The sequence below is a fragment of the Hemibagrus wyckioides genome, linkage group LG02 (assembly GCF_019097595.1).
Source record: "Hemibagrus wyckioides isolate EC202008001 linkage group LG02, SWU_Hwy_1.0, whole genome shotgun sequence".
NCBI classification, from domain to species: Eukaryota; Metazoa; Chordata; class Actinopteri; order Siluriformes; family Bagridae; genus Hemibagrus; species Hemibagrus wyckioides.
In genome coordinates, this window is record NC_080711.1 from 13,638,993 (window position 1) to 13,904,077 (window position 265,085).

The 265,085-nt window shown below is 39.1% G+C and overlaps 9 protein-coding genes and 1 long non-coding RNA gene across 19 annotated transcripts; 5 read left to right on the top strand and 5 right to left on the bottom strand.

The window, feature by feature from the left end:
* Positions 1 to 873: 873 nt before the first annotated feature.
* On the top strand, positions 874 to 17,399 carry zgc:158403 (tetratricopeptide repeat protein 39A). The gene is made up of 18 exons (XM_058376973.1): positions 874 to 1,193; positions 3,245 to 3,349; positions 5,381 to 5,512; positions 6,045 to 6,103; positions 6,308 to 6,375; positions 6,765 to 6,829; positions 8,604 to 8,703; positions 8,793 to 8,858; positions 9,365 to 9,473; positions 10,608 to 10,675; positions 10,816 to 10,875; positions 11,283 to 11,444; positions 11,716 to 11,807; positions 12,709 to 12,829; positions 13,070 to 13,181; positions 14,334 to 14,448; positions 15,154 to 15,270; positions 15,408 to 17,399. The coding sequence occupies exons 1-18, from the start codon at positions 1,159 to 1,161 to the stop codon at positions 15,517 to 15,519; spliced, it is 1,698 nt and encodes a 565-aa protein (XP_058232956.1). The 5' UTR covers positions 874 to 1,158; the 3' UTR covers positions 15,520 to 17,399.
* A 1,682-nt stretch (positions 17,400 to 19,081) lies between these two features.
* gadd45gip1 (growth arrest and DNA-damage-inducible, gamma interacting protein 1) lies at positions 19,082 to 21,153 on the bottom strand. Its single transcript, XM_058405398.1, has 2 exons — positions 20,735 to 21,153; positions 19,082 to 19,486 (listed from the first exon to the last, which is right to left on the bottom strand). The coding sequence occupies exons 1-2, from the start codon at positions 21,121 to 21,123 to the stop codon at positions 19,192 to 19,194; spliced, it is 684 nt and encodes a 227-aa protein (XP_058261381.1). The 5' UTR covers positions 21,124 to 21,153; the 3' UTR covers positions 19,082 to 19,191.
* Positions 21,154 to 46,954: 25,801 nt separating this feature from the next.
* Positions 46,955 to 175,477, top strand: nfixb (nuclear factor I/Xb). 7 transcript variants are annotated; one of them, XM_058411026.1, is made up of 13 exons: positions 46,955 to 47,820; positions 58,257 to 58,340; positions 88,506 to 89,037; positions 147,422 to 147,484; positions 149,149 to 149,223; positions 149,511 to 149,622; positions 149,917 to 149,952; positions 152,526 to 152,653; positions 155,606 to 155,680; positions 163,918 to 164,046; positions 165,871 to 166,046; positions 169,303 to 169,394; positions 171,135 to 175,477. In XM_058411026.1, the coding sequence occupies exons 1-12, from the start codon at positions 47,818 to 47,820 to the stop codon at positions 169,372 to 169,374; spliced, it is 1,485 nt and encodes a 494-aa protein (XP_058267009.1). In that variant the 5' UTR covers positions 46,955 to 47,817; the 3' UTR covers positions 169,375 to 169,394; positions 171,135 to 175,477. The 7 variants fall into 7 exon arrangements, with proteins under 7 accessions (XP_058267009.1, XP_058267051.1, XP_058267042.1 ...); XM_058411059.1 differs by lacking the exon at positions 163,918 to 164,046 and having other exon boundaries at positions 46,962 to 47,820; XM_058411034.1 differs by lacking the exon at positions 149,917 to 149,952 and having other exon boundaries at positions 46,963 to 47,820.
* Positions 175,478 to 179,366: 3,889 nt separating this feature from the next.
* On the bottom strand, positions 179,367 to 184,107 carry nme4 (NME/NM23 nucleoside diphosphate kinase 4). Its single transcript, XM_058411092.1, has 5 exons — positions 183,872 to 184,107; positions 181,374 to 181,504; positions 180,395 to 180,496; positions 180,126 to 180,238; positions 179,367 to 179,950 (listed from the first exon to the last, which is right to left on the bottom strand). The coding sequence occupies exons 1-5, from the start codon at positions 183,984 to 183,986 to the stop codon at positions 179,830 to 179,832; spliced, it is 582 nt and encodes a 193-aa protein (XP_058267075.1). The 5' UTR covers positions 183,987 to 184,107; the 3' UTR covers positions 179,367 to 179,829.
* Positions 183,136 to 188,699, top strand: LOC131366550 (uncharacterized). Its single transcript, XR_009206838.1, has 3 exons — positions 183,136 to 183,275; positions 186,309 to 186,590; positions 188,561 to 188,699. It is a non-coding gene; the product is annotated as an uncharacterized LOC131366550 (long non-coding RNA).
* On the bottom strand, positions 185,154 to 207,026 carry xpo6 (exportin 6). The gene is made up of 25 exons (XM_058411015.1): positions 206,555 to 207,026; positions 205,773 to 205,863; positions 204,282 to 204,394; positions 204,000 to 204,197; positions 201,482 to 201,641; positions 201,285 to 201,362; positions 200,619 to 201,087; positions 200,336 to 200,462; positions 200,130 to 200,239; positions 199,323 to 199,431; positions 199,095 to 199,187; positions 198,834 to 198,903; positions 195,242 to 195,401; positions 193,169 to 193,261; positions 192,553 to 192,700; positions 191,450 to 191,596; positions 191,171 to 191,342; positions 190,106 to 190,261; positions 188,712 to 188,826; positions 188,094 to 188,172; positions 187,836 to 187,928; positions 187,568 to 187,729; positions 186,649 to 186,747; positions 186,327 to 186,557; positions 185,154 to 185,901 (listed from the first exon to the last, which is right to left on the bottom strand). Exons 1-25 carry the CDS (start codon positions 206,555 to 206,557, stop codon positions 185,800 to 185,802), a joined length of 3,378 nt encoding a protein of 1,125 aa, XP_058266998.1. The 5' UTR covers positions 206,558 to 207,026; the 3' UTR covers positions 185,154 to 185,799.
* Positions 207,027 to 208,195: 1,169 nt separating this feature from the next.
* On the bottom strand, positions 208,196 to 214,934 carry antkmt (adenine nucleotide translocase lysine methyltransferase). 3 transcript variants are annotated; one of them, XM_058376757.1, is made up of 6 exons: positions 214,806 to 214,934; positions 212,794 to 212,957; positions 212,608 to 212,712; positions 209,446 to 209,586; positions 209,293 to 209,343; positions 208,196 to 209,181 (listed from the first exon to the last, which is right to left on the bottom strand). In XM_058376757.1, the coding sequence occupies exons 2-6, from the start codon at positions 212,953 to 212,955 to the stop codon at positions 208,981 to 208,983; spliced, it is 660 nt and encodes a 219-aa protein (XP_058232740.1). In that variant the 5' UTR covers positions 212,956 to 212,957; positions 214,806 to 214,934; the 3' UTR covers positions 208,196 to 208,980. The 3 variants fall into 3 exon arrangements, with proteins under 3 accessions (XP_058232740.1, XP_058232748.1, XP_058232732.1); XM_058376765.1 differs by lacking the exon at positions 214,806 to 214,934 and adding an exon at positions 213,795 to 214,756; XM_058376749.1 differs by lacking the exon at positions 214,806 to 214,934 and adding an exon at positions 213,142 to 213,716.
* Positions 214,935 to 215,220: 286 nt separating this feature from the next.
* Positions 215,221 to 224,191, top strand: fbxw9 (F-box and WD repeat domain containing 9). Its single transcript, XM_058374959.1, has 9 exons — positions 215,221 to 215,553; positions 215,718 to 215,860; positions 216,236 to 216,371; positions 217,204 to 217,664; positions 219,534 to 219,961; positions 220,685 to 220,833; positions 221,445 to 221,648; positions 221,768 to 221,833; positions 222,674 to 224,191. Exons 2-9 carry the CDS (start codon positions 215,733 to 215,735, stop codon positions 222,746 to 222,748), a joined length of 1,647 nt encoding a protein of 548 aa, XP_058230942.1. The 5' UTR covers positions 215,221 to 215,553; positions 215,718 to 215,732; the 3' UTR covers positions 222,749 to 224,191.
* A 1,024-nt stretch (positions 224,192 to 225,215) lies between these two features.
* On the bottom strand, positions 225,216 to 227,080 carry LOC131342641 (guanine nucleotide-binding protein G(I)/G(S)/G(O) subunit gamma-12-like). Its single transcript, XM_058373748.1, has 2 exons — positions 226,864 to 227,080; positions 225,216 to 225,341 (listed from the first exon to the last, which is right to left on the bottom strand). The coding sequence occupies exons 1-2, from the start codon at positions 226,957 to 226,959 to the stop codon at positions 225,216 to 225,218; spliced, it is 222 nt and encodes a 73-aa protein (XP_058229731.1). The 5' UTR covers positions 226,960 to 227,080.
* A 2,385-nt stretch (positions 227,081 to 229,465) lies between these two features.
* Positions 229,466 to 239,627, top strand: dhps (deoxyhypusine synthase). 2 transcript variants are annotated; one of them, XM_058374635.1, is made up of 10 exons: positions 229,466 to 229,568; positions 231,462 to 231,661; positions 232,292 to 232,444; positions 232,527 to 232,648; positions 232,927 to 233,023; positions 233,834 to 233,920; positions 234,207 to 234,312; positions 234,585 to 234,688; positions 234,782 to 234,907; positions 237,495 to 239,627. In XM_058374635.1, the coding sequence occupies exons 2-10, from the start codon at positions 231,467 to 231,469 to the stop codon at positions 237,588 to 237,590; spliced, it is 1,086 nt and encodes a 361-aa protein (XP_058230618.1). In that variant the 5' UTR covers positions 229,466 to 229,568; positions 231,462 to 231,466; the 3' UTR covers positions 237,591 to 239,627. The 2 variants fall into 2 exon arrangements, with proteins under 2 accessions (XP_058230618.1, XP_058230610.1); XM_058374627.1 differs by having other exon boundaries at positions 229,497 to 229,583.
* The last annotated feature ends 25,458 nt before the right edge of the window (positions 239,628 to 265,085 follow it).

A 265,085-nucleotide genomic window follows, 5' to 3' on the forward strand; every position in this document is an offset into this window, starting at 1 on the left:
TGCGAGGAACTCTATGTTTGCTTTTGGGGATGTAAATTTTTTCAGCTCTCCTATCCATTACAATGTTGGTGTATCACGCTAGACTATACCACAGACTAGTCTTGGCAACTGTTAGAATAAATAATGAATAATGATTTTTAGAAGTGATGGAAATAACAGCCCTCCATTATAAATGTTATTATGCCTATACATAATGTCTACTGGAATAAAATGGTGACTAAAACGTTTGGAAATTCACCGATCAGGCATAACATTATGAGCAGTGAGAGGTGAAGTGAATAACACTGATGATCTCCTCATCATGGCACCTGTTAATGAGTGGGATATATTAGACAGCAAGTGAACATTTTGTCCTCAAAGTTGATGTGTTAGAAGCAGGAAAAATGGGTAAACGTAAGGATTTGAGCGAGTTTGACAAAGGGCCAAATTGTGATGGCTAGATGACTGGATCAGAGCATCTCCAAAACTGCAGCTCTTGTGGGGTGTTCCCGGTCTGCAGTGGTCTATCAAAAGTGGTCCAAGGAAGGAACAGTGGTGAACCGGCAACAAGATTCATGGGCATCCAAAGCTCACTGATGCACGTGGGGAGTGAAGGATGTCCCGTGTGATCAGACGAGCTACTGTTGCTCAAATTGCTGAAGAAGTTAATGCTGCTTCTGATAGAAAGGTGTCAGAATACACAGTGCATGACGGGATAGGGGCTGTTTTGGCAGCAAAAAGGGTGACCAACACAATATTGGTCATAATGTTATGCCTGATCGGTGTGTAGAGTAAATCACAGGCCTAATGCTTCACATTTTGCCTTCTACTTTCACTTACAGAGCTGAGAAGTTTAACTAGACTAGGTGTCGACAGTTATTGTAGAGTGGTGGCATAAAGCCAGACCGGCGTAGACGAGGAGGAGCCAAGAAGCGCTCGTGTTCCCGGAGCGACAGCACGCAGAGGAGAAAAAGCAAGCAGCTTCATTTCACTCGAGTGAACACTCCTGCTCAAGTCCTCAGGATTCCTCAACTCAATGCGACTAACTACTTCTCCGCACCAATTGTCGGCCCTGTTCTCCGAAGTCACTGGCTGTTTGGAAGCGAGCCGAGCCCGGAGCACTTTCTGACAGGTGTTTCGGTTACACCCAGGACTCGGAGGAGACTCGGAATTGAAATCATGTCCAACGGGAAAGATGCACCTGTTAGCGCAAAGTAAGTAGCAACAGCTGCTCTGGCGTTAGCCGCTTACGCGCTGCTGTGTGAAAGCCGCTAATAGATCAGCATGGCCAGCCTCTGGCGGCTTTCTTAATTACCTCTTTTTCTTCAGTGGGGTGACAATTATATTAAAGTAATGGCTTTTATGCGTTCTACCGTTAAATAAATAAATAAATAAATACACGTGATGTGACGCTCAACACAGCCAGCCTAGCAGCCCAGGGTTTTTAACAGCGATGGAGGTTTTAGCGAGTGTTGTTAAAGTGCCTCCACACTGTTAAGAGCTCAGCTCCATTTTGGCTGATTCAGTTGGTTTTGTGGTGAGTTTTGCAGTTTGGTGAGAATTTTCTTTCCTTCTTGGGGTCAGTTTTCACACCCCTCCCTCCTCTCGATTCTTCCTTCCTCGTTGTGTAATTACTTTGTGTAGTTGTGTGTGTGTGTGTGTGTGTGTGTGTGTGAGAGAGAGAGAGAGAGAGCGCGCTAGAGATGGAAAAAGAGTCGACTCTTTCTATTCGACTCTGGAAAACAAAGTGGGCACTGTGTCGCCAGTGTATCGCCATTATTATTATTATTATTATTATTATTATTACTACTACTAGTAGTAGTACTAGATGTTGTTGTATTTCCCCTATATGATTCAAAGATTTGCATCGATTAAGGCTATACAAGTACACAGACCTAATATTTGTATACATAAATGCATATAGAAATGTATTAGGAACATCTGTACACCTGCTCATTCATGTCAGTTTCCTCTCAGCCAATTATGTAGCACCAGCACAATGTATAAATTCATGCAGGGCAAAAGCTTCAGTTAATGTTGACATCAAATATCATGGTGAGGAAAATGTGATCTCACTGACCATGGCATGTGTGCTGATGCCAGATGGGCAGATTTGAGTATCTCACAACTGGCCAGTTGATGATTACAGGGGAAAAAAACATTGCCTGATCTTTCCCAGTCTTAATAAAACTGTCACGTTTTATTAGCCTTCCATTCCTGTTCTGCTGTTGTAGGCCATCCGCCTCAAGGTTCGACATTTTGTGTGTTCCGAGACACATTTCTGCTTTCCGTAAATGGAAAGTGTGTTAATTTTGAGTTACCATAGCTTTCCTGTCACCTCGAACGAACCTGGCTATTCTCCTCTGACCTTTTTCGTCATAAAGGTGTTTCATTTCACAGAACTGCTTTTCTTTCTTTCTTTCTTTCTTTCTTTCTTTTTCATTTCTGTGGACACGTGTGTGTGTGTGTGAAGAACACAAAAAGATCAGCACTTTCTAAAATGCTGAAAGCAGCTGATAGTCAAAATCACTGAGATCACATTTTCTCCATTGCCATATTTGATGTGAATAATGATGAGAAACATTTGACATGTATCTACATGGTGATTAGCATTTTTTATTATTATTGTGTTAATATTATGATTATTATTATATTAATTTCTGTTTGCATGTTTGACCTATAAGAAGCTGAGAAGTAATTATCAGCATGAGAGAGGAGAGACACAGAGAGAGAGAGAGAGAGAGTATGTGTGTGTATGTGTATTCTGCATGGTGTTTTACAAAGCTCTACATGTGACAAAATTCCCAGGACGTCGCAGCCACTCTCTGTTGCAGTTTCACTGTGCTGAACCTTTGCTCATGAGATATCCTATCTATGTCCCTAAGAGCATGTACCTTTAAATGTGTGTTTGGTTGCATTTTATATGATGGTACAGGCTTGATGCCAGGTACAATTCCACTGGATCTTCACTTCTCAAATCTTTCCTCTTTATGAATATTGTTATGTTTTATTGAGCCTCTTTCACTAATCACCACCATTTGCCTTTCTCCTATTACATCAGGGGCTTTTTATAGCCCTAGGTATACTGTGTCATAAGGCATAATTTATAATTAATAAAGGGCATGTTTCAAAGCGGAAGACATTGCTTATTAATTTTTTATCGTCTTCTTACACTCAATGTTTTCATCAGGTGGCTAACCTTCATCCTGTCAAGAATTAAATTCTTTGATCATTTGGTACTGTTTTTGTGTGTATCTTGACTCAGCTCCACAGAGACGTCCCTAAAGGCATGTCTTGAAGAGTGTATGGAGGCCTTGGATCTGTTCCTCAATAACCACTTCAGCGAGAGTCTGGACAAACTGAAGCCACGGTGAGAGCAAGTATTTCTGCCTGTCTTTTGTCTTTACCCTTCTTTATAGTTGTCATTGTCACATGTACTACACCTCAGGTCAAAACATGATAGCCAAGTTGATCTTGATGCAAGAATCTGTTGTGATCATGTCTCTAATGAGAGAAGTGTTTGGACACTACAGTGGTAGTACAGTGCGTCAAAACCTTTAAACACCTGACATGGTTTCGATAGGGATTAGGATTAGCTGTGTCATAGCTTTCTGCTGAAACTTTTCACTGTCTGTTTGATTATGTGTGTGTAATGCCAACTCCCTTGACCAGGATGTGAAGTGTTTACCCAGGTTCACACCCAAAGACACACACTTCTGTATTAAACAGAGACTGCCTTGAGAATGCTTCGATTCCACCCAGAGTTAGTTAGTGTATATGTCTCCTTTATCTGTCACTGATTTGTGCAGGGAAAAGTGTTTTAACAGTAACTACTAGTTTCTCTTGAATAGATCCTGATTCAGATATTACTTGAGATAGCAGTGAGTTTTCCTTGGAAGGATTATTGTTTTAAATGTACTGGATGTGAGTTAAATTAAGCTGCCAAATGATCTGGACCACAGGGTCCTCAAATGAGGAATTCAGTTAACTACAAAGAAAATAGCAATGTTTGTCTAAAAAAGATATCTGTGTGTTTCATATTTTTTTTCTGATTTTAAACAAAACAAATGTTGTTATATAACTTGCCCGGGACTGTTTTACTGTTCCACACTAATCTGTATATTGTGGGCAGATGTGTGCCATCACTTTCTACTGAAGCTGAGCATTTTGTGTTTCAAAACCGTGTTTCATGTTGGAAAGCTTGGAAAGATACACGGTTTATTTTAGCCAAAATAAACAGGTCCTTGTAGAGACCAGAAACAGATTAGGTGTATTGGGACCATGGCAGGATTATGACTGTGGGCCTAAAGTCCTTGGTATATTTTAGCTAAACAATGGTTGTGAGAAGCTTAAACCACCATCACAGGCTTATAAGTTTTTTCTCTCTGCTCTGCTCAGGTTGAACCTTATAGTAAAGGGAAGTTATAGGGGATTATGGGCTCTTGGGGCCCTCAGGATGCTGGGTGCTGGTGGATTCTGGAATACTGGGAGCTTGTGAACCTTGAGATGGTGAGAGCTTTTAGTGACCTCGGGATGGTTGGGGCTTGTGGACTTCAGAGTGGTGGGATCTTGTGGACCTTGGATCGGTCAGAACTTGTGAACTGGTGGTGGTGTGGACTTCAGGATTAAAGAAGCTTGTGGGCCTTAGGGTATTGGGACCTATTATGTCTTGGGATGCTGAGTGCTTTTTTTAGGATGGCAACTTGTGCACCTCCAGATAGTGGGAGCTTTTGGACTTTCGAGCTTTGTTATAGTTTTTTTATCCAAAAAAAATGCCATCCCATCTGTGAAGCATGGCTGTGGCAGCATCATGCTATGGGTGTTTTGCTGAGAAAGGTACTGTTCACTTCAGAGAATAGATGGCAGGTTATCTAGAAAAACTGAAGCAAAATGTCATAGACAACAAAGTGAAAGCCATCACAAATCCTGGACCTGAATCTCACAAAAGAATTTGTGGTCTGAATTGGGGGAAAAAAAACGATCCTTAGCAAGGATGCCCATAATCCTGACAGTTACAACAGTTTTATCAGGATGAATGACCAGACATTCCAGCATAATAAGCTTGTAGAAGGCTACCCTAAGTGTTTGATTCAAGTTAAGCAATTAAAAAGCAATACTGATCAAATAATCAGAAGAGTATATAAACTTTTGACCCTCTAAAAATCTGATATAGTAAATAAAAGCTGAAATATATAGACCTCTTAGCTATTATTTTGAAATGACCTCTTATAGAAATAAAGTAGTTTTGGTAACATAATGTGTGGTAAGATGAAATATATGGAGTTGGTGTAAGTGGAAATGTGTGGTGTTGGTAAACCTGTATATAACAGTAAGCAGGTTGGTTTAAACTGGGTGTGGATATGTGGGCTGGTCTGTAATGTTATGTGATGTCACGTTGCAGATGTAAAGAGAGCATGTATCATGCTCTGATCTACGCTACAGTGTTAGAGATGCAGGCGATGATGACCTTCCAACACGACGACATCGTCAATGCAGGAAATACAATGAAAAGTGCTCAAGATGTTTGCCAAAGGTATACACATGCATGCATGCACACACACACACACACACACACACATACAGTGTATATATATATACGGGTACAATCATGAGCTGAAACAGAACTGTTACTAGGTAGTAGTAGTGATTTGCCTGTGTTTGCATGGGGATAAAGCACACCCCTATGTCAATAGCTTTAAATGGTCACCAGCTGATCATATCTGCTAACTCCCTGGCTGCTATAATGTATGCTGCCCTGTGGTCATGTAGAGGCTCTTGGTTATAGTAGGAGCTGTGTTTTTCCAACAGATGCTGCTTCATGTGAAAATTATATTCGCTCTGATCCGGTTTATTGCAGGGTAAAATGATTTGTATGCCTCTGAAATAGAATGAGGATGAACCAGCATCAGTGTTTGTTTTGTGTCTCTTATCGGGGTGTAATTATGTGGAAGAGTGGCCACTGCTCCTTCACGAAATTAAAAACAAGCATGGGTTTATGCTGTCATATGAACATTATAGCTAGAGATAATGATCAGTGAGAATGTCTGTGTTCGTGCCCCCTACAGGTTTCGTAAGAGGTCTGGTAGTCTGGCAGCCAGAGCAGCAGGTGATGAGCTCTCTGAAGGTAAGTAATATGAGCTGCATTTGTGAAAGTGTTGGAAATATTGTAAAAGGTTTATAATAACACCCTATATAGAGGCACCTCTGATGCCTCTGATGATACTTTATGTGAAAAATCCGGCATAACTTTTCCATCACAAGGAAAATGCTTTTGCATTTTAAAATGCTTAAAGTCAAAGTGTCATTTTTATTGTGTGTGTGGTTATAGAGGAGCTCCATGCTGAGGCGTGTTATGCCGAATGCTTGCTACAAAGAGCCGCTCTTACATTTTTACAGGTTGGTAGAGATTGGAGATTTCGGGCAGTAACATTCCTGTACACACAAATAGCCACACACACATATACAGTTATACTGAAAACTACACCTACACTCACTCGCCCACGCACTCGATCTCAAGCGTCCTAATTGTAATTCTAAAAAGTACACCATCAACATTCTGCTCCTAGTTTTTGGGTTTTATTTATATGTGCTTTGTTTATCTTACGTTAAAGGCCCTTCCACACACCTACCTACTAGTAAATCTTATAGGATTCGCACTAATTATTCCTTTACATGATGAACTGGTGACACTGCCCGTGCCCCATCCAGTCAGACATTTTGATTTGCTTCATCATTCTCTGTTTTTTATTCCCTCTAACTTTTCCGCTCTATTTCTTTGCTGGCAGGATGAGAACATGGTGAGTTTCATTAAAGGAGGAATCAAAGTACGCAATAGCTACCTCATATACAAGTAAGTATGCTTTGCTTTTGACCTAATTATCATTAAAGGAACAATCCCTCTCTGCCATCCACATCTGCAGAACATCTGCCATCCACATTTGCAGTCAATTTTGTCACACTGTATTGTAGATAAGAACTTGACCTAAAACTCAGGTTTGTAGCCTGGGCACCTGGGATGAGGAAATATCAGATCTTGGCTGTTAGTTACTAGGTTCAACTACCAGAAAATGGGGGGAAAAATAAAATCACACTGCTCATTGTCTTGCAAACCAAACATTTTCATTTGGTATGTATGTTTAAAATTAACATGCTACATGGTTTATGCCATAACTGTACTGTGTCTTTCCAAATCCCACTTCCTGGTGCATATCTACATTGCATGTATTGGTGAGATGAACAGTTTTGTTTAATTTTTTGTGAACTGCTGACAATATTTCTCCTAAATTCAAAATATAACTATTGTTATTTGGAGTGTATATTTAAAGGAAATGACAACACATCAAAATAACCCAAGATCATGCAGTATTTGCAGAGCTTTAATAACTCAAATAAAACAAAATGCAAATAATTTGTAAACAAATTGTGTTAATGCTTTGGCTAAATAACATTAAGAAATCAGTATTAGGTGGAATAACCCTGATTTGCATGCGTTTTGGCTCCATGCTCTCCACCAGTTTTTCACATTGCTGTTGGGGAACTTTATTCCACTCTTTTTGCATAAAAGCAAACAGCTCAGCTTTACTTGATGGTTTGTGACCATCCATCTTCCTGTTGAGACATTCCAGAGGTTTTCAATAGGGTTCAAATCTGGAGATTGGGCAGTGGTCTCTTATTTTTTTTCCAGAGCTGTATATTGTTAAATCGTTGAAAAATATAGTAAAAAGTAATTGTGTATCCTCGCTGATGCACTTCCACATTTACTTTGAAGACATCGGGTGAAGACACCTATATTTAATTTGAGTGGTTGAAGACATCAGTAAACCATAAATTCTAAAGAGCAGGAGCTCAATTTTCAGATAGCTGTGATTGAAGAAATATTGACTAAGTGAGTTTTGTAATTTTTGCAATACAGGGAAACTGGGTTGTTTTTTGTTTATGGCATAGCTAAAGGTTTAAAAAGATGGAAGTATTCCATTAAACCATAACATGTTATGTGTTTTCTTTAGGGATTAATTAAAGGAGAAGTTCACTTCAAGAACAAAAATTTACAAATAATTTACTCACCCCTACGTCACGTGGAGTGGACGCGCATCCCAGAGCTAGTGCTAGACGAGCTTTTGTGGTTAAAAAGTATACAATTTTTTTTTTCTAAGAAAATGACCGATCATTTCGCTAGATAAGACCCTTCTTCCTCATGGGAATCGCGGATACCATTGAAGTCCACTATATGGAGAAAAATCCTGAAATGTTCTCCTCAAAAGTGAAGACATCTTGGATGACCAGGAATAAATTATTTGTAGATTTTTGGTCTGGAACTGAACTTCACCTTTAAATATGACAAAGCCAGAAAGAGTAATATCATTTTACAAATCATTATATTGGTGAATGTGATTTTTTTTTTTAAGTAAAAGAAGGCCTAAGAACAGATATTTAAGGAATGATGCATTGCTGAATGCAATTTGGGTGTTTGTTTGTTTTGTGTGATATTACTCATGCTGATGCCTGGAAAACTGCTTAAGGTTTAATTATATCTATATCCTTTTATGAATTTCCATTCAGACGAGCCCAAAGGAAACTGATGTTATAGTAGAATTAGAGGAACTGATTGTGCTGCTATTCCACAGGGCGCTCCACTCCTTTATTGAGTCACATAACTCCTTCAAAGGGCCGAATCACAAGCACCTGGAGGGAGGGGTGGCGTTCGGAATTGGTGCGTTCAACTTGGTACGTTCCACAAGCTAAAAACGACTCCTCAGAAATAATTAAATGACGTAAAACCGATTTTCTCAGTGGTTTGTCACTTATTATTTCAGACACTTTCCTTGTTTCCTGCACGGATTCTCAAGGTTTTGGAGTTTGCGGGATTTTCTGGAGATAAGGTAATACATTTATTTCAATTTATTTATTCATGTTCTTTTCTCTAAATAAATGAATGGTGTACAAATACTTTATCAGGAGCACCTGTACACTTGGATATTCATGCAGTTATCTGTTTAGCCAATTCTGGACAGCAGCACAGTGCATAAAATCATGCAGATACAGAAGAAGGTCTTCAGTTGATGTTCAATCAAACATCAGAATGAAGCAAAAAAAAAGTGACCTCTGTGATTGAGATGTGGATATTGATCAGATAGGCTGGTGTGAATATTTAGGAAACTGCTGATCTATGATTTTCACACACAACTATTAACTAGAGTTGACACAATGTTTGTGCATCAGATTGTTTAGCTGGGTTTTCTTTATCTGGCTTTAGGACTTGGAGCTGATCAAATTTTAGGTTTATGAAAATTGTAAAGGGTTCACAAACTTTTTTTTGTCACATAGTATATATGAGATGATCATTGCTCGTCATGTATTTTATTCCCCTTTGTGTGTGTCTGTGTAGGAATATGGCCTTTCCCAGCTGTATGAAGGAGCCACCTCCCATAACTTACGTTCCATGCTCTGTGCCCTGCTGCTGCTCTGCTACTACACCTTCCTCTCATTCATTTTAGGTAACAGCAGTGCTTCTTTCCTATTATTCATATTAATCAATTAATACACAATATTGTGGGTTGATAATTAATACACAAAACATGGGTTGGGCTTGGCCTCTTAGTTCCAGTGAAAGGAACTCTTAATGGTTCAGCATACCAAGACATTCCGGACAATTTTCTGCTCCGAACTTTGTGGGAACAGTTTGGGAATGGCCACTTCCTGTTCCAACATGACTGCACATCAGTGCACAAAGCAAGGTCCATAAAGATGGATAAGCGAGTTTGGTGTGGAGGAACTTGACTTGTTGGAGGAACACCTTTGGGATGAATTAGAGTGGAGACTGTGAGCCATTCCAAAACTGGGATGTCTGCCTTTACATGCACATGAAGTTAATATGGAGCTGGCCAGCCCTTTGCAGCTACAACAGCTTCAATTCTTCTGGAAAAAAAATTCCCAGAAGTGCATTTGTGAGGTCAGGTGAGAAGTCTCCGCTCTAATTCATCCCAAAGGTGTTCTATCGGGTTGAGGTCAGGACTCTGAAGTTCCTCCGCACCAAACTCACTCATCCATGTCGTTATGGACCTTGCTTTGTGCACTAGTGAGCAGTCATGTTGGAACAGGAAGGGGCCATCCCCAAACTGGATGGCATGAAATTGTCCTAAATGTCTTGGTACCAAGCCCAACCCCTGAAAAACAACACCTGAATTCAGTGAATTGGAGCGGTGTCCCAAAACTTTTGCTAATATAGTATATGAGTATAAAAGTGGGTTAGTGTTTAATTGACTAAAAGTGTAAGAGTCGCAGCAGAAAAAGACGTCTGTGATCAAACATGGATGTCTTTTACTCAAGGTAAAGTAGTGGAGCTAAGGCTATTAACAACACCTTTTTTCTAACATATCAAATGTTATTGTTTCCTTGGCAATGTGTAGTAACAATGCACAGTTTTACAAATTGGAAAGGGTTCCATTTAATCAGTATGTAGACACAGCAGCTGCAAACACATCAGGTGTGCTGTAAATGGTACAATCATGAACCTGAGTGGAAATATTGAACAAAAGGTAGACAAGTAGAAATGTTTGTTCACCAAAGAATGGTTGAAAATGCATCTCCCAAGATGACTGACAAGCAATGGACTTTTTTTCTCTTCGCAGGGACAGGTGAGGGAGAAGTAGCTGAGGCTGAGAAACTGCTGAAGCCATTTAGGATACAATATCCAAATGTAGGTCTCTCTCTCTCTCTGTCTCTCTCTCTCTCTCTCTCTCTCTCTCTCTCTCTCTCTCTCTCTCTCTCTCATTCATAACTGGCTTTATAAATTCTTGAGTGTCATGCTATCATCTTCCCTCTGCCTATCTTCTCCAGGGGGCAATTTTCCTTTTCTTTGCAGGCAGAGTGGAGGAAATAAAAGGCAACATTGATGAGGTGAGTGAATTGAGGGTGGCTGTGTGTAGAGAATGTTATTAAAAGAATGAGTCAGGAAATGATTTCCACTGTAATTTTATGCTAATCAGAGCTCTGATTTATGTGTTGTAGAGCTAGTACATTTCCGTGGTTGCAAAATCAGTGGGCATTTTTGTTATATTTCTATTAAGTATAAATGTGTCTGTGGATCAAGTAAGCCCTAGAGTACTTGTTCTCTGTGATAACATCCTCTGTTTGAAATATGATTAGCCACTATCCAAGGACAGAACACAAACTAATTTTCAGCAGTATAAACAAAGCAGCTAATAACTCTGCTATGTGAAGATCCTCATCTGAATGTCAAGGCTTCTAGTTTTTCCAATTTTATTAGTTTTATTACAAAATAATTATTTTGTGTCCATATCCAGGCAATAATGCTATTTGAAAATGGATGTAAAGCGCAGCAGGCCTGGAAGCAGTTTCACCACATGTGCTACTGGGAACTGATGTGGTGCTTCACCTACAAGAGGCACTGGAAAATGGCCTACTTCTACGCCGACCTGCTCAGCCAGGAAAGTCGCTGGTCCAAGGTCAGCCAGCACTTCTGTCTAATGTTGTAGTTAAGATTCTAGAGATCAGTTGCTAGTTCCAAGACATGCTGATTGAAGAGTAGAGTTAAGTAATATAAGTGATACATGTCCATGAGCGTCCATCTGTCCAACAGCTCTTCAATGTTATTTCGATTACAAAAGTTGAAATGCTATTTGAAGTTGAAGGCAGCTCATTTAAAAAGCTTAATGAGACAGTGAATTGAATTACTGACAGTCTTTCATGCTTTCTCTCTCTCTCTCTCTCTCTCAGGCTATGTACGTGTATATGAAGGCTGCTTATCTCAGTATGCTGCCAGGAGGAGAGGCTCGTCCATTTGGGGAGAACGAGATTGAGCTCTTCAGGTATACACACATGCATTTACAGTCGAAGAGTTACAAAGGCATCTTTGTCTTCCTTTTTCTAACAATGGACCTCATTTATCAAACAGGACACAAACAATTTTTTATAAATCATTTACACAAGAAATCTGTTGTTAATAAAAAAAAAAATAATAAATTCTGTCACTTCAGAAAAACTTTCATATCCTGCTATCCTATTTCCTGTAAATGTATGTACAAGGAGACTGACTAATGTGAAACCTTAATTATTGGCTACAGTGGCTCAGCTGGTGTACAAGTCTGTTTGCCACAGCATCTTTTTTCAACACTTTTAAACTGCCTCTAAATGAAACCGTCAATAAATGACTGATCTGGTATGTCTCTGCAATGAGCCGTGTGCTCCCTAATGTGATGCGTGCCATCAGTGGCCCCTTCCTAAATACATCAGGTCTCCTGTGATGACATGTGCACTTTTCCAGGATGGTGTACCAGTGCATGAGAGACCAAAGAGCAAAACAGCATCAGACATCACACTTCTGGCAGACAATTGCCAAGACACTTAAAACAATTAAATATTTAAAGCAGTTTGCCTGTGTGATGTCTGTTGACAATGATCGATTGGGTAGAAATGTCAAGGCTTTCTCTTTTCACCTCATTTTACATCTAATGATTCTCTAATTTGTCTCCAGATTTCGACCTTTTCAGGTGGTCATATACTAATGCAAATTCACTGTGCTGTGAATGTGTGCTGCATTTTAAGTGTGATTGGCCTTCATCGTTTGTGTATGAAGAAAATCAGCAGTTTTGGTGGCTTACGCAAACATTTATACATTACTAAAAGAATGATAAATGAGAATTAAGTTCTCTCTCTCTCTCACTCTCTCTCTCGCTCTCTCTGCTCTCATACACACACTCTCGCTCTTAGGCAGGTGCCAACCTTCAAACAGAAGATAGCAGGGAAGTCTCCTCCTACAGAGAAGTTTGCTATCCGCAAAGCCCGGCGCTACAGAGCCAGCTCCCCCGTACCACTCCCTGTTCCTGTGCTTGTAAGGCACCTCTGCATCCTGTGTCATTCTATGTGTCATTCTTCTAATATACTTCACTATAATCATATTAATTTTACATAATGCCCACAGTTCTTGGAAGATTCTATGTCAGCAAAAGATAATTGCATACTCACACCCACAGAAGCATGTTCTGCATCTGTGACACACTTCCTCCAAACTAAAGTTAGAAAAGGCATTTACAGTGGTAAATATGGTGACTGATTGTGCTGCCTGTTCCAGGAGATGATGTACATGTGGAATGGTTTCTCCATGATAAGCAAACAGCCCGAGCTCACAGCAGGCATACTGGAAACTCTGTTGGAGGCAGAGCAAACCCTGCAGGCTGCTCCCGGTACTCCACTCCATACTTCACAATGTGTTTGAATTATTGCCAGGTTTTGGTAATGATTTGAAAAGCACATTTACAATAGCTTGTCACATTTACATTACTTGTTATACTGTGTATATATAAAGTGCTTGGTAGTATTTCAAAGTGCAAAGTTGGATCAGTTTTAGAGCACTTTAACACGATTCTACACGTCCATGGATCTAGTATAAATTTCATAGATTTTTTACTAACCACAGATTATTCTTCAAACTTCATACTGTATTGATAAAGACAATACGATAAGAACACATAATTCAATGTGATGTTTGATGCACTTAATCTGATATTAGTAGGGCTGGTAAGTTTTACAGAAAAAGTGGAATTTTAGGGATGTCCACATTGTATGTAGCTTGTACACCGAACAGGCATAACATTATGAGCACTGAGAGGTGAAGTGAATGATGATGAATGAAGACTGATGATCTCCTCATCATGGCACCTGTTAGTGGGTGGGATATATTAGGCAGCAAGTGAACATTTTGTCCTCAAAGTTGATGTGTTAGAAGCAGGAAAAATGGGCAAGTGTAAGGATTTGAGCGAGTTTGACAAGGACCAAATTGTGATGGCTAGACGACTGGATCAGAGCATCTCCAAAACTGCAGCTCTTGTGGGGTGTTCCCGGTCTGCAGTGGTCTATCAAAAGTGGTCCATGGAAGGAACAGTGGTGAACCGGCAACAAGATTCATGGGCAGTCAAGGCTCACTGATGCACGTGGGGAGTGAAGGATGTCCCGTGTGATCAGACGAGCTACTGTTGCTCAAATTGCTGAAGAAGTTAATGCTGGTTCTGATAGAAAGGCGTCAGAATACAGTGCATGACAGGTCAGGGCTGTTTTGGCAGCAAAAAGGGTGACCAACACAATATTAAGCAGGTGGTCATAATGTTATGCCTGATCAGTGTATGTAACCAGAGTTTTGCTTACTCTACAATATGCAGTTCTGGATAAAGAAAAGATTAGTTTAAAATGTATTTCTTAAAAGTTAATAAGGTGACAAAACAGAAGAAAAAAATCAGCCCACAAACTGTTCACAAATCCTGGCATTGCGTATGAAAACGTATCAGACAGGAAAGAATGGAGCAGATGTGTTAAGTGTGATCTGTTTGTGTGTCCTGAAGAGAATGAGTACAGTGCAGATGACCTCTGCCTGATTTTGCTGCTGAAGGGACTGTGCCTGAAGAACCAAAACCGACTGCACCTTGCTGAAGAAAGTTTTAACAAAGTTTACAGCAGGCCAGTGTTACTTTCCACCTACAGACCACATACACACGTCTATCAACAGTGTTCGTACATGTAGTGAAAAATATAGACGCAACGAACTTACCCTGAATTTGCAAAGTGCTGCAGATTACATCGTGAGATGAGATGATAGAAATCTCTTACATTATGGCACCTCACTAACAATTTTTGACCCCTGGCTTATTAGTTAGTATATGTGATTACTGTTAAATGACTGTCACTTTATTGGGAACATCTGTACACCTGTACACTCTTGCAATTATCCCATCAGCCAGTCTGTGATGTTAATGATGTGAAGAAATGAGAGGAAAAAATCTCAGCAGTGCTGATGCCAGACAGACAAGATTAAAGATCATACCAGTAATTAATCACCAAATTTTCAATCAAAACTCTGCAGTTTCACTGAGCCTGTGTCCACTTGGGCCTTTTTTGTGAGTGTACACTTTAAGCATGTTACTGTCTTTCAATACATAATGTGGAAGACGTCAAACCAGTGCTTTATTTATGTGCAATATGTGTAAAAATTGTCCGATCACAAGTCCTTGTGCAATCTGGTTGTCGTTAAAAAAAAAAAAAGCCTGTTATAGTGTATGTGTTTTGCATTTCAGTGTAATATAAATGCAGCTATAATTGTTGAAGTGTGCTGGAATGTGGGATATTTTAAAATGGAGATTAATAAATGTGTCTTATGGGGTACAGTGAGAAGAAGCTGAAGTATGACCACTACCTGATTCCTAACACACTGCTGGAGCTGGGCCTACTCTACGCTGAAACAGGGAGGAGGGATCAAGCCATCAAACTTCTGCAGAAAGCCAAGTGAGTAGAGACTAGGATGAAGTCAAACACTTTTGTTTAATTCATACACACAACAATATTAAGTCATGCACTGGTTACATGTATTTGCCTTAACTAGAAATGTTTCCTGAAAAGCCAATTTCTTCCTTCCCTCTCAGGAATAACTACAAAGAGTACTCAATGGAGTCCCGCACTCAGTTCAGGATCCACGCAGCTCTGTCTAAACTGAAGGCAGACACGAGTGACCAGGACGAGATCACGGTCCTGTAAATATTACCAGCTGAAGTGACATGTTGAGGACTGACTCTTCTAGTGAACTATGATGCCAAAGAGACACTGTCATCCTCCCTCCCTTATTCCGTCCAGTTCAAGGCTGCATGTAAAGGGCCTCACTCAGACAGTCTTGTGGACATCTTAGGGACGCAGCGTTTGTAGTCAATTTACATGATATGTGTATTTTAGGATAAGTAGCTTAGATACATGGGTGAAATTTCCACATGAGAAGAGTATTATATAGTCTACCTTGAGATACAGCAGCACTTTTAGGAAAAGGAAAATTTCTCAGGCTTTTTGATTAGTTGAAGATGATTTGGTATGCCATTTCTGGTATATTATAAAAACATTGCTAGATGGTGTTTTTATCTAGGAAATGAGATGAAGCAGTTATTATTCAGTTACAGAAAACACCACACACAAGTGCCGTCCTCCAAATGAAAGAAATCTAAATTGAAGGCTCTCAACTAAATATAGCATGTGAGTGTTCACAATTACGAGATACGTTTCCCGCTAAAAGGTGATCATTATGTTCCAGGAAGGACTAAATTTGGTGCGAAGGCCAAATTTACACCGCTAATAGTTTTAAATGGATTTCTATGTGAAAGCCGAGCCGTATTGGCTACATATGATGTGTGTTCACGCTGAAAGGATATTTTGTAAACTGACAGTGTTGAACTGAAATTTTGTGGAGTTACTTTTGAAGCAGCAGAAAATTAATTTATAATATAAGTAGAGCTACTTTTTATATCATCAGTTATGAAAATCTACACGTTTAATATAAATTTGATTCAGTTAATACTTCCAGTACTGATATGTGTCAAATGAAAATGGCCATTTATTAATAACGCACATCTGATATTAACTTAATTTTTATGGATCTCTGTTTGAAGCATTATAATAAATCACTATAATGCCTTCAGGGCAGGAACACTTTTTGACTGCCATTTATTTAACATTCCAAAAAAAACACTTGTATGATCTTTTTTGGAGAAATATAATTTGACAAAATTTTAATAACTGATGAAATAAAAAGGCATTTTCGTGGCTGTGGGATTGATTGTATGTATGGTTGTATGTCGGTCTAAAACTGTGCACCTACACCTGCTATGCCATTACAATATTCTGAGTATAGAGTGTGATGATGCTCGAAATACTGGAGGAAGAATGTGTTCATTCACACTTGTCATTTCATAATACAGTACTAATATGGCTTTAATTAAAAATAAATCCTAGCAAAATCAGTAAATCTTATCTGAAGACAGTTCTGTATATTATCACTGGACTTCTATTAGTTGTAATGTTTTTATAGCTACTAGCTATTGTTTTTGTAAATGTTTATAGAAGTAACTGCTGAATCATACACTGATCAGGCATAACATTATGACCACTGAGAGGTGCCGTGAATAACACTGATTATCTCCTCATCATGGCACCTGTTAGTGGGTGGGATATATTAGGCAGCAAGTGAACATTTTGTCCTCAAAGTTGATGTGTTAGAAGCAGGAAAAATGGACAAGCGTAAGGATTTGAGCGAGTTTGACACGGGCCAAATTGTGATGGCTAGACGACTGGATCAGAGCATCTCCAAAACTGCAGCTCTTGTGGGGTGTTCCCGATCTGCAGTGGTCAGTATCTACACTATATTGCCAAAAGTATTCGCTCACCCATCCAAATAATCAGAATCAGGTGTTCCAATCACTTCCATGGCCACAGGTGTATAAAATCAAGCATCTAGGCATGCAGACTGTTTTTACAAACATTTGTGAAAGAATGGGTCGCTCTCAGGAGCTCAGTGAATTCCAGCGTGGAACTGTGATAGGATGCCACCTGTGCAACAAATCCAGTCTTGAAATTTCCTCGCTCCTAAATATTCCACAGTCAACTGTCAGCTGTATTATAAGAACGTGGAAGTGTTTGGGAACGACAGCAACTCAGCCACGAAGTGGTAGGCCACGTAAACTGATGGAGCGGGGTCAGCGGATGCTGAGGCGCATAGTGCGAAGAGGTCGCCAACTTTTTGCAGTGTCAATCGCTACAGACCTCCAAACTTCATGTGGCCTTCAGATTAGCTCAAGAACAGTGCGCAGAGAGCTTCATGGAATGGGTTTCCATGGCCGAGCAGCTGCATCCAAGCCATATATCACCAAGTGCAATGCAAAGCGTCGGATGCAGTGGTGTAAAGCACGCCGCCACTGGACTCTAGAGCAGTGGAGACGCGTTCTCTGGAGTGACGAATCGCGCTTCTCCATCTGATGGACGAGTCTGGGTTTGGCGGTTGCCAGGAGAACGGTACTTGTCTGACTGCATTGTGCCAAGTGTAAAGTTTGGTGGAGGGGGGATTATGGTGTGGGGTTGTTTTTCAGGAGCTGGGCTTGGCCCCTTAGTTCCAGTGAAAGGAACTCTGAATGCTTCAGCATACCAAGACATTTTGGACAATTCCATGGTCCCAACTTTATGGGAACAGTTTGGAGCTGGCCCCTTCCTCTTCCAACATGACTGTGCACCAGTGCACAAAACAAGGTCCATAAAGACATGGATGACAGAGTCTGGTGTGGAGGAACTTGACTGGCCTGCACAGAGTCCTGACCTCAACCCGATAGAACACCTTTGGGATGGATTAGAGTGGAGACTGAGAGCCAGGCCTTCTCGTCCAACATCAGTGTGTGACCTCACAAATGCGCTTCTGGAAGAATGGTCAAAAATTCCCATAAACACACTCCTAAACCTTGTGGACAGCCTTCCCAGAAGAGTTGAAGCTGTTATAGCTGCAAAGGGTGGACCGACGTCATATTGAACCCTATGGATTAGGAATGGGATGTCACTTAATTTCTTATGCGAGTCAAGGCAGGTGAGCGAATACTTTTGGCAATATAGTGTATCAAAAGTGGTCCAAGGAAGGAACAGTGGTGAACCAGTGACAGGGTCATGGGCAGCCAAGGCTCATTGATGCACATGGGGAGCGAAGGTTGGCCCGTGTGATCCGATCCAACAGGCAAGCTACTGTTGCTCAAATTGCTGAAGAAGTTAATGCTGGTTCTGATAGAATGGGGTCAGGGGGACCAACACATTACTAGGCAGGTGGTCTCCTGATCGATGTATATAATGTGGCTTGAATTTCTGTTGAATACGATTTCCTGATGTAAAAATACACAGAAAATATGCAAGGAGCTGAAAGTGAGTGATTGGTTAAAGAAAGGAAAGAATAATTAAGACAAAGACAGATATAATTGGATTAAGGAGAGAGGAAATGAAAGGGGACAGGAAGTGAAATTATGAGACAGTAGAAAAGGGAGTATGAGGCTGAATAAAAATAATAGAAAGGAAAAAGAAAGAGAAAAGGACAGTGGAAGAAATAATGAAATAGAAAAAAATGAGAGAGAACATTTGAGGAAAAGTATTACATAGATGTGAAAAAGAGATGTAAAAGAAAAGAAACGGAAAATGTATTAATGAGTAGTAGCTCCAGACTGCAAAACAATTCATCTTGATCATTCCATCAGTCTATTTCTATTTCAGCAGCCCGGTATACAGTGTCAATGCAACCAAATGCAAATAATCAGGCTTTACATTTTAATGAAGGTTCTTTTAATGACATGAGAGAAGAAGTGAGTTTTCCAAAATGCATTGCGATGGTCAGTATATACAACAGTCTGTGTGTTTGAGTCTCTATGAGGCTTCAGCAGCCGGTGCAGAAGGAGTTATCCCCTGTTCCTCTTCTCTCTTTCGACGTTTCAGGAGCTTCCTCTTCTTCTTCTCCTCCTTTTCAATCTCTGCGAGCATCTCCTGGAACTTGGAACTGCGTGGGTCTATCGCGTAGCCGAACCGCTCCCGAGCCTCAGCCAGAAGTCGCTCCTTTTTGGCCTTGTCCTCCTTCAGCTTCCTCTTCGCTTCCTGCTTCTCCTTCCTCCAGTCTGCTATCATCTTGGGCATTTTAGCCATGTTTTCGGCAATCAACTTCTCTCTGTAGGAAGGATTAAAAGAAAAAAAAACATCCAATCAGCCACAGACTATTGCTGTATCTCAAATCACCTGTTATCTTCCCTGTGCACACTTTATTTCTTCCACAGCAGCCGAAACAACAGCCACAGCCTTGAACCTGTTCTGTGGCACTGCAGTCTGCACTGTGTATTGCTTCTTTTCAAGAGCTGCTAACAAAATCGCTGCTTTGAATGTGAATCAAGCAGCAGGTTAAGCGCCTGTATATCATTTAAATCTGCCATCAGACAGAGTATCTATATACAAACCATATAAACCAGCAAGGGTACTATAATTCATAATTATCAAACTTATTGTTTATTTTTTTTTTAAAAATACCAGAAGTAACCCAATTTGACACCTCAATCTATCATTTACTCAGAACTGAACAATTATCTGAAAAAAATATTATAACCATGTCCTGTAAAGTGAGTTCATCAGTTTTAGTTTGCCTGTTTGAACACACACACACACACACACACATCATGCTGAAAGTATGACGATTAAACACCATATCACATGTATGTACGTTTGCTTCAGCTTATTTATAGGCCGAAAAGAGAGACAGAGAGAGAGAAAGAGAAAGATAGAGAGAGACAGACAGAGGAAGAGAGAAAGACAGAGAGAGAGAGACAGTCAGACCGACGGACAGCAGGAAAGAGAGACAGAGAGAGAGAATGAGAGGGAGAGAGTGAGAGACAGGCAGACAGACACTGGGAGAGAGAGAGAGAAAGAGTTAAGCAGAGACAGTGACAGACAGACAGACAGCGGGAGACAGAACGGAAGAGAGACAGACAGACAGCGGGAGAAAGGCAGTGAGAGAGAGAGAGACCGATAAAGAGGAAAGAAAGTGGGAGATAGAAAAATAAAGAGAGACAGACAGACAACGGGAGAGAGAAAGACAGTAAGAGACAGAGAGACAGAGGAAGAGACAAAGATAGATAGAGAGAGACTGGCAGACAGAGAGAGAGAGAGAGAGAGAGAGAGAGAGAGAGAGAGTGTGTGTAAGTGTAGGTGTATATTCCACCTGTTACACTCCTGCACTGCATGTATGTATTCTTTACATTTATTTAGTCTCAACATGCCGAACTGTTACCACATTATATGTGCCATCTAAATTGACGGTCATAAACAAGAACAACTACATAGAGAACACATGCTGTACCGTAAAACCCCGTATACACGTGCACCTCGCTTCCTACCTCGGCGAGCTAAACCGAGCAGCTTACATTACCTCGCTAGCCGTTTATCCGCTTTTTCTTTCTCCTTGGCCGCGATGTTTTTGAGCATTTCTTCAAGCGGGGGATGCCACTGCTTCTCTTCCTGGATTAATTCATCCAGCTGGGCGGCAGTGGGCCACAGTTTACCCGGATCCACACCAGAGGCAGAACCATAACGTGCAAAAAGCTTGCGCTCATATTTATCCGTCTTCTGCCACTCCGGGGTCTTCTCACTGTTCCTGTCCGGAATATAAGCCTCCTTTAAATTCAGCCTGAGAGGTTTCGGGTTATAACCAGCTACCAACTGTATGACATTATTCCCAGAAACAACAGGGATAAAAGATTTTATACTAGAAATGCCTAACAGCGTAATTCCCCTCCTGCTCAGTAAGGAGGCCGCCATGTTTGATTGCGTCCTTCAGAGTGCGTCTCCACGTCTGTACTAGCGCACTAGTTTACTGTGTGTCAGAATAGTGTGCTGTGTGCGCGTGGTCACTTACTGTTTTTGCCCACACTATTTAGTGTGGAAGTATTGTAGTATGTGGTGAGAGATGTAGAGCGCCCTCTGTCGTTTGGAGTCTGTTAATGCTACACCGGTATACAATGCGCCACTTTTATTATCTAACAGTATACAGTATATGAATAAAAAAGAGAAAAGAACAAATAATAGATATGTGAAATAGTCTCAAAAATTGTGGTACAGTTATAAAGGCACAATGAGGACATGTTATAGCATAATATTTACTCCACTATTATTATTATTATTATTATTATTATTATTATTATTATTATTATTATTATTATCTTAACTAGCCTAAACTATTTGACTATTTCCATAAACCATTTTAATTATAATAATAAAAAACTATCTGATTGAAATTATAATTTATATAATTTAATTTCATTAATAATAAATTTATTAATAATTTATTAAAATTCATATCATTTAAATCATATAATTTATTATTATCATTTTTTATTATATTTATTATATTTTTTTATAGAATAATATACCTTTATTTGTCACATCTACATTACAGCACTTTGAAATTCTTTCTTCACATATCCCAACTTTGGAAGTTGGGGTAAAAAACACAGGGTTAACCATGATACGGCTTCCCTGGAGCAGTGAAGGTTAAGGGCCTTCTTAAAGGGCCCAAAAGTGGCAGCTTGGCAGTGCTGGGGCTTGAACCTGATCCCCTAATGAACAACCCAGAGTCTTAAAATGAATAAGATAAAATAATGGTCTTATAAATATTTTGTCCTAAGGAAATGCAAGTTCTTGTATTGAATTAGATAGATAGATAGATAGATAGATAGATAGATAGATAGATAGATAGATAGATAGATAGATAGATAGATAGATTATCTATATAAAAAACTATATAGAACCTATTTAGTAAATCAAACCAAAAGAGATGAGTAGTTAATAGATATCTGTGTGTGTGTGTGTGTGTGTGTGTGTGCCACTACACTACACTCCTAACACCTACCAGATACAGTGATTTTTGAGGTGGTTCAATTCTATATATTGAGTGCTAATTATTTTATAAAAGATTCCTCCCATATGAAGCACAACTCAGTTTCCCCTGTTTGTTTTTTTATATTACATTCATTACATTACATTTTTCACATTTTTACATTTTTGGATTTGTTTGATGTTTTTTGTTTGTTTTAAGCAGATGGGCAGAACTAGTTCTGTCTGATTTTTCTAATATGTTAACATTACATTTCATAACCCCAATTTTTAATCCATAATAGTATTTAGAGACTTGCTGATCTGCCTGCAATGAGACTTCATCTTAGGAAATATTGAAAACTATTAATATTCATTATAACATTCATATTGTGAATAAATTAATTAAACCCTGTCTGAAATTCCAGTGACGACGTTTCCATAGTCACAGCCAGAATATGGCTCACTTTCTCCATTTCCTTCTTTGAATGTAAACATGTTGCTTTCTGTGGGCAGATGAGCTGCACTATAAGCACCGCAGCAGAAAAGGGAAGGGCCTCTTTAACACCTACTTTGAATTTTCGGAATGCTTTATAGAGGAATTAACACTCAGAGAGAGGGGAAAAAAGGCCTTTTGTTTTAACCCCTGCATCCCTCCCTCTTTAAGCACCCCTCCCCTTCTTCCGCCTCTCTTCTTTTATTTTTGATTTCTTTAGAAGAAGGAGAAGATAGGAACAAATGTGCAGCTTTTGGAGTGCGGCTCTTGGAGAGACAGATGTCAGGGCTTTTGTGGCATGGGGAGAGAGGAGAGATCTCACTCGTCATTAAACATGTAACGTTCCCATGGTGGGGAAAGAGGAGGAGGCGAGGGTGGGCATGACATGGGGCTTAATTTTGGCACAAGAGATCCCATGCCAACTGAGGAGTGCTAAAGAGATGCGCTGTCTGGGTAATGACCTGCTTCTGCTCGAGTTATCTCAAGATACTGAGAAAAAGTTCGGAAATGACACTGACTTATAACAGGGTGTACAGTTAGAGAGTACAGACTCGTTCTAATACCATGTAAGGCTTAGTGATGGGTCATGTCAAGCGATGGTGTGCTTTTGGTTGTCAATCATCTGATAGATAGATAGATAGATAGATAGATAGATAGATAGATAGATAGATAGATAGATAGATAGATAGATAGATAGATAGATAGGTAGGTAGGTAGGTAGGTAGGTAGGTAGGTAGGTAGGTAGATAGATAGATAGATAGATAGATAGATAGATAGATAGATAGATAGATAGATAGATAGGTACGTAGGTAGGTAGGTAGGTAGATAGATAGATAGATAGATAGATAGATAGATAGATAGATAGATAGATAGATAGATAGATAGATAGATAGATAGATAGATAGGTACGTAGGTAGGTAGGTAGGTAGGTAGATAGATAGATAGATAGATAGATAGATAGATAGATAGATAGATAGATAGATAGATAGATAGATAGATAGATAGATAGATAGACAGATTTTATTTCAACTGTAGTATCAATTGAAGAGATGATCCTCAGCATCGTCCTCTGGCATGGCAGTCTGGTAGTCGTTCAGGCCCTCAGTCAGACTTCCTGCGAAGAGGAGAGGTCGGATTATACAAGCTGTGGACTGACTTTCACTGTGTCAGAACTCCTTAGTGTATACCATCTGAGGCCATCCATATGGCTCTGTGATTAAAAATTTACATGCCTCCACATTTTTTTATACACTCATGAGTAATTTATGGAAAAGTTGCGATGTGGACGGTCATATTCCGCCTCACTGGCGCTCTTCCCTAGGGCCACGGTGCACTGTGTGTTTATGAACAAAGAAAATTCTTCTCATTGATCACTAATCTAATATTTGACTTGAGTCAAAAACCAAGGAAGAAGGAAATATGCCACAAATACAGTATGCCCCAGATATAAGTACAGTCAACTTCACACTCTTACAAAAAGATTCCTTAAGGCTTCTTCATGTATTTAAGTCTCTTTGATTCCGATAGCGAAACACTGTGGTATGGGCCCCAATATGAAGAAACTGACGAATCTTTAAGCCAAGTATTTTTTTTCCCTATAGGTTCAGAATTACTGGCACCTCAAAACAAAATGTACACATAATTTGTGATTACATCAACATATACGGTCACTTTATAGTTTCGTGGATTTTTTTTCTCTCAAATTCCTGCAAGACATTTTCAAACTGATTGGCTCTTCCACAATTAATATTTGGAGAAATGAATAGCTTTTCCTGAAATGTCTAACAAGTCTGGAGACAGGTATAGAGGACAAGCCTTTATGCAGGAACCGTCGAGTTGCTTTGTAATTCTTAGGTTTGCGCATGTGGTCTGCTTTCCTGTTGTGTAGTCTAAACCTCCTGGCAGAGTTAACAAGCTTTTAAATTAAAATTCCTTAGCACAGAATTCATGACGCCAGTAGAAATGGCAATCACAAGGACTGGCGATTTGTCTGCATTGATGCTGAAAATATTTTTGCCACACATTTTGGATCATTTCTGACAATTTTGTTCAGAATTTTTGTTAGAACAAATGAAAACAGCTTCTCCAATTGGTTGAAAAACAATCAGAAATAATTTGATAATTAGAATTATTAAATAATAATGTATTTAAACAAAGAATTATTAAATAAAGAATTCATTAATTTGAATTAATTGTGTGTAATTTGACTTTTTTGTGCATTATTGAGGTCTGGGAAAAAGAAGAAAGAAAAAAAACAACAAGTAAAAAATTTTTAAAGGTGTCTTGAAAGACAGTATTGTTCTAAACCCCTCTCACCTTACACTGCCGCAGATTAGATCATGCTCAAGCTGTAAACAGTGCATTAGCAGCTGTTTGGGTATTTTAACAGGAAGCATAAGCATTTTTCAAAGCACTTTCTCCATAGTGTTACAATGAAAAGAGATTGCACATAGCTCTCAAATGTTGTTAATAAACAGAGAAAACACAATGTCTTGACTTGGCATCGTTAGAAGGACTTGGCTACAAAAAGCCTTATTCAGTGGGCAGATATAAGAGTTTAATATATGAATGCTAATAATAGTCACTTCCTGCAACAACGGGCCTTAAAAATGCAACGACTAACCCGTAATACATGCCACATTCACCAGCTTTATGCAGCTTTACTAGGTGTTGAAGCAGCTATTAAAAGTTTAGAATTCATCTGGAAGAATCTAATGCTCAATAACTTGCAAGTGGTATTTCCAACAACAAACACCTCGAACTATTCTGAGCTGTCAGCAAAAAAATAAATAGGTTGTGGGTTCACCGTTTCAGGCTGATGTGTTACAGGTGTTCCATGTGTCTGTCTGCACAGATTAGGTAGTCACTATAGAGATATAGCCCTTGTGGATGGCTATTTTTAACACACACACACACACACAACCACTAAATGTTAAAATTGGAATAAGCCCAATGGTTCTCCACAGACAGAAATGATGTTCTCCAGGACGGTGAATTTCAGCAGGGAGCAGTGAAGTGCTTTAGAGTAATGGATGTAACACATGGTGGTGAAGTTAGTGGTGTGTTTCTGTCACTGCAGGAGACTGAGGAGATACAGAGAAAGATGGAAAAATATAGATCTTAGTATGGACCAGAAGGACCCTGAGGAAAGTTTTATTTTTGCTTGCTTTGCTGCTAAAACACAGTTAAATGCATCTTGAGAGATGGAGTCTTATGTCCGCCATTTCATTTACTGTTCCCTGTGGAAAAAAGTACTATGATTTAACCAAATTAACAAAAACATATACACTTAACTCAGGCAACTGAAAAATACTGATCATACAATATTTAGGCCAATAAATTAGTACTTTATTTATGGAGTGGATGAGCTGGATGTTGTTGGCTAGTCCTTCTGGCAACCATTTTGGTAGTGTGAGCCATTTAAAACATGATTCAAAGAGAAAGCAAGAGTATGCCATTAGCTAGAGCAAGAGATTTGTGTGAAGTTTGGTTCTTTGTATGGGTGCAGACTAACTAAAAGCAGAATGCACAGAAAAAAAAATATATATAAAGTATCTAAATTACTATAAATGTAAGTGAGATTTACCAAGTTAATGTTTAAAATAATACATATTGACCATACAGTAATGCTGGTCAGTCACTGTTATTAAAGAAGTTATGTATGGGTTTTTTTTTTTTTGTAGGAATAATGACTGGCGATGACAGATTGAAAAATCTAATTCAACCACGAATATCTGTAATAATCATTCAGCAAATCACATCTGTAATTTTATCAAAAGATGACAATTGTCAGTAAACTGCTTATAATGGTTTGCTAAAATGTTTACAGGGTGACTGACAATATTTTGCTCATTCAAATTAATATATTAATATTGTTCCTCATCAATATAGTTCATCACCTTTTATAGTTCATCTCGCTTGCTAAAGTTAAAGTAAACATATCCATGTAACAAAGATTTTTGGCCCTTGTTTGGGAATCTGGATCCATGGGAAGGAAAAGGATAGGGATGAAAAGGCATTATTTTTCATCCTTCAGGCATCAGTGCAAAAAAAATACATATGTTGAGACATCAAATCTCTGGTGGTTTCTAGGCTTAAAGCTGAACAAAGAAATGAATGGGCTTGCGCTGGAAATTCTGTCCAGAGTTCATGGCTTTGTCATTTAAGCCACTGTGCTCACACTATCTTCAAATTAATTACTTACAGTTATTACACATCTCAAAGGAAGACCCGTCACTGCTAATAGCCAGAAATATTCTTGTGACTGCACGCTACGCCAACAAAACATAATCAATCCTGCTGTGCATTGGTTTCACTATTTGCTTCATCGTCAGTGTGTTCCCCGAAGCCATAGAATTTAAAAGCACTTACTCACACTGTCTTCTCAAGAATGGCTCAAAAGTTCCCCTTGGGCATGGAGAACCACAGCCAGTCTTGCCCTAACTCTTTAATGAGATGATGAATGGAAACCGAGAGAGTGAAGGAGGCCCTAGGCTTCAAGGGTGGCTAATTTAAGCAGAGATTTATCAAAATGCTGGGCCTAGTGAGGACTGATCTGAAAGAGGGTGCCCACCAGTCTCCATTAAGATGGATGGGGTAATTACTGCCAATGTGCCTCTCTCTCGAATGACCATATTCTGCTACGTGTGAATTCTTTATGCCTTAGACTACATTCATGAAGGCATAATGAGCCATTTGGTAAGAAGTTTACTTACATTTATATTCACCGCTTTAGAAGTTCATTTGGTGTGAGCAGAGAAACTGAAATGTCCACTTTAATATCCAATCATCTGTGCAGTCTTAATATCATGATCTTCTTTTGCTTCCTCCTCCTTGGAGAGCAAATTTTGTACCATGTCCCGTCTGTGTGTGTCCACATTAATGAGTAGTTTGACATTTCGCTAACTTGCCTCCTGCGTTCTGTCTGCTTCGCCCTTCATCGCTTGTGCGTTCAACCGCTGGGAATTTGGCAGGCATTGTCAGCCAATCGGATGCAGCTCTCTTCACTGAAAACAACTGCATTGCCAAAGGCATTTAATACTGTTAATGGTCAATAAGTGAATTCAAATGTCACCATTGTCTGGGTCTGTGCCCTCTAGAGGTCTAGAAATCAGTCTATGACCCTTTCATCTTTCCCTTTATGACTATCACTTTAACTCATAAGCTCAATAAAAGTTCTAATAAAATACATAATTAGATTTCAAATGTGTATTAGCATGTCAGTCTCTGTTATGCAACAGAGAATATACCAGCCATCAGTTCGTTTCGAAGAGAGTCCAAACGTAGGAGATGATTAGTATAGAACCTAGAGATATCTTAGAGCTGAGTCATCACCCATACGCGCACACCCACCATGCCCACTATAGCCCACTCTGTCAGCTCCATTGTGGAGGGTATTATGGAGATGGGGACTGGCAGAGGGGTGCAGGTGGCACCAGGCTGGCGCAGACGCCATCCCGCCGCTCCCCGTGCCTGTGCCACAGCCATCTGTCATCAGGCCGAACATCTGCAAACCCAAGGTGCCCTTGTCGCCCACTGTTACTGTGAGCCGCTTGGCGTTTCTATTGGAAGGCCGCTCGGGCAAAGGCTCCACCAGTAAAGTGTTGGGTCTTTCACATCTCCAAAGAGCAAATTCACCTCGTGGCTGAACACTAATCCATATACTCTAGTGGCACAAGGGGTCTTCGGTGTCAGTGTGTTGGCAAAAGCTTCCTTTTGTGCTGATCTGAAGCTAAGTTTCCCTTATTTTGTTTGTGGTCTTCAGGAGGCAACCAGCATCTTTCAGTCATAGGCGATAAGAAGCAGGTCCTACACCTGCAGTAATGTTCACAATTCCTCAGACAAAGTGGCATTCACAAGCTTTAGGTCTTCTCTGGCGTTGCTATGGTTCCTGTGCCGTTTCCAGTTTTTTTTTCACTCCTCTCCTACATCTCACTACAGACAGATGGCCACCCCCCACCCTTCCCTTCATCAGTTCGCTTTGAGTCATTTCGAATGAAGCGAATTACTGAATATTGAGTGTGCAGTATGTTCAGGTAACGTCCATGAGATTCAAGGCGACGTATCCCAGTGAGGCCTTGATGATTCTCCCTGCGTCCTCTACACGCTGTGCACAGCACAATTACATAAAAAGCGTACCTTTACATGTCCAAGAATTAGTGTTTAAGACAAATGGTGATGTTTAAATATTTAAATATTGATTCGGAAAACAAAAAAATCTTTTTGTCATTTCATAAAGCAATTATAATTTTAGCACTATTAAAGCTACAGTTGTTTTTAAATTAAATAACAACACTGTAAACATTTTACACTCAGTTACTGACAGGTTACTGTAAAAATGACAAGCTACAACTTAAGGACTGACAATGGCTAAATAAAAATAAAATGAAAATAAAGCAAGTATTAAAGCAGAATAGATTAATAGTTCAATTCAATTTATTTGTATAACGCCTTTTACAATGGACATTGTCTCAAAGCAGCTTTACAATAGTAGAGAAACAGAGAAGGGGGAAAAATATTATTAAATTAAATTATTAAACTATTTTATCCCTATTTTATCCCTAATGAGCATGCGATGGTGGCAAAGAAAAACTCCCTATGATGATATGAGGAAGAAACCTTGAGAGGAACCTAGCTCAGAATGGAACCCATCCTCATTTGGGTGACACTGGACAGTAAATAATGTAAATGTATCTAAATAATGTCCTATCTACAACAGCAATCAAGGGCCCGTGTGGAACTATTAGGTCAATATAATACAAATAATATATCAATATAATTATCAGTATAATCAGTAATATATCAGTATAATAATAAAAATATATATCAATGTAGTGAACAACATAACATAATAAAGATAATATTCTGAATTACATTGCCATTTCCATGAACACAATTCCATGCAACATACTAAAAATAAGCTTCCTAAACAAATTGCCATTAAACTCTACATGGGCTTTCAGTAAACATGCACAATGAGCATCAGAAAATAGTTATTCAGCCCTATATAATCTATATAATCTTTCTCTAGTACATACCATCACTTCAGGCAAAAAAATCAGACAAAAACAGAAAACCAATCCCACAATTCTTCATGAAATTTGACTGGAAAACGACAAAAACCTTCTTAGAATGCATCTAAATATTACTGTCATTTATTATACATTTCTGATACATTATGTTATTCTAATATTTTGTTGTAGAAGCCACAATGTTATAATCAAAAGTGGCCCATAGCATGCCATGGAACAAGTAGCATGAAACAGAAATAATATAATATGTTAAAACAAAAACTAATAAAAAGGAAATAAAAAGACTATAAGATGACTGCATGATATTTTAGGATCTATTTTTGCTTATTTAATAAAAGATACCTTTAACATCCGGATCTAAAATAAAAAGTAGAGTTTGTCCTTTGATTCGTTTACATTTACATTAAATAAATAATCCTTTTAAATTGTGCAATTTCATTTGACTGCAATGAATACAAAAAATATGATAGATTTGTATAGACACTGAGGTTTTGTCCTGTGTATAAACTGCATTGATAAATGTTGCTGTTGGGAAACTTCTTGAATAATACACAAAGTTTATGTAAATAGACTGATTGCAGCAGGCCTGGCACTTTATATCAAGTATGATTTGTGCACAAATGTAATCACTGCAATCAGTTTATATATACTGATTGCATTAGAGCAAGGAGCATGCTTAATTTAACATGTACAGGTTTCCTGCAGAATGTGTGCATAGCCATTTGAAGACAAAGCCCTCTTTTGTTTTCTGCTGTACTGCACGATTGTTTAGCAGCAGTGAAATGAGATCAGGTTTAGTGTCGAGTAAACCCTCTAGGAAGTTTGATCATATGAAATCAATAGCCATTCAATGAAGCAGCACTGGACAGGACACAGGAATGGATTTAACTCAACTAGTGCAATGCTTCCATTGCTGATTTATCCCATACAGTACCGATTCGAGTCCAGTTGGACAGCTGGAATTTTGCTCTGAAGGAAAATGGGAACACACACTTGGTTTATAGGTTACCAGGAGTACACTATGCTCAAATCTGCATGATACCCCAGTAAATAGCCTGTCAATAACAGATTGTACGTACTAATTATACATGTATAGAAAATAGAAAACAATTTAGTACTATGTCTTGACAGAAAACTGCCCAAGCAAAGGAAAAGGAAATAACCTGAATATTCTGGTTAAATCAACAGCCTTAAGAAGAGCCAAAATGCCTTTAATTATTTGTCATAAGCAAATGTTTGTATGACATTTTGATAACTGAATTATAAGGTTCTCACTTTTTATCACTGTAAATACTGTAGGTTATTTATGAGCATATATTCTGCACATATATTACACACTTATAAATATAAAATGAATGCAAATACTGAGGGGGAAAAAAATTTTATTGTTTAAAATTTTTTAAGCACAATTGTTCCAGAGAATCTTCCAAGCTCGATTTTTTTTTTTGCAGATACCACACACTATACTATTTGTGCAAAATACCAGTTTTGTTTATTGGCTTTTTTTTAAAGCACCAAATGGTTGTCATGATCCTAGACATTAATGAACCATTTTTATAGGAAAGGTTGTAATGTTCACAGCCTGAAAAGATGGCTGTTGCAAATCGAAAGGTAAAATAATGCCACCTAGAGCTAAATAAGCTGTGCCAATATGGCCTGGCGAAGAATTTGTCTTTAAAAGAAGCACCTGCGAATCCATACTCTTTTCCTTGGCACTCTTCTGAAAACCCTGCTGGTCATTTGTGATTTAGATACTGAGCCGATGGTCTATGCCAGGGGGCCCTGCTTCTGTCCAGGAGTCCAGAGCCGTTCTCGAGAAAGTCCAGAGCTGCGTCCTAAATCAAGTACAACATACAGAGTGCTTATTTGCAATAAGTGAACATATTTTTCTGTTGGCTTAACGTAAGTGTGGAATTTTTCCAGACATGCTAAAATGTCACAGCTAGTCACCCTCACAGCCCTTAGATTTTTTTGTACAACGGATTTATTTATTTTAAGAGCCTCAGGGGCAGTTTTCAATGATTCTGCTGTTGAAAATATGTCTTTACATGGGGAATGTCTGAACCTATATTCACAGAAGTATGGACACACCTTAAATTTGACTAATCAAGGGCCTGAATAGTGTTTGTTGGTCATACACAAATTTGGGTATGTCATATGTTGCCTTTTCATTTAATACATAGTCAAAATTATGTTTTCACATTCTACAGTACTACCTAGTATGAAGAGTAAAACAAATGTAATTTGGGACACATTAAATGTACACTTTTGTAAATGCCTGCTACAAATCTGCTATAAATATACCTTCATCTCGTAAATACATTCTTACCATGGTTCTTAAAGTGTAGCACAGCCAGGGGTCTGTATTTTGTTTTGTTTTTTTAAAGAATATGACGTGACATAAAGTAGTTGTCACACACTGATCATTATAAAAATCTCTAGAGTTATTACTTACTAATTGCAGGCTTTATTATAAGCCTAATTGGCTGGTCATTCGAATTAAATAGGTAAAATCCAACCCTTATTAATGTAAAAATGTAAATTATTGATTTAATAAAAATAGGAAAAGTGCATGTTTATTTATTTATTGGTTTGTTTCATTTTAACATAGAACCAATTTAGGTTTGATGAGTGAGAAATTCAGAAATACAAAATCTCTAATGGCTCAAATAAATAAAACAAATATACTGGAATATATCTGTCTAATGTTAATAATAGCTTGAGAATGTTCAGAAATAATATGCAGAAATCGTTGTTGTTTATTAATTTTTTTTTTTTAATTATTTTTTTTTTTTAACAATGGATGGAGTCTAATCCTGGCTAACTATTCAGACCCATATAGTGAGTTAATTTAAAAGAAGAGCCTAGCAAAAAGGAAAGACTTTTAGTGACTGTCCTGCACTTGATGCACCTCACAACACCGCAGCTGGTCGTATGAGCTGAGAGAGCAGGTTCGGTGGACTCACCATCAGTGCATAAAGCCTGACTGAATTACTCTTGCGCAAACCACTGTGCCCAATGACCAATCACTGATCGCCTTTGACCCTAAAAGCTAATCGCTGATCACTATTGTTCTAAAAAAATAATAATAATAATAATAAAAACACTAATCACCAACGTTCCCAACAACCGATCACTAATCACCATTGTTCTTAATAACCAATTACTGATCACCAGTGTTCTCAACAACTGATGGCCTTTGTTTGACCAATCTGCACACTTCTTGATTCGCTTTTAAATTCTTTTCATGGCTCTATTTACAAGTAATCATTTCTATTCAACTCCATTTCCACCACTGCTCCTTTTTTTTGTCTGTATTTCTTGATAGAAATCATCGCATTTAGTAAACATGTAAAGGGTTGGTTTGACTGGATCATGCCTGTATATGTAATATGCATTGTTATGACCAAACACAGTACGTTATATGATTTTCTACTCTAATTATTCAATTCGAACTGTCCTATGGAAAACCTTCCTTTATCATGAGATGCAAACGATCACAACAATCGATTAATATGCAAAGTAGCTTATGACGCAATCCGGGGACTTTTCTCGCGCACAGTGCACCGGGTTTAGAGGGTGTTTGTCCAGGGCAATGTTAACCCCTGACCTATTGAGCCAGGCATAGAAAATAAACACAGAGCCCGAGCTTATCACTCCAGCGATAGGATTTTCCCATACCCCCCCCCCCCCCCCCAACAGTTTTTGTCACCTTCCAGTTCTCTTTTTCCTTTCCCCGCATCGTGAGCTCACCTTTGGTGTGAATGAGCTCATTAACGAACAGCATGGTTCTGCTAAACGAGAGCCTCGGGCCGCCATAATGAGGGCTAATAAAGGCAGGCGCCGTGCGAGAAATGAGCCCTGTCACCTCGCGTTAACCAAGTTTGCATATAACACCGGCTCGTCTGAGCGAAAACACACTCGAAAGCTTGCCCGGAAAACGGTTATTTTGATGAAAAATATTTTGGACCTCAGGCTCGGCGTTGAACTCACACTTTTGGAATTCTTAGCTCAGGCTGAAATTCCCAAAGAGGAACTAGTAGAGCATGGTGGAGGGGGGTTTTTATTTTCGGGGGGTCGTACTGTGTATAAACGTGATTGGTGTTCACTTCACCCAGTGCAAAGTTGTGGGCCAAGCAGAAAGCACTAGGTATGGAACATAAAGCTGGAATCTTCTCTTGTTTTTCCTGTGTTTGGCCTGCACTCCCGCGGCTCCGTGCAGAGCTCTGGCTGCAGCACGGCCCATATAACTTCCATAGGTGATTTATGGAGCCTGCTTTCCCCTCAGATGGGAGGCAGCTCCTCGGTTCATTCTAGGACAGCAACAGCAGACTCACTCAGCAGATTCACGCTAACTTATTAAAGCTGTCTCTTTTAAAGAAAAAAGAAAATAACTCGGGATCGTTTATTTTATTCCTAGATACTAAGACCTAGTACCTATTTCCCCTTAAGTAACGTATTCAGCATTTGCAGTCCATAAGCACCGCATTGCACTTTAGCTCCCTTTCACTATTGTATTTCGTCTCAACTTCAGCCAGGTGCCTAAACGTGAGAGCTCGCGCTGCTTTCTGATTGGCGAAGAGCGGACAGGAGAGGAGTTGTGATTGGCTGCGGAGGCGGTGACGGTGTTTACAGGCCTACAAGCGCACGAGGAGGGGGTGAAACTCAAAGCAGATGGTTGTGCTGGCACCTGTCTTGCTCTGAAATCTGTTTGGAGCTGTGTTCCACATGTATAAAAACGGGCGAGACCTTCTTGTGCCAAGACAAAAAAAAAAAAAAAACAATCTCAGGTTTAACCCGCTAAAATCTCTCTATTCCTCAGTCGACGCTCATTATAATTGGGCTTTACATGATGTGGGATTATTCAAAACATGCTGCTCTGTGTTTCTGTGTGTATGCACAACCTTACGAGCAGATTGCCTTTAGAGTTATTGACAGATTTAATGCACAGTGATATAGACCCATACACACACACGGAATCACAAACCAGCTTTCACGAACTATTCGTGATGTCTGGCCTACTTTTTTTTTGTCCTTCCCTTTGATTCAGCCCTCTTTTTTATGCGCTTCCCAACACTCGGTTAGGGCGCATGATGTAAACGTGTCTCGTGTATTATTATTCACAATCCCAAAACTAAGCATAACATTTTACAGGCCAGACACAAATCCCCAAAGCCACACTGGGGTTTCCCTTATTTTAAGCAGAATGTGATACCTCTCTCGCGTGAAATAACCCATAATTTACAGAGAACGTGGCGTCCACTGATAAAAGACGGGTTTTTTTTTTACTGCCCATAGACCGCCAGCAGAGGGCGTGAGAGTATTCACTTCCTATAAGAGGAAGTCTTGAAAGTGCGCGGTATGTTGACCACACCGAACGGATCATGTGGCAAATAAACCCGCATTAATTTCTTTACAGAAACTGAAACTTTATATCTAACAGTCAGATTGAGCAAACAGAACATTTTATAAATAGCCTTCTTATTTACATCAAAATGTACACTTTCTATAACATCAGGTGGAAAGGGGCGTGGTCTCAGAATAAACCCTATAATAACAGGATACGTTATATGCATGGAGCCATTATTTTCCTAGATAACCTAGATAATACAAATTATATATTGATTAAGGCTATTTTAGACAAGCGTATTACTTCAAGCATTAAGGAAATATTTATATCAGTGTGATGGCTTGCTGAAAACGTCAGTCGCAAAACTTTCCTATGTATTTAAACGACTGCAAAACACAATATATAAATCTATAAATATAATATAATAAATATATAATATATAAACTTTCTTGATTCAATCAGCAGCTTTAAATTCCGAAATTTGATTTCGGAAAGTGTATTAGTATCCTGTAAAGTAATATCGATTTGTTTTTCGTTTATTTCAGAACCGCAAGACGTAAAGAAATAAAACAGAATTATATTATTAAAAAAAAAATACATCTTCCATAAATCAACCAACTTGCCCTTGGAGCCTTTAAGCCTTTTTTGATTGAAGTGCTTTTTGCACACATGCTCTTTCAGCACTGTAATGTTGGCACCCGAGGACGCCATTTGAAATCTCTTATATTTGTAATGTTTTTCTGTTTTTCATTCAGTGAGTTTACACATAATGTGCTTTTTAATCATTCAAAGAAATATGTAAGCATCATTAAACAATGTAGTGTATAATATGTAATATATTGCAATTAAAATGTATTTTTCTGTAGAAGTTTAAACATAACAGGTTGCATATATATATATATATATATATATATATATATATATATATATATATATATATATATATATATATATATATATATATACCCTTTAATAATATCCTATGATCAATGTGAAGAAGAAGAAGAAGAAGAAGCAGATTGTTGTTGATGATGATGGTGATGTTTCTCATTGTTTTTTTCTAGCACAATTAGTTTACTTCATTTCCTATATGCAGCACATTATGCTTATTTTACAACCAGAAATGAACGATTTTGTGAAAAATAAATAAATAATAAAAAAAATACTACAGCAGAATTTAGTTAAGGTATATCTCAGACTTATTTGTGTTAATTGCAAGGCAATGTTGTTAATAGCAAGGCAATCACATCATCTGAGTTTAATGACAGGCCACTGCAGCATTGCAGGTGAGAGGGCAGACAATGACATTTTTGCAGAAGACAGAGAGACAACAGGCTGACAGGCCAGTAGCCAAGCAGATGAAAAATTTGCTTGGGAAAGAAAGAATGAGAAGAGTGAGATTATGTGTATGAAAACCAGACTGGCATCACCAGGTGCCCTTTAGTATTTAGAGATGCTGGCATGGCATTTGGGCGTTTAGTGTGGCACTCACACACACCAACCCCCAACAATGATTTGCTTTATGAGGTGCCCACTGATGCCATGGTAACCTTCTTGTCCTGGACAAAAAACAAGCAATTGTGTGCCAAAAAAATGCCTGGCAACTTTTTTTTTTTTTATTAACCCATTCACATTGCCCAGAAACCTTTGAAACTTAATAAGCAGTGGCCACACAGAATAGGCCAGAAAAGAGTTTCTGAGGCTGACCGAGAGAGAAAACAAAGTGAACAATTGCAGTGTATCACATTTCAAATGCACAAATTTAGTTTAGTTTTGAATGAGCAGAGACTTGGTGGATTCTGCAGCAGTGATGGAACAATTCAAAGAGCAATTTGTAGCAGTTAGTTTGTTTCCAGTCTATCAATGTTTATTAATGATTCATCATCTTGGTGCTGTTTGTCATCCTGCTAATGAATCTATACCTTGAATTCAAGGGTCTTGAATATTCAGGCCGTATTATAAGTACAACTTTAGCATACAGGTGAGTGGTTAACATAACACAATGTAATTAATATCACAGGAATGTTTTCTTACACACATTAATTTTGTCGTTCACACTTCAACTTCCCCATCTACTGATTTCCATTTTACTAAGGGCCATTGAGACATTTTCCACTGTTAAGGGCCTATTTCGACTGAGACCTGTGTTAGATGTGCAGTTCACAAAGGATCACGTTTTATTTCCCGGAAATTAAGTGCCACTGCCAGCAAGAGGAACTGCAGCGGAACTAGGCTTATAATTACCCCTCATGTGACATTCAAGGTTCTTTAATGACCCTTAATGACACTCCAATATACTCTGCTAAATATCATAACGGAAAATAGTTAATTAATTCATTTGGCACCCTGCTGAAAAAATGTATGCTTTATGGTTTAATTGAGGGCTATGTGTTATAATCCTACTGCATCGCTTGTTTGTATTTAAAAGTATTCAAACATTGCCTTTAGAAGTTTTAATAGAATAAAATTTTACATGTAAAATCAAGCATAAGATAATAATCTGTTACTGGTTTAACTATGGCTCTGCTAAAGGCACAAATCAAAATTGGCCTTGAAATGTTTATCATCAAACACTGTTTTTGTTAATTCTTTTGATTAGTCCTGTGTCCAAAATGCAATCACAGAAACAGTCGTGTGTTCTTTGGCAAAGTAGTCAGTTATGGTGCTGGTCTGCAAATGTTATTAGAAACGGCAGTACATGTTAAATGTCTAATGGAATAGACTTTTGTGTAAATGTAAGTACCTCTCATGAAAAGATTTTGGTTCCACCGTTTTTTCTAGGGGCCAATCTATCTAGTGACATTTGTAGAGGTGGGAGGAAAAATAAGGAAGAGACACAATACACAAACACACAAAAAATCTCACTGGAATAATAACTGGAGCTCAAGGTCAACCCCCTAGATGATGCAGCCATACCACCTCTCTCAATTCCAGCAGTTTTAATATAGAAAGGATTTTGACTTATAATATATATATAAAAAAAAAAAAAGTACTTTTTTAACTGGGAAATTTTCAGCCACTCCTACACCATTATAAAGAATTTTTGCTTGACATGTATTGCATAAAGCATTTCTATGGGGTTAAGATGCAGTCTTTGTCTTGGCTAAAACTATATTCTAATAGTGTATTATAGCATCCAACAAGAGAAGACGAAAAACAGAAACATTACAGATCCCTCTCATCCATCTGGTCAGAAAGATTTACACCCATTTATTTTGGCTGTCTCCTTCGTTGTTTCTATCAGGATTATCTTCAGGGTCTCTTTAGTCGAGGAAATTGAATTACAAATTAATGTGAAATGTTATTTCAAAAAACAGCCATTTAATGTCTAATCATATCATTCAGAAACTATAGTGAAACTAACAAGAACGGTATGTACGAGAGTGAGGGAGGTTTAAGAGATAAATTACCTTCACAATGACTGTATTAGAAATGGTGATTTCTTTTTTTCAAAGGGTGCACTTACTTTTCCACACCTCTCTAAAATGTCTAAATACACTGATGCTTTAGGAAGCAGATGGCTAGAATAAATCTTACTCAGAGAAACAGAAACAAGTAAATGAATAAAATCCAAAATGAATTGCTTGTTTGTTTGTTTTATAAAGTGTACATCAATCAGGCGTTATTATTTTTATTCTACCTTAACACCTGCAAGCCCAGAAGATCCTGTGTTTGAAAACCTCAGGGGCAGTAGCTGTCTCATTCGAGTCTGAATTGTTGTGTGAAGAAGGAGTAGAAAAACGTCTTCCTCTGTACAGTTCAGGGCAATTCAGCTTTGCTCATATACACATTTATGTATCAGCACATCAGCAGTGTTTCGTTCTCAACTGCAAATGTAGCCCTCAAAGTAAATATTTTGATGTCGGCAGAAGAACTCCCATCACACCCACAGCTCTGTGTTGGTTGGCTGTGCGCTGCTGGTATGTCTGTAAGCCTCAACATGGCAGACTTCTTGGAGTGGCTCTGTATGGCTGCAGCTGCTTGGACTGCACATCTTGGCATTTTTCTGTGTCAATGTCCTCTTTCCCTCTGCCTCATACACACACACATCCTACACGTCTAACACACCACGCGTGCAAACACGGCCATGCATGCTGCCTGCATCCTGTTAGTGTACTCCTTCTGATTGGTGTTTGCCTTGTGATTTTCCTTTATTTATTAATTTTCAGCCATCCAAGAAAGAGGATTTTATTTTTTTCCCTCTCTATTTTTGGCGGGAAAGCGAGTGAATGACGGCAAACAGACAGGCTGACCCAGGGCTCAGGTGGCAGCTGTGCTACGACTTCTCTGCCAGGTCATGGCTGATGGTATGTCCACTTTTTCTCTTTTCCATTTCCTTTTCTTTCTCTTTCGCCGTTACTCACTTTTCAACTCATTGCAAACCCACAGTAGTCTGGATGACAGCGTCTGAGCTGTAATGTTGCATAAAGATTAAATTCCCATGTTCAGTTAAGGTTTAGAGTTGCTGCCTCTTTTTTTCTGGTTCTAGGTACAATTATTATTAGATAAAATTGGATGCGAGACACAGTTCTATATGTGTTCCTATTTGTATTAACATCATCTGATATTTTGTACAGCTGTGATCCACAAAATAGGATCACATATAGGGACCAACGGATTATTTTTTCCCCACACTCTTTTAGTCTGTTTGATTGGTCAGTTGTCAATCCAACCCAGAATCACAAACAAGTAGGCCTATGAATAATACCTTGTATTTTTCACTTCAATAAATAGCTTAAAACTAAAACTTGAATAACTAGATTAGAAAAATTATTACATTTATAACATATAATTGTACTTAGTAGTCTGTGGACTTCGTAAAAAGGGTCACCATCATCACAGGTATCATCACAGTATTCAGTCATGTACAGAATTATTGCAATACTCACTATTTCTTCTGCTAGGACAACTGAAACATAGAAACTTTTTTCTTTTTAAATTAGACTATAAATTTGATGCAATTGCAGGTGATTGTGGTCATGGTCATTTCCATTATTTGCATTTTTATACATATAGTTTATCAATATCTAATTATACAACTCTCAATACAATTTCAGTTCAGATTTAAATGCAATAAACATACCACACTCTTACCTGCCAGAGTAGTGCAATGTAAACTTTTGGTCATAAATGAACTTGTGTATTACCTGCACTCTTCTCTTAAGTCTAGTTAATTAGGGAGTTAGAATTAGACAGGACTAAACTCTTTGAGCCCCCAGAACAAGCTCAGTATGCAGTTGTGTCAGGGGAACGGACATGCTTTGAACTCCCTGGAATACCTACTATATAGGGCAGCCTAGATACAGGCCCTGTGTGTGTGTGTGTTGCTACCTAAAACTACCCTTCTTGCAAACTAACCTCTTACAGTATGTTTATAATGGAGAAATGACAGGCCATTGTTTACCTAGGGGATCTGAATATTATTGCTTACTGCTGGAGAACCCTGTTAATATAAACCCCAGCATTTTAAATGAGGTTGAAACACAAATTTTTTGTGATCACAAAATCTTGAACAAAACTTGAGACGTTACTCTTACTCACCGTTTCTCTTTACAACTTTAAAGCTCTCTAACTTTGAACTTTCTTTAAACTCTCTAATCCTCTGACCTCAGAGTTAGTCATGACACCTTAACACCTTCCTCACTGTTCGGAGGCTCTTCTTACCCTTCACCTGCCCTGCTCCCGTTCTCTCCATCCACCTCTCCTGATTCAATCATCTATCCATCCAGCCGTCAGTCCACACCACTGCCTCTCTCTCTCTCTCTGTTGCACTCTCTCTCTCTTTCGCTCTTTCTGTGCACAGATGCCTGGCTTAGCCTGCAACAGCTGTCCCGCCATGTGCTGCTACCAAGTGTTGCCGTGGCATTAACGAAGGGGAGGGGGCTGGCTCATGAATATTCATGTTGACTTGGACCCATTCTACCAAACAGAGCCTAGAAGTGCCAAGGAAGCCCCTCCCCTTATCAGGGTGTGTTGGGAAAGAGAGAGAGAGAGTAAGAGAGAGAGAGACAGAGAGAGAGAGAGCAGACCAGATCCTATGGCTTAATTCCACCAAACAAGAGTCTCATCTTTGAGGTGTGAAAGAGCGTAGGAAACTGGGGAAGAATGAACGGATTGCAAAAGCCAAGAGAATATGAGTATGATGGTTCCATAAAGTGTCGTGATTACTCTAGAGCATGAGGTATTTGGAAGGGCCTCAAAGAATCCAAACTAAAATCTTTATTCACCATGACAGCATTTTCAACGATTCAATTTATGGTTCTCACATACACTGACATAATAGGGTCTGTAAATGAGCAGAGCTCGAGGCATAATATAGATACTAGGAAGATGGGTATTTGTAAAAAAAAATTTGACTGAGCCAAATGATATGAAAAGTGTTCACCTTCCTGTGAACTTCAGAATTGGAAAAATAAAGGTGTGGCAGAGAGGTTTTTTTTTTTCATTGTCTTTACCCCTTATCCGATCTATACTCGGGTCACGGGGAGCCTGTGCCTATCGGCAGAGAGGTTTTGCAAAGAAATTGCACGAGTTTTTGGAGAACAGAATCTTTTTCCAAAATGAAAAAGAAGAAAAGGACTGGAAGAAAGGAAGGGTTAGAAACAAAGACAGGACAGATGGACAAGATGTGGAAAGTGGAGCTGTAAAGGGAGCTACTGATTAGCATGAGATGGGCATACTTTGACCTGCATGTGAGGGTGGAGAAATACAGAGAGAGGTAGAGAGAGATACCAGATGAGGATAGCTGGAGATGGGGGAATGGTGGATCTGACTGACAGGGTCAGTCTCTGGTGTGTCCAATTCTGTCTTTCATGGGGATCCAGGAAAGCAGATTACAGCAAGCCTAACCTGGCTGTCTCTCCAGGGGAGGACAACCCCACTCCCCCAGCCTTTTAAGCCCCACATCCTCTCCAGATCTGGCTGGATCATGCCCAGATCCCCCCACCCACCCACACACACACACACACAAGACATACTGTAGCCTAGCATTTCTGACATTTTAATAATGTCTTAACTTATCACCTTATCAGAAGTCAAATTTGAAAGATATGTTTTTGTTTTTTTTTACAAACATTACATTTTGTAGAAACACTTAACATGAAGTCAAGTCAATCTTGATTAAAAAAGTATGCATGTGTCTGTCTTTTTTATTAGGTTTAACTGAAAACTTAAAGCAATTAAATATACAGGTACATAGTTCATTCTCACGCCATACAACGAATATAAACAGATGTGTAACGCATCTATGCTCTCTCTCTCTCTCTCTCTCTCTCTCTCACACACACACACACACACAATCCGATGTGTAAGCGCTCCTTGCCGGTGAAAGATAAGCCCAGCGCTCGCAGGCGTTCCCTCGCGGCACGCGCTCTCCTGGAGCGGTGCTGTGCGCGAGCCTGATAAGACGGGCGCGCTGCTCTCTGCTCCAATCCAGATATAGCGGCGTCGCAACTGACCAATCAGAGCTCAAGGTGTGTTGTTTAACTCATCGCTGCGCGGGAAAGGTGTACTTGACGCGCAGCTAAATGTCTTTGTTATGGCATTGTGGTCATAATCTCTTTCTCATTCTGCATTAGCTATGCACTGACAGATTGAGCTTTGAGTTCCGCTGACTACCATGTTAAATAGACACCTGTGTCAGCTCACTTAAAGAAGACCTCTACCACTTACTAAGCTCTATAAAGCTTGAAATGTAACCATTAAAAAGATGTTTTAATAATAAAATGCAGAAAAGCTTAACAAAATTAAATCATGATCATCCACCAGACGACAACTGCTATCAGTTCTTCTAGAAGGCCATGTCTGATTAGCCTTCGTTTTTAAAAGCCCACTTTCCTGTTATCCACTCTCACACGGATATTAAACTGTACCTTTTTGCTGTACCTTTTAGTATTCGCATAGAAATGTAGATATCTTGAACATTTTAGGTACATAACTGGGCTGGGTAATTACCTTTTAGAGTAAGTAGTGGTAAATACCTGTGCACCTTTCTAACTCAAATATGTTCTTTACATTTAGCAGACCCCCTTATCCCGAGTGACTTACATTTTATCTCGTTTTATATCATTGAACAATTGAGGGTTAAGGGTCTTGCTCAGAGGTAGCTTGGTGGATTTGGGATTCAAACTCACAACCTTCCGATCAGTAGTCCAACGCCTTAACCACTTAGATAATACAAAAGGGATATGCGACAATGTACGGGAAAATTTAATGCCATTTCTCCATCAGTGTATGCCATGAAGGCAAAATTTGGGCGAGAGCCTTTGAAGAAGTCAAAGTTCGCATTTTTTCTGATGCACCGAGGCTATTTTTCATAAGAAAATGAAGTTGCACTGTGGATGCTTGTCGTCGCCTTGCTCCTCATCCCCGTTACAGTGACAGTTTAAGGTAAGTTACGGAGAGGCGAAATAATTTGCACAGCACATTTTCGTCGAGAGTTTAGAAAAAGAAAAGGCACCGGTTTCTCTGGCCAAGCTCGGCATTCCTGGACGTGTGGTTGCTTAGCTGAATCCCCTTTTCCCGGTTTCTTTTTTTCAGCACGGCCTGTTTGGAGGAAAGGCGGCCAGAGCAGAGGCGAAACGCCAGCCAAGAAACTCAGGAGGTCCGTAGCTAATTTACCATGAACTGCACAAACAAGACCCTCTCTGCCCAGGCTATAGGCCCTAACCGAAACAGCCTCTGTCCTCTAAAAAGTCTACCAACAGGTTACTCAAATTTCCATATTAAATTTCGGATGTGGAATATTCAAAAATATCCAAAAAGTTTTGTCGGAGGTTGTGTTAAGTAAATCATAGCGGGTTGTCCTTGAGTGAAAGGTCACTGGTGTCTTCCCTTTACAGAGCAAATAATATCTACTGCCCTGACCCTGCCCTGAGTTTTTATGATTGTTTTTAAATAAAATATTTCATACAGTCCCTAGATTTCTCTTTAGAAATGAATAGAGATTCGCAATACTACTTGATGTCAAGAATATGGCAGTATAATGAGCAGTCATTTTAATAGTAGCGATACAGCAATAATTTGGACTGGCCTGAAACCCGACACAGCTCTTTTACGTAGATCCTGTAATTTATTACACACTATTTAGGTGAAATCTAATATGATCCATGTGTTGATTCCCTCAGGTGTCATTATGCTAGGTATATATTCTGTTTTAAAAATGGTCTTATTTTGGCCTATGCAATAATTAAAAAACACACACACACACACACACACGCACACACACAAACAAGATACACTTCACACATCCATAATTACTGGAAATATAAGGAAATATTGCTATAAGCCTGCCCTGGAATATTATAACAGAAATTTTGTGTCAATAAATATATATGTGAATTTAAAAAAACACCAGCAAAAAGCGAAGGGTAAAACAAACTCATTCTTATATTAAAAAAATGGATAAATAAAGTTTATTAAATGATATTGAATGTCTATTGCGGGACAAGATCAATTCTTTTGATTAATTACAAAAATGTTCATGTTTATTACACTCTTTTTTATTAATAGTTTCATCAGAGATTGATCCTTTTCGTCATCTACATCTCATTTTCTTTCCCTCAAATGAAGGTTGCAGCTTCACAAAATTAACACAATTAATTCAAGACGAGATATCTATTTTGTGTTTAATGGGAAAAAAAGTAAAACTATTATTTGGGATACAGCAAGATTTTCTTGATGGCTTTACAATGTATTTTCTAATTCCTTTGGCGAGTTAATTTATTCTTGTTTAATTGTGCAGGATTTTTCTAATTGGCTCTGCAAATGGACAAACTCGCATTTTTCCCTCTTGTAATATTGCACTGCGAGAAAAACAACACAAAGAGGATTTGGTTATACAACAACAGAGGCTTTTAAACAGAAATTCGTTTATTTAGAAAGACAGGTAATTTGACATGCAATGCACAAAAAAGGCTCAGTAATTGAACTTTAAGAAACCTAGTGTATTATTACTTTAAAATGATTAGATTATTCACATGTATATTTAAAAAGTAAATTCAAAACGAAGTCTTTCATAGGTACATCATATCGTAAAGTAAGCCCCACCCTTTTAATTTCTATTGTAAATATAATTATTATGAGATGATAAAATGGAACATGATAAAATGAACATGTTTAGTCTTAAAGATGATTCAACTAAATGCAATGTCATCAAAAATTAGAAACTGGAAAATGAAAATATAAATGCTCTTTATTATTTAATTGTTCAAGAAATATAAACAACATAACATATTTTTTTTGCTACAGATATATATTTAGTTGAGGTCTCATCTGTTCTGTAGGAAATATTTAGTTACACTTTTAACTATTTGTCATTGCCTGTTGTAACAATTGTGCTCCAGTTTACTTTGCAGTACAAATAAAGTCTGAAAGGATGAAAGGATGAAAACCCCAGTTTAGGCACACATCTCTTCATGTTCATCTGCAGCCTGTTATTTTTATTTTTATTTCTATTAAAATATTCGTTTATAGATGATTAATCAACATATCAGTTACCAGCAACTCCTATTTCTGTATGTATATATGTATATGTATGCTGTATCTCTTTAATTTCGCCTTGGGACCAATAAAGTGTTATAAAAAACATGATACATGGCTTTGACATTACAAGCTTATTGAAAATATTATTTGTTGCGAAATTTACCTATTCCGTTTTCTCTAATGAAGAGAATTTTGTTAGGTCCATGTTAGTTGCAGTTCAATTCACACCTGTATAACGCGACTTTAATGCTTTTCGCATTATAATGGAATTTTTTTTATCCAGACCAAGTGACCTGTAGCCAAAATGCGGCCTAATGGAGCTAGATAATTATTAAGAATAAAGTCTAAGTGAAAGGTTTATAAATTAGCTTCGTGTATATTAGTTTGTTAAGAGTTTCACACATTTATTATCTTGATTAATAGACTATAAAACTGTGCCGAATTTAAGCAGGTTTGTTTGGGGTTTATACAATGCTGAACCTTTTAAATGGTCTTTATTATTTTCTTTTTCCAAGTATTGCTTCCACAGTCACTGAACAACTATTTAGTCTGAGTTTTAATTTAAATTATATTGATTAATTAATTAATAAACATGTCTCCGGTAATGGAAGGTAGCTCATTGCTGTATCCTATTTATTAATTCATTCAGTATTGTTTTCATTAATTCATTCAGTATTCAGTATTTTATTTGAAATACTGGCTGCACTTTTTCTTTTTTCTTTTTTTCCCCCTTCTTCTTGGTATAGTTTTTAAAATATTTATTTTAGTAGGTTTTCTGCGTTAAGCATATTTCCAGCATGCACTGCATACTTTACTGGACACTGATCTTAAAGCAAATGCTGCGTCCATTAATCATATTTCACTACTTTTCTACACCTTTTTTAAATGTTGACGAAATCTAAAAATATAAATAAATAAAATAATATTTATTTGGTATAATATATATCTCTATATATACTTAATACTCTGCAGAAAAATGTATTTAAAAAGGCAGCTTCCTCTGACCCGTGCAAACTCTGGGTATACTTTTCGTTATGCACAAGAACGCTACTCCTCTTTAAGTCCACTTTTAGGGCTTTGGACTCATGATCATGACCACCGTTTGGTCCACTGATGGCATTTTTAAATCATTCGTGAGGCAAAAGGTGATCAAGGTGATATGCGCCGATATGTCGAGGTTATGACATGTATATGCATTAACCTATCCATACTTCCTGGAGTTTAATATCTTTGTCATAAACTAAACTCCGTACATCGCATTAGCTACACACACATCTCTTTGCCCCCCTCTCTCTTTTTCCTCTCTCTCTCTCTCTTCACCCCCCCTCTCGCTCTCGTTGTGCTTGCCATTGCCGGTGAATGGTAATCCCCTGCCCTCCATGCTTCACTCCGAGCCCGTATTTAATTCCCCTAAACCCCCCAGCTGTCGATCGGCTCACGCGCGGAACGCGACAGACTGCGAAGCCGCTCTCGGTTATTAATAATTCACCAGCTCCTGTGCGTCTCCGTCCGCCATCACCGTTGCACCGGGTATCACGTTATTTTGTTGTTGTTGTTGGGCTCTTTTTTTTGGCAACCGCACTCATTCTTATTGCGATATATTTCACTGAATTTGTTTGCGAGCGGATCAGCGTCAGAGCGTCAGCGCCGTAACGCGCCGTTAAAAAAGTGCGACTGTGTTGCGCGTCGCGCGCGCCGTGATTTCTGCTCAGCCGCCGCGCCCGAAATTCACCGCTTCTCTCTCTCTCTTTCTCTCTCTCTCTCTGTGACTTTTCATCATCCGTGCGGCGAATTCAAAAGGAAGAGGAGGGAACTGAGAGAAGTGTCCGGCGAAAAAAGGGATGGAGATCGAGCGCTGATAACGGATGAAGTCTGGCAGAGAGCGACAGATTTTTTTTTTTGTAATCGACTCAAAGCAGAAAGTTGTGGCTCGGTGTTCGCCCCACGGAACGGACACGGACTTACCTCGCCGCTTTGAGACAAAGTAACATAAACGTCAGGGAACAGGAACGAGACCAAAAAAAAAAAAAAAACACTGGCTCGGATAAATTCCCATAAATCCCCATTCTTCAACCGGAGATCGCATGATCAAGTGATACTTTAGTTTTAAAATGTTCGGTGCCCCCCAGGCCGTCCCGCAATAACGCTGCTTTCGCTTCCGGTATCATCCGAAGAAACCGAGCCGCTCGCGCTCCCTCTCCCACACTTTTTTTGGAAACTTTTTTTTGTCTGAAGGAGGAAAATGGGTCTTTGAGACTGTTGGCACTATTCCCCGCTCCACAATGGTACGTGCTGTGTAAATTAACACTTTGTTCTCTTTATTCATCTTTTCAAAGTTTTGACTCCGTAATGCAGAATCAGGCGAAGTGACCGCGCAATTCTCAAATAATATTCCTCTTGCATTACAAACTGAATGAATATAGTTTGTTTTTAAATGCAAATTGGGCTGTGTTTGATGTTGACTTGGTTAATGCCGCGCGATCGTGTTTATTTACACAACGATTAGTCTATTTTTGTTTAGAAGAAAATACTTTCTCACTCCGGGTTTAAAGTGGTCAGATGTGCGACTAGAGCGCGCGTGAGTCATCTGAATGTGTGCAGGAGAGCTGGCAGTTCAAAAGAGCGCGCTGTCAGTGGCTTGGCATGCCTGGGCTTTGGTAATAATAAGTTTATCTACAAAGTAAACTGCACAGCACCCCAAGTTGTCATTGAAGACTTGTCTAACCACCAGGGAAAACAGCTTACACTGTGGTATTTTACTTGATCCATTTGTGGTCTTGTTTGTTTAGTTCGAGCTGTTAACCAAGATCAGATGGTTTAAAAACAGAGGCTCTAAAAGACTAGGAGCATCATAAAATCACAGACTTGTTCCAGCCTGGTCATTTCATCACACTATGGCTACATGAATTGTGAAACATTTCTTGTTTTAGGCTATTTGACCTCTATCATATGGACTCATCTGCCACATGCACTTGTGTCCTGTCATTATTTGAAACGCTCCCGCAGTGCCGCGTATGTCACTTGCAGGCTGCCGTAGTTGAAAGGCCCGCGCTGTATTTCGACTGCTTGCGCGTTTTTTCTTTTAATTATTATTACTGAAACACCGTTCGACTATTCGGATCGAGCATATCTGCGTGTCACGTGCCTGCAGTGTCATTGTCAATATTCTGCAGCTGTTAAAAAAAAATGCTATTTCTTGTTCTATTAATCACCCCCAAGCTGTTTGTTGTGGGGGAAATGGTTATCATGAAAAATCATAGACTGGTTCATTGGAACTAGTGTAAAGATGCCAACAAGACCATTAAACGTAGGATGTTGGCTGCACTGTAAGTTCATTTCTGCTGATGGAATTATTGCAAATATTTGTGCAAAAAAAAAAGAAAAGAAAAGAAAAGAGCACCTCGGTGAATTGATTATTTATACGCTTCCTCAGACTCCTTCAGCAAAATGACTTCCTCCCTAGTGGAATATCTGAAGAGGTCTCCAGCTTTTGAAGGTCACTGAGCAGACCCAGGACCTATTAAAAAAAAAAAAAATGTTGTTTTTTGGAACTGTGCTCATTATTAACAATTCAATCTGTTCGAACCGTATGAATTATTCCCACTATTTATTATCACTGAAAACAAAAGCTGAAGTGTACATGCCAGTACTTCAGTGTCTTTAAATCCTAATGATTTTGAACTGACTATGTGTCATTTGGCTCCAGATCTGTCTGGAAATGTGAGGAGTGATTGCATCGCCCACATTCGACTGTGTTTACTTTTGAAATATAACCTTGAAGCTGCAGAGGACCTCCAGATGGGCCAATATATCGGCACATTAATATGGATAATTAATTGTTTACTTGCTTTTATAAATGGCACCTGGCCAAATAGGACGATCTTAAAGGAAGTGAGGGAGTATATTCAGTATTTGGCTCCACTTGGGATTAACATTTAAAAAACAAAAAACAGGGACAGAGCTGCCTTTAATTACTTGTTTTCAAACAACAATCAAAGCTGAAAACTTTTGATAGTTCAAAGCAGACAGCTTAAGACTATTGTAGTACTGGATACATGTCAGAATGAACCTAGAGTTGGCATCACAATATATATTTTCATCAAACAGTCTTGCACTTAATTTGCATCTCGTCTACGGATGTGTGATCTTAAAACAGTTTGCTTATTTTTTGCCTTTAATATGTGGTTGCTACAGAAATATAAAGATGGCTATTTGCATTTAAAATGATGAATCTGAGATGCTTTGCTGTACAGTGTAACTTAATCCATTTTGAAGTATTGGGTTTGGGGAGTGTTGTCATTTCCTCTGATAATAAAATAAAATAAAATAAAAAAAAGTTTTCCAATATTTCTGTCTTTACCAGAAGCATGTTCCCTTGTGATAACATATCAGGGTTGGGCAAAAGTTGTTAACTTTCAGTCATGAGAGAGAATTTCAGTTGAAATGGTTAGACTTCACAGCAAGTTCAAGTGAAATTTGAAAATATGAAGTGGGATATTTCTTTCCATAGAACTTCAAAATAATTAAATGCAGACCCACAAAGAAATCACGTTTGAATCCATTACATTTTATGACAACATTTAGAAATGACATTTATTTGAAACGATACAGATGGGCCATCATAGAAATGATACAGGATGCAGGTATAGCAAGTCACTTCAGGCAAGTTAAGACTTGTCTTCCACTAGACAAATGGTCAGTATCCTCTGCTTAACGTGGATGAATTAAGTATAATAGGATCTTGTTACATTTTTACCTCCGGTGAGGGGTTGATCCCAATTTTGGTTCTAATTTTTGAAGTAGGAAAAGTTTGGTATGTTTGGTGAAACACTGCTGTGATTATAACCGACTTGACTCATGGAGAAAGGAAGAGAGCAAGAGACTGTTTTTTTAGTGAAGAGATACTTGATGGTGTGCTGCTCTTTACCAAAACACCAGTTCAAGACGAAGAGTTCCACATCCTCCAATTTTGCAAAATGATCCGCAACTGATTTTTGCAGAAAGAACATCTTCACATTTCTGACTGGATGGGATGGTTCAGGAGCAAAACTCATAAAAGTTTAAGGCTATTAGTTCTTTGCCTGACATCAATTAGTAAGATTTACAAATGGGTCCTTTCGCATGGTTTTAGGTTCACTGGATGAAAGCTGGACAGGGCAATGAAGCTTAGCAAAGGCAATGAACTGGCGTTGACCATAGACTAACAGATCAAAGATTAAATACATCACTGGAATACTCCCTATGGGACATTGCCGTCATGGGACATTTCCGTCATTGTGTTTTCACATAGGATTAATTAGAGTGACTGAAGGGAACGGTTTCTCCTGGTGTCATTGTAAAGGAATGCTTAGCCCAATGTGAGGAAATGTGCAGGTGGATTGAAGTTCCTGTATAGAGCTCTGAAGTTTCCTGAGATTCACAAACTTTATGAAACAAGAACTGTTTTGATTCAACTGTTTATGCAAGGGAAGGAATGATGCAGTTTAAATTAGTAACCCTGCAGTTTTCTCAATAATTCTTGTGCTAGGTTTGTTTGCTATAATGTCATTACAGGTCTACAACATTGATAAACAGTGAATTAGTCCTAATCTCATTTTAAAGCAAACTTGTGTCTATATGCCAGCCAGTGCAGTGGCAACTTAATAAATAAAAATGATTTTAAACCCAGGGTTTAAAAAGGGTGAAGACTGCTTAAAAATATGTGGATCCTTCTGGCCATTAGAAGACATGGCAGTTAGTTTGTTGTTATTTAATAAAGAAGAATATGACTTTAAATGCAAATTAGGGGTCAAAAGCTTAGAATATATATATCATTTGCCACAGTCTAGATCTTCTTCAAATGACCATAGCATTCTGATAATGTTGCTTGAGAGCATTCAGACTGACACGGGTGATGGGAATGGAAACTCTTTATGACTTTCTGATGTGTCTGCTACTTGTACACATCAAATATTGTGTAATGCAATATGGTGTGAATGCTTTGCTGTCTGATTTTGAAGGCAATTATATATTACTGTCTATCATTTTTATTGTTAAATTCTTTGAATGCAGCCTCTTTCACATTTTGTCCACTCTTTAAGTAGTCCTTCATGTCCAAGTCTCATTAGAGATTACCAAATTATGCCTCCTCTCTGTCAGTTATTGTATCAATAGTGACCAATGACTGAGAATTACTAAAATAGCAAATATAATATAATTACTGCAGAAGTGTATAGGTTTAGAGCTAGTATCAATAGCTGACACAAGGACAGTGAAACTTACATTTGAGACAGAGGAAGTGAACAAGCCGGTAAATGATTTTGGATAAAGACTTTGACAAACACTGGAGAATGAATAGAAGTGTTGAGGAAAGGGAGGAAACAGATTTTTACTGACACAGGGTCTGAGAGAAGGAGCAGGGCATGTGAACGATGTTGGTTGAGCACATGCTTTTAAGTTATACAGCACAAAGAGGAGACCTGTGAGCAAGACAGGGACATGAAGCAGAGCTGACATGTTGGATATATTTTGGCTAAGACAATGCATGGTATGAAGTCCTGGGTCTGAAAGTAAAATATGAGTCCCTGACAATAAAATATGACCCAGGGGTCATCACCTGGTGGACTGGGTTCTGAATGCGGAACCATACAAGTATTTCCCAAATACTGTTACAGAGCTGAGAAATGTATGAAAATTAGCTGTAGTTCAGTGACTCTATTTTTTTAAACATGAATATTCACAGCCATAAGACTGTTTGTTGCAGTGTATCACATGCATTTGTGTCAATTATTTAAATGAAGGCAGCTAGATAAAGGAGTAGAGACAATAGCTCAAAAAGGGGTAAGGTTAAAAATGTTTAAAAAATGAAGACAGATTTTTCAACAAAAGTTTGTGGACACCAGAGGATGGCATCATTTGAGGGCTTCGCCAAACTGTTGCCCCAAAATCGGAAGCAAACAATTGTCTTGAATGTCTATATCTGGTAGCATTTCCCTAAAAATATCCCTTAACTGGAACAAAGGGGCCAAAACATAACAGCATGATAATGCCGGTTTATGAAAACATGTTTTGTCTGTGTATACGTAGAAAAACTCAAGTGGTCTGAACAGATCCCTCACCTTAACTCCACTGAACAACTTTGAAATGTACTGGAACGTGTATTCTGTCCCAGGCCTCGTCTCTCCACGGTGCTTTTCTTAACTATTCACACTTGTGGCTGAATAGGCACGCTCCAAAATCTAGTGGAAAGCCTTCCCAGAAAAGTGGAGTTTATTTTAACAGCAAAATGGGAACTACATCTGTAACAGGATGTTCAAAAAACCCAAAAAACCCAAGTGTCCATAAATTTTTGGCCATACTGCGTAAATATGTTTATTCTTTCCACATCTAATGCAAAACAGGTGTCACATTAGTTCAGAGTTTTTGCCACCAGTCAAAAAGGATCATATTTGTTAGATGCTATGGGATTGAACTTTCTTCAGGATGCTCAAAAATGTGATGTACTGAAGAGATAAGTTGGCAAACTTCCAGGAGTTCCATTATACTTGTAATATCCCTTGATTTGCCAACGCTGCACTGGATCAACTGTGTTTGGCGTAGTTTTCTGTTACGTGGAAGGCTCTGGTTAGTGATGTGGCTCCTTTCGCAAAATTGTATTCAGACATTTCCTAGATCATTGTCAGAGATCATAGCCTGGATCGAGGATACTATACAAAGTATCCAAAGACCTAGATACTGGGAAATATGACTCAGAGTTGCTATAGAAATATAGAAGACTATGTGAGGCGCGATGGGGGTAACAAAGAGTTTGATTAAGTTTTTTTCAAGAAGTTTCAAACACTTGAGTTTTTATAGCACTCGCATCTTCTTTCTGCTCTCTCTCTCTCTCTCTCTCTCTCTCTCTCTCTCTCTCTTCTTGGGCCAATTGATGTGTCACTCTTTTGAGAAAGAAATGTCTTCCACCAGTGGCTAATCTTCTTCATTTTGGAATTGCTTCAATTTTCATCCATTTCTCATCTTCTTCTCTTTTGACTTGAGAACTATACTGTTTTGGGTAACATACCGATTTCTGTCCGCACATGAGTTCATGATAACCTCCCAACAACTGTACTAAGTCTATATCCCAGTCAATTGCCTTGTCAGTCTTCCAGTAACTCCGGCTTCCATAGTGTTCCGTGAAAGCTTTTGGATATCCAGTGCAATTTTTATTGTGCATAATACTTCATGATCGGAAATTACTGCCAATATAGACCACAATGCTTATACAGAAGGCAATTGTAACAGCATTCCCAGCTTCAACAGCCTTGCCAACAAACAATAAGCAGTCTCCCACCGACACCTCCCCCTTTCTTTTGCTATTATATCCCGCACTCCCTTTCATTTTCCTTTTGCCCTCTCCTCCAGAGATGTAGGTATGAAATATCACATTTTTCCAGCATTTTTCCCTGAAGTGGCCCTGGCAAATGTTCACACAGCATGCGTTTCTCCTTTCATATATCCCCCCCAACTCCACCGTTTTTAATAAACAAGTTCGCCCCCCTCCCTTCGCCTTTGATGTATTTGCCATATTACCTGTTAAGTCTGGAGAGAGTTAATGGGTGCATAAGGTTTCCTGTGGATTCCCAGTCAACCTCTCCAAATATGCAAAAAAGCGAAAGAGGACCACAGTGGTGCTGATTGTTTTCGACTCAATGGCGACGTTGAAGTTGAAGATGTTCACAAGAAAAGGGAGCATTTTGTTGTATTTCATTCTCAAGGGCTGTCGTGTGTGTAGCAAGACCGATGTAGTAAAGAAATTATGAACAGATTTGTGATTTATTCAGTGCCATGACTAAGTGCCAAGTAGGCCTCTCTATAAACCACATCCATATAGTTTAACACGAATCGATGTGTGTGAAAATATTCTGAAGTAAGAGAATGATCACTAATTCGTAACAGTTCAGTGGATTTTTAGTTCACATTTACTGTAAGATCCCAGTTTGAATCACTAGGACGTTGACGTAGTTGTCGATATGAATACTTGTTTAGCAGTTTGAATGCATCATTTTAGTCATAACATGCTAAATTTATATAGGCTGTTTTGCTCAGGCTGTAATGATTGGCCAGTATATATCTATAACAAAATAGACTGCGATATATAATTGATACAATCCTCCATAAAAACGTACAGAAGGGGAAAAGCAGGACAGTACTACAGGGAACAACATCAAACAATCAGCAGAGGCTCAAACAAATGATGCCCTTTATAATGTGTGAAGGCTGGAAAAACAGACACAGAAACTGTTCTCTGGCCACTACATTAGGAACACCTGAGTAAAAAAAAAAAAGTCTGACCATGCTATTGTTGTTGGTGCCATTTGGGTTGGGTGGGGTTACAGCTTATCTTCTGGGATTTTCAAACACAACAGTCTCTAAAGTTAACACTGAATGGTGTAAAAAACTAAAAACATCCTCAAAGCTGTGGTTCTCTGGACCGAAACTTCTTGTTGATGAGAGAGGAGAATTGGCAGATTTCAGCTGACATAAAAAGCTATGTAACTGAACTAAAAGCTGTAATTACAGTAAATAACTTTTATTTATAACTGTGGTAAGCATCTCAGAATACACAACATGATGAACCCAGAGGCAGATGCGCTACAACGGAAGTTAACATCAGGTTGCATTACATATCACCTGGTCTTTTTCCAGGTTTCAGCTGTCCAGTTTTGATGATCCTGTGTCCACTGTAGCCACAGATTCTTGCTCTTGGCTGACAGGAGTGAAACCCAATGTGGTCTGCTGCTGCCGTTGCATATCCAGGATAAAGTAGTTATCCTGTATATTCCCAGTCAATATCTTGAAGGGTATTCAAAAGAGAAGTTAGAGGCTTATAACAGTTCTCATGAGCTGACTTAAGATGATTTAGGTGACTGTATTTACATGAACATAAGGAGAGAGATAATAATAAGAATAAGAATAGTCATCATCATCATCAGTATGGGTAGATCTTGGGTATGGTTACATCAGGTATGGTTTATTTTTCACGATTCATGATGCTTATAGATAGAAATGCGTATGTAGGAATATGCCTAGTACATCCTAGTACACTATAACCGTGTAAAATGCTTATCTTTAGTTTGAAAACACTGACAGAAAACACATTCAGTTCCATGCTCATGTAAGAAATATTTGCAGTTAAAAACAAAAGTTAAGATAACAGATGCTTCATAACGTGCAGCCCGTAAAAACAACGATAATAACTTCTGAGGTAAGCAACAATCAACCCATAATTAGAACTAGAGTATTCTTTTCCTTACTAAAATACACAAAGCACCAGACAATAGACCAAGCCATCGACTTTATAAACACTTTGGTCACCTTCTTAAATAAATCCCTCCCTAGTGTTAAATATTTATGTAATGCTTATGCAATGTGTGAAATCGCAGTGTTGGTACACAAGAAGACCACAGTGAATTAGTGATTGTTGATGTTATATGGATATAAATAAGAAGGAGATCAGATTGTTGTCAGTGATGAAGGTGCTGCAGCAGCTTTCATGACTTGAGCATAGTAAGTGGTAGCGTAATAATTTGGCACATAGGTGTGGACTAATGTTATGTTCAAATAAGTATTTGTGTAATAACTGTGTTGTGCATCAAAAGACTTTAAACATGTAGTGGACAATGACATTGGCATGGCAGCTGGTAGGTATTTTTAATTATGACATTGTGTGGTCTAAACAATTTAGTTGTCTTCATTAATATTTTAGAAGGTTCTTTGGGTTCAGATGGGTTCTCAGTATTGATTAATCATGTTAAAATTTACTACTTATCAGCATCGTCTGAAGTTAAAAGTACTCATCTGTATGGAGTACCAGCACTTTTATATTTTACTTTTTTTGAGTACTGTAAGTTTTGCTTTGTTTTGTTCACCTTAGAGCTACTCATAATCTCTTAATACACTGATCTACCTGTGCCTAGCTGTGCTTAGCTGTAGCTAGCCATGCAATCAAACATCTAGCTAATAATAACAACAGTATTCCTGGCTAATCAAACTCATTTTATTGTCCCCTGCTTATATCCAACTGCATGTGGACAGTCATGGGGTACGTCATATTTTTTGGATATTTACATTTAGCTAGTAATCTTGTCTTTATCTAGCCCTTATTTCTTTTATCTAATAAAATACTTTCCAGCATTCTTCATTAAATTGTTTACAAATTGTGGATATTTAATATATTAAAAACTTTTTTAATTAAAAAATTGTTTACTTAACTGTCTTTTCATTATTAATTTTATATCCATTGTGTCTCAACCATTGGTGGTTTAGTGTCTTATTCACTGTAGAGCATCAAAATGAACTCATAACACTCATAACTGATATCAATCACCATCACTGCACAGAGGGGAGTACCTGATGATAGGGTAATGATAGGATGAGGTTGTTTTCTTGTTTGTGCTTATAGAATTATTTCATAGAAATAGATCTACTCCTTGTCCTCTGCATTTCTCAGTCTATTAGACATAACCGAGTTAGAAAGAAAGAAAATGACAGTGTTGTATGGATACATCCTAATTTCTGAATAATGCTCTATTGTGTAGATGAGAAGTACTTGAGCGTTATAATGTACGAGTGCAGTTTAATCAGTTTGCCTTTGAATGCATATTTAGACATTCATAGCTCCGTAGAGGCCTGAGAGAGTGAAAGGGAAAGTGCCTGTAACCGCTCATTGCTGTGGATATGAATAGCTTGTGTTGCAGCCACAGCTTGGTTAGCCAGTGTCTGGGACTTATTATAGTGCTGTGTGTGTGCGCGTGTGTGTGTATGTGTGTGCGCGCATGTCTGTTATTTTAATGCTACGTCTATTTATGCCTGAGCACTAAACATTTCTATATGTGTACCTTCAACTTTGATGCACATTTGATTGGTTAAGTTCAGTGATTTTATGGCCTCAGATTAAAGCTGAGTTTCGTCAGAGATTTGTATAATGAAATAAGTATGGGTGTGCTCTTACACTCAATTCTGTGTACTTATGTGGGACAACTTTCCTGCTATCCACACTGATCATATAACAGTATAATTCACTGGGCAAATCCTGAGACTCGGTGCGCCTCACTGACACAACATATATCCTGGTCGTGGCTTTATTCCATGCTTTTCTGTGTGATTTAACATGATTCCACTAATGGCTGAAATGGGAATGGGGAGCGTATTCAGCCCTTGGTCCCAGCAAGGATCTTCCCCAGCATACAAATGAACTGGCATGAATGGGATCAACACTCAGGGAAAACAAACCACCTTGACGGTCGATTAGGAAGAAAGGGCCCGCTGTGTGAGTGCTGGGGTGCCCAATAAGTCACAGACATACTGGAAAGTCAGCAGGTGTGGACCGGGACCAGTCGGGATCTCTGCTCTGGCTGAGTGTGGTGGTATTGAGGGGCTGTTGCGAAACAAACTGAGACAGACATGCAAAGAAACGCACAAAGCACCTGGGCTGTAGAGCACAAAGCCCGCTTGCAGTGTGATGTCTTGTTAAATGGGTGGTTCTATTCATGGTGGCTGTTTAAATGCGCAGAATTAATGCAGGAAGTGTCTTCGTTGGTGACTGTAAAATAACTGTAGAATAAAATGCTGTTAAATTTTGCTTAACTTCAACTTTTTTTCCGTCAAATTTCTTTGGAATTAAAACAATATTCAAGATAATATGCTATAATGACAGCGTTGTAATGATGATATTTGGCTTCTTTTTTTTTTTTCATTTCAGGCTACCGAAACATTTCTGGTGAATGAAGACCCGTCCAGAGGTCCTGGGATGCCGGAATGCTTTGTTGTGTCTGATTCCTACCGGGTATGCCTCATTATTACTATTTTCCCTGTTACTGCAATTCTTATTATCCCTATTGTTGTTATTATTGATTTGTTATTTGTGTCAGCCGTAATTACAGTGACGGACAGTGCACTTTTATACTCTTGTTAATTGCGCCACAATCATAATGTCATTCACAGCTCTCCTCAGCTGCAAGCCATTACCGTCATTATTTCCACACTCACTTTTGGGGGGGAAAAAAGAAACCTTACAACTCTGCCGAAGCCCTGCTCTCTCGTGGGAATGAAAATTATAACGATAATGTGCAGCGCACTTGTATAAAATGAGAAGCCCACAGTGAGAGAGGGGAGGGAATGAGAGGCGAGGGGGTTCTTAAAACTACTACATACAGCTGAAAAAAACAGCGCGTAGCTTTTAAAAATTCCGCCCTGCAAGCTCATTTGGATTTACAGCAATGAGAGTAAAATAAAATGGCCATAAAAATAGAAGGATGGTATAAAGAGATGGAGGGAAGAAGGGACGGTGCTAGGAGTCTGTGGATGACTGAAAATGAGATTGTTAATGAGCTGGGAGCTGGTTTTCTACTCTTTGTTTCTTTTTGTTTCCAGCAGGCAGCTTTTGCCAAGTTTCTCAAAGAAAATCTGGCTTGCTCCATCGTATCGAATGTCTCGGGGTGCAGAGACTAGCTGAAAACGGAGGGAAAATAGGAAATCATGATTGGTGGGAACAATGGGAAGAGGCGGGGCATTTAAAAGCCATATTGGATATCAAGAGTTATCCATGGGTTTGCTGACAGTCTAAGAAAACCTGTGAAAATAAGTTTGAATACTGCAATTATAGAGCAAATTTTATCGTCCGTCTTCCGAGCTGTGCACTATATCACACTTCTATCACATTTTTTTTCAGCAAGCTCATGTAATGAAAAGCCTCTATAATGATTGACTCATTATTCACAGATCACCAGCAGCTTTTTAAGTATAGCGTGCAAGATTTATCCTAAGATTTAACATGCAGGGTTTAACTGTAATTCAGTAAATGTAACACCTTGCAGATGCTGGCTGCAACATGCACATAACTGCTGAGCAATCACAGTTTAATGCACAACAACGTGTGCATTTTTGCCTCGTAAGAAAGATGGCTGACTGCTCCTAATCGAGGCCCAGCATATGGTTTTGCCATGTGTTAGTAAACGAGTGTTTCATTTTCTCTGACCGCTAAACATCGGGCTCATTTAGGGAGTGATGCTACATGAGCGCTCTTAAGTGTTGGGTGAAATGTAGGAAAATCTCCTTACTTAATCTCCCTTCGCCAGGTTTTGTCTTTTACCACAAAAAATGCTTCGTTGTTTAGAAGTGGCAAAAGAAATAATATTCTCCCACGGTCTCTAGTGTGTTCAGAACATCTCAATGCTTTGAGATGGTTATCCGCAATAGAACATATGCCCTATTTAGGGCCACTTATATGCGCAATCTCAAGGGTCAAGCATGGTCACTGGTGTTGCCAGTGACCACACACCAATACCGACTTTCAATCAAGAACACTATCTACAGCTGATGTGGTTTGACCTAACCCATGCCACACACAAAACACACTCACACACCCTCTCACTCTTTCTTCTGCTGTTGACCGACTGCTCCCTCCATCGTTCCCTCTCTCCTTTGGCTGTGTGCGGTAAATGGCCACACAGCGCTGGCTTTGCTGGTTGTTTCCCCTGCAGTGGCTTGTGGTGGTGCTGTGCAGGCAGCAGGCCTCATAAATCCCGAGGCCTCGGCTGTCAGTTCCAAACTTCAGCTCTGCTTCCCCACAATGACTTCACCCCCACCAAGCCTCCCCACCCAAGCGCAGCCTCCACAGCTTCGCTTTCTTTCCCCTTTACTGCCTGTTTTAATGTGTATTGCATGGCACAACAAGCAGTTTAGGATTTTAGAAACACTCACAATACTGTTATTAGGCGAGTTTGCCTGTGTACACCTGATGTGTTTTGGGTTTTTCATTGTCTCATGACTTTTTTTAACTATAATTTTCAATTGTATATACCTGCTGACTTCTTAAATCTCATTTGCAAAGTGGGATTCTTTCCGTTCTGCTTGGCCTTTTGTCAACACGTTTTTACTAGGTATTATACACAGATATGAATTATATACTGAATTTTTATATAACAGATATTTAAATTAATTCATATGGTATTACTTTCTAATACAGTAAGGCCAAAAACTCTACTGTTATTAAGAATTACGCTTACACTCTCAAACATATAGCACGGACCTCCTTTCCCATACTTGCATGAAACTAACCATGCAAAAAAAATTAATTGAAATCCATGTGAAATTAAATTGCAGTCTACAATATGACTGGCGCGTGATTTAACACTTAACATACTGACCAGTTTTGCACTTTTTTCTTCCAGATTTTATGACAAACAAGAGGGCCTGATATTAATTGACACATAATTTTGGACAACACTGTCTTCTTGAAAGTGATAAATGATGAGATGTCATGGTTCTCTATATAGCTGCAAACACAGACACACACGTGCATATATATATATATATATATATATATATATATATATATATATATATATATATATATATATATATATATATATATTAGATCATATAGATAGATAGATAGATAGATAGATAGATAGATAGATAGATAGATAGATAGATTTTGCGTAATTATAATCCTGTGGTCACTTGAATTGAATGGGCTTAATCCAAACATTACAAACAAGTGGAAACTTAAGGAATAACACCCTCTGTACCTCCAACAAATACTCACTACGCATATTTAAGTAATACGTCAACTATCTGAATATTAATAATAGATTATGTCCGTACTGGGGATTTGTGTTAAAGAGGCTGCAGAATAGACGAGCTGCTGATATGAAAGCAGACTCGGTTGTCACTTTCAACTTGTCGATTTTAACTCGATCATGTCTCGTGATTTATACCAAACCTTCACCAAGGTATCTTTATAAAGTCTCATAAATTCCAACGCGACCTTGAATTTAACCGTGTGCTGAAGGAAATCATGGGGTAGAGAGAGCGAGAGAGAGAGAGAGAGAGAGAGAGAGAGAAAAGGAGAGAGGAAGTCAGCGGAGGCAGGGAAGGAGGGAGGGAGAGGAAAAAGTTCCGTCTCTTCCAAACTTTAGTGTGTGCGCGTGGTGTGTGTGTGTGTGTGTATGTGTATGTGCGTGGTGTGTGTGTGTGTAGCTTTCACTTTGAGTCGCCTAGGCGGGGTTTGTAGCAGTGCGGCGTGGAGGGAGCGAGGCAGCGCGGCGAACTTGCAATGCAGCGACCGCCGACTGCCTTCCGTCTGCAATAAGCTCCGCGATTTCACTCTCTAACGCAATAACCATGTACTCCCCGTACTGCTTAACACAGGTAAACACCATGCTCACTTTTATTTTAATTGTCTTGCTTTCTGTTGATTCCTTTTTTTATTATTATTATTATTTTTATTATTTCCTCCAGTCCAGTGTCTGCCCTTCGTACCTTTTGCGATTTTCTTATTTTTTCTTATTATGATCGCGCGCGAGCTCGTGTGTCGTTTGTGCACTGACTCGGTTCAGCCGATTCGTTTCACACTTCTTAATAACACTTTAATAACTTTTTTTTTTTTGTAGGCGTTTCGCTGCAGCATGGTTGCGAGAGAAAATGGCGCGTCGCTCGATTCTATTTCATATTTAAAAAAGGAGGGAAGAAGAAGAGGAGGATGAGGAAGAGCGAGAGTAGTGCTAGGCTTTAAAGTTACAGCAAAAAAATGTTTTTAGGGTTTAACTTCAGGGAGAAAAAAAGGCTTTAATAAGGGAAAACGCCACGCGCTTGGGCAGATCGCAGATCAGTTTTGATGTAAATGTGTTGGATCTTCAGTCCCTTACTTAGATAACTCAATGCTTTTTTTTTTTTTTTTTTTTGGGACAAGCCAAAGGTCACTGACACTGTCTCTCCGTAAACGGGACAGTCTTACAGGTTTATTTATTTATTTATTTTTTAATTTGCACACGATATATATATTATATGATATTGCATTTGAAAAGTTTTGTTGTTATAACATGTACTGACCAGCTATTGTTTGAATCCAAACTATTGCATGCTTCAGTGCTTTCAGATGACATCTCAGATAATATTAGACAGGGTATGAAAGAGATTTAAATGCGCCTGAACACAAAGTGTTATATGGTTTGAGTTGGAAAAATGTGGGAGCACATCTCTATTACATATATATATATATATATATATATATATATATATATATATATATATATATATATATATATATATATTTATACACACTAACAACTGTGCTCTTTATTCTGCTTAACCTTATATAAGTGCCAAGTTCATTCTAAATGCTTATATTATTTATGGCTTTTGATGCCTTGAGCTTGAGTTTCCTTCTTGAGCTTACCTCGAGACACAATCAGTTTTATTTTTCACTTTTTTTTTGGTCAATTAATGAATTTGATAGCTGAAAAGTATTGAATCTCTCACAGACATTATATAAGATATACTAGAATGATTGTTGAGCTTAAGCACTTGTTTATTGACTTGATTATTTTTAAAATAGCACGTAAGGCCTATATAGATATTATTGTTACTATTTTGAACAACATTTAATTCTTCCCAGAGGTCTAGTCAAATGAATGGGCTTCATTGACCCTGTAATTTAGAACCATGTTTCACTTATTATTTAACTTATTATCATTTATTACCTACTCTAATAATTCATTACCGTTTATTTCTTGCACTTAAGGAGCATTACACAAAATTATCTGCAACCTAGAAGATATTTATTATTGCAGTAGATTAACGGCAGATTAATGAGTGATGCTCTGTGTTCTCTACAAATGCTGCCAAAATGTAATTTCCTTTTCTTTCAGCCCTTTTTTTTTAATGCCGATTCCAAATTGTGTTTTAGTCTGCGTGTAGCATACAGAATGATCTGGTTTAGAGTTGTGATTGTGAATTTTCGAGGCAAGTGTGTGGGGGGAAGACAGCTGAGGTTTACACGTGGACAGACCACAAACTGTCTGTTTTACTGAGAAATGCCACAGTTATCCAAATACCTCCTTGTAACGTCTTCTTTTCTGTCAAGCAGAACGCGAGCTCTCTCCTTCATCAACTTTTCTAAACACTTTTGTACACTTTGTCTGGGTTTTGACCTGAAATAACAGAGTCACCCTGCTTGGGTTTTTCCTGTCTAACTCAAGTGGTTGAACTTGTATTTAACAGCCTTGCTTGCATTTATTGAAGCTGCAGCATTTTTTTTCTTTACTGCACAGCATGAGGGACAAATAGCTGCCTTTCGGCACATGCGCAACTGTTTTATGAAGATTTACTGCACAAATTTAGGTCATTTTTACTCATGCTTGTTTATTCATGGCACGGCGGACAGTTGCGTCCATATGACATGTAATTTTTTCCTTATTTTACAGTGGTTTTATTAAAACAGTTTTGCTCACATGCCGCTGTAGCCGGTTCATTTGGTTAGCAGGCTGTGGTCTGTTTTCCATTTCCAATACTTATAACAATAGTTAGCATACCAATTGAGTGAAACAGTGTAATTCAGCAGTAAATAATTTCTTTTTTTATGGCCACGATCAGCTGAAATGGGTAATCGGCACACTTGCAGTAAGAGGTGACTGCAGAGTCTTAGTGTTTAATCAAACGTGCATGTCTATAGGTAGATAAGAGAAAACGTAAGGTCATATACGTTTATTACATCATGCATTTATTCAGGCAAACCTTCTAAAGGCTGGGCATTTAGCACACGTTTCATTTTGGGAGTTTTTCTAGCTTGGGTTTTGTTTCTGTAAGCGGATCAGGGCAGATTTATCTCCTGTGCCTGAAATCCACATATTTACCAGCTTATGTTTCATTGAACCCTTAAGTTCCTCCGCTCCAGGTGAAACAGCATTAGTGAGTGAAATGTAACTGGAAAAATAAATATACAATATTATAACATTACCAAATGGCCTCCGGCTTCTTCTGGCTTGGACCAAGATTTTTTTTTTCTTTTCTAAAGGATGTAGGGAAAACTGCTGTGCATGCAAGATTTTTTTTAAAAAATATTTCTTTCTCCCCTCGTTTCTTTAACATTTTCTAGCCTTAAGGTTTTTTTTTTGTGTGCAGTGTAAAACACCTTTATGTAAAGTCTCTTGAATGAATAAACGTCCCTCATTAACACTACGCATCATCATTATAATGTAACGCGGCTATGTTGCAGTCTGAAGGCATTATAGAGCGCGCGCTCTTTCCATTAATTATGTACAGTAATTGATAACAGAAGCGGCGGCCAAGCGCGCACGTGCTGCACACACGCACTTCTAAAGACATCACTAAGCGAGAAAGAATTTTGTCACTAAACTTTTCTTCAGTGTGTGTGTGTGTGTGTGTGTGTGTGTGTGTGTGTGCACGCTGTTCCTCTCCGCAGAAGCGCTCTCGACTGTACGGCTCTGCTTGTGGACTTTCAGAGGCTTCGCATTTTGCGTGTCTGCTTAATAATAATAATAATAATAATAATAATAATAATAAAAGATCGCCTGTGTAATAAAGTCAGAGATGACCGGGTTTTAACAATGCTATGAATAATGGACCGGGATAAAAGCTTTTCTGGACTACGGTGCTGTCGGGATTGCGGGGGATCGGCGCATGATGGAGATTAGGAAATGCCAAAATTCAGATCCGTCTACATCAGTGTTGAGAGGCCAGATCAACTTCCGTATGCGGTGCTGGATGATATCTGAATAAAAAAATGCAGGCAGGGTAAACAAAAGATGCATTAATCTCCATCAATTTTATAGTCCTAACTGCCCTTAATATAATAAATAAAAAAGCACAGTATATGCATGAATTAAACGCATGTAGGCTGTTTCATCTTTTAAACATAAACAGATAGATAGATAGATAGATAGATAGATAGATAGATAGATAGATAGATAGATAGATAGATAGATAGATAGATAGATAAACATTCTGTGCATTCACACCTTTCCAATGTATAATAGCTTGGCATTTGCTTTGGCTCTCAAATAAGGTTGCTCTAATAAGCGGCAAAGGAAATGAGTCATATTTTGATTTCTCACTTCATTAATACCATAAATATTATATTATAATTAATAATATTAACAGTTTCGATTGTTGGATGTAGTTATTACATTTCTTATTTTTGGCTTCAGTTCTGTTTTAAGGCCTTGCTAATAATTTGGATCATTTCTAGTAGTACATGTAAGAATTTGGTGAGTGAACAAAGTCAAAGAAAAAAATAAGCCAAATATTGACCTAAGCAGAAGCTCAACCTGTGTAGGTCACATGTATTTTACATGCAATTAATACCTAGAGTATGAGCATTATTTACAACTTTTGTTGGCTATTTTTGCTGTTCAGTTTTCTTGCACACTATTTTCACTCTTATTTTAAAGAAATCTTTGAAACAGTTTCTGAGCTGGAGATTTTTGGCCATTGAATTTTGGGGAAGTGCTTTATATAATATGTGTAATATTTACTTTCATAAAATGAATCTAGGTTAGAATGTGTTTTTTTTTGCTACTGTACAGTGTTTAAGCACTGAGAAGATGGCCATGTCAGATGAGGTTTACACCACCGAAATAAAATCAGGCTTCAGGAGTCTTCAGGAACATCTCTCATAAAGGCCTAATTACGTGTATAAACTTTTACAGCTGTCCCGGCTTGAAATTATTACACTACAATTGTCCAACCCTGATGCTGTTTAAATTATTTTCAAAGGGTGCAGACTGCTAATGTTCCTGTTCTAAAGAAAGTTCTGAAATTAGCATCACTAAAGCTGTTACACATTGTAAATATTTCCACTAAGGACGCACTTAAATTACAGGTTTGGTCTAATTAAAATAATAATTCACTTTTTCTGAGTCATTTTACGTCTACATATTATACCTATTTGTTGTTTTTTTAGTTATTGATTTTTTTTGTGTGCCTGCGATTCAGTATTGAGCTCTGCCGAACGGTTTATAGAGTCGTTTATTCAGTACCTGGAACAGACGTTGGCCGACGCACGATACACTGTGCTTAAATGGATATTTTTGACTGCGGTAATCCAACTCCTATAGACTTCCTCTGAAAACTACATCTAGTCAAATTGCCAAGGTGAATGTTAAATCCATCTACAGCTTCCCTGCTCGCCCTCTCTCACTTCCCAGGCCTGGAAAATGATTTGAAACAGCTGTTCAGGGGATTAAAATCTGATGAAACCACGGTCTGAACAAACAGAATTGTGGGACATTTTCGAACTAAAGTTGCAAACACATACACACGCATTCAACACTGTTCGCTTGTAAATTCACTAATACGGCTCTGTAAATATCTCGCTTATTCACTCATTCTCTGTTTTTTGGTTCTGCAATGCAGCAGACCAGTGCTTTAATGCAGATTAGGTCCATGTGGCGTTATCACTGGATTAGACAGCATTGCAGTTCCCTAGGTTTTTTTTTTTTGATTGGAACAGCTATTTACATTTGAGCCTTCTTTTTTTTCCAGCAATTCAGTAGAATCTGTTGACTCTTGAAGGAAAACCACAGATATTATTACATAAATAAAGGATATTTAAGATATCTTAAAAACAACAGTAATAGTAATAGAGTTCATAATAATAATAATAGTTTTATAACCATTACTTTCTCTAATACAATGCAAACTGCTGTAATGTAAGGAAATCTACTAGCATTGTCCTGTTTGCCAAAAGCACACAGCATTACACTTTTACGTGAATTGCAGACAGATATAGTAATTGGACTTGAGCACAAATTTGGCAGTACTAAGTTAGGCTCGTTGCTGTAAAGGGACTAATGGATGGCTATAATGTCAGTGGTGCAACGGGACACTGTGTTCCTTTTACTTATTCATTCCTCTCGAGCCCCTGTTGTCTTCTACACCCAATGGCTTCTCCTCCTGCTCGCTTTACGCAGCTTATTAACAACATCTGAGGTGTTCTGGTGCGCTTGGTCTTGGGTTTTACCAGATATTTAAAAAGATGGCTGTTAGTTTGAGTCATTTCATTTAAATAAATCATTTAAATATATATTTGCTGATAGTAAACTGCATACAGACATTTTTTTTAAATGAACATATCTTCATTCTTCATAACATTTACAGAGTTATAAAATATGTCATTTCTACTGGGGAATAAATCCTAAAGACCTTTTGTTGTTTTGCTATCAGGAACTGTGTGGCCTGAATTTGTTAAATGGTGTTGGCTGAAGGGAATTAAAGATCAGGATTAAAGACTATTTAGTGTTTTTCTCTCAAGCTGTATGCAGAGAGGCCGAATCGATCGCTTCTTATTCGCTATCTGCACAGCTGTCCCAGTATCCGTGGAGAATGGATTCCTGCTGCTATTGCCATGGGAGTCTCCAGCCAAGAAGAATAGGAGGATATCCAGTGTGTGTGTGTGTGTGTGTGGTGTGTATATGTGAGTGAGTGTGTGTATCCTCCTCCCTTCCCCTTCGCTCATGTCACTCCTGGCACGGATTAGGCCTTGGCAGAGCCCTGGCAGTGCCCGTAGCTCCACTGTGGCTCTGCGGTTGCTGATATGTTGTGCTGTTGCCATGGTTATGGAACACACACTCGAACACAAGCGCAAATTACATAATTGAGGCTGCATATACATAAGCCACAGAACGTATTTTTTCCCTCTTTTTTGGATGGAAAGCAAGTAAACGATCAGAGCTGATCAGAACCAAGATCTGTGGGAAAACAGTGAAGGCCTCTTGTAACGGCGCAGACCAAATGGCGTCTCGTTGCATCTGTTCGATAAAATGGTAAGGGCCTTCGGTAAAAGTCAGACGAGGCCTCGTACCGTGTTTTTCAATCTGATTAACCTTCGGTATAAATGCTACAGTCTTTTGGGCCTGTTTTTTTTACTGTTTGGTCTGGTTTGTTAGTTTTTTACATTGAGTGAGGAGGCTCTCTCAGGCGGAGGGTGTGGACATTTACACCGGGTGGCTATGCCAGACTTGGCGTTGCTTTGGCGGAGCATCGCTGTGTTGCTAGGCAGTTTTTCCTGCTCTGGCTTCCTGCTCCATTGGTTCGGTCTTTGTCTGCGTAGATCGGTTCGTACACTTTACTAGCAAAATCTGTATACTCAACGTGGTCTGCGAATGCATTCATGGCTTGTTTGGAACATGAACAAATACTCTTTCCAAGGAAAAGTACAGTTTGTACCTTTTATTATAAGACTGTGTATGAATTTGTTGGCAGTAGTAGATGTAGTCACTGTAAATACTTGATGTATATCTGAAACGGACCGATCCTAATATAGCATTATCGCTGTCAGTGACCCAGTGTAAGTGTGAAATCTGTAAAATCTCTCACTCTTTCCCTCCTCATCGTAATAAACTGACTTATTTAGAGCTGTCTGCCCTCATGCATAATGCATTTGCGCACACACACATATACACACATACACACTTGTGCACACTCTCACCACTCACACCTGCATACACTTAAGCACATGGGGCGCAGGTGTGCATTCTTGACTCATCTGTGTCAATCTGGTGGCGATTGGAGACATCACACCTCCCCACACAGCACTGTGTGGGGAGGTGTGTACGAGAGAATTTCACTGAAAGACAGCGGTACTATTGCCAGCGTGTCACGTGTGTGCTTTGGCCTCAGCTGACTTTTAACCCATACGACGAATCACTCTGACCCTTGCAACCTGTCTTCATGTCCAAATGCATTGAATTAGCACGTTTTTCCCAATGCACATGCCTGCATCCGTAATTAGGGATCTGAACCAGCATAGTAACATCAAAGCACTTCACAGCAGCAGTGATTGGTTGTTACCAGAGTTGACACGAGATCTGATTGGTTAGTCCAACATTAAAGCTGGTACACTTATTATACATGTATCCCTGTTTTCACATGTTTGGTAAATAGCGATGAACGTGTGAGTGTTTTGTGTGTGTCCATGAGGTGATAGAACTTTAGAGTTAGCTAAGAAACTCTAATAAGTGCTGTGGACTCCCTGAAGCAAATCTCAGTACGCATTATTAAGCCAGAAAGCCTCTGTGACCATGACAGGAAGTTGTATAATTTTACTTTTCACTCTAAAGTGTTTATCCAGATATCCAGTGAGAGCCATGGAGAGTGATAGAAGAAGAAAGAGGGAGTGTGTGGAGTGTCAGACAGTTTAGGAGCTAAACACATGACAGGAGTTTTTTTTTTCTGTCCTGAAGCCTACGTTCTGTCAGTATAACTGTTATTACAGTGCTTTTTGAAACAGAACCACAACACAAGTCAATAATAAAAGAGTTTTCTATGTGATTTCTGGTTGGTATGGCCTGGCCTCATGGTGCTTGGCCTACATTATAGACGAGAAGACATGGCCTCTTCTCTCATCCTTAGCCTTTCTCTTCTTCTCGTGCAAGCAGGAAGTTGGTCCAGAGCCAGCGGTGGAAATCTATACTCTGTTGCATAATATAGCATATCTTTACCTAACATGAACCTAGCGGAGACTCGGCAGCTGTGAGCAAACAGAGAGAGAGAGAGAGAGAGAGAGAGAGAACAAGGGAGGGTGTGTGTGTGTGTGTGTGTGTGTGTGAGAGAGATTCCTGTGAGTGTTTGCTGGCTATGGTTTCAGGCCACAGGCTGTAGGCCTTTTTCAGACAGGCCCAGTGTAGTGTGACACATTGCAGGGCAGAGATCGCTTTCTGTCTCTTACTGTTCAATAGTTCAGCAGCTGGGACAAACATTCTCATTCTTCAATATTTTCAGCAATTGTATGCAAGAAAAATACACAGGGGTGCACATACTTTCCTTGCATTAATACTTGTGTATTCCAGTATAAATAAAACTTGACATATTTATATTTAGGGGACTGACAGTTTATTAGACGACCACTAGATAGTCCAGTTTGCTGTCCAGTCCTTTCAGCGGGTAAGATTTTGTAATATTATTAAAAGTACAGGCGAGCTAGTTAATTGCATTAGTACAGAGGGTCAGGAAACGAGCAAGAACATGAGTTACTGAATGAGTTACATGAGTTACTATTTTCTCAATATGTTTCAATTGCAAGGTGGTATATTCTACTAGGAGAGTTAGATGTCTGCGTAGTGCTTGCACAAACCTGTGTATTTCTGCCTCTGAGCACTCATTATGTCATCCCTGCACACTAATTAACCCACCTACTAAAAATCCTGTACTGTCAGCTAGACTGTGCCTCGTGTAGTGCAGCGATCTGGTCTAGATTACTTCAGTCAAAGATTTGTGGCAAATAAATAAACATTTCTTCCTGATTGAGTTTTTAATAAGGTTCATCTAGCACAGTGAAGACGTTTCAGAGACGGAGCTGGCTTCCAGCAAATGGAGGCAAACGTAAATCATATGGGTGTCACATTGTTGATGGAATGGATGGAAACAAAACTGCAGATGTATTTTTAGTAAAGCTATTTCTATTTTTTTAAGTATGCTTTCAAACTGCTATGTCAATGTCATGACATATTTAATTTACCATTTCTGTCAGTTGTATATGTGACATACATCAAGATGGTATATTGAGGTTGAGTATATCTCTTTGTGGAGTTTTGCATGTTCTTCCTGTGTTTTCTTCTATCTCCTAAAGGACTGGGAACTCTAAAATGCCCCTGGCGTAAATGTGTGGGATAAGCTGTGGTCCAACAACAAGGATAATGTGCTTTCAGATGACTGTCTAAAAAATAAACGAATGACCCTTTCACCCATTTTGTTTTAAAATGTCAGTGAACGAAAGTTAAGGTGTAATTTCTTTTAGTATTCTCTGCAGACATTTTATAAAATAGCGTTGTAGAGCTTACACACACAGCGCAGTAATGCAGAGTGACATTAATCATATGCAAAAAAGTCCAAATAACAAACATGAACAAGCCATAAGGTGTCTGTTCTTATATTTTCTCATATTTGTTTTTGAAAGACATTTTTTCAGAATTTCCTGTAAGTAGGAAGCACACCAGCAGAGGTCACTGAGTCAGACTGGTGTCTCGAAGTAATTGTGCTTTTATTCTTCAGTCAAAGGTTTAAACCCCCGGCTAACATAGAGATATGTCCTCATAAAATGATCATATAAAAAGTACACGATTTATTCCGATTGGATTTAAAGTTACATCCGCTGTATTGCCTTGTGTTCAGTAAAATGGAGGGAACGTGGCTTCAGGAAGCAGCTGGGTGTGTGTTTGTCCTTAGGTTTACATGCCAGGACAGTAATGCTAATTTAAGACTCCTCCAGGCTCTCCCTTTTTGGTACTGACAGCAAATTTTGAGACAGAGTGGATTTCTTACAGCTCATTGAGCAGATGAGACTGCAGCCTTCGGTGATTAAATAGGGCCACAGAATCGTTTATGCAGATTTGTTATTAGTCGCATCGTAAAACTTCTGCCTCTCTCGCACCTTACTTTGGGTTTGGCGCCTTTTGCAGCCTCTCGCTCTTTCCATCTCTGCTTCTGTCTCTCACCCCTCAGTCCAGCTGCAGAGGGCCTGACGTGCCAGAAGAATATGTCTCGAATAGGAGCCATATGTGAGCTGAGAAAACGCACCCAGCACAGGAACAAGCGGGCTTTCATAGAGCCTCTTTTAAACCTCAACCAGGAGAGCAAGTGTAGCAGTGACTGCTAGCTTCAATATCTAGCTTTCTTCAGTCCTGCTTAAAGAAACATAAAAAAACAAAACTTTAATCAGTTTATCTGTGCAAAGTATGTATAGAAAAAACCATCATCTGTGCTGTTGGGTTGTTCATTTTTGGTCCCATTTTGCAACAGTTGCCTTTTTAAAATCTTTTTACATTCATTTATCATGTGTTCCACCTTTAACATCTGCGAATGTATACATATATTAAGGGGATCTATTTGCAGAAGGATTTTTTTCTTCCGCAAAGCTATTTGCATTCTCCTCTTTCTTTGCCCTGGAAGTGCAACATGATTAAAGCAGCCGATACAGGCGTATTGTATTTCCCTCAAGACTGGGAGGAATGTGAATGTATCATAACCATATTACACCAGTTAGAAGACGCTCATCGTGCCAAGATCAGGGCAATGTAGATATGTACGCATAAACGAGACTCTCAGTCTGTCCTCTCTTCTTTTCTCTCCCAAAGCCGAATCAAGAAGTGGTGCCTATGTCCAGAAAAAAGAGATGCCTCCTGCCTTAAAATACATTTGTTGTGAGTGAGGCATGTCGCTAGTGGGACTTTGGCTGGTACAATCCCTCCACTGTTAAAACAATGATGTGGTTGTGCTCCATAACCCAATTACGTCTCTCCAGAGCAAGAGAGAGACTCTTCTAGCAAATCCCATAGTTACCAATCCTGATCTGAGAGCTTAAAGTAAAAGACCTTATTCATTTCCTTTCTGCGATGCCCACCAAACCTGTGCTTCATGCCACAGAGCTACATAATTGCAGGATGAAAATACAAGTGCACAGAGATTCAAAAGAAAATATATTGCCTGGTATTTTTCCAATTTTTAACCATCCTGTTTCTAGTAGCTTGTTCACTCTATAGCCTCAGGTCCCTGTTCATTCCTGACAGCTGCAGAACCCAATGTGGTCTTCTCCTGTCGTATCCTGTCTACTCATCCTCCTTTGACGTGTTCTGCGTTTTGATGCTTTTCAGCTCACCGTAGTTGTAAAGAGTGTCTCTTTGAGTGACCCTTGTGAGCTTAAACCGGTCAGACCATTCTCCTCCTACTGTTCTGTGTAAATTCTAGAGACTGTTGTGTAAAAATCCCAGCAGTTTCTTTTCTCAAACCAGCCCATCTGGCACCAAGAACCATAACATGGTGAAAGTCACTGAGGTTAAATTAATTAGCTCATTCTGATGTTTGATGTGACCAGTGACTGAAGATGTGTCTGTTGTTGTCATATGATTGGATAATTGCACGAATGAGCAGGGGTACAGGTGTTCCTATTAAAGTGGCTAATGAGTTTCTGTAGATACAGAGAGAAAGAGAGAGAGAGAGAGAGAAACACCTGTTTGGAATGGCAGGCTGAAGTACAGCGTGTTTGTGGCATTTGGAGCGTTAATTCTGTGTGCTTTTCCATTTATTAAATTTTTGTGTAAAATGAACACCCCCTGCTAATGCTTTTGGGGGCCTCCAACTGCCAAATTGGGCCCTGTTGAGAAAGGGGGCGTGTCTCTATGCTTCCTTCCAGCCAATGAAGTCTTTCAGTTTGAAGCCATCTCATTCGCATGCTGTGTCCCCACTGGCTACGGGTGTCTAAGTATCGCCATGGGGACAGTTCAGACCCCGGATTGGCTGTTGCCGTGTTTTTGTTTACCCCTCCTGCTGCTGTCTGTCGTCAGCTCTCTGGTTTCCTGCTGCTGGGAGGTCGCAGCATCTTTATTAATTCAACATGAGGAAGTTTGCTCAGGAAGAGGGGAAAGGGATGTGGGCAGTCATATTTACCGATAGGAAAAGGGTGTACTAGAGGACTGCGTACGTCAAACACCTTTAAATATTCTAGTGCTGAGCAGGAAATATTTCTTCTTAGGTCTCCTGGGTAACTTTATTATACGCTTGTTTGTGTCAAGTTAAAACTTCTTCTCTAATAAAATGCATTTCTGTTCACAACCCAAAATGACTGGAATAGCGGCTAAGTTATTAGTACATTGTTGGTGTTAAGACATTGTCAGTTAAAAGAAACAGTCTATCTATCTATCTATCTATCTATCTATCTATCTATCTATCTATCTATCTATCTATCTATCTATCTATCTATCTATCTATCTATCTATCAGCAGCTTTTTACATTAACCATTAGACTTGGCTTCCTCTCTGCTTATGATATCAAGTGAAAATATTTTGAATAAAGAAAAAGTCATCTAATGTTTCCTCATTGAGATCGTTATATAAATAATGCAAGACCATTTAAGCCTATCTCTAGGCTTATATTCTGGGCCATATTTCCTGGTTGCATGCTTATTCTGTTGGCAGATCATTTAGCTCCTAGATAAATGCTTAAAAAAGCACAATTATCTGCCAAAAGAATAATAATATTATTATTAAGAAAAAAAGGAAGATCTTAGAAGAACTTCTAAGCTTAAAAAGTAGATCTAATATTTGTTTAAAATATTAGTTGAATTTGCACATATTAAGAGTTTTAATGGCTTTTTTTTAGTGTAGAAGAGAGATGCAGCAGCACTTTAGTCATTTAGTCTCTCTAGCTCTCTCGGCTGCTTATCTCTACACTCTGACTCAAGCAGGTAAAGTTCCAACACCTTAGCTTTCGTATTAATGCTGCCATCAGCACTGATGTGGATCTGCGGAGTTCTGGCTAGCTGAAGTGCTTCTGGAGTTTTCAGCGTTCTCCACAACTTTGTTTTTCACATTAACGTGGCATTGTAGGTCGGTTGAGTGAAAGTAAAAAAGTTTTTAGGATCTAACAGTGAAACTTAATTAATTACACTTCTGTTTAATACCGCTGAAAGTTTTCTCTCATTCAGTGTGACTGCACTAGCAATGTTACCATGTGACATCAACCCAGTAGTCCACTACATTCATAACAAAAACACTGATGAACTGCTAAGCACTAAATATTTTAATATATATATATATATATATATATATATATATATATATATATATATATATGTAATGTGATTAAGCCTGGAGTTTTTCTTAAGGTTTTCAATCTTTCTTTCACGCTTTCTTTGTCTAGAACTTGTTAATTGAGACACAGAAATGTTTGTCAGTAAATCTTTCCTCTAAAGAATTGCGGGTCACCCCAGAGAGGACGCTGACCCCTATAGGTCTGGGCTATGGAGCAATGCTTTTTAAGTCGCCCAGACATGCCATACACACACACACACACTCTCTTTTTACTCTGTTGCCAAGACCAAGTCTGGACACACCTGTAGGCTCTTTACTTTTGTGTGTCTTTACTTGCTCCTCAGTGACACCCTACCAAAGAGAAGACATTCTCAGACCTGACAGCCTGATATCTAAGGGTTTTTTTTTTTAGCTGGGCATGACAATGTAGGGAATGAAAAGAGAGAATGAAAGACAAGAAGAAGAGTCACTAAGAAAAAGCAAGAGAGTGAGTGCGAGGATAAAGAGGATCAGTAATGGTGGTGAGTGCTTGGGGATGGTGATGAAGAGTGACAATGAAAGGGTGCAAGAAGAACAAGAGAAAGAAAGCGCGTGAGAGAGGAGGAGACAGGCAGGGTTGTGAGTTTGAGGCTGGCGCTGAAGCATTTGCATAAAGGGCAGGGCAGAGTGCCCAGCGGTGGAAAGGGTTGGCACCGCGCCTCACAGACTGGCAGAGGGGGCCGACCGAAGAGAGAAAAATAGTAGAGCAGGAGAATGACAGAGAAGCAGTGAGGAGGAGGAGGGGGATTTAGTCAATAGTACTTCCCTTGTTCTGCGAGAGGAGGGCCCGGCTGCGTTGGCACTGGCGATGGGGAAATCTCTTGTTTGTGTGCTAGATTGCCCCTTTATTTCTTTGATTGCGGAGCATTCAGCGTTCGGCAAATGCCCTGTTTGTGTGAACCTGCGTGGTCCCACAGTTTAGGAGTTTAGCAGTACGACACTGTTGTCATGCAATCAGCATGGTCTCACACTTTTGTGACATTTGTTACAATTTGCGTGGCTCAATTTATTAAAAAAAAAAAATTATGATGAGTATGATGGTTTGATTTCGGGTGGGGTTAAAACTTCTGTACCCTCAACATTTGACTTTCATGAAACTCTAAAATGTAATTCCATTACTTGAGTATCTCAATTAATGTTTGTTAGATGGCCCTATGGAGGGAAACAGATTGAGCTGGTAGAAATATAAACTCTAGGAACTCTAGGGCTTTGCTGAAAAACCGTTGTGACCTGACGCATTTCCATTATTCGATGTAGAAAAAAATACTGAGAAATAATTAATATTGTTAAAACGTTCGATATCCTTCAAAGAAACAGCTTCTTTTATGCTTGCGCTTCCTAACAAGGACCACATATTCCCGTTACAAAGTCCGCTCTGCTCTTTCTCTTGTTCTGCAAGAGGCCTCTTCCGAGTCATGACGTGATGTCAAAGAGTGCATCTTAAAAACAGCATTAAAAAAAAAGGAATATGTTTTTTTACTCCTTTTCATCTTCACATCTGCTGCCCAGATTCTCCCAGCTATAAGGAAAAGGCTTGAATCCTCTACGTAAACTTTCTCTTCTTCTCCTTTCCACCTTTCTTCAGGTATTCGGCGGTCAGACCGATCCCGTATCCTCAGACTGGAGCTCACGTGTGCGGCTAATCAGTTTGGCAGAAGTTTTTTTACTTGCGAAAAGCATTTACTCCTTCAGTTACAGGCTGGACGTGCTACTGCATTACCCATCATGTGAAGCACTCATTATTCTACACCAAAGAGGAGAACTCGGTGGTGGTGGTGGTGGTGTTGGGGGGGGGGGGGGTAATCCAGGGTATGATTGGTTAAGGTTAGAAGGTCTAAGAGCAGTTTATACATGATGTGGATTGCCCTTTGTCCATTCAGAGCCAGAGTGCTGCAAGCCTGGAGTAGTCAGATGATGTCAGAGCTCGGCTGACTGAGAGGAACACTGGCGGTCAGTGTCATAGGAGCCTAGTCTATTTGTTTGATGTGATACTTTGTTTGTTCCCTTCAACCAGTGTGGCTTCTTCTTTCTTTCTTTCTTTCTTTCTTTCTTTCTTTCTTTCTTTCTTTCTTTCTTTCTTTTTTGTTTTTAACATTATATGAATTCAGAATTTATAACAAAGACCCCTTTGTATACAATCAAAGTGTTGCGTTTTTTGGATTTTTTTTTTTTCAGGCATGTCAAAGTAGCATGTTCATGCGTGAATAAAAACCCACGATTTGTGCCGACATGCTGAGCTAATTGCGTTTTCAAAGGTTTTCTCTCCTCACCAGCATTCTCTATAGGCCTGACAATGCTAAGCCTCGGCTTGAATCTCAATGAACACGAAAATCAGAGTGGTGCCAGCCGCGCGCATCGGCCCATGCAGATAACTTTGTGGTATGTTGAAATCAGACCCAAGTTAAGTAGGCTCGAGATTTCAGATAATGCTACAATAACAATGCTATCGGCACATCAAAGCAACTCAACCAGAAGAGGAATAATAAACAGCCAGTAAATTTGACCATGGGAGATTTCGATCATTTCTTTGCCCATTAAACTGTGATCTGTTACTCATCACGCTTCAAAAATGTTTTACTAACTGCAGTTATTGATGTATCTGTGTATTAGGTTCAGAAAAACAGACGAATCCATTTACATAATTATCCCAGTTCATATATTTTTAAACTTGTAATTTCCTGATTTTATCTGTAATTAACAATATATCTCCTTCTCATTTCTCATCTAAAGAAAAAAAAGACTATTTAGTCCAGACAGACTATTAAAAGAATTAAAAGACAGTGAGAAATTAGTCCATCAATATTCCATTGTTGCAGTAATAAGTACTAAAGCACATTGTCTTATTTTCATATGTATTTCCTGAACCTAAAGGTTTTACACTGCAATCCCAAATGTTCCCAATGCAACATTTTCTCACCTTCTGTTATGTGAGAATGAAGAGAAAACACTAATGCTGTATATTTCAGCAGAAATGTTATGTTAATGATGTTTGTAGAGAGTAAGAACTGAATGGATCTCTATGAAAAAAAAACCATGGAAGAATAATTAGAATAGTTTGTTAAAAAATAAAATTTTCTTTCGTCTGTAGCATGCTTAGCTGTGCCAAAATTTTCAGCATGTTTCTGTGTACTTAGAAATAAACAGAAGGTTCTTGGTGGTTGTTGTTTTTTGTTATTCGTACAGGGAATGTGTTGAAATGATTGTTGGTTGTAATTACTCACACACTACAGATGCAATCAATAGACACTACCTTTAAACTCTCTAATGTTCCTTTAAAGTGTTTTTGGATGATGTCGGGGAATCTTATAAACGCCGTCCCTGATAATGCGGTGGTGGCAGTGGGATTGGAATGTGCTGTACATGCCCGTTGGGATGCAGCGCGATGCCACGCTGCGCCTTCGCTCCCTCCACGGCCACAAATTGCTTGCAGATATTTCACACGTAGTAACGCGCCGATTTGTAAACTGGGATAATTACAAACCACGCCAAGCACCGCTTCAAAGATCTTTTCGCATCACTGCCTGGCCCGTGATCAGTGCGTGTGTGTGAAATTTTTTTGTTTTTGTTGTTTTTTTGTTTTTTTTTCTGTGGCGAAGTTCTCGTTTGTTCTTTATTATTCCTTGTGTGGTCTTAAATAATGAGCTAGTGCAAGGGTAATGAGTAGATTGATTACCGAAAGGACTTTTACAAGGTTTCTCTAGTATTTTAGTACAGAAGCAAGAACACAGTCAGGGAAAAGGGGTACAAAGGCTTGAAATGAAGTGTGGGGACTCTCAAGGGGTGCATCTTTTGTATTCTTAGTTAAAGGAATAGAATTGTAGAGCATAATTAATTAATGCATATAAATAGACTCATGGGACATGGAATAGAGTTTTTGCTTTGTGTGTTAGGATCAAAGTCCCTGCAGTGACACTGACCCTAAACAGAACGAGATGTACACAAGAACCTTCATTGGACACAGATAGTGAGACAGATATGAGATATAGTTTGTTTTCATTTGATACCCAGATTTCCCTGCGCTGCCTGCCACTCAGGTATTTGGAGTTGAACTGATACTTGGACGGTTTGTTTGCTTTACAAAGGAAGAGACTGTGCCGTGATAGACACACTGATAAGATGGAAAGTGAGACTATCACGTTAGTGCAGGTGTTGGAGAATGGATGCACTGGATGGCACTAAAGCAGATAAAAGATTGAGCGTTTGGACGCTTGAGATGTGTGTGAAACACGGCTGCTGCATGGCTTCGTCCTCCTCGACACTATCTTTTATCGAGTGTTATGAGTCATCTTGGTGTGTCTATGGAGAAAGCAAAACAGACCAGCAGCAGAATGTTAGAAAAGGACGTGCAGACATGTCTATTACCTGTGCCAGCGCGTGCAAACACACATACACACACACACACACTTTGACACACCTGCTCCTTGGCTAACACCTTTGCATAAGTGTAATCACACAGTTTCTTTTTCTGAGTGTGAAAGCCAGTGTGTGTGTGATTGTGTGTGTGTGTGTGTGGACAGAAGCGTGTTCCAGTGTGTCAAACTCTCTGACACGGAGAAGATGACCGTGCGTGGCTTTGCTCTGCTGTCTTTTTTGTAGTGGTGTGCTCTCCGTGCTGGCACGCTGACATGTCTGGGCTGGCATCCCCATGCCACCATGAGCTAGCACATGACTCTTGCACACACACCCTTCTCTCAGTCTGCTGTCTCACTATTTCTGGCTTTTCCTTGCAAAACAATCATCCGCGTGGCTACAGATATTTCGGAGAGCGTATTTTATTCTCTGAGTTTTGGCCACAATCTGTACCTTCACGTGCAACCAAATGATCAGGTAGTAACGGGATTGAGAACTCAGTCAGGGTGAAAAGCCATCATGTAAACCCAGCTGGATCTGAGAGACATTTCGAACAGAATAAAAGGGGGGGAGGTGTAGATCTGAAATAATCCGGTAAACAGGAAAAAAAATTGCCATGTAAACGCTCAAATCTGACTGTTTTTAATCAGGTTCAAAAATACTTAGCAGTGTGGCAGCGCATATGATTATTCACGTCTTTGTGTTTAATATTTTAAATATGGTGTCCATTAGAAAGAACTATTTATTGCAGGAGACAAAATATGATATTTATCGCACATCTAAATGAATATATGAATATGTTTAGGACGGATGTAAACATACGTAATGGATCACTGAACAAGAAGCATTTGTAAAAACACCTTTAAAAGTAGAGAAACTTTAAAACTATCGATTTTTAAAAAGACCCAGTTTGTGTTTGTGTATGTTTGTGTGTGTTGTGGCTGACGTTCGGTTGCAGAACTAATGGCTGAAGCTCAGATTACAGACGTTGTGGTCTGTAACTTATCTGAAAACAGTTGCATTTTAATATAACTTTGGTTTATTATTACACCCTAGTGTTATCGCCACCTACTGGGTTGGCATACTTTATTTATTTATTGAGATACAAACCTTGTCTTTTTAAATATCCCTATACATGCGGTTTCTGGCACAGACTCTCGCTGTGTGATTGTGAGGTCAGAGAGCAAAGTTAGAATCCGCAGGAGGTCAGGGTCACAGTCAGGGACACACAGCAGGCCGCCCCGAACCCGAATCGTCCCATGCAGCGATGCAGGAAAACCAGAAGCAGGTCAGAGCATCTTCAGCTAGAACATGTACATGATGATGAAGCATTATTCCAAATTTTATCTGAAAATCTAAATCTAAAATGCGTCTTAGTTTACTTGCTAGCCCATAGGTGTAAACATCAAATTTTCCACAACAAAGTCTAAGACAGGACTTGCACAAAGACACAAAGTTCTTATGCCATTCTCAACAGCCATCTTTTGTTCCTGTTGCTGGAAACAGTGCGACTCCATCAGTCCACACTAATAAATTCACATGCAGCACGGCTTCTGTGTTGTCATTTTTAATGATGTGCTTCATAAATACGGGTGCGTACATTCTTTCTCTCAAGCCAGTGAGTTTTAGTTCTGCCAATATTTTTTGCAGTAATCTCCGTAGGCCTTCCAGCAGGACAAATTTCAGTTTTGCTCCAGCAGCTTTTCCATTAACAAACCTCACCAGTCTCTTGGGTTTGGGTGGAGCGCCGATCTGTATCAAATTAGCCTCCGATATATGTAAGGATGCAAGTTTTTAAAACCAAAATTTATTGCTGCGTGCTTTGTCATTAGCTCACCCTTTTGACAAAATAGACATTATTCAGCGTTCATTTGAAATGCAGTAAATTAACGCACTGCAGTTTTATAGTTCTTACTTGGGGAGCAAGGTCTTTGTGTAAAAAAAAAAAAAAAAAAACATTGTGGAAATGTGGAAAACATTTAAATTAGTTTTTTTTTTCTTTCATGGAGTGTTTGTCTGCTTGCTGATGAGAACCAGCCTGCGTTTAGGTTTTCAACCGCACGGTGCTTTAGTTTTGTTGTTCTTCAGTAAACGTTGCCAGAGAAAAATATAAGTTAGCAATGGAGCTTTTTCGTCTTTTTTGATAAATGGCTTTCATGATATTAATGCGGTGTGTGTCCGCATGGAGCGCGGGAAGAGTGAAGCGCTCTTGAAATCTTTAATCCCTCAAGGGAATCCGACGCAGAGCGGCCTTTCCAAACGCAGAGGTTTTTCCGAAAGAGACTGATCCAGACCGGAGCGAGCGACTATAACACATACGACGTTTAGTAAATTAAAACCATGTAATTGATTCAGATAAATTGATGCTCAAATGCAAGACCTTTGACCTGGACACACAACATTACGCCATTAAATTATGCTTGTTTCAGGGAATGGAAAGGAAAAAAAAAAAGCAATCACACGAGGATGCATAGTTGAACTGACCTAGATATGCATTTTGATAAATCCTGTTTGAATTTTAATATAGGTCATATGAAGATCCTAGCACAACTTATGCCAAATAAACACTGTACTGCATTAATGAGCTATGTAGCCTAAAGTCAAGGAATACTGTGATAAGTGTATAGATTTATGCCTAATTATGTTTCTCCATACTCAAACTCAGGTAATGTGCCAATAAGCCTTTTGACCACTCAGAATATGATTACTGGGACACAGCAAAGTCCAACGATACAAACACAGGGCTTGATATTTCTCTGAGTTGAGCCTAGACTACATGAAAAATGGACTTTTATTCAACTCGTGTAAGGCTTTCCCCTAAAAAAAGATAAAAAGATCTACAAACAAATAAAAAGAAGAAGAAATGAAATAGTTTATTGTTATGAGCGACACCTTATTGTGTAATTTATGCTTTACAGGTTCATCCTGTCCAATGTTCCGAAATTTAAAAAGCGCTTTAGGATTTCACGCTACAGGAAACAGCATAACCTTTTACGTATTCCTGGACCTTCTTAGTGTATTTTAGTTAAATTCTCTCAGCCAGAAAGACCTCTCTGTTTTTGCATAAAGAGTTAATTTGGTTCTTGGCTCTCAGTCGTCTAACTGTGTTTAGGCCTCCGCACCAAGAACCGGGACAAAGCAAGAGAACAAAGCTGTTTCAGCTTCCTCTAAAATAGAGCAGCTCCTCATTAGTAGCATGCATGTGCCTCGTTTATTTATTCATTAATTAATATTTATTTATTATTTCGTTTATTAAAAATTCTTTATAATATGGACATTTTATGACTAAGGAATTTTTTTTTTTTGAGTACTTTTTTCTAGTATTTATTTTCACAGTGTTTATTTTTCAGAGTCAGTTTTTGCGATCAGCTTTGTAGCATGCTTTTGATAATCCAGGTAAAGTTATGTGGCTGTTCATGCAAATGTAAAGTTTTGCATGAGTAAAACAGGTGAGAGAGATAACAAATGGCCTATTATTATTTGCCCTTATTATGTCGTTTGATTTAACAGTGGTTAAAAAAACGTTTTAGATATGCTGATTTTTTTGTGTGTGTATCTTAGACACTTTTTTAAAAACTTAAATATATATGTTGTGTTTTGTGTCTTAATCCAAATACACCGACAAACCGTTGCAATTTCTCAACTGAGACTTATTTATTATACATTCACATTTATATTCAGCAGTAATATTTTTGATAAATCTCTTGCATTTTTTTTTAATATATCGAATGATAGATATAGAGTACAGGGACTTTATCAGTAGTATGGGTTAAAGAGAGATTATTTGCAAGCGTTATCTCTTTCCATTTTTCTCTGTGCATATGGATTTTAAACATTTTATGCCAGGAAAATATATTAGCTAATGAGTTTGGCCACACGAGAGATTTTTTTTTTTTTTTTTTTATTCGCAGGCTGTGAAATTACACACTTCCATTATTCAGAATTCATGCTCGGGAGCTAAACACGTTTTTTTTTCCCGGGCCAAGTTGTAATTTAGCTGCATTTATTTGTAGGTGTTTGGGTGTATTTCTGTTCTTATTAATTGGAACCGGATTTTTACCAACGGCGACAAAATAACACAAATGCTCGGTCAGCGTCGGATGCCAAGCCGCGTTTCCAGCTCGTTCATTTCCATGCGGAAGCTGGCAGACACTTGCGAGATGGTGTCTTGTCTCTTTTTTAAGCATTAATATTGTAAGTGCAGGGTAAGGAGGAAAAACACACACGCATGCACACGCTCGGCCTGTTTAATTGAGTTGGCAGAGGACCCGAGGTCTTCATCCTCGGCGGCCAAGCTGACGGACCAGACACGACACTTGACGCGTAGATAACAGATAAGATCGCTTGATGCTATGTGATGACAATTCAGTAACATTCTGGGAATGTATTTCATTTTCTGTAGTGATCAATGGGCCTGGATATGAGATATGACTAGAGTTTAGAGCTGGGTAGTTGACATGTTATCCAGGCCTTTATAACAAAACAAAACAAAAACATATAATGCTAGTTTCTACCTGAAATCTAGCTATCATCATTTTGTATCTACTTACCTACATATCACAGTAAATGCTCAGCTGTCTTTTCTTCAGGAATGACATCTATATTATTTTCTGCACTAACCTTTCATTTAAAATTCTTCCCCTGGTCCAACCTACCTGAAGAGTTACCTTTTAATATGTAACTATTATTAACAGCTAACAAATAGCTTATGGCTGTTAAGCGAATCTGAGATGCTTCTGATTGTTTATAATGGTACTTCATGTTAACGCTTCAGACTTTGGACAGTTGAGACACGTCTGTTTTCATATCGAAGCAGAGAATAAACACAAACTTTCTTTCCAGCCGACTTTAAACAAGCCGTCAAGTCAGTTCTCGGACCGGAGAGGGTAAATAAAATTAAAATTCTTGGAAGTCTGTGAAATCTTTCCATTTTTAACTTGATAAGGTTAGATAAACCACAACAGTGGATCTGCTGTAGAAGCTGGCTTAATTCATGTTTAGAAAACATGTTTATCGGTTCTTCTACAGTACTGGGTTCATTCCACTGATATACTTTACTGATCCTGTGAATGGTGCAGAAATGGACTTTTATATTTACTCCATTAGAATTGTGAGTGTCAATTTCCTCGCCTGCTTTTGACAGACTCCTTGACGCGAGCCGCAAGCTCCAGCAGCATCCCTGCAGCCGTAAATAGTGTGAGTGAGGCTTGTAAGTGGTAGTAAGTCAAAATATTACAGTTATTTAGTGTAGACTAACTTACCTATGGATGTAGTGCAAGTTGTTCATAAATGTACAAAGACTTGTAACTGCATAATAAATAGCAAAATATTTTTGATTAGCCATGGAAGTGTTTTGCCTCAGTACATCAAAATCAAGAATATGTTTGTCCACGACTGATACACACTCCAAGAAAAACAAGATTCTCCATCTGAAGCTAGGTTTTAAATTGGCGTCCACTGTTTACGTCCAATTATAGATGGTGTGAGCTCAAGCTCTACCGGAGGAAGTCATTAAAGACTGTATTTCACACACAAAGCGGATTGTTTGTTTTACATATGGGCTTTTTCCTGCATCTGAACCAACTGACATTCATAAACAAATGCACCTCACTTCAGGTTGGGCTTCAATTAGCATCTTACAAAAGAGCTCAAGCAGGTGCTGTTTTTGACACATTGAATCCTGTTTGAAAGAGATCATAGTCATGAAGAGGTTTAAGGTAAATAAGAGGCATGTTTGCGTTGTGACAGGTGGATTTGTATAGCCACTATTATCACCACACTCTTCAGCTGGTGCCGTGTATGGCCTGTTTGATTTAATGCCTATTTGCATGTGTATGATAGTCTGGCACCGCATGTCCAAGTTGTGGTTACGTTCAAATCCGTAGGCAGAAAATGTCTACTGGCAGCAACCGTAACCAGCGTAATATCGGAGCGGAGCCCAGTCTATATAGGCTATATATTTTAGTCTCAGTTGCACATTTCTTCAATTTCAGATCACATTAATTCTCGTCTCTGCCCGTGCATGTTTCCAGGCTTATATAGAAAAGCCATTCGTTTGTGGGTCTTTGTTTGTTCTTGCTCCCAAGTCATTCAGTTGCAACACAGTCTGTAAATTCAGGACAGAAAAGCTTATGGCTCACATCGTCTGTTAGACATTTGACTGAGCTCATCTGCCATATGTGATTTGGACCACTATGAGCAGCGGTTATGAAGAAAAAAACTATGTCTTTATATCAAAGTGAGATATTTAATGCCTGTTTGGAATATAATAAGGGAGTAAAGGAGAAAAAAAATGTCTCGAATCGGAAAATCGTTCCGACAGGATCCAATGCGGCCGCATCGGTTTACAAGCGAGAAGGGAAATGATCAGAATTGAATTGCCATCAAAAAAGTGATGCAGATCACAGTTGATGAACAGGTGAGAGAGAGAGAGAGAGAGAGAGAGAGAGAGAGAGAGCATCATAGCACCAAGTTAAAAGTTTGCAAGTAAATCACTTTCAACAAAAAGCTTAGCAAGGAATCTTAACAAAACTCAAACGTAACTGAACTGAATCATATCGAACCAGAAATGAATCAAATCAAACAGACGCTGAATCGAATCGGATCGGATCACTAGTGAATCGAACCGTAACGATTTGTCACTTATTTAAAAGTATACTTTTTGTGTCACAAAAAAAGCAGGCAATAGACTCCATTAGATTATAATGTTATTAAATAATCATAATATACATTATTATATAATGTTTTAATGATTAGATATTTTAATTATAATTCACAGTGTAATTCTAGTCTGTAGTATTGTTGCTGAATGGGAACGCACCGTTACACACAGCATCCGAAAATCCCCAGCTGATGGATATGTTGAGTGGGTCAGATAGTTAGTGTGCCCTCCTGTCCCCGAATCCGTCTAATAAAGCTCCCGGGGTTCGGCGCTAAGACGCGTGAGAGCGGCATGTGTTTGTTTCTTAATCGGACATGCACACATCAGTATTTGGTGAAATGGGGAGGCGTGTTGCTCTCTCATGGCTTTGTTTCGAGGTGCTAAATCCAGGAGCAGCTGCCGGCTGCTGGGTCCGTTGGGATTTTGGTGGGCGCTCTGTGCTCTCTCTCCCGTCACCCTGTGCCAAGGAGGCATTACGCAAGTGGCGAAAAGAAAAAAGGGGGTTTGGGGGGGTTGTGGTGGGGGGGTTGAAGCTCAGCGCAGACGTGACGATGACTGCTACGACTCAGTGAAAGTGGCCAGATCGCTGTCTGTAGAGTGTATGTTCAACTCTGTGGCATATAGGAAGTGTTCAGATTGGCAGATTGTGTGCCATCGGACTGGACTACACTCTGTCGTGTGCTCCTTTTCTCCCTCCCTTCGTCTCTTTCTCCCTCACTCACTCTCTCTCTCTCTCTCTCTCTCTCTCTCTTGCTGCCCTCTTCTCTTTTTCCCTCCCTTTCAACTCCTGAAGCGAACGCATTGGCTGGGCTACAGACATCTCGTTGCCAAATAGGTGGGCCCTACTCATTTTGGCAAAGACTCAGGCAATGGTTAGGGAAAGAACACGTATAGGACGAGAGAGAGAGAGAGAGAGAGAGAGAGAGAGAGAGAGAGAGAGAGCGTGATCGAGTGTTGGAGAGAAAGAGAGGGAAAAAAAGAAGCAGCACTTGGGTTTGCCAGCGGTCGTATGAGCTCGTCCAACATTGAATCGCCTCTCTTTTTTTTTCCTCCCCATATTCTGCGCTTTGCTCTTGCCAGCTCCCCCCTTCTTCTTTGCAGGAGTGTGTACGTATGTGTGAGGGATTGAGCGTATGTGTGTGTGTGTATATGTGTGTATGTGTGTGTATGTGTGATTCTTTTTTTTCATGTGTTCTGCTGGACTCAAAGATCTAAGCAAACACCATCACCAATTACGCCGTGCCAAGGATTTTTTTTTTTTTTTGTCTGGCTTAATTTTTTTGTAATTTTCAAACTTGTGAACGGAGTGTTTATTTTGAGCGTGACTTTTCCAGTTGTTCGATTCCTTTTTTTGTGCAATGCCACCTGCGCTTTTTTAATTCCGTCATAATATTTTTTTAATACGATTTTGAATTCTTCCTTCATGATTTGACTAGGAAATATTTCAGCAGCAATGAGCTCGTCTTTTATCCTTCGGACATCTTGAAATTGTTTTAAAAAATTGTTTTCTATTTTTAATCAGCGAAACAATTTTTCTCCTCCTCCATTCAGTAGCAAGTGGAGTGTCTTCCGTCTTCTCCAAGTTCTTTAACTTCCGCCAAATTTTTTGGACACTGCCAAACCAGTGGTAGCTTCGGCGGCGAGCGAGCAGTGAAGAAACCGGTGCAGGCTGATTCTTTTTTGGGTTTTTTTCCCCTCCCCACTCTGAGCAGCGTGCCAAACCTATAATGAGAGTGCAACATGGTAACTACCCGGCTTTCTCTTTGTACCTCTTGCTGCATTGTGAGTTTGCTGGTCATGTGAACATGTGTGGATTTCTGCTGCATGCTTGCGGCTCAGAGAGGTTGTGATGGCAGGTGTTGAAGCGGCGCAGTTGAACCGTGGGCTCATGGTGGCGAGGGTTGGCGCTGAGGGGTTGGGGCACGGTGGCCCTGGTATGCTGGCACCGTGGCGCGGTTTGAGCTTTGTCACTGAGCGCTGTATGCTGAAGGTATTATTGGGGATGTGAATGGGGCTTCTGTTGTTGCTGGAATCAGCACTTGTGTTGGCCTGATCTGACTAATGATGGCTACCTACACTAAATTACTGATTTTGGGGAATTTGATTAACAAGATTTGTGCTCCTAAACTATTTTTAAGCAGCCTTAAATTACATTATAAGTGATATATAAGTGATAGAAATATTGCAATTTGTATGACTCTTATTTTTGTTTACTTTTAGAATTTAATTTAAATTTATAAGCATTCTATTTGATATGTTGACTTTCAAGATTGTATACATTTTCAGTGACTTGCTATACTGTTGTTAATAGTTATTAATATTTTCTTATTTTGTTATTGTTTATATATATATATACATAAATAATTAATATATATATATTTTTATATATATATATTTTTATATATATATATATAACTATATAAATAACTATAAATATATATATATATATATATATATATATATATTTAACTTTTTCTTTAGTATATTTTGTAATACAGTTGTAATAAAGATTTAAAATGATGTAAATCTGCTTTGCAGTTCGGATTTATTGTATTTCTGTCTTGTCTTCTTCAGGATGAGTTCCATCCGTTTATCGAGGCGCTGCTGCCGCATGTGCGTGCCTTCTCCTACACCTGGTTCAACCTGCAGGCGCGCAAGCGCAAGTACTTCAAGAAGCACGAGAAGCGCATGTCGAAGGATGAGGAGAGGGCAGTGAAAGATGAGCTGCTGGGCGAGAAACCTGAAATCAAGCAGAAGTGGGCGTCACGTCTGCTGGCCAAGCTGCGCAAGGACATCCGGCCCGAGTTCCGTGAGGACTTTGTGCTCACTGTAACGGGCAAGAAGCCTCCATGCTGCGTGCTCTCCAACCCCGACCAGAAGGGCAAAATCCGCCGCATCGACTGCCTCCGTCAAGCCGATAAGGTGTGGAGGCTGGACCTGGTGATGGTCATCCTGTTTAAGGGCAGCCCGCTGGAGAGCACGGACGGCGAGAGGCTCGTCAAATCACCCCAGTGCACCAACCATGGCCTGTGTGTCCAACCACATCACATCGGAGTCTCTGTTAAAGAGCTCGACCTCTACCTGGCCTACTTCGTCCACACACCAGGTCAGTGGTGTCTTTACACACAGCCTGAACACGCTCTTTCAGTGCCATATAGTAAAATACACATTTGAATAAAATTTTACATACCATTTAAATGTGTACTGCTCACACAGACAAATGAGTTACTGCATTCATACTTTATCCAGAGATCATTTAGATGAATTGGATGGGATTGTTTTTCACTTGTGTGTTGGGGTGTTTTTGGAGTATTTTTGTTAATGTAAAATCATTACAAATGGAAACATATTAGTGGTTTTCAGTGTGGTACATTCTACAATTTATAAGATAGGTGAGTTTTTTAGGTTGCTTTGAGTGTGTAACTGTATATGCCTGTAAGTGTGTGTGTGTGTGTGTTAAATTGAGGATGTATTGAGGCAGAGATTTAGTGCCATAGACTGAGCTCACACACACACACACACTCGCGCACACACACACACACGCACACACACACACACCACCTCACACATTCTATGGGTGGCTGAACATTTTATAATCAGCCGTTAAATTGTAGGCAGTTTTGCATCTTTTTAAATTAAAATATTTTTGTCTATTCAAATGATAATTGAAATGTATAAAGGTAAATGCCAGTAAAATAAGCTGAACCATTTTGAGACATCGAGTGTCCAAATTATACATAGAAGATGCACATTCTGTAAAATTGTTCTCCTAGAAAATTTGCAGCGATTAACATATACCATTAAAAATCATTTGCAGACAAATTTTCTTTGCCGCAGCACTGACATTATAAATGTTTAATGCAAAGAGACAATATTGGAAGCTGCAATTTTATATGTGAGAGAAATTTGTTTTAGGATTTAATATTAATAAAAATGTGTGAATTATTGTAATTTGTTTAATCATATTTAAATTCTCTTAAATAATAATAATAATAATAACAATAATAATAATAATAACTGTCGCGTTTTTGTTACACGCCGTTGTGTTGCGTGTCTCCGGCAGTGTGCTCCTGCAGCTGAAATGAACAATAGTTCCCCGCACTGTGTGGATATTTGGGCATAATGCAGCTCTTTGGCACGGGCCGGAAAAGAGATTTCACGCCCCATGCAGAGCTCCTTTCAGCGCTCCGTCTTGCCGTGCCTTTGCGCTCTCACAATATGCCTCCTCTCAGCTTATCTCTCTTAATCGCAGGCCTTTTAACCTGTCTGACCGCTCATCGCTCCACTAGCTTTCACTCTGCGATGGCTCTATTTGCTTCTGAAGGGCAAAAAAAAAAAAAAAAGGATGCGTGAACTTAGTGACCGTTATGAATGACTGAAGGTTGTTTTTTTTTTTTGTTTTTTTTGGTGATCCATTGAATTAAATCCTTTTTTGCGGTGTGAAACTGACTTGGAGACTCCAAAGCTTTTCCAAGACTAGGATTTAAAATGATATTAGAAGCTAATCAAACAGACAGTAAATCATTAGTATGATTTGATAATTATATTATAATTTATTCTGTTTATCCTCTTTATCTCCGTTATATAAATTCTGTTTATGTAAGACAGTCACAACGTGGAATGGACAGATATGACACCTATGAGATCATCCTGACTTTAGCGTTATATGGTGGATGATGGGGAAAGTTTTTATGCTTGTTTCTGTGTGCGTGTGTGTGTATGTGTGTGTGTGTGTGTGAGACAGAGTGATGGATGGTGTCCTCGGTGTTAGTCATATTTGGACCTAGCTTTCTTGTAGCACTCTTACTCTCACAGTCCTGCTAGAAACATGTGTCTCCTCGAATCCCTAATCAAGCAGGGCTGACTACAGAGCCTGGACAGGGTGAACATGTGAAACACATGTGTGGAGGAGGAGAAAAAGAAAGAGAGAGAGAGAGAGAGTTAGCACCATAAAAGGAGTACAACTAGTTGTCTTCTGTTTTCTTTCCTGCAAACATCGATACTTGCATCTCATGCATGAAATGATTTCCCTGGTTCACAGTGAGAAGAGCTGTGGAGGTGTCTGAGATATCTGCGAGGTGTCGCAGTTCTACAAGGAGACAAGTATGAGATTGTAAAAAAAAAAAAAAGAAAGAAAAAATGTGTAAACATCCTTGTATGGTGTGAATTTGAGAAACGATTTGCTTGTGTTTGGTTACGCCTGCATTTCCTCCGCTCCTCCAGCATGTGTAGCACAAGGCTGAAACTCAGGGAGCCAGTGCTGCTCACTCGCCTGTGCGTCGACGCTCAGACTCCACGCCAAGTGCGTTTTGTCCCTCAGACATAACACGAAACAAAGACAGAGATAAGGTCGGGGAGAGCAGTCAGAGCTTTTTGAGCGAGCAGAAAATCCTTGTGTTCCTTCTTGGCGGATAAACAAGGCAAAGTGACATTTTTTGGAAAGTGAGCAGCACCCTGCTGATCGAGCGCTCCGGCCCGGGCCCTGAACCAGGCTACGGTAGCTAGGACGCTCAATCTAGGATTAAATAAATAAAACGCCATCCCCTATTGCTCATATTTTAGACCTTTTTTTTTTTCAGACAGCCCCTGTGATTCGATTTTCCAGAAACATTAATGACTGGGTGTAACAGTGACGGTGTATTTAGATGACATGCTTGCACCGTATTAAACAGGGAATTTACCATCCGGAGCACAAACGCTGAGCTTGGACCAGATTCAGATTCCGGCTCCTCTTTGTGTCTCTGTGTGTCAAACAGGAAGAAATGGAAGGATGAAAGAAAGACGTGTGTAAGAGTAGTTAATAGAAGCTAGATAATAGAAGAGCAGTGTGGAAATGTGTGCAGTTATTGATGATCTGCTACCAATAATCACTTTCTCATCAAATGCTTTGAACACCTGATATTTTAGCTTTAAAAAAAATAAAAAATTATCAAACCCTAACCGTGGATTTATTTATTGATGATTATTGACCAAAATGAGTTTTTTTTTTTTTTATCAATAGAATTAACAACTTTATCCGGCACTTGCAGAACCCATTTTTGGATTTTTGGATTAAGCAGTTCATTAATTCCTCAACCATTTAGTATTATTTATATATGCCCAGGTGACAAATTAAAAGAAAAACCAGCATAAAGCGTACTGGTAAGGTGCTGGGCCGTGACAAGCCACTAGAACCGCTTCAGTTCATCGTAGTACAGATTGTAGAGCTGTACTGGAGCGATGAACAGCATGCTTCATGTCATAGTCCCTCGTTTTAATAACCATGGTGGAAATTCTGTCGAAAAGACCGGTCTCTTTTTTTCTACATCTTTTAGATCTGTAATTGAAATGCAATTGAAATGATTCATTGATTATCGTTATTTATTATTCTTTTTAAACTTACCTTATAACCTTATTATGCTCCCAATTTTCTTTCTTGGGAAAAAAAAGGCAGAAAAAAATTAGATTTTTTTTCCCTTTTTTCTATTTCCATTTTCTACATTATTTATATTTCTTCATCATTAATTATTAATGATTTCTAGATATGAACTAGAGTAACACCCAGACGTTAGTCATGAGACGATAAATAAAAATAGAATTTCTCGGCTAATTTGATATTCGTGTATAGAAATAGAAACAATGAACCCAAAATATCTTTCTTTAAAAACCGACAAAATTAGAATCATTAAAACAAAAGCATTAATGAAACTTAATAATTCGGTTTATTTGTTTACATTTCCTATAATAATCCCCCACACCTTTTTTCAAACCTTCAGTGTGCCGTAGCTTGGTTCTGTGCAGAAATGAAAAGCAAAGAGAATAAAACCGCGTGAGAGGAGATATGAAAGACAGAATGGAGAGGGTTGTCTGTCTCTCTGTCATACTCTGTCTCTGTTCTCTCTCTGTTTGAGTCTCTCTCTCTCTCTCTCTCTCTCTCTAGTAAATCTCTATAATGTAAATGGTTTCCTGTAGCTGGACTAGACAAACACAGACATAGAGCTAACTCCAGATTGGGAATTTCTGAGCAAACGCAGAAACAAAACAAAAATCTGAATGTATTTACATCATTGTCTTCTCTTCGAATCATCTGTAAATCTGGAACTGATCTTTAGGGATGATTTAATAACAGCTACGATAATGATGCGCCTAATAATGATTTTATTTAAAACAAGCCAGTATGAAGTAGCAGAATAAGCAGAGAATAAAGACAGTGTGAAATGCCAAGATGGAGACAAAAGGCAGTCTGCAGAGGGAACTCAGGCTGGTGTGTTCGCCTGCCTGGCAGCCCTGTATGGAAGATGCCAGCTTTTCAAACCTCCCCAGCTCCCTCTGCCAACATCCCTCCTTCTCAGCCTTTTTCTTTATGTCGCTCTGGTTTTTTAAACCTGCTTCTCCTCCTGTTCGTCCTCCGCTTTTTTCCCCCTCTCTCCCAGAAAGCTTCGCTCTCCTTTTCGCGGCTCTCCTTCTCACTTTGCGCAAATAAAAAAAAGTCTTAGCGCTGTTTTGACACCTCTTGCGCAGCACAGACGAGGAAAAAACAAGCCTCCACGCAAATACGCGGCTTTCCGATTTTCTCACTTTTCCATCTGACAGAAAGGTTCATCTATGTAAAGTCTTTCTTTCTTTTTTTTTTTTTTTACAGAGAAATTTTAAATGATCGTATTTGATGTTGTCTATGTTCCAAATCAAAATGGAGGCTCTAGCAGCAGTCAAGCACCGGGAGCTGAATGAAGCACAGCTAGACATGTATCATATATTATCTGAATGCTTCTATAATATTGCAAAAATTATTTATTTATTTTATTTTATCCTGAATCTCTATCGTTAACAGAATGAAGGCGTTTTTTATACTGATTGTCTGAATCTGGTCCAAAATTAGAAAGGCCTTTTCTCCATTTTTTTTAGTGTGTAGCACGGTACACACACAAACACACACTCGCACACATACATGCATATTACTATGACATTTTAATTTACAGTATTTACTGTAAGTACAGTATTTATTTGTAGTAAACTATCATTAAATCATCAATAAAATAAAAAATAAATGAATGAATGAATGAATAAATAAATAGATAAATAAATAAAAAAATAAATAAATAAATAAATAAATAAATAAATAAATAAATAAATAAATATTTTTTTCCTCGGATCTTAAATAAATAAATAATGAAGTAAATAAAATTCAGACATCATATTTCACTCCTCAAAGTTTATTCCAGTCAAGATGTGCTTCTTTTAAAGGTTTCTAAACATTCATCATTTTTTCTTCACAGATCCAGAATATTTTCAAGGCGAATAAATAAAATTGTCCTGTATCCTAAACAAATATTTGTCACTTCTGTCAACTCGACCTGTTCTCTTTTTTCCTTGTCGACATCCTGACTTGAACAATAATTACAGATGTTAACATCACACGCGTCTGTTAGGTCAACATTTTATGCACTGCCTCAGAAAACCTTCAAAGTTGTTTTTCCAGTGATGAGGTACCCGTTAAAGCCGAAAGACCCTTGCCGTTGTGACATCATACTACTTTTACGAACCGTTGCGGGCCCCTAGAAAACTCCTAGAAACCAATAGAAAACTGTAATGGTTTCCATGAGACCTTTTCAGCAGGAGGGAACAGCTGTCAGTTGTGTGCGTATGAATGAACTTGTTTATATTTGCTCTGATTGAATCTGTGTATATAGGTATGAATTTGGTGTGTGTGTGTGTGTGTGTGTGTGCGCGCATGTGTGTGTAAAAGAGAGGGAAAGAGGCAGCCAGCAGGGCTGACGTGGTGGACAGGCTAATAGCAGCAGGGCGACTGAGAGGAATAATGATTGGAAAATGAGGAGCATTATTGCGCTAGGGTAAACAGCACTCTGCTCTCGTGAAAAGGGCCCATTGAGTCGGGCTCAGGAGCACCCTGCCTTTCTTCTCTTCAGGGGGCTTCCTGCAGCTCCCAGAGGCGCCCTTTTGTTCTCACAGAGAGAGAGAGAGAGACAGAGAGAGAGAGAGAGGGAGAGAGAGAGAGAGAGAGAGAGAGTGAGCATGTGTACAAGCATGTGTGTGTGAGAGGACAGCATGTGTGTGTGTGTGTAGAGGCAGTATTTTATTGAGGTGAGGGGTCATGCTTGGGTTAATGTCTTACAAGAGCCATGATTGGTCTTTATGTTGCTATTAGATCACAGCGGCGGTGACGCTAAACCCTCTACACTCAGGTCACTTCTGCAGGAACGCAATAGCTCAAATTCCTGCCATTTCCCTCTGGATTTCACCACTGAAAAGATTTCACTGATTAAATTAGAACGAGACCTAGCACCAGCTTATCATTTATAGCTAGCATTAGAAAACTTTATGCTACTCTCCATGTCATCACAGTGTGTGTAATGTGTGTGTCTCTTCTTTGAGTGTGAGTGTGAGTAACAGTTCCTGTGTGGGTGTGTGTGTGTGTGTGTGTGTGTAGGGGTGGAGGTGGTGGGGTTTATGAAAGCACACGCCTCTTGTCGCTGTAGCTCAGGGACTCGGGGTGTAAACTAGGTGCTAATGCATCCTTTTGCCTGTTTTGTCAGCGTAAACATTCTAATTAATGGGAATAGAATAAATAAATGAAGCCGCCGCATCTCTGTGCAGCTGAGCAGCTTGAGCAGAGTGCATCTGTGGAAAAAAGAGAGGCCTAGCCAGAGAAGGGCAAGAGATTATCCCAGCATTATGACATTATTATTACAGCAGCAGAATTTTCTATACATAAGCCTTACTTTGTAATTTTTTAAAAAAATTATGATATATTAAAGTAATTAAATGGAATATAATCAAGCTCTTATTCAGCTCTAAAAAAGCAAAAAGTTACGTTAGAATTCATAATCTGTTGTTTCTTGTGAAATTTGTGAGTTTTTGCTGTATGCTGTGCGTCTGATCACAAAAAGAGTCTGCAATTTATTATCTTTTTCTGAGCATATTATAGTTCAAATAGAATCAGATACTAAATGTCATTGATCCTGATCATTCTATATATGCAAAAACATTTCCATATAAACTCCTTCATAGCTAAAAAATTAGATGAATAACAGAATACTTGTTGAGAAAGATTTTAAATTGTATATTTATAGTTTCTGAACATTTTCAGGATGATTCATGGATAAAAATTAACAACAACAATAATAAAAATAATAATAATAATAATCTTCTAATTGGGCGCTCAATCCACTGTCTCAACATAAAATGTACTTAGATAATATTTCATTTAAAAGGGTAATGAATAAATAACGATTTTGATATTAAAACGGTCACTTGAGACTTTGAGAACACTGAATAAAGCAGTTATAAGCTTTTAATATTGCTGTATAACTGTAAATATAGCTGTATTGCTATATTAATTGCTTCTGTGCACATTTGTTAGTTATGAATTAATGTCTAGTATGTGTTAGGAAAATAAATAAATAAATAAATAATAATTTAAATTTAAATAAATTTAAATAAATATAATAAATTATTATAACATGATCAGCACTGCATCTTTCCACCTGAAGCCCAGAGCAAAGCTAATCTGACATGACACGAAGTCTAGCAGAACTGACCATTTTTTGCATTTACATATTACCTCTTTCCGTCCCATACGCGCACACGTCTGAGGGGGTGCAGGGTGGCAGGTCTCCAGTGAGGGAACATCTGTGTGGCTGCTCGCTGCTGAGTGCTGGGGCTCTGACGCTGCTCTCCGCCAGCAGGCCTGAGCCTCCACTTTGTCCCTCTCCACCCAGCACCACCCGCTGGCCATGCTGTGCTGTCTCACACCTACACACACACACACACACACAACACACACACACACACACACAAATACTACTCTCTGTTAATCTGGCTTGGCCTCCCACACATACACACAAACTCTCTCTCACACACACACACAAGCCAGGGCAAGGTTGTTTGGGCGGCCAGGGCAGGTGCAGTGATTAGAGGAGATTTATTGCGGACGCTTGCTCTCTTTTTGTCTAATTTTATGCAGTGGCTTTAATTACAGTGTGTTTCTCTTCATCAAGCTTACTTAGACTCAAAACACACACACACACACACATAGGGTCTCTCTAGCTTCCAAGCCCTATCTGTCTGTCTGTCTGTCTGTCTGTCTGTCTATCTATCTATCTATCTATCTATCTATCTATCTATCTATCTATCTATCTATCTATCTATCTATCTATCTATCTATCTATCTATCTATCATTCTCATATTTGATTAATGGCTTATAGCATCTGTATTTAGTTCTCTTGACCAATTATTACTTGATAACAACAACAGTAAATGTTTTTTAACATGTTAGAATACCGTACTTTGTTTCGCGCTTGACTTCTTGTCTGTTTTTAGCTGCAGGCCTCGTCCCTCGAGATCTTAGAACAGCTAAACATGCTTGCGCTCTCATAAATACACTGCTTTTTTTTTTTCTCTCTCTTTTTTTTCATTTCTCAGTCTGTTTTTCTCTTCAAAAATCCAACATCCCCAGTGACTGCAATAACTCTAGCTGTGAGAAAGTGTGCTGCGGCTTGTATCTGTGCGTGCACGCGTGTGTACGTGTTTGTGCACATGTGCCACAGTGCAAGACTAAGCCACAACAAACGGCGTCTGTGAACATACGAAGCATATGTGAGCCAAACCACCGCAGGACCCCATCGTCTCCCACAATACACACAACACACTTCAGTACACCTGAACCCCATTTCACACCTGATGCTGCGAGGGAGGGGTCTCTGCATACACACGCGCACACATGCACATGCACACACACACACAGATGGGACTAGGAATCACAATCTAGAGCCTATAGCTTGTGATTGAATAGAGAGAGCTCTGCATTGAGTTAGTAAGTGCCACGCTATTCAGTTTCTCTCAGCAATAGTTCCAGAAATTCACTGTTCATCTGCTGCTAATTTAGATGAGGGAATTTCAGGTACTGAAAATGTTTAATAGTTAAAGCATGCCATGCTTTTGTTTTTGTTAGTCATGGTAATGGCATGGAAAATGAAAGAAATGAATACTGTGGAAAATTATGAAATTTTTCTACTTCTCATAACTAGTACTTTTCGGAAGGATGGAAGCAAGCAAGACTTTTATTATTAAAATGAACAATACAGTAATAAAAAACACACAATAATTAAATAAAAAAATGCACCATACAATACAACTGCTAACCTAGATATAAAACAAAAAGACACTTAAGTAGTATAACCCATATGCAACAGAAAATAAAATTTAAAAAAATGTTTTCTTAAAATCATGCACTCAGTCTGAGAGCCTCCTGGAAAAAGGAAAAGTTTTGGCACATACACCCAAAAAAAAAAAAAAAAAGAGTACTCCTTCTTGGATTTCGTCCTGGGGCCAGCTGTGATCCCCTGGTTAAAGGACCTTTGCATTAGCAGGCGGACAAAAGATCTGAAATATACCCCGAGCCTGATCACGCAATGCCATATCAACAGGGATGAAGAGAAAAAATATCAGTGTACACACTTGCACCTTTCATGTCTAACACAAAAATGCTCCGAAATATGTTTATACATTTTGACAGAGAGAAATGATTTCCCCGAGACTCTTATCAGGGTTTGCATAGGGTCGAGCTGCACTGTGTAACGTACTCCTGAAACCTTAATACACAGTGTATACAGGAGCGTGTTTTCCTGCTCTCCTCCTGAGGTCTGCTCAGTGTTACACCAGTCAGCTGAGTTAACCTGAGGAGAGAGAGAAAGAGGACGAGTTTCCGCTGCTGCTCCTCACAGCCTGAAGATTTATGCCCTAACGTTGTCTAATCCCTTCACTAACAACGCACAGAGGGTGACACAACATACAGTACATGGCTACAGTATGAAGGGAAAAGCATCTTTTTTCCTTTTCCCTCACTCTCTTTCTCTTGCCTTAAGCCCGTCTGTATTGTGGTTAGATTTTTATCTGTGGTTTTGGCTCAAAAAAGAACCTAAGAATCAGCTGCCATCACCGATACCGTTATTATTTGTCGAATCAGGATTTGTTATTCCTCAGGTCTCCTATTTGGCTGTCATTAGTGTGGGTGTTGATTTGCAGCGCACATGCGACAATGTGCTGTTTTCGAACATGTTTTTGAACAAGGTTCCACATTCATATTAAGCTGTGCCTATTAAGCAAAAATAAAAATTTCCAACCCAGCGCCTGCGTGATATTTGAATGAGCTCCCAACCGTATGCAGAGTTTAATGAGATCATGCAAAACCCTGGCACTGAAATATCAAGGTACTGATTGGTGTGCTGTTTTCTTTAAGCTGAAGTCTTTCCCAATTATAAGTATCGGTCTTAAATCTAGAACCCTCGAGGGTTCTTTGATTGTCCCTCTGTGGGAACTGTTAATGTAATGTTCTCTGTAAAAAAAAAAAAAAAAAAAATCCTACGACTGAGTTTTTCTCTATCAGAAACGGTTCCAAGTCGAAGGCTAAGAATCTTTAACTATCCAGAGAACTCTTAAGGAGGACTTTTTTTAAGGCGGTCATTTCAGGACAGGAAACAACTATGTGCACTAAAGTGCACACTAAACACTTTAGTACCTTCTTAAACATTTAAACTGTATTGAAGATAATACGCTTACCAAGTATCTTTATAAAACCATTAAAAATGCCTCTTTTTATCCCAATAAACTTATCCTACTTTTAGTTTTGAGAGAATTTAACACCATTGAGGTATAATATGTGAGGTATAATATGGCGTGGTGGTAGCGGCTCAAGTGGTTAAGGCTCTGGGTCGTTGACCGGAAGATCGGGGTTTCCACCGCCAAGTTGCCACTGTTGGGCCCTTGAGCAAGGCCCTTAACCCTCTTTGCTCCAGGGGGGCTGTATCATGGCTGACCCTGCGCTCTGACCCCGACCTCCAAGGATGGGATATGCGAAGAAAGAATTTTTATTGTGCTGTAATGTATATGTGACAAATAAAGCCAATTTAATTTAATTAATATGTTTTGGAGACTTTTGCCAAGTAATCCCAAAAATACCTTTAATTCAATTTTTTTCTTTAAGGCATATGATAATAGGAAGTGTCTTTTTTTTTTAATAAATGAAGAGCAAAGTCTATCTTAATATAATGTCTTAACATCTCGACCCACAGTTGAGTTTTTTACAATGAACCAAGGCAATTACATTTAAAAAATAAACATTTTCAATGCAATAACCTGTTAGGATGGACACAGCCAGATCATTTGATATATTTTACCCTCAAGAGAGTTGTCAGTGAGTCAGGGTGAGTCACAGCGAGCTGGAGAAGTAGATTTTATAAAAAAGTGACATCATTGTTTTGCTTTTACTTCAATTATGTGGTAGGACAGGTTTCATTGTTTATAGCAGTAACCTGTTAGCATTAGTGCTTCCCCAGAATTTGCATCAAGGCAAACTGACCCTGAACGTAACTGGAACTAGTGCTTCATTTTCTCATCTGTTTTTAATAGTATCTGACATCCTGACGCAATGCAAACTGTTGCACACATTTCTCTCCCTGTGCTGAACCAACATAGATGTTTCCCAACTGTAGGACCCCCCCCACATCTCTCTCTCTCTCTTTCTCTCTCTCTCTCTCTCTCTCCCCCTTTCGCTCTCTCTGTGCTGTCCCTCTGGAGGTGTCCTGACTAGACCTTTCAATGAATTGCTCTTTAACACAGTGAGTCTTTGTGGTGGTGTTCTTTCACAAGGTGTTTGTGAAAAAGAGCAGCATTGCTGTCGTCTCCGCTTTCGGCTCTCACCCCACACTGCAGACTGCACAGATCTCTCTCTGGCCTGCTTAGTAAACACTCATGTCCTACACATGCCTTACTCGGAAAACACACACACACACACATACACACACTCAGACTCACACACTCATTCAGTGTGAAGAATAGATTTAGACTGCTTCGTAATGATAACTTTTTTACCTGTATAATATAAAATATAAATATAAAAATTCCTGTTTTAATATAAACTATAACTTACATATTTGTTTTTGTGTGTGTGTGTGTGTTGTCTAAAATTCAATCACAAAAATATAGAATCTATAAAGGAGAAACAAAACACAAACAAACAAACAAATAATAAGTAAAATAGATAGATAGATAGATAGATAGATAGATAGATAGATAGATAGATAGATAGATAGATAGATAGATAGATAGATAGAGGGGAAATCAAGCTAAAAAAATGAATAAATAAATGAATTAATTAATATATCATGTGAATCTGAAATATCTTAAATATTGGAAATTAACCAGTTACATTTTCTCAGCTATTTTATTATTATGAAACTCAACCTACTTTCAGTTTTTGCTAACTTGCTATGTTCCACTCTGTTAGGCAAAACATTTAAACTAAAGAGCTTGTTATCTTTCATTGGAACTGCTTGTGAGAGCCAATGAAACGAACTTGGGAAAGCCCCGAGCGTTTGCAGGCTTTCTGAACAGTAGGAGGATCTTAGCTGTCCATCAAAAGCAACAAAGGGGACAGGCAGTAAAGATACGAGAAGGCACACGTTTTATTTTGTCTTTTCAAACGATATGGTGGCACGCCGATGTTTACAGGTCACAACACGTACATTTTACGACATATGGATATTACATAGGGTTAATATTATCTTAAAGGCAGTTCACTTTTCTTTTTTTTTCTTTTTTTAAATTTGTGGAGGTCTAAAAGGCATTAAAGTATCATATGTATCCTGTGTAAAGCCTTTCACAATCACACACATCAACACTCCATACACACACACACACACACACTCTCACACACATACATCTGCCATGTTACTCTCTACTTACACATGCCCATGTAGTAACACTGCCACACACTCGTATTAAATCTGACTCACTCCTGTGTACACGTGCAGTACAGCTTCGTTTCTGAATCAGCGGGGTTCATGCTGCGGCACGTACCTCCTTCACCTGCACATAAATTGGAGAAGTACTGCTATACTGTTGTAAACCTAGTACTCAGCAACCTGTAATTGTCAGCGCCTGTTTCTGGCTGTGTGTCTCCCTGCACACTACCATCTCTTGATTGAGGAAAAAATGACTGGGGTTTAGAAGAGGCTGGGATTAGTTGTGTCACAGGTATGTGACGGGCTTTTCCGAAGTGTGTTTTACAGTCGATATTTTACATAGGTATATTAAAAATCTAGGTGTTTTAATATAAAACAGTATTTTAGAATGTATCATTTATTGCTAACTTGGAGCTCCTTTAATGCTGGAATATGTTTCTCGTTAATCCTCTTGCTCTTCTCCATATTTAGCTAGATCACCAAGCTACTCTCAGGTTTGTTTAAGTTCACTGGCAGTGTGATGTAGCAGCTTTACAGAAATATATAAGAAAAAATGTATTCCTAATGTGCAAGCCAAGGGTGATGGTAGCAAGGAAGAACCAGACGCAAAAGAGAACCCAGACAGATGGATGGATGGATGGATGGATGGATGGATGGATGGATGGATGGATGGATGGATAGATAGATAGATAGATAGATACTTTATTCATCTCAATTTGAAATTTACAAAATATAGTGTAAAAGATTATTAATAATTTCCCTTCTATAAATGTGTATTATGGTCAAAATGGTAACTTTTTTTAGGTTAAAGTCTCTTTTGTTGAAGTTATCAGCTGATGGAGACTCGAGCACAAAACTCTTCATATAAATTGCAGTTCAGAGGCATCCTCATGGCTTCTAAGTGATGTATGTCAAACATAATTGGCTGTTGTGTACGGCAGAGATGACCTCACTGTGACTTCCTGTTTTCAAAGAAAACACGACTCTGCTACGTCTCTGAGCCTGTGTATTTATTTATTTTTTTTAATTAATACTGAAATAGGAATGTATTTTATTGTACATTAAATCAAATATATTTCTGTTAAAACGACACTACATGTAACAGGCTTTATATGATATTTAATTACAGTGGCATAAGCAGCATGTCTTTATGCTCAGCTCTTTCCCTAACCGGAAATTCTGGAGAGAGTTTTGTTAAGTGGCTGCATGTAGAAACAAAAGACAAATCATATGGAAAAAAGCACAAATTCAGGAAAATTCCTTCAAACAGTCCCAAAACTCACAAAAACACACACACACACACACACACACACACCACACACACACACACACATCATTTGTGTTTGTGTGTTCTGAACAGAGAGGTGTATATCATCCTATCCGTAGTTTTTAGTACACACACACACACACACACAAATGTCATTTGAATACTAGGTCCTGTATATAGAGGTGTGTATCATCCTATTCGTACATTTTAGCAACCCTAAATGTACTTTGTGTGTCCTGAATATAGAGGTGTGTATCATGCCAGCTGTGCTTTTTAACAAACATAAATGTGCTCGTGCACACACACACACACACACACACTCACACACACACACACACACACACTGTAATATGTATGTCATTACTACAGCCTTCTATTACTCCAGCCTTAATGTGGTCAGTGGGTGGCACTGAGGCTTCTCATTATTGCTGTTTTAAAGCCACTTTTACTCTTTCTTGGCTCTTTACACTCTCCTCCAAATCTGTCTCTCACAGCATTCGTTTCCTCCTCTCTTTTTTTCCACGCTGTCTCTCTGTTTTTGTTTATAAAAATTTGGAAAGTGGCATTCCGTGACATGTACACGAGCAGTGTTGTGCTATTATGGTGAAATGGCAGACGGTTCAGTCTTGTATTAAGAAATACGAGTGGCGGCGCATTGTTGTACCCCGTCTGTCGCTGCCTGCCAGCGCTTATTGTGTTTGTGTTCCTGAAGTGATGGGCCCACATGACCCGCTGCCCTACTGACTCCTACATTCAGTGTTAAGTTTCAGTCACGCCATACATGAATAAAGACACTACTGGAGTCGGGAGGTGAAGATTTACAAGTGTTCATTAAACAGCGAAATTTCATTAGTGTCACTGACCCGCTTTGTGTAAACAGCGCTGATCGAGTTGTGAGTTTTAAGAGAAAGATGTAAAAGAGAATGGAGCAGGATGAAGGACCACAACGGTTTCGTTTGCTAAAAATGTAAGCCGATGGCCAAGTTCTTAGAAGGCGAGACAGTGAGAGACAGAGATATGGTGTCACCTGATCGAGAGCGGGTTCAGTTGAGGACACGGGGCAGGTAAATCCAGTTTAGAGCACTGAATGTTCCCTGACTGTGAGATCTGTAGCTTTTTTTTTTCCGTCTTTCCCCCACCTCCTTCATCCTCCTTCCTTCTCAGATCAGGTGGATCAAGGTAAAGATCCCCCTGTGCCTGTGCGCTCTGTGTGTGTGTGTGTGTTTGTGCACGTGTATGTGTGTGTGTGTGCATGAATTTGAAGTATGGGGTGTGTCCTCTCATACGTGAGCTCAGGGTCGAAAAGATGATCCATGGGCAGGGCTGATTTGATTGATTGCGGCTTTTGGAAGATTTCATGACTAACAGTATAAAGAATGTCTTCTTTCTCTCTCTCTCTCTCTCTCTCTCTCTCTCTCTCTCTCTAAAACATCTGTTATACATTTCAGAGCCTGCTTTGGTTATGACATTTATTCCATTTCTTTTATTGTCTTTTAGCATTAGCTCTGCCTCTCTAAACAGAACGCACCACATCTTTTGCAATTGTCTTAAAAAGTCTGAAAGTCATTCAGCCGCAATATAAAAGTTATTCTTTTTTACTGTATATCCCGTTTTTTTATATAACTTTTTTTAATCATAAGAGATTATTTGTTTATCATTATGAGAATGTGCTTTTCTTATTGATCAGTATTTATTGTATTTAGTGTGGTTTAAGTGATGAAGATAAATTCATACTGCCATTTATGTATTCTGTGGTTAGCATAAAATATAACAGTTTGCGTTTTTGCTGAAACCCCAATAAATTCCCGAGTTTAGAGAGTGAAAACATCCAGAAGTCAATAGTTTGTCTTCCAACTTGCATATGTAGTTTGCTTAATACTTTCTGACTCTATAAATTCCCAAAGATTGGTTTGAAAAACGTACCTAAACCTAATTTTATCCACCTTATTTTCCCTAATTTGGTCACCTGCATATTCCCTACTCACCAACTAGCTCTCACGTATCATACAACAGCTAACATATGCTTCATCCAAGACACCTAAAACCAACCAACTGCATCTTTTTCATCTGCTGCTCGTGCTGAGACTGTGTAGCAAAGCACACTCTGCCCTCTTCCACATACAAGAGCTCACAGACACATGTGATTGGCTAATGCCACTGGGAATGATACCGAAAGAGTAATACCGTCCCTCTCACTACTACCGCTATACTGCAAATTTTGCTCGCTTTGAGTCTAGGTTACGTATTTCTTTAGCATTGTTAATGTAGCGAAGGCTTGTCTGTCATGCCGCTCGCTCTTGACAGTTATAATAATAGAGGGAGCGTCATACTAAATACTCTCTCTTTACCAGTAAAGACAATCAGAAATGCATTATGCTGTTGGGAATCTCGTCCTAGATTTCCTTCATTTTATTCAACAAACAACTGTGTAAATGAATCCATGATTTCTACAGACCGAAACGTGTCTTTTTATAAGGTTATTCTGGGGGAAAATTATTTGTAACTAATTAGATTATGTTGCTATTTTAGCAAAGGCTGATCAGTTCACAAACCTGATTGGTCAGTTAATGTAGTTTATATACTATGTTATATATTTTTTTTAGAATTAGTAGTTATACTTCTGCAAGATATAGAATGTACCATAAGTTTGTATATTTATTTTTATTTATATATATATATATATATATATATATATATATATATATATATATATATATTTATTTATTTATTTATTTATTCATTTTTTGGTCATCACATTCAGCAAATAGAATCTGTACATACTAATGGAAAATTATATTTTTAGTCGTCCCCCCCCCCATTTTTATTATCAGCAGCTTTCTTTTTTGTTCCCTTTTTTAATAGTTTTAGTTGACCATAACACTCAGCCCAGTTTCCTGGAAAATAAGGGATCAGTAGGGGATTCAGAGCGATTTCTCCAGCCCAGCGACAGGCGACGACTGCGGGCTGATTCGTGCCGCCGGACTCGGTGGGTCTCCTGAGGTCAGGGCTGTAGAACTCACAAAGACATGTGGAATGCTGCTTGGTGGCCAACACAAACACACAGGCTCAGTCCAGCAGCCTCGCAGGACCCACACTGCAGTGTGGAGCCTCAGGGCCTGCAGGAACCCATCCATAAGCCACACACACACACACACACTGCACAGGAAACAGCAGATTCATCCATGAGATTCAGTGTGGAGAGAAAGGAACTGTTCCATAACTCTCTGAAATGTAGCTGCGTCTGTATCATAAAGGAGGTTTTAGATGACCGTTTAGAATGACAAGCAGCCGTGGAGTACTAATCCCAGGACAACATGATTTAATCTATAACTGGAGTAATTGAGGGTTTAATTTAATTTGATATATTTATATTGGCGCAGAAATAAAGGTTATCCTTTCACCTAAAATGTCCTCTCCGGAAGATGATGTAGGAGTCTATATAGAACTGAAGGAATTCGGTATGTAATTTGGCAGTAAAGAAAGCCACGACGCCGGCGCATAATATGGAAAGTGGTTTATGATTTATGTTCACAAGCAGCTGAGCATAACCAGGTTTGGAACATGTCCCCTATACTGTGCGTCTGTCAGTGCATGTGTGTGTGTGTGTGCCTGTGTGTGTCTGTGTGTGTGTGTGTGTGTGTGGATGAATACATTATGCCTTTGTGTTTTTTTATTAAAAAAAGAACGTCAGTGACTCACACTATATACCAAAGCAGACTCTTAGACTGCCGAAAAAACCTTTTTTTTTCTCCCCTCTGAATTCTCCAAAAACACATGGGCCTTAAATGTAAAAGAAAACACCTTCAGAAACATAAAAACAGAGTACAGTGCAGCCAAGAAAATGTTCCACGTATTACTGAAACTAATGCCAGAGAGAATGAGACGGGGAGAGAGATCTGTCCTCACATTTGCTATCGATTTAAAACCCTGACAGTAAGCAGCAGGTTTCTCCAGAACGATACTGGAGATGAGGAATGTTTTTATATCAAAGGGAAAAAGATGGATGGATGTGGGGACGAGAGAGAGAGAGAGAGAAAGAGAGAGAGAGAGAAGCATGAGGCAGGCAAGGGGGAGAGAGGGAGAAGAACCAACGTGTAAAAATAGAACTTTGGCTCCAGATGTGTAAGGCTAAGACTAAGAAAGGGCGCTTGACCTCATGCTGACCTGTGTCTTTAAAGGCACACCCCACCTGAACCCAACACATACACACACACACACACACACACACAGAGTTATAAGATCATGTAGCTCTGGCAGGTTAGAAAAACATAGCCACTTTCATGTCCACTTTTAGGCCAGCAGTTTTAAGCCAGCAACCACACACACACACACACACACACACACACACAACTACACACAGAGTGACATGACTGTAGCCACACCATCTCCACTTTTCATTCCAAGTGTGTGTTAGTAGGAGGATTCATCAGCTTTCCTGTGGCTTTGGCTCTCAGTGTTCTTGAAAAGCCAGAGAATATTTTTTTTACTTTAATTTGACATATTTCCTTCCACTGTCCCAGCCGAGACCCTCCAGTGTGTGTGTGTGGGTGTGTGGATGGGTGTGTGTGTGTGTAGGTGTGTGCCTGCGTGCATGTCTGTGGTGAATAGTAATGATTATGAGTAACTAAACAATGGTTTTGAAGCTATCTAATTGAATAATAATATTATACTTTGGGTAGTGGAGAGCTGTAAAGAAAGAGAAGATTCAACAAGGAAATGGGATAAATAAATACAAATCAGTTTTAAACACTAGCGATAATAATAAAGTAATAGATTGCAGCTTATTGATTAAATTCTGGTTATTAATCAGTTATTCAGTTCACAGCTTGCTTATTCATGAAACATGGTATTTTAGTGATTAAGTCATTGGAGGTTGTGAGTTCAAATCCCAGGTCCACCAAGCTGCCACTACTGGGCCCCTGAGCAAGGCCCTTAACCCTCAATTGCCCAGTTGTATAATGAAAAATGTTGCTCTGGATAAGGGCAGAATTGTAAACAATATTCATTCAATAAATACAGTAAGATGGATGCAGGAAGATGGAAGCATAAAATACTACACTCATTAGTCAACACTTATTAATCTTCTTAATTATCTAAAGATCACAATAATTAAGTTAAACATCAGACTTTTTAAAAATGTATTCCTTATATATCCTTTAATCGATTACTTGTTTATTATTGTGCCTTTGAGTTTTCGATAAATGTATTTGAAATGCTCATGGTCACATTGGCTCATATTTAAAATGGTCACATGACATCATCTTTTTGAGTATTGACTATGCTCCAAGTTTTTCATCTGAAACACCGTAGGCCACAATGTCATATTCAGCACATGTTAATTTAATACACATGTTCTGCACCTACACACACACACACAGAGCAGTCCAGTAACGCCGAACCTTGCAATTGGAATTACAGCTACATTTGTGAGCCTCACCCCCAGCGATGTGAAGGAGAAGGCTAAAGGAGAAAGAGCCAGAACGAGGGATGATGGTATGATGGTGAAGAAGGGAAGTGAAGAAAAGATGGAGGCAGGCAAGAGGAGAGAGAGACCAGATGTTTCTTTTGTTTAGATTTGGACAAGGCAGAAAGGATCAGTGTAGGAGTCAGCGGACCCTTTGCAGTTGACTGGATTTGTGTGTGTGTGTGTGTGTGAAAAAGACAGTAAATCACATGCTGTAATGTCACTACATGTCTTAACACAATATATTTGAGTGTACACACAAGCAGGTGTGTGTGTGTATGTGTGTGTGTGTGTGCACTTCATTGCTGTGGTTCTCTTCATGTGTGTGTGACAGGTTGCTATCTCTATGAAGTCACACAATCTTGGTGCTTTTGGCCAAAAACCTCTCTCTCACACACACACACACACACACACACACTCAGATCAGGCAGGTCTGACGGAAGGGTCATTAGGAGAACATTGCTGAGGGGAGACTCTGTTTTCCTATCGCCACTCCAGCTGTGTTTACAGTGCTGTGTGTGTGTGTGTGAATCATTTAGCTGTGGTATGTGTGAATGAGAGAGATGATGGAGCTATGCCCATGCTCTTGTGCCACATGCACTGAAGATAGGAATCTTTCAGCAGCTCACCATTCGAGTTCTGGACATTTTTCCTGAATCTCATTTATCAATATGATTTTTTGTGACCTGCTTTTTGTACTTCCATCCATTGTGAAGGGTCAAGATCCTTAGAAATTTTTTTGATTTATTTGAGGAGTCTAAGCTTCACATTAGTTTGTTTCTGATCTTCTGCTTTTAGCCACCTAGCATAAGATTACTGAAAGTTCCCTAAACATTTTGGCTAAAGAAGTCGATGGTACGGTTCTGCATCATGTTTCTTCCTCACGTCGTCTCACTGAGGTTTCTTTTTCCTCTGGCTTGCTCATTAAGGATCTAAATCTACATCCAGATTTCCGTACAGCTGCTTTATGACAGTGTCTGTTATTTAAAGCACTACATAGATACATAAACAAATTGAACTCATTAAACTGAACCTAAACCCCTGTTGCTTGTTGTCATTTTTTTTTTTAATTGAAAAAGTATGTCCTTAAAGAAACATTACATATTGCTAGAACGTTTCCAAATGACATTATTTTTCCATGGCTGAATCAACAGTGATGTTTTATTGCTTATATAGGGCACTGTGTAGGTTCCTAAACACCATTATGTTATACTGTATAATTTTGTTTTAGTGCATAGTGACCTATATAGGATTCGTCCTAAATGTGTGATTTTTTTTTTTTTGTAACAAAGATGATTTTAGGGGATTTTTTTTTTGTGTGTGTGTAAGAAACTCAATATCAGTGGCAAGAAAATCATTGCTAGAATTAACAAATTTAAAATTAAGAATTAACACTATAGTTTTGGCTAAATTGTAGAATCTCCTTAACATTAAATTAAATTAAATTAAATAAATAAAATACAAAAACAAATAAAATACAATAAAATAAAACATAACATAAAATTAAATAAAACAAAACAAAATAAAAGACAATAAAAAATGAAGAAAAAAAAGTAAAAAATAAATGCTATTCTGTCCTACTACACTTATTTACAGTATTAGTGCATATAGTAAAAAGGTTCATTTTGTTTCATTTTGAAGAAAATCTATATATTTATATTTATATGAATTCAAATCTAAAATGCTTTAAGTAAAAATAAAATCCAGTGTCATTTTTAATTGCTCTATTTTTCATTTAAAATGTTTTCAAAGGTAATGTTAATTTAAAAAAATATATAAATGAAAACATTTATTTAGATTCACGGCTAGTCAAATGTAAAAGTCTGAGTCACACTTTGCAACTTGATAGAAAATGTTTCAAGAGAGAAATGAAATGCTGTGAAAAAATAACAATGGATTTTTTCCACCACTAACACGCACACACTTTTTTCAAAGCTCTGGTGTATTCCAGTAGTTTTGGTAAATGTATTCTGCATTAGCTCAGGGCTCTGATTGCTTGATAACAGCACTTTTGCACATTTGACTGGCGTCTTAAGGAATGTTCATGGAACATTTTCTAATGATCCGTCGACTCCCAGCCTCAGAACCATTCACACTTCCACACATTTCCACCCACACTCTTTCCATCATCCATGGCCGGCATTTCTCCATTGAGCTCATGCCGTGGATGCTTTGCTGTGTGTCTGATATGTTCAGTTGATTTCTACACATTTTATGTATTTTGTGTGTGTGTGTGTGTGTGTGTGTGCGCTGGTTTGTGCTGTGGGCCTACTTCTTATCATGCCTTTTTTTTTTATCCCTTGCCCCAAACCAGAGACAGGTTTAATTGAGACTGGCTTAATGCTACTTTAACATATCTACAACAAACCTAGTTTCTCTCTCTCTCTCTCTCTCTCTCTCTCTCTCTCTCTCTCTCTTTCTCTCTCTCTCTCTCTTTCTCTCTCTCTCACACACACACACACATTCTCTCCATCTCTCTCTCTCTCTCTCTCTCTCTCTCTCTCTCTCTCAAACACACACACACACACTCTCTCTCTCTCTCTCTCTCTCTCTCTCTCGCACTCTGTGTTTACAGTAGTCTCTCAGCACACTAAGCATTCCTCATCAGCAGATAAGATCAATTATGTGTGAGTTGTAAACAGCCTTTGGCCTTTTCTAGCTTGCTGCAGCCTGATAGAGGAAAGGAAATATGACCACAGAGCACTACTTTCACTTAGAGCCGAGTGAGGAAAGAGGAAACATTTAACCATCAGCTACCTGTCTGAACCATGGGTCCTAGATGTAAAAGGGAAAAATGAAACTTGCACATATATTCTACTATCTATCATTTATTAAGAAGAAGATATTTTGACTAACTGACCCTTGAGGTTGGGTTGATGTAGGAACTGATATGTATATTTTCATTTTCAGATATTGAACAATTATTCATCAGCTTCCTTATTAACCTTTTAACCTCTCAGAACCTGTTTGTTTTTATTGATCCATTTGTACTAATTACTGAATAATATGCTTTAAGATGGTGAAAGTGTTAACATTCCAGTTAACTAATTTATTTGAATCGCTACATCATAAATATTCTTCAATGGCCATGTAGTGAGCATGTAAAATTAACAAGAAGCCATTTTGGCATTTGGCTGAACAGTGTTTTGATATATACTCTGATCAGGCATAACATTATGAGCAGTAAGAGGTGAAGTGAATAACACTGATTATCTCCTCATTATGGCACCTGTTAGTGGGTGGGATATATTAGGCAGCAAGTGAACATTTTGCCCTCAAAGTCGATGTGTTAGAAGCAGGAAGAATGGGCAAGTGTAAAGATTTGAGCGAGTTTGACAAGGGCCAAATTGTGATGGCTAGACGACTAGATCAGAGCATCTCCAAAACTGCAGCTCTTGTGGGGTGTTCCCGGTCTGCAGTGGTCAGTATCTATCAAAAGTGGTACAAGGAAGGAACAGTGGTGAACCAGTGACAGGGTCATGGGTGGCCAAGGCTCATTGATGCACGTGAGGAGCAAAGGCTGGCCCGTGTGATCCGATCCAACAGACGAGCTACTGTTGCTCAAATTGCTGAAGAGGTTAATGCTGGTTCTGACAGAAAGGTGTCAGAATACACAGTGCATGACGGGTCAGGACTGTTTTGACAGCAAAAGGGGGACCAACACAATATTAGGCAGGTGGTCATAATGTTATGCCTGATCAGTGTATACATAAATATATACAGCGGATTAGACACTGTTTTTAATCTTTGCTTAAGAAAACGTCCAACAGTTTTGCAATCTTTCATGGTTTACATGTTGTACACTCACACTTAACAGATACAACGTCTTTATTGGTAGTTAAATTTTTATCTGCAGTATTTCAAGTTTAGACATTTAGTGTTTGCTATGTTCTTTATCCTGTAGTATTAAGTTAACTACATCTCTCTGGTGGAATATATACACCACTCACACCTCCGCCCCCGAAGGGTTTTAGTGTTATTTAAAGATTTACTGCAAGTGGCATGTGTACAAAACCATCATAATTCAGTGTGACATTGTTTAGTCTGTACACATTTGTTTTTGGTTTGACTGCATGCAAGTGAGATTGTTTAAATGCATGTGTGTATGAGCGAATGTGTACATGTATGTCTAAACAGTGTGCAACTTTGTGTGTGTTTGTGTCTGTGTGCTTGGGTGCATGAGAGAGAGAGAGAGAGAGAGAGAGAGAGAGTGTGTGTGTGTGTGGATTGTGGGTTGTGTCTGGCCTTCTTTATTGCAGAGAATTGTGAGAGTATGGAACTTCTCTCTGAACAATCAGATCAAATTTGCACAGCTCTGTCTCTTTTTCTCTTTATATTTACACAGATGATGCAGAACTCTAGCTCAAAGAATGGACCGAATGAAAACACACACACACAGACACACACACACAGCAAAACTGCTGCAAGGCTGACAGGGACAGTTGTAGAGTGTAATAAAGTAAGATATTGAGCTGTATCTCTGTAATTAAGAAATTTTTCACCGCTGCAATGAAGTAAATACAAAAACGAGATAAAGAGTGTAAATAAATACCGATAATACACACTTACCAACCGTGATCCCCAGAGTTATGATTCAATTCACTAGACAGAATCTGTAAACCAACAAGAAATAAAAGTTTGCATATTCAGCTTAATGCGTGATAAATCAGGTCAGTCAGATGAGAATAAACTCAAGTTCTTTATTTATTGGCTTTGTAAATCTAGCAGCTTAAGAGCTTGAGAGAGGAGGAAAGGGGCAGTGTGTCAGTCGAGGCGTCACCCCTCCTTCTCTGGTTAGTGGGGTGGGTTTGAAGTGGCTTGTGTGAAGTGTGCCAGGGTCAGAGGTTAAAACAACCGTGCTCGCCTCTCCCCCTCGCACTTTCTCCTCTCCTCTACTCCTCCTTCCTTCTCTTGCTCACTGGAGTTCTGCTCTGTGTCAGTGCTCTACATCACTCCTATTCCATAAGCCCGTAGATCTTTCAGTCAAACCCGGTGGGAAAAAAGTCTGTGTCTGTGAATGACTGGCACAGCTGGACAGTTGATAGACTCCTTATATTATATTAAATAATTTTTTTTTATTGGATTGCCATGGTGGATGTGCAGGGGTGCAGGAAAAGGGTATGCTTAGGGTGCTACAGCTCCACCAAGTGGAACATCTTGCTAATATTTTGCTAATAAATGAAATATTCTCTAATATATTTTGGGTATTGAAAGGATATCTTGAGTGCAGCTGAAGAAAAATGTAAGTGCATTAACTGCTTCAGAATGAATGAGCATCAGGGAGCTATACAGCTAACACAAAAATCTATCCGATATTTTCACATTCAAAGTTGGATAGAAACTAAATCAGCTTAAATATGCATTCATTAATTGATATATGTTTTATTTAGGCATTAAGATGGGGGGTGGTAGCTTAGTGGTTACGGTGTTGGACTACTGAAATGAAAGGTTGTGAGTTCAAATCCCAAGCTGCCACCACTGGGCCTCTGGGCAGTGCTCTTAACCCTCAGTTGCTCAGTTTTATAAAAATGACATTATAGAAATAAGGGCATCTGCCAAATGTAAACTGAATTAAAACCTGTGACACCCAACTCCAAGTCCTGGTGATTTTTAAACGTCTTTAATTTACACAAAATGAGCGCAGTATGTTTCTGGGCACGTTCAAAGCTTTATAAACGTTTTTTTATTCTTTTACCTTGATTAGTGTCTTAACAGCTACAGTTATGGACATCTACAGGGAGTTCTGTGGGGTTGTTGGCTTTTGATAGTCAGACTTATCACTAATACACACCTTTCTAAATTGTGTCCAATCAATTAAATTTACTACATCTGAACTGTAGTCAGGTTTGTTTTGTTTATTCACTTGAGCATAGAATACAACACACTCCCGCAAACACAACACTTTACGATACGCTTTAACGTCTCAAGCTCTGAAAAGCATGTTGTGTAGCAACCTGCTTTAACCAAGCTAACCTCTAACCACCATGTTATTTAAATAAAAGCCATATATAATCAGAAGCATAATAAATCATTTTACATATTACTTCCTGCATAAAATCCGAGCTATTGATGACATATAACAGGCTCATGAAACCTCTTGGAATTTATGAGGTATATAATTAACATTATACTATATTACTATGTGATTCTCAGCCTGATTGTGTTTTCAGAGATCAGGCTTATTTCATGAGACTCTTACGTGATATGTCAAAACAGGTAGAAATGATTTATTACACATCAATATAACATAGTGGTAGAGGTTACTTTGGTTTGAATATATTGATGCAGATTGTGGCATTCAGAGCATTCAAGTGAACGTTTGAGATGTTTCTATACGCCGTGCTCCAGAGCATCGATACTCAGTGCTGCAGATAATTGGCTTGTAAAAGGTTTTTTTTCTGTTGTAGTTGTTTTGTGAGACTGGGCTGGTAAATGAATCACCAGAAATTATTACTTTAATCCATTGTAAATTGAATCCATAACAATTGTGTGTAAAGTGACTTGAATAAGTTCTGAAAACCACAACAGTTATACAGGTTTTTCTAAACAACATCCTAAACTCATAAGCTTATGGTCTAACTGTTTCGCTATACTACTACCTAAACCTTAGCTAAAGCCTCGTTTTATGGTCCGATGGATCGTGCATGCATTCTATGGCTTAAAAAATCTCTCAGAAATCCTGTCACACTAACTTGCATCAGCTAGCTAAGTTAATCAAGACAGCAGTGGAGTGACTGAACCGTGCTGAAACAGTATTTCAGTCTTACATTTCAATCTTTCAGCCTCAGCAGAAATGAAGAAGTCATTCACACAAAGATGTTGCGTCTCTAAACTCTACAACGACGTTTTTTTGCTTTCACAGACATGCATATTGTTTTTTCTGTATTGTTAGTAGTTTAACTAATATAACAACATAAATGGTACAAAATTATGGCAGATTTTGTGGGAGAATTTTTTATTCAGCACTTTATAGACTATGGGTTACTTTAATTTTTTCAGTAAAATATCATTCACCACAGTTCCATGAACCATAGCTAAGTGATTTTTCTATTATTTATTTTTTATTTAAAACACCACTATCAAAAGTATTATCCATCCATCCATGCATCCATCCATCCATCCATTCATTCTTTATATCGCTTATTCTACTGGGCCAAGGGGAAGCTGGACCTCAGGGCCACATGGCAGTGTACACCATGAACAGGATGCCAGTCTATTGCAGGGCACAATCACACACACTCACACACCCATTCACATGCTACAGACAATTTAGAGATGCTAATCAGCCTATCAGCCTATTACACATGTCTGTGGACTGGGGGAGGAAACCAGAGAACCTGGAGGCATGGGAAAGAGTATTAAGTCTGTAAATAATGCAGCTGTCCAATGACGCTTTTGGATGGAAAGTTCAGACATGAAAAAGCTAACCGGCTCTAATAAATAGGCAAGATGTTATTGTACATGCACAAATTTTTTAATAGGTTGATTTTAAAATAAATCTGTATTTATGGGCATCATGTCTTTTTTAATGAGTTTAAGGAGTCCCTGAATATAAAAGGCGTGTGACCCTCTACTTTATACAATACTCTGGCATTCTTCTGACAGCAGGCCAAACAGTTAGGCAAGAAACTCCACTCTATTTAGAAAACCCACAAACAAGCTTTTTAATAAAGTTAACCATGATGCTAACAGCATGTCTGTATGAGGGGTTGCGGTTGCGCTTGTGTTGTTTGTTGTTGTTCCCTAGCTAATTGTATATAAATGTCAAAGATAGCTTTGGTTACAGAGAAGCAGAGGGTTGGTGAAGGCTGTATTGTTTTTTTTTTTGTTTTTTTTTAGTTTGAGAATCTGTTCTCATGCCTTGCTTCTAGTTTATTGTGATTTTGATTCCATGAATGCCCAGGAACATCTTTGATATACAGCTGTGGAGTATCAGTGTGAAACTGTTAGACTGTATAAGCCTCTCATTTCTCTCTCACTGTGTTAGACTGAAACAAACTGCTCGTAACCAAAACGTAGGCAATTTATGTTTCGCAACACCTTGTATTTTCTCCGGCGCTGATAAGCCACAGATGGAGCTAAAAAACAAAAGGCCCAATTAAGATTTGTAGCTCACACACAGACTCTCGCCGCCGCAGAAACACTATCACACTTACACACGTACGGGAGCATTTCTCTCACCCGACGCCTCCGAGCACCGGCAGCCAGCCCTTTCATTTTCTATAGCAGCACCACTTAAAGCCACACGCTAGCCTGAAGCATAACACGCTGCTCACTAGGAAAAAAGTTGCTATGTTGCAGTCACGATTCTCACCACCATGTCTCTTTTATCTCTTTTATCTCTTCCATGTGCTGTGGACCTAACAACTCAACCACAGGTAAGGAAAAACTGTGTCCACCTGTCTGTCTGTCCGTCTGTCTTTCTGTCTATCTGTCTGTTTTCACGTTTGTGTTTATTAGCATTAGCAGACAGTGACGTGAAAAGTGATGTGTTGATGGCTGTCTGTCTAAAGTAAATGCATGTTATGAATGAAATACTGTATGATCCAAACAACCAGAGGAATCAAACTCTTCAGGATGTGCTGTTATAGGAAAACAATCCACACCAGGATCCCCTAAAGATCCCCTAATAACAGAGCATCTGACTTACACTTAAGTCAGTTTTTAATTAATTCCAAGTTATTAAGCTTCATTTAGAAAAGACAAAAATTTAGCACAGACTTATTTAGTAAAAACTGATGTGGAACAACCATGAGCTACCATGAGCTAATATCTGTCATCAATTATGTTATAGCTGTAGTGACAGTAATTTCCTTTATTTCTCCCTGCTGTATTTAATAAGACATAGCCATAGGAGAAGACTCTCCCACGGTGGAAAACATTCTGACCATTATCAACGTATCAGCCACACATTTTATTATGTTTTTCATCCATTTCTAACTAGACTTAGATCATGCATGTTGTAGTATACATGAAGTCCCTATGAATAATGAGCTGTTACTACAGAAACGATAAAGCATTACATTGAGCGCAAGTAGAGAATTTTACACCCTTATACCAATCAGTACTGAGAACTCAACAGCACCGTGCTATAATAAAGAAGAACAGAAGCAGGTAGGTAATGAGTGAAGCACGTTTTTTGCCCTTAGCTTACAGCATTCACCATAAACACTACACACCTCCACCTTCTGATTTCTGTGGTACCGTGTCAGCTGCAGTCTAAAACCCAGCTTGAATGAATGTGTGGATAAACGTGTGACACTCCTGAACGAGACGAGAGATAGACGACAGAGTGCAGCTGCATAACGAAATAGCAACCTAATCACGACTTCCATGGTGCCCATGTGTTCTACGCAAATCTGAAGGCCACTCGGGAACTAGATTTTATCCAGTCAACTGTGCACCAGTTATTAGTATGTGAATTAAGAAGACAATTACTGGGGCCTGGATTCCCGTAAAATACCATTACTGTAGCGGACAGGGTGAGCGACAACTTGGACTAGTAGGTCAGGTTTTCCGGTGGAGAAATAGAATAAATAGGTGACAGAATTCTCTTCTGTCTGTTGCTATATTACGAGGTTTTTAGGTTTTGTTAGAAGACTTTTATGTGTGAATCTGACAAGATTCATGTGTTGTAAATTTGGGGAAACCTTTTAACTCAGAATTATTTTGTTGTTTGTATCACAGAACTGTTGAATTTTCTCAAATCTGATTGGCCATTCTTTCATTTTCAGGAACTTCTTATATGTAGTTGGTATTCACATACAGTATGATTCACGTAGTATTTTATTTTTAATCTGCGCTTATTCAAAATGCTCCCCCATGTGTATGTATATATATAGGCAGACCACATATAAGCAGCATCTCTTAACCTTCTCTATCAGTACATCTGCTGCTCTTTGTCCTGCTCTCTTCATCTCCCTTGAAAGCTTAACTAAGGTTGTTTTTTCTAAACTTTATTCCAGATGGTTTCTGTTAGAACTCAATGCTTGGCAGCTACATTTTTTCTTTAGGTATAATTTTATACAGAAATGATTGCAGTGACTTCAAGGAATTAAATAGGACAAGGGGTAGGGAGAGGAGGAAATTACAATAGTGATGGAGTAGAAAGGGGGTGAAAAATGTATATATTAAAAGCAATTACTCCGTCACTGTTGAGCAGTGTTAAACGCTTTCAGGCCCCTTTTGGGTTGGTTTCTTGCTTCTTTTTTTAATAAATAAGGACATATAATGTAATATTGATTTAAATCCCATCTGCGAGGGTGACTTCATCCACCCCCACTCCCTCTGGTCTTTCGCTTTCTTGGAAAGGAACCATGGGCTCCGGCTGCCAGAAATAATTGCTTGTTTGCTGGTATTTGGTTAAAATCTGTCAGAGAGAGAGAGCGAGAAAGAGAAAGAAGGAATAAAAGAGAGAGAGAGAGTTAAAGAGGGAGAGAGAGGGCATATGCACAGCCTAATTGCAGAGACCTTACATATTGAGATCATCAGCCCTTATCTCTCTAGCAGGTAACCTTAAATCGTGGTCTGTGTTTTGGTGCCGCATTTAATGTCAGTAAAGATGTGAATTTAAACACTCTGACGTGTCTTATTAATCTTGCGTCCAGGTTTGAAAATCTGAAAGATTCATTTTAAGATTCAGTTTGTGGTTTGATTTTGCACTTATGTTGGCTCGTGTTTTTAAAATGATGTCAGGACTATGTGTGTGTGTGTGTGTGTGTTTTTGCACATGCGCATGTGTGCTGTTTCTAGGCTAGGGTATTCTCTGTCTGCAGGGTAGAGGTTGGCCTGAGGCCTGCTCTCTGTGCCAGGCTAGTGCTCACAGTGTCTCCCTCCTCCCATTGCCCGAGAGTCATAAACAATAAAACCTCTGTTACTTTTTAACCCACTGCCGCCCTCCCTCTGCTCCCTGCACGGCTCGTCTGTCTTTTTCATAAGCTCTCATCCCTCTCCTCCTTTTTTTTCCCCTTTTATTTGATCCATTTTGGTTCCACACAGTTGTCCTAGTTGTAAACGCATGTGCACGAGTTTACGGTCGCCAGCCAGCACGTAGCACACAGAATGCGGTATTGTTCATTACACTGTTCAAATCTTCAAACCTTTCTCTATTTTCATGCGGTGTATCAGAGTAGCTGTGATTTTATAAAACACCAGAGCAGAAATATTCAGACGGGACCCAGCGTTGACCTCTGAGAATGCCCCGAGAACGCCAGGTTGTCGTGCTGTATTTAATTCTCTGGTGGACGTTTATTCTACTAAAACACAACTACTCACACACGCACATACGGCCTCGTAGACGATAGGCCTGAACTGTAAACAGATGTTCGCCTCAATCATTCCCTAATGAGATTGGACACTCATTCCCCCATCTGTACAGCAGTGTTACGCGAAGAGCAGACAGAAATGGTGATCAGCTAATGAGGATGAAGATTTTAGTTCTCAGAGATCCTCCTGAGTGAATGCCAAACGGATGGTTTCCTATCTGTGAAATAAAGTGATATTTCTTAAGAGAAAGTTGGGGAAAGTTCTTTCATGCACTCCCCAAGCAGGGGGTGCTTATCTCTCTTCCTTGGCACATAGGGACCCCTGGTGTTCTGGCAGAGAAATTCATACTCATTCTCTTTTTTAGAGACGCCAGAGCAGAATTTGCCAGCCACCAAATACTTTAAAGTCATGCTGGCGATTTGGGCAAAGTTCTTCGCTATTTGCATTTTACTAGGTAGTGTGTTTGAGGGCATGCTCTCACTCCTCCACATACAAAGAAACAGACTAACGCTCATCAGTTTGGCAAGCTTCTTTCAGGGGGGAATTTGACTTCATGCTGTGCGCTCCGCTGCTGAGCTGTATTTACGCAGAATGGTAGCATATGTGTAGCTGCTCCACCTTATTGAATCAAGACCACAGTGGAGAGTTTCCACAGAATCACTCATACACAGCTGAAGGCCAAGGGAAGCCCAGTGCAGACAGAGAGAATGAGGAGGGCAGGATTGTTTAGTGTGTTCTCCAAAGCGTGACTTTGGTTAAGTCATTAAGACCCGTGGCCTGAATGAAAAGCAGATATGTGGATGATTAGCACGGCTAGCGAAAGACAGAGGAAGCATGCGCTTGTAAGTGTAAGAGAATGTCGGGGTGGAGATAATGTGCAGGTTCCAAAACAACTCCAGGCAAAGAGCTCCCAGATTGTGGAGAAAAAAGGTAGTGAGTAACTTCTTCATCCACGTTCCTGTGTCTCGCTTCCCAAACACAAACACACAAAGCTCAATTATCCTTTCAAGGTAAGTCAAGTGTGAAACACCCCTCCTAAGACCAAAAACAGATTGTACTCTGTGGCTGGAGGCATTACACAACATCCAGAATTAAACCTTTATAACGTCTAGGATCTCTTATTCCAACAATGCGTACTTGGAAAACTCAACGTTTGTGATCTTCAGACCGCCTGTGGATACACGCTGACCTCGATAACCATAAACAGGATACTGTCATCTGAATTTTTTTTCTAGTTGATAACCCTGAAATCCCGCACATGTCTTTCGTGATTCTGTCATAAATTTAATAAGCATTAGCGTTTTGATTCTCTATTTCCTTGATTTAGCATGTTAGGAGGTAAGGGGGAGGAATGTTCCTGTGTATGCGTCAGGTTTAAAGCTTCTCACTCAAACAGGAATGAATAAACAGCATTTGGCATAGGCTTTGATAATGCAGACGTGGGAGTGGAACAGGGTGAGCTGCCATAGGGAAGACCGAATAGAATAAGGGAGTATTTTTGTACATGTGAACACAAGATATGACATTAACTATCTTGTGAAGACAAGTCACGATGTTACACTGCCATGACCTCTATGTTATTTTTTTCTTGCGTGTATATATAATCACTTCCATGTAATGAACGTTGATATGAAAAGCATTTCCAGCAGTCCATGGGACTCTCTTGGTGGGAGGGATGGCAATACCCAATCCCCTGACAATCAGGGCAACATTAGGCGAACATCATGAGGTCTCTGAACTCATGTATTCAGAAGAGGGGGATACGCTGGTCTGTGGAATAGCATGAGCAGCAGACTGAAAAGATAAGGTGGTCTCTGAAGAAGCACGTGCTAGCCTTTTTCTGTTGGTAGCTATCATGTGACCAGCTAGTTAACTGGTACTGACTGGTAAATGACCATCTCGGGAGTGTAAAAATCCCTTTTTGAGACAGTCAGACCATTTATTTTGGAGTGTTGAATCTTTAGACCTCTTTCATTTCCTTTTATTATTTTTTTGCGTATCTCATGTACTGAAATACTTTAGCTTTCTATTTAGAAGGCTTTTGCCTATAGATTAAGTATGATTCCAGTGTTTTGAGAGTAGCACTGAGAGAAGCAGTAAGACAGATCCCAGATCTTAAACAGATGGTGTTTGAGAACTATCTTGCAGCCCTCTGTCTTTGTAGTCGGGAACAGAGGGAGGTACAGTGGGGTCCTTTTGAAGTGCTTAAGATCTAAAAGAGCCTCATAAGATGGACTCTGTAGTTATTTCACAATGAATCCTAATGGACACAATTATAAACTGGTTGGCAGCGAATTAAAAGTACAGAACAACTAGTGGGCGCTTGATTGAAATTCCATAAGCTTTTCAACGGGAATTTGACTTTTTTTTTTTTGCTGTAATTGTCTGCTCTAGCTCTTATTACTACTGAACAAGATTACTGAGTTTTCATTTACTTTTTTGTCCGAGTGTGGTCTTTCTTTCTCATTTTTTCCTTCTCTGCTTTACTTTTCTGTCCTCCGTTGTGCACTTGTGTGGCCTTACATTGGGATGTGGAGGAGAGCAGGAAATGTATGAACCATGAAGGCATGTGTTTATGCTGGCTGTAGCTGATCTTCGCCAGCCAGTGGGAAAACAGACACCACAGGACTGTTCCCCCTTCCTGTTCTCTCTGTTTCTTTCTCTGTGTCTTTCTCGCTATCTTGCACTCACTAAGTTTTGCTGTTATATTACAGTTTTTTAATAGATTGTCTACATGATTCGAATTTGGAATCTTTACTATCTATCTGAGGTGGCTTCTTATTGTTTGCTTACAACGTCTTTCTAATCACTTTGTTATAAAATGGGTTATAAAGTTGCAATAGCATGTTAATAGCAAACCAGGAGTCTTAATGGCAATACTGCAAATCCTTCTACTATCATCGAGTCACATATGTCACGGAATAAAACACTACATCATGCTGGACTGTACAAGTGCTCCACATTTCACCCATTTGTTTGTTGTTGTCAGCCAGATAAATTGTTCCCACACACACACACTCCACTGCATAAGGCAGCATGGCTATTGGACATGGTGGGCTTAGAGAAACTGGACTGGGTCAGGAAGTGTGAGAAAGGCGCGTGTGTGAGGTCGCTGGGTGTTTGTTCATGGATGGATATGTGTGTGTGTGTGTGTGTGTGTGGTTGGAGTGTGTGACTGCAAGCACAGAAGCCAGCTGGATGAGTAGAGTCAGCAATGTGCGGTTTTGGCCTATGAACATTTCACAGCGAGGAGATCCATCTTCTTCCTGTAGCCCAAGGGAAAGCAGGGGAAGGAGCAAGGATGGGAAAAGACAAGGAATGAAGGTTAATTTATCTTCAGTGTGAGTGCAAAATTTGCCAAACTAACTGAGCATAGTAGCTTATACTCCTCTCTGCAGTAAAGACAGTTGTGGCAAAGTGGGGTGCAAAAAGCTTCATGAGGAGTTTTTATTGCAATTAGACAAACAAAAACACCAGTGCAAATGAATATTAGATGTGTGCTGTCTTCACATTAGCCTACAATAAGCTAGTTGCACATGTGCACACCCCTCAACTTTTGCTGTAATATAGCATTCAGTCTACCATCATAGCACATCTTGATTTAGCAATTTTAATTCCAATCTACCTTGCAAAAATGCACCACATCGTCCAAATTGCACAGGGGTCTCCGGTGCACAGGTTTTAAAAAACATCGATCTTCTTCTGAAGCCATTCCATTGTTTACTTGGATTTGTGCTTTGGGTTTTTATCATGCTGGAAGGTTTCATCATCTTCATCTGTCTAACAGAAGCCTGCAGGTTTTGTGCCAGAATAGATTGGTATTTGGAGCTATCCATGATTGAAACCCCAGTCCCAGCTAAAGAGAAGCAGCCTCTTAGCATGATGCTGCCATCACCGTTCTTTGCCGTAGGTATTGTGTTCTTTAGGTGGCAAATTGTCTTGTTTTTTGCAACAAGCATAGCTTTTAGAACTGTGTCCAAAAATGTCTGCCTTAGTCTTTATACACAATAACAAGTTTTACCACATGGTTTGGGGTGACCTTGGCAGTCTTTGTTGTTTATTGTTGTTGTTTTTGGGTTGTTGTTTTTTCATGAGAAAGGGCGTCAATCTAGTCATCCTTCCTCAAATCCAAGACATGCAAAGAATTTAAAAGATTATTCTTGTCCTGTTCTTTTCCCATTTCTCCACATGTTGATGATGGCCTTCACAGTATTTCATGGAACATCTAATGGAAATTGGAAATTCTTTTGGATCTCTCTGCTGATACGGTTTAACAGTGAAATCACACACATGCTTTGGAAGCTCCCTGACTTCAGGAGGTGGATGAAACCAAGAAGATTTCTAGAAAATCACACAGCTGATCTTTCTTTGGTGTGAATCAGAATGACAGCCGTGTGATAAGTAATTATAAAAGCTAATAACAAATAACAAAAGCTTGAATGTCATTGGTTAATTATGAGCACAGTCACATGCCCTGTACATTTCTTTTTCTTTTTCTTTATCCCCCTTCACATGTTTCTATTTATTTTTGAATTTTGTTGGTTACCTTACATGTGACGTGGCATTTCCTTAAACATTTAAACACAGTTTGCTTTTAAATTTAATGTAAAAAACAAAATAGAAACCCTAACAAAGCATGCAGCTAAAAATCTACTATGCCATCTAAGCAGAGTGGCATGAGTGAGACTGGTATTAAAGTATTATGTGAAGCAGAACTTATGTATCAGAGAAAATAAGCTGTAAAATTATAGGTATTATAAGTGCCCTAGTGATCTTCCTCCAGGATTATGTTGTGGAAATTGTTCATTTGAAAGACCTCAGTGAATCAATGAAATAAGAAAGCTGTGTTTTTAAAGAATCCTCACCCAGGCTATGGTTTGGAAACTACACTGCTACACTAAGAGCATGTGATCTAGCCCTCAGCCTTTTTTCCCCTTGACTTCTATTTCAGCCTGAGTTGGACTTGGCCTTGACTGTTATTGGCATTACCACCTCTCTAGTTGGCGTTCATACACATTCTTTAATTGCGCCTTTAAAGTGCCCCTAACTGTGTTTGTGGTGAGAATCTGAAACCTGTAAACTTTGAGCAGGATAATTATTGTTTAATTTTCCATATTTCAGTCCAGTGATGGCACTCAGCCTAAATTTCAAGCAAGGACCTTCAGGCAAGTTGTATGCAAAGGACAATTATACACATTACCATTAACCTTTTGGCTCGATCCTCGGGCCAGTTAACCTTTAGCTTTTATGCGGTTTGTGATTCGCACTCTTTCACAGAGCCAGCAAGAGGAGATTTTCAGAAAGATTTCCGTATCTAATAGCAAGTGTGAGGAAAAGTGTGGAAACAACCTCTTTCCGTATACAGTTTCATATAAGTCCAATTAATGACTAAAGTGCAAAGAACATTTTCATACTTTTTCTTCTCCCCTCTCTGTTTTTTCAACACTTCTCTTTCTTACTTCTTTTCCTACCTCGGTTCTGCTCTTGTACTGTCTTTTCTCTCTTGCATTTCACTCACTCACCCGCCCTCGTTCCCTCTACGCACTTTTTTCTTTCATTCATCTTACGATTCCAGTGGGGTGACTATTGGTGAGGTATTTCCTGCTGTAAGTCTTTCCTGCTCTGCCCTGGGAGCTGTGAAGCAGGCGCCCTGCCTGACAGAAATGGGCCAGCAGAGAGGGAAACTCAACCTCCATCCTGAACCTGTACTTACCAAACCTCTTAAAGTATTCATGCTGATACTGACGGTTTCTTTTAATGTGAAGTTTCAAACCACTACCATGCCTCTGCTTGGGTAATAAAATAAATGAAGACGGATATAGATGGGGGAATTTCCTTTCCATGCTATTGCTTTCTCCTGACTGTATGTTTTGGGTTTTTTTTACCTAAAGGAGGTGCGTTCGGCAGAGAAGCTGATAGCTAATTACCATGTCATCCTTTAAAGCCAAAGTGGGAATGATGCCAATGGAGATGTTGCTATTTAAGTAGGATGGGCATTCATATGGAGCATGAGCTTTTTATTATGTCTTGTCAATGTGCACCATAAAGCAATTTATCAATGTTTTACAATATTACAATAATGTACTAGCAGCATAGTCACCAGTAAAAAGGGTATAAAAATATCATTACTGTATTATACAGAATACTGCTGTAAATAAACAGGAGTTTACTGAAAACTGCTGCAGAAAACTGCAATCAATTTTTTACGATGTATTTTACTTCTCTGGAATTAACAAACATGATTTTATAAATAGAAGTGACTATTTCATCATAAGCATTATTGAGAATTTTGAACCTGAAAATGGAACTCGGAGCCTTATTCATTAAATCATTTGTATAATCAGATTTGCTCTTTTACATCCATGTAGTTATTTTTGTGTTAAAAGTGATAATACAAATCAAGATACAAAATCTGAAAATGACATGACAGCGTTTTAATGCATACACAAATCAATTGTGAGTAGGTTTTTCACTACTATTGGTGATTGATAGCTAGCTAGAGAGAGAGTGAGACAGACAGAGAGATAGATAGATAGATAGATAGATAGATAGATAGATAGATAGATAGATAGATAGATAGATAGATAGATAGATAGATAGATAGATAGATAGATAGAAGCATGGCTCCTCTTTGCAACATCGAGGCTGCTATTACACGTGGGTGTCAAACCTAGTTTGTCCTTATGGACCTATCTTACACATATTCTTGCATGAAATCTTTATCTCCTCCATTAATCTTTATCTCTCTGAAGAGCGTTGTTGACCTGTGCTCTTCTCCTGATTAATGCTCCAGGTGTCGCAGTATCTCTTAAATTTTTTCCACCCAGTTGCTTTCCACATCTGCTGGTGTTATTCTAACAGAACAGAGGTGGTGGGTGACACAGTTGAGATAGTTGCAGTCACACTTGGCAAAAGAGGAACTCAGCCAGTTGGTCTTCAGTTGTAACATCAGCACATTTAGTGTCCCTTAAGATGTTTGCTTTCATCTCTGCCCACTTTACCCCCATTTAATTGTAATTAGGAGAAACGTTAAAGGTTTCCAACAAACTAGCTTCTCTGGCATTTCAGCAATACCACTCTCAGTAGAATAAGACTAAAAAGCCTAGAAGGCATCTGGCTGACTAGAGGTGTGTATCAGGACCAGGATCCCACAGGACGCAACAAAAAAGTTAAACGAGTGGGAGGTCTTTACTTTCATATGAGTGCAAGTGAATGCTCATGGGACAAAGACCATATTCATGAACATGAATGTGTGGGGCCACATGATGCATTCACAGCGGCTGTTCATTCAGCCTTAGTAATTGCCTGGTCAGGGTTACGGTGCTTTAAATTAGGCAACTAAATATTGTGAGCGAGATTGTAAAAAAACAGCAGCTGATGTTGAGAATGTGTTAGAACAGAATTCATAGTGATAGGGTTTATATTAAAGAAAAGAAAAGACAAATGTTTAGGCCACATGTACTTTGGGTTATAGAATATAGATACAGATATTTGGAGCACTAGACAGACAAAGATGAAAATAATGGCATTGCATTGCAACCCAACTATGAATCAACTGATCAATTGTTGTATTGTATTTGTTCGCTTTTTTCTTTCTTTCATTATTTCTCAATTTCTTCTTTCCTTCCTTCCTTCCTTTCTTCAGTCCTTCTTACTGTTTTTCTGGTCACTAATCTCGCTATGGCTGGAACTCATCCTGTGTTTACACGAGATTGGAAGCAGCTCGATGCAGTTTTTTCCTCGCTTTCCCCCCCCCCTTCTGCTTCAGGCCGACAGTTTGAAGAGTTGCTGTGGCCAGCTGCCCACATCTGCAGTTTGGAGTGCTGGAATTTGAAACGGAGGTAAAATATACAGGAGGGTTTGTTTTCACCCTGAGTTCCCCCACAAAGCAGAACAAGAGTAATAGAAAGCTGGAGAGGAAAAAAAAAGAAGGAATGAGTGCTCAGGCAGTCCTCTGCTGGATCTTCTTTCCATTTTGATGTGAACTGTAATCTGCTGTAACTGAAATCACATGGTGAATTATCCCATAGAGAAAGGCAGAGAGACCGGTAAAGGGGGCTGTAATGATGATGATGAAGGTCTCTGGTTCCACTAATGAATCCGCTGATTGGATTTGCTCTTCATCCCAACACAATCAGCCACTATGGTGGATTTCTTGCTTTCATGCACAACTGTCTCTCCTTGTCTCATGGATAGTAAGAGCAATAAAATTACTCCGTTCCAGCACTGTCACATAGCCTCAACAAGTAGAAAGCTTAGAAAGTAGAATGGATGATTTATAAGATGCATACTAGTTTATGAGATGTCTGACCTGAACAGCCAGAAGTCTAAACACAGTGAGATAAAATTCACAATGAAATATCTTGATGCCTCTGTTTTTTGTAGAAAGTCTCAGCTAGTTCACTTATTACCTGTTAAAGGCTTCATGTAGCTTTGGTGTGAGAGCTTGATGTGCAGCCAATGAGGAGGCAGGACATAATGTGCCTCATGGTGCGAGTGTTAATAGTGTTAAAGGCCTGATTTAATTAGAGGGCAGAGCACCATGCTGGACTTTTTGGCTTTTCACATAACATCATTTTTGACATGATTGCCAGTATTGTTCTTCTGCCCTACCAAAGTATAATCAAAGACTATATTGGAGGTTGTTGGATTATTTGCCTCAACGTCTTTGAAATGAGCTCAGTCCAGCTTCATCTTGAAGGGCAGGTTAACAGTGTTCAGTGGCAACACCAAAGCAAAGAACATCTTAATTTATTATCTTATAGTTTGTTACTCCCAAAATACCCGTGATGTTTGATGCATTACCTTTCCTTTGCTCCTGCCCTCATCTCTGTGCACTTCACTCTTTCACATTCCAGGAAAGGACACATACCTCTGTCTATTTTTCCTCAAAACTCTCCTTTTTTCTGGATTTTTTTTCTCTCTTGAAACGGCAAGTGACCTATTTTGGCGGCACAAACAAACAGGCCATTAGCAGAGCAGGAAATTCTCCACAGGATCTATTGTATTAGTGGCTCACTTTTTTCTTCCTTTCACGTCTCTCCCCTTATCATTCAGTCCGCTTTAGCTCTCTGTCCTCCCCTTTCTCGCATGTCAAGAATCACCTCCCTCTCCCATCTCTTTCTGGAATTTTTCCCCTATTTGCAATTACAGTAATATGTAACATCAGGCACAGTGAGTTAGGGCTTTACCTTACATAACCCAGAAGAGTTAAGCGGTAGTGAGACGCAGAGCTTATACTGGCTGGTATTGAGAAATAAACCATAACCTAAATAAAACTATACTAACATAAAATAACAAAACATTCTATAACATAACCTCAGGCCAGTGTTACCACATCCATCACAACTCACAAACTGAAGATGAGTGAATTTGGGACTGAATAGATGAATGGATGGGTGGATGGGTGGGTGGATGGGTGGGTGGGTGGATGGATGGATGGATGGATGAATGAATGCCCAAACAAACAAATGGTTAGCAGAGGTTTTGGGAGATATTATACAACAGTGTGCATTGCAGTGGGTAAAACCACATCTTGTTTTCCAATTATCACAGGTATTTTATAAAGATGTGTGTATATACTGTGTGTGTGTGATTTTTTCTCATGTCTTTTCTAAAATTATAGCTGAATTCATGATGCTGTCAAAAACAATTTTCACATCATAAAACACATGTCCACATGTATAAGGAGTGCATCTGCAAGTCTCAGTCAAAATGGTTATTTGAATATTATAGGACTTTGTCAATGTTTTGGGTAAATTTTAGTTTTAGGAGTTGGCTATAGGTTGCCCTGTGCTATGCAATAATATATTTGAAAACTAAGACAGTATGTGTTGTGATGATGTCAGTGTTGGCATCTAGCTCTTGGCCACCAGGTGGCTTTTTTTATTCATTAGATTTAGTTTCTGGAGATTTAATGCGAGTCAGCTTGGATGAAACCAGCCATGTTCTCTAGTCAATCCCAAAACGGGCCAACATGGTCAGCTTGTAAATTTCATCTAATGAATGCTGCCATTGGCCAAGATTAAGAGAGTTGGGAAGGAGGCACACATGCAGATTGATTGAAGTGTTGCTGTGCAGAGTCAATCAATGCATGGAATAAGCAACTACAACTACAGCTAGAACTACAACCAGTTTTGGCACTTGACATGCTACACTTATCATCTTTACAATCTTTTATCCTTATTGTTCATTTCTTGGGCTTCAAAAGTCCTGAGACAAAGAAGTAAGGGAATTAACCCTAGCCCTTGGGTTTATTTAAAGAAGATGGTATGATGTCTGCTATGATTGTGATGAGAAAAAAAACCTTCTGATTAATAATTGGAAATGAGTTCATTTCTGTTTAGCTCTACCATTTTTGAGTCTAAGAGCAAGACCTTAATCCTCAACCACTCAGCTGTGTCCTGTCTCAATTATAAGTGAAGGAAAGCATTAGCCAAATGAGTCAATGCACATGCTCTTTGTACTGACTGGGTTAGAGGGGTCTGAAGGTGTTCAGCACAAGAGTTTGGAGAGATTTGACCTTAAAACATCCAGCTCTAGGCACAAAATAAGCTGTATGGCTGAATGTCTTGGAATAGACAGATCAGTGATGTAGTTACTTTATGTCCGGACAGTTGCAGCAAATGTAAGTTTCCAAAAAACATCAGACTTTAAATACCTTTCTATCAGTCATATTGCACACTACATAGATAGTCTATGCAGTCTATAGTCTATACACTATGAAGTGAGCTTACAGTGAATAGGAGACCATTTTAAGTAATAACAGCTTTAAATGTCCACTGTGGTTCTCACTTGATGTGAATATGTAGCAAAGAAGAGTTTCATTTATATCAGTTTTTTTATCCAATTATTCTCATTTGTCTCCTAAATATAAGTCAGAGTAGTGTGAGGAAATAGGATGAAAATAAATATTAAATCTTGCAGGTTGAGGTAACCAGCCAAAATAATGAAATTAGAACCGCAAAGAATGACTTGGAGCTACGACGATGTGAATAACAACTGCTGGACTGTAGCAAAAACTGATGTTATTCTTTAGAGCTTGTTAATGACAGAAGTATCACCTCAGGAAAATTCACTACGCAAGTGAATGCTGACTTACTTTTGTCTTTGCTCAGTTTGCATGCAGCATGCTGTGCTACCTCTTTCTGAACTTTTGATTGACGATATAAGCTTTGACTGAGCTCAGACAGGCAGATTTGGCATGCTGGATTTTATTTCAACTTATTTTCTATTGCGGTATGGCTCAGAGTAGCTCAGAAACACACACACACACACACACACACAATCATGCGTTGTGTTCACATGCTGTTATTATTCTGTTCTGTTCGTCTGTCTTTTAGTTTCCTTTATTTCTCTACCGCATTTTGGCCCTGTTTTTGGCCCCAGCCTCTTTGCCTTTCTTTGGGTGGTTTATGTATTGTTTTCATTTTTCTGTTCTCGTGTTTTAATGGGCTTTCGTTAGCCTGCGGCTGGGCACTAGAGAGACAGAAAAAAAGTGCGTAAGGAAAAGCAGAGGGAAAGTAGTGGGATTTGAATCCATAAGTGCCATATTTCCATTATTTTTATTTCCCAGCCTATGCATGTATACTTTCCATTTTTAACTTTCCTGCTCACTTTTTCCTCTTCGTTTTCGCTCTCTATCACCATCATCTTGCAGGTCTGTAATGTTTAGCCGCTTGTTTCTGTTCATTGCCCAATGCTTATCTCTCCTGCCCACTCCCTCATTTTAGCTATTAGCTCATGTAAACTTTGCTTTTTGTCAAGGTATTTTCAGCATAGTCCTCCTGTTTGAGATTAAACTATAAAAAAACAAACAAAAAAAAACGCTCCCTAAAACCTTTCTCTTGTTCACCCTCACTCTCTCCCTTCCTTCCCCTAACAGTCTGAGAACGGTTTGTTTTGTCCACGTGCGTTTGAGCAAACTTCTCTCTGCCAGTGTTTGTTGAGTTTTTAGGCAGACACATCTTGAAGCCATGAGGTCTCGCTCTGTGTTGTGGGTTGCCATTTCACCCTACACACACAAACACACACACCGCCGAGGCCTGTTACAGCTCAAGCTGAGAGAACTCAGGGACAGAGGGCTGAATTACTGTGTTTAATGTGCACATTCTTTACCATGAGATAATCCGATGATGGAGCCAACTCTTTCCTATATATATACTTTCACTGCTGCACTCGGTCAAATCTTAAACCTTTCTTAGTCTTATAACTTCTAGCACACGATCTCCTGCCACATGATTATTGTCCTAATTATTGTCATAATTGGATTTTTGGGAGAAATTCTCTACTTGTACTTTTGTAATTGTTTGTACAATGTGACTTTACCAGCAGCTCTTCTTCATTACACAACTGAACACAGGTATATGTGTGGTGAGCTGGTGTTACTTGTTGGCTCCATTCCACAATTTGCCTAAGCCCACAAAACTTCATGACTTTCTCTACGTCACCTTGCACTCCCTGACCTGTCTCCTTGCCTTTGGTTTTTCTTTGTCTTTCAAGGCATCTTCTTTCACATTCTTTCTTCTCTATCGCTCTATACCTTGGTGTCACCACATTGAATACACTTTCCAGTTCTTCATCTCATCTCTATACTCCTATCTTCCAGTCTCTATCTTGCTTTCTATTCTCTTTCTCTTTGTGTGTGTGTATCTAAAGCTTAAAATATAGCCTGGATGGTGTTTCGCAGTGACACGGTGTGAAACACTAGGAGTGACTGCCAAACAATGCAGACTCATTAGGTTCCATGGTAGCTGTTAGCATTTTTTGGTGGACTATTCATATAAAACTCCAGAAGTGGATGACTAGCTCTGAGTTTAGTCACTGAAGGTATATTATATAAATTGTGTAGAGTTACGTACCGTATTATGTACATCAATTCAGCTGCTGGTACATGTAAAACACTTGCTGTAGTGGACAATACTGTTCTTTGACCCACTGTTTAGATTCACCTTCTGGAGCCACAGGTAAAATTGGGCTTTTTGATTTGGAGTTGATGTGAATTTTTTAGTAATGTTAATAGTAGTTTGTTAATATTTTCACAATAAATGGTCTATGTACTACTTTTATTTCATTTTATGTATTTTTATAGACCAGCCTAAAAAAACAGTTTTTCTTTTACCATCTACTAACTGACCACTCCTCACTGTTTCATACATGTGGTATCTGTACATGTAAAATGTGAAACAGTAATCCATTGATAAACCCAAGGAAAAAGAAGAGAAGCAATGGTCTTTGCTATGACATGGAACACCCTTTTAACAAGGCTTAGATCTTAATCACAAGCATTCCAACCTTTGGGATAAGAGAAATGAATGTCCAGAAAAATTTCACTAGAAGAGGGAAAACAGACAACTCATCACTGATCATTCTTACATGACAGTGTTTGGCTACAGTGATATAAAAAAAAAGGGTTGCATGTCTGTTCAGTGGACTGCAGTCCGGTTTAGAAAATGTTAAAAATATTCAAATCTATTCGAACAAAGTTACTAACATGAATCTCTTTAAAAGTCTTGTTCTAAAAAAATCTAGCACGTATTCCCCTATCACATGGCAGGTACCAACCAGTTCGGAAGAAAGCTAGCCCATTCCTTTATGAAGCTCATACAAATAAACATGCAGATGAACATGCTTGCAACTATAGCTATACTTTATATAGCATATATGCTATGTCCATATCTATACATGTTATGAGTCCTTTTTCTATCGTTGTCTCATTTCGAAAACTGCTCATAATATAACCAAGGACGTTGTTAGTCTGCTTGCTACTTTAGGCATGAACTATAACTAACCATAATGGTCTGAATACATAGAAAACTAAGATTCCAATCCATAATGTGTACTTATTTGGGGCTCAAGTGTAATTTTGGCCCAAAAAAAAAAAAAAAAAAAAAAAAAAAAAAAAAAAAAAAACCAACCCCCCCCCCCATGCTTTGGCGCCAAAGTCTAAAACCTCCTCTTCTCTGTCCCGTTAACTCCCCCTTCTTCTCTGTTTTTTTCTCCATCAGCCTAACCTTAGCACCTCTCATTCCTGAGAAAAGTAGGAGAGAGTGATGTGTGAAGTTTGCGATAAGGCTGAGTTTGATACATAACCCGTTCACGAAGTATCTCATTTACTATGCTCTTATCGCTGAGGTGTGCTGCTGACAAATGGGCTGCGCAACATTATGGTCTCAGCCACTCGGATAGTTCCAGAGACGGATTGAATCATGGCTTAACTCAGCGCTGAGAGGTTAATACATGATGGAGATTAAATGTCTATTATGTCAGTTAATAAATGGATTGATACATGATCTACAGCTCTGCTTATTTGCCATAATGTGAAATGAGCCAAGATTGTTAATAAGCCAGAATCTTAAGCCAATTCGGTGTGTGATTTTAACATATGGAATTACACACACATACACATGCACACACACACAGACAGACACACACTCACACACACACATGCATATTTCACTGGCCTCACCTGACCCTAAAGCAACATGTGGATATGATGAATCCTGTTTCTGAAAGCGAAGGCCAAGTCTTTCCTTCTGCCACGTAGACTCAGCACTAACATACCGCCTCACTTATTATAGCAGTGTGAGAGACAGAGAGGGAAAGGTTCAGGATGAACCTACATGGAAAAAAAATTGCATTAGTCAAGAGTCTAAGTTGCTTCTTTATGCCATAATGTAACTATTCTTATATTCAATTCATAGACCCACAGGGAAAATTTTGATTTTTTTACCTAGATGTAACAAAGAACGTTGTTTGTATTGTGTCTGTGTGCTTGGCCTACACCACTTTAGTTACAATCTCGTTAATTTACCTGATTCATCTTATAATCTCAAGACATAATACCAACACACATAAATAAACACACATCAAAAAAAGGAAAAAAACAAAGCAAACCCAAGCAAAGAGGCAGCGCATTCCCCTACACACACACTGTCTCTGTCTCTGTCTTTGTCCTGCTCTTTGTTTGGGTTTCTTCCCCTTTGTTGATTCTTTCCTTTACATTTCTATGATACGCATTGTATTATGCTGACCCACAACTGAACTATTGTATTCTGCGGCTGAGTTTTAGCCATCTTTTGCTCTTCCTCTTTCTTTCTCATTCTTCACAGTGACACTTTAACTGTACTCATGCAGCACTATTCTCTTCCCCAGCACTCTTGAACCATTCATTAAGTAAAATGAGCATTCTCTGTGGCGCTCGTGACTGTTTTAACAGGCGCAATTTATGTGTCTATATGTGGTTTTACTCACTTGTAAAACACATCTCCCCAGTTCAAAATGATTATCCACATATTTATTTGCCCAGTTTACAGGCTGAAAAGAAAGCCTTGCCAAGTGGCCATCTTACTGCTCATTTGTGACTGGCTGTGTAAAGGGGAGAACCCAAGAGATAAAGTCCCAAAAAAGGAGAACCCTTCCATTTGAGATATCAGGTGGCCTTCCTGCAGGCCTTCTGAGACTATAATGTGACTGAGTGCTGCATTTTGTTTGTCGCTGGTCATATTCATGGCTCTTTTGAATGGCATTATTGTCATATTCTTCTTAGCTGTTGGACTTTTGTAGACTTGGTACCTGTAAGACATAGGCCACTTACCTTCTTGGAGTTGTTTTATGAGGAAGATGTGGGTTACGTTCAGACTTTTTGTGTGTGTGTGTGTGTGTGTGTGCTTAAGTTATTTACATCCCTCAAGAAGAGTCATTCCTGAAAACTAATAAACTTTATTACTTCTCAGCCCCCAGGAACTCTGCTGTTGCCGTTAACCATGCCCTGGGGTATAAATATGAGGTAAAGGCCCTTTGCCTTTCATTACAGAACCCCCAGACAAATGAGACACAGTAAAACACAAGAGTTTAGATTAGCATTAAATATACTGATATAATAAATTAGCAGTACTATGATGCACAATTAGACTGACACACAGCCATATTCCACAAAACATGGGAATCTGTAAAATATGGAGGTGAATCATTGATGCTTCTGGGGCTGTTTTGTGGCTGATGTTTTTGGGGCTCTAGTGAAGATTGATAACATCATGAATTCTGCAACATAGCAGGATATTTCTGCCCAAAACCTGGTTGCTTCTACCAGGACGTTGAAACTTGGCCATAGAGAAGTGGTTAGAAAAACAGAAAATCAATGACTATTTGAACTGTGAAATCTTGTGGTCTGAATTGCAGAAGCTTAGAGAACGTAAAGGATCTTAAAATGCTCTGAGGACTTGACCACATTTCTATGCATGTGTCTCCAGCCTTGTTGAAAATTGTTATTTTCTTCAGGCCAGATGCTCCTTTAAAATTGTATTTGAAAAAAAGACCTTTATATAAAACTATATAATGTTGCTGTACGTTTGTGCTCCGAAATTCACTTATTCTTTTTTATACGCATATTTATTTTGCTAAATGCGTCCCGATAATTCTGAAGGTCAGTGTATATGTATAAAATAAATTCTTTCGTAATGGTGTATGGTCGTGATTTTGCCTTGATGTATTGTATGTTTACACAGTGTCTAAGGCAGGAATGCTCCATGTTTGAATAGTGGGTGATGGATGGCTGTCTTAATGAAGTGTCAAGTCTTTTATGTACTGCATGGAGCAATTATATTTAGAGCAGTGTGTGTGCGAGGCGGCAGGTGGACATAGACCCCTCAAGGCACTGGGTTCTCCAAAACAAAAGTGATAAATAGCTGTGGGTAACAACTAAAGTGTTAATAAAAGCTTGCTAGTTTACTGGACTCCCTTCGCTCTTTTCTGTCTTTTGTTTATCTCTTTTTACCAGAGGCCAAAAAACTGGAATTTGTGCCTGTTTTGGGGAGCTCATGTTCAATATTCAATTTCTTTGACATGTCACACTCCACAATGTTGGTTAATGGATCATTTGGAAGTAAATACTTAGCTTTTCATGAGTAGTTTTTCATGAGTATTTCATGTATTTTTCCTACTTTACTAGGGCCAATATAAAAAAACAAATGTAGTTAATTTTTAACCCAAATATTTAAATCTTCAAAGTTAATGATGATATAAAACCCATTTCTTCTCTCATTTCTTCTAACTAAAATTCTGTGTACGGTTTTCCTAACAGAGGTAAAAGCATCTCACACTGAAAGCCAACAGTGCCCCGACTAATTGTATATCAGACTTGCAACGATAAAATAATTCATTTGTTTTTTACTAATTGAGAACGTCTGATAAGTCATTTCCTGATTTCCATTCCACCGGCAGTCTTTAGTACCAGTGTACTCGTATAAAGGGTTTAACAATGCTGCCATAGTGAATAAAAACCTGGTCGATGTATTTCACTGTTTAGTCATTTATTCCAATACATTAGCAGCTGTGGTTTTATTTTGCCACTTATCTGTAAGAGCAAAGCATTCAAAAAAGAAAGTGAAGCGAAAGCAGTTGATTGGCAGTTTCTTTGAACGGTATCTTTAAAAAACCAAGCGTTCGGGAGATCAGCGTATATAATGCTTTTAGACTGATTTTAACCTCAGTCTACTCTTTTGCTCTTATCATGCATCTTATATTCTCAGCCGTAAGTGCTCTTCTCTTTTTCCTCACCACACCTGCCTGTCTCATCCCCATCCATTCACTCCCACTTTAACTGTCTCTCTCTTTCTCTCCTTTAACATTTATCACTTTCTCTCTCTCATCATTATCTGGCCTCCTTCACTCTTTGCCAACAAGTCTCTCTTTCTTTTTTTATTTTCCCTGCGCTTGTCTTTCTTGGCAAGACCTGCCGTTCCCACAGCTTCCCCAACCCCCTCACCCCCTCACCACCACCCCCCCTCTCTGTCTCTTTCTCACCAACTTACTTTCAAGCTCTCTTTTTGGCACATGGTGCCATCACATGATCCACACTCCCGACTCACACACACAATGCATATAGAGTGCTCCCCCGGGGGGCGCATTGCATATCTTCTCCCACATAGCCTCCCCACACTTTTTTTTTTCAGAATGTGCCATTATATAGTCTCGTGCTGCATTATATGGTCATTGAGTGGGGGCACAGAATGAGTTTATTGTTGCAAATTTGGGGTCACTTTATCCACTCTCCGCCCTCTTTCCCATCAGTTCACTTCCCCTATGAGCTCTTTAGAAGATAACAGTCCTTATGATGCACTACTGTGTCATCCAATCTGAATCTCTGCCCACTGCTACTAATTCTGATCAGCAGACATAACACTATATAGAAGACTTATGTAAGCTTGGTTGTGTAGTAGTTGGACCCAGTGCTGGTGTCTGGTGACACACTTGTTTTTCAGAGAGTTGGATAATAACACTGAATAACGGAGAAGGAATCTAAGAGAGGGAGGAAAGGGGGAATAGATAGACTGGGGTAGGGGTATGTCAGAACATTCACACATTCCTTCAAATTTAAGGGGAGATTTTAAACATGCCACCTTCTGGCCTAATTTTGGAGGTGGGATGAAACCCATAGACAACCCACACGGCCACAGGGAGACCCTCCACACAGACCCAAACTCAGGATCAAACTGGGAACTAGTCACTGCTTAGCATTTTTAATCAATTTTTAATCAGCTTTCAAGAGAAAGTTCGACAGAAATTTGCATGAACATGTTCAGGGAAAAAAACACCCATCAAACTGGTCTGCCATGAGGGAAAACACAAATCAAAGCTGACAGCTGCAACCTGTTGTTGCCTATTACAGCTCCCCTAATGGCAAGCTTGTGATAAGAAATTTCAGGTGACGCAGAAGAGAAGAGGTACATAACGGTCATTTTTGTCTGTGTTTATGCACTTGAAGAGATTTTCTTTAGTCCTTATATTAGCATATCGTAAATGGTTTGGTTTAACACTCGGGATGTAAAATGTATCACAAACAGCATTCAGTTTTATGTTTCTTTGTATTGTTAATTTATAAATGTGTTCATTTTACATTTTACATTTTTAATAAACCGAGAGTTAATGACATTCCACCATTTTACTTTGTTACACTCGAGCTTTTAAAGTGAGAGAAATTGTGTCTTTAAATAAAATTCATTACTTTTAAAATACTATTGATACAATTAAAGCACTTTAAAAATAACCGTTCAAAGCATTTATTTGCTGTGAGCAAATTTCCATTAATAGGACAAAATCCATCACAGTCTCGTTTTCTGTTTTAGAAAGCTTTTGGCACAAAGCTTATAAAGATACATACACACAGCCTTCATGAGTTGAGTTCTCAGATCTGTTTGGTCAGAAGACCTTGATTAATTTTTCTATAACAGCAACACAGTAGTAACAGCCGTAATTCATATTGCAGCTTTATATTTACCTTCTTCTTTATAGTATATTCACAGAGACTTTTATGACTCCACATAATCTAAGTCTAATGATAGTCGGTGTAGAGAAAGGGGATGTATTCATGTCTAATTAATTTCAAGAGAGAGAAAAAACAGGCTGGTGAGGAAACAACTTTCTTGAGACTGATTAATTAACTAGTCAGTTATAATATGCGTAGATGAATAGTCCTAGTCTAGTACAAGAAAGTGGCGTTGCCTGAGCCAGTTAATACTGAAAAAAAGGAAAGTGGTGAAAGATCACCGTCCTTTAAGATGCTCAAATGCAAAAATCTCCCAACTCCAGCTCACCAAAACACACCATCAATCCTGCATGCAAGGTTATTGTCTCTTCTCAAGTTTACTTCTCAAAGATTTGTAGTGTTCAGTGTGACTCATTAGTCTACACTGTTAACACAACACACACCTTTCCCTCCATAGTGTTCACAGCCACAGCATTTGAATTATTGCCACATTGACCTCAGACTGCTTAACTGTGACTTTGTTCATGGATTACTCCTTTAGCTTCAGCAGCTTGTATTATACCGATGATGACTTTGGAACATTGTATTGGACTTGCATCTTGGACACAAGTGTGATCTAATAGAGAAAAAAATAATACGTATGTCCATGTTGGGAGCAAAAGAAATTTGTGAGAACAGACAGCTTTAGGTGCAATTTATAGACATGTACAGAACTAAGCACACCAGTGAAGCAACTGAAAAGCCAACTCAAACAACATCAAGTTAGTTGTTCTTCAATCAACCAATAATATAACTTTATAAACTAAATAAGAGCTAGAAATATTTCTCAAACAACTCACAAGCTTTAAAAATGAAAATGTTTCTCAAACTAAGAGCTCCTCTACTGGTGTTTAGGCTCACTGAATCATGTAGACCTCGATTTTATTTATTTAACAGATTTCTTTTAATGAAAAATAAATACATTGTTTTTATGTTTTTTTTAATAACTTCCTGCGCCCCCTGGTGGCAGATGCTTCCTCCAGCTGCCCCTTTATTGTTCATGCACATCTGGAATGAATCAAATCAGCATTACTACACTTTGTACTTGTATCTTGTGAGTAGATCTGGATTATACCACATCGATGGCACCATGGTTAGCATTCTGTTTTGTATTAGCGCAAGTTTAAGTGGCAGCTTTTAATTGCTAAATCGGCGGCTCGTTGCAACAGTACTTTAATCTTTCGAGTGTGCAGAAATCACATCACCGATTCAGACCCTCACTGCATAAGTAGTGTGGTATGTTTGATAGATCGCTCACAGGCCCAGTCACTTCTGTGTGGATTACAAGTTGTGTGTGTGTGTGTTGTGGTGTGTATTTGCATGCACATTGAATGTATGGATTAGAGGTGCACTATTATCTTGGGAAAGAGCAGCTGTGTGTCTGTGTGCTGTGTGTCTGTGCCAGACGGCTCTATACATCTGCGTGTACATCTCTCTAACCAGAAGACGTGAGGATAGAACATGAAAAAAATGGGCATCCTGCCAGTCTCGCCTCCCTTCCCCCTTCCCACCATTCTTTATTCTCTCTCTCTCTTTCACTCTATTTTTCTCTCTCTCTCCTCATCCATGATTTTTTTTTCCACAGTCCAGTTATCTTACTATACCCTGTCATTTAGTCCTTTTTCCTCTGGTATTCTATTATTTTTTCATTTTCCTTTAAAGTTACGGCTCCATGCTGAGCAACAGCCCTGCTATTATATGGATTTGTGAATCATTTGCGAAATGATTCCGATGTGACAGAATCTTTACACGTGCATAAAATGCAGAATATTGTGGCCTTTTGAGTTGATCATATTGTACTAAAGCAACAATCATTATCCTATACTGCATCATCTTCAACAGGTTTACCCCCATTTCCCATTTTCTGTCTTCATCTCTCTTCCTTCCTGTTATAGCCTTAAGCTAGGCCTTAGAGCTCCCCCTCTGTCTCTATCTGTCTCTCTGTCTCTGTCTCTCTCTGCGCTGGGCGTGTAGTTGGCAGGCAGTGGGCACAGACGGGCACACAGATGGGCAGCATGCAAGGCAGGGCAGATCTCAGCACACCTGCTCCTCTCTGGCACGACCCGGGCCAAGCACACACACACACACACACACACACAGGAACAGACTCACACGCACACACTCCTGCTCGCATTTATATTTACACAGACGCACAGTCACACTTGCGTTTATATACACACACATGGGCAGAGGTAGAATGTCTGCTTAGCCAAAGGCTTTCATTCACACTCCCAGACACAATATTATGTACAAATCTCACACCGTAGTGGCTTTCACACACAAATTTTAAAACACGCGCTCTAATAATGCGTATATAGCTGCTCTAATGTGTAACTTGCAGTTTCTATTATACATATTTTTATATGCAATATATATAATAGTTAAAAATGTACCTGTTTACAGTTGTACATAAATTTAATATTTTACTCAAGCAGGCATCATAAACCAAACAGAAAATCCCAAGTAGCAATATAATAATAGTATTATAATCTGAATTATGCTGTTTTATATATATGTTTTCATTCAGATCATTCATATTGACCTCCTACAGCTAAAAAACACTTTTCTTTCTGAAATTTGTAACATGAAGTCTGGATACTTTGCCTATAAGCTGCAGTTTTTATTTCCCTTTCCTTTATTGTTATTGCTTACAGTGCAGTTACAAATTCATTTTGTTTCTACTTTTTTAACTGAAATGTTGTCTTAGGTATTGATATATTATGTATTAGAGCATCAGTAGTAAAGAGCTACTGATTTCCCAACATTTTTCCAAAAGTAATAATGTTGCAGATTTTGTATGTTGTCAAAGAATATTACATATTAATTACTAGAACATGAAGTAAATAAAAGAATGATTATGGCAGTGAAGGCTTAATATGCTTGGAACAATCGTTTTAATACATACTGTGCATACAGCTAAACACCTGTTATTGTTCATTTATTACTTAAAGAAAAAGAGGAAATGTGTCTGTACAATTTATATGCCTGTTAAAATGGATCTTTGGCCATTTCATTGTCCGGACCTGATTTGATAGCGATAGAACTGATATGTGAAGGAGAATTGACAAAAAAATTGACCTAGCTCCTAGTTCCATATTTGCATGCATGCACCTCAGCCACACACACCTGTGTTTTTTTTTTTTTTTGCATAAGGAAGGCACACTTGCATGTAATTAGGAACAAGTCATTTTTATAATTCGAGTTATTGTCCTCATGCATTAATCCATAAACACACACATGCTATAAAACATACAAGGAGGTGAGCACATGGTGTTTGTGTGTGTGTGGTGCTGGAAAGGTGGGTGGTTATGGCTCAGGAGCAGGTAGGCCCCCTTCAGCTTTCTACCTGCTGATCTGCCTGCGCCTGATGAAGCATTTCAGTGAAAGGCCCTCCCGTGCAGCGGTGTCCATAAAGACTGCCTGCCTGCCGCAGAGCCTCAGGTGAGGGGGCGCAGGCACAGAATCAAGTGTGCTTTTATAAGATAGGAAATGAATAATGTGCATAGCGGTGGGAAGGAGGGGGGGATACTTAAATAAAATACTCCAATAGAAGAGCTCTGAGAACATCTGTGTGGGATTGCCTTGGGGATTAGAAGGGTTTGGAACATTTTAAGCGCATTAGGGATTAAAAAAAGGTCAGAATGTTTAGCAACATACCAATAAACCTCTTATGCAAAACCCATTTGATGGGGTTGGGGGGAGTGGGTGTTCGTTGTCGTGCCTCGTTGTCCTTTGTCGCGTGGTAAGGCGTGTGAGCGTGTATTTCTGTCTGTAGTGTGGAGGTGTCAGATCGCTTTTATTAAACATAGTTAACACTGTATGACCTGTAATAACACACCATGCTTTTTCCATCATTACTCTCGAAGACATTTGCAGCACTGGGTTGTTATTTATGTGTGTGTTCAGGTGGTTCTTCCGTAACACACACTTGTCAGATTTATTATGAAGAACAGCAACATCCTGTAAGAGCAACAAAGCAAATCGGATTGTTGAGATAGACACACAGATAGAGGGCCAACAGATAGAGGGCAGTACACACACAGATAGAGGGCAATGTGTTGATAAATGGCAGATGAAAGGTCAGATGGAGTTCAAGATCAGATTAACAGTTAGTGCTGAGCTGCTGGGGCTGAGAGAAGTCATCTTTTTCAAAGTTTTACTTCACAGTCAGAAAATGACAGCTGGCAGGAAGATAAAGTATTCTATAAGGTATTATAGAGAGACAGCATACAAACTAACTAGAGTATGGTTGTCATGACAAAGTATCACTTAGATACTATTCAGATATATTAATAATAATTGAAGGGTAAAATTGTATAGACTTTCAGATCACATATTTTAAATTTGCCTTAATGCAAGTCTGTTAAAATACTTATTTTTCAGTTATTGAACTGAAAAAATATTCTTGATGAAAGGTGTTTTATTAAAAGTACATGTCATTTATGGTATATTTTATTTTTGGATTTTTTATTTTAATAATTATTAAAATGTAATTACAATTATTTTTAATGTATTTATTTTTAGTATACCTTATAAATATAAAATCAAATCAAATCACATTAAAGATTTAACAGTATCCAACTCAGATCCATTTTTTTCTTGTGGCTAAATCTCAAATAGTGTCTACTGACCATACACTATGTAGGTTGGACAACACCAGTATGTGGTTGTTTTATATAATTTCTAAAAAATCCTTTTGGGATTCGGCCCAACAGTGACTGACTCATGTCTCATATTCCCGTGTGAAGATGATGTAAATATATTGAAATTTTGTGTGGATTCCAGATCGCACAAGAAATGTCAAGTTGAACTAAATATCATTTAGCTAAAATAAGAAGAATCTATTTCCGTGGATAAATAGATACAATGAATCTGAGCCATGAAAGTGTCTGATAAAAATGTGACATTGGCTCACTACATTTTTCTTGACATTTTTCTCCTTAGTCTCTACTCTGTGAGTTTACTTGACCCAGCTTCTGTGTGTACTGTTGATTTTATATTGTTGGTGTTTGAGATGTCCTGCAGCAGGCCTGTGTTAGATTAATCCTCTCCATTTGCCAGTGTGAGTCTGCGATAAACTGGCAATCTGAGCTCATTGGCAAATGCATAAGCTACAAAATAAATAATTAAATGAAAAACAAACCTTTGTTTGTGCACAGTCATTTGCAGGCTCGGTTGTGTATGAATATGCGCTTTTGGAAATGAGTCAATTAGATTCAATGCTTTTGGTTTGTTAGCGTTCTTGAAAGTTACTGAAGTGCCCTTTCTATGAATATTAGCTTAACTTTGCAGGTCTTTATTTAAACCCATGTTTGATAGAGACTTCTTTTTTGAAATTTTGTTTTATTTTTTTATATATATATATATATATATATATATATATATATATATATATATATATTTTTTTTTTTTTTTTTTTTTGCATTTGTATATGTGTGCGATGCGTTCGTTTTGGCCCGTGCTGTGTTCAGGGGTCCTCTGGGTGAGTGTGCTGGATTGATAAGGATGGTGCTGGGCATTTTTTTTAATTTTTTTTGGATACATTAGTGAGCTGTGTGTGTTTATGTGTTTGTTGTGTGTGTATGGAGGGTGTATTGTGATTTGCTGATAACAGCAGTGGCTGGACACCACAGGGCTTCAGCTCTAATAATGGACAGAGCCTCCATTGTGAGCATGAGGGTGAGTTGCCCCCTGCTCGCCTCGTTTTTGTCTCCGTCCAATAGCATGAGCTTTTCCATTCACTCTGGTCCAGCTCTGCACAGTAAGGCTCCATTAATGTGTCTTGTAATTGGATTAGAGCTCGTTGAAGACCCAGAATCCTCATCCATGTTCAGTTCTGCACACCACTAGGGGGAGAAATCTGGGAGAAGAGGTGAAAAATACTTCTGTAATATTACTACTTTAGTTAGGAGAAAATGATGTAACACATAGATTTGTTTGGCCTGGATACCATTCCAGTCACATTCCTGTCCAGTTAACTTGATTTATTATATAAACAAAAAACATCCAATGAAATTCATGCTAATGTGTATAAATACTATTACAAATCATGTCATCTGTGCAAAGATATCTGATATTGGATCTTGTTCAATTTCATCTGAGTAATGTTGTATGTAATGGTAGGAAAGCTCTACAGCATTCATAACAATAAATTCTCAAACATTATCTTGACTTCTAATTAAGTTATTTACTTTTTTGTTTAATTCATTCGGTATATTTGTTTAATTTGATCTATTTCCACGTTTTAAATTTAACTGATGCTTTCACTTTTCTGTAAGATTCAGCTCTTTTGTTAGAGCTAAATACAGATTTTGGTGGTGGCGTATGACTACATGCAGAAAATCACTCGAAAACCTTACATTTGCTAAGCATTTTATAGCTCATGTCCCTGTCTCACTTAAAAATCTGCCTTAGAAATTGTGCTCTGGGGTTAAAAGATAGCTATAGCTCTTTTTCTGTACATAAATGTCTGCATATGATTGTTAAAAAAAAAAACTTGGCCATAAATGAAAATTCATATATTCGTGTATGTGACTCTGGATTAGCATTTAGCTGTCAGATGGATTAGCATTTAGCTGTCTGAATGTAGTTGTATAGCTTTAGACATATTTTTATGTATCTAGACACTACATTAAAGGAGGTATTTTTGTCTTTTTTCCGAGCTGTGTGTCCGTGTATTAGTGAGGGTGTTTGCAAATGTTAAGCTAGCAGGAATTCTCTGACACCACTAGTGCTAAGATGGCTGCCAAATGCTAAGATGGCTGCCAGGATTCCGCAGAGCGACCGAAGCGCATGCAACGAGAAAGGGAGCAAGCGAGGGGAAAAAAGGTTTCTTGGTTTTCTTCCACGTTCTGATTTTGCCAGTCCCTCTTTTTGTATCAGCTTTCCATTATTTACGTCTGTTACTGTTGTTGTGGCTCATTTTGTAGCACTTGCAATGGCAGCAATATCTTTTGCTGCTTCTGATATACAGAGCTTACATTTGCACTACGCTGTTGGTCAAAGAATGAAGGATGCTTGTTGGTTAGTTAGTATTCAGTGCTTATTTTAAAGAATATTCCAGTATATTTTACGGTTATTGAAACACTAGATAGCAGGAAGAATGTCACTGAATCTGAGCCAAGTACAACATCCAAGAAGGTTCTGGATTCTCTGATATCAGTTTAATTAGAGACCCTCTGTAAACGTCTGTATGGCTGCACACAAAGTTCAGTCCACATCTTCTATAACCCGATAATAAGGGTAGATGTTCAATAAATGCTTTTTTATTTGCAGTACACTATGCAGCAAGAACAGTTTTGGAAGACAGTGTTGTCTCTACACTTCACCTTGCATCATACACTATATTGCCAAAAGTTTGTGGACAGACCACCATCACAACCGTATGTGCTTTGTTGAACATCTCTTTCCAGATTTACTTTTGCTGTCATAATAACCTCCACTCTTTCCACATGCTTTCCATAAAATTTTGGAGTATGGTTGGAGAGATTTGTGCTCATTCAGCCACAAGAGCGTTAGTGAGGTCAGGCACTGATGCTGGGTGAGAAGGTCTGTGGTGCTGTCAATGTTCCAGTTCATCATCAAATCAGTGGGATTGAGGTCAGGGCTCTGTGCAGGACACTCAATTTCTTCCACTCCAACCTTGGCAAATCTTGGTTTTCATAGGTCTTTGCTCTGTCTTGCTGGAACAGCTTTCTTTTTTTCTTTTTACTTAGTTCTGGTGAAGGGAAATTGTAAAGCAGCAGCATACAAAGACATCTTACGTAGCAACAGTCTGAGAAAGGCTTAAAAATGCGAGTGATGGTCAGATATCCACAAACCTTTGGCCATATAGTGTGTCTTTGATAGTTTTATTACTCACCTGCCTTCATTTAAATTCTTACTGTAGAGTTGTGGGTAATTTGAGCAGATTTATTGAGTATAAGGAACTATAGATTAACAATGGCACCATTGTCAGTGTCGTTAATTGTTTTGCACCATATGATGCATAGAGTGCAGCATATGATCCTTTTTTGCAAACCAGTGTCTAAAATGGACTTGCCTCTGGCTTTATAGCAGTGTACTCATTACACCTATCATCAGAAATTTAAGGGTATCCCGTATTTGAGGTTTTATGAGGAATTTTTATGAGGAGTTTGAGGGTGTCAACACTTTCAGGGTGTGAGGTAAGTGCATGCACTGTGACAGGCTGTCAGAAACATCTGCCAAAACAGGCACTGATGAATACACTAATACAAAACAGGATTAGACATTAGTCTTTAGGCTTTAAAGGACAGCTAAACTGAAACTAGTATTTTTGAAATCTGGTGTATGGCTTGTACAATTAGTTTGCTGTTGCGTCATCATGCATTAAATTGTGGAAAGAACCTAAGTCTTCATAGTCTTGGCTTAGTCCCTGAGTTTTGGTCATAGAGTCAGTCCCTAATTCTCTCCTTGTCATTTCTTTGCAGAATCTGGACAATCAGAGAACTCCAACCAGCAAGGAGAAGCAGACGTCAAGCCGCCACCCAATGGTAAGCTTAGAACAGAGCCATACTGTATATGCCTATGTATTTAACCATGTAAGCACTATTACGTTTCTTTAAAAAAAATATATGCTTGTAGATTCAGATTCTCAGATGAGATCATGTTTTTACTGTCAGAAATCAAGCATATTTAAGAGTCAAGCATGTTTAAACTGCAGCCCCCTTCTAGCTGCTCATGTTATACGGTGCAACCTATAGAATATATGACATATTGGAAATTTCATTTAAGCTAGTGTTATCTGATTGAATGCTTCAAGCAATGTTATTTTCCTGGGTCAGAAACATTTTCTTACACACACACATACCTACGCACACACACACACACACACACACACACCACACACGCACACACACTGTACCTATTGTGCATATTTGCACACACGCACATCCAAGTGATTCCAGTTCATAGTAGTTAGGCACTGCTAGGCTGCTTGAATGCTCATAAATCACTCTGGCATGATTGGCTGATGGGAACCACATGGTTCGCAAATAGAGCAGCACTGAGCTCATGCTCCAACATTGCTGGTGCACGCATGCATGCACACACTGACCCCAGACGATCATGTGGAGAGATTAGAAACAATAACCCAGTTACTTATAGTGTCTGCTAAACACATACACAGTGCATGGTATGACTTGTATGTATTATTATGTCTGTATTATTACATTATTAAGTCACCCACTAGGAAGTTGCACATAAATGACCCCTTAGGTCATAATTACGGTTGGGAAACTCTCAGGTCAGAGTTTCTGACATGGGAAGAGTCCTTAACTTTCAGCATGCCAAAGCAGAGTATAATTTTTGTACTCAGTGACAGGTTTTGTTCATTATTCTGTGAATAATGTCAAATGCAGTGAATTGTTAGTGTGTGCCGTTTTGGTCATATTCATTAATGTATATCAGCAACCAGTTTCCGCATGTTGTACAATAGCTTGTGAAAATAGCTTGTATTTGACCAAAATTCCATTATCAGCAAGCTAGCCAACTAATTAAGATACAAGTCATATGTATGAACCTGGCGTCATCCATGTTTTGTGTTCTTTCTAACATCAATGCATTTGAGCATGACTTACTCGTAATTATCACTTGGGAAGTAGGATAACTCCGATACTCTCATCACATGGAAATGATCAAACACTAAATTGGTGAAATTGCCATAAATATGATTTAAAAACTATACTTGCTTTATAGAGTTGATAACAAATCCATTCAACCCTGTCTCCACTAGACAGTTTCAGCCAAGGATTTTGAGTCAGTTCCTCAGTTCCAGAGGAAGGCCTTAGTGTTGCCTCACAGGATGCTGAGGGCTCTAAAAAATTACAAATTGCTCCTTTATAAGTGATTCATTCACAGTCTAAGTATTGTTTATGTCAATTCTCTGTAAATCATTACAAGCCCGCTGAATAACTGGAGTTGAACACACAGTTCCTCGGCCACGTTTAGCATCCTCATTAAGCTTCAGTTTTTCTCCGAACACCTCGGTCAAGCGAGCCTCTCATAACAGGACTAACCAAAAACGTCCATCCTGTTATTGTCCCGCTGTGACAGCGCACATTATAAATAGACGGATGAATTTAACAATGCGGTCTGTGTGGTTAGGCCGTTTTTTTGAGTATGTGTGTGTGTGTCATTCTCTGTTACTCCCTTGCAGGACACTTGAGTTTCCAGGACTGCTTTGTGACTTCAGGAGTGTGGAACGTGGCCGAGCTGGTCCGCGTGTCACAGAGTAAGTCATTTCCTCTCTTCTTTTTTACATTTCTGTATCATCCTCAGATAGAGTGATGGAATAATCTCACAACTGGCACTAAATGCTGCTCTTTAAATGGTTAAAAGAGACATAAAAAATGTGTAAATGTAATGAAAAAGGTCATTTTTCCGGAAAAAAAATTAGCTCCACCCCCAAGACAGTACCGAACTTCTTACAATACATATGCATTTAAAATAAATTTTTAAAAAATTGAAATAAGTGACTCAGTCTGGGATGGTAGTAATGGTGTTCTTTCTTGCTTTTAGCTCCAGTTGCCACGGCTACCGGTCCCAACTTCTCCCTGGCCGACCTGGACAGTCCTGGATATTACAACATCAACCTGGGTCGCCGGTCCATCACATCCACCCCATCGACCAGGTACACACACACACACAATGAAGTTCTCTTACTGCATGTGAGTAAATGTGCTTGGCCAGTGCTTTCCCTCTTTTCTCTAATTTGTGACACAGCTTTCTCTTTTTTCTGTTCTTGTCTCTATGATCTCTGCATTTATGCTGCTGTCTCTCTTTTTCTCTGTCTGTCTCTATTTCTTCCCTTTTCACTGTTTGCTTTTCCCTCTCTCTCTCTCTCTATCTCTCTCACACACGCACACACACACTCTCTCTCTCTCTCTGTCTACATTCTTTTCCCTCATTTTCTGGGCCGCCGCAGGACTGAAATGGAGCTGTATGGCAGTCTCCCTCGGAGGTACACCCCACAGTCTGCTCTTCTCTGCACACCACTTCTTTTTGTCTCTGAGTCGTGTAGTAACTCTCTCTGTGTCTGAGTCTTAGTCTGAACATCTGAGCACTGTCCATTTCTTCACACCAGTGCACACCAGGCTTGTTTGACATATATTTTTTCCTTTCATGACAATTTAGTTTTTTTTTTTTTAAAGAATTTGATTCAATTAACCTGAAATAAGCTAAAATTCTAAGTTGGCATAAGTCAGATGCCAGGTACAAAAAGTTTAAGGTGTGCGCAATTTTCAGAGGATTTTAATCAGCAATGGAGTCAAAACTGGAATCAGTTAATTACATACATATGTATATATATCTACAAGCTTTAAACCTTTAGTTTGCTTATTAGGAACGCAGGTCTTCAATAAGCTATAAAAATCAAATAGTATAATATAATATAAGCTTACATAGCATTTGGCTGAACTTAACTGTTTCTGGCCAAAAAAGTAAGCCTCAGGACTGCGCTCTCATCATCAAATAAAGCGTAAACAGTTCAACTCAAAGGCAATCAACTTGATTTGTTTGCTAGGAGCAAGTCTAAGATTCAGAAGATATCAAATAATACCAAATAGTCATTTACATGCAATACCGTCTGGATGCAGAAACACGCTCAGGTTTGTGTGGTGTATGTGTCTCAAACCAATTGTTTGGATGCTGCACCATGTTGATATTACAGAAATTACAAGAAAATGATTTGGATGGTCTACTCTGAGCTATTCATTTCCTGAGAAGAAGAATTTTCTGTATCTTGTTCTATATCTGTAATTTGTCGTTGGTTGATAAGTGTATACGCAATTACAGCTGCCTTTAACTAGTCTCATCAGATTTGTAAGAGTTGTTCAGAATGTGAGTCAGAGATAGTCTTAAAACGTGCGTATTGTATTTGTGGTTTATAGGTTTATAGGCTTCTGGGTCTTTTTGTGAATTTGTTCTGTGAATTTGAAATAAATGGCTTGCAGTTTTTTTAGCAGTGCTGGTACTTGGGCATGGGTTTTACCATGATAGGGAAACTCTTCCCATGTGTTTTCCACCAGATAAGTGGATTTTCTTCCTTGCTGATTACAATCCATTCTTCCCACAATTAGTCTGACACAGTGAAGGAGATCAAGGTTGCAGTATTCTATATCATTTTAAATTAATTGAAAAAAGAAAGGAAAAATAAAGCTTTAAAAAGAGTACATAATCAGAGCCAACATGATTCCGGGGCAATGTAAGATCATCTGGGGATAATTAACTTAGTATCAAATAATATATCAAACAAGCCTAACATATTCTGTATGGAAGCCTGCAGTCCTCGTGAACCACAACACGGTCGCTTTTACATTCCAGATTAAACACCACAAGGCCTTCACCATAAAAATGAGATGTATCAAAGAGAGCTAAAAATGTGCACTCAACAATTAAGCCGTCCGCTTAACAATGAGGATCTCCAGGACTGCAGCTTGACAGCCATGATATATGGGATGGCAGATGGATTAGGACTTTAAGTTATGGTATTATTTTCATCAGGAAAGCATGTTTATGTTCTTTTTTTTTAATCACATGCTAAATGCATTATATATTATGGCATTAATACAACATAATATTTATTTTTTTAAATCCATGCAATTATACTTTATTTTTATTCCATCTCTCTTGAATTTCATTTCAAAGTGTACTTTATTGGATTCATGTCGCATCATTAGCCAAAGTGGTTAACATTAACACATATTATGAACCAAAAATACTTTTGAATATGTTGGATGGTCTTGGTTGTCACTGATTATCACTAGATTATTACTTAATTATATTTAATTTACTATGTACTATGTACTAGCAAAATATAATAGTTCCAAATCAGGTAATGAGATTTTAAGAGTTATGATCTTTGCTGGCTGATGGATTAGACTTCTATCCCCAAAATGTACAAATAAAGTTCTTTATTTATTACTTATTTTAAGAACTTATCAGAAATGATGCTGAGGACACGTTACTCAACATAATTGATTAAAGGAATGAAATTTACAGAATGTTCCTCTCACCCCAAACGTCATCAGTTAGCTAAGAAATATGGTTCTCCAGTTCTTCATAGTCTGTGACCCAGTGAACTGTTTAAGTAGCGATTTATTCATTGATAGAGACTTCAAAATCTTTAAGTCGCTCTGGATAAGGACATCTGCCAAATGCCGTAAATGTAGTTCATTCATTCATTCCAGGCGTTAATGAACAAATTCAAGTGGATATGAAGAGAGGCATTTAGAGAAACTCCACATAGACAGCAGCACAAGCTCAGGATGAAACCAAAGATCCTAAAACTGTGAGACAGCAACAAAAATGAAGGAAAATCAACATCAAATCATCTCTTGACTAATTGATTACATGTATAGAAACTCGATTTAAGTGACCGCTTTCCAGGTCACAGATTTTACGGCAAAGCAGTGCCCACCTTCCACCAAATCTGTGCAATATCTATAGTTTTCATTCTCTCTCTCTCTCTCTCTCTCTCTCTCTGTCTCTCTCTCTCTCTCTGTCTCTCTCTCTCTCTCTCTCTCTCTCTCTCAGCTCAAACAAGCGCAAGTCCATTGATGACAGTGAAATGGAGAGCCCAGTGGATGATGTGTTCTACTCGGGCCGTTCCCCTGCACCCGGAGGCTCACAGCCCAGTGGTTGGCCTAACGATGTGGATGCAGGTACACACACATGCACACACACACGTGTATATCATCTTAATTTTTAGTCTCTTCACACAGCCAACATCAAAACATTAATGTTAATGCATCTCCTATGAAACAATATTTCCAAACTGTGAGATTTTGACTGCACTTTTTGGTTAAGAGTTGATGCTGAATAAAAAGTAAGCTATAGCATTCAGATCAGGAATCACAGCAAATACTTTAAGCTGAGCTAGCAGACTGGCTGTGTGACTCGACCACTCTTTGTTTATACTTTCTCTTCTCCACCTACCCATTTCAGCCAATCAGTGCCTCTCTTCTCTCTCTCTCTCTCTCTCTCACTGTCTCTCTCACTGTCTCTCTGTTATGGTGTCTGAATTCTTTCCTTTTTTCACACCATATAGTGTACTGTATTTTTTACTTTATTTACCATAAAGTGTACAACCGATGCACAATATTGCCCACAATTTCTTTTAGCTCAAACTTTTCAACAACCTAATGGCAACATGTCCATTAATACAGCAAATCCCTTTACAGCGCCTCTATATATGGTGTCTAAGTTTACTAGAAAATTAGTTCTCTTAGGAGCATGGTGTGATGATGTGTCCAGATGTACACCTCATCCCATATAGTGAATGAATGAGGACGTGATTTCAGACACACTGTATGTCTCTTTTTACTGTTTTATTTAATCATTTCCTTCTCCCCACCTACTCGTTACCCACCAAAGTAGACAGGAACTAATGATTACAACTCAAAATTCTTGCCAATGTACCATCACAACTCACCACAGAAATGCTGTTTATTTACTTTTCCCTAGATGGACGGGGTAGAGAGGGGTGGATAGATTGTGTAGACATGTGGGTTACAGTTTAATCTAAAAAAAAAAACAAAAAAAAAACATAATAATAATAATGGGTGAAATTTGCTATAATGAATAACAGCAATGTAAACCTTTGTATCTGATTACGTTCACAATTAGGATTTATGCGTTCATGTTGTTCGTGTTTTTGAATCAGGACTTGCAATGATCTGGTTGATCATCTGGTTGAAAATATAAATAAAAAGTAAAAAAAAAAATTGTTTATATTACATAATTTAACACATTTTAATGGTTTACAAGTAATTGTGGTGGCAGTGGGATGCAAATGCGGGATACAAAAATGTACTATTTTTTCAATTCTGATTAAACTAATACATTTTCTCTCAGTTTAACAAGAGGTGCGATTAAATATTTAGGTATAATGTAATAAGTAAAGTTTGATTTATAATAAAAAATTATAGTAAAACTCACACTAAACATTAAAACATAACTGCGGATAAATGAGACACAGCAAACGTTTTGGGAAAAGTCTTCACTATGTACCTTGAAATCGCTATGAATATTACTCATGCCTTCTCGCCCCACGCCAGTTCCTGACCTCACTAATACTCTTGTGGCTGATTGGGCAAATCCACACAGCCACACTCCAAAATCTAGTGCAAATCCTTCCCAGAGGAGTGGCGGTTATTATCATAGCAAAGAGGGGACTCATTTTGGATTGGATTGTGTGAAAGGCTCAAACATTTGGCCATATAATATGTTTTAACCCTTTAGTATTACGGAAAATGTCCATGATAGAAGTAACACCTTCCAAACCCTCTAATCAGTTATGTTATAACAGCTATATACAGCTGTTAATAAGATTAAAAAGCCATCTGTGTTTAACCTCGGATTGTCCGAAAAAGCATCAGTAGTGAAGACTCCTTCTGAAATAGATAAAAACCAACCTTTCCATCACATCAACCATTACAATTTTTTCTACTACGTCTGTTAACATGAAGTGTCCATTATACAATTTGTTACTATATAAACGATACTGTAAAATATTAGACAGAGCACAATAAGCCTGTGTTTTTCTTAGCAGAGCTACAGGCAATTATTTAACACTAAGGACATGCTAGTGTTTAATATTAATAATACAAATTAGCTACTTCTTCATATTTTATTTTGGGCTAACAGAGGGAAGAGAGCTAAAACTGCATGCATGAAGTGTGAGTGTGTGTGTTTATGTGTGAGTGTTCAGTGGTCAGGCCTGCTGTGTGTGTGTGTGGGTGAAGATGTGTAGGAATGTTACTGCACTACTTTTTGTGACATTTATTAATATATAATCTCAGTTTTATTGCAAGATGGGGTGTACATATTGGATATTCTAAAAAGTAGCCATAAATCATCTAGAAAGTCCTTTCTTTTTTGCATTTTCTCTTGAATTTAAGGTTGGGGGAGAACTGTTTAAAGGTCATAAATATCATTTCAGTCTTATAAAGTCAGTCCAGTAGATGATCATGGTGTCTGGGATGTGGTATCGACTGCATTGCCACAACATAACCACATTTTTCGCATCTGTTTCCCTTTCGCTAATCCCCCACATGCACCAGCACTGCTTCTGGAGACACTCTGCTGTTTCTTTCATAAGCAAGTTACATAATGGACTTCACACCCTGTAGAATGGAAGTTTCCAGAAAGATGAAGAGTACAGTTGTTTCTTTGTGTCCATATGATCGCTCAGTCATTCCATTCATGCAACATTTATATGTACAATGTTTCCTGTATTAATGCTGAATAAGACACAAGATTTGAAAAAGTACATGATTAATTCCTTTTTTTTTTATTGCCAAAATTTTCCATACTGTACCTGCCCCTCCCCTTCTCTCTCTCTCTCTCTCTCTCTCTCCCCCTCACTCTCTTTGTCTGAGAATTGTTTCCATATGTACAATCTTGGATATTTAGTGTGATTGGCTTTTGTTCGAGTGCATACAAGCTAGAATGTAAATAGTAATATAGTACAAGACAAACTGTAGAGCTTATCACCATGTGTCTGATGTAAAATGAAATAACACTGCCCCGTGATTTCCTCTATCCCAAAAGTCTCTTTCTTTCTCTCTGTCATATTGTTAACTCTGCCCTTCTTCCCTGTTTGGGTTTTTCAGTGCAGCACCATTTGGCCAGTATGCAGGAGAGGAAGATTAAACATGAGAGCGATGGCGTGCAGTTTCCTTACCATGGTTAGACCACATTACCCTCATCTTTACTGCTCTACACCACTCACAACCTGAATCCAAAGTGACTGTTCTTCTGCCTCAATGTTTCTATTCCTTTTTGTGTCTCTTTCTTTCTGGTTCCATCTCTCTCTCTCTCTGTCTCTCTCTCTCTCTCTACATTTCTGTCACTATACCCTATCCCTCCTTATCCTTTTCTATTGCTTATTATCAATAATGTTGTTTTTTCCCCCAGTTCCAATCATGTCATCAAATTCATGGCAAGCTTGTTCAGGAAGTTCATAGATAAATTGAATAATTGTGTTTTGTTTAGAACATGGTTCAGATATTCACTGTGCTCCAGTAAGTATCCAGTATTTCAGGCTCTCTGTTTTCTCCATCCATTACTACTTCTCTAGGGTCATTGACTTTTTAAATCAGAACACTGTTATATATTAGATGGGGCACTTCTCCTCAGACCCTGGCAGCTTCAATAAAATAACTGCTTCGGAGGGAAACTCAGGTTTCTCTGGCACCCCAGGTTCTATAAACGAGACAAAATCAAAAATGACAAGGAGTGTCTCTAATTTCCTGCTAATCAAGTTGCCTGCCAGAAACCTCCTCCTCTGGCGTTACCATTTAGGAGTAGCCTAGTCATGTGTTTTGGGGCATGGCGTTGCAAGGAAAACTAACAGCAGGGGCTGTATTTGGTTTGCATTTGAGTTTCGAAGCATCTAGCACCATACATGGCTATACATTATATGCGTAGAAGGCTAAACTAAAAGTGACCTCCTGCATTCTATATATCTTATCACATATTTGTATTTTTAAAGATACTGGTATTCGTAACATAGAGGTGCATTACACAATCACCAAGCAAACTGGGGTCTGATGACTCAAAAACTTGGAATTTCTAGTGTAGTAATATGAAAACCCTCCAGCATACTACTGTACACACTTAAATAATAAACGTAACACGTAAATAGCTGGATTAGGTTCATAATAAATCTGTACTGAAGAGGTCCATGGAATATATATTTATAGTCACAGCAATCCCTGGCTACAAAATGTTTGTTAGTCTGAGTAGAACAATAGAGGGATTATGATGCTGCTGCAGTTCCGGTAGTTGTTTCTGTTTGTAAATTAGAACATTTTAGAAATTCAGGCTAACTGAAGAGTAACAGCGAAATGTGGAAGTCTATCTATTCATCATTCAATTCTAATAATTGTTTATATAACTGTCAGCGACTGTGTAACAGTAGATACCAGCTGTCAGCTCTGAAAAATGATGTTGAAGTGTTTTACAAATGTTGTGTTCAACCCCTACACAGAGGAACTTACCTTGAGTAATTACCGTGAAAGGCCTTTTGAGGAAGTAGGGCGTAGTCGTGATCACTTCAGAATGGACCACAGAAGGTTATTTTATAGCACTTATAGTGACTTATAGTCAAATTTTTATACATGAATACTACAAATTACCATGGGTTAGATGGATAGAAGTGTCCTGTACACTTACAGCTTCCTTGCACATCATATACTTCCATGACAGTTTGTAAAGAAATAATAAATAGTAAATGAAAGAGAAAATAAGTAAATAAAGCTGCAAATTTTAATTGAATCCTGAAAATGTAAAAGGTCCTTTGATAGAATGGCAGATTTCATTTTTTTTTTGTCTACAATTGTTTTTCAGTTATCAAACCCTCCATACTACCAAATTTGTGCAGAATTAAAGATCATCCCAACCAATGACCCTGAGTAGCAAAATTTTACATGAAATAAATACTATTCTATCAAAACTATTGTTGGCAGAAGTATGTGGACACCTGACACATATTCCAAATTTAGTCCCCATTTCTGTTATAATAACCTTCACTCTTTTTCCACTAGATTTTGGTGCATGGCTGTGGGGATTCAGCCACAAGAGCATTAGTGAGATCAGGCACTGATGTTGGTTTAGTAGTTTTGGCATGCAGTTAGTGTTCCAGTTCATCCCAAAGGTGTTCAGTGGGTTTGAGGTCAGGGCTTTGTGCAGGACCCCTGAGATGTTTTACACGAATCTTGGCGAATCTTGTCATTATGGGCCACGCTTTTTAAACAGGGGAATTTTCATGCTGGAACATGTTTGAGCTCTTTGTTCTTAGGGAAATTATCAATGCTACGCCAGACATCCTATACAATTTTGTGGCTCCAACTTTGTGGCAGCAGTTTTGGGAAGGCCTAGGTACGGTTGTGATGGTCAGATGCCCACATACTTTTGGCTATACAGTGTAGTTCAGCTCAGCTCTTATTGGATAATGGGCTTTTCATGCATAACTTCAAGAGTCTAATCATTTTTAGATTAAAGTATCTATATGATGTTACATTGTAAATATTGAACATCGTGAATGTAGTTATTATATACGAATATAGTTATAAATATTATAAATTTAAATTGGGATGCCACAGTTCGAGTGGGGAAAAGGGGAGGGGTTGAGATTGGTAATACTGGTTATCTTTGGTGATTGTGGGAGGAGACAATCAGCATTGACACTGGCCCAAAGATCCTCTGAGAAACAGGTTGTCAATGCTGGTATCTCTTATCCTACACAATTTAGGAGGTATTCCAGGACAAGGGTTGGGAATACTGCTGTAGTACATGGATAGTATGTAAAATATTAAACTATATAAGTATATAAAGTAGAGCCTGTTGTCCAAAACCACATCGAGACCACAACGAAAATCTGAAAATTATTTTTGGTTTTAAAATTTTGAAACGTTTTAAACTTTCAATATTCAGGTTTCTGTACTATTTTTAGGTTTCTATTGAAAGTCAAGCAAATATGTGATGTTATCAGTGTTATTTAATTTATATTAAAGGTCAGATTTTATACAAAACGTCAGAAGGACGTGATCAAATGACATAGACCGTGGATTTTATCTAATATTGATAATTTAATATAGATTTTTACCAAACCTTTGGAGCCTAAGCCAGCTTGAATGTACTCTTTGCGTAACACAAAATACAGAGAAATTCTAAAATTCATCTAAATATTAAAGACTCTGCTTTTCACTTAAGTTGTACCTGATAATATACAGTAATGAAATGAAAAGATTTGGATTAAGAAACAAATGCAAAACAGAAGGATTTTTTATTAGTGGTCTCAGACTACATACAGACTTTACTGTATGCAGTAAATAATTTTCATCAGAGCCTCAGTGTAATATTCAGTGTTTAAATTTTTGGAATTGTGATAAATTCCCTGATTGGTTGCTGTAACTCATAATCTATCTACTGTATTGATCTGAATACATACAGAGTTGTGTTATCCCAGAGGTAAGCAAGAAGCAGGAATATAGCACTGGATTTCCCATTGAATCGAAGGAAAATAAGGTGTTTTATTAGAAATCTCCAGGCTCCCAAACATTACTGAAAATGCTGAAGTGTGAGTTTGTCTCAATTACAAACAAGAATACCATTAGCTTTTCTGAAAGGTTCTAAAGGGTTCTTACAGCTGGTAATATTTACTTCTCCCTCTGTTTGCCCAATAATTATTAATAGGGATTAATTACCATAATACACAAGTGCACTGGCAGCCACTTATGCCTGTGTGTGTTTTGTGTGTTTAAGTAAATGATACTTTAGCTGGTGGGTTACTGAAGCCCTGCCTTGAGACCTAGCGCCTGTAAACACACGTACACACACACACACACACAACAACCCAAACAAACAAACAAGCACAAATACACTCAGGTGTTCTCTCTGTAAGGCTATAGGCTTTATGTCTTCAAAATATGCCACACACACACAGACACACACACACACACAATCTGGAGATAAGCAGCACTCTGGTCCAGATGGTGCCTCCATGTGTCAACAGCTATGGGAGCTACTGTGTTACAGAAGACATCTGTTAGCGCAATGATGATGGTAGTGGTGCTGATTGGGAGGTTGGGGGCGGGGGGTGTTTTGTGCGTTTGTGATTGTGAGTGACGCTCCGCTATGCTCCAAAGGTGATTCAGTACCTGAATGAGGCGATGTCGTTCATCATTAGGGCTGGCTCTTTGTACAGCATTGTAAGGACTCCCTTAACATCCAGTTCATTTTACTCATCCCTCTCCTGTTCATTTAGCCTCCTTCAGCTTGTTCCACGTGTACCGTCCGTCCCACAGCTAGCGACTGAGCCGCGGTAGAAGAGCACACTCTGTGTTTATGCATCTGCATGTGCGCTCGTGTCAGCCAGGAGACAAGGCCATGTGCAGTTGCTGCAATATGTGGCTGCTTTCATGCGTGCTCAGACGAATTAGTTTCTTCTTTGTGTGTGTGTGTGTGAGCACAGGGACAAAACTTGTGTTGTATAAGTGTTCTAGTTTCACATGTGCCGTTGTGTGACAGCTCAAGGTTTGTCTGCTGGCCAGCTTGTTAGTGTGGCGAGACTAGAGGGTCATGGGAGCATTTGATTGGCTGCCAGTCTGCTGATGCATAATGCCAGGAACTGGACAGAGAAAGAGAAATAACAAATGAAACACACATGCACGCGCACACACACACACACGCACACGCAGTCACATATGTGTAGACAGGAAAGAGGAGATCATAGAAACTTCTGTCAGCTTTAACTCCAAAGCCTTTTATTTGGCGTCTGTTTCCGGCCACTGACAGAGACGCATATGTTACCAGATTAATTAATTCACCATCATGGAATCAAATTTTGAATTCTATGAATTTATTTATTTATTTGTTTGTTTGTTTGTTTATTTGCCATATATGAAATACACTTAGGTAGATTTTAAATTCTTAAACAAGACTGCAGAATTGTAATTAAAGACATTAAAAAAAACACTTTGATAATATAATTTAATCATTTGAATAATATTAAATAATCGTAATTTTAATACAATTTTCTATAATACTATTTTTAGTTAATTTAGTTAGTAAAACTGAGTTAATCAAATACCCTTATTTGATTATGCATGAGCCATTGCAATTTTTATTTCATACATTTAACTGTCTGAAGTAACCTTACTAAATTACATCCTTAAAGCCATGTTTCAGCATATTTATCATATATTTTAATATCATAGTTTGTCATATTTATCATCTAAATTGATTTATACACAATTATTGTGACTGAGGGATTTGTTATAGCGAGATTTGTTATTTAAAGGAAAGTAGAATTATAATTTGAAATGTTTTCTGTTGGGTTTAGCGGATATAAAGATAAAGCGCAGGAATGATTCATTGTGCTAAAGTTTGTAAATTTCAGTATTGGGGAAAATAAGCATGAACGTTTTAGCCATGTCATGCAGGTCAGACATTACTGTTTTATGAATTATAATGTGTAATGTCTGTTGTCTATATGTTTATTGTAGTAGATGTGTACAGTATATTTGGATATGAATTAAAGAACTTTAAGGAAACGTTGAACACTCAAGCAATGCTTTGAGCGGCGAAAGTGGAAATGCAAAAGCTCTGTGTGCGAGCAAACTAGATTAAAATGAAATCGAGAAGAATGAAATGCGAGTCAGATCATGGCTTTATGGCTTTTAAAATCTCTCTTAAAATTTGTATGCAAGTTTGTGTTCATGAATTTCCCTATCTATCTATCTATCTATCTATCTATCTATCTATCTATCTATCTATCTATCTATCTATCTATCTATCTATCTATCTATCAATCACTATTTCTAGCTCTACTGTCTTTAAATTACACACTCCTCATTCTAATAAAACATGAGATGGTGATTTTTTTTGTCACTTTTCACAACCAGATCTTGTACAGTACTCCTGGGATGTGCAAGCTTAATATTACTGCATGTAAACAGTTTACCTGTTTACTCTTTATTACTCTTTTGGGATGATCTTTAGGCTCCCTAATCTTTGAATCTCAGGTACTGAAGACCTTATAGATTTAGTGAGAGAATGAGAAAAAGAGAGAAATAAGAGAGCAAAGTCCATCGTTAGATTTCACAGTAATGCAATGTGGCTAATTCTTACAGGTCTAGGAAATTTTAACCATCATTCTGCCACGGCCTGAAACCCCAGAATCTTAAATTGTGTGTTTGGATTACCGTATATCAAACTAATTTCCCTCAAAACTAGCCACAAGTCTTGATCATAAAACAGACTCATTTTTTATTTCCTCAGCCCTGACACATTTGGCTGTGTTTCTGGGTCACTTGGTAAGCCCAGCATATACTTAGCTCACTTGTTTGCGCCAAACGTTGGAAACGCTCGGCGGCCTGAGCTCGGGCCCTGTGGCTTTCAGGCCGACGTTTATAGAATCGGGAGGACACTTTAATGTACCGTTATATACTAAGGGCACATGTCATCGCCTCCTCTCTCCCTCCATTTCTCACACTTCCTCCCTCATTATTCGCACATCCCTCGCTCCCCTCCTGTCTTCCTCTTCGTCTGGCGCCAAGTTGCAGACTCGGGCTGCCGGCTCGGGCCGCACTCAGAGTACAGCATGTTCTGAAAGAACAGTGTGTCAACTCTGCAAAGACTTAGAAGTGTGAAGGAGAGTTTCTTTATGTACTTTATATCAGTACACATTATTTTGTTCACCTTTATGTTGATATGAACTGTCATATATATTGTTTGCATATTTGGACAGATTCCGTCAGTGGTTTATGACACTGGTCACCTAAATGTCTAATAGAGTTGTGTAGCTGCATCCTTTTCTAGATTCTAGATGCTATCATTTAAAAAAAAAAATTTTTCAGTCAGTCTTTCTCCAGATGATGGAAACAGAACAAAGTGAGGTCAGTAGATCTGATCTGATCAGAGAAGAAGAGCTGAGGAAAGACTTGACTAGAGATGTACAATTAGCAAGAAAGATGGAAAGAAAAAAGAGAAGGAACAAAAGGAATAAAAATGTGACTAAGAAGTGGGAGATTTGACGTTAAAGGAAGAGTTTCTGGAGTAAGAATTTATGTATAATGTGAGGAAAAGATATGATGAGGAATTTTTTTAATATACTGTGCTGCTAATAATGAACTATGGAAAGTATCTATCAGTGCAAGACGGCTTAACTTAAATTAAACAAATAAATGCTTGAGCCGCATAAGTACTGTGTACACAGAAAGCATACTGGGATGAAAAATGTGTATGGGATATGGGATGGAAGTATATATTTTTTTATAGAAAGAAAAAGAAGGTAGCTATTTTAATTAAATAGAAATCCATGTGGAAAGGAGATCAGACCAGATCAAAAGGCAGTGATTATTACAGGTATGAGTATAAATCCAGCTTCTGTTCTTGTTCTTCTGTACAGGGCCTAGTGTACTAGTTTATCTCCTAACAAGCTTAGACTAGTAGAAATAAAATATCAACTGCAGTTAGGCTACAATATTGTGGATGTTGTAAAATTGACATATATGTAGGATTGCATTAGGACAAAGAGAATGCAGAGTAAATGGCAGTTTTAGAAACTATTAGAAATCCTCAAAACATGTCAAAATAAAAAGTCAGAATATCTGCTTATTATAGTCCAGTTGCAGAGCATTAGAGAGAGGAGGTGGGATGAGTGATATAAGGATGGAGAGAGCATGAACACAACACAAAGAAAAGTCCAACCAAGCACCAGAGGAGAGGTAGTGTATGTTATAGATAAGGCTACAAGAAGGAGCTTGCTAGAGCTTATTATCTCGAGAGAAGCAACTTGAACCATGAACAGGTTTTAAAATCTTTTTGGGCCAATTTTTATTGTTTCTAGATAGTCAGCGTTTGCCACATTGACAGAAACTATCTTTGTTGTGTTTTTGTTTTGGGGAACGGTATATATGGTGTTAAGCCTCTCAGATTTTTAGCCTAATATTGCATACAGTATTTGCTGATGGAACGAGATGTACAGTCATGAATCATGTACACACAAAAGTTACCGAGCTATTTTGCATTCAGCTACAGAGGTATATGTTATTTCCTTATTTCCATCCATTCTCATTGGGAGCTGAGCAACACTAAGGGTTAAACTCTAGAATCGCCCCTGGCATGTGTGTGGGGGTGTCATTACGGAATAGTGAGACAGGCAGACATACAGACAGACAGATCAAACTAAATGGTGTCTAATAGGACCTGCCATCATGGCCTCTACCCAGCTATTTTTCTTGTTGCCAGTCCTCCCTCTCCCATCCTTTTTTCTTCCCCCACTGCTGCTACAAATGAGGTGATTTTTTTTTTCTCCTCCTAAAGCATACAGATCAAGTCAAGGTCCGAACACAGAGCCTGTTTCATTAAAACCTCCTATCTCTCTTCTGCCATTCTGTTGATCCCGTTTTTTTGCCAGGACTCTCGTCGCCTGGTTCTCTTAAGAAGCCGGGGAAATTCGATTTCAGCGCTCTGTCCGGCCAGACGAGGTCTGCCCGCATGCCGTTCACCCACCACCCACTGCCCATGCTGGCAGGAGTGAGACCAGGTGAGAACTCAGAGCCCCTAAACACCCACCCACCCCCCAACACCACCCACCTCCACCCTTCCGCTTCCCCCAGTCTCCCCTCACAAAGGCCTCACATACAGTGCTGGGCACCTTTGGTTTGGCCAAAGAGGTGAGGCTTGTTTTGCCCTGTTGGGTTGCGGTTGGGTTTGGAGATTTGTGTGTGGGATCTCTCCTACCTCACCCACTTTTGGGTTCCTCAATCACCTTCTTCTTGAGCATTTTTTTTTTTTTAAATGGCTGGTCTGTCTGTCTGTCAGTCTGTTTGTGGTGGGACACTTTTCACTCTCAGTGGTGGACTTTGTTTCTGTCTGGTCTGGGGGTGCAGCGCTTCACTTTCCTCATTCAGATCCATGCTCTGAGCTTCTCAAACAATTGGTTCACAATTTTAATATGTTATCATATAGAAACCTATCAGCTTTAAGTATCATATGATGTGATGGGGTCTTTTGTTCTAATCAGAAATCAGTGTTATGTTTGCTGAATTTACAGTGGGTCAGGTGGTGTTTTCTTTTTTTACAGAATTTCAAGCCAATCAAAAACTCAAAACTGTTCTTTAAAAAACACCTGCTAATTATACAATTAACCATTTCTTTCAATACTACTCAAATACACACAGTCAAACTACAATAAGTCCTGAGTTACTTGAAAGGACTGATCACTGCTTATTTCTTTACATTTTCTATACTGGAGTCTGTCCTCAGAAAGGGGAATTTTTTGTGTAATTTATTTTTGAACTTTAAAGGACATTTGACCATTTTCTCCCTCGCCCTCTCTCTCTCTCTCTCTCTCTCTCTCAGTCCCAGCAAATTTTTCAGAATAACAGAAGCATGCACTTTTTCTACATTGCTCTCAGTCTTAATCTTAGCAAGTGGTTTTGCCGACACAGCAATTTTGCACTGAAAACCTGTAATCTTCTGTGTCAGTGTGGCAGCCTTTCTGAACCATCTCGCTGCCTGTGTTTGTCTTGTTTCATTTTGTTTCTCACATGTTATGTGGCTAGATCTGGTACAGGCCTTATGCTTCATTCCCTCCTTGTATGGTAGCCATGCGTTGTTTTTGTGTACCCCGACTGTGTTTGGGGCTGCCGTTGCCCTGTGGCCCAGGCTCTGGAGTATGTGGCACTCTCACCAGTGTGCTTGGCCTCTGCCCAGTCCCTAATGGGATTAAAGGAGGGAGAAAGAAAGACGGCGAGACAAGGGGAGAGGAGCAGGCGATTGTGGGGGATGAGAGAAGCAGGGCATTGGCTGCTCTCGTCTGGGGGAGCCGGGCGCTTGGCAGGCTTACTCGGGCAGCTGGAGGGACTGTTGGGATGGGCACAGGGAGGCTGGCACACCATGAGATGAGGGCGAGAGTTCATCCCAGTCATACCAATCAAGATGAAGGAAGACCCACCATTAGAGTAAAGAAAGGAATAGCATGAATTCATTTCTACTCCCCTGAAAGACTCCTTTCCAATCTCTGTTCCTCCTTAACTTGAGAAAAAAAGATTACAAATTATAAATCATCTTTTATGGTGCAGAAAATTTCCAAACCACAGACCTTTTAGGTGTTAGATGAAGTGTCAGGACCTATGAATCTGAAATTGCAGATTTCGGTTTATGCAAATGTAATTGTGTGCATGTATGTAGTACCACCACCTCTCACTGACTCATACTACATTAGGTCATCTATGTATCAGTTTGTATCACATGTCACTCATGCATTTGTGGAATCAGAGGGCTTTCCACATGTATTTCAAATATCAATCAGGTTGCTGTGTAGCTAACACTAAATCTCTGTCTCTCTGTCTGTGTCTCTCTGCAGGGAGCCCCCGTGCCTCAGCCTCATCTCTGCACTTTCCCTCTCCCTCCATCATCCAGCAGTCGAGCCCTTACTTCACTCACCCCACCATCCGCTACCACCACCACCCGGGGCAGGACCCACTCAAAGAGTTTGTGCAGTTTGTGTGTGCTGATGGACCGGGCCAAGCTGGAGGTCAGGTAAGATGCCCACAAAGTCGCCGTACGCAAAGGGGCTTGTGAAACATTGAAATAATAAAAGATTGTGGTTTTTATGATTACAGATTAATTTGCATTACATCTTCAAGTAATTGAAAATGGAACGCCATACAGATTAATAGCTGTGGAAAGTTCTGTGGGCCAGTTTCCTGTTCAGTGAAAATAAAATAATGATGTAATGTTTAATTTTACTGGACAGGAGGTGCTGTTAGTTGGAACCGAAAGGTTAAAGGTATATATTAAAAGCCAGTTTAAGGTATTAACACTCAGTGAAATTTAATAACTCATTGAAAATACTAACTAGAGGCTCCATTCAAAGAACTATTTTCCTACAGCCTGATGTAAATGGTTTAATAAATGTGGTCTTGATATATAATCCTATTTGTTTCTACTATTGATGATCACCACTGGTATGTTTTCTTCCTATTAAAGACATCAGTTTGTCATAGAAATTGAAACAGAAATCCGTTTGTATTGCACTTCTTTACATTTCCTCACACCCCCTTACCTTTTTAAAGCATAATTTAATAATCTTCCTACATAACTGTTAATGCTTTATGTATGTACATTTAATTGGTGAGCAAAAGACAAGGCCAGTAATTTAATAACACTGCGAGAGTTTCCTGTCGTGTCTTCTTATGGTTTTTTGTTGTCCGGTGTGCAAATTAAGATTAAAAGGCAAGCCTCTAAGCCTCACTATCTTCTTGTTATGTGCCATGTGCTCTTACCAATGCTTTGTACATTTCTTTCTTAGTTTCTTCAATAAATCCTCATCTGCACCTCAATCAGCAGCAGACTCCATATATTTCATTCCAACATTTATTCCTCCTTCTGTTCTGCTTTTTCCATGTGCTTTGATGTGTAGTTTAGTATTTTTTTTCTCTTGCCTATTTGAGTTGATTTCATTATTATGGATCTCATCATCCGTGTGCCCCTGTGTTTTCTGTTGAAAAGCCCTCCATCTCGGTCGCTCCTTCACTGCTCCAGTGTCCGTGCCTGTGGTGAATCTATGATTTAGACACACACACAGACATACACAAACATAAAAGCCTCCATACCCAAAGTCGACGCACATTCGCCATCCTTTTGGTTGTTCCCCCTTTTCAACACCTCACCTCCTTCAGCCACGCCTATCCCACATCTTTGTTTGGAAAGAACCAGCGTTGCCTTGCCGTTTGGTCTTTGGTCTTGTCGTCTTATGGGGTGTCGGACGGCATCCACACTCCTCACCCTGTGTGTGTTGTCTGCAGCCGAACGGGAGCGGCCAGAGCAAAATGCCCGGCTCCTTCTTGCTGCCTCCGCCACCCCCTGTGGCGCGTCCAGTGCCCCTCCCCATGCCCGACTCTAAACCCAGCAGCATGCCCCTTGATGGTGGACTCACCTCGCCCGCATCTCCGTGTAAGTGATCCCCTCCCCGCCATTCTCAATAAACCCAAGGACCAAATTTGGACCGTCCAGTCTGACCACAAAATAACCCATTAAAAAAGCCCAAAGGTCGCCCAACACACCATCTCTTTTATTTCGTTTATTTCAACTCTTACTGTGGCCCACTGCATCTAAAATTAGCGTTTCATACTCTAACCTTCACGTTAGAATTGGATGACTAAAACTAGAAGCTCATCCCACTCTCTGATGTCTTGTTAACATAATCGTTGTACACAATATGGCTTCACATTGGTTCTCAGTGCTAGAATTAGTGCATCCCAAGAAAGGTTAAAACACACAATTCTGCTCTTTGGATACCTTGTTCTTCTAAGTTTCATTATTCAAGAGTAACTCCATCATGGCTGCTCTTTGGTGGTCCGGTTTTTAATCTGGCCCAGGAAGCTAATTACAACAGTGTTATCCTGTTTACTGTTTGTGATGAACAGATCCAAATACGATCAATGAAGGGTACAAATTTAGGGCAGTTAATGTGGACTCAAATCACCTCCTTCATTTGCCTTTACACTCCCATATCAATCACACAGATTGGTGGAATAAATGAATCCATCTCTTGCACTTTTGACTTTTACGTTGGCTTGCTTTAAGTTCCGTTTGGTTGAGTTTTAGCCAAAGATTAGTTTGCTGTTTTGGATTGTGGAGATGTGATCGGCCAACTCCAGTGCTGATCCAAGGTCAGTGGTGAAATACTACCTAGCTGTGATATTTTGAACTAGTCTAAGAAGAGCAGTTGATCTTTGATCAGTACAGCGCGGCTGTTCTGAAGGAGGCGTATGGGGCATGATGGTATTGGCATCTTCGAGTTGATAACCCACCACAGAGGGGGCACTGGACGGAGCACTTTTTGTCTTTTTTATGTTTTGTTTTTGTGTTTCTTTCGTTCATAACTTTTATTGTTGTCAGTGTCCTGAAGTCTGTCATCTGTTTACATCTAACTAACCCTTAACAATGCTTTCAGTTACGTATTCACAAACCTGTAGCTACATACCTGAGGTCCTGGTAATATCCTTAAAGGTACATCTCACTGGATCTCCTGCTTTTTGGTGTGTGTGTGTGTAAAACATTGTCCACCTCACAAGGTGCACCTGATGTTATCGTTGACTTTATTTTATTTAGAAGTTTTTACTTAAATATGGTAAAATGGACAGACTCCCTAAACTGGCGTCTTTTGTCACTATTTGGACACTTTGTTTGAGGAAGTACAGTGGGATATACCTTTAAATAATAACCCAGAACAAATAGGAGTTCCTTGAGGCATGTATTCATTTCTCATCTTGATTGAATATGGCCTTCGATATATTCTACCAACTGCGCTACAGTTTAGCATTAGCGTGGTTGCACAAAGACACACATTGTGCAATGGAAAGAAAACCAAAAAAAAAAAAAAAAAAATCTATCTAACATATTTATGGCTGTTAGATAAGGTTAGAACTTAGCTAGCAAACTGATGAATATTTGCCTCGTTCAGACATCTGGTGGTTTCTCTGGTGTTAATGAACCATTTTGTGCTATGGAGTCCATCAATTTCAAACTGCCCTAAATTTGATACTGACCTTCACTTGCCTACTGAGATTTTCTTGGAATCTACATATACAAACATATTATCTATGTAACATCATCTACTGTGAGAGAATAGATGCAACAGCGGGTTTGTGTTGTCCTGATTCATGCAGAAATGAGTGATTCAGGAAAAGAAACAAATCCAAATCTTAAGAAATTCCGCCAGAAAATTTGCATGTGATTGTCTTTCAAAGGAAAAATCAATAAATGCTGATTTGTTTCTTTCTTCCTCTAGCATACTCCACGCCAGGCTCCACAACTCCCAACAGGTTTGTCAGCATCGGATCACGGGACAACAACTTTCTAAATATCCCCCAGCAGACACAAGTTAGTACCGAAATATTTCCCTATTTTAAAAATGTTTATGGAAAACAAATGCAAAATCATTTTGTTTACAAATCTGTACAGCAGGGTCTCAGTGTACTAGAATTAATTAGTAAGATTCCAGAGACAAACACACTGACAGAGTCTGATCTCTGTACTCTGTGTGTGTGTCAGTGTGGTCTCTCCGTTGCTTCTCTTGCTCTTTGTTTCTCTCACTTTCTCTCCCACATACAATAAGCAGTGCGGTATGTTTATCTGGCCCATCTGGAGCAGTTCTCAGTGGGAGAGGAGCAGTGGAGGTTGATTTGAGCGTTACGAGTGGGCAGCCTCCTCCATAAGCCGCTGCACTTTACTCATTACTGTGTAAACCACACCCGCCTCGGGCCGGCTCCACAACACATGGCAACCATCTGAAGCTCTACAGCTCCATCTCTCCAACACTCTCTCACACACTCCGTTTCTCCCACTGTTAGTCTTCCTTTCACTTTTCACTCCACCCCATTAACCCCTTTTTTGGCGGATCCAGTCTTCTGGGTACATCTTTCATGCACTGCTTGTTTTTTCAGCTGACTCTAACTGGGGGTTTGACCAGCCTCCATTTTGTTTTCTTTGGTTTCTGATATAAAAACGAAAAAAAAAGGAAACCAGAAAATAACGCAATAAATAAGCACACTTGCTACTTGACACAGTAGAATAGTAGAAAAAAAAAGTCAGTGAAATTCCTGCACAAAGACCCAGTGTAAAAAGACTTCCTGGAGTAACTTAACTCCAAGTACAAGAGCTGAAAATTGGGTTCGAGGAGCTCCCTTGTGGCCAAACAAGAGGCCTGCATTCACCCTGTCCCAAGAAAGAATGTGAAAAAGGAGAGAGGGTGAGAGTTTCAGCATGACCCTGCAAACTGAGAAGCCACGTCCTGACTGTCTGGTTACCCGCAGCAACCAGACATGATGTCATAGCCAGTTGAACTTGAACTTGAGAGGTGGCAAGTGGAGGGGGTCAAAGTCAAAAGAGGGGGCTAAGAAAAAGGGTGCTAACTCCTGCCAAGGATTACACAGAGCGCGATAGAGCCGAGAGAGGGAGGAGCAGTGCTCACAGGGGAAGAGTCGAAGGCGATACTCAGAGCTGGGGGAGGAGGAAGGAGTGTTTGTGATGGGATGGCCTTTGTGTGTTTGGCTGTTTGGGGAGACTCAAGCAAAACACAAGCCGCTCCCCTGGAGGCAAAGTGCTTCCAAGACTTGACTTCCAGAATGTTCTCTAGCCACTTCATCTTGCTTTTATACTCCGGCATGGAGAAACACTGCTGCTCATAGCCAGTCAGCTCTCATGTGCAATACAAACAGCCTAAAAGTTTTGCTGTGGTGTAGAATTTGTATTCTGGGGGGTTGGGTGTTCCTACAAAAGTCCAACATGATAGCAAAAGAAAAAAAAATGTATATTGATTCCTAATAGTCAGATTATATGTAGATCCAGCATGTAGTTAAACGGTTATGGTATAGAGATAAACCACAGTGATAAAGCTGTTGAGGTGGAGAAGTTCCCAGCTCTTCACACTCCTCCTAAAGGAGGACAGGGACAGGGTGGGGAGAGACAGTCCAACTTGTTTAGCAAGACAAGCAGGACATCTAGTGGACAAACTCAAAATTTCAGCACTGAATATTAGCGAGGTTCTGATGTGAGCAAGGTTGTGTGTTTTTTTTTTTATACATGTCTTTTAAAACCTGTTTTCTCTTTTTGTTCCCACAGTCTTGGTTCCTCTGACAAAATCTGCCTGCCAATAAGAAATTAAAATCCCATCTCTACAATCTGGAATCTTGAATCAGGACACCAAAAAATTGCACCTAAAATTGCCCTCGTGCCCTATTGGCCCAATAGAACAACAAAGGAAACCAGCAAATCTTCTTATCATTTGGAATCTTCTGATCCTGTCGACTCACGGCAATGACCCCTCTCCCTTTTTTTAAACAAGAGGATCATGTGACATTTTGAAGGAGGACATGGAGTCTCACAAAAACCACAGAAAGACAACAACAAAAAAGCAGAAACACAAAAGAACAACCCGAAGAGGAAAAAAAAAAAAAAAAAATCTGTTACTTATATTGTGCAATGGCTGGGGACATCAACAATGGTGAGGTTTTAATAATAGTAATAATAATAATAATAATTATAATAATTATAATAATAATAATAAAGCAAGCAAACTTAAAATAGTTAAAGAAACTATTGGGACATCAAATAACCGAGATCCTGACATCTAGTATGGAGTTGAAGCTAAAACCAGCTAATCGTCCCTTCTGACACCATTTGTAGTTCAGCGTAGAAATTGGTCTCGATGTGTCCATTCCTTTGACAGCCATCTTAACAAGAAATTACTAATCAAAAACACAATCACACAAAACAAAAACCTAAAGTATTGCACTAGAAAAAAGGAAAGTATGGAAAAACGAAACACTACTCTCGTGTCCGCTATTGAAAATAGGATAGACAGAGAAAAAAAAAATGTTTGCACACAATCTTTTGAGGTAAACGTGAACGTGGACGTGGACATAGACACACTAAAGTTAATGTTGGATGTAAGTCAACAGTCATAGTGGACAGAAACTCATTTTAGGCTGAAATAGGAATACATGCTATGATCTAGACAAAAACTACCTATGGAGTCTGTCCAATCAAAACTAATCTAATTCAGGCCTTATACTCGCCCTTAGTGCCAATTGAACGCCGACTGTAATCCCTTTGGGTAATGCCAGCCCTAACACACATATACAGAAACACACACACACACACTTAAATTCACTGCCATGTCTCTGAGCTGCTGCCAAGAAATAGTCACATTTTCTGAAAAGGAGCTAATTATTATATTTCGTTCCTGCTTTACATTCCAAATCAGAAACCATTACAATGCCTTACAAGCTCTAGAAACATTCTAGGACATCAGTTTGTATCCAAGTTTGTTATGTTGTCGTTAGTTGTATTGAAGTTCACACAGTGTCCCACTAAAGAAAAGTCTTTTGTCTTATCATCAGGAGTTCAAATCCCAACAATGCCACAGTCATCCAGAGCCCAAGAGAGTAAACTTTGCCGTGCTCTCTGGATGGAAGAAATGGTGTTAAACTCTCCACTAGCTATTTAGGTCACGTTTTAGAACCTGGTAGCTTTGCTTCTGCGAGCTCGTGTATGCGGAAGTAAGCAGTTAGCACTTCTGTGTGTTTGTAGCTGCCCTGTGACCTAAGCATGAGCAGCATTTCATGATAGATGTGGAGGCTTCATGTGCCTTGGGGAAGCATGTGATATGAGGCCTTCATCTTCTCTGATTGGGAGCTGTTAATCGACAGGGTTAAACTAGCTAGTAGATGGGAATTGGCGAAATGAGAAAACTGAGGGAAAAATGATCCCCCACCTGCACAGTGAACAAGTGCTGAACAATAGAGATCATTTGTGACTGGAACCAGGGGTCACAACATCCATATTCTTTCTTTAGATTGTCTAGTTCAACAGACTCACAACAACTCACCCCAGAACATTTTCAACACTACTGGTGTAATTGTTTTTATAACAAAACCTAGACACCCTGTCAGTGGGTGGAGCTTGTGTCAAACCTCTGGTTCCTGTCACTACCATTGTGAACAATTATTATATGGCGATTACAAATTTCTCAAGAATGATGAGTTGTTTTTTTTGTTTTGTTTTTTATATCAAACCCACCGGAAAGACTCAGTGGACGTCTGCTTTAATGGCTAGTCGAGACACCCCATCCTGTCTGTACTGTTTACTCTCCCAGACGGCTGTGTTCCAAGAACGCAAGGCCACACTGTGGAGCAAAAGAGTGTTATAGTTGTGTGCAGAAGGAGAGGGGTATGTCACAGCCATTTCGATCAGACATTGCTTCATCGGCTATGTTCACGTCCTGTTTAGTCATTCACAACGTTTATTAAAGGCAGAAAGCTCAGAGCATGGCCTCAGACTGTCTCTCACACACACACACACACACACAAACACCTTCCACTGACTGATTTAAAGGGAAGCCTTGGTTTTAACGCAGGGCAATCCTAATCTGCCTTCACATAGTCATGCTGAAATTGTCATAAATCAGCTTGTTTTAAACATCAGTTTAATTTTTAGCCGCACTATTCAAATCACCGAGCTCACAAAATAACTGGACTGCCTGATTCTGTGTCTCACTGCAGGGAAGCGTGGTTGCCGTAAGGCGGCCATGTCATCAGCGTAGTAGAGGACTAGCATTGCTAAAATGAGAATTAATGATGGCGATGGACTTTTCTTTTCTAATCAATGGAAGTGCCTCTGTATTCCCATTATGCAATTTGTTAAACATGAATTCAGGTTATTTTCTCACATATAAGCTATAGAGGAAGAAATTTTTATGTCTGGAGCAAAACAAGTGGCAAGTGACAGCTCACTAATTACAGACATCTTTATATATACAGGAGATATCCATATATATTTATATAAACATTTTTTTTGTTCACATAATAAGCTCAGTGGCAGTCTAGTTATTTTCTGAAGTATGGCAGCATTTCGATTAATAAATGACTTATTTTTCAGTAGTACCAGTCTTGATACCCAGTTATACACTCAACATAGGAAAAGCCCAACAAGCAAAGTCCCTGGAAAATTAAAAAACAAAAAATTAAAAAAAAAAAAAAAATAGAAAATGTATTTCTATAGTAAACAGTATCAGTAGTGTTGAGGAGAAAGATGTGGCTTTTGAGTTCTTTTGTGTTTGGATGGGAAGTATTTGTAATTGAAAAATAATGTATGTTGATTGAGCCATGTGCAATGCCTTGGGTAGAGAAATGTGTTCGTCTGTTAGATTGTTAGAGGGTGTGATAGAAGAGGGGGAAAAATACCCTTCTGTTATTGTTTCAAGTCCAAATGGTCCGGGACTCTAAACTACAGGGCGGAGAGAAAAAAAAAGTCTTTGTAAGTTTTGGGAGTTTTTTAATCTTTCTTTCTTTTTTTTTTTTTTTAAATAGCCTTTTTTCCTTTTTTTTATGTTTATTTGTAATGATTTGTGCTCAAAACTTGGGAGGGCTGAAGAAACAGTTTTGCAACACATCAAAAATATATATATCACTAAATGAAACTGGTGCTTTTTATGGAATACAGTACATTCAAACTCTATTATACATAAATAAAAAAAAAAAACAAGTAAGTGTTATCATAACGCAAAAATTTTAGGAAAAACATGCATACTCTATTTCTTGTTTAGAATTTAGTAAAGGGGGAGGGGTTCATTTTAATTTAATTAAACAAAAAAAAGGCATTTTTCTCCCAAAGGAGGGTCTAGTCACAGAGGATGGATAAAATCCAAATTCACGCAAAGTCCTGAGAAGGAAAATCTAAAAACAAACAAACAAAAAAAAAAAAGGATTTATTGTTTACAATGTAAAGTTGAGACGGACGAAATTGCACTATGTATTCGGCAGCCATAATTCCACACCTTACTAACCATTATGATACATTACAGTCGATTCTGTTCGAGACGTTATCCAGCGAGAAGCTTAGTGCATTGTTGGCTTTTGTACATAGAGGTTTCAAACAGATCCAAGCTGAATGACAAGATCTTCCCTTTTCTTGGGAGATGCTTTTAATCGACTTGATCGCCCTTGAAAACAGCAGAAATTAGACCTTTTCATCAGTAGCTGTTGTTTTTTTATCATTATTATTAGCCTCCCTTCTTATGATCAGTACTTGTATGAGCCGAACGTTATTTTAATAAACAGAGCTGAAAATGTTACAAAGTGAACCCCACCCCCTCTCCTAAACCAACACCCCCTCCCGGTCCCAATGTAAATTACTCTAAACTCTAAATATTTGTTTTGTGATGTAGTGTTAGACTCAGAGCATCTTCAAGGTTGTCCCTAAAAAAAGTGCCTTTGTTCACAGACTCCATCTTGTAATCCTCAGTGCCCGTTTCAGAAAACCCCCCTTTCAACCCGCTTCTATATTCTCTCCTTCTTCAAGCTCTTCAAAGCAGTATATATAGTACTAAAGGAAATCGGTGTGACTTAGTTTCTCTTTTTATTGTTGATGCTAAAATTGAGAAAAAAAAGAAAAAAAAACAAAAAGACAAAAAAGTCCTTCCTGTCTTGCTTTTCCTTCCTCTGTACTCCTTTCCTTGTCTTCTGCCTCTCTTGGACACTGGAATAGTCTGTAGTTTGCATAACCATCTTCTTTCCCGCCCTTCCCCATTTTTCATTGAATGGAGGGGTTTTTAAAAGAAAAAAAGAAAAAAAAAAGCAAAAACTTTTTGTCTGAGCAGAATGCAGTTAGCTTACATGTTATTCTTGTCTGTATGCTTCACATTGTATACCATACCGATCTCTTCAGCTTCTCCATTGAACAGTTAATGTAAGTGAACAAGTTACACCAGTGGGCTCTGGCGGGATGTCAGTCAAAGGGTGTATGAAGGGGAAAAGGTTCCAACATGGAGCAGTTCAATCATATTTTAGTGAAGAAACTGGTTGGCGTAGGAAGTCCTCTTAACGGGTGGTGGAAGGAATCTAGGCTGCTGGGTTCAGATAGGTTTGTGACTTGTTTTGACTGTATTTATTTGTATTATTTTTTTAACCAAATTTTTTTTGTCAGTGTTGCGTATTTAGGTGGCATCAATGCCACGCTGAGAATTTTTTTAGATGATGCACCTTTGCAGTGGTTATATGAGACCAGCTATTTAAACACATGGAAGAATAATGACCTGAAATTACTAAGCACCTTATTACGGAATGGGTTCAGCGATGGATGAGAGAAGGATACAGAAATTCACAAAAAAGAAAAGATTAAACCGAAATTCCAGTTTAATCTACAATTTGGAGCCAAGCCCCTCAGACCAAACTGACAAGCTGCATGCCATCCAACCTGAACTGTAGTGAATTAAGATGCCTTGGAAAATCATTAAACACACCAGCAAAAGGAATAATCTCAGGCCTAACAAATCACAGCCTGATTATTGTCCCACGTAAATATGCAAACTTTTCCTAAGTACATGAAGCCAGCAACAGTATCAGCCATGACTACAAGAGATTAGAAGAGAGAGAGAGAAAAAAAAAAAAAGCCATAACGTTGTGGACAGAACTTACCCAGGGCCTTGTCCCTTCCTGGCGCTGACCATCCGTCTTTTAAACTTTTTTTTTTCTGATTTCTTTTTGGGGTTGTGTTTTTTTGGTAGATTGTGTAGGGTTTTTGGGATAAGTGATAAGCTTAGAGTAGATCGAATTTCCCAGCAGCCTTTGCCCTGGCTGCTAGCTTCTTCACTAACCCTAAAAAGCTATTGCCCCCTTTATAGACATGCCCTCCAGAGCTCATGGTGAAATGCATGTGTTAATTACAATTTCTTTTCCATAATAAGAAAAACAGTTTGAAAAGAACAGCACCTTTAACTGATTGAAATAAAAGGATGTTCTTGACTGTAACACTGACTGTATGTATGATTCTTTTGACTTTTTCCTTTTAGCTAAAAATGCATTTGGAATGGTTGGTTAAATATATCTTCAGACATATCAGACTTTATTTGCCCAATATTTCTGGCTTTAGTTAAACAGAAACTACAGTTTTAGCTGACTTTAAATTCATTTCATTTCATGCACTGATTCATTTTCACTAACCGATTAATTGTAGATCCAGAACCTGTACTGGGTGAAATGAGCATCAGGCAGGCACACAGACACAAACACACTACACACACACATAATATTCACATTTAGGGGTCCAAAATCAAAAAGTCATCCATGTCTTTATGGACCTTGCTTTGTGCACTGGTGCACAGTCATGTTGGAAGAGGAAGGGGCCAGCTCCAAACTGTTCCCACAAAGTTGGGAGCATGGAATTGTCCAAAATGTCTTGGTATGCTGAAGCATTCAGAGTTCCTTTCACTGGAACTAAGGGGCCAAGCCCAGCTCCTGAAAAACAACCCCACACCATAATCCCCCCTCCACCAAACTTTACACTTGGCACAATGCAGTCAGACAAGTACCGTTCTCCTGGCAACCGCCAAACCCAGACTCGTCCATCAGATTGCCAGATGGAGAAGCGTGATTCGTCACTCCAGAGAACACGTCTCCACTGCTCTAGAGTCCAGTGGCGGCGTGCTTTACACCACTGCATCCGACGCTTTGCATTGCACTTGGTGATGTATGGCTTGGATGCAGCTGCTCGGCCATGGAAACCCATTCCATGAAGCTCTCTGTTCTTGAGCTAATCTGAAGGCCACATGAAGTTTGGAGGTCTGTAGCAATTGACTCTGCAGAAAGTTGGTGACCTCTTCGCACTATGCGCCTCAGCATCTGCTGACCCCGCTCCGTCAGTTTACGTGGCCTACCACTTCGTGGCTGAGTTGCTGTCGTTCCCAAACACTTCCACGTTCTTATAATACAGCTGACAGTTGACTGTGGAATATTTAGGAGCGAGGAAATTTCACGACTGGATTTGTTGCACAGGTGGCATCCTATCACAGTTCCACGCTGGAATTCACTGAGCTCCTGAGAGCGACCCATTCTTTCACAAATGTTTGTAAAAACAGTCTGCATGCCTAGGTGCTTGATTTTATACACCTGTGGCCATGGAAGTGATTGGAACACCTGATTCTGATTATTTGGATGGGTGAGCGAATACTTTTGGCAATATAGTGTATATATATATACAGTATATATACTACTATATAACAAAAGAACTTAAATGTAGAATATACATTTATATATTAGTAGTTAAATAGTAGTACAAATTTAAAAGAGTGAAAGTGTTATCACCTATCAAACACAGATGTGCTATTGTACAAAGTTATTGTGAATGGTAACAATGACCTCCTGTAATGTTCTACAATGAATCTGAATCAGTTTGTTCAGTGACCTCCTGTTCCTCAATAACTCAAAAGTCTCCAGTTTGTGTCCAATGTGAATAAAGTGATGACTCTATCAGCATACAACTGCCCAGTGATGCAGTGATTTCTGTGTGAGGTGTACTGGCTGTCAGTTTTTAGTGATAATAAAGTCATAGCTCTAATGCCAAGCTAAAGGCGCACTGCTTTTTCATCTTTGCACTCATCATATAAACTAAAGATAATGTTGTTGTAGAACTTATGGATGCTCCCTACATGTGTGAGGGGTCTCCACAGCGGACCAACTGGTCTGCACAACAACTTGGCACAGGTTTTACGCCGGATGCCCTTCCTAACACAACCATTCCATTTTATCCAGGCTTGGGATCGGCACTGCACCCAGTGGCTGGGAATCAAACCCGGGCCTTCAGCATGGTAGACGAGAAACCTACCAGTGAGCCACCAAAGCCCTAAATTAACAATAATAATTGTATAAAATAAATCTCATTCATCTTCAGTTAATGCTTTATCCTGGTCTTGGCCACGGTAAATCTGGAGTCTGTTACAGCAGCACTGGGTGCATTATGGGAGAATTCAACCTCAGGTGAGTCTCTAGTGCATTACAGGGCACACTACACACACACAGTCATTCATACCTGGGGCAGTTTAGCATAGGCAATCTGAAGAAAACTGAGAACCCAGAAGAAACCAACCCGAGCATAGTGAGAACATGGTGAGAACGTGAAACTCCAGACGGAGTATAACCCAAGTTCAGGACTGAACCCCGCAGCCTGGAGCCATGAGTCAGTTGTGCAAGACAAAGCATCTTAATGCAACCCACAAAACTAACAGTACAAGAAAATTTTTGTTCTAAATAAAAGTCACTCTCATTGGAGGTACTTTTTAAATAAAGTTAGTAAAGTATTGCTAAAAGTATTGACACCCTTAACAAATGTTTCCTGGTAGTTCTTGCCTAGCTTATATTATTTTACATCTTCTCATAATCCCCAGGGTTTGCGGTGCCTTTGTATGTTCAAACTCCAAATATCACCAGATTACATTATTATGAAGGGTATCCATAATTCTAAAGGGCACTGCATATGCTATAGCAAAGCCACAAAGTCATTTGAGCATTCACAACTGGGTGACGACTGTTGTCTGACAAACTTTACAATTTTGTTTGTTTTATTTCAGATGGCAGTTTTTATGTAATGGACAATTGTAGCAAATGTGCAGAAATACTACAGAATATTAAATAATTATTATGAGGTATCATCATTTATGGCTGGTATTACTGTTATGTACACTTGTTTCTTAGGAACTTGTACATCGTTGTTGCTGGGCACAATTCACAGATACTTTCAGAAACACCAATTGTGGCTTTAAACTTTTTAAACATTTGTTATAATTCTGTTACTTTATAATAGAAATTTAATTCAAATTGAGCTCATTTAAAATTTGATAAACTATTCAGAAAATATATATATATATATATATATATAAACTTTGAATATGATTAAAATATACAATTCAGCAGTAGTGGTAATATAATTAAAAAAATTATTTTCTTAACAATTTTTAAGAGATATAACTAACACACACACACAGTCATGGATGGTAGATGTTGCCATGGTCACAACACACCCAGTCAATCAACTCGGAGCGCTGAAACCAAAGCGAGATCTCTTTTTGGGCCACTTCAGCTGAGTCTGAGGCATGCACAACATTCCTGAAAACATAGCAAACAGAAGGAAGCCCTCGTCACGGAAGGTTTTTAATAGTTATCTGTCCTAAATAAAATGCTCTAAGATGATCATTTGATGAGACAAAAACAAATCTTAAATATTTAGTTACTATCAGCTAGCAGTGAGACCTGGTGCTGTTGACGGAGTGTATATGTCTACCTGCTGACATGAATGCTGAAATCTCCTCTCAGAGTTCCCGGTTCAGCTTCAGCGGGGTTTGTGTGTCCCACTAGCATACGTGTGGACTTTATTACATTGTGGCCCTCCCACACCTATGAAAGAAGATCATGAAGTCCATCAAATGTTTACCTTATTAACAACAAACTTCTTGGTTTCTTTATGTAATGTGTAAAGAAAGGAAAATGCTAGAATAAAGCACTCCATGTCACTGATAATGGTAGAAGAAGTGTTTAGTTCCAGATCCTCACCATCGCCACCACAGGCCCTGAGGTCATATATTGCAGTACGCTGGGGTAGAACGGTTTCTTACGTAGAGCTACATAATGCTGAGCTAGCAACTCTTCAGATACCTAAAACGCACATACAATAATAAATTATTACTCAGCGTATTTCTATCTCACTCATATTTTTATAGAAAGAAAGTGTTTTTGTATAAAACCTGAAGACACACATTCATTACCATTAGCCAGACTAGTTAAAAACCTCAAGACATTTATCTCACATTCAGGTTTAATGTTTCAACCACTCAAGCATACTTCATTAGTATAAATACAATTTACAAATAAATCAGAGCCAAATAAAGGAATAAGTGTGAAAAGGAATCCACAGATACATCTTGAAGAGTTTTTTTTTTTTTTAACTGTGTTAGCATTCCCCAGCTACAAAAATGACACAGTCACGAAACAGCTTCTGAAATCTGACCTACGCTAACAGCCATTTTATTAGAAACACATATTACTTGCACATTTCCGCAGTTATCCATATGGCAGCAGTGCAGTGCATTTGCATATAAATCTAAATGCATCTAAGTTGTAGAGGCAGGTCAAGAGCTTCAGTTATTGGTCACATCAAACATCAGAATCAAGAAAAAGTGTGACGTCTGTGACTCTAACCATTGATTTCTGCACTGGTGCAAGAGTGGACAGTGATAAGTCTAGTCAAGACCAATGATGCGGCTTCACCACGACTGACTGTTACCTCAGGTGAGAAGACCAAAGAGAATGATGTGGATGATGCTTTTAGACTTGTTTGATAGTGTCATTAATGTTGTTTTTCAATAAAAGTACATTTTTGCATTCACAAATATGCTACAGTTAGGGTTAAAAGAATCCCCTTTTGCAAGAAAATGCATCTTTACACAAACAGTTTATTCCAACTACCAACACTTAACGTAATTCAGAATCACCATGTGTGTACACAACAAGTACAGCAAGAGCAAACACTCACCTGCACCATCTTCAGACCCACCAGTCGGAACCCTCGCTGCTCGAAGCGTTTTATGATCTGACCAATCAGACGCCTCTGAACCCCATCCGGCTTGATGGCAACCAAAGTGCGCTCTTTTACACCAGGAATGTCTGCGTTCAGGTTCATATGTTTAATTGTGTATCGCATGTATAGGCATGGCATATAGTACATTGCATAACATCGATAATTATTCAACATAACATACATGTATTGCATAATATCAGGTTTTAATGATTATCAGCAGCTTTCCACCTGGTCACTGAAATGAACAGATGTAGAAGGAATGATTCATCCAAATGATAATATCAATTATAATACTAATGAAGCTTAATATATTAAACTCAATCCAAGCTTGAACATTTCTCATTTTCTGGCTGTATTTTGCAGTGTGAATCATTCCTCAACACATTGTAATCTTTTACCTATTAGTGTAAAGACCTACTCACTACCTTAGTCATTATTTATCAAAAGAAACATTAATTCCGCCTCGTCTTTCATTATTACACCTAACTTACATTGTCTTTAAACATCACATGATCACAAACATATTTAATATCTTTCTCTCTCTCTCTCTCTCTGTCAAGCTATACATCCCTCTCCCAAGCTCCCAGTGTTCTGAGTTTCCAGTGTGACCACTGTCTCTACCCCTGGTTGGAGTCTCGTCGCTTAGTGGTGCTCACTGATGCTGTAGATGGATCTGTGGGGACAGCCTGTGACCCAGGAGACAGCCATGGACAGAGCCACTTGGGGACCGTCACAGATCTACATCTGTCAGCTTGTGACAGCAAGGAATTAGTGTCTATAATGAACTCAGAAACTACACTGACCTAATAGTTCCTCATAAGCTCTTGGTTGCTGTTGTAGAAAGGACATCAATTATTTACAATTACATTATGTACTGTCTAGTGTCACCCAAATGAGGATGAGGTTCCCTTCTGAGCCTGGTTCCTCTCAAGGTTTCTTCCTCATATCATCACAGGGAGTTTTTCCTTGCCACCGTCACTGCCGGCTTGCTCATTAGGGATAAAATAGGGCTAACAGAGTTTAATAATTTAATTTGATAATTTTCCCCCCTCCTTTCTCTTCTTTTGTAAAGCTGCTTTGAGACAATGTGCATTGTAAAAGGCGCTATGCAAATAAATTGAATTGAACTGAATTATTACTATTTTTTTAAAGATATTATTTCATTTGTTTTATCTCCTTTTTATTAAAACTACTATGCATTCTCTCTCTCTCTCTCTCACACACACATACACACACACACTTTATTAAAGACCACTTCCTTGCAAATGTGAGATGCATGTGATCTGTAAAGACAAATCATAATGTGATGATCACATTAGAACACACGCACACCCGCACACCACACGCGCGCACACGGATTGGAAGAGCATATTTGAGGGCGCTGATAACAGAGAATAATTGAGGACGAATAAATATTTGGTTGTAGTTGAACCTTCAGGCATCAAAGTCCACAAGGTCCACATTTAAAGGCATTTCTCACACACGGTATGAAAAAAAAAGAAAGAGAGAAAACTCCTATGAAAGTAGAGCACGTGAAAACACGTGAAAACGCACGCGCATCATTAACCATCGACTATCACTTTATCTAGAAACCACGCGGGGGCATTGCCAGGGAACAGGGCATGTGTTTGAGTCAGAGAATACTGAAAAGACTGAATGCAGTTCACCGTAAAACAAACAAACAAACAAACAAACAAAAAAATGAGCTGCGATCTGAGTGAGCTGAAATGTTGGGTGCACGCGCATCTTCGAGTCACTACCTCAGAAGGCGAGGGTCAGCACGCTAACAACATTTTCAGGGCTTTTAAATCGTGTCTGAAATCGAATGAAAGAAAATCGACGTTTCCGACGTGGCAGGTATGATTTCATAACACTACCACGGAATAACACGTTAGGCTTTTTAAATCATATTACTGACAATTACACACATTTCTAGAGCAGGACATTTAACAGTGTTGTCTGACTGCAATCCTGGATGGCAGACAAAATGCTGATCTTAGTAAATAAAACGTTTTGGTTGTTATTTCCACATGCATTTTGACACGTTTGATATCTTTTACGTATTTAATGAGTGTTCACATGAAATACGCTGAATATGCAAAACTCATGACAGTAAGTAAAACTTTGTGTTTTCGGTTTATATATCGACATTTTTTTTTTTAAGTCTAGTGCATTATATAGTATCTTTTTACTCTTCTCCCAGTTTCTTACTGACCTGTGCTCAGGTAAATAAAAACAAAAACAAAAAAATTTCTTCTATGCATTCTAAAAACTGAGGAAATTCGATCTAATGTCCGTGAACAAACCCATAACGACTATAGATTTCACTTTGCAACTTTAACCTGACTCGTGAATTAACTCAATTTCATGAACACATTTGAGAAAGCAGCACTGAAAAATCTCAATAAAATAATGTTTGGGACGCACGCGCACACACACACGCACACACACACCTGAGGCACTGCTGTTGGTCCGCACGTGCGTCTGTTGATGAGCTCGCGGGATGATCCGGGTCCCGCTGTTCATGAGACAACGCTTCAACACACACTGTGTTACAGCCGCCATCATCACACACAAATGTCTCACAAAGAATTCTAGAGGTCAAAACTCTATATAGCAGCGTGCCAGTGTACTTCTCTGAGAGATCTGAGAGCTTTCTTCCGTCAGAACAGTGAATAAAACACACACGCGCACACACACACACACACACACACACACACACACGGTCATTCACCTGACGGGTCACACTCACGTGTGTACTCAGAATAACATTATGACTGAACTGGTTTAATGGCATTACACATACATAATTAAACTAAATGCAAGGAAAGGCTACAGGGTGGGGCTTGCATAATTAATTAATTAAGATACACAGACGCAAACCACATTATTTACAGTAAGTAAATGGTGGTAGGTCTGTAGGATTAGGAACTGCAAGCCTGGTTATCATTCTGTAGGAAATGCATATGAAAGCCTTTGTGTACATATTTGTGTTGGGCTTGGTCATTCTTTATAACTACTGGTTTAAATGTAGTCTATGCATAATCTTTAAGATCAGATAACTAAATATTCAAGGACTGATACCCCAAAAACCAGTTACAATGAAATGGGAAAAGAGAGAGAGAGAAAGAGAGAGAGAACAAGAACAACTTGAACTGATCTTGATCCATCACAGAGTCAAGAGATTCTGCAGTTCTCACTGTGCACTAAAGATAATGACTTAATTAATGCTTTTCCTGTTTGGATTTTGAAGCATTTAGAACATGAAAATGAGGTCTCCGGTCTCCAAGCAAATACTGCAATATACAAGCTTAAAATCAAAGTTTATGCGAGGACAAGGCCACAAAACAAACATTACCCTTGCTCATGGAACAAGTGGGATGAGTGTGTGGGACAGTGAACACGTCTGAACAGGGAACAGGACATGTACTTCATATACAAATAAATACCATGTGCCATAGGCTACTGACCCATGCAGTGCTGCTTGTGTCTTGGTGATTTGGATTCAGAGAGAAGCCTCAGGTCTTAAAGAATTGCGTAATACAGGAGTGAAAATTCAAAAATACTTACAAACAAAAAAAATGCTTTAAATCCTTCAACACATCAAACCCACTGACATTTTGTGTGTTGAATTGAGAGGAAAAAGCTCACTCGCATTTGAACCGTACATGTGATCATGAAAATGGGTTTTGTTTTGCATTAGCCAAAGATAAAAGACCAGCAAGTACACAAGTGTTTCCTTATAAAACTTTATTGAAGGTCTATCTCCTGAATCAGGATGGAATGATATGAAAGGAGTGAGAGTTCGTCTCCATGAGGATGAAGGCGTTAAAATCAGGGGGAAAAAAACCAACAACGTAATTTGGCGCTCTGAATCATAGCAGTCCCATTTTAAAACCATACTCACATTGTTTTAGTCACCAATGACCCAATCGAGCGTCCATGACAAACCGTGTTCAACTTTTTCTTAAATCAGAACCGCTCATCTGAACTGCAGCCAAGTGCTTTCTCATGGCACTTTCAAAAGAACAAGGATTCAAACCTTAAGCCACAGTGCTTACAAACCCCTCCACTAGTGCTTAAATGTGCACTTAACTTAAACTGTTTTCAGCTCTTCAGCTCTACTCACCATTGCAGCAGTGGAACGTACACTTTGGCCTCATGATCATTGGCAATGTGAACTTTTGCTGAAATAAACATAAAAAAAAAAAAAAAAAGCTAACAAACCCTGCAACGGGTGTGGTTCTGATAACACGCCACTACTGAGAGATCATAGGCTGGGTCCTGGCAGAGGGCGTGGCTTGATCACTTGAGTGGAAGTGATCTGCTTTCCTCGTGAAGACGAGACGTTGTTTGGCTTTGCACTTAGCCGGGAACATCGCTATAATTTCAGCGTTCCTGGAGGCAGGCTACCATTGCACAGTCTGTAGAAACGCAGGTCATTCACCAGGCGATACACTCCCTGAGAAAATGATGGCAGGTCCTAGGGGGAAAGAGGGGATTACACAAATATTTAGCCATGGAATATTATTTCTGAAGTTTGATGCAGAACAATGCAGAATTTACATACAACCTAGTGTAAATCTCATGGTTTCAGGGTCTCATACAATTTACTATTTCAGCTGGGGTTTAAATTAAAATACAGAACGATCAACTGATAATCAAACAGATAACTGTTTAGTTCTGGATAGTAATGCGTCACAGTCAATGTGTAGGATGAGTATGCTGAGAGCAGAAGCAAAAAATTGTTTAAACCGGTAGCAGATTATACAGCCAAACTGATAAGGGTTTTACATGCAATCTGCGCTCCCTGCACAGAGAAATAGGGATTGATGTGATACGACTTGGAAAAAAGTCAGAACATTGACTCTATTATGCATCTTCGAATAGACGAGCTAAAGTGCTCACCCTCTCTGGTGTGAAGTTGCGGGCGAGCGTTGTGCGTTGGTGAGGGTCAAGGCCTTGGCAGCCGTTGAGGAACTCTGGCAGAAAGGAGGAATAAAAAGCTGGGAAATCTACAGCAGCCATGTTGTAGAGCGCCAGAGTGATGTCATCTTGCAAGAGGTCATGGCTCTTATGCAGAAGTACTTGTAGCAGCACATTGATGAAATGGAAGAGCATGGAGTTCCTGAACAGCTTCTGAACAAGCACACACACACACCCTTGCATCAGGTAAGCTAAATAAACATACACATGAACGAAATAGTCTGACGAGTAGTGCATCTCTCACCCTGTGGTACAGTTTGTGTTTTGTGTTAAGAATCTCCAGATAGCTCAAGTTCTGTTTGAAGATGTGGATATCAGGCTGCAGGAAGGACTGTCCGAATGCCTATCGCAAGACAAGACACACAGTTTAGAAAACAGAATAATGTACAGTATCTAGCATTTCCTTTGTCATATTTTACAGTCTAGCAAATTGTGGGATTTTTGTAACAGTTTGAAGTCAGTAACAGTAACTTTGTAAACTCTAGGTCGGAGGTTCATTCTGCAACCAGGTACAGTAAATACATTTCAAGGAGCCGTTCAGCATAGATGTAGTATTATTTTAATGGAGACTAGAAAAACATTAGCGTATTATTTTAAATGTGTACAGTTATGGTGGCTATTTATTGAAGCCAGAGCTTTCACTGATAGTGAATAGTGAAGTGATTAGTCAAACAGGCTAGTATATAAGACTGAAGTAATAAATAAATATAATAGATTTAAAAATTGTGTGTTGTGATTTCCAGCACTCTAAAAGGATAAAAGCAAACAACAAAAAAAATCAATACTATCAATACTAATACTAAAATACAACACAAACCCAACTGCTCAAAATTAACTATCCATATGGCTAATAAGCAAGGCATCACAAAATCTTTAAGCCACAAGACATGCAATCCATGGCCAAAACATGCCGAGTTGTCAGTTTGATTGGTAATTTGATTTCACTCCTGCAGCCCAACTATCACTGATAAGGTGCCATGACAAAACCAGATATTTGGACTGTAGAGTTTTAGAAACAACAAATCATCTTGATCTCGGCAGAATTTATGTTAATGGTCAGCTAGATAATTTTGGCTGCATGACTTTTCCTGGCATTTTATTCCAGCCTGCAGATTTTAGGGCCAGTTTGCTTTAAAGCTCAGCTCAAAGTTTGTGCTCCGTACCTGCATAGCAGCAGTGAACTGGGCCTCGTTCTCCATGTGTTCTTCTGCTCCTGTTCTCTGAACACTGTTTAGGACTGAGGTCTTGAAGAAGAACCTCCAGTTCTGATGGAGGATTTGGAAGAGCAGCTCGAACATTTCAGCTTTCACGTCTGGACAGGAGCGCTGCAAAGCAAACACACAACGTATTCAGGCTTCAAACTTAATTGACTAGTCACTCTATGATGATTTTTTTTAAGAGTATTAAGGGTGGTGTTTTTATGGTTCTTACATCTGCCACTATAGGGTACACCTGCTCCATACAAAGGCTGAGGATGCTGGGTAACATTGGTTTAAAGGTCTGACCAGGCTCCTGAACCACAACCTGCACAAATACACACACAAGATGCATCAGTTACAATTATAGACTAAATAAGACCAACGATAAAATATATGGAAACTTCTGAACCATCACTTATCTCTCTTCCTCTCTCTCACACACACACACATACAATACTTCAGTTGTGTATACCGTAAAGTTTTTGTATACCTGTAGAATCTTGAGGAATTTTTCAACAACTTTTGACCCAGCACTGCCCTCCTGGAGGATGCTGACTGCCAGCTGCTCCCTAAAACATATTACATCACCAAATATAAGCTTCAAGGCTGCACAATGACCATTACTACTTTCCACATGTGGACCAGATCATTCATGACGCATATGGATCAGATCTTTCAGATCTTTTCAAAACTACACAGGCTAAAATAATCCCTGTGAGAAAAGAAACAGAGACATTCAATCATCAGCCTATTATTAGACACAAAGGCCTCTCACTGTTACATCAGCATAGTGTTTATTAGAACAAGCAAATTTATTACAGACCTGTGATTTGTTGCCAGATTGACAATCAGATCTGCGGTTAGAATTTCTAGTTCTAATTAGAATTAGAAAATGAACCTAGCATCATTTGAACAACTGGAATCCTGAATGCATTAATAATATTCATTTTTTTCTAGGATCATTAGCGCCCCTGCCTCATCAACTGGAGACTGGATAATGAATTTGGACAAAACAATGACTTGTAGAGTGCTTGTGCTATTAGTAGGTTTAGAAGGCTGCACCTTCATAGTTTTGGGGCTGTTTAAAAGGTGGAGTCATGTAGCTTACCTGGTGAACATGCTGAGAAAAGTCTGAATGATTTGCTCAGTGAATGTGACTCCCATCTGCACCCGGAGTGCCTGGAATAGTGTGAGGAAGAAACTCAGCATCTCATCTGTTACATCTGAGGAAGAAAGAAAGAGAGAGAGAGAGACAGAGAGCAAAACAATCAGACGTGCCACAAAAATGAAAGAATACGGTCACATATTTATTTATTACATAAACATATTTGTTTATTACATAAAGTGTTTATTACATATTACATCCTGTGCATATTTTATTTTGCAATGCAACCTGCATGGAAAAAGTATGAGTCATGTACAGCAATCAATGGATGTAAATATATAAATATTCTCTCTATTCACTAGTTCATAAACTTGCTTGTGATGATATAGCTGTAAAATAATTTGAATAAGAACAGCTTGTATTTTTCTGAGCAATGTGCTTGTAAAAATACAGGCTTTGGTGGTGCTTCCAGTTGTACTTGGTTGGTTTTTCAGTAGTGGTAAATAAGGGTGTAAAAGTCAAGTTTTATCTGTTTGACTGTGGACAATGGCATCATGCCAGAGTCTAGTACACTGAAGAGACATCCCGGCTTTTTACCTGTGAAATTTTTAACCCTGGATCATTGTAAACCCTGGGTAAACAGAATCCTGGGTTATCTTGCACATTTCACACTGCTCACACTTTAACCCTGGGTATACATAATCGGACGTTTCACAATGTACAATTGTAAAAACTTGGGGTTAATATTCCTATCTGCATATTTGCAATGTCAACAACCATGATACGATAAGTACAGCGGGTCACCGGTGGAAATAATAAGCTTGTCTCACACTTTCATCAATGGGAGACATTTTTCCATACCAGTGCTAGCCCTGCTTCAGAGCAAGGATTCATAACTCTGGGTAAAAAGCAGTGCTGAACCCACGTCTAAATTACAAGTTTGAAAAGTTCTTCTACCTGGGGTTAATACATATTTATAGTTTACTGTAGGTTTACTATTTTGTTATTTACATATTTCAACATTAAACGCAGAAGATTTCCATATTCAAAGGCAAACAAGTGCATATTTGAATGCTAAAGAAGCTTTAGCATACGTCTAATGCACCACTTTCTGGTTATAAAGTGTCACTTTATCCACAAACATAACAGGTCTGTGTAAATGCTTGTAATGTTTACAGTATATTCACATTTAAGTTGATGTATAAAGCAGAGCATTTAAAATATATTACATTATATAAAACATACTACACTAGGAGTCCTAATCCTAGATGGCATCATACATGCATAATAATCTCTCATCCTTCTAGAAAATAACTCTCCCTATTTCACAAGTTTTCCAAGTACGAGTTAGCACAGCCATTTTTCTGTATTGAGTGAATGAGGACAGCGGCTCTTACCAGGCTGCTGAATGTACAATGGGAACAGAGCCAAAGTGACCTGGACAGACTCCTGCAGGCTCTGGTAACATATCTGCCGAGATTTTGTGGCTTCACCCGATATGCTGTCCACCAGATCCTTCAGTACACACAGGGTCTGCTGCAGCACCACTTTACCTAAAAAAAATAGAAAACCAAACACAGTAAAGCAACTGTCAAATGGGTTCGTTAATTATCCTGCAAGCTTTTGGCCAACTACAAATTAAACAGCACTTTGGATGTATTAACCTTCCACAAGCCCATGCTTAAAAAAGGCACAAGACGGATCCGTTTACAAACTGGCAATAAGCTTTCCTGCATAAGCTGAGTCTGCAACTCCAGGCTCTCCTTTAGCAATTCCTCAGCATGGGGTCATGACATGAAATTCCCATCCTTCCACAAGCCTTAATTTATTTATTCAAATTTAGAGAGGAAAAAAAACACCCCTGAACCAACAGAAAAAAAAAAATAAAAGTTGGAAAAATAACAGCTTGTGGGATTACTGTGGTTTCAAATATTCATCATAAGTGTGCACACACACACAAACCACTCTTTATCAGTTTTATACTTGGCTCATCAGTTTTCCTTCTTTGCTAATAAGGCTACTCCTGGGTGAAGAAGTTTTTCCTCTGCATGTTAAACAAGAACTGGCCCAAATTCTAGTTCTATCTGGAATCTAGTTCATTTTCCAAGGATGAGCTGCCTTGAGCCATCAAAAGTGGGCTGGGAAGAAAAAATGACCACATTAGCAATGGTGTAATGGTGAGCCAAATTGATAATCAAGTTAGACAAGAAAGAAGAACTTAGGATTAGAATAGTTTGGTCAGTTTGCTAAATGTCTTGGCTGGAATGTGGAAACATCCACAGCTTCATGACGAGTATTTTGCTTTTAACCCCTACTGTGAAAGTACACAATATATATATAAAGTGATGTTATCGTTACACTAAAAATCGGCACAATAAATGGAACAATTAATAAACACTGTACTACGGAGAAAAAAAGGCCTTTGTGATCTATTTGAATGACATGAGTGTGATGGCACTCACTGTTGTGATGGTGGTCCGGTGGGCGGGGCAGTAGGCGGTACTGATGTGTTATGGTGCTGATTAAACGTGCATGACTGGCTGATCGACTTGGCCATTGCTGTTCTGCCTCTGGTAGACTTGGCCACGGTAAAAGAAGCATGTTCGACAAAGCCCTGCACACCAGCACATGAGCCTAGAAAACACACGTTACAAAATAAACAAGTGCACACACAAAACCTGTATCAAGGGGGAAAAAAAAAGTACTAACAGGATACAGAGTATGTACACACACACACACACCTCCTGAGGCAGCCTGTGATTGTGGTTTTCTGTGATGAGATTGAAGACGTTCTGTACCGCAGATAATGACACCATGAACACGGGACGCACTGTTGTCGCCATGGATACCAGAAGATGGCAAGCAGATAACAGTAATTTCTCAGGAACCTGCAGCAGTTGTAAGGTGTACAAAAAAAAAAAAATCAACATGGGAGAGAGATCTGAAGACATGCCAGCATTGTTAACAAGAAAATCCTAGCAGGAAGAGAAAAACTAAAACAGAATTTTTACCGAACGATTCACCAGAATTTCAATAATACCACATGGTACATCCTACAAGCAGTTTTTTGGTCAATTATAGAACGAGCATCTGTCAATACAAAATTAGAAAAATTCACATTTTTCATAAAAAATGGGATTTTAATGTCTCCCACTTACATCCAGCCAGATTTTTGGAGAGCATGCAGACTGATTATCTGCTGCCAATGACGAGCATGGCTCAAAACCCGGTATTATTCTCAAGAAACTGTAGGGCTAATGTTAGCCAGTTTTTCTCCCCCAGTTGTTCAAAAATAATTAAAAAAAGCAAGGTGAAAATCTGTTGTGATCATTGCTAATTAACAACTCCTCCTTTTTTTTTTTTATGGGATATCGGTCCTACCCACTGGTTTTCTTTTGGCTGCCATGGCCGAGGCTCATTAGCTCACAGGTGAAGTCAGCACAAAGCTAAAGTAGGCTCCATAACGAATGCCACCCTTATCTCCTGTGTTCCTTCCCCTTCAGTAATTTAGCTTTCCCATTAGACAAATTTTATTGACATTTGGCCTGATGGTTTCTTTAGCTGAAAAAGCAAACAGTCTCTTGTTTCACTGTAGCAAGGGGTCCAAAATTGAAAATGCTATGATCTGTAGAAGTTGGCACCCTTTTATCTAGACAGGTGATTAAGTGTAGAGGGGTAAACAACTGGCTTAACAGGTTAATGTCAGTAGAGAAGTTTCTGATCCTGCAATGCAAGTGTTAGCTGACTAGGCTGTAGAGTGTAGAAACAGTTATGTGGTCTGATCGCTTGGTCTGGGCATTCAAGCCTGTAAAAGGCTTACCGTTACTCGTCTTATTAATCTTACCTTGGCGTTAATGAGGGGTGTAGTGGCAGCCATGCATGATGTGATGAGGTCAACGAATTGTGTTTGATTCTGCTGCCGCTGTACTTCACTGCAGAATTGTGCCAGCCAATGAGAGTACGCCTGTAGTGCAGCCAATGACTGAGCATGGCTGCAGAAAAATCCACAATGTAAGAAAAATAGGAAAATGTATGTCTAAAATCTAGCATGTATATCACAAGGTGTATTTATATATTATTACAGCCTTTTTTCAAGAAGACACATATGGTTGAGTGGAGCAGTAGTAGAGACAGCCTGTTTTGAAATATGTGCAAGACTACAGCAAAATGTTTATTATAGATATTTACTCTCTACTGGATTTCTTTGTGATTCTTGTGACCAAAATTATTTTTGGGGTGGAAAACTACTTGAACTGGCGAAAACAGGATTCTTCATTTAATCAGATTACCAGTGAAAAGGTACATATAACCACTTTCTGTGATAGTTGTAATTATGTTCAATGCAAACAAATCTGAAAAATGAAAAATTTGCAAATGCCTCCGAATATTGCTGAGTTTTTGCATTAATTTTCGAAATCCTGAAGGGACTAATGTTGTGATTTTTATGTGGGTGCACTTACACATCTATAAGGTCAGGTTTAAGAACTGAAGGGACGGCCATTTCCACATCATACAGACTGATCTGAGAGCCATAGCAAGTGACCTCCACAAGCCTGGCAGAGAGAGAAAGAAGATAATCAGCAGGAAACCAACCACAAATATCTCTGTTTATTCCACAATCTTCACTTTCTGACATTTATATTCATCATCCGTCTTGGAGTTGAGAGGCTGGTGTTGCTAGGGTATGTTGACACTTGACATTTCCACAAAAGCCATGGTCCAAGTTACCCTATGTGCTCAATGCAAGCTGCGAGACCTACTGCACACCCTCAGTTGGCTACTTCCCCCTGCACGGACTCTAATTAAACCAATGACTGCATGGACAACTGAGCACTCTCTGACTTCCAGCCAGACAGACAGCTGGGTCAGTAACTCTGTACTAACAGGACTATATATTTCTTTAAGCAAAGAGCACTGTTCTTAGAAAATCTTTTTTTTTTACGGTTACCAGATAATTTTCCAAATATATTAGACAGGGGAAATAACATGGCAATGCAGGTTAAGACAATAGCTACACCAACATCACTATGGACTTGACTGTTCCGGACGTTTTTCCTTTCACCTAGGGCTCACGCCAATCCTTGCTATTATAGCTAAAACGAATCAATACTGAGCATCTGTATTTGGGTCCATAAGAGCTGGACTTTTATGAAATCAGATTTTTATACATACCACTAATATTTTGTGCCATAAATGTACCATTATGTTGATTATGTCTCTCTGTGTAACAGAAGTATTATTGTATTAGTACTGGCACTGATAGTGATAGCACGTGTTTTTTTTCCTCTCACACACAGTTTGCTGACGAGAATAATTTTCTTACTGAGGAAGTGTATGCAAATAGAAGTTGTAACAGCAGCAGTCTGGAAGGTTTTTCCTCTAATGATGCATTTTCTGCTTGCATGTTATTGACAAAGCTTAGGAAGTGGTCATTTGTAAGGTCAGGTTCAAATTTAAATTGCTGTAAGTACATCAAGCTGAAATTTGGTGTTCTGCAAAAATGATCTCTTTTGCCTTTTAACAGCAACTGAATCAATAAATTAAAAAAATCAGTCATGTTCAGTAGGTATTTTCAAAATGTGGACATTATGTGTAGATTTCCTTAGTGTTTTGTAAACTTGGCTGGTGTAATTTGTAAAGGCTGCCTGCCTCCACTGATCGCAGCTTGTGGCTCTTGCATTTCTCGCATCTGTTGGTTCTCTCTTCCTCTAGTTTGTGCTTCCCATCAATGCATCACAGTCACCACATGTCATGATCAGCAGGTTCTGTTCTTGTGCAACTTTCTTAATCTTCAAATCTCTTTTTTATTGCATTGTAAAGCCATGACAGTGCTTAACCATCTGAGCTAGAGCCCCTGTAGGAATCTTTAATCAGAATTTTGCAACCAGAAGCTTCAGAAGAGAATATACACACACTATATTGACAAAAGTTTTGGGACAACCCTCAAAATCATTGCAAGCAAGGTCCATAAAGACATGGATGAATGAGTTTGGTGTGGAGGAACATGACTGGCCTGCACAGAGTCCTGACCTCAACCTAATAGAACACCTTTGGGAGACTGTGAGCCAGGCCTTCTTGTCCAACATCAGTGCCCAACCTCACAAATGCACTTCTAGAGGAATGGTCAAAAATTCCCATAAACACACTCCTAAACCTTGTGGCGGGCCAAATCCATGTAACATTCATGTGCATGTAAAGGCAGACATCCCAAAACTTTTGGCAACATAGTGTGTGTGCTGATAGATAGATAGATATCTATCTATCGCTCATTATATATATATATATATATATATATATATATATATATATATCTATATATCTATATCTATATATCTATATATCTATATATCTATATATATATATATATATATATATATATATATATATATATGGAAATAAACTGTGGCAAACACTAGTGACACAAACATTGCTATTGCCCATCTATGTCCATCAAAATTATTACTGCTGACCAAAATAACCTTATTATTGTAACAGATGTGAAAAACCTGAGCTTGCAGAAAAGAGTAACAGACCTTTGGACTATAGCCAAGGCATCGTTGAAGCGAGCGGTAAAGACGTCTCCGGTGAAAAACTCGGCCAGACGCCCTACGGCCTGCAGCAGGGAGCTCAAATCTCTCAGTGCGCAGTGCAGCTTCCTACAATCAGCTTCTGCCGTGATGTTCAACCTGCGATCTGAACACAAACACGGCACAGAGAACAGTGAAGTGAAGCACACACACACACTCAGTGAAGGAGAACATACATAGCTATAATCCAGCCCCCTGCAAGCACTGAGACCCTGATAGCAGAGAGCATTCTGTGGTCAAGGTAATTCTAAGGACTTTATGTACTTTTACTGTTTTCAATATTGTGGGCAAGTTTGCATACCCTCAAAACTACATGAAATTCATTGCAGAAATGATATGTAGTGTGTCCATTCATCAGCAGAAAAAACGCTGAAAAATAGCAATACTGAGAAAAGAATATCAGTACCTGAATATAAAGACTTACATAACAGCTTGAGTTATAATATTTGCCTCCAGTCTCACACATTCTTCCTCATGCATCTGTTCCAGCTCTAGCCAGGTCAATCGTTGCACACGCTATGATACATAATCCAGTACTTCTTTCTGATCTTGTATACTTTCTCCTTAAAGTCAGGTCTTTGACTAATGCTGTCTGTAATTTTTCTCTATAGAGCCAGTGGTTCAATCTTAAAACTGTTTCAATCTTTTTTTTTTCTCTTAATAATGATATGGGGGGCTTGGCAGCTTGTAAAGAGCATCAGTTAAATGAAAGTAAGACAGGAAGAGACAATTCTTTGACCATATGACCCTTCCGTAAACCACATAAAACAGGGTACTATGCAGTTTAGTGGCTAGTTAGTCATCAAGGCCTGCGAACAGCTAGAGACTTGCAAAACATCAGTAGAAGTTTAAAAAAAAAAAATATGTGAAAGTAGCTGACAGGCTAACCACACTGCCAAACATTCAGGGTTACTGATAGTACTTTCTGTTTTACTTGCTTTCCTCTGCTTACTCAGCTGTATTGCAATAAGTGTAGAACACACTGACCTACTAAATCTATTTCACCAAAAAAAAAAAAAAAAAATTTAAAGCTCTTTGACAGAAAGTGAGGTTTGCAGTTCATAAGCCATTTGTGAAAGTAAACTGGTCTTGACAAACGTGTTCTATATACACACTATGTCACTTCTTTGGAGTGCATCTGCAGGTGCAGTCATGTCTCATTCACCCCATTCATGCCCACATTTCATATTATTATTATTTAGTACGTAATATTACATAATTTATAGGACAAAAATTCATTCATTATTATTACAAGCAAACGTTTTAGTTATTTTAAAAATTCACCGTTTTCTCATGACGTGCTTCTGTTTTGCGCATAGGGCCACATGGCACAATTTCTATATAGTCACTGGTCAGTTGGAACAGTTTATGATGTGGATGCCTGAATGGAACTGCTGCAAAATCTATACTGTTTTTAAATAAAACTGCACTGAGAAATAAATTGAGATCACAAATTTTATAAGCTGTTGCTCAGCCCTAGCCAGCAGCTGATTTTTCTGTGTTACTTGAAACAAACAGTCTTGTGCAATGCAATGTTTGGACGCTTGCAATGGCATTGCGCAGCTTAACAGTCATGATGACATAACAAAACTCACCCATTGGTTTCAACATCTTTGACTCAAGGCCAGTTAAGTGAGAGCTAAACTGTTTATAAAGCAGGCCTCAAGCGAGAAACGTATGGATGTAAAATTTGTATCATACTCTCTTGACTGTGAGTAAATCTATGCACAAGACGACATATGGAGGTAAACCTCAGTAATATAATTTGAATAGATTTACTGCAGTTTTATATTTATTGAGTATACTGTTTAAATCGCTCATTTTTGTTTATGGGATTCAGCAAATGCCTTTATCCAAAAGCGCTATCCTCATGCTTGTTCACGGGGACAAGGACAATGAGTACCATCAAGAAAAATAAATAAATAAATAAATAAATGAACTCATTCAACACTAAAGCATAAATTAAGGCAAAACTAATCACCCACTTATGAAATACTGCCATATAATAAGAAGCTAGGCTGATGTATCTTCAAAAAGCCATAAGCAAAAAACGTAAGCCTCAGCTGCCAGAAGATTTAGGACATGCTTATTATTATTATAATGAGAAAATGACATCTCTTAATGCCTTTCATTACTCTTAAAATACTAGGCTTTTTACCAAAACTGTTCCAGACAATCCATGTAGAACATCTATGAACTGCGAGCAGTTGTTTTTACTTATAGCTTTAATTAGTGCATTGTTAGTTTCTGTTTTCAATTTAGAGAAACTTTTATTTTGTTTATACATTTCAGTTTCAGAATCAATAACTGTAAATCTGACAAGAAATCAGAAGCTGTAGAGCCAGTTTTGAGAACTGGGAACTCGCTGCTCCTTTCAGCCTAGTTTTGTCACATGGGGAAGATCATGTTGTAGATATGGCTACATTTAGTTTTATAGTATTTTGTTTTTCATTGTAGTCTATATTTAAGTATTTAAGCAGTCTTTATTTGTCACATATACATTACTGCACAGTGAAATTCTTTCTTCGCATATCCCATCCCATAGGGTTGGGGTCAGAACACAGGTCATGGGGTCAGCCATGAAGCAGCGCCCCTGGAGCAGGGTGGGTTGAAGGCCTTGCTCAAAGCCCAACAGTGGCAGCTTGGCGGTGCTAGGGCTCGAACCCCGACTTTCCAGTCAATGACCCAGAGCCTTAACCACTGCCCCGATTATATTTTTGTATTATATTAGTTTTTGTATGATTTGAATAACATTTACTGTCGAGTTATTCCACCACAGCCTTTGCTTTTTTGATGCAATACAATAATAATAACCAACACAGGCAGTATTGTACAGTGTTATGTTCACACAAGATCTGAATATTACTGAGCTACTTTGGGGCGTTTCCCTCGACATAATGACCTGGCCACTGTTCTACAAGAGGAATAGCTCAAAATCCTTCTGGCCACTCTGCTGGACACTTGGATATCAGGCATTCCCAAAAGGAATCAATGCTGTATTACTAACACACTTACATACTAACAAATTACTGTGGTCTAAAACCAGGTGTTTCCATTTCAGTGTCCAAGCCCGGTACAACCTTTCATTACTTTAGCTGACTAAAAACACCTGTGAAGAAAAGATGTGATTTCACCCAAACATAATTACAGACTTAACACTAGATGGCAGCATACAATTGCAACAGAATGAAAATATGACTAGATGTAGTCAGTATTCAGTATAATTCAGTACAGTGCTCTGGAAGGAGCAGTTATAGTTGGAAGTACAAGAAACTTTCTACATATATTATAAGGCCATATTACTGCTTACTTGAATGAAGCTGCAGAAAAAACTGTCGTTCTGATGTTATAGGCCAATTGTGATATTGAACAATAACCTATGTTTTGTTTTTAATTTATTTTGTTTTAAAGAAAGACATATGATGGTGGTGATGACATATAGTGGTGTTTGACGTAAACCACACTTGACTTTATAGGCTTGTTGATGCCTGAGCAGAGGATGCATGAAACATTTTGTGAAGAAATGAACAAGGCTCACTAGTTCTTGTGGTAACGATGAACTGCTGCAGTCCAAGGTAAATGTCTAAGTCCTCTTGAAGCACTGGGAACTAAAACACACAAAGATATTCTTTTCCATGATGCAAATGATGAATATGTTGACTGCAGTGATAAGGACACTATGTCTATGCTTTCATTACCTGAATTATAAATCAGACATAATTAGACTTGCTAAAATGCTTTGTGAAAAAACAAAAAACAAAAAAAAAAACGAATGTAGTATGTAGCTACACACACTTACCAGAATGGAGAAGGTCTGAGAAGGGAGCAGCTCCATCACCTTGGCAACCACCTCCAAACTCTGACGCAAATATCGCTGCCACTCAGTTTGTTGCTATAGCAACCAAAGAGAGAATGTTCAGTCCAAAAATACAACCAACCAACTTTACTCCTCAAAGTAAAGAGGAAAAACTCGGAAGCACTGCAGAGATGCATGCTATAAAGGAACGTCTTTGTGTACGTGTCTTACATCGTCATCAAGGGTCTCGTCGTCCAGCTCCTCCAGCTGACTCTGGTTCAACCGGAACTGAATGCGGTTCAGGACCTCTCTGAGTAGCAACACTAAAGCGTCCTTATACCTGCAAACAACCAACATGAAGATCAACATACTTGTTGATTTAAATACCCAGAACCAGAATGTCTCCAGTGTTTCTTAAAAATAACCAGATTCATTAAAATTACTCTAGTCACTACAGATACAAGTAACCCAGAGCCATTTACATTCATAAGAAGAGGTAATACGATGCAAACAAGACAATGCAAACGACTCAACCATGTCCCCTTATCATTAGCCTTAAACAAAACTAAAGCTAAACACTTTTTTTCCCCCCCAGAGTAACACTGGTCAGAAGCTTTTTTCCTTCTGGGAAATTGTTCATATGGAAATGTGTAGGGAAATGATGAGAACTAATTATATTGCCACCATAAGTAAAAACCAAATGGTTGTCCATGTTTAGAGAAATGTTATAGTTAAATCTGACATCTCACGGCTGAAATTTAGCACATCTCATTTTGGGTAAACATCTATCTAATAAACTACTGATGAGATATATGATATGTCATGTCACTAAGCAATGTCATTATCTGATAAGAAAGAAAGTGTGAATATGGAAGCTTAAGTCGAGAGCCAAAGTTGTCCGAGATGGAAATACATGCTTAGTTAAGTGATTTCTGTGTGGCACGCTGAGTGTTGCATGACATCATTTCCTGGGCAGTAATTTGTATGCGAAGGTTTGCATTTCCTTTCAAACCAATCATGTGTTACAGAAACACGCACCTGTTTAACACACTATCCCTGTCGTCCAGTCGGCTCCTGATTTTGGTGGTTAGGTAATCCAGGAATATGCTCCATATATCCAAGCAAGCCAAGTAACCCTCATGGGTCGGCTATAAAGATCAAAAGAATGACACTTAGGACACTAATGGGGGGAAAAAGGATGGTGTTGAAGGGAAGATAATCGGTTTGGATATGGATGCGTTTACCTGGTTGAAGGTGTACTTAAACAGCAAAGCCAGAAACTCCACTAGAGGAAACTGAGCGTTGGATTCGATCCTCCTTAGATGAACACTTACAAAGAGTCGCAGAAAATCTGTGAACTTCTCCAAATAACTGAACCAGGGCAGTATTTAAAGTGGAAGAGAAAGAAAAAGTAAGAAAAGGGAGGAAGTCACCACCAGACCGTGTGTGTCGTCAGCTCTTTGCTCTGCAGCTTATTAGTTTGTATATGCAAGTGTGCATTTTCATTTTTTTTGCCTGTGCCCTTACCTTTCATCCAATTCCTGCAGTCTGTTTTTGACTGTGTGTATGTTGGTGTGCGAGTTTGTGAGTCTCTGTAGGAGGTAAAAAGTCTGTTGAAACATGCGGAGCAGAAACTCCTCAAAGTCCAGTGGCACGCAGTTTTTACACATCAGCTCGTTAATGCAGTTCATAGCCATGATGCCTAACTGGGCTCGCTTAGCATGGTCCACCATGTGTCCTGTCCTTCCCTGGCTCCCATTGGCTAACAGACTGCCGGGGGCAGAGTCTCCATTGGAAGTGGGTGGAGGCTTGGCTTTGACTGGCAGCTGGCAGCCGAAACGAGCGAAGTGAAAGATGGAGGCCAGGAGGGCTGGTGTGATGGAGGAGGAAAGAGGGATCCAGCTGAAGAGATGAGCCAAGCACTCCAGAGCCAGCAGACACAATGTGCTACTCTCTGACTCCAGTCCCAGCGGAGTAGCGTCACCTGTCAGTACACCTAATGAAGAGAGCATCATAAATAACCATTAAAAAAGCTCTCAAATGCCCCAGATATCACTAGAGCATGCAGGCTGGTTAAGGTCATAATTTCCTATGAATGGCGAAAACATTATGGCCAAACATTAGCAAATGCCACTGGCAATCAAATATAGAAAAACTCAAAGGCAGATGAATAAAAATCAACACATGACTCACCAGTCTCTCTTGATGTAGGTGATGGAGGAGGCGTCGTTACAGACACACTATGCTTATCCCAGACAGTCTCTAAAATACCTGAAAACCAAAAACACTACATCAACAATTTAGCATCAAACACTTTCAAACAAAAAAAACACAAGCTGTCACTTCAAAAACACTTCAGTAGAACAGAGGAGTGTCCTGGTGAGTCTCACCGGTCAGTAGGTTTAATACAGTGGGTATCTGTTCCAGTAGGAGTTTTTTCAGCTCCTCTTTCCTGGCAACACTCAAATCTTCCCTCGGGCACACCAGCTCTTCTGAGGTCATCTTCAACAGAACCAACCCCAGGGGTGCAAGAGTAGCTGACTGCACCAACTAGTGAATGTGCACGCACACACACACACACACACACACACACACACACACACACACACACACTTCAGTTAAGCTGTGCAAAAACTACACTTGTGTCATGTCAATCAGCATCACACATTAAAATACCTCTGTAGATGATACTGTAATACAACACAAACCCCATCCATTGCATTCGGACAATATCAGTCCTTGACACTGACATTCCCTCTCCTCCACACATACTACACAAGTTGAATAACAGCACAGGAAATATGCATGTATAAAAATTATGCCACTTTGTTGGAAACCGTTTAAGAGAAATGACTCACAAAACCATCTAGAAAAGTCTTAACAGCCAGTTCTTGAGTTGAGTCATTTGGGTTTACCAACCGTAAGAGTAAAGCCTGATTTGAACTTTTCCATTATGATACCATTTCTTTCCCAGATATCTACTGGAAGGTTTGTTTTCTTGTGACTGTAAACATATTGCATACCGCTTTTTTCATGTTCTGATGAGAAATTGGTGTGGCACATATGTATTTTAATAACTTTTTTTTTTGTATTTTAAAACAGATATGGGTTTAAAAGAAACCCACACTATTATGTTTCTTCCCTTTTTGTGCATAATAAACAGCGTTACATTTGACCTAAACCAGGAAGGAACTGAAGGTGTGTGAGCAGATATCTATCAGCTTGCACAAAAGTAAATAGTCTGAGGAGAAAATAATAATAATAATAAAAGATATTTCACCTCAACACTTTTTATCTATGTCATATATGATTTAAATTCAATTCATATGATTTAAATTCAATTCAATTCCAGTTCATGTATAATATATAATGTATAACACAATGTGCATTGTTACACAGCTTTACAGAAAAACCAAACCTAGATCCCTAATCAGCAAAACAGAGGCAACAGTAACAATGGAAACCACTATGAGAAGGCATGAAGAGGGCTTGAGAGGAAACAGAATAAAATAAGAACTTTTTCCCCTGAGTGACACCTGATCGTGAGATTTAGATCTATACAATCACTTGCTGCTGCTCACAAAATTTCCCTTTAGATTACAAACACATTTAATGAAACATGTCTCTTCCTAGTGTCAATGCAGGGCAGGGGTGAACACATGGCAAATGGGAGGTAAGCGGGAGCTCCAGTGCTGTGCTGCACTCCTGGTCTCCTGGTCGAGTTGTGCAGAAACCTAAACCTAAGATAACTTAAAACTGATGCAATGTAATAAGGTCAGCTAGTGAAGCTCATGATTTTACACTGCCACAATATAGTATTATATTACTACACCAGGCAACCTTTACACATTTTGTGTAAAAGCACAGCAATTTATATTATTAGCTAGACAGTGTATTCTTCTGCTATGGAAACAAAATCTTCTTCCATCTTTTGATGACTAGCTGCGAGATGTCATACATTCATTTGGAAAAAATGAGGTACACAATAAAGGGCAATACTGGCAGATTTTCCAAAACTTGGAAAGTTTGGTTGGTCAGTGTAATCATTAGGATGTCCTTATGATTGTGGCTTGATCTTGATATAAAGTGTATTGAATACAAGTATGTGCACTGCACGTACATAATTTATAATAATGTTTTGCTTGCCAACAAACAATTGTGATTACTATATATACACAAACCTAAGATAATTTGATTAAAGTGATTAAACATGGTGGGTTTTTACACCATTCAGCACCATTCAGACAATAATACCTTGAGCAACAGATCAACAGTGAAAAATGTTTTGTTTTTTGTTTCCATCATTCAACTGAATTTTCAATAATGCCTCTGACAGTATTATAATACTATCCCCTACTCCCAATAAAAGGTTGAAATACACTATATGGCCAAGGATGGTTCTTCCCCAAACTGTTGCCCCAAAGCTGGAAGTGCACATCGTAGAGGATGTCTTAGTATCCTTTAACATTACATTTTCCCTTGACTGGAACTAAGATGCCCAAATGTGTTCCAGCATGACAATGCCTGTGTGCACAAAACAAAGTCCACAAAGACCTTGAATGTCCTGCACAGAGCCCTGACCTCAATCACTGATCACCTTCGGGATGAACTGAAACGCTGACTTCACCTGAGACTTCCTCACTAATGCTCTTGTGACTGAATGAGCAAATCCCCACTGAAAAATCTAGTAAAATGAGTGGAGGCTATTATTACACCATAGCAGGGACTAAATTTGGAATGGAATGTTAAACAAGCACATACAAGTAGGATGAGCAGGTGTCCGCAAACTTTTGGCCATCAGTTTACAGGTCTACTTGTTTTTTCCATCATTTTTCTATTCTAGATTGAATCGTTTCTTTTAACTACTTAAAAAGAAGATCTCCAAATAAACATGCATGTTTCAGGTACCTGTAAAGTATTGCTAAAGAAGTCATGGTAGAACATTGGCCAGTCCTGGCGTCCAATGTCCACGATGACTTTGCAGAGCTTATTTCTGATGAAGAAGGGCAACACAGCATGCTGGGACAGCAACAACTTTGGCAAGCAGCTACGAAGCTCTGCTTTATCCTCACTGGCTACACCGACCCACATTTTGTTGACCAGGTTCTAAAAATGAATTTTCAGGGTTAGTATGTAGCATGGATAATGAGTTCATCAAACCAGTGGGTAGCTATACATGTGTATACTCACCTCAAATACTGTAAGACTATACATCATGACGTATTCATTTCTGCTATTGGAGAGAAAGTAGAGGCAGTGTCTCCAGGAGCCCGGCTGGCTAGCAAAACTATTCAGCAGTTCTTCTACAAAGCACAGCGCACAGGTTTACACCATTAAAAGGTTCATTCGGGAAAAAAACACATTTCACCAATACAGTGTGAAAATTCACAAATGCAAAGCTAGATATGTGAATTAACAAGATTTAAGGCAAGTCTATTACTTCCTTCATATAGCTAGAGACAGGCTAACTGGAGGCCATAAGCTTTTATTATGTCTTTGTTGCAATTTTTAATAACAATAGCAAGTTCAATATTAAACCTATAATCTTGCATGCAATCTAAGCCCAAGCTGCATTTCAAGTTAAGTGAACATTTGTACATTTTCACTTCCTTGAAATGCAGCCTCTGACTTCTGAGTGTGCAAAAAAACAAAAAAAAACAGATATATCAATGTTCTGACAGCAAGGTTCCTCACAGGCTGTTATTGACTTCTTGGTCAGTCATTTTTGCATGAAGTGCTGTTAACAGCAGCATGTGGTTTTGTCAAATGCACAACATTCACACATAGAAGAGAACCTTGTTTGAGTGGTAGAAGTAAACGTCAACCACGAATACTGAAATCTAATGCATATAGTGCACATCGAGCAGTATAAATAGTGTGATGATTAAATGGCTCTCTTCTACACTCAAACTGTCTTATGGAACAGGCATCACTTTCAGGTTTGGTGCTAGACACCTCGACCTTTCGTGTAAGTTCCACGCAAGAAATCTAATGATCATATATGGTATGATGCAGATCAGTAAAAGAAGACATTCACGACTGTCTCACAATAGTGGATGAGAGCCGGCCCACATATATTAATAGTGGCTCAACTGAGGATGTAGTCTCTGGCTAATTAGCCACGCTAATGTTTCACGTGACATATGGAATAGACTGATGTCTTTGATATATATTGCCCGAAGAGGCTGGTTTTGCATTAGTCATTAGGTATAAGGAAGACATTCATCTCTTCTTATCCTAGCGGTCAGGAAGCTAATGGATATGATAAAAGACCCGGCTCCTCTGAGTGCTTTCAGCTGCCGTATGAAGTTAGTAGATAAAGAGTGTGAATTAGCAACTAAATGGACTGAAATAAATATAAAGAGATAAACAAAGGGTGCAGCATGGCGGTGCAGCCTCTCAATTCCAAGGTGCTTGACCATGAGTTTGGGTTACTGTCTGTGTGGTGTATCTGTGCACACTGTTCATGCTTCCTAGCGGGTTTTCCTATGGGTACTCTGGTTTCCTCCTGCCACACTAAAACATGCCAGTAGGTGTACACGGTGTCCTGTGATAGCCTGGGGTCTCATCCAGGGTGCATCACGTCTCACACCTATAGGTGCTCCTGGGACACTAGACTGATAAGGAAGAAGTGATTGCAAATGAGTGACAAATGAAAGCACCAGAAAAATGAAGACTCACCGATCTCTCTTTTGCGATCATTAGTAGTGCAGCTGTGGAAAAACTCAGTCATAAGACTTTCTAGTGCTCGCAAGGAGGCCTCTTCTGACGCCTGTGGACAGAGCAAAGATACAGTCATGGTGTCATAGGTGTAGGCAACTGATTTGTACCTACAGATTAAATACAACACTAGGCTTTCTGCCTTCCCATTTTCCTCCAAAACAGTTTATCGTTCACACGGCATTTGCCTGGGCCTGTTCGGTAAAAGTAAGAATAAGGAAGAGAATTTGAGGAAGAGGTCGCGTAGCCATACTGAAGCTGAATTCCTTGTATGAGTCACGACACGTCGCGCGCTGCATCGTGTTCATACCGCACACCGAGGCGGAGGCTCGCGACGTTCCAATTCTGACCCGATATTGCCGTTACATCGCTTTTCAACTGATGACCGAAGACCGTTATTCAGGTGGACTAACCACAGACAATTTCCACTTCTATATCTATATATCTCTTGCACGAGTTATACATCGATTCCGAAAAACAATCCATACCCATTACCCAGGGGGGCAGGTAACTAGTCCGCCCCTCAGACACTGTCATTTAATACACGGAAGCTCAAAATCACGACACGATCGTGGCGGAAAAAAACAAGGAAGCACCATAATAAAGCAACAGATACAGACGAAGCTAAGCTAAATTCTGTCTGTTGTGTTGGTCGCCATAGACGGGGCGTTCAGATAAGCGACTGTAACATAGCTGAGGAGAGAAAATCCCAAGCGGTCGCGTGTGAAAGAATGTCGACTCACCATGTCCGGTCTCCGCTTCACTCCGGCTGCTGCGTTTCTGAGGCTAGGGTTTGAGATGGGGATTTATCTGTTGGCTCATACTGCCCGAGTTTCACCGGGCCAAATTACTCACCACACCGACACAAACCATCCCGGTGATGTTTTAGCACAGACCCGGGGCCTGGTTCAGTCTCTGACGCTCAGCACTTGTTATTGTTGATCCTGCAGCAATACGGGGGCTTTGAGAAGTGACAACTACCGCGCCTCCCGGATGCAGGTGAACACGCGCGTGTAAAAATGTCCAACAACGACCTTATCGCACCGCTCGAAAGTAAATCTCCGTCGCCACGTTAAATGAGCACTCGGCTGTTTTTCAGCGCGATAGACGGTAACTGGGCCACTCCTGCCTGTAGTTTGTAGATTAGCTCTCTTTTTTTTTTCTCGTGCAGGCCTCGTAGCTTCCTCTCTCTCCGAACCAATGCCCCTCCCCACCGGAAGTGAAATCTTAATCTTGGGCCGGATGAAACCGGCCGCATCAGGACGTGTGGCAAAATCAAACGCCATGTAACTGTACCTCACGAGAACACACTTAGCTACAACTACTGGAATGAGGAGTTAAAACCATAAAAGCCCAAAATTGCATTATTTTTTTTAAATAGAGGATAGAATCCGTGGGACTATGACGAACTTTTCAAGAGTTTAAACATCTCACCTTTACTAATAAAAAGTCTTCCCAGAGAACAAAATGGCAGACAAAATTGACCCCCCCCCCATAAAAAGAGTTGACATTACCTCAGTACTTTGCTTTTTAAGAATAGTCTTCTTTTACGTCTGTACTTGGAAGTCATCGTATATGTTTTCCTGGCTTTCTGTGATGGTTCAGTTCTTTAAAGAAATAAAAATGAAATTTAGTCTAACAGAGCACAGACAGAGCTGGTTAAATTGGTATCCATACACACACTTACTATGGACAATTTAGAGAGGCCAATCAGCCACAACACACGTCTTTGAGCTTGGGGAGGAAACCAGAGAACCCAGAAGAAACCCCCCAAAAGGACGGGGAGAACATACAAGCTCTGTACACACAGGGCAGAAGCAGAAATTGAACCCCCAACCGTGCAGGAGCGAGGCGTTTACTGATCAATATAAACAAGTGATTGATAGATAGATAGATAGATAGATAGATAGATAGATAGAGAGATAGAGAGATAGATAGATAGATAGATAGATAGATAGATAAGAAGGTTGGCAAATAACATGCAAGCCAGAAGATGGTTTTCAAGCTTGACCACCTCAGACTACGTTTTGATCGCTGGTAGCTAGTCATACCAAGCTCAATATTTCAGCATTAAGGTAACTGACACATTGCTGTATTAAATCCTCACATTTTCCGTTCTGAAATGATTACTAGACCTGCTGTATAAAAGCCCCTAGTACAGATATATTGATCTAGTAGGATTAGTGCACTGATGAGGCATCTTTACATCACAGGTAGTGGCACCCATATTTCATCAGCCTCATGCATGAACATGTCACAATGTAGGCAATCTCTTTTTACATAACTTCCTCTGACATCACCATTTATCCAAACATTCACAAAATTCACACAAATACATCTGAATTTTCAAAACCTTTATAAAAAAAAAGAACTACAAAGAGGAGTCAAATACATTCATTTATTTTTTGTTGAGTATGTGTGAATTGAATTAGGTCACACAGAGACACAGGAAGTAACCTGGGAGCTTCAAAAAGACCTCACACACACACACACTCAGACAGAAAGAGTAATTTTGAAAAATGCAGATTTCTACACATCACAGGAAGGAAGGAACACTTCTGGGAACAAGGTTTATCAGTAAAACTGCCTGAAAGAACCAAAGTACTGTTTCCCTATCGGTATGATGACCCACATGGATTATACAATCACAATGAACTAAATACTGAAAATTACACTTGTATTTTATACATTTAGTAGCTATCTTATTGCATTCATTTAGCTTATACATACATTCACTGGTCATTTTTATCAGGCACTCTAAACAATTTGTGTACACCAACCAATAGTGGCAATTGACCACCATAATTCTAATGTCAGACAGATGTTATTTGCACATTTGTAGACAGGAAGTGACATTTGAATGTGTGATGTTGCTCAAAGGAGGAGTACATAATAAACCAGTCAGATTACCATCAACCAGTGACAGTCACATGACCAGAAGATTGAAAAGGGTGTACGGCATCCTGCATCATCCTAAAGTCTCTGAATACATTAGTGGTACAAACAGGTGTGAACAGTATCCAGCAGTGAATGGAAAAGTTACATCAGTATACAGTGCAGTAATAAAACGATCTAGTAAAACCATCATAAATACCACTAAAAGTGTAGGGCTGGAAAGTCCCTTTATGGTCTTTAAAATGTTTTTAAAATAAGTCACATGACTCCTTAATCAGCTGGTTTGCTCAGCTGACTTGCTGTCCTTTGATGACCGGTGGTGTTTTCTGAGAGCTTGTATGTGGTAGGCCCAGGCTCTGTCTACACCGTCCCCTTCTATCCTGCATGCCGTCCAATCAGGGAAGGGAAAGCGTCCGGCAACTATCATGGCATCCTCAGGGAGCTCAGCTAGTAGCTTCTTTTGCAAAGGCGCAAGCTAAAGGAAGGTTATGCATTCAGTAAAATACTTTATGCAAATATTTTTGTTTAATAACACTGTGTGTCCGTGTGTGTGTATCAGTGTCCATGAAAATCACTAAACACTTACCACACTTGGAGCTAAGAACACTGTGATGTTCTCATAGCCTGAAAGATTAACCTGAAAGCATAACATACAAATAAAATATGATTTCTACAAATGGTCTCTGTAGCAGAAACAGAAATGAGGTTCTTTTGTGGCCTGGGCAGTCAAATACCCCACCTTCCACAGGTCCTCCCTCCGGTAGGAGACTTTCCCATAATGGCCAGTTCTCCAAGCGTGAAATCTTGCGAGGCGAAGAAGCCATGGGTTCAACTCGTAGCCCACAGCGGGAGAGAAACCCTTTTGACTTGCTTCTAGGACCTAGAGACACACGCATAATGCTAATGCAGCAGTTCATGTGAAATTACCTAATTTATGTGCACAGTATATTTGGAAACACGAATATAAACTGAATATGTTTAGTATTTCAGTAGTAGTATGTGAAAGGTTAAAGTTCTGACCTACTAAGTATGAATTCTAGCACCACCAAGCTGCAACTGTTGGGCCTTCTCTGCTCCAGAAATGTTAACATGCTGGGATATTTGAAGAAAAGGACTTTACAATACTGCAAATATGTCTAAAATATGTCTATAAGTACTATCTATCTTTTCCTTTGCTATAACAACACACAGACACTATGAGATGAAATAAGATGAGAATTCCGTAGGGGGCATTAAGAGGAGTAAGAGATCTTAGAAAGCCTATACATCAAAAATAGGGTCAAATAAATACTGTGTAAGATATATCGAAAAAAATAGGAATAATAAAATAAAATAAAATAAAATCAGTGTGTATGTACAAACACAAAAATGTACACACACAATTTCTGTGGAATGTCAATTAACTGGTGTGTGTGTGTGAGAGAGAGAGAGAGAGAGAGAGAGAGAGAGAGAGAGAGAATGAGTCATGGTGTTTTTTGCATGGTGTCTTCCAAATTATTATGAAAAGAGAAATCCTACTTCCACAATAAATACAAGCTACCAACTGCTGTAGCAGTGCAAAGTAATGAAGCAAACAGATGTAAAGACAAAAAGTGAAAGTAGCAAAATTCCATTTTTATTGTGGTTGGGGGGGAATATGAACAGTGTATTAAAGTTCTCTGCTTTTAGGGCTTGATGCCAAATAATGTTATTGGTTGAACTTCCGCTACATTACTTCCTGTTTCAAGTGTCAAGTAATTTTGTGGTTTGTAGCTGAGACAGAAAGTCTTCTCAATACACACAGTGAAGAAGGCATTCAAACAAGTCATTTTTGTTTAGCAAGCAGAATACTGACAGGCCTTTCTTGTACCACTGAGCAAAAGGAATAAACTAATATGAGAAGGAAAGAAAAAATATGACTTGAATTGAACGAACACTAATTCAGATAATAGTGATTAAGAAGAATAAAACATATTATTTCCTTTCTTGGTGCAAAACTGTTCTGTAGAATTGTGCAGGTGTTTGGTGGTACATAAGGAATTCGCCTGTATGAAAGCAAACCTGCAATGACTTATAATATTGCTGTGCAATGAATTTGGTAACTTCCTTCCAGGCCTCTGTTTACTTTTTTCCAGCCTACAAATGAGCCCATTCCCATGAACACCTGTCCCTGCTTCCCTTCAACTTTGCAACTTGGAGGTGTGTTCTCAACTACCAGAGAACACACTGATCAGGCATAGCATTATGACCACCTGCCTAACATTGCGTTGGTCTCCCATTTGCTGCCAAAACAGCCCTGACCCGTCATGCACTGTGTATTCTGACACCTTTCTATCAGAACCAGCATTAACCTCTTCAGCAATTTGAGCAACAGTAGCTTATCTGTTGGATCAGAACACACGGGCCAGCCTTCACTGACCACGTGCATCAGTCAGCCTTGGCTGCCCATGACCCTGTCACTGGTTCACCACTGTTCCATCCTTGGACCACTTTTGATAGATACTGACCACTGCAGACCGGGAACACCCCACAAGAGCTGCAGTTTTGGAGATGCTCTGATCCAGTCGTCTAGCCATCACAATTTGGCCCTTCATCAAACTCGCTCAAATTCTTACACTTGCCCATTTTTCCTGCTTCTAACACATCAACTCTGAGGAAAAAATGTTCACTTGATGTGTAATATATCCCACCCACTAACAGGGACCCTGATGAGGAGATAAGTGTTATTCACTTCACCTGTCAGTGCTCATAATGTTATGCCTGATCGGTGTATACATGTAAAGTAGTTGTGTGTGTGTAAGAATGTGCAGTGAAACACAGATTTGCTGTGCAACATTCAGTGTAGGAGTCAGGTATGCAAAATCAATAGACATGTCTATCGTCTCCAGTGTCCATATATCTCCCTAAACTCGGGTAACAGCAGACAGGAATGTTGTATCTTGTACCTTAATCTATTACAGCTAAGATCAGTTAGATATACAGACACAGTAAGTAGTACTTGGTTGTAGTACTTGGTTAAATCTATAACATTCCTCATACTAGTAATCAACATTAGTTATCGCAAACATTAGCTGGATAACTTGCTGCTCAGCTTTATTGTATGCTGTTATCAGCCGTCCTGCAGCTTCCGTCCAAAATATGGCCTGAATGTTTAAAGTTCACTATAACAACAGCCAATCAGACCTGTAACTGTGAAAGTGCTGGTTAAAGTATCTATTTTTATGAGATAAACATGCTCTGACAAAGCACACTTTCCTCAAGTCGAACGTTCCGAGGTGGGAAATTCTCCTATTACAGCCTACAAATTACGGCAGCACGGTTAGTCAGAGGAAAAACAGAGGGCATTTCATTGCACATGCAGTTCACCTCACAAGCAGCAGAAAGCTCTAAATATTATAAACTGCTCCTTTAACACTAAACTGCTAAACACTTAACTGCTCATTGTATTATTACATAACAATGTATAATACAAGTATTATTACATAACAATGCCAGAAATGCCAGCATAGAAAAGTATATATATATATATATATATATATATATATATATATATATATATATATATATATATATATATATATATATATATATATATATATATATATATATATATATATAGCCATGAGAATGTCCATGTATGGAATTCCAGGAACATCTGCACTCAAGCATTAGAAGTCGTCTTTATTTGTCATACACATTACAGCACAGTAAAATTCTATTCTTCGCATATAACAGCTTGTTAGGAAGTTGAGGTTAGAGCACAGAGGCAGACAGGATACAGAGCAGAGAGGGTTAAGAGCCTTGCTCAAGGGTCCTGCAGTGGCAGCTTGGCAGTGCTGGGGGTTTGACCCCCTGACCTTCTGATCAGAGCATTAACCATTGAGCCACTCCATGATTAAAAATTTCAAAAATATTGACTTACGATCCTCCCGTCTCCTGAGCCCAAGTCAGCAAGACTTCCAGTGCGGCCCTTCAGCAGCGTCATAACGTTACACACTTGCCGTTTACTGGCTGGTATGTAAGGCACCTAAATAAACACAAAAAGCGACAGTGACTTACTGCTCTGACCCTTTCAGTTTTGTTTACGCTGCTGCTCTCCTAAACTAACCTGTAGTTTTAGAGGCACTCTGCGAAACCCAGGCATCAGAATCCCTGCCCACACGGCATAGGCCGCCAGTCCTGTCCCCGCCGTCAGCTGTAACAGACCCCATCCTCCCAGCCGCTTCTCTTTAAACTGGGCCAGAATCTCTTCCTGGGTTTCATCCTCCATGCCTATTTAGAAACAAGAAAGAATAAACAGAAGAAAATATCAGTCCGTAATTTTAATAAAACTATATTACGCTCACGTTATTTTGGTTAAATGAATAATTGATCTGTCTAAAACTGGTTTTTATTTATTTAAATGCCCTTAAGAGCAGACATGGCCTACATTAAGACTTCACCCAGATAGCATTACCCTGTCGCAGGAGGCATCCTTAAAATCTTTTTTCTTCAAAGTTTTCAAATTCTGGCCTCCTAAAGTCAGCTGTTTACTGATATACAACTGTATGAAGTAAGACAAACTGTACTGAGGTTATGACACCAGCAAGAGACATCCTGGTGTTTCACATTTCCTGAAGCTCATGAAGTAATTGTCAATCCCCCAGTAAACTTAAAAACTTGAAACGGGCTGAGAAACCAGGATTTTAATAAAACACCTAAATAAAATAAGGCCACTCACAATACAGTACTGTGCATCCATCCATGTGTTTGCTGTACTATTTCTCCTACACAGGGTCACAGGGAGCCTGGAGTCTGATTCTTTATGACATCCAAGTTTTTTTGCGACAAGATTATTAGACTTTAATTTGTTTAACTTGTCAGTTTAAGCTTCTATCATCAACAAGTCTATTTTCACTTTAGTAAATGGTTTCCTGCATTGGACTATCCATTAACACTGGTGTCAGTGGGATTCAGCCCTTGCTTCATCTGTACCTAAAGGAAGCAATGCAGCAGTCCTGTAGTCTCTCTGGCTCTCTCACCTTATAATCTAAACAGTTAAGGTTTTAAAGCTATAAGTTTCACGATAATACCACCATCAACTGTATAGTGTCTGTCAACTTTTCATACCAATTCTCTGTTGTAACTCCAATCGCACAATTCACATATCTGTGAATAACACTGATGATCTCCTCATCATGGCACCTGTTAGTGGGTGGGATATATTAGACAGCAAGTGAACATTTTGTCCTCAAAGTCGATGTGTGAGAAGCAGGAAAAATGGGTAAACGTAAGGATTTGAGCGAGATTGATGAAGGGCCAAATTGTGATGGCTAGACGACTGGATCAGAGCATCTCCAAAACTGCATCTCTTGTGGGGTGTTCCCGGGCTGCAGTGGTCAGTATCTATCAAAAGTGGTCCAAGGAAGGAACAGTGGTGAACCAGAGACAGGGTCATGGGCGGCCAAGGCTCATTGATGTACATGGGGAGCGAAGGCTGGCCCGTGTGATCCGATCCAACAGACGAGCTACTGTTGCTCAAATTGCTGAAGTTGTTAATGCTGGTTCTGACAGAAAGGTGTCAGAATACACAGTGCATGACGGGTCAGGGCTGTTTTGGCAGCAAAAAGGGTGACCAACACAATATTAGGCAGGTGGTCATAATGTTTTGCCTAATCCGTGTTTTTTTTTTGTGTGTTTCAGGGTGGACGTTTCCTTCACCATCCCTAAATATTCTGTGTGTGTTTGTTTGTGTGTGTGTGTGTGTTTAAGGGCTGGTCTGTTAAACACGATACTGTTTCCAGTTTTGTATAGCTTTCTTCAATTTACAACAACTCCAAGCTGCATTCAGTCATCGAGTACACACACACACACACACACACACACACACACACTATACATGTATACAACATAATAAACTAGTCTCTAGTTGAACTAGTTTAAGTCGAGTGCTTTGTCCTGTGGGTCAAAACTGAGGACAAAATATTAAACTCAAGCTATAAGACCCACTTTGCTGTCCTATTCTGTGCAGATTGGACTATAGTACACACATAACACACAACCAAAGAGATCACTGTGTGCAGATTTAATTCTCAGAAACTTATTTAAAACGGATTACATGAGCCGGAACACACAACTAACCTGGGGGTCGCGAGACGAAACCAGCCAATGTGGCATTTTTTTAAAATGGACACTCAGGCCGCTTTCTAAACGACTTGGCATTTCACATAGTGTACGCTAAATAGGGCGTAGAAGCCATTCGTTTACACCCTACATAGTGCGCGAATATTAGAACTGGCATGGCATTTGAAATGCAGCCTTGAAATTTTCAAAATAAAAGCACTGTGTTTAGAGGAAGGATTATCCCTTTGGAAAAAGGTCTGAGGGTACGAAAGTCATTCAGATCATTTTCAATAGGTTTATTGCCTTTATATTTTACATACATATTTTTTTTTTACACCATCGCAAATTTGACATTTGACAAGATAAAATATTTAAAACTCGACTCATTGTAAGAGACTTTTATCTTAGCGAGACACCGTGTTTTGTTTTGCACACAACAAGGTCGTAAATGCTGTGCGCCGGAACTAGAACAGAATTCAAACTTTTCATAAGAAGTCAAAGGGCTGTGATCTGTAATCTGTGTTGTTAAGTAGGTCTTCATTTGCGATTCTCCCGAAAAGCTAAAATACTTCAGGTTTTATGTCCGTGGCGTTATAACTGAAACCAACGGCGAAGTAGTAACTGACAGTTGTTTCATAGTGATGTCAGGGGTGACGTCAGCGGTCAGTTGCGAGCCAGAGAGGCTTGGTTATCGATTATATCTGACATCATGAGGGTTTTATGAGAAAGGGAGATCATGAGGTAATTTTGGACTGGGAACTGTTTGGTAAGTAATAGCTAATCTAGCTTTATTCAAAACCATACCCGAAAGGTAGCTTTACAGGAAATGGAGTTACTACAGTAACACTGACTGCTGTGATAAGAAAACACAGGAGGTCCTCAGCTGTTCAGGATATAAATGTCTTTGTTTGATTTCCACCACGTTTTCAGCTGGTAGTGGAGTGCATGTCGATGCCGCAGGTGACCGGGAGTAAGAATGAGGAGGAGGAGGAGGAGAGAAGAAGAGGTGAAGTGTGTTTGGAAGAAGAGCAGAGTCTCAACAGCAGTGACACTCCTCCCTCCACACAGCTAGGGTGAGTATCAGTAACTTTACTGCATCTCTTTACTTACAAAAATCTGCCCTCTACTGCTCTGTCCCCTGGTACATGACCTTCGGCGTCTCAATGTTTACAGCTTGTTTCATATCTTTTACCAGTCATCATGATCCATTGTGTTTATCAGAGGTGTGCAACACATATCAGCTACAGAGTTTATTAAAAAAGCCAGTTAATTAAGGAACAAAAAATGACACTTTGGTTATGTTCTCATTAATCAGAATCAGGAACAGTACAGTGGTATGGTATCAGTGACATTTAATGATGCTTTATTTGTAAATTTTACCTGATTTGAAATTCACTTGATGTTAAATAATTTGCTGGAGTCTCCTGTTTGCTGAATCATGTTCACAGGTTAAACTTGAGACAATGCGGTGGTACCCCAGAGACGAGTCCTTCTCCTTCAGGCTTACTGTCTCTTCCATGGGAGATGGTCACACGCATTGCATCTCACCTGCCCGCTCAGTGTGTCATCAACATCCTGCCTCAGGTGAGCCAAATAGGTTTAGTAGTAGGAATGTTATAAAAACTTTTCAGCCTGGACTCAGTAACAAGGGTACTGTTACTTATTATCTGTAAATCATGTAGATTTTTGATGACATGCCAATGCAGTGATGGACAACACAGCTTTACTTCTCTTAAACCTCTTCCTAATATATATTATCCTGTAACTTCTGTAAATATGTTTACAAAAAAAATTTAAAACAGTGGGAGAGATATTTAGGTATAAGGAATGCTTAGAAGTAGGAAAAAGCCACTGCTGAAAAAAACATACTGAATTTAATTATTATTATTAATAATAATAATAATAATAATAATAATAATAATAGACTCTTTACTACTTTCATGGGCGTTGGTGGGCTCAAATGCGTACCACAGTCGACCGCTAGAGGGCGGCAGAAACACTTTGGCTTCGTTTCATACCAGTTCATGTTGTCCTCCATGCTGTACATATACATATCTAAAGCACACTTTCCATCCATCCACCTATTTTCTGTAGTGCTTATCCTGATGCAGAGAACCTTAAGCATACACTTTATTACCAAAAGTTTTGGGACACCCCTCCAAATCTCTAGTTTAGTGTACTATTGCTATTCAATTTATACATTGTTGATCTCTTTTGAAATTGTTCTAATCCTGCTTTCAGCTCATAATTCAGACATTGTTTTAAATGCTTTTACAATGGCATATGGTTTTTTTTTCCACATTTTTCTCCCCAATTTGGTCGTTTTCAAATTCCGCTGTCACATATCAGCTGGCGAAACTGACGTGTACTTCTTCAGAGACATGAAAAGCCGATATTTTATTGCTTTTCCTTTTAGGTGTGCAGGGCGTTGGGGCAGGTGGGTGAGGACACGTCGGCCTGGCAGCGTCGGGCTCAGAGACTTACAGGCCCCCAAAGCTCCTTCCCAGTTGGGCCCAGAATTCATTTTGATTGGCCCACAGCCTGCCTTGAGATGGAACAGTTGATTGAATGGTGGACCAGGCAAGAAGAAACAGCAGAGCTGCCAGAGCCTGGGATTGAGATACAGGTGGAAGTGGATCAGGATGAAGTTGTACAAGAAGGAGAAGCAGCGGCGAATGGAGTAGAGCGTGAAGCGGATGCAGAGAGACAGCCTGCCCCTGCTGAGAAGGAAATCAGGCCAGAAGATGAAGATCCTGAAATACAAGGAGTAGGAGAAGAACAAGGAAATAACATAATAATCATCAGAGAAGAGGAAAGAGAGAATGCTGATATGGAGGACGAACTAGAAGAACGACAACAGGAGCAAGAAGACAGTGGGTATGTGTCATAACATTGTGTGTTTGTTTGTGTTTTTTTGTCACAGCTAGTGAGTATGTTATCCCAAAGGTATTCTATCAGGTTGAGGTCAGGGCTCAGATCAGTCAAGCCAGCCATGTCTTTATGGACCTTGCTTTGTGCACTGGTGTACAGTCATGTTGGAACAGGAAGGGACCATCCCCAAACTGTTCCCACAAAGTTGGGAGCATGAAATTGTCCAAAATGTCTTGGTGTGCTGAAGCATTAAGAGTTCCTTTCACTGGAACTAAGGGGCCGAGTCCAACCGCTGAAAAAAAAATCAACACCTGAATTTAATGGTTTGAAGGGGTGTCCCAAAACCTTTGGCAATATAGTGTACATGGGATTGAGGAAACATCTGCATTACCATGGACATAGTTTGTTCTGCTAACAGGGCAAAGCAGTAAAGCTAAAACACACAGTGGTATGCAGTAACCTTGTGACTTACCTGTTCTCATTCTGAAAAAGCCTGACAATAGATGCCACAGTGCTCTGACTCAGAATGGGCTGGACCCTTTGTCCAGCCTCTCTAAAGGACAAGCCATGATGAATGACATGGTCAATAATTGTTGCCTAAATTTCATTGGAAACTTGAGCTCTATTTTGTTCTCTTGCTGCAGCTCCTACACCTCACATGCAAACACATCTTCCTCTGACCACTCTTTCATGACCTCTTACGCTCCTTCCATGCCTTTCACCTTTTGGATCCATGCTGGCAAATAAGCAACACAGAGGTGGCATCTTCTATAGATGGAAGAGGACTGATTTCTGATAGACGTGTCGTGTAAATGAGTTTCACACAGGTGCATTAGATATTCATAATCGTGCAAGTTCTTTCTATTAGCTGTGAATAGATGTTTTCCGTTTGTTCAACACAGTTTGGGGTCTTTCTAAGAGATCTGTGGTGAATCACATGAAAAAGTGTTAAGACATTTGCAAGATAAGACTTGTGCTGTTCTAAGAAGGTGATGATGAAGATCAAGTGGATCCCAGATTCATTAAGCGTGTTTTAGCAAATGAGAAAAACTATAAAGAGCTTTAAAATGCAACAAGGTTTTTTGTTTTTAAAGAGGACGTTGGCCAACATGTGTGGTAGCCCTTTGGCCGCCATCGCTCCAAAAATTTGGAATTCACTTCACAGAACCTTAGAAGGTATCTCAAGACTCTTCTCTGTTCTGCACTGAGGTGGTAGAATGAAGTCAACATGGGGGAATGTGGTAGCTTAGTGCTTAAGGCATTATACTACTGGTCAGTAGGTTTGAACTACTGGGAGTTCAAATCCCAGGTTCACCAAGCTGCCACTGCTGGGCCCTTTGAGGAAGGCCCTTGGTTGCTCTGGATAAGGGTGTCTGCCAAATGCCAGAAATGTAACTGGAAGTCAGATGTCCAAACAGCTGAGTCGCTGTAAAAAAAATCTCTTCTCATCTCTAACACTAACGCCTGTGTGCTCTTCTTACTGTTACCTCCAAACTGATGATATTCTTAATTTGTCATTCATGTCATATTTAATTCTTCTGAGCTGAAAGCCTCTATATAAATATAAATAATATAAAAATATATTATTATTATTATTATTATTATTATTATTATTATTGTTATTGTTAAAGGGCTAGTTTGCACTCAAGTCTTTTAGCATGATTCAGCTGCACAGATCTGTCCATGACAGGAAGTCCTTAAACTGTACATCATACCTGATTACATCATTGATTTATTCCTGTCTAAATGATTGCTGAATAAATGATGTTGGCAGAACTGAGATTTAAAGTTACAAGCTTCTGTTAAATTTGCTGATATAAAAGAATCTCTCCCTCTTTTTATCTCTCTCTCTCTCTGTCTGTCTGTCTCTTTCAGGATTGATGTAAAGATGAACCCCACACCTGCCCTAGAGCACATCGTGCTCTCCTCAGGCCACATCGCTGACGTTAACACAGTCCTGCTGGTTGGAGGTGAGGGCTCAGTGTGCATCTCCGGGTCCAGAGATCGTAATGTGAACCTGTGGGACGTGAGAAGGAGCTCGAGCGGGGAGCTGCTGGGCACACTGGGAGCTCGTGGCCGCTATAACACTACACACCAAGGCTGGGTGTGGTGTCTTGCAGCCAGCGGTGATCTCCTGGCCTCTGGATCCTTCGACAGCACTGTGAAGCTCTGGGACCTGAACGCTGGAGGGGCAGAAAGAGGAAATATCAAGAGCCGTGCGGCCGTGCTCTCTCTCTCCTGTCAGGATCACATGCTGTTTGCTGGGTCACATGACCATAAAGTCAGCATTTATGACACCAGAGGTGAGTGGTCTATAGCCTTGTGAGTAGGATTGGTTTATTTTCTAAGAAAAATGGTCATAAAATATAAAGTAAAGTAAACCCCAGTCCATTTGTGTTCATCTTACATCATAGCAAACTCACCATATTTTTTTCTTTTATATTGCCACTATCATATGCAGTAAAGCTCTCACCTCTTCTGTGCCCCTCAGCCTTCCCCTGACACTCATGGTACACATGTGTTGTGAAAACTAATGATGTCATCATCAGCTAAAACGCATGCACAGGTCACTTTACTTCCTTAACAAGTGCAGACCCGAGTGCGCACACATTTGTTCACATTGACGGGAATTGCGGCAGATTTCCAGTGCAACAGAAATCGCACCACCTCTTACAGGTAGCTGCGGGTTCAGCACTGTGGCACGCTTCCTGGTCCACATGACAGCTTTCACATTACCAGAGTTTCAAGTAAAATGTGTTTCGTTTCAGACTAAACAGCTCATTTTGCAGCCAAGGGTACAAATGGCTATGATGTTGATGTGGCTTCATTTTGCAGAATCTCAGCAGAAGCAGCAGGTCATCCAGGGATTTCTCACCTGCCGTTTTATGACTACTGAGAATTCGACATGTTACTCCTTCGGCATACTGCTTTTGACCTACTGTATAGTAGAGCTGTAGGAATATTCAGTCGCATCTTTACTTTTACATCTGGTGATGTCATGTAATGATTATACTTCTCTGTCACAGCTGCAGAACCACTGGTCAAAAGCCTTCGTCTCCATAGTGACATTGTGCTGTGCCTGGCGTCCGATGAGCAGTACATTCTGTCTGGCAGCAAAGACAACACTGTGGCTGTGTTTGACCGCAGAGCTGGGAAAGCGCTGAAGAAAATTCATGTACATACACACATCAACCTAGTCGACTGGTAGAAAAAACAAAACAAAACAGTGCTTTAAATAATGAGAACCTAAAAATGTTATATCATAGTTAATACTTACTAGCATCATACACTATACACTGACCAGACATAACATTATGACCACCTGCCTAATATTGTGTTGGTCCCCTTCTGCTACCAAAACAGCCCTGAACGGTCATGCACTGTGTATTCTGACACCTTTCTATCAGAACCAGCATTAACTTCTTCAGCAATCTGAACAAAGATGAGGTGCCATGATGAGGAGATCAGTCAGTGTTATTCACACGTCGGTGCTCATAATGTTATGGCTGATCGGTGTAGTGCACCATGCCATATATAAATATCTATCTTTATCATTTAGCTTAACATGCTGTTTTTTGGCATACTGTTTAAAGTAAGATTTTATCTAGCATGATTTAGGACTGAAATCACTATGGTATATGAGGAACAAAATACTTCAGGATAGGCCGTTGGTATATGCCTTCTGTGTATAAAACAATGTAAGGAATAATATACATGTTTTGATATAGTCATGATATATACTCCAAGAGACTAATACTGTCTTTCTGTCTGTCTGTCTGTCTGTAGCTGAAGTCTTACTTCTTGTCCATGTCATACAGCGGGAGAGAGGTGTGGGCCGGAGACTACCACGGGCTCCTTCACACCTTCTCCATGAACGAAGGCTCCTTGAAATCAATAGCCCAGTTTAATGTAGGCCACACTTCACTAGTGACGGGTGTGCATCACTCGCCTGGGACTCTTTACACCTGCTCTTCTGATCGCACCATTAAGGTAGAATCTTTAATCCATTTCAATAACAACACGGATATTTGCATTTACTGTACATGTAGAAGTGCACTGATTTTCGGATATGTGGCTCATGGTTCATGTGGCTTTCTGGATTGGTGCAGGTTCACCTTCCATGTGCTCCTCCAAAGACTCTGTACACGCTTCATAATCAAGCAGCAGTGAATGGGGTGAGTGAGTGTAGCCGCATCCTTTCATTCATTCACATTTACAGGATAGAGTTACTCATCTTCCCTGTCAGTACAGGTCACAAACATTCTATGTATTTTATGTTTATACCTGCATATTTATATTCAGCATTCAGGGTTTTTTCATGTGAGACAGAATCCAGTTGAATGTACGTGTAAAAGATGTTGACAGTGCTACAAGATTAACATTTTCAAAAGGCAAATAAGCATGAATATAAGTAATACTACTGATACTACTACAACAGAGAACAAACAAAAGAGCAAATACAATTCACTTTCACCATTTTATTTCAGTCATTTTTTAAAAAAATTATTATTATTTCATGTTGACATCAAAACCCAACTGTATATCTTTACCAATACCAAAAAGACAAAAGAAAAAATCCTGGTCAAAATAATAAAAAATAATGTTTTATTTTTATAAATAAATCAACACATTTTTAATTATAAAATTAAAAAGAATTAATTATTTTAAATTAATTTTTAATTAATAACATTTTTATTTTAACATAGAATTTTAATTTTATAAATTTATTGTAATATTTTGTTTGGCTTGACCAGTCACCACATTATCAAAATTTCTGTTTCTTATATTTAATGCTTATAATTATAAATGAGTCTGTTATACATTCAATACCAGCTCTGTTCTACTACATACCTACATTTTATTTTTCCTCTTGGCTCAAATTATTTTATTATATATATATTATTTTAGATTTTGGTTTAATAGTCGTATCTTGGATCAGGATCTCTACCATGAGATTCTTGTCCTGGTCTCTGAGTTAAACTGTCACGTTGTGTGTCTCTCTCTGTCTCCTGTAGCTAAGTGTTGAGGCAGGAGTTCTGGCTGTAGCCACTGGTGACATGAATGTGGAAGTGTGGCGACCCAGACAGTGACACTCGTAGCGGAGAGAGTGTCCAGTGTCATGCAAAATCATCCAAAGGCACACTGCAGTTTACTTTTACGTGTGTGTGCTAACAGAGTATGTGTGTGTGTGTGTGTTTATAATTCTTATGCAAGGAATAAAACTTATGGGGTGTGATGTTACAGGCAACTAATCAATGATAGGGTTGTGTGATACCACCAGTTGATTAAATTCTAATTACAGCATATCCTGAAGTGTTTTATTCATCTTTATCCCACAGCAGTTTGCCACTGCTAAGATGTTTTTTATTTATTAATGAATTGTAATAAATTTTATCTTTGATCCAGTTATAGTTAATGTAAAGAGTTCCTGTTCTCACTGTTCTTTGTTATAGCAGTGACTGAAAACTTCAGCCTTACCATCTTTACTGTTTCAAAGCACTGACACTGGAGACTCCGATAAATATCTCCTTATCTAATTATTTGTCACATTAACAATTATATATTTTCATTGTTTAATAGTTAACAGATTATTTATTATTAAACTAAAGCCATTTGGCGCATTCACCATGCAAGTGCATCTGAGAGCATTACTCACATTAGTTATAGAAACAGTACTGTATTAGAGTGAGTACATTATAGAAAATAAATCTACACTTTCTGTCTAATCAGAGTTGTGCATACAGAGGCCAAAGGTTTGGATGCATCACGAAGGCATCAGATTTTAGACTAAATGTCTGCTTCTAGTTGTATATACACTATATGTTCAAAACTCAAGGTTTCTTCCTCATACCATCTAAAGGAGTTTTTCCTTGCCACAGTCGCCTCAGGCTTGCTCACTAGGGATGATTTTGTCTAATATCTAGGACTTTTTGCACTATGTTTTATGTTTCCTATGTTCTGTAAAGCTGCTTTCAGACGATGTTCATTGTTAAAAGCGCTATACAAATAAAATTTAAATTGAATTGAAAAACTATGATACCCATATGTACATGATGAACATCCCATTCCTTTTAGTGAACCTTCTTAGTGCTGTTATAATAACTTCCACTCTTCTGGGACGGTTTCCGATAGATTTTGTAGTGTGGCTATGGAGATTTGTGCAAATTCAGGGCATCAAGCACTGATCTGGATGTTGAGGAATATTAAAAAAAAATGAATAATAATAAAATTAATGCTTTATCTGCCACAGTAAATTGTGCCCAAGTATTCCATTGTGGTGCGGCAGTTTATTTGCTTTAAAACTTGAACAAGACTGCCATTCATCCTGCTGAACTGACTGAACATCTTTTCCTATTCTCTGACAGTGAAGTAGCTCTTTTTCTTGCAGTGTAAATTTCAACTCAGCAGATATCCCTTCCTTGCTTACTCACTCATACACATGTTCTTGTGCACAATACTATTTTACTCAGTTCTTGTTTATCGTGTGTGTGTTTTTCTTTTTTAAATATTTAATAAAGAGTTGTTCAAAACAATACATGTTTGTGTTTTGAGTTGAAATTTGCAGATTCATCATTTAATGCATTAACATGTAATTGATGATAAAAGACAACTAACCAGTCATCATGCTAGATAAAATAATTCACTTCTTTAGAAGCCGGTTACTCGTCTCTCGTTTATCAATTTCTGCAATATGCAACTTTTCATAACGCTATGTAACTCGATTTTTGTTCCTGGGTAGTGAATGACATTTTCCAATTACTCTTGACAGAAAATGATTAAAAAAAAAATAGCCATTAAGCCCCTTGAAGTTTGGGTTTGGGATTTTAAGAGAACGAAAACCTCAAAATTAGCCCATTTTACTAAATTTTACTTATTTCCCAGGAACAAGAAAAAAGTAAAAATTTGTTACATAGGGTAATCGTTTTTATATTTTTATAAGTTTTTATATTTAAAGGAACATCCAGGCTAGTGGTCTGAATTCATTAAACAGGACGTTCATAAGCGCTGATCATTTGTAAGAGTTAGAGTAAAACCTTCTTAAAATAAAAATAAAAATGTAATGATTTAAGTATACATACACCAATCAGTCATAACATTATGACCATCTGCCTAATATTGTGTTGGTCCCCCTTTTGCTGCCAAAACAGCCCTGCCCCGTCGAGGCATTGACTCCACTAGATCCCTGAAGGTGTGCTGTGGTATCTGGTACCAAGATGTTAACAGCAGATCCTTTAATTCCTGTAGGTAAGTCCTCTCAACTTACAGGACTTACAAAGGACTTACAGGATACTTTTGATAGATACTGACCACTGAAGACTGGGAACACTCCACAAGAGCTGCAGTTTTGGAGATGCTCTGATCCAGTCGTCTAGCCATCACAATTTAGCTCTTGTCAAACTCGCTCAAATCCTTACGCTTGCCCATTTTTCCTGCTTCTAACACATCAACTTTGAGGACAAAATGTTCACGTGCTGCCTAATATATCCCACCCACTAACAGAATGAGGTTGCATGTACAATACAAGCATTCATACTTTGCCTTTATTAATATGTATTCTCACAATAGCACACATGTCTTCTTGTCCTTGAATGGGTTGGATGAAGCAGCGATGCCTGTGAGCAGTGGATCTCCACGCCGGTGCTCCTGACAGTACTGCACGAGCTGAGCAGCCGCAGCTGAGATCTGGCACACACAACATCAACTCTTTTAATCAGATTAATATTCCAGAAACACAAGATAGTAAACACAGATTCTTGTCTAGAACCAGGCAGCTGCTGAGGAGGTAAATGACTTGGATTTATTCATTTACATTTATACATTATTGTCTTGGATTGAGGTTGGAGGTTCATTCCACCACTGAAGGACAGTCAGTTTGAAGGTTTTGGAAAGATTGTGTTTGTTTAACCCAACATGTACACACTAACAGAGTTAAAAATGAAAATATAGAAAGCAAATCCTAGAGCATTCAAAATGCTCTAATTAGTTACAGAAATCATATTATACTAAACCACTTGCTCACTCAATCTTTAAAGCATTTCATTGTATGTCTGCTGTGTGTGGTCCAGCTGAGATAATAAACTTATAAATACCCCTTGCAGAATATACAAAAGGCTAACAATTTAAGAGAAATAAATCTTGAAGAGGGCAGTTTGTTTTTATTTAATACTGCCCTGAATACACTATTTCACATAAGAGATGTTTACATATAGGCCACAAGACAAAATAATAACTGAATTTACACAAATAAACCAGATCAAAAAAATTACATATACTTGATTCTTAATACTGTGTGTTGTTACCCGGATCATCAGCAACTGCCCACCCCTTTCCAGTAGCGACTGTATGATTGTGATATCCATCTTTTCACACTAAGGGACTCATACACACTGTTACAAAACACTCACTGATGCTCAAGAAGGCAACATGATACATGAGTGCTAGGGGGTGTAAACTTTTGAAAAGGATGATCGGTGTATTATGTTTAAATATCTGATTTTTTAAAATCTTGTACTAAGCTACATAAGATTTACATATTTTCCAGAACACAGAATAATAACATCTTACATCTGTTCAAATGTTTTCACCCCCCTGGCTCTTAATGTATCATGTTGCCTTCTGGAGCACTGGTGACTGTTTGCAGCTTTTTGAAATAGTTGTGTATTTTGCAGACTAGGGGTGTACAAATAAATAAAATTTGCATTTGAATTTGGACAGGGACTTCATGCCTTACTGAGCAGGCAGTACAGTGATTCTTCATTAATCACTTCATTAACCTGATGAAGGTCGCCTTGGGTCCATTCCATCACAGGGCACAGTGCACCCACACATTCACACAATACTTTATACCAAGGGGCAATTTAGAGTAGCCAATCCACCTACATGCATGTTTTTAAAGATAGGAGAAACGGGACAAGGGGAAAACATGTTCACATCCAAACCCACCATGTGCCACCATGCTGCACTACATTACTTCTTAAAATCTCTTTAAAAGTCTAATAAACATACAATATAGCTGACTTCAGACTTTACACTTTAATAAAGGGAAATTTTTTAATTACACTTGAACTAAATTTGAGCTTTTTGATGTCTAATCATGCTTAAATAGTTTTAACACTATTAATGTTTTTCAGAAGAAACTATCACACAACATTTTTAAATCAAGCCTTGGGCATTTGAAAATTTTTTATTTGTATTCAGTTCTCACCTTGATTCTTTCCAAGTTGGCTTCCAGTCTCAGCTGCTCCACAGCTTTTCTAGCTTGAAGCACAGTGTTACTGCTGTACACTTTTCCAGCCTCCATCTCCAAACCTCAACCTGCAGCATGAGACTGATCGCGTCTCTGTTTAGTACTGCTCTGGGCTGCTCCGTTTATACTGCAGCGATTTCAGTGCTTCTATTGAGAGACAGTACCTTGTGTGTTCACCCATATGCTAAGGTTGTATAATGTTGTGATCTCCCGTCCCGGCTATTTAACCCATGTTGGACCGTCCTCTCCGTGTGTGCTCCTGCGGTCACTTCAAAGCATCTTGTGATGTGGCTGAGTTGAAAGGTCACACATGCAGGTGTAGAAATGTCACACCAACATCACACACCCTCAGAAAAGAAAATCCCTACAGGGGAAGAATAAAAAAATTCCCCTAAAATGCTGCTTAATGTACCAGACTTAATGGGTTAGAAGAATCAAAAAAATATCTTCTTTTGCTCTTTCAATCTATTATGAGTGGATTATAGTGTAGTAGTAGTCTATACATACAGTTACAGAAGGAACATTAGGGTAACATTTATTTATTATATTAAATCTAACATTGAAAAACATGCCTGCTTATTCAATATTCAAGTAAACATATAACAGTGGTGTGATTCAAGTCCACAGTCAACACCTACAGAGTTGAAAATGAAAATACAGAAAACTAAAGCTAGAGCATTCAAAAGGGGATAACAGAAATCATGAAAATATTAAATCGTCTGTTCACCCATTCTTCAGTAAAGGCTTTATACCTACAGGCAATTTTTAACAGAGCTCATTTGTATACTGGCATGTCTTTCAAACAGACACAGACAGGAAAAACATGCAAAACGCTGTAGCTAATGTGGTCAATTTAAAAGGCAGATCTATCATTAAATATTGAATAGTCACAATCATTTTCAACCATTATTCTTCAGGATATATGGGCTATATATCCATGGGCTATATGAAAGGAGGGGAAACAGGCCACAGGGTGTCTCTGATAATGACATTTATGACATTCAGGACAAATGCTAGACTTGGAGGCAGCCGTTGTTTATGTTCGCTAATAAACTTTGGAACCTTTCAGCAATTTATATTGAGATCCTGCAACACTGGAATTAAAGATACACTATATACCCCCAGAAATATGTGAAAATATGCATATGCGTATGTGCTTTGTGCACATCCTATCCCAGATTTATTCCTGATTAGCTGTTATAATAACTTCCAATCTTCTTGGAAGGCTTCCCACTAGGTTTTGGAGTGTGGCTGTGTGGGTTCACATTCATTCATCCATAATAGCGTTAGTGAGATCAGGCCTGGGGTGCATTCGGTATTCAGGTTCATCCCAAAGACAGTTGAAGGCAGGACTGTGTGCACTCAGTGAAGGTAAATTGGTACAGCATACAAAAAAAAATCCTATGCAATTGTGTTTGGAAATTTGTGTCAACAGTCTGAGGAAGGCCGGCATATGTGAACAATTTCCCTGAGGGGATCAATAAAGTATTATGATTCTGATATGGATGTGATGGCAGGTGTCCACAAACTTTAGGCCAGGGGTGTTCAATCTTATCTGCAAAGGGCCGGTGTGGGTGCAGGCTTTCATTCCAACTGAGCAGAAGCCACACCTGAGTCTACTGAAAGCCAAGATCTGTTGATTAGCCAGTTGGAATCAGGTGTAGCTCCTGCTTGGTTGGAATGAAAACCTGCACCCACAGCGGCCCTTTCTGGATAAGATAAGGATAAGACACCCCTGCTTTAGGCCATATAGTGTGGCAATGGTTGCAATGTTTTTGAAAAACTTTGTTTTAAAGGGAGGATTTACACCGATTGAGTGTAACATTATGAGCACTGACCGGTGACGTGAATAACATTGATTATCTCCTCATCATGACACCTGTTAGTGGGTGGGATATATTAGGCAGCAAGTGAACATTTTGTCCTCAAAGTTGATGTGTTAGAAACAGAAAATTTGGGCAAGTGTAAGGATTTAAGCAAGTTTGACAAGGGCCAAATTGTGATGGCTAGACAACTGGATCATCTCCAAAACTGCAGCTCTTGTGGGGTGTTCCCAGTCTGCAGTGGTCAGTATCTATCAAAAGTGGTCCAAGGAATGAACAGTGGTGGACCGGCGACAGGGGCATCTGTAGCCAAGGCTCATTAATGCACATTGGGAGCAAAGGTTGGCCCGTGTGGTCTGATCCAAAAGAGAGCTACTGTTGCTCAAATTGCTAAAGAGGTTAATGCTGGTTCTGATAGAAAGGTGTCAGAAACACAGTGCATGATAGGTCAGGGCTGTTTTGGCAGCAAAAGGGGGACCAACACCAATATTAGGCAGGTGGTCATAAAGTTATGCCATGATTTTCTTATTAAAGTAGTTACCAACTCAGTGGCGCATATTGTCTTAGTTTAACACACTAATCTCATTCTCAAACTAAATAATTTATCCCTACACACGTCACCTTATCGCTAAGTTAAAAAAGAAAATACGTGCTAATTCGACTGATTGCTCTCTTGCTTGTTTATTAATATTTATTTATTAGTCATCTAGATCGCACCGTTGTTCATCGAGAAAATACAGTTCTCCATTTTGTCCCTCTCCGGTTGCCGTAGTCAGGAGAACACACGTGCAGTATTTACTAGAGTGATGTAGCCACTGCTGTCTGAAACTCACACTTCAGGTACAGTAACAGAGGGTAAGTTCTTACAGAAATGATTGAAATACGTTTGTCACGTCTACTAAAATGATCACTAAAGCGTTTGGAATTTGTGTGAAATGATGAACTACAAACTATTTGCAGTTTTTCAGATATCTTGCTCATTTTGCCGTCTAATGGCTAGCTCGTTGTGCTGATATAGCTAACAAATCAACGCGAGTGAACGAAATGATGACCAAAGTCAAAGCACCTTCCACAATCTACATTTACTATTAATGTACTGAATGTATGACCTTAAAGAAAAGTCGAATATGATGTAAAGATTAGGTAGTTTCTCCTTTTTAAACGGACACTGACTGAAGAGGTGGCGCATTATAGATCACCTACGTTACTGCAGAGCTAGATGAAGTCAGCTACTTCAAGCAAAAGTGTAAATGTTTCCGTTTTCAGTTCATTCACTACTTATGCTTATATTACTTTGATTAAAATTATGGGTAATGTCAGCTCACTTGCAAAAGCTCACTCAGTTATAATGACCTCAGCTCTAATACACCTTTGCCAAAAGTTTTGGGACATCCCTTCAAATCATTGAATTCAGGGGTTGGGCTTGGCCCCTTAGTTCCAGTGAAAGGAACTCTTAATGCTTCAGCATACCAAGACATTTTGGACAATTTCATTCTCCCAACTTTGTGGGGACAGTTTGGGGATGACCCCTTCCTGTTCCAACATGACTGCACACCAGTGCACAAAGCAAGGTCCATAAATACATGGATGAGGGAGTTTGGTGTGGAGGAACTTGACTGACCTGCAGAGAGTTCAGAGCTCAACGTGATAGAACACCTTTGGGATAAATTAGAGTGGAGACTGTAAGGCATTCCAAAACTGAGATGTCAGTGTTTACATGCACAAGAATTGAATTTAAGCCCGATTTAAGAATTGAATTACAGCTAAAACAACTTCAAAACTTCTAGGAAGGCTTTCCACAAGGTTTAGGAGTGTGTTTATGGGAATTTTTGACCGTTCCACTAGAATTGCATTTGTTAGGTCAGGCACTGATATGAGAAGGATGGATGAGAAGGCCTGGTTTGGTATGCTGAAGCATTAAGAGTTCCTTTCACTGGAATTAAGGGGCCAAGCCCAACCCCTGGAAAACAACACCTGAACTGAATAATTTGGAGGGGTGTCCAAAAACTTTTGGCAATACAGTGTATAAAAAATGTATTAGCATATCCAGTCACAGCAAGTGAAAAGGCCAAAAAATCAGGTGAAATCAGCAAAACAATTTATATGAAAGTATTATTCCAGAGTTTCCTTGCTATCATGAAAGTACAACTTTTTATTTATTTATTTATTTATTTATATATATATATATATATATATATAATTGACCAGGTACCATGACAAATGAGTCAGCTTTCATCCTCCTATGGAATCATACCAGTGTCTATATATATCTGTTTCCTCTGAAGATCATTGTGTGTTAACCAATTGTTATTATTATTGTCATTTGCACAAATGCTCATGGTTTTCATCTGCACATACCTGAACATTCTGGCTCTATTTACCTTAAATGACCTAATAAGGTAACAGAGAATAATGAGAAATAATACATTAAAAAAAAAACTTTAATTAAATTAATTGCATAAGTGTGGGCACCCCTAAATTACTAAACACTACATGTTGATGTTATTACACTGTGTTTTTGGGTCTATTAATGTGGCACATATTTTCCCACTCTTTCTTGCAAAACATTCTAGATCCTTCATTATTAGTTGGATTTAGGTCTGAGCTCTGGCTACGTCATTTGACAACATCATCTAACATGACCCCATTTATAAATCAAGTGATCTATGTGCAACCTATTGTCTGGAAGTTTTGAAACCCCTGTAAGTTGTTTTGTTTCGTGTTTCCTCTCAGTAAATATGGCAGATCAGATCCCCTTCGTGGCCCTAGATGCTGTTCTGAAAGAGAGTGGCGCTCTCCCAGAGGACATGCCACAGATCAGAGGTTATGATTTTAATCAGGGAGTAGACCACCGAGCTCTGCTGCACTCCTACCTCACCACAGGCTTCCAGGCTAGCAGTTTTGCCATGGCTGTACAGGAGATCAATAAGATGGTGAGTTCAAAAGGCTTCTTATTTTTCTATCTGCTTGTAACTGCTTTGTTTATCTTATCTTTGCAAAACCATCTATGATGCAGAACACAATGAGCCACAACACATACAGGAAAAAAGAAAAACATAACACAGTCTAACTGGGAACAATATACAAAATATAAAAAATACATTTCAAGAAAATAAATAATTTCTCCGCTCTGATTCATCCCAAGGTTGTTCTATCTGGTTGAGGTCAGGTCTTTGTGCAGGCCAGTCAAGTTCCTCCACACCAAACTCGCTCATCCATGTCTTTATGGACCTTGCTTTGTGTATTGGTGCGCAGTCATGTTGGAACAGGAAGGGGCCATCCCCCAAACTGTTCACACAAAGATGGGAGCATGAAATTGTCCAAAATGTCTTGGTATGCTGAAGCACTAAGGGGACAAGCCCAACCCCTGAAAAACTACACCTGAAATCAATGATTTGGTGCGGTGTCCCAAAACTTTTGGCAATATAGTGCATCTCTCAATAGATATTTTTCTATCCTCCGATTTGTATCTCCTATCACACAGCCCTAGATTTAACAGAGGGTTGTTTTCAGGTGGGAAAGTCTAATCAATATTTCCATTGTGCTAATTGTCTTATTTTTAGATTGACAGACGTCTGGAGCCGGTGGAGGAGCAGGAACAGACCTGTGACTCTCAGCAGAGTGAGTCAGGATGTACCATCTTCTTAGGCTACACATCCAACCTCATCAGCTCCGGGGTCCGCGAGAGCATCCGCTATCTTGTTCAGCATAAAATGGTACATCATGGCTTCTTTTGAAGGTTAAGCAACTGTCCAGTGCTTTGTACTCATCACCTGGCGATTCACTTTGTTAATGCAGGTGGACGTGGTAGTGACAACAGCAGGAGGCATTGAGGAAGATCTTATTAAATGTTTGGCTCCCACATATCTAGGTGAATTTAGCCTTCCAGGCAAAGAGCTGAGACAGAGAGGCATCAACAGGTGAGCCACTGAGTAAATACCAGATTTGTTAGCCAGAAACTCTTTGGTTGCTCTTAATTGAATTGGGTTAAAGCTTGTTTTTTCACTTGTTAATTTATCAGAAGAGCTAACCTGACTTTAGCCAGCAAACAAATTGATCAGTGACCTACCAGCTGTCTGCCACATAGTAGTTTCACTAGTTACATCTACAGCTTGATTTTTTCAAAGTTTTCACCTTGCAGCTAGAAGCTTTACCACGTCCACAGTAGATGTGTTTAAGTGGGAATTTCTTGTTTTAGAATCGGTAACCTGCTGGTGCCTAATGACAACTACTGCAAGTTTGAGGACTGGTTGATGCCCATCCTGGACCAGATGGTGTTGGAGCAAAAAACGGAGGTCTGAGAAATCCTTTTTATGATCTGATCATCATGTCAAAACTTGCAGTTGTTTTTAGACTTTTTACTTATTAGATTTGCAAACTGTATTTCACATGATGAGTCTCAACATACACTTAATGGAAAAATTCAGTAACCTGGGTGTCCAAGACCTGAACACAGTTCTGTTATCACATGAAACAAGCGTTAGACAAAGTGCATCTATGTACAGACCAAAAAACGAAGTGTCAAAAGCACAAATAGAGGATGAAAGTTTAGTAGATATCAAAGCGGATATAATTCTCTGCGGTCCACAGGATCATCGTCCACTGCTGCACTCTACTGCACATGCAGAGATCTCATTAGCTTTTACATCCATCAGTTGCCTATTTACATCACTGACCATTGCTCATGCTTAAAAATATAAGAAGGCTCAGCAGTTAAGGCTCTTGGTTACTGATCGGAAGGTTGGGGGTTCAAGCCCCAGCATCAACAAGTTGCCACTGTTGGGCCCTCTCTGCTTCAGGGGTTATGTATCATGGCTGACCCTGCACTATAACCCCAACTTCCAAAGCTGGGACATTCGAAGAAAATAATTTCATTGTGCTGTAATGTGTCTGTGACAAATTGTTCCTGGCCTGATCAAGCTCCACACCTGGAAAGATTTGAGTAGTATAATCAGGGATAAACCTGGGCTAAAGTATCTAGCTCATTTAATTCATTCATCATTAAGTAATTTGTACTGTTCAAAGTGGATTTAATGTCTATTCTGGAAATACTGGCCAAGAGGCTGTATTGGATGAATCTAAAAAATATGTTGTTTCATACTTAGGGCACATGCTGGACTCCCTCCAAAATGATCCACAGACTAGGCAAAGAAATCAACAACCCTGACTCTGTGTACTACTGGGCTTACAAGGTAGATTGTTGATCAAAACACCAACATTTATGCACCGTGTTTGTAATTCTTTACTGTTTTGTTGAAACATTACAGGCAATAAGTAACATCACAGGGTACTGTTCAGTACTCATTGCAAGCTCACTGTCTGACCACAGTGAGCTCCAGTGAACAGCTATATTTAAAAATATTTGCGTTAAAAACACTTATTTTAAAAAAAAATGCTTTTAGGGTGGATGTGTCTTGAATTTCGTAGTTACAGACTTTCCTCTTCCTTGGGTGTTTTTTTTTTTTTTTTTTCTTCCAGAATGACATCCCTGTGTTTAGTCCTGCCATCACTGATGGTTCATTGGGTGATATGATCTATTTCCATTCCTACAAGAACCCGGGACTGGTCTTGGACATTGTGGAGGGTGTGCAGTTCATAGATCATACATTTACATCTTAAATCTTTAGAGCATGACCAAATCCAGGCCTTTCAACCTTTTACGCATTTTGCCTTTTAGCTCTGCATTTGGAGAAAGCTGTTAGATGTTATCACTCAAAAATCGGCCAAAACTAAATCTTTTCCACAGTAAAAGTGGTCAAAGCCTGCCAAAGGTCATTGCTTGTCTGAACATATTACAGATGTTTAAAACTTTGAAATTATCCACACTTTTTGTTTCTTGTTGATTTTGTAATGCAGATATCCGGAGGTTGAACTGTAAAGCTGTGTTTGCCAAAAACACAGGCATGATCATTCTGGGTGGAGGCCTCGTGAAGCACCACATCGCAAACGCCAATCTTATGGTTTGTAGCAAACAACTAACACATGGCCTGTTTGCACAAACTAAAATTGAAAAATCTGTGATGATCTAAAATCTGTTTTGATCCTGCTCTTAGAGGAATGGTGCCGATTTTGCTGTGTACGTGAACACGGGGCAAGAGTTTGATGGCTCAGACTCAGGGGCCAGACCAGATGAGGCTGTGTCTTGGGGAAAAATCCGCATGGATGCCAAACCTGTCAAAGTAATGTTTGACTTCAGCTTTAACTAGGACTGGAATGATGCACTGTATGGCCAAACATGTGGAAACCTGACCATCATACCAACATATGAGCCTTCCAGGTTGACACACTGTTGGAAGCATACCACTGTCTAGGATGTCTGCTGCTTAGAATTAAGATTTTCCTCCACTGGAACTAACGAAATCAAATATGCTGTAGCATGACAATGCCGCTGTGTGCTAAGAGAGGTCCATAAAGCCATGGTTTGTTAAGGTTGATGTTGAAAAACCTGAGTGGCTTGCACAGTGCCCTGACTTTAACCCCACTGAACACCTTGTTGGATGAATTGAATTGCAGACTCTGGCCCAGCCTTCTCATTCAACATCAGTGCCCAATTTCCTTAATGATTTTATGTCTGACTGGGCAGAAATCTCTGCAGCCACATTTCAAAATCTAGTGGAAAGACTTCTAAGAAGATGCTAAGAGGCTGTTCTTGCTGCAAAAAGGAGACAAACTTACATTAATGTCTATTGTTTTGGAATGGGAAGTTCAGCATGTGTTGGTATTGTTGTGTGATGGTCAGATGTCCAGAAACCTTTGGCCATAAAGTGTATGTAGAATTTTGACCATGATAACGATGCAACCCAATATTTTACCCTAAGACTGTTTTGCTAATACAATTTTGGGGACACATGGAGGTAAGTTTTGTGCGATGGTTATACTATTTTTACCTGCTTTGAAGCATATAAGCAATTTCAGAATTATTTGCACCCTTCAAGTTCATAAAAATCATCCTTGTAATAACTTAAATGTGTAAAACATATAATACTATTTTCTGTTTTTTATGTGTGTGTGTGTGTGTGTGTGTGTGTGTGTGTGTGTGTGTGTGTGTGTGTATGCATGTGTATGTATATATATATATATATATATATATATATATATATATATGTATATATATATATATATATACATATATATATACACACACACACACACTATATTGCCAAAAGTATTCGCTCACCTGCCTTGACTCGCATATGAACTTAAGTGACATCCCATTCCTAATCCATAGGGTTCAATATGACGTCGGTCCACCCTTTGCAGCTATAACAGCTTCAACTCTTCTGGGAAGGCTGTCCACAAGGTTTAGGAGTGTGTTTATGGGAATTTTTGACCATTCTTCCAGAAGTGCATTTGTGAGGTCACACACTGATGTTGGACGAGAAGGCCTGGCTCTCAGTCTCCGCTCTAATTCATCCCAAAGGTGTTCTATCGGGTTGAGGTCAGGACTCTGTGCAGGCCAGTCAAGTTCATCCACACCAGACTCTGTCATCCATGTCTTTATGGACCTTGCTTTATGCACTGGTGCACAGTCATGTTGGAAGAGGAAGGGGCCAGCTCCAAACTGTTCCCACAAAGTTGGGAGCATGGAATTGTCCAAAATGTCTTGGTATGCTGAAGCATTCAGAGTTCCTTTCACTGGAACTAAGGGGCCAAGCCCAGCTCCTGAAAAACAACCCCACACCATAATCCCCCCAACACCAAACTTTACACTTGGCACAATGCAGTCAGACAAGTACCGTTCTCCTGGCCACCGCCAAACCCAGACTCATCCATCAGATTGCCAGATGGAGAAGCGCGATTCGTCACTCCAGAGAACGCGTCTCCACTGCTCTAGAGTCCAGTGGCGGCGTGCTTTACACCACTGCATCCGACGCTTTGCATTGCACTTGGTGATGTATGGCTTGGATGCAGCTGCTCGGCCATGGAAACCCATTCCATGAAGCTCTCTGCGCACTGTTCTTGAGCTAATCTGAAGGTCACATGAAGTTTGGAGGTCTGTAGCGATTGACTCTGCAGAAAGTTGGCGACCTCTTCGCACTATGCGCCTCAGCATCCGCTGACCCCGCTCCGTCAGTTTACATGGCCTACCACTTCGTGGCTGAGTTGCTGTTGTTCCCAAACACTTCCACGTTCTTATAATACAGCTGACAGTTGACTGTGGAATATTTAGGAGCGAGGAAATTTCACGACTGGATTTGTTGCACAGGTGGCATCCTATCACAGTTCCACGCTGGAATTCACTGAGCTCCTGAGAGCGACCCATTCTTTCACAAATGTTTGTAAAAACAGTCTGCATGCCTAGGTGCTTGATTTTATACACCTGTGGCCATGGATGTGATTGGAACACCTGATTTCTGATTATTTGGATGGGTGAGCGAATACTTTTGGCAATATAGTGTGTGTATGTATATTATATATATAAATATACATACACACACTATATTGCCAAAAGTATTCTTCCTTGTCCTCCATGTGGTGGCAAACAAGGTTTAACTTTAAAAATTATTGCATAAATAATTAATTAATATATATAATATATATATAAAATATACATACACACAACTCATTGAGGGTGGCAATTTTTTGTAGTTGTCTGTACTAGTTGTCTGTGTTTCAGGTTTCATTATTATGCTTACTAGTCATAATTGTCATCACAATCAAGCATTAATAATAATATTGCAGCGTGAATGCGTTCTCATTTATTTTAAAGACTATTGGTTTATAGTTATGTTTGTGTAGTAACTCTGTTTTTGTTCTTTCTCTCAGGTCTATGCAGATGCCTCTATAGTCTTTCCCCTGCTGGTGGCTGAAACGTTTGCACATCAGGCCAGCAAACTGACTTCACATAAAGAGAGTGACTAACACCACCTGCTCTTTCCTCCTGTAGTTTCTCTTTCCTTCTTCTCCAATTTTTTTATTTACTTTTTTCTTCTGGTATGTTTGTATCCGTTGTCGCTGATTCCACCTACTTCTTCACAGCTGCCCAAATTGTTTTAGAACTATTTATTAAGTCTTCTTATTGAAGTTTTATTTATAATTTTGGGTAACTGTATACTTGTGTTCCCCTCTTTACTTATAACTGCATGACGTGATTATATATGTATATAAACACATGCCTCCACTCCTTCTCCTCCTCTCCAGGCGGCTTTGCTTCATCCTGTAAAAAAAAAAAAAGGTTTTTTTGTGTTTTTTGTTTTGTTTTGAAGCAACCTGTGACATTGCAATCCTCCTGCACTCACCTGAACTGGACATACTGCCAGTTTGGGATTTGGATCAGCTGTTTCTAGAGTACTTCCTCTTGGCTTACTGGTTTTTTTTTTTTTTTTTGGATGTGGCATGTGGTCACCAGCACATCGTTTGCGGGTTTGGGTTTGACTGCTGCCTCCTCTGGGATTTGCACGTCAGCCGAGAGGGAAATGTGAGGCATTTGCAGCTGTGCAACAAACTCATATTTAGGATAAATGCAAGTGCACTACAGGTCACTGTATATTACTGGTCTGAATTTCTTATTTATATATGATCAGAAGTTTGTCTCTTGTCATCTGTATGGATTAAAAGTTTATGGAGCCAAAGAGCCGCTCATACAGCTTTTGACTGGAGGTCAGTAACTTTTCATTCCTCTGACCAGGAAAAGCAAAGAAATCAATATCAGCAATTTGCACTGCTGTACACTGCTATCTGCCTCTGCTCTGCTTCATACATACATCACTCTGTGTCCTTAGCCAAGGACACCTTCCACCTCCTGGAGCTACTTTTACTGCCACCCTCCTCTCCTATATAAATACATAAATGCTTTTATTAAAGCTGTAAGAAAATAAAAAGGTTATGAATATTTTTATTTTTTGCTGTAACAGCATTGCAAAGTCAGTTGTTTTTCTAATTATACGAAGCAAAAAGTCCTTTTCAGCCGGTTAGACTGATGCCATGCTGCTTCAGCCATTTATGTAAATTTATGTGAAGGTTTGTTGAAGATTTGTGTGGCTTCTTTTATGATTATAAACATTTGACTTTATAGAAAAAGAAACATCTGTAAGCATTCAAGCCTCTTGAGCTTTATCATGGAGGAGACATTACAGATTTAGTTTTATTTCAGACATTGGAATGCAGTTTGCTTTAAACATTAGTGAAACTTCTGCCGTTAGGTGTTTAGTTCCAAAACACCAACCAGGTTTTGGTGTCATGCTGAGGATGGTGTTATTCAGTGATATTACATGGAAGTGCTAAAAATCTACCAAACCAGGCCTTATAAATGACATAATATAAATAAAGTGGGGGCAAACTGTTACACACGCACACAAGATTAAGGATTTCAAGATTGTAATGCTCTTCTGCGTTCATGTAAAATACCAAAAACTGTGTCTGGTCCATCTGTTTTATTTTTTGGACTTGCCCAATGAAGAAATAGCTTCAGAAAGATGATGTAGAAGTTTCCAGTGTTTTTTTTTTTGTTCCTTACCAACAATTTTGTTGGTTGCTTGTTATACTTTGTCTCGCTCACTATTTATTCCCCAATCCTTGAAACTGATGAACATTCATTAACATACTTCAGGTTCATATAGTCCAAATTAGACTTGCAATGTTTTCAAAACCTGGAAAGCAGGAGCTGTCATTTTGTCAAATGTTAGCATCTACTTTATGCCCACATGACTGGTTTCTGGGCAACGAAAATGTGGGGCTGGGCAATTGGAGTGTCTTCATGTATGAATACTTGGCTAAATGCTTTTGTAATGTGTATAGACTCTAGTGTAAAAATGTAATCCTTTTTAAATTAAAATATATATTACACTGTATGTATATCATCTGTATTTAATGTAAATGACTTAAAAAGTAATCAAATCTGTCCACAGCATTTTTGCCTGTTCCAGTCTGTCTTATGATCACACTGAAATAAAATCAGTATTTCAAATCAAATTTCATGCATAAATGTGTCAGTCTTTCAAACATCTTACTCATCCTTTTCCATGAGTTATCTATTGCAGGATATGAAAAATGTACATTTTAGTTTTGGTATATTTAGTTAACTTTCACTCTGAGTAACTTCACCCTCATGAAATATCTGGTGTATTCAACAGGTCGATTTTTCACCCATTCACACACTACAGACAATTTTCAGAGATGCCAACCCTAAGGGTCAAGTCAAGTGTGTTTATTACTAAACCACTGTGATCTCTAATTTTCTAACAAAAACTGTAATAATCTGAAAGAAATCTAATAAAAATTACAGTAGTCAAAAGTAAATGTAAATGCAGACAGTGTGTCTATGATGTACAGAATAATTTTTATTAAAAGATATTGAAATAGTGGGAGAAGAAAGGAGGGATTATGCAGTGTATATATCAATGTGCAATGTTCCATTTCCCTAGCACCTTTTTTGTACCTTTGAATACATTCTGTATAGGCATAACATTATGTCCTGCCTAATATTGTGTTGGTCCCCCTGCCAAAACTGCCCCTGACCTCCATGGGCCCCACTTCATAACGTACAGGACTTAAAGGATATTTTTGATAGATACTGATACTATCTTGTCTTATCTTTCTTCTATCTTATCTTATAGTCTGCACGTTATAGTTGTGTGTTCAAATTTGTCTTCCTTTTTTTTTTAGTAAAGGTAATTTGGCTGGAAATTTTGTTAAACCTGACAGAAAATTGCATTAACCCTTAAATGTGCTGCTCACACATTGTGACACTGATGACATATCAAACACAGTTGAGGAGAAGTTAGTCTCAACAAGCTACTGCATGGCTTTGTGTTGTTTTAGACTAAGAGGTCAGTCTTAAAATTAATTATTTCATAACCCATAGAATAAGTTGAGTATAAATGCCTCTTAGCTTTATTTTCTTTGAAGCTATTGTATTATTAATTCATATTCGTGTTCCTCTGCTGGTGATACATAATCACATAATCCTATTACGGCATCAATAAGACCTCATGATATAATGCATTGCTTGACTCTAATAGTTTCATCGCTGAGCTATTGATAGATATTATATTTTAAGCCGGACATCCAATCTCATGACCAGCTGTCACTGCATACAGACTTGTCCAGTAGCATCATAACAATCACGCCCAAATTATCCACCCTCTCCTGCCTGCTGTGTCTGTGTTTTACCACCAGGTGACTGTCTTGCACCACCCACACACACTCCTTACACATTACAATCAGCTGTTACCCCAAACGCTGAAGGGTTTTCTTGGATGTAACTGATCTGGCATAAAAGGCGCATCGTGTGTTTTTGAGCAGGCATGCGGCCTCCACATTACTCTCTGTTTTTGTATGATAGTTCTCATCCAGATGACAAACATACAACATGGATGTCAGCAGGGTTATAAGACAACCCGTTTGGCCTAATTATGAGAAGTGTCCCAAGTTTGTGCTGTCTCAAATATCAGCATTCATCATCCTTTTGTGTACGGAGGTATGGGAAGCCCCCGAGGGCACAGACTCCAGTGGCATCAGGTGTTATTCTAGAGCACAACACACATGACACACCTCTCCCGAAGAGGTACTTCAGTGGTTGGGATTTAAGGATTTATTATTCACAGGTTTGTGAGTTTCAGTATAGCAGATGATTATATAGTTATAGTTTTTTTTGATTATATAGTATTTGCACTCAAGCAACTGGTAGCTACACTCACTGGCCATGTTATCATGTATATAGAGGCAGATTGTAGGTAAATAATTCTCGCTTTCACAATGTGTCATTCTGAGTTTTTCTGCCAACAATATACTCTGACATCTTTATTCTTCTGTCATAGAATTACATTTTACAGAAGGATATAGAAATGCACCTCAAACATCCGGGTTCCTGCCTCTACCCTGTGTTCATGTTCTCCCTGAGCTTCAGTGGTTTCCTCCCCAAGTCCAAAAACATACATTATAGGTTGAATGGCATCTCTAAATTGTCTATCATTGTGAGCCTGTGATGGATTGGCACTCCTTCCAGGGTTTCCCCCATCTAATATCCCGAGTCCCCTGGGATAGACTCCAGGCTTCCTGTGACCCTGTGAAGGATAAGCTTCACAGAAAATGGATGGATATATAGAATTGTTTTTAATATTTGATAATAACATAGCATACCAACACAGCATAAACCTGATAAATTCAGTTTTTATTAATGTTCTTTGAAAATGAAATTATTGGTGTTATTGTAATTGAGGAAGTATATATATATATATATATATATATATATATATATATATATATATATATATATATATATATAAGCAGAAGTATGTGTGTGTCTATAAGGCAAATGTTACTTTCGCTTGTTCAGTAATATTGCTTGGAGATATGGAGATATGTGAATTATGGTCTTTTGGCTTATCACTATGTGGGCTTGTGTGCATTTTTGTCTAGTGATGCATTGAAAATAGAAAGCCAGTGTTTGTGTGCCAGTTTTTGTAGATAGGTAGATAGGATGACAAAGACGGTGTTGACAGGGGAAAGTGCGTGTGTGTGTGTGTGTGCATGTGTGTGTGAGTGTGTTTGTGTGTGTGTGTGTTCTCTCTGGAATGCAAGTGTGGAGTTCTTCCAATCTTCCAGGAGCCCGGATCAAGTGGCTGTTGTGCGAGTCTCAGCTTTTAATTTTCTTACCTGAGTTAACTGCAGTTTTACCTGCTTTAGATGTAGAGACAGTTTTTCTTGTTAATCAAGTACGGTAGTCGTACATTCTTTTTTAAGTGTTTCTTTTTAGAGCACACGATTGTACAGCCATGGTGCTAACGTCTCCCATGCTAGCTCATGTATGAACAATATAACATTAAGAGAGAAGTAGTGGTTTTATGGTCTGTGATGCTGTAACTTTATTGACAATGGTATGCTCCTTAATCCAAACATCCCAGGAGGATAATTCTGTTAATACATATTTATTTTTTCTAGAAAAATATTTCTAACTGAGTAACGTTAATGTTTTTTATTTAATGTCTTCATTTAATACATGCCTGCAGTGCAGCTGAATTCCTTAATCATCCCCTCCGTTCCATTTTGCAGGATGTGTCACTGACTAGCAGCCTTTTCCCTTGAAACCGAGTTCTTTCTGCATATGGAGGACTCGGCTCATTTTTTCCCAGCTCTCCTGTTTCCAGTAAGCCGCCGCCCTCCTCCCCCTCTCTGTGGCTTTGCATCGAGTTTACCACTAATGGGCCGCTTCTCCTAGTGCCACTGTTTGCATTACAGTAACGTGTGTTTGCTCAGGGCCTGGCCTTAGCTTGCCGACCTGGGCTGACGGCTCTATGGATTTTTCCTAACCTTCATATGATAGAGCCAGTGTTTGTGGAAAACTTTATTTGAAGTAGTGGAGGAGAGTGGGCCTTAGTACAGTGTGAGGAGCTACAATCACTTCTGACTTGTTTACTAGAGTGTCTTAGAACTGAGGTTATACATAGTGTGTGTGTGTGTGTGTGTTTAACTGTAAGAGATATGCTTACTTGTGTTTGGTGACTGAATGCCTGAGGCAATGAGTTGCTGTCACGCTATGGTAATGTTATGCAGTACAGCATCTGCCACAGCATCAATAATGGCAATTATAACTCATAATGGTGGAAAAAGAGAGAGCCAAAGGTGGAAAGTAAAGCATTATCCAGCTGCGGGGTGTGGTGCGTCTGTTAGTGTGTGTGTGTGTTGCTCAGAACGGCGTCCTCACACCCTTATCTTAGCTTGTATTTACCTGTTTTGTTCCCATGGTGATTCCCGCCTTTTCGAAAGACCTGAAAAGGTGTCAGCAGGTGTGTAATAGAGAAAAAGAGATTAGGTTCGAAGTCTCCTGGAGCCTGTGCCAAGGTTTAAACCTGTTTATACTTGGATATCATGCTTCCTTCACTGATCAGACAATATTTTGTTCCTAACTGAGGTAAATTTGTGCAAGATTCGAAATGCTAAAATGTTTGGTTCTTATCCAGTGCCATTATAGTATCCAGAGGTGGCATTTCAAATATTTTACTACCCAGTAAACCATTATTTATTGACATGATTAAATGAAATCCACACCAAAGCTTTGTTTAATCTATTTGGCCATTTTTAAAAATTTTTTTTTGCCATTTTGTTTCGGAAAAACTTACTCAGATGAGACCTAATAATTTAGTAATGAAAAAGCAGAGCAGGATTGTGTGTTAGTTGTCTGATTATATTATTAGCATTATTTCATCTTCTTTACATTCCATAGATAGAAATGTTGTGCATTTTTATTCCTAGTTTTATAACAAGTTGGAATGTATGCTAAATCTGTTTGGCATTCTGTGAACAGTAAACCTGCCTAAACTATGAAACTAATATTCAGTAGTCATATTCATTATGTTTGCTTTTGTAGAATTCGAAAAGATAATAAAGCAGTAAAAGTTGAAAGCAGATAGTGTGTGTATGCCAACGAATGAAAACGAAAGAAAGAGGGCGAAAGGTTTGTGAATGACAGCGAGCAAGCGCCTGATGAGTTTCTTCGAAACAGGAAGTGTGGTGATGTCACTCTCCACATTGACGCAGCCATCTGCTCCTGCTGACGGACAGTTTTTTCTCTGTCACTATGGCGACGGCTGCGGTGTAAGCAAACATCCGGACCTGAAGCCCCCTCCACACACACACACACACACACACACACACACATTATCGTTTATATTATCAGCACCACACCTGCACATTAATGGTTTTCCTCAGAACAGTTCCTCGCCCCGACTAAAAACGGACTCCTTTATATAAAAAATGCTGACTAAATGCAAATCCTGCCAACTGATCATGTTATTTACAGAGCAGGGTGTGTAGTCTGGTGTGTGTTTTATTACATACTGCAATCATGTGTCTGATCATGATGGGTTTCCCTTTCAAATGTTTCTGGAATAAAAAAAATCTAAACTTAACATTTATTATTATTATTATTATTTTTAAACAGCCCTTTCACTGTGTGTCATTTATTTATGCTGTTCAAGGTGCCAGGGTGCTTTTGTTGAACTGTGTGTTGCATAACCACATGTAATCCCTGCTGAATGATTTTATTCTGTGTGAATGGCCATGTAGCACCATGAATAGACTATATTACCACTCTACGTGAAGACAAGGACATTTTTTTGATCTCTGAATAATCAGGCCAAGGCATAATTAAAGGTGGATTCATTTTCAAAAAACAGCCGTCACTTCCTCTTTGTCTGCAATCTGGCACATATGATTGTATATGTATTTCAGTTTCCATGGTCACACAAGGGGACCGGTGTTTGTTGATGTTTTTTATTATTTTTTTACCCGGCAGTTTTATGATTGCTTTCATAGTGGAAACTAAGCTCTCCAAATGACAAGAGGACACACTGTAACAGCCGAAGAGACAGTGAACGCCTTGAAGCTTTGGACTCCTTTCAGATAATCGCAGATCACAAGGAAACAGACGCAACACACTCAATTTGACTTGGAGCCTTTTAGCTTTTATTGATGTCTCACTTTTATTGATGTCACAGGACAAGTCACTGGCGCCAGTCTGTAATTAGCAGGGTGCATTCATACTGTCACAAATTATTACATTAATAACTTAAATAAACTGTATATAGCCTTCTCGCTCTGGATCCCAGCTGTGGAAGGTGCCGGAGTGTGGATTTTCCCAGAGTGTACATCTGGTGGCATGAATCTGTGTGTGTGTGTGTGTGTGTGTGTGTCTCTAAGGTGTTATGTTGGCAAGACCAGGCCCCTGTTCCTGCTGAACTGAGCCAGCTGAAGAGAGACACTGATTATCAGCACAGCAGGCACAGGAGACCGGCCCACTGATACAGACCAGAGAGAGAGAAACACCAGCAAACACTGTAACACACAGAGAGAGAGAGAGAGAGAGAGAGAGAGAGAATCTGTGAGCTTCTACAATTCACCACACAGAGAAACAGCTCATGTCTCTGTATCGTTGTATTTAGAGTAACAGAATGACAATGGAAAGCAGCCACATAGAATTTATTTTTAGATTCGATTTTATTAGTACTTTATATATTCTTTGTGTGAGTGTAATAATAATAATGTATGTATATAATAAATAAGAATGCAATAATAATACACACTGTTATAATAATAATAATAATAATAATAATAATAATAATAATAATAATAATAATAATAATAACTGTTTATTTATCTTTGTAATGTTTTTATTATTTATTGTACTTTTTATTGTCACAATAAATGATAACATATTTAATAAATACACACACACACACACACACACACACATACACACACACACACACACACACACACAATAAAGCACATGAATTTAAAATCTATTCAAATTAGTGCATGAAAATGACAATAGACAATAAAATACTGTGTGCCTCCTGTCTGTTACTATATATTGTGCTTGTAGTGTATTTTATTTCACTTTTTTCTTTCTCTTCTCCACTTTATTCACCGTTCCTCCCTGTTTAGCACCAGGAGCAACTCCTTCTCCTTGTTTATTTTTTTTTTGTTTTAATATAGTTGCTTTATAGAAAGACATGACTAGATAACCGTTCCCTCCGTGATAGGGAGAATTAAAAAGAATCGCAAGCCTTGCATCACATCGACGAATACTGAACCCCGGATATGTTGGGATATATTTTTACCCAGCATTGCAGATAAGAAGACATCATATCAGAGATTAGAAACAAGGCACACTCAGATCTGACCCACATGCGTGCAAAAGACTGCAGAGACGTTGCCTTCGCACACTCATATAAGAACTGAACTGGTGTATGAAAGCACACAAGAATGAAACAAAGTGAAACAACAAAAAAGAAAGGTCTGTCTTGTAAAACCACACCTGATAGACACACACAGGCACGCACGCACACACAGCCGCTAAAGACATAGCATACACACCTAAAGGAGTCTGGTCCAAGAATAATATATGAGTGTGAGAAAACCGACATGTACTTCAGGTGTGGTAGTCTAAACGGACTAGTTAAGAAAACATCTTCACTGATTTCTGAGCAATCATAAAGGTTTCATTACAAGGGCTTTTGGTGTTGAGGAGGCAAGCGGTCTGATATAAAATCTACTTGAACTTATTAATTACTTTACTGTTGTAAAGCTGCTTTGAGACAATGTCCATTGTAGAAGGTGCCATACAAATAAATGGAATGGAATTTATTAACTTTTAATTTTAACATTAAATTAACATTACTATGGGCGAAATGTTCTATAAATATAAATATAAATGTTCTAAAAATAAATCTAAAATAAAAAGTATATAAAATCATTTTCACTGCAGCTAAAAAATATTTGTTTTGACTTTATTTCTGTACTTTTGGATAGAATGTCTTTCAAATCTGAGTCCATTTATCCAAAAAATGTGGTAGTGAAAATAGAAAAAACATGACGAAGGCCATTTTTACACAGTCGAGGTCTATTTCTTTTTTATACATTTGTTTTCGGTTCATATATTTATACTCGGTTTTCCATTTCTAAAGGCAGTTTGGCAGCTCGGTGAATATTTCCTCAGGACTCTTTCCACTCCGGCTCTGGGTGTTTGGGCAGACAAACAGCTTTTGTGATAGACTGACTGACTCGACTGAGTTGTGCTGTGCAGTGGTCTGAAAAGAAAACTTTTGCATGACAGACTTTTACTAGCTGAAGACACTAGCTGAAACTGGTACACATGACCGAATGCACAAAATGAGACAGCAGACTGCTGATGTGCAACTTGACAGACACCACAGACATAATTCGGGCTTAGATTGAGAGCGAGATTTTGGGGTGAGACACCAGTCAGCAGTATGAAATAGAGCAAAAAAACAAAAACAAAAGCAGGTGAACGTATCAATGTGTCAAAAGCAGAATTGATTTGTTTTATGAATAGAAAAAGGGTTGTGTATATTTAGATTTATATCCTGTGTATATATTTTATTAAACAGCCCTAGGAAAATCAAACAACGTTCAAATGTTTGCTGCAACATTTTGTAAACGTCACTTCAACGTTGCCACAACATAGAACCGTTAATGTTCCCGTAATGTTTTTTGTCGAACCTGGTGTTTGTTGTCTGAGCAAAGTTCTAATAACATTGTTAATTTAACTGTATTTATTGAAAACACTGCAGAAACAATGTACAAACGTTACAGCCTAATTTACCTCCAACCGTTTGAGTAGCGTACTTTTTATCTGTTCTAATAATAACGAGCTGTGATAATGGATGAGATGAGGTATTATATACAGAAATATGTTTAATGCTGTAAAAATCAGGATCAGGGTGATGGTTTGGGAGATGCTCCAGGTTAGGCATGAATTAGTCAGAATTTTTCGACTTCCTTGTCTGGACTGGTGTGCTGACCCTGGGGGGGCAGAACTTAACCACTGTGAACATGGAGAGTTAGTACACTGTTCACATGTGGTTAAGTCCTGCTTCCACAGAGTCAAATGGATATGTATATGTGTATATGCATTAATGTGTGTGTGTGTGTATGTGTGTGGGCATAAAAGTAGCTTTCTGCATGCACATACTGGCTTGAGCGGGTGTGTCGGCACCTTCCAGTTTTCACGTGGACACACACGCACACACACATTCCAGCAGGATTAAGAGCCGGCATGTTTGTGTGTAGTTGTGTGTGTGTGTGTATGTGTCTGTCTGGGTCTGTGACGGGAAGTGTGCACCGTCTGGGTCGTTTTCTTCATACCAGCCATTGGAAATCCCTGGCAATGTGATTCAGTCATTAAGGTTAAAAATCACTCTGCCAGGAATTCCCCTGGCCAGCAGCAGGTACACTGGGGGAAAGAAGGGGAGGAGGGTGATATATGTGTGTATGTGTCTGTGCTGTGAGGTCATCCTAAGCTGAGGCGTTGGTCTCCGTACAGCTCCATATATGCGTTAAGCTCATGTGAGTCGTGTCTTTGTTATGCAGCTGCAGATCACTGTGGTCGCCTCTCCTCCTCTCAGCGCTTCGAAGTGCCCAGACTTCCTGTGACCTTATAAAAATAGCTTCTCAATGACAGGTCTACATGAGGTCAGACAGGAAGTACATGGAAGTTGAGCTCTATTTCAGGATCAGCGCAACTTTTTCATTCAGGAGGGATCGACTTCAACATTGTGATAAAGAATCTCTCTGATGCCTGCTTACAAAAGGGACATCAACGTCACAGGTGTTTAGTTACGTCTACCAGCACAGCCTCATGAGAACAAACCGGTAAGAATTTGCACAGGTTACAAACTGTGAAGGTTAGAGTGAAGGCCTGAGCTTCTTTTATGACTTTATTCATATAAAAAATAAATATATAGTTTGTTGAATAAAATTTCATTTATTAATTTCTTTATATTATCCAAATGATGGTTGCAATGGCTCTAGAGGCTACTAGGATACTAGAGGCTACGAGTACAATAATTCACCGTGAATGGGATGTCAATCTATTACAGGTCACCACAAACACACACAGTCACCACACACACACACACACACACACACCTACCTAGGGCCAATTCAGCATAACCAATCTGCCTACCCGGTCTTGGACAGTATAAGGAAACCTGGAAAATCCAGAACTTACCCACATGAACACTCTGAGAACATGAGAAACTCTGAGAGCTCAGGATACAACGCACAACCCTGTGAAGTGGCAACACTAGGCCCTGTGCCACCTGTTTATAGTTTACTGATGTTTACTGATGTTTATTGATATATCATCAAATGAAATCGCACGTTCATTTGAATCTCTATGCTCTCTGCAGGCGATCTCATGGTTTCCTTATACAGATTTACACACAGTGTGAGATTGCAGATAAAATAAGCTTCTTTTTCTTATAATTTGGCTATTTGCTGCTTTGCAAAGAGAGTTTTTCTCTTAAGTAATCTTCTGACCTCAAACTTCATCTTGATCCCACACAGTCAAGGACAGGAACATTCCAAGTGCAGAATCACCCACCTGGGGAACTCCCTTCTCTTATGTGTGTGTGTGGTTGTGTGGTTGTGTCTTGTGTGACTGTGTGTGTATCCTATTGTAATAGGCAAATTAGTGCATCTACCATTCTTCTTTCGTCCTCCCACACGTAGTGCTGCTGTCTAAGGCTAAGAGCTGAATGACTCGAACCACTTACATTTACAGCACTCAATCCACGACTGAATATGGCGAGCGCAGTGTGTGTGTGTGTGTGTGTGTGCGTGTGTGTCACTTTCTATGTCTATGTGAGAGGAGGTTTTCGAGGGGAAGTGTGAAAGGATAACTCAAGCTATCGCTCGCACACACATTCAAGTAGAAGCACTCTGCTCATGGCTGTTTAGCGAAAAAACCAGCATGATATCAACCATAAAAAAAAAAGGTAGACCAAAAGAAAACCTGCTAATCGAAATGCTTGACTTTAAACATTCATATTCCTATGTACGCCCTCAAAAGAAAAAAAAACAAACCAAAACAAAACTTTATTTCAGGATTTGCAGCCATTTGCAGAAATTTTCACACTAAATAACCTGGGGTGATGGAAAACCCAATACTGAAGCAGAACCGAGTAAAGATATCATCTAAAGCAGTGACGCTATTTGAGTAAATGCATTTTCCCGATTGCCTCCACCACTCTGAACCATTTACCAAGCTTCCTTCGCTCTTGATGGAGCAGAGATGGATGAAGGGAGGATCCTGACACTTTATTCTCTCTCCCGCTTACACCGTCCATTAATATTTTCCATCAGATCTTTCCCCTCCTTTCCGCTTTCCTCTATTTGGTTAAAGTGGTGTTTTTTTTTAACACCAATGAGCTCAATCTTTCCCTCTGGTCAATGTAGTTCCATTTCTGAAAAGGCCAGAAGAGAGAGAACATACTAAGGACTGAGGCAATGGGACAAATCCCACTCTTCCTTAAAACGATGAGAGATTCACTTCATGCACTTGCGATGGGCTCTTAATGTTACGCCTTGCTGTTAAGGCTGATGGACACGCCATAATTCATACACATCTCTTTAAGGCTTGCATTTTACAATTTTGCAATACAGAAGTGATACTAAATAAATCAGTTAGATAAAAAAGGATTCGTGTGTAGTTTGGATGTGTGTTATTATCTAGCACTGCAGTGCATCATGGTGGGAGCCTGAGTGTGTAGGCCTACAGAAATATGAGTGAGAGCGAGAGAGAGAGAGAGAGAGAGAGAGAGAGAGAGAGAGAGAGAGAGAGAGAGAGAGAATAATGGCTGTTTCCCCGGTAGAGAGTTGAAACAGCTGGGTCCTCTTCTCCACACGCTTTAGATATGCTTCTCCCCTGTGTGTATGTGTGTGTTGCACAGAAGCTGATTAACAGTACACACCCTGTCCAAACCATCTCTTTTTTTCGATTTATGTTCCTCTTTTTCTGTCTACACGCAAGGCTGGTTAAAGTTGTCACATTTGATTTTGTTGCGAGATTTTGTGTGGATGATTATTTTTATGAGTTTAATAACTCAGTTTTTACTGAAAACCGTTTGGAGGCTGATTACAACGTTCTGAGGAATTTATGGGTAAAAGGCTAGTTACAAACTTTATAAATTCCCAGCTGTAAATATGCAGGATGTTATAGTCATGACTCAACAAAAGTAGCCAAAGGGTGCAACTACTGGCATTCTTGCTGCTGTGCCATGCGTGATAGTGAGTGAAGTGGATTCATGTTGTCTAAACACTTTATTCTGCCAAATACAAATAAAGCCAAAGCCAATTTTACTTAATAAACTGCTTGTTATAGCTTTAAACATGGTGAAAAGTTTGGTTTGAAAGAACCAAGATCAAGGTTGTTGCATTTACTCTGTGTGTGTGGGTGTGTGTGCGTGTGTGTGTGCGTGTGCGTGTGTGTAAACGAAACTCCCAGCCGTGACCCATTACTTCAACACATCATAAAGCCATGGAAGTGTCAGGGGTCGAGCTATCCCTCACACACAAACACACACAAACACACACACACACACACACACACTCACACACACACACACACACACACAATGCACTTGTTCCACTACCACACTCTTTCTTGGTTCTTGTTCCAGTCCTCAGCTAGAACAAAGCGACGAGAGTGACAGGTTTAAGGCCAGAACTTCTTACTTTTGTCATCACTCTTCATACAGTAACCCTAGAGAGAGGCATGAAACGAATAATCTTCCTAATAGATATTTCTCCTCTATTGTATCCCTGCAGCGTGGGACCTTGGGCATATTTTTCTCACTCCTACTTTATGTCCTGTTCTTCAGAGTTGTTTAGGCTGTGCGGCATCTGGCTCGGCCTTACGAGCCCCAAGAACAATGAGTGGAATGTTTCAGCGCTCTGTGTGGCTTCGCAGCCCACTCTTCCAGAACTTTTTACGACCTCCGCTGCGCCCGGCCAAAAACGCGCGTCTGGCTGACAAGCGTCAGTGCACGCACGAAGACAGACCCACAGTACCAGACAGACAGAAATCCCATTCAGAGGACCTATTTACAGATGACCTTTCTGTCAGACGGGACTTCACGGCCACCGCGGACTCTGGTGATTCCTCGCACCTAATCTCAGCGCTCATGCATGCATGACCAACTAAGGACAAACCATCCTGAAAAGGCCGGCCTCCCTTTTCACAAACATCCCCATCACACACCCAGCGAGTGTACTTCGACAGCACAAGCCCCACACAGACGTTATAATGTAAACAAGAGCTTCAGCGAAACGGCAGAAGTCGCCTCCATACCTGAACTTAACTTGAAAGTTTCAAAAAAGAAGGTTCAAATGCTTACCTGTTACTTTTTTGCACTTTTTCCTATTCTCCCTTCCTAAAACTCAGAGACTGTGAGAATCCTGTAGATCGCAGTGAGTCTTCAGAGGGAGCGCCCGGCAGCCTCGCAGACACCATGTGTGCGAGTGTGTGAAAGAGAGAGAGCGAGAGCAAGAGAGAGAGAGAGAGAAAGAGAGAGAGAGAGAGAGAGAGTGTGTCTGGGAGCCAGACGGGGTTAGAGCGAGGGTGTGAGTGAGTGAACGAGTGCGCACAGGGAAGGGAATTCCAATTTGTATAACGTCAGAAGCCCAAGTCCCCCCTCCTCCCTCCCTCCACTCCCCACCACTGTGGAGTACAGGAAGAGGCAGGGTGCAATTACGCCGCAGTGCTGCTAATAAAAGAGCAAGCCTGTTTCCCCTCTTTCAGGCAGCAGACGGCAGGCAATAACACACTCACACAACCTACCCAGCCTTTTATTTTCCCTGTTTGATGAGCTGTTTTAGCTACTCATTTGCTTCTCAGTCTAGCCAGTCTGTGTATATGTGTGCATGTGCATGTGTGTGTGTGTGTGTGTGTGTGTGTGTGGGTGTGTGTGGGTGTGATGTTTGATCTTCCAAAAACTGCATTATTTGTCAAATATTTACCTAAGCATGTGAATATAAAATCAATTGGTTGCTACAGTGTAAATTACAGTACAAAGCACGAAGTTTACAGAACTCGGAGCTCTTAAAGTAAACCAATAAAAATATATTTACTGTCCAAACATCCTTAATATCAGGCTTCATTTAGGGAAGAGCAGAAAAGCTAGCAGAAAAGCCGAAAAGCTAGCAAACCCTTTTTTAAAAAAAAAACAAAAAACAAAACAAAAACAAAAACAAATTTGCTTGCAAATTTAACTTTAAAGCTATATTAATTGTCCAACAACTTTATTTGCTTCACCACTGGAGTTGTTTAAAAGATATTTAATGTTGGATACTGGCTAGTTTTATTTATAGCTACATTTATAGCTACATTTATAGCTAGTTAACTTACCTAGCATGCTAGTTGTGCAATATCAGACCCTCTCTAACTGGATTTATGTAGCTAGGAACCGAGGACAGTCAGTGAAATGATACAAAATGTGACTTCAATCATTCCAGCGGCAGGTTCTCTCTCTCTCTCTCTCTCTCTCTCTCTCTCTCTCTTTCTCTCTCTCTCTCTCTCTCTTCATCTGTTGGTATGAAGCGAGCTTGCCTTCAGTGGCTCTCTAAAGCGATTTGTGTAGATCAGGAATCTTACTAGACCTTATGAGAAGACTACTTAAACCCTGCACCTGTCTACTGTTGACAAGACACACACAAACACACACACACACACGCGCACACAGACACACATAACCACCAACACCCCCCCGTACTGAAGGCCCCAAGGGGAAGTTGCTCTTTACCGACAGAGCTATTAGACGCTTTACGACTTCCAGTGCCTCGCCTCCTCTCTCCTCGTCCCCTCCTTTCGTCTCTCTTCCACTCAGAACCTTCTCTCTCTCTGTGAGAACAGGGCCTCTCAGAAGTCTACGCCCATCTAAGTGCTGTACACACGTCACACATTCCTCTTCCCAGCACACACACACACACAAACATATGCACACACACATACACACACACTGTCTCCTAGCAACCCACAAATGCACATGTAAGCAGAATGATCTGGGAACTTCTGAAATTTGATTTAGAGTTTATTTATCTCTGAAACTGTAATAACCCTTGTTTGGTCCTATGGGTGCTTATATGAGTGTGTGTGAGTTTGTGTGTGAGAGACTTAGAGACTGTGTATTAAGAAGCCAGATGCATGATGTAGTATTAGATGACTCGTAGTGGATTATTGGATTTTGATTTGTTACATACAGCAGACTTACCATTGTGCGGTATTGTATGTGTTGACAGGTCAGAGTGTCACTCTTGGCAGGTTGTGTGTTGTGGAGCTCGGTTAAGCGCCATTACTTTGGATTATGCAGTTATGAAAATATATTGTGGTGTGTGAGCTCCGTATTTACATCAGACCTATTGTATATGGATTTTGACCTTGCAAATTTTTTGACCTAGTTAGATAGATAAAATGCTCTTTTACGAACACTGAAGCTTTTATTAAAACACACACACACACACAAATCTTTAAAGGGTCAAAAGGTTTCATTTGGTTACTGAGTTTAAGCTTATTGTTGATTTAGGTGTAGGCTTAGCATTAATAATTATGTCAATGGAAGGTCCTAATATGGATAGTAAGGCAAACATGTGCGTACGCATGCATTCATGAGTGTGTGTGCGTGTGTGTGTGTGTGTGTGACAATTGTGTGACAACAAAGGGATTACACAAGCAAATGATAATTTATGAAGCCGGCCGTCCTGTTTGACACATTTGTTCTGTTCCGGATTACAGTGTGTAAAGCAACATACATGTAAAAAAAAAAAAAAAACTGTCTCTCTTTCTGAGCATGTGTGTGTGTGCGTGTGTGTGTGTGTGCGTGTGTGCGTGTCATGTGCCATGTCAGTATGACTGTGTGTCTCAGACTCTGACTCATACTTCTATAACTGACTCTAATCTCAGCCTCAGGCCCCTAAAAAAATCCAGTTTGGTTGTCATGACAGCAGGGATCTAATTATACAAGCATTCCTAAGAGGAAACAGGTCACCTCCCTCTCTCTCTCTCTCTCTCTCTCTCTCTCCCTCTCTCTCTCTATGTCTCTGTCTACCTCTCTCTTGCTATCTCTCTCTCTCTCTCTCTCTCTCTCACTCTCACTCTCTACCTCTCCCTCTCTCTCTGTCTCTCTCTCTCTATGTCTCTGTCTACCTCTCTCTTGCTATCTCTCTCTCTCTCTCTCTCTCTCTCTCTCTTTCTCTCTCTCTCACTCTCACTCTCTACTTCTCCCTCTCTCAATGTCTCTGTCTACCTCTCTCATGCAATCTCTCTACCTCTCCCTCTATCTTTCTCTCTCTCTCTCTCTCTCTCTCTCTCTCCTAATTCAATACCAGCACAATCAGAACCTATATCTATTTTCCCACAGTAGTCGCTATAACACGGCTGTTTTAACCTCTGATCCTCTTTCACATTTCATAACCCTAAGGATATTAATCCAGTATCTTGATTGGAAAGAAAATCAGTGCAAAGGTGATTAAACTGAGTGCCAAAACAGAAAGGAGTGGAAAACTTTCACTGGAGTTACACAATAGCTGACATGATAATAAACAGTTAGCGGTAAATATATAGGTGGCTCCATGCCCTTTAAAAAGTATTTAAACTAACCACAAGCTATTAAACAGAAAGTCTATTTGTTTAATCTAATTACTCATTCTACCGTTGATAAAAAATGTGATATGTCCATACATGTTTGTGCTTATGCTTGATCGACAACTGACTACGCAACTGAAATGAACATCAGTGCGCCCTCACACTTTCAGAAACCGTGTTGTTGCGTGTGAACTACATATTCAACTAAACTGAAAGTACTGAGGATATTTTCACTGACTGAGAAGAACTACAGCAGTAAATGGTATGTAAATACACTCATGTACTGCAGCGATGGCTTGTATAAATACACAAGCACACACAAGTATTAAATTATAATTATACTATAAGCCCAGCTTTTATATCATCCATGTATCAAATTTGTGTTGTGAGACGCAAACCTGCTAAAAACACTATCACTGATCAGGAATGATGCATGATTTGATAAACTGCAGTAATACACTAGTAATAACAAGTGTATTAACACATGGAATTGCCCTTAAAAGTGAAAGAGACACAGTTATGATGCACTGAGGTGGATGAATTTTATCCGTGTATTGTATGTCTATGTAACACTGCATACTATCTAAGGCTTATATTATAGTTTCTACATATGTAATTACACATGCATTACATATTCAGGTTTAATACTGGAAGGTCTAAGAATTGTAGCGTTGCTGTAACCAGACTGCATCATTGTGTAGCATGATTCTCTGATTATAACTGAATTTACATTTGTAACAATTGTATAACGGGGCACAGTGGCTTGGTGGTACAACATATGCCTCACATCTCCATCGTTAGGGGTTTGATTCCTACCTCTGCCATGTGTTTGGAGTTTGAATGCCTTAGGGGTTTCCTCCAGGTACTGCAGTTTCCTCCCCCAGTCTAAAGATGTGAGTTGTTTACCATCTCTAAATTGTATGGAGTGAGTACTTGTGTGATTGTGTCCATGGTATACCCTCCCTGGCAAGTTGGATAAGCGGCTTATAGAATATATGGAAGGATAGACAATTGTATAACACTAAATCCTTGTTACAAATAAAGTTATGGTAAAGTTCTTTATCATCTCTTGAAAATGCAAACGTCTTAATCCCAGGATTTTGAATGCCTCCATTTAGGAGCCCTGGATAATCAGTTACACAGCTCCACAACATAGCAGATGTCTAGTAGAGTATTAGGTTTTGGTTACACTGTTAGGTACATTTCCGAGATATAAGATTCGTGCAGAATAAAAAGTGCTGTGTAGAATGAGTCCCATTGAAAGAGGAAGATCAATCTTCTGCTGATGTATAGCAGCAAATTTACAGTGAGTCTTATTGAAGGTATTCCTTGATTTCTGCTTCATAAGAATAGCTTTCTTGTACGTTTTATGTTTGCGGTGTTTGTAATGATCGCGATGTTCTTTTCAACTTAGAAACTCTTAAATTCAGTATTTCCAGCTAATGAATGGTTTCATTTATATTATGAGATCCCAGGAAAATCCCAGAATTTATTGTGCGGACCTTCACAGAGCAGTAGGGATTCTGTGTATGTATGTATGTGTGGTGTGTGTGTTGGTGTGTGTGTGTGGGGCAGAGGGGCCTTACACCACGTAGACCACTACTGCTCCAGAATCATGTGGCTTTCTTACACACACTAAGAGCTGAGGCCCAGACTGGGTCCAGTATTATGGGTTTGTCCTCTCTCTCTCGCTTTCTCTCTCTCTCTCTCCCTCTCTTGCTCACTCTTCAAACTCCCCTTCTTCCTCTGGTATTTATGTGTTGGCAGTTGCTATGGATACAAGACATACAAACATTGTGGTAGCAGGCAGGAAGTGTGTTGGAACCACAATGGCGTCACTGCGGCTCTCGTGCTGCGAATCCTCGTCCAGGTTCTGTGCTATTATCGTTAAGCCGTACGCACCCGCCGCACTTTTCAGTGTTATTGGTGTTAGTATTGCTTTTTCAGCTGCGTCGTTCACTCTGTCTTCCATTCCTCCGTGTGTTTGCTGTGTGTGTGCTTGAAGCATGGATCACTGGCTGAAATGTCTGGGCATGGAAGTGTTTTTGCTGGTACCTCAGTGGTGCGTGTGTGTGTGTCTGTGCATGTTTGTGTGTGTGTGTGTGTGTGTATGTACCAGGGCACAGTGGTTAATTCCTGTCTCCCAGAGCATTATTAATTTTCAGCAGTGCCTGTCTCATTTGAGTAACTGAGCAAGTGTGTGTGTGTGTGTGTGTGTGTGGCCCTATTGCACTGTGTTACATCAGACTCCAGTAATACTGTTTATACATCATTCTTTTTTCCTTCTCTTTTTTCATGGCCAGAGTCTAAATATACCCTACTGGAATAAACGCTTGAGAACAGACCTCCCTCTCCCCTCTTTGGCTAAATATATCCACCTCAGACCACCTCACCCCCTCCCCACTGTGCTCTTTTTCCTCCCTGTTTCTCCCAGACTGCTCCATCTCTCCTCCTCCTTTATCCCCTGCTTGCTCTCCTGCCTCCCCTCATTTAACAGTGCTAATTAAATTAAAGTGAGCCCTCTGAGATACAAAGCTCTCATCCAGTCACGTAATGTAAAACTAGCCTCTCCTAGACAGAGATAAAACTGCTACATCACACAGTTAAAAACTGTCTGATCAAAAATAAAACAGTAGCATGGAGAATAAACCTTGCAAAAAAAATACCATTATTATACATTTATATGAATTCTCTGTCACTTATCCTCAGGTGTTCCTTAAGAAATTATGCAATTGAGAAAGAAAATAAAATGTGTGCATTATAATATACATTACTACATTTACACAGAAGATACAACAATAGTTTCTCAGAATTATATCGATTTTATAATTGCAACTCTTGTTCGGCTCGGCCTGGTAGATGACTCTTGATTTATTACGTTATTTTTAATCCTTTTTTTAATCTGAAGCAGTGTTACAACGTTACACACATGCTTCACCTCACATGCTTTGTACCGTCACAGTAAACCTGTCTGAAGGAAAAAGGCCACAAGCCATGAGACATGCTGGATTGCTGACCAACTCATCACACAATACAGACTTAGAATTAGAGATGCCAATCAACCTACAAGGCCTGTCTTTGGACTGGTGGAGGAAACCAGAGGAAACCATTGAAGCACTGGCAGAACACACACAGGGAAGAGGTGGGAACCAAATCCCCCCAACCCTGGCGAGGTGAAGCAAACATGCTAACCACTAAGCCACCAATCTCCATCACTTGTTATATTCCTTCCTATTTCATCTATTACCTGTTTTGTGGATACTGCTGGAAGCTGTGAATTTCCCTTTGGGATGAATAAAGTATCTATCTATCTATCTATCTATCTATCTATCTATCTATCTATCTATCTATCTATCTATCTATCTATCTATCTATCTATCTATCTATCTATCCACTTGAGATAAAAAATTTCAAAATAAAACCCTCACAACATGCCTCTGATTGGATTTGAATATTTAGTCACAATAATGCATATCTGATATCCGAACGTAACACACCAAAATCTGTGTAGAAATCTTCAGTGATAAATGACGACAGTATGTGTATTAGTGTACACTGCAGGCTTAATGTAACGTATGCTGTGTGAATCACAGCTGATTTGATTGTGTGCTTCATGGGAGTGTGTTCAACTTTCTTATCGTCAAATTGACGGATGGCCCGATTTCTGCGGTAATGATACGCTCATGATGTATGTTCAGATTAGAAACCCTGAGGAGGAGATACTGGAACATTTGTACAAATATTGATTATACAAGTTAATCAGTGTTAGTACATTTAATTAAGCAATGTTCCAGGATTTCTCCCGCTGCACCTGCTTACTGACACGAGTGCTCACTGAAGTGTCCTTAAATACCGCACTGAGCCGTGGTTTCAGTGAAGACCGGGGGTCAGTTTTTGCTTGCTGTTGTGTATTGAATGCGGTCATTGGCTACTGATAAATATAGCCTGCGAGACATCATGAAAGCGGAATTGCTGTGGCATCATTACTTGGAAAAAGAAAAAAAAGAAAAAAACACAGGGTGATGTAAGTGACATGAATCGCAAATGCATATTCATAGAATAAGGGAAGCTGAATATGAAACAATCCTCTTGTGTTTTACCCCCTCTGTCTTTGTGGTAGGTTTGATCTTTTGGTGTTAATAGTGCACTCTTCACTCCTGCACCCACACACCAGCCCTTACTGCTAACATAAACATAAACCTGCTGCTGACTAAACCCAGTTCTGTATATCATACATGAACAATCTGTGTTCAGTGGCTTTACACTGGAGTTGATCTGCCACACAGAGCGGCCATGTTACATTATGAAATCCTCCCTTAATCTCAAGGCACAGCTGTTCACAGTCTCAAGGTGACACTTATTGTTTTCTTATCTTCCCCAAAGCTCATAAAGTCTGACGCATCTTTTTCATAATGCCACAGTTCTGTGGAAGTCGACCTGCTTGGTGACTGGTATCAAAACTTATCAGATCTCATACCGCCAAACCTCAGTTACAGGATTGTGAGCGTACTAATGAGTAGAGCAGCTAATCTTACACTCCTTTTTTTTTTTTTTTACAGTAGTGAGCTTGTTAGGAAACACAGAAGCGCTGATTCTACTCCAGGTTTGTGTGTGTGTGTGAAAACAAATGTAAACCTGATGACGCCTGCAAAACGTGTGCAAGCTCATTAACAGGTTCCAGAGGTGAGTGTGTCTTTCACAGGAGCAAAAATGCACCTTGAATTGTTTGCCCTAATAAATATACAGGGTGAGCTGTTTTATTTATTTATTTTTTCCATTGTCGCATTGCTTTCGAACTGCTACCAATGAAGACACACATGCAATGACTTTCCATGAGATCTGTACTCACGTTCAGCGCAATGACAACTTTGGCAATGATGTCACACTATTTGCGGAAAATCTGCGGAAAATATTGAAACGTTGCAGTTGAATATCATGGAGCTGCTTGTTTTTGAGTTAATTCCTAGAGGAACTCTATAATGGTTGTGCTTTATATCAATATATTCATTCAGCATCTACAGTATGATGTACTAAGCTTAAATGTCACGGTAAGGAAGACTGAATACAAAACAAGGCAAAACAATTATATTATTAGTGTTTATTAGAATTATCTCTCAGTTAATGAGGAAGTCTGGCTTTCTACTACTGCAGTAAAGCAGGTTTTATAATGGATTCACAGCACATTTACAGTCTACAGGCAGTGTCGAGATTTTCATTGACGTCAAACTCGTTTTTGCACTCAAATCTTTTTTTGAACAGGTTTTGAACCTCATCTCTTTTAGTCAGCATTATGCCCGATACACAATGATACATACAGTATGTTTTGGTAGTTTCAGTTTTACTCTTCTAGATGACTTTACACACCGTGTCATCACCTGTTAAATAACCTGCAACTTACCCATTATGTGTTTGTATTATCACATTGTGCCTGCTAATTAGCTTGCTCCTTTTTTTTTTTTACTAGTATCTTAGTAAATCACAGCCATAGAGTTGTAGAATTAATATTTATTTTAAGGGCTACGTCAGCTCCTATGCATCTCGGCCTTGTTAAACAGTCTATGACTTTCATCTGCGAATCCCAAGATGGGCCCGCTTTTGATGGTCCGATGCAGCTGCGACATTCACGTTTCCTGAAAAGCTAAGCAAGCCAAAACTCACATTACCCGGGACAGATGAAGCCGCTTCATGTAAACCTCAGCCTAAATGTACCGAGCCTCAATGTCAATCCGTCTGCCAATATTCGTATACACTCCTAACATAGCGCAGAGCTAAAGTAAACATGGAGCTAGCCTAGCAGGAAGCTAATAGAGAAAGGAGGCAAGAAGGAGCAAATAAAGACGACAAGGGTGGTTCTGTGATACGTTTCAGAGATACAAGACAAATGTTGAGTGAACTGTTTGCACTGTAAACTGAGGTGTGAACAAATTGGGTAGGGCTGCTTCCACTCCTGCATTTCCGCTCGCTGAGAGATATGGCCAGGCCTCTCCATTTCAGCTTGTCTTTGTGTGTGTCTCTCACTATCCCTCTCTCCCTCTCTCTCTCTCTCTCTCTCTCTCTCTCTCTTCCCCCCTCCCTCTGTCTCTCTGTGTGTAGTTGTCCTTATTTGGCTCCGAGAAGAGTTTCCCTCCTGACTGTGACTCACCGCTCCTCTGACTCACATGCACCACGCTAACAAAAACAGCCCTGCGTCTCCATGGAGACCCAGACTCCCTTCCCCTTCCTCCCCTCCTCACACGTCTCCCCCCTCCCTTACTCTTTCCTCCCTCTCGCTTTTCCTCACTGGGCTTTGGGGCGAGGGCCAGCAGTTACCCTCTTTCTACCTCTAGGTCTGAAGTCTAGTGAGAGGTACAAAAAGTTCTCTCCAGAATTATTAGCACCCCTTGAAATGAAAACCAGAAAAGATTTGCATATAAAAGGTGCGTTAATTACGTTATTCAAAATTGTATTAGTCAAATACACAATCACGCCCAGTACGGCATGCAGGGAAATGCTTTTTTTGTTCGTCCGTGTCATACTGTAAAAATAGAATAAAATTTTTAAAAATAAAATATAGGAGAAAATATATCAAAAAATCTAGTATATGAATACAGATACAGTATGACTGATATGAATAGGCATATGATGATATGAATACAGTATGACTTATGAGTAATGTGAAGATGTGTGCAATTTTAGTGTAATATATTCTGTGCAAAAAAATCTGGTTGAGGTAGTCGATGTTGTTAGAAAAAATCCAGAAACGTCGAGCAAAAAGTGGCTGAGGGCTTGAATGGTCTGTGGAAAGAGGAAGTGCTTTCCTGACTGCAACCACATTTGTAACTCAAACATACAGAGATATTATAAATAGTGATTTTTTTCCCCTTTTTTTAACAAAACATTGCCTGTGTCACCATCCTCCTCACAGTGTGGAGTGATAGTGCACTCATGCGTCTCATTCTGTAGAAACTGACACAGACGTGTAAGTTGTAGCTATGACCCTAAATGTGCTTAATGATATTTTCTTAGCTGCTTATATCTGTTACCTGATATTTCCAGCTCAACAACTATACAAAAGAATTAGCTTGATCTTGTGCTGTTTCTTGCATTTTGTTCAGTGTGTGTACACACACACACACACACACACACAGGTATATATAAAACGTCTTTTTGGAATCAGGTTAAAAAACCAACTACGTAAGCGGATGTTCAGTGGTCTGGTTTTTCAGAATATTCAAGATGTTGTTGACGTTGTCATAGCAACGATCGCAAAACGGAGGAAATGGAGTGAATTTGGACGTTTTATTTTGATCAACCTTATCTGAGCTGACCAGTAATCATGCTGCTTGTGAGTACTAACTACTAGCCAAACCTAGGAGGTGGAATTTTTCAGAAAGCGGGCAGGAAAATTGCTCTGTGGCGGAGTATTGGACTGGTTCTTTGAGGTTGTTGAGGCACTCATTCGTGTTTTAAGCGTGTTTATATATTGCACCACCCAGATTACACCCATTCCAAACCAATTCTGCGCATGCATACCCGAACAGCTCGGAAGGTTCTGGGGAAAATGTCAGTTCCGGCAATCACATGATATCGACGGTCAATTTTTTGTAAATAACGCTAGGAATTTATAAACTAATGCTTCCTCTGGCATTTAGATTTTGACCAAAAAGCAACCTTATGAAGGGCAAGCTGTGGTTGTGATGAAACAGTCGAACTATCAGTGCACAGCACTATGTGGGTCAGGTCAGGTAGTAAGTGTAGGCGTAAATTAGGGTATTACTCATTTTCTATCAGGGTGGGGATGAATCAGTCACTTAGTCATTCAGTCAGTCAGAGGAAGATGCCAGCGCACTGGTTCCACTCTTTAATACGTTTCTGTACAGCATTACATAACCACACAAGCACGACAATAAAAGGCTCTTCTCTTCCTCTCCTTCTGCTCCACAGGCTTTAACCCACTGAGCATATGTTCATCATATGCCAGCTTATCACATCAACAGCATAATAAGAACGTATTTCTTATGTATATAATAAGCAAGTCCTTAATGCTGTCATGGCTTTCATTACAATTAAAAAAAAAACAGTGATTTCTATTTTTTTTTTTCAAGCACAAGGGGTGAGGTTTACACTTATTTCTTTCATGCATTTGTGAAAACTATGACCAAACCTATGATATAACACTGGTTTATTTAGTGGCCACAAACATACAGAACAAATCAAATGCCAGTTATGTAAAAGAAATTTTCATAACTGTCTTGCTCCAGTGCTTCACATTTCCTGAAGTCGTATTGCGTACAGAGTACATACTCAACATACACATATAAAAATTGCCTTTTTTATATACCTGTTCTTATTTTTATGCTCAGGGATTCTGTTAAACCTTGATCTCTCACTCTCACTCTACCTCAACTATCACTGGCACCATACAACCAACACAGAAGAGATATGATTTATTATGTTACAGCAGCGCTACTCACAGTGGTTTGTTAGTGTGTGTTGTGGTGAACGGAGTGTGCACATGGAGCAGTGTGCAAACATAAAGTGCATTTCCAGGTCAACATTATGTGGTAAAATGTATAAACTATTATTTTTTTTGGTAACACTGAATTTCTTACTAAGTTTATTGAACAGATTTGACTTAAAACACAAGCAAACAAACTAACTGTAGAAACACAATTATTATGATTATTAATAGTTAAAAAAATACTTATGATCATTATAATACATTATCAAACAGTAATAATAAAAATCTTTATTGTTGCAGAGAGGAGTAGCTCTAGTGTGTATTTATTATAAATTACTAAAAAAAAAAAAAAAAAAATAAAAAAAATTAAGTAAGGCTAGCAACCGCTTTGCGAAAGTCATATGCAAAACCAGGGCAAACAAACTGCAGCTGATTTTCACATTTCCAGATATGTAAAGCATAACCTTTAATCTGTGTGGTTTTAAAGTTTTGACTGTGTCGATGAGTTTCTACGTAACTGTATCACCGTTACCATGGCAACAATGTACACAAACTATAGGGGAAAGCACAGACTATTGTAATGCAGTCGTAACTAAAATCACAATCTGTCTACAAGCACTGACTGGTGCGTTACATTCCTTTAGAAACTTCACTGTGACACCTCCCCTATACAGTCTATACACACTCTGTTTTAATATTTACTGTAAGCACGGGGAGCATGTGTGACATCAACACATGAAACTGAACAACTTGTTCGCTGACCATGAGCTGACTGTGAAAATCAATACAAGTAGACACACGGCTAAAGTATATTGCTTTACGGATAAATAATGAGAAATAAAAAAGTATTATTAAACTTCCACATCATGGAGAATTATATTATTTGGTAATTGACATGACACATCAATTAAAGAAAAATTCCTAGGTAAATTTCTAGTAAAAAATAAATTTTATTTATTTATTTTATTTTATTTAAAAATTTTTTTTATTTTATTCATTCATTCATTCATTCATTCATTCATTCATTCATTCA

Excerpts from the sequence above, each read along its gene's own strand:
- zgc:158403 (XM_058376973.1), top strand. The coding sequence starts at position 1,159 with ATGTCCAACGGGAAAGATGCACCTGTTAGCGCAAA. Across the intron at positions 8,704-8,792 it reads GAATTGGTGCGTTCAACTTG|ACACTTTCCTTGTTTCCTGC; the intron begins GTACGTTCCACA and ends TTATTATTTCAG. Across the intron at positions 13,182-14,333 it reads AACCCTGCAGGCTGCTCCCG|AGAATGAGTACAGTGCAGAT; the intron begins GTACTCCACTCC and ends TGTGTCCTGAAG.
- gadd45gip1 (XM_058405398.1), bottom strand. The coding sequence starts at position 21,123 with ATGGCGGCCTCCTTACTGAGCAGGAGGGGAATTACGCTGTTAGGCATT. Across the intron at positions 19,487-20,734 it reads GCGGATAAACGGCTAGCGAG|AGAGAAGTTGATTGCCGAAA; the intron begins GTAATGTAAGCT and ends TCCTTCCTACAG.
- nfixb (XM_058411026.1), top strand. Across the intron at positions 149,953-152,525 it reads TATGGCAGTCTCCCTCGGAG|CTCAAACAAGCGCAAGTCCA; the intron begins GTACACCCCACA and ends TCTCTCTCTCAG. Across the intron at positions 164,047-165,870 it reads GCTGGCAGGAGTGAGACCAG|GGAGCCCCCGTGCCTCAGCC; the intron begins GTGAGAACTCAG and ends GTCTCTCTGCAG.
- nme4 (XM_058411092.1), bottom strand. The coding sequence starts at position 183,986 with ATGATGGCGGCTGTAACACAGTGTGTGTTGAAGCGTTGTCTCATGAAC. Across the intron at positions 180,497-181,373 it reads TGGGTCTGAAGATGGTGCAG|GTATCTGAAGAGTTGCTAGC; the intron begins GTGAGTGTTTGC and ends TGTGCGTTTTAG. Across the intron at positions 179,951-180,125 it reads TTCAGCATTCATGTCAGCAG|GAATGTTGTGCATGCCTCAG; the intron begins GTAGACATATAC and ends CTATGTTTTCAG.
- xpo6 (XM_058411015.1), bottom strand. Across the intron at positions 204,198-204,281 it reads ATAGTCTTACAGTATTTGAG|AACCTGGTCAACAAAATGTG; the intron begins GTGAGTATACAC and ends ATTCATTTTTAG. Across the intron at positions 193,262-195,241 it reads GCCTTGGCTATAGTCCAAAG|GCTTGTGGAGGTCACTTGCT; the intron begins GTCTGTTACTCT and ends TCTCTCTGCCAG.
- antkmt (XM_058376757.1), bottom strand. The coding sequence starts at position 212,955 with ATGGAGGATGAAACCCAGGAAGAGATTCTGGCCCAGTTTAAAGAGAAG. Across the intron at positions 212,713-212,793 it reads GAGTGCCTCTAAAACTACAG|GTGCCTTACATACCAGCCAG; the intron begins GTTAGTTTAGGA and ends GTGTTTATTTAG. Across the intron at positions 209,182-209,292 it reads TGTTCTTAGCTCCAAGTGTG|CTTGCGCCTTTGCAAAAGAA; the intron begins GTAAGTGTTTAG and ends ACCTTCCTTTAG.
- fbxw9 (XM_058374959.1), top strand. The coding sequence starts at position 215,733 with ATGTCGATGCCGCAGGTGACCGGGAGTAAGAATGAGGAGGAGGAGGAG. Across the intron at positions 216,372-217,203 it reads TCATCAACATCCTGCCTCAG|GTGTGCAGGGCGTTGGGGCA; the intron begins GTGAGCCAAATA and ends TTTTCCTTTTAG. Across the intron at positions 221,834-222,673 it reads ATCAAGCAGCAGTGAATGGG|CTAAGTGTTGAGGCAGGAGT; the intron begins GTGAGTGAGTGT and ends TGTCTCCTGTAG.
- LOC131342641 (XM_058373748.1), bottom strand. The coding sequence starts at position 226,959 with ATGGAGGCTGGAAAAGTGTACAGCAGTAACACTGTGCTTCAAGCTAGA. Across the intron at positions 225,342-226,863 it reads CCAACTTGGAAAGAATCAAG|ATCTCAGCTGCGGCTGCTCA; the intron begins GTGAGAACTGAA and ends TGTGTGTGCCAG.
- dhps (XM_058374635.1), top strand. The coding sequence starts at position 231,467 with ATGGCAGATCAGATCCCCTTCGTGGCCCTAGATGCTGTTCTGAAAGAG. Across the intron at positions 231,662-232,291 it reads TACAGGAGATCAATAAGATG|ATTGACAGACGTCTGGAGCC; the intron begins GTGAGTTCAAAA and ends TCTTATTTTTAG. Across the intron at positions 234,908-237,494 it reads TGGATGCCAAACCTGTCAAA|GTCTATGCAGATGCCTCTAT; the intron begins GTAATGTTTGAC and ends TCTTTCTCTCAG.